The sequence below is a fragment of the Oncorhynchus mykiss genome, chromosome 19 (assembly GCF_013265735.2).
Source record: "Oncorhynchus mykiss isolate Arlee chromosome 19, USDA_OmykA_1.1, whole genome shotgun sequence".
Lineage (NCBI taxonomy): Eukaryota > Metazoa > Chordata > Actinopteri > Salmoniformes > Salmonidae > Oncorhynchus > Oncorhynchus mykiss.
The window spans coordinates 22,744,473-23,016,430 of NC_048583.1; the positions used below are offsets into that span (position 1 = coordinate 22,744,473).

A 271,958-nucleotide genomic window follows, 5' to 3' on the forward strand; every position below is an offset into this window, starting at 1 on the left:
AAACTTTCAAGTGCCGGCCCCTCCTTATCTGCTTGTTTATTATTTAAACTCTGAAAAGTGCTTTATGTCAGATTTTAAAATGGCTGCTCCAATGGAATTGTCTCTAGGCCATTTAACTCCAAGCTTCCACAGTGACTCATGGGCCACTGATGACAATTTATTTGCTATAATTGTGAAGATTTGACAGAGCAGGTCAGTTTCATTTTAAGAAAGAAGTCACCCTCCTTTTGTCACCAAATTACATTGACCTCCATGATTCCCTGGTCCAAGTCATCGATGGACCATAAGAGTCTGCAAAACTAAAGCATGACTACATTGAGTAATGTCTATTCACCATTTAGCATTATCAATTAGTGCAAAATAATGTGAGCTGTATAGGACCACTGTCATCAAAATATTATGGCCCTTAACTTGTTGCTTTCTTCTATACAATTCAGTTCAATTCAATTCATAAAATATGTAGCCAAGATAGTCAACCCGGCAAAAAAAATCTGTTATTCTGGGAGTCAAAGGATCCATTGAGAACTTCTTACAAACTGAATTGTTTGCATTCATCAACATAATTTAAATTACATATTTCTATATTACTTCTGAGGCCCGAGGTAAGTCTTTTTGAAAAAAGTAATGGGCTTCCCTGGGGAATTCCTGATTCTACCTGGATTATGTTGGAGAGGATTCCATTAAATGCCATCCTCTGTGTTCTGTTAGACAGGCAACTCTTTATCCACAATGTAGCAGGGGGTGTAAAGCCATAACACATACATCTTTCCAGCAGCAGACTATGATCGATAATATCAAAAGTCGCACTAAAGTCTTAACAAAACAGCCCTCACAATATTTTTATCATCAATTTCTCTCAGCAAATCATCAGTCATTTGTGTAAGTGCTGTGCTTGTTGAATGTCATTCCCTATAAGTGTGCTGAAAGTCCGGTGTCAATTTGTTTACTAAGGTTTACTAAGGGTTGGTAACAGGATGATTCCTTGGCTATTTGAGCCAGTAAAGAGTGCTTTACTATTCTTAGGTAGAGGAATAACTTTTGCTACCCTCCAGGCCTTAGGGCAAACACTTTCTAGTATGCTTAAATTGAAGATATGGCAAATAGGAGTGGTAATATCATCCGCTATGGAGTGAAGTGTTCCATGTGAGCAATGGCATGTGTGTGGTTTCTCTGTCCTGATAATGTTGAAAATGTTGAGCCTAAGCACACCAACCTGCTGAGTTGATACAATGTTGCACATCACTAGTGATAAATCAAGTCAAGACAGATATAGTTCCATGGCGTAGCAGTTGGACGTCTGTTTGTCTTGTCCTGTCCCATCCCATGTTTATATTGTTTTCTTCGTATATATTTCGTATATATTTTTAATCTCAATTTCCATCTACGGACTGAACATACTCTCACCCAATGTGGTACGGATTTGCTATTTTTTACACTTTAGAACCGGACCCCCCATCAGGAGATAGCCAGCTAACTAGCTACCAGCTAGTAGTCAGAACATTTTACGACTAGGAGGCGATATTTACATTTTTGGATGAAAAATGTTCCCGTTTTAAACAAGATATTTTGTCACAAAAAGATGCTCGACTATGCATATAATTGACAGATTTGGATAGAAAACACTCTGACGTTTCCAAAACTGCAAAGATATTGTCTGTGAGTGCAACAGAACTGATGCTACAGGCGAAACCCAGATAAAAATCCAATCAGGAAGTGCCGCATTTTTTGAAACCGCCTCATGCCAATGACTCCTTATATGGCTGTGAATGAGCTACGAATGAGCTTACGTTTTCTACGTATTCCCCAAGGTGTCTACAGCATTGTGACGTCTTTTACGCATTTCTGTTGAATAATAGCCGTAAGGGACCACATTTAGCAAGTGGTCACATGGTGAAAATCTTGCGTAAAATACTGAGGTAGCCATTTTTCCAATCGCTTCTTATGAGAAACCAATTGCCTCCACGGATATATTATCGAATATAAATGTTAAAAACACCTTGAGGATTGATTCTAAACAGCGTTTGCCATGTTTCTGGCGATGTTATGGAGCTAATTTGGAAAAAAGTTTGGCGTTGTAGTGATAGCATTTTCCGGTCGATTTCTCAGCCAAGCATGATGAACAAACGGGAGCTATTTCGCCTAGAAAAATAATATTTTGGGAAAAAAGGAACATTTGCTATCTAACTGGGAGTCTCCTGAGTGAAAACATCCAAAGTTCTTCAAAGGTAAATGATTTAATTTGATTGCTTTTCCTATTTTCGTGAAAATGTTGCCACGATAAACTTACACAAATGCTTGTCTAGCGTTGGCTGTAACGCATATTTTGAAAATCTGAGATGACAGTGTGATTAACAAAAGGCTAAGATGTGTCTCAATATATTTCATTCGTGATTTTCATGAATAGGAACATTTTCTAGGGGTATTTATGTCCGCTGCGTTATGCTAATTCGTTTGAGGCTATGATTACGCTCCCGGATCCGGGATTGCTAGTCGCAAGAAGTTTTAACCACTGCTAGCTGTCATCACCGTTAACTCGGACATGAGCCAACCTCAGCCCGGTCAATTCCTGCACAGTGCGATATCAACCCAGAGCATATCAGACTGCTTTTTCTTTACCACATCTCCGGATTCCTACAGCAAGCTCTGAACCTTTACACCGGATCATCGCAGCTGGCTAGCTTCTGTCTGAGTGGCTACTCCTGGCTAATGTCTCTGTCCCGAAGCAAGAACCAGTTAGCCTGGAGCTAGCCTGGAGCTAGGCCCATCTCCCGGCTAGCTAAAGTGGTCAATCAGCCAATTATTGGGCTACAATACCTATTTTGCCAATTGGCCTGGACCCTTTTACTGCCGACAAGGAGCCCCGCCGATCCATCATGACTGGTCTGCCGACGTAACCATCCGGGGGGGTTTCAACAGGCTCTTCCATTGCAACATCCCTCGGAGGCCCATCTTCTAGCCTGCTAGCACCGGCCCGCTAGCTGTCTGAATCGCCGTGTCTCCAGCTCGCCTAGCTACTCACTCACTCGACCTTATGATCACTCGGCTTCACATACCTCTCCCTAATGTCAATATGCCTTGTCTATTGCTGTTTTGTTTAGTGATTATTGTCTTATTTCACTGTAGAGCCTCCAGCCCTGCTCAATATGCCTTAGCTAGCCCTTTTGTTCCACCCCTCACACATGCGGTGACCTCACCTGGCTTAAATGGTGCCTCTAGAGACAAAACTCTCTCATCTTCACTCAATGCCTAGGTTTACCTCCACTGTATTCACATCCTACCCTTGTCTGTACATTATGCCTTGAATCTATTCTTCTCCGCCCAGAAATCTGCTCCTTTTACTCTCTGTTCCGAACGCACTAGACGACCAGGTCTTATAGCCTTTAGCTGTACCCTTATCCTACTCCTCCTCTGTTTCTTTTGGTGATGTAGAGGTTAACCCAGGCCCTGCAGCCCCTAGCTCCACTCTCATTCCCCAGGAGCTCTCATTTGTTGACTTCTGTAACCATAAAAGCCTTCATGCAAGTTAACATTAAAAAACATTAAAAACCTCCTCCCTAAGTTTGTTATATTCACTGTTTTAGCACTCTCCGCCAACCCAGATGTCCTAGCTGTGTCTGAATCCACCTTTCCAGAAACAAGTCTCTCACCGTTGCTGCTTGTTATAGACCCCCGTCAGCCACCTGCTATGCCCTGGACACCTGCTATGCCCTGGACACCCGTCAGCCACCTGCTATGCCCTGTATAAAGTGTGCAAAATAGGATTATTCCCAGGAGAATGTACCATTCACCTTGACGCAGACGCAACCCCTGTGGTCTACCCACCGAGAAGGATTCCCCTTGCTCTCTGTGCCCGTCTGAAGAAAGAGTTGGAGAGCATGGAGAATCTTTTTCGGTGGGTAGACCACAGGGGTTGCATCTGGGTCAAGGTGAATGGTACATTCTCCTGGGAATAATCCTATTCCTGTAAAAACATCAGCAAACTCCTCCACTACATTGTATGTCTCTACTGGTGCTGTCACTGATAAAACAAATATGTAATATTCATATGTGTAAACATACTGAATTGTAATTGCATGCATTTTACCACCATATCATACTGTGCTATGATTGGTAAAGACCACCCAAATGGTTAGGTCATGGTCAATTTGATCCTGGTTGGCGATACGCGAACATGCCAGTTATAGCTAGCTAATAAAGAGCTACGTTAAGAAATATCCTGTAGTTCTACATTGTATTATTTTGTACAAAGAGTGCAAAACAAGACATAGTGTCAGAATAAAAGGTCTTACAAGATGGATTTTTCTGGAGTTCCTTCACCTCGAATGGACTGGGAGTCTACAAACTTACCTAATGCATGGCGTAAGTACATTTGGAGCTAATGTCCACGGGTCCTCTGAAGGACAGAGGAGAACAGGAAAAATGCAGCTACCTGCTCCTCTGGATCGGTGAAAAAGGGAGAGATATAAACAACACATGGACACTTACAGTGGCTGAATCAAAGGTACTGAAAACATACTACGATCGTTTTGAAGCATATGTGAATTGTTTACCCCCCATCTATCTTCAGAGTTTGTATTGTTAGGTGACCTAAACTGGGACATGCTTAAGACCCCAGCCATCCTACAATCTAAGCTAGATGCCCTCAATCTCACTCAAATTGTCATGGGCACCCTCTTAGATATCATCCTGACCACCTTGCCCTCTAAATACACCTATGCTGTCTTCAACCAGGATCTCAGCGATCATTGCCTCATTGCCTCATTGCCTGGTGCGTAATGGGTCCACTGTCAAACGCTCCCTAAAACACTTCAGCGAGCAGACCTTTCTAATCGACCTGGCCCGGGTATCCTGGAAGGATATTGACCTCTTCCCGTCAGTAGAGGATGCCTGGTTGCTCTTTAAAAGTGCTTTCCTCACCATCTTAAATAAGCATGCCCATTCAAAAACTATTGAACTTAGAACATATGTAGCCCTTGGTTCACCCCAGACTTGACGGCCCTTGACCAGCACAAAAACATCCTGTGGAGTTCTGCATTAGCACCAAACAGCCCCCGTGATATGCAACTTTTCAGGGAAGTTAGGAACCAATATACTCAGTTAGGAAAGTTAAGGCTAGCTTTTTCAAACAGAAATGTGCATCCTGTAGTACTAACTCAAAAGTTCTGGGACACTGTAAAGTCCATGGAGAATAAGAGCACCTCCTCCCAGCTGCCCACTGCTCTGAGGCTAGGAAACACTGTCACCACCGATAAATACACTTTTTTCAATAAGCATTTCTCTACGGCTGGCCATGCTTTCCATCTGGCTACCCTGGTCAACTGCCTGACACACTCCACAGCAATCCGCCAACGCCCCCACCATTTCTCCTTCACCCAAATCCAGATAGCTGATGTTCTGAAAGAGCTGCAAAATCTGGACCCCTACAAATCAACCGGGCTAGACAATCTGGACCGTCTCTTTCTAAAATTATCTGCCGAAATTGTTGCAACCCCTGCTGCCACGGTCATCCCCCTCTTCAAAGGGGGTGACACTCTAGACCCAAACTGCTACAGACCTATATCTATCCTACCCTGTCTTTCTAAGGTCTTCGAAAGCCAAGTTAACAAACAGATCACCGACCATTTCGAATCCCATCGTACCTTCTCTGCTATGCTATCTGGTTTCAGAGCTGGTCATGGGTGCACCTCAGCCACGCTCAAGGTTCTAAACGACATCATAACCGCCATCAATAAGAGACATTACTGTGCAGCCATATTCATCGACCTGGCCAAGGCTTTTGACTCTGTCAATCACCACATTCTTATTGTCAGACTCGACTGCCTTGGTTTCTCAAATGATTGCCTCGCCTGGTTTAGCAACTACTTCTCAGACAGAGTTCAGTGTGTCAAATCGGAGGGCCTGTTGTCCAGACCTCTGGCAGTCTCTATGGGGGTGCCACACGGTTCAATCCTCGGGCCGACTCTCTTCTCTGTATACATCAATGATGTTGCTCTTGCTGCTTGTGATTCTCTGATACACCTCTACGCAGACGACACAATTATGTATACTTATGGCCCCTCATTGGACACTGTGTTAACTAACCTCCAGACGAGCTTCAATGCCATACAACTCTCCTTCTGTGGCCTCCAACTTCTCTTAAATGCAAGTAAAACTAAATGCATGCTCTTCAACCGATCACTGTCCGCACCTGCTCGCCAGTCCAGCATCACTACTCTGGACGGCTCTGACTTAGAATACGTGGACAACTACAAATACCTAGCTGTCTGGCTAGATTGTAAACTCTCCTTCCAGACTCACATTAGCATCTCCAATCCAAAATTAAATCTAGAATCAGCTTGCTATTTTGCAACAAAGCCTCCTTCACTCATGCTGCCAAACATACCCTGGTAAAACTGACTACCCTACCGATCCTTGACTTTGGCGATGTCATTTACAAAATAGCCTCTAGCACTCTACTCAGCAAACTGGATGTAGTCAGTGCCATCTGTTTTGTCACCAAAGCCCCATATACTACCCACCACTGCGACCTGTATGCTCTCGTTGGCTGGCCCTCACTACATATTCATCACCAAACCCACTGGCTCCAGGTCATCTATAAGTCTATGCTAGGTAAAGCCCCGCCTTATCTCAGCTCACTGGTCACCATAGCAACACCCACCCATAGCAAGCACTCCAGCAGGTATATTTCACTTGTCATCCCCAAAGCCAACACTTCCTTTGGCCGCCTTTCCTTCCAGTTCTCTGCTGGCAATGACTGGAACGAATTGCAAAAATCGCTGAAGCTGGAGTCTTATATCTCCCTCTCTAACTTTAAGCATCATTACCGATCACTTTACCTGTACACAGAAAATCTGTAAATAGCACACCCAACTACCTCATCCGTATATTGTTACGTATCCTCCTGCTCTTTTGCACCCCAGTATCTCTACACATCTATCACTCCAGTGTTAATGCTAAATTGTAATTATTTCGCCTCTGTGGCCTATTTATTGCCTTACCTCCCTACTCGTCTACATTTGCACACACTGTACATATATTTTTCTATTGTGTTATTGACTTTACCTTTGTTTATGTGTAACTCTGTGTTGTTGTTTTTGTTGCACTGCTTTGCTTTATCTTGGCCAAGTCTCAGTTGTAAATCAGAACTTGTTCTTACGTAACTAGCCTGCCTGGTTAAATAAAGGTTAAATAAATAAAAAAATATATAAAAAATATAAAGGGAGGCAGACAAACAGAGCAGAGAAATGAATGTGATTGAAAGAAACTGTATTTTCATCAGGATATTTTTTACTGTTTTTTTTTGTCAGCTTTAGGCCTTTGTATTTTATTTAGTTGATGATGGAAGTTATAGGCTGCTGCATTGGCCTGTAGGCTATCTCTGAGTTTTGTGCGCTAATTTCTTTAGCTGCCAATGGATCACAGTGTAGGCTATCAATGTGTCCACATGGCGAAGGCTGGTGCTCTTGCATAAGTTGCATACATTTCAGATTTTTTACCATTTTAATTCATATTTTTATGCCACGTGACAGTAAAACGTTATTATTGAAATTAAGCTGTTCCACGAAAATGCGTATATAAAAATAGTCATAACTGGCACACAGATAGATCGAAATGGTAGGATAAATTGTACGTTTCCCTAAACTTGAAATGCACGAGCTGCCTATGGTCTTTATTATAACACCCACAGGAGGTCTCGTAAAAAAAACAGGCCCACAACAATAGTAATCAAATCCCCATGCAACTGATTCCTTCTGGCGCCAGCACGGGTTTCACCATTGATTTTATATCATGAAAATTGTATGAAAACATTCAGGAGCATAGTATACTGGAAAAATAATATAAACTAATACTTTGCTCTATATTGACCCTGATTTTTGTTCTGTTTTAGCGTTAAATCCTTTAGCCTGAAGGAATAGACTGGCACAGCACCGCAGAAAATAAGGTTTTCGTTATTTCAAAATTGAGATGCAGAGCCAAAGCTGTATGGACATCGGTAAATGTTATTCCCTATGGATGGTGTTCAGCTGTGAATAATTGTGGACAAACACACACACACACACACACACACACACACACACACACACACACACACACACACACACACACACACACACACACACACACACACACACACCAAATTCCTAGCTGCAGTGTACAGAATCATATCCCTAAAATGTTGAGCCTAAATGAAGCAGGATAAATGCTGGAGAGACAGGGGATTCTGCCTTGGTGGTGTTCAGCACAAAATCTCCTATTTAGGGATTTGGTTGGCTCTTTCAGTCTAGGTCAAGGACTCTGAGAAATTGGCCCCCACACGGCATCCATTTTCTCTGACATCATCCATATACTAATTGGGTCCATTCACCTGGAAACAATTCACTTCAGTCACCTCCTTCTTAAATCTGGGCAATTAGAAAGTATTCTTCGGTTGTTCTGATTGGGCTTAATCTTTCAAGTTCAATTTGGAAGCTGGAACAAGTCATGACTTGGGCATACAGAGTGCAGGGGCCTTGGTACAGAACGGAAAAGGTTACCGTTCTGTTTGATCACAGGCCCAGTACACAACTGTGATATGCTCAGAACAAACCCTGGCATGGACAAGGACAGAATGACAGAACAGCGGCCAGCTGCTTTGATGAAACGTTAAGGTCAAGATAGCTATGTGGTTTTCAGAGTGACTCGGTTGTTGTGTCACAAGTTAAGACCTAATGGGTTTCTGTAGTTTTGTGATGGTTATTCACCATTGATGCCACTGAATGACCTTCACTGTACTGGGCGCTGTACTGCAGCGCCAGCTGTGCCATCAGAGTCCCTGGGTTCGCGCCCAGGCTTTGTTGTAACCGGCCGCGACCGGGAGGTCCGTGGGACGACGCACAATTGGCCTAGCGTCGCCCGGGTTAGGGAGGGCTTGGTCGGTAGGGGTGTCCTTGTCTCATCGCGCACCAGCGACTCCTGTGGCGGGCTGGGCGCAGTGTGCGCTAACCAAGGTGGCCAGGTGCATGGTGTTTCCTCCGGCGCATTGGTGCGGCTGGCTTCCGGGTTGGATGCGTGCTGTGTTAAGAAGCAGTGCGGCTTAGTTGGGTTGTGTATCGGAGGACGCATGACTTTCAACCTTCGTCTCTCCCGAGCTCGTACGGGAGTTGTAGCGATGAGACAAGATAGTAGCTACTACAACAATTGAATACCACGAAATTGGGGAGAAAAAGGGGTAAAATTAAAAAATAAAAAATAAAAAAAAAATAATAATAATCTATGTCTTTATGCACATAGGGAAAATGATATGCAGATTATTTGCTGAGGGAAACAGACATGCAAACGCTTATTCAAGCACAGACAGACAGACAGACAGACAGAAAGACAGACAGAAAGACAGACAGATTAGACAGACAGACAGACAGACAGACAGACAGACAGACAGACAGACAGACAGACAGACAGACAGACAGACAGACAGACAGACAGACAGACAGACAGAACACTCTCACTCATATTGCTGGAGTCTTAGGGGGGAAACTATTTCAGAGTAACTGAGAGCGTTTTTTGAGCGACAATGCCAGGCTATTTCATTTTACATACATATAGCAATACCTCTGTGTTTTCTCAACACAAGCTTAATTTAGGGAGTCACCAGCTAAATCTAATCAGAGTTGGGAAGCACAATATTGAAGCCAGATACTTTCCTCAATCAATTCCATATTTTTCTTGTAAAGGAGGGGAGAGGAGAGATTTGGCCCTACTAAAATCAAAAATCTATTCCAACTGATTTTGAATTATATTCACCTTCATGTGGCGGACTGAGTGCAGCAGCACACATGCATTTTCAAATTAAAGCTAGGATTGGTGAATTTCAACAAATATGTGCCAAACAAACTTTGAGATTTAAAGAAAGGAAGTAAAACATTTTAGAATATCACAACTTTTCACAGCTGGCTTTATGTAAACACAAGTGTGTGAGTCTAGTAGCTGTTCTTTGGCTTTATTTGGACTATTCTACACTGCGGATATGTTTGTTTATCATCTTGACCATGTGCTAGCGTGGTAGGCTAGTCGACACATTGTTTGTTTTGGAGTGAGTGATGATTTTGACTCTGTAGTAGAGAAAGATATTTATGGGATCCCACAACATTCCACTGGTCAGTGTCCATTTTAGGAGGATATGTTGTAAATACAGACTTAAGTTATGAAATACATGGAAAAGGTGGTTCGACAGTAAAGCAGTGATATAGTTTGACATTTTAAAATGTGAGAACTAATTTATGATTATTATTAGGTGGAGGCTGTGATTCCGTACATAACCCCTATTTTGCCCATGAAAACCTTTTCCCCAAAGCAAAAAATCTGTATCACATTCTGTGCATGCATTTCTTTACGCCTCGATCACACCAACAGCGTCATTGCAGTTTAGTACACCATAAGTACATTAATTTCCAATGGAAAGCTACGTTTGCCTTGCAGCATTGGATTGCAGAGGCAGTTGCAGTGCGTTCTGTGTGGTGTATACATTGTATTTGTTGAACATATGCGCAAACCTCTTGACCGAAATGGTAGCAGAATGTGATGTTGACCTTTTGTTGCACACATATCCAGATGATGATGTATACCATTTTGTGCAATGACGCTGTTGGTGTGATCGAGGCGTTACCTCTACTTTACTCACATATTTTTATGGACACATTCCCTTCACATTCTTCAGTCTGTAAAGTAGGGAATACCATACATGTGCACAAGCTACGGATTTTTAGCTATAGAGAAGAGGCTTCCAGAGAATTCAGAACCGCAGCCCCATCATTATTATCATTCACCCTTTATTTGACCAGTTTAGACTCTCAAATCTTACACAAAATAAGCATGACGTTAAGATGATAAGCATTTAGTTTGACATCAGTAATCTTAAAAGTATGGGCTTGTGACAGCATTGGTAAGGTAACCGTGGTATACAGTAAGTAAAATTGTGATTAAATTATTGAAGTTAAACTCTATTTTCGGGACCCCACAACCACTCATGTCTGCTGGAGTGTTTGAGTCTGGTAATGGTTGAAACAGAAGGACATAGCCTACTCTGTGTAAACACACTGGACTGTGGTGTGGGCTACATTACATTTCTGATTCCTTAGCAACCTTCACATGCAGCACTATGGTATAAAACATATATTGACCAGTCCAGTTGGTCAAGCATGTGCAAGACGTATCAGTATTGGCTCTGTTCCAATAGCATAAGTGAACGAATCAATGTATTGGCCATGAAGTCCCGTTCACTGGAAACAGCCAAGGCCTGGATTAAAAATCACTTTCAGTGGAGAACATACTTCTTACTCCAAGAGTATTCTGGTTCAGAAAATCAGCCTACAGTGTGTGGGAGTTTTTCGGCTATAGCTGTGGGATTCTAAATCAGATTTTGGCCATGGAAGTGGACATGCAAGAAGGGCATATGATGAGGGGGAGGGGGCAGGCTTGGCTAGGGAGTCGAGGTGTGTGCGCGCGTGTGTGAGTACGCCTGTGACTTGGCAGTCTTGGCAGTGGAGATAAGAAGTGTGATTAGGATGGGGAGATGGTCTGAGGGGCTTTCCATTAGAAAATGGGGAGTTGTCACTGCGCTGCCAATACAAGTTGGCGGCATACACATGCAGAACACTAATGGTGACTAACACTTCATTATAGCCTACATACAGTGGGGCAAAAAAGTATTTAGTCAGCCACCAATTGTGCAAGTTCTCCCACTTAAAAAGATGAGAGAGGCCTGTAATTTTCATCATAGGAACACTTCAACTGTGACAGACAAAATGAAAAAAAAAATCCTGAAAATCACATTGTAAGATATTTAAATTAATTTATTTGCAAATTATGGTGGAAAATAAGAATTTGGTCAATAACAAAAGTTTATCTCAATACTTTGTTATATACCCTTTGTTGGCAATGACAGAGGTCAAACGTTTTCTGTAAGTCTTCACAAGGTTTTCAAACACTGTTGCTGGTATTTTGGCCCATTCCTCCATGCAGATCTCCTCTAGAGCAGTGATGTTTTGACGCTGTTGCTGGTCAACTCCATCCAAAGATTTTCTATGGGGTTGAGATCTGGAGACTGGCTAGGCCACTCCAGGACCTTGAAATGCTTCTTACGAAGCCACTCCTTCGTTGCCCGGGCGGTGTGTTTGGGATCATTGTTATGCTGAAAGACCCAGCCCATCTTCAATGCCCTTGCTGATGGAAGGAGATTTTCACTCAAAATCTCACGATACATGGCCCCATTCATTCTTTCCTTTACACGGATCAGTCGTCCTGGTGCCTTTGCAGAAAAACAGCCCCAAAGCATGATGTTTCCACCCCCATGCTTCACAGTAGGTATGGTGTTCTTTGGATGCAACTCAGCATTCTTTGTCCTCCAAACACGACGAGTTTAGTTTTTACCAAAAAGTTATATTTTGGTTTCATCTGACCATGTGACATTCTCCCAATCTTCTTCTGGATCATCCAAATGCTCTCTAGCAAACTTCAGACGGGCCTGGACATGTAATGGCTTAAGCAGGGGGACACATCTGGCACTGCAGGATTTGAGTCCCTGGCGGCGTAGTGTGTTACTGATGGTAGGCTTTGTTACTTTGGTCCCAGCTCTCTGCAGGTCATTCACTAGGTCCCCCCGTGTGGTTCTGGGATTTTTGCTCTTGTGTTCTGGGATTTTTGATTCTTGTGATCATTTTGACCCCACTGGGTGAGATCTTGCGTGGAGCCCCAGATCGAGGGAGATTGTCAGTGGTCTTGTATGTCTTCCATTTTCTAATAATTGCTCCCACAGTTGATTTCTTCAAACCAAGCTGCTTACCTATTGCAGATTCAGTCTTCCCAGCCTGGTGCAGGTCTACAATTTTGTTTCTGGTGTCCTTTGACAGCTCTTTGGTCTTGGCCATAGTGGAGTTTGGAGTGTGACTGTTTGAGGTTGTGGACAGGTGTCTTTTATACTGATAACAAGTTCAAACAGGTGCCATTAATACAGGTAATGAGTGGAGGACAGAGGAGCCTCTTAAAGAAGAAGTTGCAGGTCTGTGAGAGCCAGAAATCTTGCTTGTTTGTAGGTGACCAAATACTTATTTTCCACCATAATTTGCAAATAAATTCATAAAAAATCCTACAATGTGATTTTCTGGATTTTTTTTCTCATTTTGTCTGTCATAGTTGAAGTGTACCTATGATGAAAATTACAGGCCTCTCTCATCTTTTTAAGTGGGAGAACTTGCACAATTGGTGGCTGACTAAATACTTTTTTGCCCCACTGTAGCTAGGCATTAACCCAGGGGAGATACATTATTATTTATGTAATTATGTAAATATATTTGAACATGTCATATGTGGCTCAGTTGGCAAAGCATGGTGCTTGCAGTTTTAGGATTGTGGGTTTGAATCCTGCTGGGGCCACCTGTATGACAATGTATGCACACACTACTGTAAATTGCATAAGATTAAAGCATCCACCCTAATTTGTCTCCAGGTGTGTCTTGTTTTGAGGGTTGGGATGCACCTGGAAACAATAATTAGGACGTGATGCACTTTGTCAAAGTACTGTTAGTGCAGACAGGTACAGCGCATTCGGAAAGTATTCAGACCCCTTTTTCCACATTTTGTTACATTACAGCCTTAATCTAAAATGGATTAAATACAATGTTTTCCTCATCAATCTACACGCAATAGCCCGTATTGACAAAGCGAAAACAGGTTTTTAGAAATTTTGGCAAATGTGTTAAAAAAGTTAAACAGAAATACCTTATTTCCATAAGTATTCAGACCTTTTTCTATGAGACTCGAAAATTGAGCTCAGGTGCATTCTGTTTCCATTAATCATCCTTGACATGTTTCTACAACTTGATTGGAGTCCACTTATGGTAAATTCAATTGATTGGACATGATTTGGAAAGGCACACACCTGTCTATATAAGGACTCATAGTTGACAGTGCATGTCATGCCAAACACCAAGCCATGAGGTTGAAGGAATATTCCGTAGAGCTCCGAGACAGGATTGTGTCGAGGCACAGACCCGGGGAAGGGTACCAAAAAATGTCTGCAGCATTGAAGGTCCCCAAGAACACAGTGGTCTCCATCATTCTTAAATGGAAGAAGTTTGGAACCACCAAGACTCTTCCTACACTCTAAAAATAAAAGGTTCCTAGAGTATCCTTTAGGAGTTCTTCAAAATAAAACTGTGGGGGAACCTCTCTAAGTTCTCCAAAGAACCCTATAAAATGGTTCCTCAAAGGACCCCTTTCAATGGATCCTCGAATAACCTTTTGAAGAACCTGATTTTAGTGGTAAAGCAGAATATACAATTCCAACGATGATAAACTCCCAGCCGAGCCTACGTCCAATGGGTAGATCCTCTGGCATGTTGATTTTTAAACCTTTTTTATCAACGCATACATTTTTTGCAAATGTATGCCTTTATTACGATATTATTTATATTGCCTGAATACTCAACGATGATTAACACCACAGTTATGTGTGCTTCTGTCAGGGTTGTGGTCAAATGCATGTCATTTAAAGTCCATTGAGCAATTGAACAAAAATCCAATTCATTTTGAAAATGTTCCTTATTGCAAAAGCATGTAACAGAATTTGGGTATTCCAGAACTGTAATTTGCATGTAAATAAACATAACCCTGTTTTATGTTTTTAACACTGCAGATAGAATGCTCTGAGTGCCAGAGATGGTACCATTCAGCTTGTCTGGGGATGACAAGGAAGGATTTCAACAAAGGCAAAATAGAAAATGATTGGAAGGGGCCTCTTTGCTGTTAAATTAGAGACGTTTAAATAAATTACTGTTGTACCTTGTAACTACTTTAAATGTGTAACTGCTGCACTAAAAATGCAAACAGTGATTTGGTATACAATTTAAGATTGTAAACCTTGTCTAACTTCAGATAGAGCAAATTGCACTTGAAATTAACATTTCTTTAAAGTTATTGCAAATAAATGCATATTTTAACTTTTTTCTCAGACAATCACTGAATTAGATTTCTTCATCTTTAAATGCAATTTTTGAGATTTTATGTATTTCTGTCAAATCAAAACTGGATTTCTATTCAAGGCAAAGGTTGTAAAAGTATACTAGACATTTATAGAATAAATCATATCTAGTTTGATGTTTATGTGACAAATGGTGAATTAGTTATTGATTTATGCCGTAGTAGCAGCCTACAAGGTATTGCATACTGATACATTTTTTAAGAGCTCAACCTACTCGCGCATCGATTGGCCAGGTGGACTCTTCTGTCGGTTTTCATTGGTTTGTGGTAATAGTATTTCACTCATATTTTGCCATGTAATTTCCTATGAATATTGTGTGTGGTTGCTGGCGTAGGTGCGGATCATTTATAACATACGAAGTGGAGAAAGACAGTTGTCCAGACGAGAGGATGCGCATAAAATAATCTATTTTTTCTCCTCGCTCCCTTGTGAATGCCATGATGTGGGAATGGAATTTCTAACTGAGGCAGGAGTTTGCGTGTCCAAATGTAGACATTTGCATGTAACAAAGAGAAGAGGATAAACCACTAAGAATGTTTTGCACAAAATTGAAAGACCTGAAAATCTCTGGAGAATGTCCATTCGCCGGTATTGGTCGTGTGGACGAACCCGGAGACTTTGAGGAACGTACAAGTGACCATACCGGGGATGTACTGGCAATTTCCAAGGATGTGTATGGACATGTATCGGAGGTGCTACCTCAAAGGAAGACAAGCAAGACTAGAGTCAATCTTCATTCATTAGGGGAGAGCATCCGCAAGTTAGTATGTCCCGAGGTAAATTGAGATTGTGCTACAATAAATAAATGTCTCAAAAATAGAATCAGAATTGACTGTTGTGCACCGTTGTTGAGTGTCGTCTCAGAAGAGAGCAGTTTATACCATGGAGCATGTACAGTAACCTATCGGAACTAATCTCGAACCAAATGATTTGTTTGCTGTTGTGTTAATGTGATTGCAATGGGCCAAACTATAAGATTTCTTATACACATATATTGTCAATAAACTTCTGGACTTGTTGTTTTCCAGTTTCAAAGACTGCATACTGCCTTTCTGCAAATGATGAAACAGCATACGTTAGACAAGAAATGGTAAGAACTAAGTCCAATAAATGCTGGCGAAATTAACGATTTAAACTATTCTGCCCTGATATTTAATTATTGTCAAAGGTCATGATTATAAGAAATGACTATGTTCAGTTATGTTCAATTGAATGCGGTCAGCTATTATTCTTATTGAATACCTATTGACTGCGTGCCATGCATGGATGCCCCATGCATAACGACCTATATATGGTCAATCAGCAAGATGGCTTTGAAGAGAATACAAGGAATAGGAAAAATAGTCAAACCTTTGGTTAAGAAACAGTTTTTCATAACATTACATTGGATTTCATGGAATAGGATATCTAAACCCATTCATTCATGTGGTGAGTGCAGTGCTTACTAATATAACACTGATGTCATTTCTATCCACAGCCCTTCCGTGTGTTATGCAGACATCTGTCAAGATAGGACCTTTGATCGACCAGAGCATTTACTGGAGATCATGAAGAATTATTCTCTCAAAACAGGTATTGTGAAGGTGATCAAATTCAAACAACACTGAACATGAGTTGCTTTTATTCCGTTGTGGGTGTTGTTAACATCTGTTATATTCATGCCTCTGTGAAACAAGACACATTTGTACCTTGTGTGGACAATACAAATATTCTATTCTATTGTTTTCTATTCTTATCTACAGTATTGTATTGTATTTTTATTTACATCATGTTATTCTATTCTATTACATTTGCTCTCCTTTTACGACCAGGTATTCACATGGACGCTTTGAAAGTCTCCCTTGGCGAGGAGCTGTTCCAAACGTGCTTCGAAGAGGACAGCCATATTCTGCGGGTGGTGGGGGGAGCCCTCAGTGACTTCCTGAACAGCTTCAATGTCCTGTTGAAACAGGGCATCGTCCCAAACCCGCCAGAACCAGCCGCTCTGCAAGCCAACCTAGACAGAATAACAGATAATGTAAACAACGAAACAGCGTCGGTGCTGTGCCTGGACAAGGATCTGGGTCTGCACACCGTCTACTACTTCAACCCCGGGCAGACCACGGAGTTCTTCTTCCCTGGGGTCATCAAGGCGGCTGCCCGCCTGCTCTACGACACCACCGTGGAGGTGTTCATGGACATGGAGATGGACCTTCAAGGAGGCACCAAGGAGAGCGTAGGCCCCTTGCAGTTCCAAGCTGGGCCCCGGCAGCCCAGCCTGCTCTACTCGGTGGTGGTGAAGGATGCCAAGAGCCTGAGCCCCAGTCCCATGAGGGCCACGTCGGTTGGGACCATGCCCACCTCGCTCTTCTCCTCCACCTTCCCTTTCCACCTCTTTCTGGATCAGGACCTGGGCTTGTTGCAAATCGGGGACGGCCTCCGGAAGAGGCTTAGCCGGAAGGATGGCCTGAGGCGGCCCGCTGCCTTCCAGGAGAACTTTGCCATCGTCACACCCCAGATCAGGTGCACCTTCCAAGGCATCTTGACTATGCTGAACACACAGTTCATCATTCGGATAAAGCACCAAGGGGGCTCCATGGCCGATGACACAGGGAGGGTATGACCCTGTTTTGACTGGATATCAGACCTGGGTTCAAATAGTATTTGAAGTCTTGAGTGATGCTTCATTGAGCTCGCCTGGTTCAATGGAACCAAGTGCAAACCCACCTATTCGGCAGTCCAGGCAGGCTCAAGCTAACCTAACATAGCAGCCATAGAAAGACGCCTGAGTGGAGGTCCCACTATTGCTTTTCAGTGCAAAGTTAGGTGGAAAATACTGTATCCCTTGAAACATCCACTTTCTGTTGACTCAAGCAAACACTCAAAGTCTTTGATTTGCAAAACCATTTGAACTCAGGTCTGCTGGATATGACCCCTTGGAGTTGAGACGAATGCCTAACAAGGTATTGAAGGTTGTCTAATGCAGGTTTGATGTTAAAAATAGCCCTTCAGAAAGGCAAAATGCCACGTTGTTAATTAGTATGTGCTAATTAGCGGAATGCTCCCCCTGAGGTAGAGAACAATATAAGCCCAGGATGGAATTGGACAGCCGGGTCTCATAGACTAGACGTAACATAGTAAATCTAAATCCGGGACACTAAAATGAATATGATATGGTACGTTTGGTATGGTTACATAAGACGGATGGTTACTTAAGGCATAAAAAAAAGTAGGGAGGTTGGTCACGGTGGATGGGTAGGCGTATAACGCAAAGGTTGCAAGTTCAAATCTCATCACAGACAACATTGGCTAATTAGCAACTTTTCAACTAGGTACTAATTTTAGCTACTTTGCAACTACTTAGAATGTTAGCTAACACATCCCCTAACCCTAACCGTAACCCTTTTATCTAACCATTTCTCTAACCATAATTATTAAAGCTAACCCTAACCTTAACCCTTTAACCTAACTCCTAAACTTAACTCTAACCTTAACCCCTAACCCCTAGCCTAGTTAATGTTAGCCAGCCAGCAAATGTTAGCCACCTAGCTAGAATTCGTAACATGTCATACGTTTTGCAAATTCGTAACATATAGTACATTTTGCAAATTGTTAACAAAAAGGACATTTGCAAATTCGTAACATATAATATGAATTGTAATTCATAACATGTCATACAAAATGGCTGATGGACATCAACAAATGAATATATACCATACCAAACATAACATATTAAATGTGTCTTGGATTTACGTTAAGAATAATATGAAATGCTCTGAGAACCAGGTTGAATTGGAGGCACTATGTCAAATCAGTTCACCCATCAAAGTCTCTTATTTCTTCCAGTGAGTCAGACCATTTGTAGAACTACAAAGATATTCTGTCAACAGAAATAAATGAATTAGGTGTGACCATTCGCCTCATGCAGCGCGACACATGTCCTTTGCATAGAGTTGATCAGGCTGTTGATTTTGGGATTTTGATGTGCTGCTAGAGATTATTGTCTTGCTGGAAGATCCACTTGATCTTGTATTCTTAACAGTCCTCTGCCTCCTGGCAGCGGCAACCAGGTTTTTGGCTAAAATGTCCTGGTACTTGGTAGTTCATGATGCCATTGACTTTGACAATGGCCCCAGAACTAGTGGAAGCAAAATATCCCCATAACATCAAAGATCCACCACAATATTTTACAGTAGGTATGAGGTTATTTTCTACAAATGATTCGTTCTTTTGATGCTAAACCCACCACTGGTGTGAGTGTCAAAAGCTCTATTTTCATGTCATCTGACCATAGCACTGGTTCCAATTCAATTACCAATACTGGTTAGCAAAGCTATTTTTCTTCCATTGGTCCTTGGGCCCTTGTTAACTTTACCAAGTATCAGGACATTTTGACCAAAAACCTGGTTGCCTTTGCCAGGAGGCTGAAACTTGGCCGCAAGTGGATCTTCCAGCAGGAAAATAACCACTTAGCACACATCAAAATCCACAAAGAAATGGTTAACTGACCACAAAATCAACATTTTGCAATGGCCATCTCAGTCTCCATACTTGAACCCCATTGAAAACCTGTGGTTTGAATTGAAGAGGGCATTGAATTGAATATATCAGTCCACAAGAGCAGATGAAGGATATAAAGGATCTGGAAAGATTCTGTATGGAGGAATGGTCTAAGATCCCTCCCAGTGTGTTCTCCAGTCTCATAAAACATTTTAGATAAAAGCTCCGTGCCGTTATCCTTGCAAGGGGAGGGTGGTGGAGTTTTGAAAACAAGGGGTGCCCATATATATTTTTTAATGACTTGTTAAACAAAATCTCTTTCTCTGAACAATTGTATTTGAGAATACAATGTAGCTCACTATTTGTATAATTTATTTTATACAGTCTTTTTTGCTAATCTTTATCAAGTGTGCCAATAATTTTGGACATGACTGTGTATGTACCATTTAGCATGGAGTACCCGGACAAAGCCATTTATCTCATGTCTTGTTTCCCTCTCTTCTAGCTCATGGACCTGAAAGGCCAGATGATCTGCATCTCAGAGTCTAATGTCATCCTCTTCCTGGGCTCGCCGTGCGTAGACAAGCTGGAGGAGCTGACTGGCCGTGGCCTCTACCTGTCTGACATCCCCATCCACAACGCCCTGCGTGACGTGGTCCTGGTGGGCGAGCAGGCCAAGGCCCAAGATGGCTTGAAGAAGCGCCTAGGCAAGGCCAAGGCGGCCCTGGAGCACGCTCACCTCGCCCTGGAGGAAGAGAAGAAGAGGACAGTGGATCTGCTTTTCACCATTTTCCCGGGGACGGTGGCCCAGGAACTTTGGCAAGGCCACACGGTGGATGCCAGGGAGTTTGAGCATGTCACCATGCTGTTCTCGGACATCGTAGGCTTCACGGCCGTGTGCTCACGATGCACGCCTATGCAGGTGGTCACCATGCTCAATGAGCTGTACACACGCTTTGACCACCACTGCGGGGAGCTGGATGTATACAAGGTGTGTTACAGCAAGGCCCAAGGAAACTCAATCAAAATCAGATTTACCGGATACAACTAAACATTGTGGTTATGCTTTATTTTACAAAGTGCCTGGTAATTACTTGGAATGATGAAGGTGAAATTAAATTCATAATAATAACCACAGAATACATTTGTTTATGGGGATAGATTGAATTAATTGAAACACTATGCACCACCCACCATTTGGTACAATGTAGTGTGTGGAATTCCTCCCAATTAAGTACCAGAAAGTACCAGGTTATAATATAATTACTCAGTAAAACAGCAGTTAAAATGGAACAGCAAAAATGGCCTTACAGTGTAAGAAAGCAAGATTAGGTTTTTTATACAGCAAAAATTTACATTATTGAGAAATGGACTCCAAATGTGCCCAAATGTTGCTATAGTCTTATTCCACAACCCTTGTTACCAGTTTTGGATTGAATGAATAAGGCCCTCTATATAATCTTATGTTAATATCAACCGTTTATTTTTAGAACAACAATTTATGTTGTTGACTACAGACCCTTGCTGGCATTCCCATATTATGTTGATCCCATCATGAATACAGCTTCATTTGAATTGAATTAGCCATGGAGGTCTTAAGGTAAGATATGCTTCATGTTGCTCTTCGATAGCGTTTCATAAGAACGTGTTTACTGATATGAATCATTTGAGAGTGGAGGCTTGTCTACCTCATGCTTTTGCATAATTTAGCAATAATTCATCAATGTATTAATATAGACAATACTCAACAGTTATGTCTTGACCAAAGCAATTTAGAGAGAATAATAGTTGTGTATTCTTAAGTCATCAATAATTAAAAGGTCTACTCCAGAATAAGAGTAGGATCCATATAAAACAGATGCACAGGCTCCAAAAAGGGGAAAGATCATGGTTGTTTCTTCTTCTGTGATTTAGGCACAAAAGTACTTTAAGTTCATGGTAGAAAAGTAATTTTCGTTGCGTTCTCTCATAGATTCCACAAGTATTGGACAAAAATGACACAATTCCACCATTTTATTTGGGTTTATTATTTCTTAAAGAACAGACTGTACTTGTCTCATGGCCAAACTTGCTTGCTCTCAGCCAACTGTCTTGTAATCTGCGGGGAGTTTGGTTAATGTAATCAGTGTGTCACTGAAGTATAACAGAGGAGAGCAGCATGTCTGACAGATCTTTCGTAAAGTACTGGGAAGTCAGAGGTTCCTTTAGGACCTCTGTTTCCACTCCCGATCCAAAAATAGATTTTGTCTGCTTTCCAAATGGCACTCTAGTCCCTTTATATTGCACTACAAACACTGTATAGAATGCCATTTGGGACATTCGACTTTGTTCACCTCAACCACTACCACACAACTGTCGAGTGCTCTCCTGCTCCAGAGTAAAACACCTCCCAGAAGAACTATTTTGATGCTAATTCACACTGATTAAATTGGCCCTGTTGATTGTTTTAATGTGCTAGTGTTCGAATGTGTCAACATCTCTACCCGTAGGGGAAGACTGTGTGACAAATTAAAATAGGTACAGTAGTTTTTGCTCACTTGATTTGACGTGTTTTCCATTACTTGTGCTTCTCATTAGGAGGTTATGAATTGGAATGGTCTAACGCGCACAAATCAAGGAATTAAAAGGGCTAAAAAAAACAATCCTTCAACATAAAGTACTATGCATACACCATACAACTATTATTCTCTCTCTATACAGTCAATGTATAAATTAAGAACAGGGTCTGTAGACCATGGGGGCAGGTCTTAAATAAAAAAAGTTTAATAGTATTAAACAAGATATTATACAAGTCTTGTGATGAAGTCAACTGTATGTCATGTAGTTTGCCTATGGGATATTAAACTATTCTATTCTACTGTATCTAGGTGGAGACTATCGGTGATGCGTACTGTGTGGCTGGTGGCTTGCACAAGGAGAGCGAGACTCACGCAGTGCAGATTGCCCTCATGGCGCTGAAGATGATGGAGCTGTCCGATGAGGTCAGGACGCCCACTGGCGAGCCAATCAAGGTGAGTGTTACGGCTTACCTTCTTCACAGTGTGAAACCATCAATGGAAAGACCCTTTCAGAACGGCACTGAGTAGCACAGGAAGTTGCCTGGACAGTTTTGTACACAAAATAGATTTTCACGCTTTTCTACTGTTATGCAATTTGCTCAAAATGTAGATAAAGTTGTTCCCTGGTAGCTGGTTTTTATTTATATCAAGAATGACAATATTTTCATCTGAAAGAGAGCAACTCTCCATTTGGGCTGATCTATGACACGCTAGCACCTGCCCCATTAAGAGGGGAATGAGGCGACCTCAGAGTAATTTTATTCACACACACAGACAGAGATGTACATGGGGCTGAAGAATGGTAATGGTTCTGAAACAGGAGAAATAGAGGTAATGGATACAATGTACACAATACAATAAGGGTTTCCAACATTTTCCCCTTTTTCCCCATTTTCCCCTTTTCACATTTGATTAGTTATTGTTTATTGAGATAGCCTATATTAAATACACCACCAGCTTTTATAATTGATTTTATTATTTTGTTTAACTTGACAGACCTTGACAGAACTCATTACATCTTTTAGGTAGGCTATTTAATTATAATAATAATAATTTTGGAACTCTAGACTCGATTTCCCCAAAGGTTCTTCCGCTACCAAATATGTTTTATTATGACAATTTATATAAACTCTCAATTTAATTATACATATTCTCTTTTTCAGAAATTGATTAGATCAATTGATCGCGATAGAGTCACACATTGTATAAGATTACTTCCCAGCCCCCCAAGTGGGGCAGTGGTCTAAAGCCACTAGAGATTCTGGGTTTGAGTCCAGGCTCTGTTGCAGCTGGCTGTGACAGGGAGACCCATGGGGCGGAGCACAATTGGCCCAGCGTTGTCTGGGTTAGGGGAGGGTTTGGCCGGCAGGGATGTCCTTGTCCCATTGCAGTGTACAGTGTTTCGATGAGACAAGACTGTAACTACCAATTGGATACCACGAAATTGGGGATAAAAACACAGATTATGGACCCAAAGAGTCAGTGATCCATGAATTGGATTCGTTCACTTTGCTACAGTTAATCATTAGCGTCATTGAACACAAAACAAGGGGTACACTACAAAGCAGGATCAAGGAGTTAGCCCGCTCTTTAGGAGAAGTTTAGCTTTCCTAATGAACTAGAAAATCAATAGTTATTTCTGGTTGTTTATCCAAAGTAGCTGGCTAACTCATAGATCCTGCTTTGTATTAGAGGACGACCGATTAATCGGAATGGCCGATTAATCAGGGCCGATTTCAAGTTTTCATAACAATCGCAAATCGGTAATTTTGTACACCGATTTGGCCCATTTTTTTTTTTTTTTTTTTTTTTACACCTTTATTTAATCTTTATTTAACTAGGCAAGTCAGTTAAGAACACATTCTTATTTTCAATGACAGCCTAGGAACGATGGGTTAACTGCCTCGTTCAGGGGCAGAATGACAGATTTTTACCTTGTCAGCTCGGGGGATTCAATCTTGCAACCTTACAGTTAACTAGTCCAACGCTCTAACCACCTGATTACATTGCACTCCACGAGGAGCTTGCCTGTTAAGCGAATGCAGTAAGCCAAGGTAAGTTGCTAGCTAGCATTAAACTTATCTTATAAAAAACAATCAATCAATCATAATCACTAGTTAACTACACATGGTTGATGATATTACTAGTTTATCTAGCGTGTCCTGCATTGCATATAATCAATGCGGTGCGTATCGTTGCTCCAATGTGTACCTAAACATAAACATCAATGCCTTTCTTAAAATCAATACACACAAGTATATATTTTTAAACCTGCATATTTAGCTAAAAGAAATCCAGGTTAGCAGGCAATATTAACCAGGTGAAATTGTGTAGCTTCTCTTGCGTTCGTTGCACGCAGAGTCAGTGTATATGCAACAGTTTGGGCCGCCTAATTTGCCAGAATTTTACGTAATTATGACATAACATTAAAGGTTGTGCAATGTAACAGGAATATTTGGACTTATGGATGCCATCCGTTAGATAAAATACGGAACGGTTCCGTATTTCACTGAAAGAATAAACATCTTGTTTTCGAAATGATAGTTTCCAGATTTGACCATATTAATGACCTAAGGCTCGTATTTCTGTGTGTTATTATGTTATAACTAAGTCTATGATTTGATTTGATAGAGTAGTCTGACTGAGTGATGGTAGGCACTAGCAGGCTAGTAAGCATTCATTCAAACAGCACTTTCGTGCGTTTTGCCAGCAGTTGCCAGTATTTCTGTGTGTTATTATGTTATAACTAAGTCTATGATTTGATAGAGTAGTCTAACTGAGCGATGGTAGGCACCAGCAGGCTCGTAAGCATTCATTCAAACAGCACTTTCGTGCGTTTTGCCAGCAGTTCTGCTGTTTATGACTTCAAGCCTATCAACTCCCGAGATTAGGCTGGTGTAACCGACGTGAAATGGCTAGCTAGTTAGCGTGGTGCGCGCTAATAGCGTTTCAAGCGTCACTCGCTCTGAGACCTTGAAGTAGTTGTTCCGCTTGCTCTGCAAGGACCGCGGCTTTTGTGGAGCGATGTGTAACGATGCTTCAAGGGTGGCTGTTGTCGATGTGTTCCTGGTTCGAACCCAGGTATGGGTGAGGAGAGGGACGGAAGCTATACTGTTACACTGGCAATAAATACTAAAGTGCCTATAAGAACATCCAATAGTCAAAGATGAATGAAATACAAATGGTATAGAGAGAAATAGTCCTATAATTCCTATAATAACTACAACCTAAAACTTCTTACCTGGGAATATTGAAGACTCATATTAAAAGGAACCACCAGCTTTCATATGTTCTCATGTTCTGAGCAAGGAACTTGAACGTTAGCTTTCTTACATGGCACATATGGCACTTTTACTTTCTTCTCCAACACTTTGTTTTTGCATTATTTAAACCAAATTGAATATGTTTAATTATTTATTTGAGGCTAAATTGATTTTATTGGTGTATTATATTAAGTTAAAATAAGTGTTCATTCAGTATTGTTGTAATTATCATTTTTACAAATAAATAAAAAAATTGTCCGATTAATCGGTATCGGCCTTTTTTGGTCCTCCAATAATCGGTATCAGCATTGAAAAATCATAATCGGTTGACCTCTACTTTGTATACCCCTTTGGTTAGCATGCTCCAAAAAGCAGGCCTAAATCACATTCAGGTAACTTCTAAAACACAACTTTGTGCCCTGTGTGGTCAAGAAGGCGCTGCCTCTCGAACACACATACAGAACACACACACAGAACACACACATATAATGCTGCAATCCAACGCTCTCTGCTGTCTATCATGGGACTGCCCTACTCCTTCGGAGAGGATGTTAAACGGATATCTTGACTCTACGGTCATTACAATTTCACTCGAAAGAGTAGGGGTGTCCTGACCCCATTTCCATCATGGCCACCTAATCATCCCTGTCATTCCTAATTGGCATATGTCACCCCTCACCTCTACACCATGCTTTCTGATGTGTGCTGAGCCTTCCGGCACAAATGGTTGCCTTGCATGACCAAAGTGGGTGCCACATGGTGGTGGATGAGGTGAGTTTCCTCCCTACTATGAAAGCGCTTTGAGCATCTGGAAAATTGCTATATAAATGTGATTTCCCGAAAAGATATGAGTTGCAATGACTTGATTGTTCTTTAAAGAGTGTCTTGGAAATCTTACTTTTCGAATATACAAATATTTATATTGGATTTTAGTTGATTTCACCTTATAGCTGTCACTTCAAAGGAAAACTTAATATAATCAACAAAGCTTTGATTTAATGTTGTAGTTTTTCCCCTCAGCACAAATTATATATTTTTATTTACAGATGCGAATTGGCCTGCACACTGGCTCAGTTCTGGCCGGTGTTGTTGGCGTGATGATGCCGCGCTACTGTCTGTTTGGCAACAACGTCACATTGGCAAATAAGTTTGAGTCCTGTAGCGTACCTGGAAGAATCAACGTTAGCCCCACAACCCACAGGTGACTTAAAACTTCTGCAATTCCAAAATATTTTATAGTCAATTTTACTGCCAGATCTCCCTAAGCTCAGACACTAGCTAATGTTTTACATTTAAAAAATATTATATTTTGAAAAGTCTTGTGTTTACACTTTGCATTGATGATCACATGTATCATTATGATGTGGTTATAATGCATCATTGGACTTGTCATTAGCATGTATGTATTTATAATGTATTATTTTAATGTCTCATTCACTTGAATCACACTGTATATCACAAAAGTCACACAGTAAATTATGTTTTGTGTGGTGCTCTTCAAATGACAAACTACCTGACTCACTGTGATAATAAAAGATGCACTGGCATTCATCATAAGATAGACCATTAAACCCTATGTTGTCTACAGGTCTTGCCTGAATCTGTACTATTTGGTCATAGAATTTGAACCCTAATTTGGCTGCCCAACATTTGTCATAGTCACTAAAGCCAAGGTCTTTACTACAAACATTATTGGATGTTCAGTGTGGTCTCTTTATGGACACAGTTGAAAACAGTTTCACAAAACACTTGATTGGCCAGAAAGTTCACCCACCTGCATTCCCAAGTCTGAATCTGTCCCCGATTGAAAGGAAAGAATGAAAACCAGAAGGTGTATGGTTGTTCTCTCGGACTGTAATAGAATAGCCCTGGCATTGGGGCCTCTAAAAAGTGTGTCCAAACATTACCTGGGTATTTGGTAGCACTTCCATAAAGTCCTTCTTGCACCTGTGTAATAACACTGTAATTACTACATTAACAACATTGTTACATATTAACTGCGGTGCTCTTTATTATTATAATGCAGTTACTAAAGTAAGCTGTAACAATATGTTATAGTGTAATTACAGTGTAATTGGTTGATATGTTACTGTATATTTTTTGTAAGAAAGGCAAAACAACATTGTTCGTGTGTTTCAAGAGAACGTGTATAACTTCCTATCCAGTTGAGTTGCTTTTTGGTTTCAGCAACTGTGTTATACAATACATTCATACACACGTTCTCACAGTACAAGATAAATAGTTTATGTGGCCTTGCACAGGAAACAGGATCCAATGTTGATTGAATAGAGAGCCCCATAGCCCCCATTTCTATCTGCAGCACACACTAAAACGTTATATTTACATTCATAATGGTTCATTTGTTCTTTTGAGTTTCCAGATTGCTGAAAGATTGTCCAGAGTTCGTCTTCATTCCCCGGACCAGACAGGATCTTCCGCCAAACTTTCCGCCGGATATTCCTGGTGTTTGTTACTTCTTGGAGGATTTTGATCAATGGTCGGTCAAAACCACAAGTGACTGTGAGACTACTGAACCATGCTACAGCAATACAAACTTCATGGTTGAGAAAACATAGATAGATGATGAGACACAGCCACACCTGGGTTCAATTAATATTTGAAATCTTTGAGCGTTTGATTGAGCCTGCCTGGAGCGCCAAATTGGCAGAGTTTGCACTTTTAGCAATATTCCATTGCTTCCATCGTGCCATGCAAGCTCAATCGAGTAGAGTATTTGAAAGAAAACTAATATTTGTATCCAGGTCTAAATACAGCTAGCACCCGTTGCTGTAGATTTCTTTAGGGGATGTAGAAATGTTGATTATTCTCTTACAAAATCGCTAGATGTACATTTTGTATGCTTTCACTGGTTTATTCACCTCACCAGATTCACGTAATTTCTTAAAACTGTAATTATACTACAACTGCCTATGTAACTACCATGTAAATACATACAGGTATTAATCACACATTGGGATAGTCACCCAAATTACAAAATTACATATTGGTTTCCTTACCCTATAAGCAGTCTATGGACAAATTAAGAAAGCAATCCATGCTTTAATTTGGATTAACTGGTCTCCAAATGCAAGTCAATATCCCTGCATTTTTCGCCCCATCTTGTCCTTAGACTGCATACAGGCTAAGTGCCAAGGAAACCAATATGTCATTTTGGAATTTAGTTGAACTATCCGTTTAAAGAGAATTACACATGAACTAATGTCACGGCAATGCTAGAACACAATGAATGTGCTTCCATTCCAATTAATATTTATTACTGTGATTAGTTTTGTATTGTCCAAGCGACAATAAATATTGTGATTAACAGTTTTGTTCTACTACTCTGATGTTTGGAATATATTTTCAGTTTTCCTGCGAGCATAGTTATAGAACAGGTAACTGCCCAAATAATTGAAACACTAACATAAAATGCCTTAATAGGGCGTTGGGCCACAACGAGCCAGAATATCGTCAGTGCACCTTGGCATGGATTATATAAGTGTCTGGAAACTATTGGAGGGATGCAACACCATTCTTTCATGATACATTTGATCAGTTGATGTTTTGTTGAAAGTGGTGGAAAATGTTGTCTCAGGCTCCGTTCCAGAATCTCCCTTAAGTGTTCAATTGGGTTGAGATCTGGTGACTGAGCATATGGTTTACATAGTTTTCATGCTCATCAAACCATTCAGTGACTAGTCCTACCCTGTGAATGGAGGCATTGTCATCCTATGTGGCATAGCCATGGTAGCCAAAATAATGGCCTGCCCAGCATTTTTATACATGATCTTAAGCGTGATGGGATGTTAACTGCTTAACTAACTCAGGAACCACACTTATGTGGAAGCAGCTGCTTTCAATATACTTTGTATCCTTTATTTACTCAAGTGTTTTCATTATTTTGGCAGTTACAGTGCCTTGCGAAAGTATTCGGCCTCCTTGAACTTTGCGACCTTTTGCCACATTTCAGGCTTCAAACATAAAGATATAAAACTGTATTTTTTTGTGAAGAATCAACAACAAGTGGGACACAATCATGAAGTGGAACGACATTTATTGGATATTTCAAACTTTTTTAACAAATCAAAAACTGAAAAATTGGGCGTGCAAAATTATTCAGCCCCCTTAAGTTAATACTTTGTAGCGCCACCTTTTGCTGCGATTACAGCTGTAAGTCGCTTGGGGTATGTCTCTATCAGTTTTGCACATCGAGAGACTGACATTTTTTTCCATTCCTCCTTGCAAAACAGCTCGAGCTCAGTGAGGTTGGATGGAGAGCATTTGTGAACAGCAGTTTTCAGTTCTTTCCACAGATTCTCGATTGGATTCAGGTCTGGACTTTGACTTGGCCATTCTAACACCTGGATATGTTTATTTTTGAACCATTCCATTGTAGATTTTGCTTTATGTTTTGGATCATTGTCTTTTGGAAGACAAATCTCCGTCCTAGTCTCAGGTCTTTTGCAGACTCCATCAGGTTTTCTTCCAGAATGGTCCTGTATTTGGCTCCATCCATCTTCCCATCAATTTTAACCATCTTCCCTGTCCCTGCTGAAGAAAAGCAGGCCCAAACCATGATGCTGCCACCACCATGTTTGACAGTAGGGATGGTGTGTTCAGCTGTGTTGCTTTTACGCCAAACATAACGTTTTGCATTGTTGCCAAAAAGTTCAATTTTGGTTTCATCTGACCAGAGCACCTTCTTCCACATGTTTGGTGTGTCTCCCAGGTGGCTTGTGGCAAACTTTAAACAACACTTTTTATGGATATCTTTAAGAAATGGCTTTCTTCTTGCCACTCTTCCATAAAGGCCAGATTTGTGCAATATAAGACTGATTGTTGTCCTATGGACAGAGTCTCCCACCTCAGCTGTAGATCTCTGCAGTTCATCCAGAGTGATCATGGGCCTCTTGGCTGCATCTCTGATCAGTCTTCTCCTTGTATGAGCTGAAAGTTTAGAGGGACGGCCAGGTCTTGGTAGATCTGCAGTGGTCTGATACTCCTTCCATTTCAATATTATCGCTTGCACAGTGCTCCTTGGGATGTTTAAAGCTTGGGAAATCTTTTTGTATCCAAATCCGCCTTTAAACTTCTTCACAACAGTATCTCGGACCTGCCTGGTGTGTTCCTTGTTCTTCATGATGCTCTCTGCGCTTTTAACGGACCTCTGAGACTATCACAGTGCGGGTGCATTTATACGGAGACTTGATTACACACAGGTGGATTGTATTTATCATCATTAGTCATTTAGGTCAACATTGGATCATTCAGAGATCCTCACTGAACTTCTGGAGAGAGTTTGCTGCACTGAAAGTAAAGGGGCTGAATAATTTTGCACGCCCAATTTTTCAGTTTTTGATTTGTTAAAAAAGTTTGAAATATCCAATAAATGTCGTTCCACTTCATGATTGTGTCCCACTTGTTGTTGATTCTTCACAAAAAAATACAGTTTTATATCTTTATGTTTGAAGCCTGAAATGTGGCAAAAGGTCGCAAAGTTCAAGGGGGCCGAATACTTTCGCAAGGCACTGTACCTGTAGTTTGATATTGCACTGCAACAATGTGAGGATCAAACATTTGCTCAAAGTTTGTTTTGTATTTTCACACAAAGGAGATTATGTTCAAAACTGCACTCTATTCCCTCTGGACCTCAAAGCCAGTTTTTTCATTCTAACCCCTCTAATCAGGGACTGATATAGATTTGGGACACCAGGTGGATGCAATTAATTACCTGCCTTAATTGACAGTGACCAGTTGTTGTTGGGGGTTAGCTGCCTTCCTTAAGGGCAGAACAGCAGATTTTTCCACCTTGCCAGCTCAGGGATTCAAACCAGAGACCTTTCAGGTACTGGCCAAATGCTCCTAACTGCTAGGCTACCTGCCAGGCTACCGGCCACTAGTGACCCTGGTCAAAAGTTGTGCACTACAATACATAGAGAACAGAATGCCATTTCAGACACCGACTTGATTGTGACAGATGTGATGGTAGGCCTAAAGGAATCATGTAGCCCTCGGTCATTATAGGCTGCACAACTGCACACAAAACATGGATCAGTAAACAGGAAGTAAAACTTGTCCACCCCTCAATATTTTTTTAAAAAAGCAACAGAAACACTGATTCCGTCCCTAACAGCACCCGATTACCTATATAGTGCACTAGTTTTGTGCAGTGTACTGAAAATACAAGGCCCATCCAAGTTGACCTGTGAGTCAAAACCAGTGCAACAGCACAGCAGCTTTGACTAAACGACGGCGATTGTGTTCTTTCTTTGTCCTTTTTGGAACATCTTAAAAGATCTACAATCGATCTAAAAACAGTAATAAATGCTTTTATTAGTGGACATTTGATCAAATGTTTGCTTCAAAGAGGACATGTGACATGATAAGTATAGGCTTATATCTAAACACTAGACAAATATTTATTGAACCTTTAGACAAATATTTAGACAAATATTTATTAGACAAATATTTATTGAACTAGGCAAGTCTGTTAAGAACAAATTCTTATTTACAATGACGGCCTACCACGACCAAACCCAGACGACGCTGGGCCAATTGTGTGCCGCCCTATGGGACTCCCAATCACGGCCGGATGTGATAGTCTGGATTCGAACCAGGGACTGTAGTGACGCCTCTAGCACTGAGATGGGCCCCCACTCGGGAGCCCAAAATATATAACATATACAGTACACAGACACACCTACTCATTCAAGGGTTTTTCTATGTTTTTACTATTTTCTACATTGTAGAATAATGGTAAAGACATAAAAACTATGAAATAACACATATGGAATCATGTAGGAACCAAAAAAGTGTCAAACAAATAAAAAAAGAAAAAGGGGGAAGCTTGCAAGCAGAAGAACACCATCCCAACAGTGAAGCACGGGGGTGGCAGCATCATGTTGTGGGGCTGCTTTGCTGCAGGAGGGACTGGTGCACTTCACAAAATTGATGGCATCATGAGAAATGAAAGTTATGTGGATATATTGAAGCAACATCTCTAGACATCAGTCAGGAAGTTAAAGCTTGGTCGTAAATGGGTCTCCAAATGGATAATGACCCCAAGCATACTTCCAAAGTTGTGGCAAAATGGCTTAAGGACAACAAAGTCCAGGTATTGGAGTGGCCATCAAAAAGCCCTGACCTCAATCCTATAGATAATTTGTGGGCAGAACTGAAAAAGCGTGTGCGAGCAAGGAGGCCTACAAACCTGACTCAGTTACACCAGCTCTGTCAGGAGGAATGGGACAAAATTCAACTCATTGTTGGAAGCTTGTTTCTACCCAAAATGTTTGACCCAAGTTGAACAATTTAAAGGCAATGCTACCAAACACTCAATTAGTATATGTAAATTTCTGACCCACTGGAAATGTGATTAAATAAATAAAAGCTTAAATAAATAATTCTCTCTACTATTAATCGGACATTTCACATTCTTAAAATAAAGGGGTGATCCTAACTGACCTAAGACAGGGACTTTTACTAGGATTAAATGTCAGGAATTGTGAAAAACTGAGTTTAAATGTATTTGGCTAAGGTGTACGTAAACTTCGGACTTCAACTGTATGTGGCAGGGTCTACAGACTATCACGGATTACAAAAAGAAAACCAGCCCCATTGCAGACATCAACATCTTGCTCCCAGACTAATTAAACAACTTCTTTGCGTGCTTTGAGGACAATACAGTGCCACCAACATGGCCCGCTACCAAAGACCGTGGGTTCTCCTTCTCCGTGGCCGACGTGAATAAAACATTTAAACGTGTTAACCCATGCAGGGCTGCCGGGCCAGACGGCATCCCTAGCCGCGTCCTCAGAGCATGCTCAGACCAGCTGGCTGGTGTGTTTACTGACATATTCAATCAATCCCTATCCCAGTCTGCTGTCCCCACATGCTTCAAGATGGCCACCATTGTTCCTGTTCCCAAGAAAGCTAAGGTACCTGAACTAAATGACTATTGCCTCGCAGCACTCACTTCTGTCATCATGAAGTGCTTTGAGAGACTAGTCAAGGATCATATCACCTTCATGCTACCTGTTACCATAGACCCACTTCAATTTGCTTACCGCCCCAATAGGTCCACAGACGATGCAATCACCATCACTATCCCTATCCCTATCCCATCTGGACAAGAGGGATACCTATGTAAGAATGTTGTTCATTGACTACAGTTCAGCATTCAACACCATAGTACCCTCAGCTCATCATTAAACTTGAGACTCTGGCTCTCGACCCTGCCCTGTGCATTTGGGTCCTGGACTTCCTAATTGGCCGCCTCCATGTGGTGAAGGTAAGAAACAACATCTCCAGTCCGCTGATCCTCAACACTGAGGCCCCACAAGGGTGCGTTCTCAGCCCTGCTACTGTACTCCCTGTTTACCCACGACTGCGTGGCCATGCACACCTCCAACTCATGTTTGCAGACGACACTGCAGTGGCAGACTTGATTACTAACAACAACTAGACAGCCTAAAGGGGGGAGGTGAGGGCACTCAGAGTGCGGTGTCAGGAAAATATCCTCTCACTCAATATCAGCAAAACAAAAGAGATGATCATGGACTTCAGGAAACAGCAAAGGGAGCACCCCCCTATCCACATTGACGGGACAACAGTGGAGAAGGTGGAAAGTTTTAAGTTCCTCTGTGTACATATCATCGACAAACTGAAATGGTCCACGAACAGACAGTGTGGTGAAGAAGGCGCAACAGCGCCTCTTCAACCTCAGGAGGCTGAAAAAATGTGGCTTGTCACCGAAAACCCTCACTAACTTTTACAGGTGCACAATTGAGAGCATCCTATCGGGCTGTGTCACCGCTTGGTACGGTAACTGCACCCCCCCACAACCCCAGGGCTCTCCAGAGGGTGGTGCGGTCTGCACAACGCATCACAGGGGGCAAACTACCTGTCCTCCAGGACACCTGCAACACGTGATGTCACAGGAAGGCAAAAAAGATAGTCAGGGACAGGGACATTTCTGGTTACATGTACATTGAACAACACAGTAGCTTTTCGGCATGTTTTGTTATTTCTGTATAACTATTAACCATTGTAAAAGAGTTGGCTCTTTTACAATTGGGGTCAATAAGAAAGAAAATGTGTTTAGTGGGTGTGGTTGAAGATAATTCCTTATTACGTGATTCTCGAGTATACTGTGCATTATAGGGAAATAATGCACACCCTATAATTCCCTGCAAGACAATCAGAAACGAGTATTCAACAATGTCATGATATAGTTAAGCAATAAGGCACCTCAGGGGTGTGGTATATGGCCAATATACCACGGCTAAGGGCTGTTCCAGCACGACGCAACGCGGAGTGCCTGGATAAAGCTTTTAGCCGTGGTATATTGGCCATATATCGCAAACCCCCGAGGTGCCTTATAAACTGGTTACCAGCGTAATTAGAGCAGTAAAAATACATGTTTTGTCATACCTGTGGTATACGGTCTGATATACAGCCAATCAGCATTCAGGGCTAGAACCACCCAGTTTATAATCTATTCTACCTAGGATTTGTTTATATCATTTGATTGTGGCATTTAAATAGGTTGGTTTCGTTGCGTAGTCTTTCTTTTACACTGTATAATAACGTTTGATGGTACTGTTTTCATAAACAACGCTGTCTTCAGCGAGCAACCCTAATTTCTTCCTCAGTGGTCAGTTGCCGAGTGAGTATTTTTGTCCTTGAGCTCCCATTGGACACATTCGATGTCAATTTGATGAAGAATGTTTTCAAGAATGGAGCCGCAACGTAACATCTGCAAACTGTGAAGGTGCCGTGTTGATTTAGACATAACAGTTTACATTGATAAGGAATCGTGAAGAACTGGTCGTAAAAATGGTATGTAAACATCAACATATTAGATTTCACGGCGACATTTGATTTCCATGGTTATTTTGATGTGTAGTGGTGCGTTTTCCCGTATGAGAACGAGCTATCAGCCTATGGCTACAATATCTGTTCACTGTAAATTAACACTGAAATTCGTGATGCGAGTGCGATTTTATCGTTCTAATATTCATGTTGCATCAATGAAAACATTATTTGCTGTTGAACAAGTCATTCCAATTTACAGTGGAATCATAACACTATCATCACTCTACATTTTTGACATACTTGTATTTTCTGATTTATGTTTCTCTATTTCTGTTTTATATCCGTTTTTAGTATGGTTTTGTCAATCACGCCTTGGAACTACTTGTATTACGAAATTATGGCGAAGACGTGTGGGAAGACATCAAGTGAGTTCAAAGATTTGTTTTGTATTTGTGATTGACACAGGGCATTTGCATACCATAATTCAAAGCAGAAAGTGAAAATAAACCTAAATGTGACCATGTTGCAAAATGCAAAACAAGGAATCAGCAGGTATGTTCAGTAGATAGATATGTTAGTAACACATTAAGTTGTTCCTATAACTGTGTGTAGCAGCATTGTAGTAACACACTTTACACACATGAACGCATAGATTTTGTATTGTAGATATGTGGTAGGAGAGTAGCTTAGTGGCTTGAGGGCAGACAATGTGTTGTGAAAAGTTTTATGAAATGTACGATTTTAAATTGTAGATAACTGCCTTAATGTTACTTAATACATACAAATTACACTACTGCTTAACTAATTACTATGTAATAACAATTGCTTACTTTACATTTTAATTTAAGTTATTACACTTTAATTGTGTTTACTACATTGTCTTGACCACACCTTTATGTAACCTACCAATATGACATGGATAATAATGCAAAAATATGTCAATTAACCATATTATAGTTTTGAAATCAATAATCTCCCCCTATTGCTAGACAAAGTGGATAACGAATGGCCATGTCATGACCAGCAGATATAGTGGGCCTATCTAACTTATACCATGTGACCATAAATCACCATAAATCACCAGCAAACATAAAAGAAAACTATATATATAATTCATCAATTCATTATTAAATGACACCACTATAAGGCGAGCCATATTTTTACTCATCATTTCATTTTCATTAGCTTTCCAATAGTGGTGATAAAGGGAGGTTGTTGCATTATGATAACAAAGTGCTCAAATATTTGGCAAGATCCAAGTTTATTTTTCTTCCTCAGTCTTTGCTGTTCCAGGACCTAGACTTCCATCCCATCCTATCCTATAAGAACAGAGGCATAGCTGCCTCTCCGAAAAACGTGTTTTGAGGATTCTGGTCATTTTTATCGCCCAAAAACATTGTGCTGCAATATTTCTCAACCTTATCTTGGCTGACGTAATTCAACATTATTACATGCGTAAATATTCAAGCTAGGTTTTATTTTCAGATCTTGCATCTCAGAGCAATTGAAAAAGTAATTCTTATTTTCACTACATTTTTATGTTTGTTCAGCAGATCACATGCTCAGAGAAAGTGGTTGCTAGCCAGCACAGCAAATCAGTATTTTTTTCTCAGATCAATTCGGTAATCAGGTCAAATAGACCTCATTAGGATATATAACAGGCTTATTTATTAGCATGCCAAATACATTTTCTCATTGTAACTTCTAAATATAGATAATCCTACGATGCAGTTAGTGCTCAAAGGTAGATTAAGGGTACTGCAACATTCATGAAGGTGTCATGACTGTTTTCATAATGTTGTTATGAATGCCTTATGTATACCCCCATAAAGTAAAGTGATACTGATTGTTTTTGTTTGGACCAAATAAGTGTAGCTATCACTTTACTGAAGGATCCTTATGTATGATTCATTTAAGGCTTTTATAACAGCTATTTAAGATGTTATAACATCAGCCATAGGCATAAACAATGGCATACAATGTTATGAAGCTTGTTTTAATGGATACTATAGAGGACAAGCGAATATGTTGTCGTATGCTCTTGTCAACTGCCTCTTTATTACATAGGTAATAATCACATGTTAATATGATATCTAATAATTGCATTTTCTTCTTTCCTGTTATCAGAAGGGAGGCACAACTCGATGTAGAGGGTCAGTTCCTTGTCAGAATCATATATGAAGATGCCAAAACATATGACCTTGTTGCTGCTGCAAGCAAAGTTCTCAGTACGTTTTTTAATCATGTTTTGAAATGCAAGATGCTTTACTTGAACCAGTTTATTCCTAACATAATTGTATGGCATCACTTTAAAATATGCTACCCTTTATAAAGGGTAACTTATTTAAAAGTGTTACCAATGGGACTGAGATGGTGTATTTTTTTTATCTTGCAGAGATTGATGCAGGGTGTATCCTACAGATGTTTGGGAAGATGTTTTTTGAGTTTTGCCAAGAATCAGGGTATGACACCATCCTGCGTGTTTTAGGCTCCAATGTCCGTGAATTCTTGCAGGTAAGCACTCCAGTTCCCTTCTTAATCTTTCTTCAGTTAACAGATACTCATGTAAAACAATGTCCTCTTCAATGTCATGAATGCTTCAACGTAAGTTAAATATGACCTATATTTCAATTGTACAGTGCCGAAACAATTCTGTGACCGCCCCCTCGTCTTTGGATATGGGGGAGTTGACCATGTAATTCAAATAGGACAGTGGCAGTTTGATTTGCCAAGACCGAACCCTCTGTTTACAAATACAAAATGTAGGGCTTCACTTTGGGTTGAAACAGAGATAAAGGAGTGAGGACTGGAGTTATGTAACCTTGTTCTAAAGGCTTGCTTTAGGCCTGCCTTGCCTGCTCCCAGATCAGTTTATGCTGTGTAGCCAACTCCTATGGTGTTTGGTATGACAATGACCACAGGAGTTGGCTATATAACACAAACTGATATGGGACCAGTCTAAATGGAATCTTAATGGAGAGAAACTACTATTTCAATCATTTATGCAACCCCCATACAGAATCTGGATGCCCTCCACGACCACCTAGGTACCATCTACCCTGGGATGAGGGCTCCGTCCTTCCGCTGCACAGACGCGGAGAAGGGCAACAATCTGATCCTGCACTACTACTCGGAGAGGGAGGGGCTCCAGGACATTGTGATCGGCATCATCAAGACGGTGGCCCAACAGATCCACGGCACAGAAATAGAAATGAAGGTGTGCTGTTTAAAATAAAATAATAACTATTATTACTTAAAAGCCTTTAAAAAAAAAGCCTAAAATGACATCTTGATGCCATTTGAAAGGAAACACTTTGAAGTTTGTAGAAATGTGAAATTAATGTAGAGGCAGCAGGGGTTCAAACTGTAGAAGCCATTTTCTACTTTTGAATTAAAAAATGTATTTTATCAAACAAAACTATGCTACGTTTTATCTCTGGGACCCTCAGGATGACAAATCAGCATAAGATCACTGAACGTAAGTACATTATTTACCTTCAGAGGTGAATGTATAAAACCAGTTGCTGTGATACAAGTTTGTTGTTGTGCACTATTCTCAAACAATAGCATTTTTTTTACTTTAATAGCTACTGTAAATTGGGTAGTGCAGTTATATTAACAAGAATGTAAGCTTTCTGGCCATATAAGACATGTCTATGTCCTGGAAAGTTAAAGGGATAGTTTGGGATTTTGGCAATGAGGCCCCTTATCTACTTACCCTTATCTACTTCCCCAGAGTCAGATGAACTCGTGGATACCATTTATATGTCTCTGTATTCAGTATGAAGGAAGTTATAGGTAGTTTTGCGAGCCAATGCTAACTACTGCTAGACCTAACTCGGGCACTGTTTTTTGTGTGCCTTGGAAGTTATTTGGATTCTGTGCTGCTTGGGGTTCTTACCTTCAGTCCAAAATGGGACAGTGGCCGACTTTCAAATGCCCCTCTCCATTCAGGAGTTGTTTGGGTCTGAGCAACTGCTAGTGTTGGTCACTCAGTGGGCAGTTTTTGATCTGAGATGCTGGTGGGTCTCTGTTGACTTGGGTCAGATGTCTATGAAAGGGGCAGAATGTTAGTACACTCAGAAGGTGACGTAATACAACTACCAAGTAGCTAGTAGTTATAGTGTAAGATACTGTATTTTAAAGTGTCTAACCATTATTAGACTGATATAAGTGTCATGATAGTTTTAAAGCTAGGAATATGTGATTAAGTTATGTACCTTCTTTATAGCATAGTAGTCCATGCAGCAAACACCAGGTGGAATTAGTATATACCATTGGTGTAGACTTGGATAGTCCTTTCAAAAATATTGTCTCTGAGCACATAGGTTACCTCCTCATTTTCAGAGAAAGCCAACTCTACTTTCAATCCTAATCATATCGCAGAGATAGGTGTCCGCATGTATTTTTTATCTCCCAAGCTAGGCGTAAAATTAAATGGGGGAGCTGAATTGACAGACCCTGCAAATATGACACCAGATTTTCTGGAAGTGTTATTCATTGTTGCCACGGAAACCGTGTGCGTCAAGCCATTGACGTCAGTGTATAGACTAAAAAGGACTTGTTGTGGCCAGGCAGTAACCCTCACAAGAACATCACTGTGTTTAAAACCATCATACCAAACCTTAGATATTTATATAAAGACATACAGTATTTCGATGTCTATGCGTTTACCAATCACCCACCGGTATCTCTTACTCTCTTGCCATAATGGGTGGACTGGCGGACATTTTGAGTGTCCCCATAAAGTAAAGCAGGATATAAACACAGGAAGCATAGCATGCACTCATTCTAATTTTATGTTTGCACCTTCCTCCCTTTTATGAAATCCATTCTTCCTTCACCAGGTGATCCAGCACAAGAGTGAGGAGTGTGACCACATCAAGTTCCTGATCGAGGAGAAGGACTCGGAGGAGGAGGCCTTCTATGAGGATCTGGACGGCTTCGAGGAGAACGGCACGCAGGAGACCCGGATCAGCCCCTACACCTTCTGCAAGGCCTTTCCCTTTCACCTCATGTTCGACAGGGACCTGATGCTTACTCAGTGCGGCAACGCTATCTTCCGTGTGCTGCCGCAGGTTTATGTCTATTTAGCTATAGGACATTGAGATTTTATGTGTGTAAATAACTACTCTTATACTGCATTATGAATGCATTATAACTCAGTAGGAGTGTGTTTATAATGCACTGTAGATATGGGCTTCACAGGTAGCCTGCAGTTGTAATGCAAATATGTGGTTATAATCTATTGTAAGACACAAGTATGTATGACCCCCTTATGAAGTGTTTTGCTGTTGTATTCCTTAGCTCCAGCCAGGCATCTGTAACCTGCCCTCCGTGTTCTCTCTGGTGCGTCCACACATAGACTTCAGCTTCCAAGGCATGCTCTCCCACATCAACACTGTCTTCGTTCTGCGAAGCAAGGTATGCCAAGAATACTCACAACTAAAACTTTTCGCATTTTAATTGAATGTTAAAATTCCATCACAAAAAAAATTGAGGAACTAGATAGAAAACTACATTTATATTTTCTGTGTGTCCTGGCTGCTTGTGTGTCCATGCGTGTGTGTCTGTGTGTGTCTCTGCCTGTGTGTGTGTGTGTGTGTAAATTATGTCTTTCCAGGAGGGCCTCTTGAACGTGGAGACTTCGGAGAACGAGGATGAGCTGACTGGTGCTGAGATCAGCTGCCTGAGGCTGAAGGGACAGATGATCTACCTGCCCGAGGCGGAGAACATCCTCTTCCTCTGTTCTCCCAGGTTCTGCTGCTGTGATGTTAGACAAAAACAATGTGCTGTTCTAGGCTGCGTTCCAAATGGGCACATGAAGCTCTAGTCAGAAGTTGTGCACTATGTAGGGAATAAGTTTCCATGTGCCCTGGTCAAAAGTAGTGGACTGTGTCAGGAATAGGGTGCCATTTGGGATGTAGTCCTAGACTTGGCTGGGCTGGGCTAGATGGATGTCTCTTGGTTGGTGTGTGAAACCTAAATTGGATTCAAAACCACAGCTACTGTAGTGCAGCAGATGGTCTGGTCTTAAGGGGCCAATCTACAGTGGAAACAAAAATCTAACCCCGCCTTTGCTTTGGTAAAAAGCTGAGGGATGGATCTAAAAATGTAACTACTCTCAGATTCAGACAGAGCTATGGCTGCAATGACTGACTATCCATTATATAAAAAAATATAGTTTTAACTATGTTTTGAGACTATACAGTGTTTGTTTACATTTACAATGTTTAATAACATTGGAGTAAAACAAGGTTCTATTTGGGTTCTGACAGGGTGTCACAGTTGAAATAAGCTCATTAGGATTTTAAGTGATATTCAAGAATCAGTGTATACATGCATACATGCATGCATACATACATACATACATACAGTGCCTTGCGAAAGTATTCGGCCCCCTTGAACTTTGCGACCTTTTGCCACATTTCAGGCTTCAAACATAAAGATATAAAACTGTATTTTTTTGTGAAGAATCAACAACAAGTGGGACACAATCATGAAGTGGAAAATTGGATATTTCAAACTTTTTTAACAAATCAAAAACTGAAAAATTGGGCGTGCAAAATTATTCAGCCCCCTTAAGTTAATACTTTGTAGAGCCACCTTTTGCTGCGATTACAGCTGTAAGTCGCTTGGGGTATGTCTCTATCAGTTTTGCACATCGAGAGACTGACATTTTTTCCCATTCCTCCTTGCAAAACAGCTCGAAATCAGTGAGGTTGGATGGAGAGCATTTGTGAACAGCAGTTTTCAGTTCTTTCCATAGATTCTCGATTGGATTCAGGTCTGGACTTTGACTTGGCCATTCTAACACCTGGATATGTTTATTTTTGAACCATTCCATTGTAGATTTTGCTTTATGTTTTGGATCATTGTCTTGTTGGAAGACAAATCTCCGTCCCAGTCTCAGGTCTTTTGCAGACTCCATCAGGTTTTCTTCCAGAATGGTCCTGTATTTGGCTCCATCCATCTTCCCATCAATTTTAACCATCTTCCCTGTCCCTGCTGAAGAAAAGCAGGCCCAAACCATGATGCTGCCACCACCATGTTTGACAGTGGGGATGGTGTGTTCAGCTGTGTTGCTTTTACGCCAAACATAACGTTTTGCATTGTTGCCAAAAAGTTCAATTTTGGTTTCATCTGACCAGAGCACCTTCTTCCACATGTTTGGTGTGTCTCCCAGGTGGCTTGTGGCAAACTTTAAATGACACTTTTTATGGATATCTTTAAGAAATGGCTTTCTTCTTGCCACTCTTCCATAAAGGCCAGATTTGTGCAATATACGACTGATTGTTGTCCTATGGACAGAGTCTCCCACCTCAGCTGTAGATCTCTGCAGTTCATCCAGAGTGATCATGGGCCTCTTGGCTGCATCTCTGATCAGTCTTCTCCTTGTATGAGCTGAAAGTTTAGAGGGACGGCCAGGTCTTGGTAGATTTGCAGTGGTCTGATACTCCTTCCATTTCAATATTATCTCTTGCACAGTGCTCCTTGGGATGTTTAAAGCTTGGGAAATCTTTTTGTATCCAAATCCGGCTTTAAACTTCTTCACAACAGTATCTCGGACCTGCCTGGTGTGTTCCTTGTTCTTCATGATGCTCTCTGCGCTTTTAACGGACCTCTGAGACTATCACAGTGCAGGTGCATTTATACGGAGACTTGATTACCCACAGGTGGATTGTATTTATCATCATTAGTCGTTTAGGTCAACATTGGATCATTGAGAGATCCTCACTGAACTTCTGGAGAGAGTTTGCTGCACTGAAAGTAAAGGGGCTGAATAATTTTGCACGCCCAATTTTTCAGTTTTTGATTTGTTAAAAAAGTTTGAAATATCCAATAAATGTCATTCCACTTCTTGATTGTGTCCCACTTGTTGTTGATTCTTCACAAAAAAATACAGTTTTATATCTTTATGTTTGAAGCCTGAAATGTGGCAAAAGGTCGCAAAGTTCAAGGGGGCCGAATACTTTCGCAAGGCACTGTACATGCATGCATACAGTTGAAGTCGGAAGTTTACATACACCTTAGCCACAAGTTAGCCCATTCCTCCTGACAGAGCTGGTGTAACGGAGTCGAGTTTGTAGGCCTATTTGCTCGCACATAGTTTTTCAGTTCTGCCCTCAAATTTTGTATAGGATTGAGGTCAGGGCTTTGTGATGGCCACTTCAATACCTTGCCTTTGTTGTCCTTAAGTCATTTTGCCCCAAGTATGCTTGGGGTCATTGTCCATTTGGAAGACCCATTTGCGACCAAGCTTTAACTTCCTGCTTTGACTTACTGATGTCTTGATGTTGCTTCAATATATTCACATCATTTTCCTTTCTCATGAAGGCATCTATTTTGTGAAGTGCACCAGTCCCTCCTGCAGCAAAGCAGCCACACAACATGATGCTACCACCCCCGTGCTTCACTGTTGGGATGGTGTTCATCGGCTTGCAAGCCTCCCCCTTTTTCCTCCAAACATAACGATGGTCATTATGGCCAAACAGTTCTATTTCTTTTCATCAGACCAGAGGACTGAAAAGTACGATCTTTGTCCCCATGTGCAGTTGCAAGCCGTAGTCTGGCTTTTTTTATGGCGGTTTTGGAGCAGTGGCTTCTTCCTTGCTGAACTGCCTTTCAGGTTATAGGACTCGTTTTATTGTGGATATAGATCATTTTGTACCTGCTTCCTCCAGCATCTTCATAAGGTCCTTTGCTGTTGTTCTGGGATTGATTTGCACCTTTCTCAGCCAAGGTACGTTCATCTCTAGGAGGCAGATCGTGTCTCCTCCCTGAGTGGCATGACGGCTGGGTGGTCCCATGATGTTTATACTTGCGTACTATTGTTTGTACAGATGAACGGGGTACATTCAGGCATTTGGAAATTGCTCCCAAGGATGAACCAAACTTGTGGAAGTCTACAATTTTTGTTCTGAGGTCTTGGCTGATTTATTTAGATTTTCCCATGATGTCAAGCAAAGAGGCACTGAGTTTGAAGGTAGGCCTTGAAATACATCCACAGGTACACCTCCAATTGACTCAAATTATGTCAATTAGCCAAACATAAGCTTCTAAAGCCATGACATCATTTTCTGGAATTTTCCAAGCTGTTTAAAGGCACAGTCAACTTAGTGTATGTTAGTGTATAACTAGTTTATAATTAGTGTATAACTTCAGACCCACTGGAATTGTGATACAGTGAATTATAAGTGAAATAATCTGTCTGTAAACAATTGTTGGAAAAATGACTTGTCATGCACAAAGTAGATGTTCTAACCGACTCGCCAAGACTATAGTTTGTTAACAAGAAATGTGTAGAGTGATTGAAAAGGACTCCAACCTAAGTGTATGTAAACGTCTGATTTCAACTGTATATAGTCATTAGTTGGATGTAGCAGCTACAGATTGTTTAAAGGGACAGTCTTTGGTAACACTTTACTTAAATCATCCATTTATATGTTGTCTTATAACCAGGCTTATGTCTCTAACTGTCCGTTACTGTATTTAGTTAACACATTTTCTGGTTGTAAACGGCCTGTTGGTAGTAGTCATGTACACCATTTCTAGTCCCAGAAGTGACTAAAAAGTGTAATTAGGATAACTTGAGTCATAAAGTCAGTATTTTCCAAAAATAAAATGTCAGAGAGTTGGGTTTGATTTTAAGTTATGCCCACAAACACGTGGCTATTGGTTTGTAAATTTTCTCTTGGAATGCACACTGACCATGGTAAAGTTTGTTAGATGTTGGATCTCTTTATGGGGCTAGTTAGGTACCGTCAATAAAATTACATCATGTATATGGGACAATATGTTCACATTGCAATAGTTCCACATTTTAGTGACATAAAAACCTCAAACCAACTATAAATTGTATGAATTCATGTAAAATATTGAAAGTATTTAATAAGAAAACTAAAAGGTGTGCAACATGAAGATATTGTCCCATGCCAACCAAAAGCATAACCCTCCTGCATTCATAAGAGGACAAGCCTTTATGATGTCTTTATGTATAGCATTTTCAACGGACCCAAATTACTTATTTAGTCAATCTATCACAACTCCGGAGAGGACTTTGAACGGTCTGCATCTGGGTAACAAAAGTTTATTACAAAAACATGGGGTAGGCAAACAACCGGTCAAGGGCAGGCAGAGGTCAGTAATCCAGAGCAGTACGAAAGGTACAGAACGGCAGGCAGTCTCATGGTCAGGGCAGGCAGAATGGACAAAACTAGAGGAAAAAAATGGGAAAAACGCTGGCAGGCTTGACAAGACAAACTGGCAACAGACAAACAGAGAACACAGGTATAAATACACTGGGGATAATAGGGAGGATGGGCGACACCTGGAGTGAGTGGAGACGAGCACAAAGACAGGTGAAACAGATCAGGTTGTGACGCAATCATTATAAGATGATCATTATTAGTTTTTATAAGAGGGGCATACATGCTAATCATAATGCAATATGTTGTCCCTACTGAACACAGCCCCTGTTGAGTTGTGTTCAACCACTGTTCAGTCTCTAATGCGTCACCAACACTGTGTTCAGTGTGATGAATCTGGATGACCTGACGCGGAGAGGCCTTTACCTGAGTGACATCCCGCTGCACGATGCCACACGTGACCTGGTGCTGCTGGGAGAACAGTTCCGTGAGGAGTACAAGCTGACTCAGGAACTGGAGATCCTGACTGACCGTCTACAGCACACCCTTCGGGCCCTGGAGGATGAGAAGAAGAAGACGGACAGGTTCGTAGAGACTCCCAACCCATCGCCCTCACTGTTTGATAGACGTCCTTCACCCATTTACTTTTTTGTTTTAATGTAAAGGGATGGTCCACTCCAAATAGAATTTCAGCAGTGTTGGAGTCTTTGGTGTAGCTTTCTAAACTCCTGACTCTGACCCCCCCCCCCCCACCCACCTCCCTGAGCTCTGTTGTGGCCACTTTTCTCTGAGTCTATCTCCCTCTAACTTCCTACTGTACTGTCAAAAATGATAACTTACACTGACAAAATGCCTTTTGTGAATGTGAAACCTATTTACCTAAAGTTCACAAATTGTTTGAACTTTGAGCGCAGCAGCGCCAATCTGCTCAGTAGTGCGGATTGCCTCCGAAGGAACATGTACCGCTCTTCCATTGAAAATCTGAAAAGGGGTGGCTTCCCTTGATCCTTGACCCACATATTTTTATAAAATATACTACACTACATTATACCTCATGTAATGTCAATAACTCAGTCTTTCTATTTTATTGCAATATGCCAATGAATGTGTGAGGTACAACTCATATAAAATACCAGTCAAAAGTTAGGACGCACACTCATTCAAGGGTTTTTCTTTATTTTCACTATTTTCTACATTGTCAAATAATAGTGAAGACATCAAAACTATGAAATAACACAGTATGGAATCATGTAGTTACCAAAAATTGTTTAAGATTCTTCAAAGTAGCCACCCTTTGCCTTGATGACAGCTTTGCACACTCTTGGAATTCTCTCAACCAGCTTCATGAGGTCATCACCCAGAATGCATTTCAATTAACAGGTGTGCCTTGTTAAAAGTTCATTTGTGGAATTTCTTTCCTTCTTAATGAGTTTTAGACAATCACTTGTGTTGTAACAGGGTACTGGTGGTATACAGAAGATAGCCCTATTTGGTAAGACCAAGTCCATATTAGAAGGCAAGAACAGCTCAAATAAGCAAAGCGAAATGACAGTCCATCACTACTTTAAGACATGAAGGTCAGTCAATCCGGAAAACGTCAAGAACTTTGAAAGTTTCTTTAAGTGCAGTCGTAAAAACCATCAAGTGCTATGATGAAACTGGCTCTCAAGAGGACCACCACAGGAAAGGAAGACCCAGAGTTACCTCTGCTGGGGAGGATACGTTCATTAGAGTTATCTGCGCCTCAGATTGCAGCCCAAATAAATGCTTCAGCATTCAAGTAACATCTCAACATCAACTGTTCAGAGAAGACTGCGTGAATCAGGCCTTAATGGTCAAATTGCTGCAAAGAAACCAGTACTAAAGGACACCAATAAGAATAATAAGTTATTTGCTTGGGCCAAGAAACAATAGACATTAGACTGGTGGAAATCTGTCCTTTGATCGGAGTCCAAATTTGAGATTTTTGGTTCAACCACTGTCTTTTTGAGACACAGAGTAGGTGAACGGATGATCTCCGCATGTGTGGTTCCCACCGTAAAGCATGGAGGTGGGGGTGCTTTGCTGGTGACACTGTCAGATTTATTTAGAATTCAAGGTACACCAGCATGGCTACCACAGGATTCTGCAGCGATATGCCATCCCATCTGGTTTGCACATAGTCCCACTATCATTTGTTTTTCAATAGGACAATGACCCAAAACACACCTCCAGGCTGTGTAAGGGCTATTTGACCAAGAAGTCTTGTCATCTACAAGACCCTGCTAGGTAAAGTCCTCCCTTATCTCAGCTCGCTGGTCACCATAGCATCACCCACCTGTAGCACGCGCTCCAGCAGGTATATCTCTCTGGTCACCCCCAAAACCAATTATTTATTTGGCCGCCTCTCCTTCCAGTTCTCTGCTGCCAATGACTGGAACAAACTACAAAAATCTCTGAAACTGGAAACACATCGCCCTCACTAGCTTTAAGCACCAGCTGTCAGAGCAGCTCACAGATTACTGCACCTGTACATAGCCCACCTATAATTTAGCCCAAACCTCTTTCCCTACTGTATTTATTTATTTATTTTGCTTCCTTTGCACCCCATTATATTTATTTCTACTTTGCACATTCTTCCACTGCAAATCTACCATTCCAGTGTTTTACTTGCTATATTGTATTTACTTTGCCACCATGGCCTTTTTTTGCCTTTACCTCCCTTATCTCACCTCATTTGCTCACATCGTATATAGACTTGTTTCTACTGTATTATTGACTGTATGTTTGTTTTTGTCACGATCGTCGTAGTGAGGAGACCAAGGCGCAGCGTGATATGAATACATGTTCTATATTTAATGAAGAAAGAACACTGAAACAAACTTACAAAACGCGATATAACACATATAAAAAATGTGCAGACACAGGCAACTAGACATAGACATAGATAATAACTCACGAAATACCCAAAGAAGATGGCTGCCTAAATATGGTTCCCAATCAGAGATAAACAGCTGCCTCTAATTGAGAACCAATCTAGGCAACCATAGCCTACATAAACACCTAGATGGTAAACAATCCCATAAACCTTCAAAACCCCTAGACAGTACAAAACACATACATCACCCATGTCACACCCTGACCTAACCAAAATATATAAAGAAAACAAAGAATACTCAGGTCAGGGCGTGATAGTTTTACTCCATGTGTAACTCTGTGTCGTTGCATGTGTCGAACTGCTTTGCTTTATCTTGGCCAGGTCGCAATTGTAAATGAGAACTTGTTCTCAACTTGCCTACCTGGTTAAAAAAAATAAGGAGCGTGATGGAATGCTGCATCAGAACCTGGCCTCCACAATCACCCGACCTCAACCCAATTGAGATGGTTTGGGATGAGTTGGACCAAAGATTGAAGGAAAAGCAGCCAACAAGTGCTCAGCATGTGTGAACTCCAAGACTGTTGGAAAAGCATTCCAGGTGAAGTTGGTTGAGAGAATGCCAAGTGTGTGCAAAGCTGTCAAAGGCAAAGGGTGGCTACTTTGAAGAACCTAAAATATCTTGATTTGTTAACACTTTTTTGGTTACAACATGATTGCATATGTTTTATTTCATAGTTTGTCCTCACTATGAGTAGGTGATGAGTAGGTGTCCAAATGTTTGACTGATACTGTATGTAAAATCCGAAGTCCAATTTTATCAAGCATTTAGGTTAAAAAAATTTACCCTATTCAAAATGTTATTGCCAAATTAGGTCTTCTCGGATCTTGAAATTGAATCCATAATTCTAATCTGACAACGACAGAACCCGGTCATAATAAAAATAATAATAAATCAATACGTATCCGAGGTGGAACAGATTCGACCCAATATGTCAAAATGGAGGGAGAATCGAATCCAAATTGGATAATGGATCCGAAAGAAATTCATTATTGATGTGCAAACCAGTAGAATTGTTTTGACTTGTCTGGCAGGCAGTGAACGTTAACATATATCTAAAATAATTGAGTTATGGTGTACACAAGAACTTAGTATTTTCATAAATAAAATCCCTAATTTAAAATGTCAAACACAAGCGAAGGGGTGTGTGACGAAGACGCACTATAGGAGCTTCCCTCTCCAGAATGCGCTTTCTGCTCCTGCTCGTTCATGCGCATTCATTGTTTCATTGTGTGAATTGTTTGTCCCGTTGTTAATGTTTATTTTGCTTGAGCACACATAGAAGTACCTGGGCTGACGTGCACTAATATAGGCCTATTAAAAAAGTTCCCATTTGGGAATGTCTGCTAGCATTTTTTTGTTGTCATGACCTCACACAACAGAGTTTTACATTCATTTTTACATCCACCTCGGTGTGCTATAGCAACATATTGCTGATCCCATATCTCCAGAGGAACGTCATCAAGTAGGCTACCTGAACACACCTACCTTGCGCAAATCCAGCATTGTCTATTCTGAGCTCATTGGTGTGGGAAACCTGAGAGCCCAGTTGAAACAATGTTGCAAGTTTGCTATGGCAAGAGTTCAAGCCAGACCAAGAGGCAGACAGGCAGAGCACTAACTGCAATGCGTAGCAAACGTGATTTATGGAGGATATTTATTGTCCTCAGGTTATGTTCTACAAATATAATTTTACGATCTGGTCGGTATATCATATTTTCAGACAGATCCAAGGTCCGTGGCCACCAAGCGTGATCCAATCTGGGTTCCGAACGGCAACTACTGAATTTTGTATCCGACTTGTTTGGATACCAGGTCTAATCTCAGGTAATCTGAATACTTTTTTTTATTTCTCATTTATTTAACCAGGTAGGCTAGTTGAGAACAAGTTCTCATTTGCAACTGCGACCTGGCAAAGATAAAGCAAAGCAGTTTGACACATACAACAACACAGAGTTACACATGGAATAAACAAACATATCAATAATTCAGTAGAAAAAAATCTATATACAGCATGTGCAAATGAGGTAGGATAAGAGAGCAATAAATAGGCCATGGTGGCGAAGTCATTTCAATATAGCAATTAAACACTGGAATTGTAGGATGTGCAAGTTTTTATTTAACTAGGCAAGTCAGCTAAGAACAAATTCTTATTTTCAATGACAGCCTAGGAACAGTGGGTTAACTGCCTGTTCAGGGGCAGGACGACAGATTTTTACCTTGTCAGCTCAGGAGTTTGAACTTGCAACCTTCCAGTTACTAGTCCACCGCTCTAACCACTAGGCTACCCTGCCACCCCAAGTTGAGATACTGGGGTGCAAAGGAGCAAGATAAATAAATAAATACAGTATGGGGATGAGGTAGATTGGATGGGCTATTTATAGATGAGCTATGTACAGGTGCAGTGATCTGTGAGCTGCTCTGACAGCTGGTGCTTAAAGCTTGTGGGGGAGGTAAGAGTCTCCAGCTTTAGTGATTTTTGCAGTTCGTTCCAGTTATTGGCAGCAGAGAACTGGAAGGAGAGGCGGCCAAAGGAAGAATTGGCTTTGGGGGTGACCAGTGAGATATACCTGCTGGAGCGCATGCTGCTATTGTGACCAGTGAGCTGAGTTAAGGCGGGGATTTACCTAGCAGAGACTTGTAGATGACCTGGAGCCAGTGGGTTTGGCAACGAGTATGAAGCGAGGGCGCCAAATTCAAAACAACAGAAATTCCATAATTAAAATTCCTCAAACATACATCTATCTAATACCGTTTTAAAGGTAGTCTTGTTGTTAATCCCACGACAGTGTAAGATTTCAAATATGCTTTTCAGCGAAAGCACCACAAACGATTATGTTAGGTCACCACGAAACCACAATAAAAACAGCAATTTTTCCAGCCAAAGAGAGGAGTCACAAATGCACAAATAGAGCTAAAATTAATCACTAACCTTTGATGATCTTCATCAGATGACACTCATAGGACTTCATGTTACACAATACATGTATGGTTTGTTTGATAAAGTTCATATTTATATCCAAAAATCTCAGTTTACATTGGCGCGTTATGTTCAGTAATGTTTTGCTTCCAAAACATCCGGTGATTTTGCAGAGAGCCACATCAATTTACAGAAATACTCATCATAAATGTTGATGAAAATACAAGTGTTATGCATGGATTAAAGATATACTTCTCCTTAATGCAACCGCTGTGTCAGATTTCAAAAAGCTTTCAGCGAAAGCACACCATGGAATAATCTTGAGTACAGCGCTCAGCCACCAAAACAACCATACAGATACCAGCCATGTTGTGGAGTCAACAGAAGTCAGAAATAGCATTATAAATATTCACTTACCTTTGATAATCTTCATCGGAATGCACTCCCAGGAATTCCAGTTTTATCATACATTTTCAATAATACTCCAACCGGACAATTCCTTTGTCTTTAGAAATTAAAGGGAACGCAGCTCGCTCTCACGTCCGCACGCTTGATTTAGCTCATGGCATTCTGCCAGACCCCGTAGTCAAACAGCTCTTATTCGCTCCCCCTTCACAGTAGAAGCCTGAAACAAGGTTCTAAAGACTGTTGACATCTAGTGGAAGCCTTAGGAAGTGCAGTCGGACCAAATTTACAATGTATCTTGGATAGGCCATTTCTTGAAAATCTACAATTTCCACCATCATTTGCAAATAAATTCATTAGAAATCCTAGAATGTGATTTTCTGGATTATTTTTCTCATTTTGTCTGTCATAGTTGAAGTGTACCTATGATGAAAATTACAGGCCTCTCTCATCTTTTTGAGTGGGAGAACTTGCACAATTGGTGGCTGACTAAATACTTTTTTGCCCCACTGTATATTCAATGTGCGGGACAAAATTGAGGCTGTGATTAAGAAGTTGGAGCTCTTCTGTCTGCATTAATAAGGACAACACACAGGTCTTTCCATCATTGTATGATTTTTTTGTGTGCAAATGAACAAGTTTACGGACAATGTCAAATGTGATATAGCGAAGCACCTGAGGGAGCTGGGTGACCAGGTACTTTCCGGAAACGGATGACGCAAACAACTGGATTCGTTATCCTTTTCATGCCCTGCCTCCAGTCCACTCACAGGGCGATATCTGAACAAGAGAGCCTCAAATTACAACAAGCAGTTCTGTGAAAATTCTATTTAAAATCAGAAGCCACTGCCAGATTTCTGGATTGGGCTGTGCTCAGAATATCCTGCCTTGGCAAATTGTGTTGTTAAGACACAGATGCCCTTTGCAACCACGTACCTGTGTGAGAGTGGATTCCTGGCCCTCACTAGCATGAATACAAAATACAGGAACAGACTGTGTGTGGAAAGTGATTTAAGACTGAGACTCTCTCGTACAACACAACAGAGATATGTGCTTCCATTCAAGCACACCCTTCTCATTAACCTGAGGTGAGTTATTCAGTTTGATGAATAAATAAGGTTTTACATGTAAGATGGCTAAATAAAGAGAAAAATTATTGATTATTATTATTTGTGCCCTGGTCCTATAAGAGCTCTTTGTCACTTCCCACGAGCCGGGTTGTAACACTCACTCATTTTTTTGTTTAATAAATGTATCGTATAATGTGTGTGGCAAGCTTACAATGATGGCAAAAAACATTTGAGTTCACTGACCCTGGTGCTAGAGGGGGTACGCAGCTGGAGGTTTAATGTTTGAAGGGGTACGGGACTATAAAAAAGTTTGGGAACCACTGATCTAGACTGATTGAAGTGGATTTAACAAGTGACCTCAATAAGGGATCTTACTGTCATGCATACATTTACCTATGGATGGCTCTGGGAATCAAACCCACAATCCTGGCATTGCAAATGCCATCCTCTGCCAACTGAGCCATACAGGACCACACTCAGTATGTTTTGGTGAAAAAAATGGGAATAAAAACATCTCCAGAAGACAAAATAATCTATACAAGACGTTTTCTTTTCACTTTTCTTTAGATTGCTCTACTCAGTCCTGCCACCGTCAGTGGCCAATGAGTTGCGCCACAAGCGTCCAGTCCCGGCCAAACGCTACGACAATGTGACCATCCTCTTCAGCGGCATTGTGGGATTCAATGCCTTCTGCAGCAAACACGCGTCAGCCGAGGGTGCCATCAAGATAGTCAACCTGCTCAACGACGTCTACACCCGATTTGACATCCTGACCGACTCGAGAAAGAACCCCTACGTGTACAAGGTTTGAAGGGATATTTTGTTTTTCTCTACTCTTATTTACAGATAAAATTAAAATATTGACACGTGCAACAGTCAGATGCACCATTGTTTGAATACTCCTTTCTGATTGGCTTGAAGTGCATTCTAGAGCTATATTATTTCAAGTAATAATGCCCTCGAAGCCGGTGTTTGGAGGATATATTGGCACGTACCAATATATCCTCAAACAGGCTTCTAGGGCATTATCACTTTTATACAACATAATGAAAATGTCAATCATTATTTGAATAAGTTATTTGATTAATTTATTAATACCATTTCATCCTTCTACAAGATATAGTCCCGACCACAAATCTAGGTTTGCTACCCAAGCCGGCTGCCAGAGATGCAACCCAGTCGTTCAGTCTTTTTGTTCTGTCTATGGACCCTAAATGTTCCATTGTCATACTGGCTGGCAACGTTCTTATCCCTTGCTTGCTAGCTAGACAACTACAGCTAACTTACAGTCACGTCAAACACTGCAGCCAGAATAACAGCAGCAGCGGCATTTGCATTTGTTTAAGCTGTTTTCTAGTGACATGTATTTGGACACATCCATAACAATGAGCTAATGAGGCGTGATTTCACCTGGCATAGAAAATATGCTCTCGTTCAGAGGAGCTGAACAACGAAGCTGGAAAGACTGCAAACTAGCTGCACTTTGTTTAGTTTTACCTTTTTTGAATTGAAATGTCTTTGTAATAATCCATAAAAATTATGCCAGCTGATTCATGATTTCAACAGGCTGAGAAACGCTGCCTGCCTTTGTCTCGTCCTGACACGTTCATTACTATGGGACAGTAGGAGATCGAATTTGAATATTGAAACAATGTTGCAAATGTCGGAGACATATAATACAAGGTTTATACAAATCTCCGCTGTTAAAAACTAAATGTTATTCTAAAAGAAATGTGAGAATGCTTTTTATAGTGGAGATCAAGTTTATAATGTTGGGGGGGTGGGTTGAAATAGAATTTTGCATTACTGCTATTGGCCAATAGAAACACATTGAATAACAAATAGTCCCCCCAAAAATCTAAATAATTTTTTTTCTTTAGTGTCTGTCCTATATCTGAAAGAGCGGGAAACTATATTTAAAAAACATTTGACATGCATCTATACCCTTATTTTAAGCACTAAACCATCTCCATATATGCTACCATGTACAGTTGAAATCGGAAGTTTACATACACTTAGGATGGAGTCATTAACTTGTTTTTCAACCACTCCACACATTTCTTGTTTTTTATTTATTTATTTTATTTTACCTTTATTTAACCAGATAGGCAAGTTGAGAACAAGTTCTCATTTACAATTGCGACCTGGCCAAGATGAAGCAAAGCAGTTCGACACATACAACGACACAGAGTTACACATGGTGTAAAACAAACATACAGTCAATAATAGAAACAATAGTAGAAACAATAATACAGTAGAAACAAGTCTATATACGATGTGAGCAAATGAGGTGAGATAAGGGAGGTAAAGGCAAAAAAAAGGCCATGGTGGCAAAGTAAAACAATATAGCAAGTAAAACACTGGAATGGTAGATTTGCAGTGGAAGAAAGTGCAAAGTAGAAATAAAAATAATGGGGTGCAAAGGAGCAAAGTAAATAAATAAAATAAATACAGTAGGGAAAGAGGTAGTTGTTTGGGCTAAATTATATTTGGGCTATGTACAGGTGCAGTAATCTGTGAGCTGCTCTGACAGCTGGTGCTTAAAGCTAGTGAAGGTGATAAGTGTTTCCAGTTTCAGAGATTTTTGTAGTTTGTTCCAGTCATTGGCAGCAGAGAACTGGAAGGAGAGGCGGCCAAAGAAATAATTGGTTTTGGGGGTGACCAGAGAGATATACCTGCTGGGGCGCGTGCTACAGGTGGGTGATGCTATGGTGACCAGCGAGCTGAGATAAGGGGGGACTTTACCTAGCAGGGTCTTGTAGATGACATGGAGCCAGTGGGTTTGGCGACGAGTATGAAGCGAGGGCCAGCCAACGAGAGCGTACAGGTCGCAATGGTGGGTAGTATATGGGGCTTTGGTGACAAAACGGATTGCACTGTGATAGACTGCATCCAATTTGTTGAGTAGGGTATTGGAGGCTATTTTGTAAATGACATCGCCAAAGTCGAGGATTGGTAGGATGGTCAGTTTTACAAGGGTATGTTTGGCAGCATGAGTGAAGGATGCTTTGTTGCGAAATAGGAAGCCAATTCTAGATTTAACTTTGGATTGGAGATGTTTGATATGGGTCTGGAAGGAGAGTTTACAGTCTAACCAGACACCTAAGTATTTGTAGTTGTCCACGTATTCTAAGTCAGAGCCGTCCAGAGTAGTAATGTTGGACAGGCGGGTAGGTACAGGTAGCGATCGGTTGAAGAGCATGCATTTAGTTTTACTTGTATTTAAAAGCAATTGGAGGCCACGGAAGGAGAGTTGTATGGCATTGAAGCTTGCCTGGAGGGTTGTTAACAGTGTCCAAAGAAGGGCCAGAAGTATACAGAATGGTGTCGTCTGCGTAGAGGTGGATCAGAGACTCACCAGCAGCAAGAGCGACCTCATTGATGTATACAGAGAAGAGAGTCGGTCCAAGAATTGAACCCTGTGGCACCCCCATAGAGACTGCCAGAGGTCCGGACAGCAGACCCTCCGATTTGACACACTGAACTCTATCAGAGAAGTAGTTGGTGAACCAGGCGAGGCAATCATTTGAGAAACCAAGGCTGTCGAGTCTGCCGATGAGGATGTGGTGATTGACAGAGTCAAAAGCCTTGGCCAGATCAATGAATACGGCTGCACAGTAATGTTTCTTATCGATGGCGGTCTATCGTTTAGGACCTTGAGCGTGGCTCAGGTGCACCCATGACCAGCTCTGAAACCAGATTGCATAGCAGAGAGGGTATGGTGAGATTCAAAATGGTCTGTAATCTGTTTGTTGACTTGGTTTTCAAAAACCTTAGAAAGGCAGGGTAGGATAGATATAGATCTGTAGCAGTTTGGGTCAAGAGCTTTCCAATCTTTGGGAATCTCAGACGACACGAAAGAGAGGTTGATCAGGCTAGTAATAGGGGTGGTAACAATTTCGGCAGATACTTTTAGAAAGAAAGGGTCCAGATTGTCTAGCCCGGCTGATTTGTAGGGGTCCAGATTTTGCAGCTCTTTCAGAACATCAGCTGACTGGTTTTGGGAGAAGGAGAAATGGGGAAGGCTTGGGGGAGTTGCTGTGGGGGGTGCAGTACTGTTGCCCGGGGTAGGGGTAGCCAGGTGGAAAGCATGGCCAGCCGTAGAAAAATGCTTATTGAAATTCTCAATTATAGTGGATTTATCAGTGTGACAGTGTTTCCTATCTTCAGTGCAGTGGGCAGCTGGGAGGAGGTGTTATTTTTCTCCATGGACTTTACAGTGTCCCAGAACTTTTTTGAGTTAGTATTGCAAGAGGCAAATTTCTGCTTGAAAAAGCTAGCCTTGGCTTTTCTAGCTGCCTGTGTATAATGGTTTCTAGCTTCCCTGAAAAGCTGACGGGGGCTGTTCGATGCTAATGCAGAACGCCATAGGATGTTTTTGTGTTGGTTAAGGGCAGTCAGGTCTGGAGAGTACCAAGGGCTATATCTGTTCCTGGTTCTAAATTTCTTGAATGGGACATGATTATTTAAGATAGTTAGGAAGGCATTTAAAAAAAAATAACCAGGCATCCTTTGCTGACGGGATGAGATCAATATCCTTCCAGGATACCCCGGCCAGGTCGATTAGAAAGGCCTGCTCGCTGAAGTGTTTCAGGGAGCGTTTGACAGTGATGAGTGGAGGTTGTTTGACCGCTGACCCATTACGGATGCAGGCAATGAGGCAGTGATCGCTGAGATCTTGGTTGAAGACAGCAGAGGTGTATTTAGAGGGGAAGTTGGTTAGGATGATATTTATGAGGGTGCCCGTGTTTACGGCTTTGGGGAGGTACCGGGTAGGTTCATTGATAATTTGTTTGAGATTGAGGGCATCAAGCTTAGATTGTAGGATGGCTGGGGTGTTAAGCATGTTCCAGTTTAGGTCGCCTAGCAGCACAAGCTCTGAAGATAGATGGGGGAAATCAGTTCACATATGGTGTCCAGAGCACAGCTGGGGGCAGAGGGTGGTCTATAGCAGGCGGCAACGGTGAGAGACTTGTTTTTAGAGTGGTGTATTTTTAAAAGTAGAAGTTCAAATTGTTTGGGTACACACCTGGAAAGTAGGACAGAACTCTGCAGGCTATCTTTGCAGTGGATTGCAACACTGCCCCCTTTGGCAGTTCTATCTTGTCTGAAAATGTTGTAGTTTGGGATGAAAATCCAAAGCCAGGATTCAGACACAGCTAGACCATCCGGGTTGGCAGAGTATGCTAAAGCAGTGAATAAAACTAACTTAGGGAGGAGGCTTCTAATGTTAACATGCATGAAACCAAGGCTATTACGGTTACAGAAGTCATCAAAAGAGAGCGCCTGGGGAATAGGAGTGGAGCTAGGCACTGCAGGGCCTGGATTCACCTCTACATCACCAGAGAAAAACAGGAGGAGTAGGATAAGGGTACGGCTAAAAGCAATGAGAATTGGTCGTCTAGAACGTCTGGAACAGAGAGTAAAATGAGGTTTCTGGGGGCTATAAAATAGCTTCAAGGTATAATGTACAGACAAAGGTATGGTAGGATGTGAATACAGTGGAGGTAAACCTAGGTATTGAGTGATGATGAGAGAGATATTGTCTCTAGAAACATAATTGAAGCCAGGAGATGTCATCGCATGTGTGGGTGGTGGAACTAATAGGTTGGATAAGGTATAGTGAGCAGGACTAGAGGCTCTACAGTGAAATAAGCCAATAAACACTAACCAGAACAGCAATGGACAAGGCATATTGACATTAAGGATAGGCATGCTTAGTCGAGTGATCAAAAGGGTCCAGTGAGTAGTGAGGTTGGTTGGGATTCAGACAGCTAGCCGGGCCATCGGTAGCAAGCTAGCATAGGATGGAGGTCTGTTTTTAGCCACCTCGTGCGTTTCCGTCGGTAGGATTAGTGGGGTTCCGTGTGGTAGAGGGGATCAATCCAATTCGCAAAATAAAATAAATAAAAAATAGATATAGTTATAGAGGCCCAAGAAAAATAAATAATAATAATAATAAAATAATAATAAAATTGTCCGATAGGTCTATACAGATAGCAGCCGATAAGACAGCTAACGATTAGCGGACCGCAGTTGGGCGTTCTGCTCCCTCGGGCAGATAACGTCGGTATTCCAGTTGTGAAGGCCCGGTGGGGCTCCGCGTTGGCAGTAAAACGGGTCCGGATAGGTGATTGTAGCCCAGGAGTGACTGATGGAACTCTTCAGCTGGCTAGCTCCGGTATAATTGATGTTCGCTCCGGAATCGACGTAAGCCGATAGTCACACAGATAGCAGCTAGCTAGCTGCGAGATCCAGGTATAAATGTCCAGAGATTGCAGTTGAACATGGAGAGAAAAATAGGTCCGGTATGTTCTGGTCTGAGCCGTGCCGTACAAAAGATAGATTTTCGAGCAAAAGGATAGCTGATGACCACAAACCGTGATTAGCTGAATACTAACGATTAGCCAGTAAAGAAGCTAACTAGCTTCTGACTAGCTTCTGATTAGCTTCTGGTTAGCTTCAGGCTAGCTTCTCGCTAGCTTCTTGTTAGCTTCTGGCTAGCATCTGGTTAGCTTCTGGCTAGCTTCTGCTTGTTAACAAACTATAGTTTTGACAAGTCGGTTAGGACATCTACTTTGTGCATGACACAAGTAATTTTTCCAACAATTGTTTGCTGACAGATTACTTCACTTATAATTCACTGTATCACGATTCCAGTGGGTCAGAAGTTTACATACACTAAGTTGACTGTGCCTTTAAACAGCTTGGAAATTCCAGAAAATTATGTCATGGCTTTAGAAGCTTCTGATAGGCTAATTGACATCATTTGAGTCAATTGGAGGTTTACCTGTGGATGTATTTCAAGGCCTACCTCCAAACTCAGTGCCTCTTTTGCTTGACATCATGGGAAAATCAAAAGAAATCCGCCAAGAATTGTAGACCTCCACAAGTCTGGTTCATCCTTGGGAGCAATTTCCAAATGCCCAAAGGTACCACGTTCATCTGTACAAACAATAGTAAGCCAGTATAAATACCATGGGACCAAGCAGCCGTCATACCCCTCAAGAAGAAGACGCGTTCTGTCTCCTAGAGATGAACGTACTTTGGTGCGAAAAGTGCAAATCAATCCCAGAACAACAGCAAAGGACATTGTGAAGATTCAGGAGGAAATATCCACAGAAAAACGAGTCCTATAACCTGAAAGGCCTCTCAGCAAGGAAGAAGCCACTGCTCCAAAACCGCCATAAAAAAGCCAGACTACAGTTTGCAACTGCACATGGGCACAAATATCATACTTTTTGGAGAAATGTCCTCTGGTCTGATGAAACAACAATAGAACGCTTTGGCCATAATGGCCATCGTTATGTTTGGAGGAAAAAGGGGGAGACTTGCAAGCTGAAGAACACCATCCGAACCATGAAGCACGGGGGTGGCAGCATCATGTTGTGGGGCTGATTTTCTGCAGGAGGGACTGGTGCAGTCAGGAAGTTAAAGTTTAGTCGCAAATGGTTCTTCCAAATGGACAATGACCCCATGCATACTTCAAAGCTGTGCGAAAATGGCTTAAGGACAACAAAGTCAATCTATTGGAGTGGCCATCACAAAGCCCTGACCTCAATCCTATAGAAAATTTGTTGGCAGAACTGAAAAAGTGTGTGCGAGCAAGGAGACCTACAAACCTGACTCAGTTAAACCAGCTCTGTCAGGAAGAATGGGCCAAAATTCACCCAACTTATTGTGGGAAGCTTGTGGAAGACTACCCAATATGTTTGACCCAAGTTAAACAATTTAAAGGCAATGCTACCAAATACTAATTTGAGTATATCTAAACCTCTGTCCCACTGGGAATGTGATGAAAGAAATAGAAGGTGAAATAAATCACTCTACTATTATTCTGACATTTTCACATTCTTAAAATAAAAGTGGTGATCCTAACTGACCTAAAACAGGGAATTTTTACTCTGATTAAATGTCAGGAATTGTGAAAAACTGAGTTTAAATGTATTTGGCTACAGTGTAAACTTCCGACCTCAACTGTATATATTTTTTTACTGGTACCAGGGACCTTCAGACGAGTCTTGTGTGCGTCCTAGAGAACAACATTGTGTTTGAGAGTCTAAGCTTTCCACAGAGGTGTCATTTTAGTGTGTAGCCCAAACCATTCAGATGCTACAGACGTTTGTGTGAGAGTACGGATTTTCGGGATGTCTTATGGTCTGATAAACACTGTCTAGCTCTGTCACCTTTCACCCCAGATGTGGAAGAGCAATATTGGCAAATGTTGTGGATTGAGACGCAGCCCATGAGAGAAAAAAAAAGGTCTCATGCTTAAACAGAAGGATTGTGATGGAGTTTTTTTATGTTAATTCGATTTCGAAAGGAAATTGTAGCTACGGGCTACTAAACAATGTACATTTTTTGAATGTCAAGACTTTACAGTATAAAAGCCAAGCTGTTTGAAAAATGGTATGTTCTATAAACATTTACATTAAAGATATGCTTTCATTATGTAAATCAAGTCAATTTTAAGCTTCAGTTTGTTGCAGAATGATTGGTTGAGATTAATCGGAATCTCATCTAAATCTTTGGTATACAGTATTATATCAAATAAAAAGGGCAATCTGCAGTTCTGCATCCATTTTTAGATTGTATTAAATGGTATATACACCCATTGATTCTTGAAGAATTTAACTTACAGATTCCTCTGTCGTACCCCATTAGAATCCAAAATATAAGCTTGTTTTACTCCTTTGTTTACAAACAATGTAAATGTGGGAAAAATACTGTATAGCGTTAAAACATGGTTAAAACTATAATGTTTCTATAATGGATAGTCAGTCCTTGTATCCATAGCCCTGTCCATGAGTTTGAAAGTGGTTGCATTTCTCCAGCCCCACCCCTTGCTCCTTTAATAGATAATCAATTAAAACTTTTTTGAATGTCGTATTGTCACAAGTGTGATGCACTGTAGAATTGATTCATTTGGATGTTTCTCTATTCAATAGCCTCACTGGGTAAACGTGTTATCGAGCAAGATTTTATATTCGTCATCACTAGGGCACTTTAGGCTTTCAGACAAGAATGCACTTTAAGAAGTCAAACAAACCTTACTACATCCAAGGGAAGTACTTCAGCACTGGGTCACCAAAATAAGTCAAATGTACACTACCATCCTCAATGACTAGGTGGTCTAAGTTATCAACTGGCTCCGAAGAGCCTTGATTGTCTATAAACTGGCATAAGTGTTTAAGTAGAGATGTTTCAACTGCAGGGCATTTGTTAAAATAACTGCCATTATCATGGTCCGCTTCTGAAGGGGTCTGAGTTGGGCTAGATGAGGCCAAAAGGGTAGTGTCTTAAAGAAATACTACTGCAAATTGCACTATCATAATAGTTTTTGCTCTGTACTTGTAGTATCTAAAGAGGCTTCTTAGATTGACGCCAGACATGTAAGTACGTTTAAGTATTTAATGGTAACTTAGAATAACATTCCCTAATACACCTGGTGAGCTATAAGCTCACCTGTAAGCTACCGGGGGTTCTCTCAAGCATGGTTATATGGCAGACAGAAAACGGCTACCGATAGCGGAACGCAAACCCCCGTCTTGAGTCAATACTGCCATCTATTGGTAAACAAATATACCAGGTTACTACATTCCACTCTTTAAAGCTAATAACACAATTCCTTTCTGAGCTAAAGCTGCCAATTTTCTCATAACAAATCACATGCTATTTTTACATGTTTTCCTGAACATGATCTCCCTTAGGATCTGAAATAGTCTGTCTCTCTAATAGAGTGTCTCTGAGGTGGTGTAGCTAGTGCCACCAGCACTTCACCCCTTGATTGTGAAAAAGTCATTTTGTGGAGACTTCACAGGAGGAGGTCGTCCCGGATTGGTGGTCTCAGGAAGTTGAGCCTTGGTCTGTTTGTCCAACTGCAACTCAAGGGAACGTTCCAATGTTCTGTCCTGCTCGTTTCAGCATTGATCCATGTCCACGGATGGAACTGGAATTCGAGCTCGGATCTGATCCATGTGTCCCCTTGTCTTTGTCCACTTCCGATGATCACAGTATAGGGTACTGGTCCTGAGCAATCCTATATTGTAGCTGGAATCCATTTAGGACCAAACCCATAGTTTCTTGTGTAGACATGAGAAACTTCTGAGTTTGGCTCTGTCATGTTTCTATTTTTGATTAAATTGCTTTTGTTGTATTTTCACTTTCAGGTCTGGCCCTTTCAGGTCTGGCCTGGTGAGATAAAAGGTTGACCTTAACCTCCTTGACATCAGCATTTCTGCAGGTGACAACCCAGTTGTAGCTTGAGAGATCCTGTAGCTAAACACAAATCTTGACACCTTTCAATGCTGCCCCCTTGCATCTTCCTCATCCCCTCCTTCAAGGTCTGAAACGCACGTTCTGCTAATCCGTTTGAAGATGGGTGAAAAGGGCTGACGTTACATGCTGAATTCCATTTTTTTTCATTAAACAGTGCTTGTGAAACAAGTAGCATTGTCGCTAACCAACATGAGGCAATCCCATGACACTGAAGCTTTGTCTCAACTTCTCAACCGTAGCCTGTGATGTCGACGTGTTCATGGGGTAGACATCCATCCACTTTGATTCTTATTCAATCAGCACAAGAAACATTTTTCCTAGGAAAGGTCCAGCGTAGTCCACATGTAATCATGTCCATGGTTTTTCTGGCCATTTCCATGGATGTAATGGCGTGGTGGAGGGGGGTGACTTCCTGTTACTCTGACAATCTGCACACCGGCTAACCTCATTTTCCACATCCTGGACCACCTTTGGCCACCAGACGTAGGACCTCGCTAGGCCTTTCATTCTCAACATACCTGAAAGCGCCTGGTGCAACAACTTCAGTAACATACCCCACTCTTGTGGTGGCATAACTATTCTTGAAGCCCACAGAACACACCCATCTCAAATACTCAAGGCCAAGCGGCGAGCGTAGTAAGGCATGATCTGAGGCTCTGTCACGTTAGGCCATGCTTTCAGGAGAAATTCATGCACTTGTGATAACTTCACATCCTTTGAAGTCCATTTCCTGATTTGTGCTGTGTTAACAGTTGGATCTTCTAACACGTTGATCATCAAGACTTGGCAATTTTCTCCTTCCTGAGCGACGCTTTCTGGAATAGGCAGCCTACTCAGAGCATCAGCATTCCCATGGTATCTACTTGGCTTGTAAATTATTCTGTACTCGTAGGCCCTGAGCCACACAGCCCAATGTTGAACTCTTAAAGAGACCATTTGTGGTACTGGCTTTTGTTCATGGAACAGAGAGATCAGAGGCTTATGGTCGGTCACAATAGTGAATGTTGTCCCGTATAAGTACTTGTGGGATCTCTGTATTCTGAATATGACAGCCAGTCCTTCCTTGTCCAGCTGGGAGTACTTTTTCTCCGCTGGCGACAATGTTATTGACATGAACCTGATTGGTGCAGAGAAACCTTTCTCCATCCAGTGTGATAGCTCCGCACCCACACCATACGATGAGTCGTTGCACGATAAGATCTCTGTCTGCTGAGTAGTGCACCAGCACTTCTGCTGATTGCAGTAATACCTTTGACTTTGCAAAAGCTTCTTCCTGTATTTCTGACCATTTCCAGGCCACATCCTTCCATAACAGTTGATTCAGTGGAGCTATAGAGGGTAGAGAGGTTAGGGAGGAAGCGATTGTAATAGCTCAGTAAGCCTAGATAGGCTTTCAGCTCCGTAACGCTTTTCGGAGCTGGAGCTTCCATGACAGCCCTCACTTTAGCTTTGACTGTGTGTAACCTCTTGGCGTCCACCTTGTGACCCAGGTACTGCACTTCATTAGCTAACAGTGTACACTTGCTCCTCTTCAGCCGGAGAACAGCCTCCTCCATCCTCAAAACTTTACTCAAGTTACTGAGATGCTTCTCCTACGTGACAAGAATGTTGAGGTAAACTGCTACCATGGGTATCTCCTGCAGAACTCCCTCCATGGTTCTTGGGAAGATAGCTGGTGCGGAAGCTAAGTGTCTGTCACACTGCTAAGTGTCTGTCAATTTCCACATCCATTTTAGGCTTCATGGCATATGGAACTGATCTTGGCCTATAGAATCTGGGAGTAGCATCTGCAGCAACATGAATGGTAGCTTGGACAACTTTCAATATCCATAGCTCTTCTTTGAAAACACACTCATGATTTGAAAGCACCTGAAGCAGTGTCAATGTCTCTGCGGTGACATGTTTGATTTCATCCCAGTTCAATTGTATTTCCTCAAACCACTCTCACTAGTTCGCTGGAGCCAGTACCTTCCACTAGTAGAGGCAGACTTTTCTTTTGTCCATGATATTCCACTCGAACATCAGCAACTCCAATCACAGTGGTCTTCTCCCCTGTGTACGTTTTGAGTTTAACAGTGGTCTCTCGGTTTACACGGAATCCAAACCGGCTGTGCGCGTGTGCCATTGTGCGCAAATGTATTTTGTCCCCCTACACCAAACGCGATCACGACACGCAGGTTAAAATATCAAAACTCTGAACTAATGACATTAATTTGGGGACAGGTCGAAACGCATTAAACATGAATGGCAATTTAGCTAGTTAGCTTGCACTTGCTAGCTAATTTGGCCTATTTAGCTAGCTTGCTGTTGCTAGCTAATTTGTCCTGGGATATAAACATTGAGTTGTTATTTTAACTGAAATGAACAAGGTCCTCTACTCCGACAATTGATCCACACATAAAACGGCCAACCGAATCGTTTCTAGTCATCTCTCGTCCTTTCAGGCCTTTTCATATTTTAACTTATGTGGTGAATGTCAGCTACACTTTAATAGTATTACCACTACAACCGGCAAAACAGTTTGTCTTTCAATCACCACGTGGGTATAACCAATGAGGAGATGGCACGTGGGTACCTGCTTCTATAAACCAATGAGGAGATGGGAGAGGCAGGACTTGCAGCACGATCTGTGATACAAATCGAACTGACTTCTATTTTAACGCTTGGCAACGCAGATGCTCGTTGGCGCGCACGAGCAGTGTGGGTTAAAATTAAATAACATGTATGTTTACATTTATTTTGCAAAGCTCATGCACGTGACGCGAGTGGTGTAGTCAGCCTGTAATGCACCTAGACTAAACTACCTGAGGCTTTCTCAAGCATGGTTATATATGATAGCGGAAAGCAAACCCCCGTCTTGAGTCAATGCCGCCATCTATTGGTAAACATAAATATACCAGGTTACGACAGTACTGAAAGGGCTTCATCTTGACAACTTGACTATTGACATACACACTTGAGGATTGCATTAACAGTGGGCTCACAAAAATATTACAATAATGAGTGTAGTATTATTTTAAGAAACTCACATTCCTTTAACACAAATATCCACAAATACCCACTAACATACTGTTTGCCAAAATAAGGAAACACCATCATAAAGTGTTTTAATAGGGTGTTGGGCCGCCACGAGTTGCCAAACAGCTTCAATGCACTTTGGCATAGATTCTACAAGTGTCTGGAATTCTATTGGGGGGATGCGACACTATTCTTCCATGAGAAATTCCATGATTTGATGGTGGTGGAAAATGCTGTCTCAGGCACCACTCCAGAATCTCCCATAAGTGGTTTATTGGTTTGAGAGATATATACAGTGCCTTCAGAAAGTATTCACACCCCTTAACTTTTTCCACACTTTGTTGTTTTACAGCCTGAATTTGAATTGGATTCGATTTAGATTTGTTTTGTCACTGGCCTGCACGCAATACCCCATAATGTCAAGGTGAAATTATGTTTTTATAACTTTTTACAAATTAATAAAAAATGAAAAGCTGAAATGTCTTGCGTCAATAAGTATTCAACTCATTTGTAAAGCCAAGCCTAAATAAGTTCAGGAGTAAACATTTACTTAGCAAGTCACATAAGTTGCATGGACTCACTAAGTGTGCAATAATAGTGTTTAACATGATTTGTGAATGACTGCCTCGTCTCTGTAGCCCAGACATACAATTATCTGTAAGGTCCCTCAGTCGAGCAGTGAATTTCAGCCACAAAGTTCAGGGCCTCTCAATGCCTCTCAAAGAAGGGGAACTATTGGTAGATGGGTAAAACATAAAGCAGACATTGAATATTCCTTTGAGCATGGTGAAGTTATTAATTATACATTAGATGGTGTATCAATACACCCAGTCTACAAAAATACACACGTCCTTCCTAACCTCGCTGGTATTTCACAATGACGCCAATGGTTATTTTAAAACAGTTAGAGATTAATGATTGTGATATGAGAACTGAGGATGGATCAACAGCATTGTAGTTACCTCACAGTACTAACCTAAATGACAGAGTGAAAAGAAGGAAGCATGTACAGAATAAAAAATATTCCAATATATGCATCCTGTTTGCAACAAGGCACTTAAGTAGTACTTCTAAAAATGTGGCAAAGAAATGAACTTTTTGTCCTGAATACAGAGTGGTTATCTTTGGTGCAAATCCGGCACAACACATCACTGTGTACCAGTCTTTATATTTTTAAGCATGGTGGTGGCTGCATCATGTTATGGGTATCCTTGTCTGCCATGTTCTACCAACTGAACCCATTCCAAAGACTAGCACAGTTCTGAGATCAGATAATTATAGTTCCTCAATGTTTTTTATTGAGTTACATGAACTTGAAATAGTCTATCCGACTCTCATTCCATCGCTTACGGCCATACCAGCCTGAATAAGGACTGGGCAGTTTTTCATGATAAACAATAAATGGAATGGAGCGGAACACAGGCAAAATCACTCTCCTTCTTGGTCAAATAGCTTTTACACAGCCTGGAGGTGTGTTGGGTCATTGTTCTGTTGAAAACAAATGATAGTCCCACTAAGCGCAAATGATGGTTAAGTGTCCCTTGAATTCTAAATAAATCACAGATCAGTGTCACCAGCAAAGCAGCCCCACACATCACACTTGCTCCTTGCTTCACGGTGGAAACCACAGATGCGGAGATCATCCGTTCACCTACTCTGCATCTCACACAGATACGGCGGATGGAACCAAATGTTTTACATTTGGACTCATCAGACCAAAGGACAGATTTCCACTGGTCTAATGTCCACTGCTTGTGTTTCTTGGCCCAAGCAAGTCTCTTCTTATTATTGGTGTCCTTTTAGTAGTGGTTTCTTTGCAGCAATTCGACCATTAAGGCCTGATTCACGTGGTCTCCTCTGAATAGTTGATGTTGATAAGAGTCTGTTACTTGAACTCTGTGACGCATTTATTTGGGTTGCAATCTGAGGCTGGTAACTCTAATGAACGTATCCTCTGCAGCAGAGGTAACTCTGGGTCTTCCTTTCCTGTGGCAGTCCTCTTGAGAGCCAGTTTCATCAGAGAGCTTGATGGTTTTTGCGACTGCACTTGAAGAAACTTTGAAAGTTCTTGACATTTTCCGTATTGACTGACCTTCATGTCTTAAAGCAATGATGGCCTGTCATTTCTCTTTGCTTATTTGAGCTTTTCTTGCTATAATAGGGACTTGGTATTTTACCAAAAAGGGCTATCTTCTGTATACCACCCCTACCTTGTCACAACACAACTGATTGGCTCAAACACATTAAGAAGGAAAGAAATTCCACAAATGAACTTTTAACAAGGCACACCTGTTCATTGAAATGCATTCCAGGTGACTACTGGAATGAAGCTGGTTGAGAGAATGCCAAGAGGTGCAACGCTGTCATCAAGGCAAAGGGTGGCTATTTGAAGAATCTCAAATATAACATATATTTGGATTTGTTTAACACTTTTTTTTTGGTTATTACATGATTTCATAGAAAATAGTAAAAAAATAAAGAATAACACTGGAAGGAGTAGGTGTGTCCAAATTTTTGACTGGTATAGTATGTATGTATGTATTCATGTATGTATGTATGTTTGTATGTATGTACACACTGTGCATTCAGAAAGTATTCAGACCCCTTTTTTTTTACACATTTTGCTATGTTAGCCTTATTCTAAAATTGATTAAATCATTTTATTCATCAATCTACACACCATACCCCATAATGACAAAGCAAAAACAGGTTTTTAGAAATTCTTGCAAATGTTTGAAACATAAAAAACAGATACCTTATTTAGATAAGTATTCATACCCTTTGCTATGAGACTCGAAATTGAGCATAGGTGCATCCTGTTACCATTGATCATCCTTGAGATGTTTCTCAAACTTGGAGTGGAGTCCGCCTGTGGTAAATTCAAATGGTTGGACATGATTTGGAAAGACACACACCTGTCTATATACGTTCCCACAGTTGACAGTGCATGTCAGAGCAAAAACCAAGCCATGAGGTCAAAGGAATTGTCCATAGAGGTCTGAGACAGGATTGTGTTGAGGCACAGATCTGGTGGGGGGGAAAAAAAATGCAATATGGGGAGAAGGGCCTTGGTCAGGAAGGTGACCAAGAACCCTATGGTCACTCTGAAAGAGCTCCAGTTTCTCTTTGGAGATGGGAGAACCTTCCTGAAGGGCAACCATCTCTGCAGCACTCCACCAATAAGACCTTTACGGTAGTGGCCAGACTGAAGCCACTCCTCAGTAAAAGGCACATGACAGCCTGCTTGGAGTTTTCCAAAAGGCACCTGAAGGACTCTCAGATTCTCTGATCTGATGAAACCAAGATTGAACGCTTTGGCCTGAACGCCAAGCATCACGTCTGGAGAAAACCTTCCACCATCCCTATGGTGAAGAATAGTGGTTGCAGTATCATGCCCTGGGGATTTTTTTCAGCAGGAGGGACCGGGAGACTACTCAGGATCGAGCGAAAGATGAACAGAGAAAAGTACAGGGAGATCCTTGATGAAAGCCTGCTCCAGAGTACTCAGACTGGGGTTAATGTTGACCTTCCAAAGGGACAATGGCCCTAAGCACACAGCCAAGACAACGCAGGAGTGGCTTCGGGACAAGTCTCTGAATGTCATTGAGTAGTCCAGCCAGAGCCCGGACTTGAATCCAATTGAACATCTCTGGAAACACCTGAAAATAGCTGTGCAACGATGCTCCCCATCCAACCTGACAGAGCTTGAGAGGATCTGCAGAGAAGAATGGAAGAAACTCCCCAAATACAGGTGTGCCAAGCTTGTAGCGTTATACCCAAGAAGACTTGAGGTTGTAATCACTGCCAAAGGTGCTTCAACAAAGTCCTGAGTAAAGGGTCTGAATACTTATGTAAATATCATGTTTCCGTATTTTTTTGCTTTGTCATTATGCGGTATTGTGTGTAGCAATACCCTATAATAAAACATGTATTTAATCCATTTTAGAATAAGGCTGTAACGTAACAAAATGTGGAAAAAGTCAAGGGGTTTGAATACTTTCCAAATGCAATGTATACAGTACCAGTAAAAAGTTTGGACACCTACAGATTCCAGGTTTATAAATTATTTTTAAGCTATTTACTACATTGTAGAATAATAGTGAAGACATCAAAACTATGAAATAACACATGGGAATCATGTAGTAACTACGTCATGTAGCCTAGTAGTTAGAGTGTTGGTAACTGAAAGGTTGCTGGATTGCTGACAATGTAAAAATAGGTTGTTCTTCCCCTGAACAAGGCAGTTAACCCACTGTTCCCCAGTAGGCTGTCATTGAAAATAAGAATTTGTTAACTGACTTCCTTGTTAAAATTTAAATCATAGTTTTGATGTCTTCACTATTATTCTATAATGTAGACGTAGGGGGTAAACGTGTGTGTGTGTGTGTGTGTGTGTGTGTGTGTGTGTGTGTGTGTGTGTGTGTGTGTGTGTGTGTGTGTTTGTGTGTGTGTGTGTATATATATATATAAAACACACACACCCTTTAACCCCCTATGCTCCTTTGAGATCTTTCTTTCATTGTCACTGAGATTTATTATTCCAACCATGGTAGCCAGAATAATGGGTAACTAGGCATTTTATACATGACCCTAAGCATGATGGGATGTTTTAATTGCTTAATTAAGTCAGGAACCACACTTGTGTGGAAGCACTTCCTTTCAATATACAAGTACTATGTATCATTTACTCAAGTGTTTCCTTTAATTTTGTCAGTTACCTGTATATCCCAATGGATTGGTTAGAGATTTATTTTATGGTTTGTGTGGCACTTTATAGTTTGATGAACCATTGAAAGCCAAATATCCTTTTCAGCATAAGGATTTATAGGGGAAATAATATTGTGTGATATCAAGATCTGCATCTACCTATAGATGGAAACAGTGAGTGATATAAAGTATTAAAAATGACAGTTGTCTAGACCTCACGTCCCTTTAATATATAACCACTTACGCCACACAGCATTTTCTGATATAATGTTCTGCCTAGCGACCAAAATATCTCTCTTTCTACAGGTGGAGACAGTGGGTGATAAGTACATGACGGTCAGTGGGCTGCCAGAACCATGTACCCACCACGCTCAGTCTATCTGCCACCTGGCCCTGGACATGATGGAAATTGCTGGACAGGTCAAAGTGGATGAAGAACCAGTACAGGTGAGGATGGGATATGTTTCCTTTTTCCAACATTTTTACCAGAATCAATTGAGAAAGGCAGCAAATGTGAAATGCTGGTGCTGGCTGAACCATTTCATCAGCCTTGTCTAGAAACAACCCCTAGGCCCTAGACGAGAACAACCTCTAGGCCCTAGCTCAAGGGCCACATGGGGATTTCAAAATTCAACTGAGGGCCACAGTTTTTGGGGGACCAATTTGTTTGTTAAAATCAATTTTGGTGCCAGAAAAAGGTTTTATTTCAAAGTATACAGTGCCTTCAGAAAGTATTCAGACTCCTTGACTTTTTCCACATTTATTACATTACAGCCTTATTCTAAAATTGATTAAATAATTTTTTCCCTTAATCAATCTACACACAATACCCCATAAAGACAAAGCAAAAACAGGGATTTTAGAAATGTTTGCAAATTAAAAACAGAAATAGCACATTTGGAATTTTTCCTATTTTGTTGCCTTACAACATGGAATTAAAATAGATTTGTGGGGTTTGTATCATTTGATATACACAACATACCTACCATTTTGAAGATGCAAAATATTTTTATTGTGAAACAAACAAGACAAAAAAAACTAACACTTGACCGAGCATAACTATTCACCCCCCCAAAGTCAATACTTTGTAGAGCCACCTTTTGCAGCAATTACAGCTGCAAGTCTCTTGGTGTATGTCTCTATAAGCTTGGCACATCTAGCCACTGGGATTTTTGCCCATTCTTCAAGGCAAAACATCTCCAGTGCCTTTAAGTTGACCGAATACAAATATGACCGAATACAAACAGTGTAGCTATTCCCTCCGCAAGGCAATCAAACAAGCTAAGCGTCAGTATAGAGACAAAGTAGAGTCGCAATTCAACGGCTCAGACACAAGAGGTATGTGGCAAGGTCTACAGTCAATCACGGATTACAAAAAGAACCAGCCCTGTCACTGACCAGGATGTCTTGCTCCAAGGCAGACTAAATCACTTTTTTGCCCGCTTTGAGGACAATACAGTGCCACCGACACGGCCCGCTACCAAACCCTGCGGCCAACGTGAGTAAAACATTTAAACGTGCTAACCCTCGCAAAGCTGCCGGCCCAGACGGCATCCCTAGCCGTGTCCTCGGCGCATGCGCAGACCAGCTGACTGGTGTGTTTACGGGCATATTCAATCAATCCTTATCCCAGTCTGCTGTTCCCACATGCTTCAAGAGGGCCACAATTGTTAGAGCGTTGGGCCAGTAACAGAAAGGTTGCTAAATTGAATCCCGAGCTGACAAGGTACAAATCTGTCGTTCTGCCCCTGAACAAAGCAGTTAACCCACTGTTCCTAGGCCGTCATTGAAAATAAGAATTTGTTCTTAACTGACTTGCCTAGTTATATAAAGGTAAAACAAACAATCCTGTTCCCAAGAAAGTTGAGGTAACTGAGCTAAATGACGATCGCCTCCCCGTAGCTCTCACTTCCGTCATCATTAAATGCTTTGAGAGACTAGTCAAGGACCATATCACCTCCACCCTACCTGACACCCTAGACCCACTCCAATTTGCTTACCACCCCAATAGGTCCACAGACGACGCAATCACAATCACACTGCACACTGCCCTAACCCATCTGGACGAGAGGGATACTTATGTAAGAATGCTGTTCATCGACTACAGCTCAGTATTTAACACCATAGTACCCTCAACTCGTCATTAAGCTGGGTCTCGACCCTGGATTGTGCATCTGGGTACTGGAATTCCTGACGGGCCGCCCCCAGGTGGTGAGGGTAGGAAACATCTCCATCCCGCTGATCATCAACACTGGGACCGCACAAGGGTGGCGGAAGGGACTTCTTTAAGCAATGGCTTTTTTCTGGCCACTCTTCCGTAAGCTCAGCTCTGTGGAGTGTACTGCTTAAAGTGGTCCTATGGACAGATACTCCAATCTCCCCTGTGGAGCTTTGCAGCCTCTTCAAGGTTATCTTTGGTCACTTTGTTGGCTCTCTGATTGATGCCCTCCTTGCCTTGTCCGTGAGTTTTGATGGGCGGCCCTCTCTTGGCATGTTTGTTGTGGTGCCAAATTCATTACATTTTTTATAATGGATTTAATGGTGCCCCGTGAGATGTTCAAAGTTTCTGATGTTTTTTTATATCCCAACCCTGATCTGTACTTCTCCACAACTTTGTCCCTTACCTGTTTGGAGAGCTCCTTGGTCTTCATGGTGTCGCTTGCTTGGTGGTGACCCTTGCTTTATATATACTGCTATCATGTGACAGATCATATGACACTTAGATTGCACACAGGTGGACTTTATTTAACTAATTATGTGACTTTTGAAGGTAATTGGTGGCACCAGATCTTATTTAAACAAGTTATTGTTTTCTTTTCACTTCACCAATTTGGACTATTTTGTGTATGTCCGTTACATAAAATCCAAATTAAAATCCATTTAAATTACAGGTTGTAATGCAACAAAATAGGGAAAAAGCCAAGGGGGATGAATACTTTTGCAAGGCACTGTATATTTGGGAGTGTCTCCCATTCTTCTCTGCAGATCCTCTCAAGCTTTGTCAAGTTGGATGGGGAGTGTTGCTGCACAGCTATTTTCTGGTCTCTCCAGAGCTGTTTGATCGGGTTCAATCCGGGCTCTTGCGGGGCCACTTAAGGACATTCAGAGACTTGTCCCGAGCCCACTCCTGCATTGTCTAGGCTGTGTGTTTAGGGTCGTTGTCCTGTTGAAAGGTGAACCTTCGCCCCAGTCTGAGGTCCTGAGTGCTCTATAGCAGGTTTTCATCAAGGATCTCTCTGCACTTTGCTTCGTTCACCTTTCCCTCGACCCCGACTAGTATCCCAGTCCCTTCCGCCAAAAACATCCCCACAACATGATGCTGCCACCACCATGCATCACGATAGGGATGGTTCTAGGTTTCCTCCAGACGTGACGCTTGGCATTCAGTTCAAAGAGTTCAATCTTGGTTTCTTCAGACCAAAGAATCTTGTTTCTCATGGTCAGTCTTTAGGTGCCTTTTGGCAAAATCCAAGCGGGTTGTTATGTGCCTTTTACTAAGGAGTGGCTTCCGTCTTGCCACTACCATAAAGGCCTGATAGGTGAATTGCTGCAGAGATGGTTGTCCTTCAGGAAGGTTCTCCCATCTCCACAGAGGAGCTTTGTCAGAGGGACCATAAGGTTCTTGGTCACCTCCATGACCAAGGCCCTTCTCCCCCGATTGACCAGTTTGGCCGGGCGGCTAGCTCTAGGAAGAGTCTTGGTGGTTCCAAACTTCTTACATTGAAGAATGATGGAGGCCACTGTGTTCTTGGGGACCTTCAATGCGGCAGAATTTTTTTGCTACCCTTCCCCAGATCTGTTCCTCGACACAATCCTGTCTCTGACCTCTACGGACAATTCCTTTGACCTCATGGCTTGGTTTTTGCTTTGACATGCACTGTCAACTGCGGGACCTCGTACAGACAGGTGTTCTTTTTCCAGACAACAGGCCCTCCGATTTGACACACTGAACTCTATCAGAGAAGTAGTTGGTAAACCAGGAGAGGCAATCATTTGAGAAACCAAGGCTGTTGATTCTGCCAATAAGAATGGTGTGATTGACAGAGTCGAAAGCCTTGGCCAGGTCGATGAATATGGCTGCACAGTAATGTCTCTTATCGATGGCGGTTATGATGTCGTTTAGAACCTTGAGCGTAGCTGAGGTGCACCCTTGACCAGCTCTGAAACCAGATTGCATAGCGGAGAAGGTATGGTGGGATTTGAAATGGTCAGTAATCTGTTTGTTAACTTGGCTTTCGAAGACCTTAGAAAGACAGGGTAGGATAGATATAGATCTGTAGCAGTTTGGGTCTAGAGTGTCACACCCTTTGAAGAGGGGGATGACCGCGGCAGCTTTCCAATCTTTGGGAATCTCAGACGATACGAAAGAGAGGTTGAACAGGCTAGTAATAGGGGTTGCAACAATTTCCCGGCTGATTTGTAGGGGTCCAGATTTTGCAGCTCTTTCAGAACATCGGCTATCTGGATTTGTGTAAAGGAGAAATGGTGGGGGCTTGGGCGGGTTGCTGTGGAGGGTTCCGGGCAGTTGACCGGGGTAGGGGTAGCCATGTGGAAAGCATGGCCAGCCGTAGAGAAATGCTTATTGAAATTCTCAATTATAGTGGATTTATCGGTGGTGACAGTGTTTTCTAGCCTCTGAGCAGTGGGCAGCAGGGAGGAGGTGCTCTTATTCTCCATGGACTTTACAGTGTCCCAGAACTTTTTTGAGTTAGTACTACAGGATGCAAATTTCTGTTTGAAAAAGTTTGCCTTAGCTTTTCTAACTGCCTGTGTATATTTGTTCCTAACTTCCCTGAAAAGTTGCATATCACAGGGCTATTCGATGCTAATGCAGAACGCCACAGGATCTTTTTGTGCTGGTCAAGGGCAGACAGGTCTGGTGTGAACCAAGGACTATATCTATTCCTAGTTCTAAATTTTAAAGAATAGCCAGGCATCATCTACTGACGGGATGGGGTCAATGTCATTCCAGGATACCCCGGCCAGGTCGATTAGAAAGGCCTGCTCGCAGAAGTGTTTCAGGGAGCGTTTGACAGTGATGCAGGGTGGTCATTTGGTTGCAGACCCATTACGGATGCAGGCAATGAGGCAGTGATCGCTGAGATCTTGATTGAAAACAGCAGACAGCAGTGTATTTACTGATTTGGGGTTGTACCTGGTAGGTTCATTGATAATTTATGTGAGATTGAGGGCATCATGCTTAGTTTGTCGGATGGCCGGGGTGTTAAGCATGTCCCAGTTTAGGTAACCTAGTAGCACGAGCTCAGAAGATAGATGGGGGGCAATCAGTTCACATATAGTATCGAGGGCACAGCCGGGGGCAGAGGGAGGTCTATAGCAAGCGGCAACAGTGAGAGTCTTGTTTCTGGAAAGGTGAATTTTTAGAAGTAGAAGCTCAAGTTGTTTGGGTACACAGACTTAGCCTGCAGAGTTCTGTATTACTTTCTATCTTTGTAGTAGATTGCAACACCGCCCCCTTTGGCAGTTCTATCTTGGTGGGAAACGTTATAGTTAGCAATGGAGATTTCAGGGTTTTTGGTGGTTTTCCTGAGCCAGGATTCAGACACGGCTAAGACATCTGGGTTGGCAGAGTGTGCTAAAGCAGTGAGTAAAACAAACTTAGGGAGTAGGCTTCTAATGTTAACATGCATGAAACCAAGGCTTTTACGCTTACAGAAGTCAACAAATGAGAGCACCTGGGGGGTGGGAGTGGAGCTAGGCACTACAGGACCTGGATTAACCTCCACATCACCAGAGGAACAGAGGAGAAGTAGGATAAGGGTACGGCTAAAGACCGTACGAACTGGCCGTCTAGCACGTTCAGAACAGAGAGTAAAAGGAGCAGGTTTCTGGGCACGATAGCATAGATTCAAGGCATAGTGTACAGTCAAAGGTAAGGTAGGATGTGAGTACATTGGAGGTAAACCTAGGCATTGAGTGATGAAGAGAGAGATATAGTCTCTAGAGATGTTTAAACTAGGTGATGTCATCGCATATGTAGGAGGTGGAACAACATGGTTGGTTGAGGCATATTGAGCAGGGCTAGAGGCTCTACAGTGAAATAAGACAGTAATCACTAACCAGGACAGTAATGGACAAGGCATATTGATATTAGAGAGAGGCATGCGTAGCCAAGTGAACATATGGGTCCAGTGAGTGGTTGGGCTGGCTGGGGAAACGGCGATTCAGACAGTTAGCAGGCTAACAAGCTAACAGTTAGTAGGCCGGAGTTAAACAAGCTAGCAGCTAGTAGACCAGGGCAAGCTAGCAGTTAGCAGGCCGGGTTAGCAAGCAAGCAGTTAGCAAGGGCTAGCAGTTAGCAGACCGGGCAGGCAAGCTAGCAGTTAGCAGACCAGGGCCCGTCAGTTTAGCAGTTAGCAGACCGGGTTAGCAAGCAAGCAGGTAGCAGGGGCTAGAAAGTTAGCCTTTGGGGGGGGGCGTCGTCGCGATGGGGGTAAGTCTGTTTTTGCCTCTTGCGGTGACGTCGATAGACCAGTCGTGGAATTAGTAGGGTTCCAAGTAGCTCTAGGTAGCTAGCATGCCGATATTGTAGCCCTGGAGTAGGCTTCGGTGGTAGCACAGGAGCCCTGGCCGGGCTAGCTTCAAGTTAAATAGGTGCTTGCTCTGGGATGGAAAGCCAAGAGTAATCATCCGGGATTGCGGTTAGCTAGTTGTGAAGATCCAGATGAAAATGTTCAGTTTGCGGTAGGAATCCGGGGATAAAAATAACAGGTCCGTTATGCTCTGGTTAGAGTCACGTTGTTCGAACTGGCGAGAGCTTTCCGAGCTGAAGGTTAGCTGATGACCGCTGGCAATGGTTTGCTGACTGATATCTGGTAGTTAGCTGGCTAGCTTCAGTTGAGAGATTCCAGATCTGAAGTAAATAGAAATACTTTAGGAAAAAAAAGCAGATCCACGCCACATTGGGTGAGGCGGGTTGCAGGAGAGTATTTAGATGATGAGGTTTAGCAAAATATTTTAAAGGATATGCGACTAAAAATATGTAAAACGATATATACAAGGGACATGACAGGACAAATACGTCTGACTGCTACGCCATCTTCGATTTACATCTTGGCCTGGGAGGCCACCTGGTTTTCAAAGCAATCACTTTTCTCCCGGTGCAATGTCCACCCACCCGGGCCAGCTTAATTTAATTCCCTCATTGAAATGTTGCTGTAGTCCTCAGTACAGGAATAGGCATATAGGTGGTTGATAGAGCACATGAGGGCCACATCCCAATTCTCTTATGGTGTGCACTTGCCAACTCCTCATCATGGGAGTTAGCAAGTACACAATTCGGGCAAAGGGAGGAGAATCGGGACCCAACTCAACAACATGACAGCAACAAGTCCAACTCATTTGAGTACTGCCTATGAGAAGAAAGGGTGCTCCACACACGGTCTGTTCACAATGTGTCTTTGGGTGGCACAATCACTGCCAAGTAATGACTTGTAATGACTTGCAAACATACAGTATTCTGTATCTACCTCTGTGCTTGCAACCTCTGCCTCCTATCTATCCAAGTAGTAGTACCTAATATGGGATACTTACTTGTACATATTCTACATTAGCCCTTGTTCCACTTTGTTAATCTGTTCCATTACATTACACATAAGAGTAATTGGACGAAGGCGTCTTCTGTACCGGGGGAGTTTTGTTAAGAGCCCCGACGCTCGTTCTGAACATTAACATGCATCACTTGCGGTACGATTTTGGAAGCATAAGGACCTTATCTTTCATATCAGCAAAAGATAATAAAAAATAAAAAAAAAGGTTAAATTGATACACACCTTTTATAGGGCTAGGGTTAGTGTTCTCACACGGCAACATCTCCATGTTACAGCACGTGTTTACGGAAGAAGCAAGACAGAGGGACAACCTATCTAGCATCCTCTGAACACCTGTATGTAATCGTAGAACCGCACCAGAAACGTGTTGTCACTGAAAAATACTGTTGACTGTACCTGTGATAGTCGGTTAAAACAGTGTAAAGTAACTATATTTAGCATTTGGGAAATTATTTTGATGTGATATGAAAGTTAAGGGCCTTTATCTTTCTAGAACCGTATCAGAATTGATAATCCTTTTGTTCAGATGGAGTATAAGGCTGTTTTGGCTGCCAGAGCCAGTACTAATGAAAATAACATACAATAACATACATGAGCTGAATATAACAAACATGAGCTGCTAAAGTATTTGGACAATCAAATCAAATGTATTTATATAGCCCTTCGTACATCAGCTGATATCTCAAAGTGCTGTACAGAAACCCAGCCTAAAACCCAAAACAGCAAGCAATGCAGGTGTTGAAGCACGTTGGCTAGGAAAAACTACTTAGAAAGGCCAAAACCTAGGAAGAAACCTAGAGAGGAACCAGGCTATGAGGGGTGGCCAGTCCTCTTCTGGCTTTGCCGGGTGGAGATTATAACAGAACATGGCCAAGATGTTCAAATGTTCATAGATGACCAGCATGGTCAAATAATAGGTCTGGGACAGGTAGCACGTCCGGTGAACAGGTCAGGATTCCATAGCCGCAGGCAGAACAGTTGAAACTGGAGCAGCAGCACGGCCAGTTGGACTGGGGACAGCAAGGAGTCATCATGCCAGGTAGTCCTGAGGCATGGTTCTACGGCTCAGGTCCTCAAAGAGAGAAAGAAAGAGAGAATTAGAGAGAGCATACTTAAATTCACACAGGACACCGGATAAGACAGGAGAATTACTCCAGATATAACAAACTGACACTAGCCCCCCGACACATAAACTACTGCAGCATAAATACTGGAGGCTGAGACAGAAGGGGTCAGGAGACACTGTGGCCCCACCCGATGTTACCCCCAGGCAAGGCCAAACAGGAAGGATATAACCCCACCCACTTTGCCAAAGCACAGCCCCCACACCACTAGAGGGATATCTTCAACCACCAACTTACCATCCTGAGACAAGGCCGAGTATAGCCCACAAAGATCTCCGCCACGGCACAACCCAAGGGGGGGCGCCAACCCAGACAGGAAGATCACATCAGTGACTCAACCCACTCATGTGACGCACCCCTCCTAGGGACAGCATGAAAGAGCACGAGTAAGCCAGTGACTCAGCCCCTGTAATAGGGTTAGAGGCAGAGAATCCCAGTGGAAAGAGGGGAACCGGCCAGGCAGAGACAGCAAGGGCGGTTCGTTGCTCCAGAGCCTTTCCGTTCACCTTCACACTCCTGGGCCAGACTACACTCACTCATATGACCCACTGAAGAGATGAGTCTTCAGTAAAGACTTAAAGGTTGAGACCAAGTTTGCGTCTCTCACATGGGTAGGCAGACCATTCCATAAAAATGGAGCTCTACAGGAGAAAGCCCTGCCTCCAGCTGTTTGCTGTTAGGAGGCCTGCGTCTTGTGACCGTAGCGTACGTGTAGGTATGTACGACAGGACCAAATCAGAGAGATAGGTAGGAGCAAGCCCATGTAATGCTTTGTGGGTTAGCAGTAAAACCTCAAAATCAGCCCTTGCCTTGACAGGAAGCCAGTGTAGGGAGGCTAGTACTGGAGTAATATGATCACATTTTTGGGTTCTAGTCAGGGTTCTAGCAGCCGTATTTATCACTAACTGAAGTTTATTTAGTGCTTTATCCGGGTAGCCGGAAAGTAGAGCATTGCAGTAGTCTAACCTAGAAGTAACAAAAGCATGGGTTAATTCTAAAGTTTCAGATTTTTGCAATGTTACGTAGATGGAAAAAAGCTGTCCTTGAAACAGTCTTGATATGTTCGTCAAAAGAGAGATCAGGGTCCAGAGTAACGCCGAGGTCCTTCACAGTTTTATTTGATAGGACTGTACACCCATTAAGAGTAATTGTCAGATTCAACAGAAGATCTCTTTGTTTCTTGGGACCTAGAACAAGCATCTCTGTTTTGTCCGAGTTTAAAAGTAGAAAGTTTGCAGCCATCCACTTCCTTATGTCTGAAACACAGGCTTCTAGCAAGGGCAATTTTGGGGCTTCACCATGTTTCATTGAAATGTACAGCTGTGTGTCATCCGCATAGCAGTGAAAGTTAACATTATGTTTTCGAATAACATCCCCAAGAGGTAAAATATATAGTGAAAACAATAGTGGTCCTAAAACGGAACCTTGAGGAACACCGAAATGTACAGTTGATTTGTCAGAGGACAAACCATTCACAGAGACAAACTGATATCTTTCCGACAGATAAGATCTAAACCAGGCCAGAACTTGCCCGTGTAGACCAATTTGGGTTTCCAATCTCTCCAAAAGAATGTGGTGATCGATGGTATCAAAAGCAGCACTAAGGTCTAGGAGCACGAGGACAGATGCAGAGCCTCGGTCCGATGCCATTAAAATGTAATTTACCACCTTCAGAAGTGCCGTCTCAGTGCTATGATGGGCTCTAAAACCAGACTGAAGCATTTTGTATACGTTGTTTGTCTTCAGGAAGGCAGTGAGTTGCTGCGCAACAGCCTTTTCTAAAATGTTTGAAAATAAGCTATAATGGATCAAGCACACACTGAGGATGTTCAGGAGCCTCCAGACAATCATAGGTGCTACCCAGAACGAAGGCACCATCTGGACTTATAAACAAACAAACAAAAACTAACTCTTCAAATCAAAAGATGCAAAATAACTACAACGAGTTCTGGGAAATTATGTGGTTTGGTAAAAGTAACTCTGATTGTATAAGAGAAGGAATGTTATGTTCTGTTAATTACTAATGTCACCTTTAAGAATGGAGCACCCTTGGTCATGTGCAGTGTTGTTCTATGTTATTCTGGTACTAACTCGTTTTTAGGAAATGTGAAGCTCCAGTTCAATTTCTTGCATTCAGAGTCTTTCTTATTATATAAATAAGTAATAAGAGCTAAGTCACTACACTATCATCAACTGTAGTCTTACATATGAGGAACATCAGATAACTTGTGTACAGGTTTGGATAGATTTTAGCCATGTTTTCAATTAAAATTTAAAAGTACAATAATCAGTGCAGCTTCTCAAGTCCATGGGCATTGCAGTCCAGTATGCTGTAGCTCTAACAGAGAAGGCCGATTGGCCGATTTTACTGTGTTGAAAAGGGACAACGCAACCCCCTCTAGATACTGCCCTTGTTATCTTGGAGGTGCTTTCCTTGAGCATGATATGCCGACATAGGGGTGGAGGGGCAAGACCATACAGGATCTTAAAGACCAGGCTTGCGTCTAAAGCTATCCAGACTAAATAAATTATGTTTGTAAATTATATGACAATGGTGGTAACTGTTTGGTTTCTTATCAAAAATCTTAAGTGTTTGTTTGTGGAGTGATTCAATTGGTTTCAGACTAGTAGCTCCTGCTTGTGACCAGCATGTGAGGCAATATCTCAGATGTGAGAAGATCATAGCATGCATATATAGTTTGGTGGCCTCCAGAAGAAGGAAAGGTCTTATAAACCTAAAGTTGGATAATCCAAACCTAACCGTTATTCTGCCCTTGAATTGCGTTCCCATGCAAAACTAGACAGATAGCTAACAACTAAGTAGTCAATAAAACTCCCAAGGCGTGACTTTTCTTGAATTAATATATTGAAAACATTTATGTTGTGAAAAAACAAATATTTTCAGAGGCTGAAGCGTGACAAAAAATAACTGCACTGAAAGACCTGCACCGTAGCGTTGTTTTTAGCTGCAGAACGAATCATCCCCATTAACAAGAACAGCTCATTGGGAAGAATCAATGGATTTCTTAGAGAAGTACATACAAACAGTCTTGTCGATATTTAAATGGAGGCAAGAATTAGTCATCCATTTAGAAACATGTACCATAGCTTCAGTTAACTTGTTAACAACCAATTGTTTATTTTTTGAGTATACATACAGAACTGTATTGTCTGCATACATCTGCATGTTAACTTGTGGGCAAGCAAGTGGGAGATAGATGGTAAACAGAAGGGGGCCTAATATTGACCCTTGTGGGACCCCAATGTTATAGTAAAGAGAGTCCGACTAAGTATCCCCCAAACGAACCATTTGACTTTGTTTGTCAGATGGGAATACATCCAACTAATGACTTCAGGTGGACACATTAAGGGAGGATAGTTTGGATAGGAGGACCTCATGATTCACAGTATCAAAGGCCTTTTTAAGATCCAAAAAGACTGCGCTGACTTCACCACCTATGTCCAGTTTAGATTTAATGCACTCCATAAAATAGCAATTGGCTGTTTCAGTAGAATGGTTAGTTCTGAATCCAAATTGCATTTGATGTATGGAGTTGCCCTGAATGAGGTGATCAGTCAGATGACCAGCCACCCATCTTTCAGCTACTTTTGATAGCACTGGAAGAATGCTTATAGGTCTGTAATTTTCCACCAGTGTTGGGTCACCAGATTTTAAAACAGGTGTCACTGCAGCAGACTTCCAAGCATTGGGGACGAACCCATATTTGATGGACAGATTAACTAGATGTACATTAGGGGCAATCAGATAAAACATTTTTTGTCTCTTCAGGAATACATTGTCTAGACCAAATACATATTTTGTTCTAGAGCTACTGAAGAAGCTAGTAATACTGTCCACTGCTGACGCTGACATTTCAGGAATTCTGAATTTTGGTTTATTATTATCTATGGGAGTGAAAACTGTGACCTTGGTTGAAAATCTTTGAGCCAGTTTGAGTCAGGTTGAAATAATCTGATCTGAGTTTTTTCCTGCAAGTTTTGTTTCCCCAGTTTATATTGAAATCGCCCATGAAGATAATCTCCTTCTTATGATCACATTCTTTAAGCATGGCATTTAGATGGTCTTAAAACAAGATATCAGATGTTGATGGTCGATATAATCCAATAATAGTGAATTCAATGTCATTGGCATGTTTCCATATGATACGATTGCATTTAAAGGTATCTTTCATATACAGTGCCTTGCGAAAGTATTCGGCCCCCTTGAACTTTGCGACCTTTTGCCACATTTCAGGCTTTAAACATAAAGATATAAAACTGTATTTTTTTGTGAAGAATCAACAACAAGTGGGACACAATCATGAAGTGAAACGACATTTATTGGATATTTCAAACTTTTTTAACAAATCAGAAACTGAAAAATTGGGCGTGCAAAATTGTTCACTACCTGTTCACTCAAATAATGCTACGAATATTCAGAAGACCTCCCAATATTCCTCTTGGCTTGGAACGAGGGTCCCAGAGCATTTTAGCCCGATTAACAGTTTGAAAAAGTTTCATAGTACAATGTTTAAAAAAAAAAGCCATGTTAGCGACAGAAGTTATGCTCACATACACAGAATGTCCTTCTCTGAACCAGATAATATAGGTTGCTCAAATATACATTATTTCAATCCTTCATCAATGATTTCGGTTTGGATGGCTAATTAGCAGTAATTTTCTCTACTTTTCTACATCCTCCATATCAGCCTTTTTTTCTGCAGGTGACCTAACTCCAGACTCTGATGGGGAGCTTGGTACCCTGGGCCGCTTGGGTGTATGTTGATTCCGGATTGTTTGAATGAAGGCCAGCATTGATGTTTGGCTGCCTTCTATTGTATTCCCCAAAGAGTTGCGCTGTCTTCGGGGTCCCTTATTAACCTCAAGATTTTCTATTGGGTCATGATTGTCACTGGTCTCAGTAGCTACTTTCCCAGCTTAATTTTTTTGCATTTTTCCTTATTTTTCTCGGAATGAGAGGTCACTGTTGCAGACTCTGGCTTACCAGGTACCAACTCCAATGTTTCATTCACTCCGTCTTTGTCCTTGGGAGACGAGGAATTATCTTCTTCAACCTCAGTCTCACTGAGATCAGTCATTCAGCTGAGATATGTGATCCGTCTGCCCTACTCATGGGGACAGGATTGTTGTCCTGCACATAGTGTTACTTACTCGACCGTGGCTCTATATGGGAAACCCTGTTTTCTTGAGCATCCTCTTCTCTCCCTAGATAACCATTGGGATCCACACAGGAGAGGTGGTAACTGGGGTCATAGGTCAAAGGATGCCCCGCTACTGCCTGTTTGGAAATACTGTCAACCTCACCAGTCGTACAGAAACCACAGGAGAGAAGGGAAAAATCAACATTTCAGAATATACTTACAGGTAAGGAAAATAACTGCTTTATTTAGATGAATGAGACATTGCTGTGAAGTGCTGAACCATCCTTTGTAAGATTGTGCATGGCATGTTATATTACTGTTGCTGACACCTGTATGTGTGTGTCTTGGGGGTTGGGCTAAAGGGGAAAAAAACACCTTCTTTTGAAGCAGCCTTTGGGAACAACATATTGTTGAATTCTGTGAAAATGTGGGAAATACATTTTGATTTTAGGTGTTTGCAGTCAGCAGAGAATGCTGACCCCCAGTTTTGTTTGGAGTACCGAGGACCCATCACCATGAAAGGCAAGAAGGAGCCCATGAATGTGTACTTTCTGTCACGCAAAAGTACTGAAAGCATAGTTTGATCATAAAAGCATTCCCCTTTCCCCAGTGGGCAAAATGCATAAAGGTGTAATTTTGGGGTTCTACTTTGGTTTTATGGGTTGAAGAGATGTCAGATAACCAAATTAGAACCAAGAGAAGATGTCCTTTTCTGGTCGCTAAAAAGAGATGTTAAAAAATGTTTTACAATCAGCATAAAACCGGACCATGACGTACACCTGAACAGTTTTGCTCACTGGGTCACTTGTCAGTTTCAAGAAACTAACAAGTTTGGAAGCTGGAAGTAAACACTACTCTTTTTGAAAAAATAAAATAAAATATGGGTGAGGTAGGCAAACATTTACTTTCTTTTTCGGACCTCAGACCTGACTAATTCTCACTTGAAACATAGTTTTTGTGTTTAATAGGCTAAATTACATACTCTGTTAACACATGACCCCAATGTGATCTGTTCTTGCAATTTGTAGTCTATGACATTTCAGACTTGCGTATCGTAATTTTCACGATTTGGATGTAGAAAACTACTTTTTCAAAGTGACTTGGGCTCCCGAGTGGCGCAACGGTCTAAGGCACTGCATCTCAGTGCTAGAGGCTTCATTACAGACCTTGGTTTGATTCCAGGCTGTATCACAACTGGCCGTGATTGGGAGTCCCATAGGCGGCGCACAATTGGCCCAGGTTCGGGTTTGGCTGGGGTAGGCCATCATTGTAAATAAGAATTTGTTCTTATCTGACTTGCCTCGTTAAAAATAAAAGTTAAGTACTAGATTTTTCTCAAGGGTAGATTTGGTGTAGTTTAACTTCTTCCAGTGTGAAGTAATTGGTAGCTTAGTAAACTACTGTCTATTTTCAGAGTAGCTTCACTAACACTGTCAATATGTTGTTCTGTAAGTGTAACATTTATTTTGAACTACACTCACCCAAAAAATATTGTTAATGTGCAAGTGCGTCACAACGTGGATACTATTGTGCAGGAGAAGACTATTGTTTTTACACAAATTAATTCACTGTTTGTTTCATTTTTGATTTTTGTTGAATAAAAAGAGGCTACCAGAGCTGTGGTATGGTTTATTGGTTCGTTTTTATTCCTTATTTCCACGCTGGCATGTAAATGAGGTTTGTTGGTAGCCTGGTGGAACCAGCAGAGATCGGGTTGCTTCCACCAGGCTAGATAGTTGGGACAATAATTGGGAGAAATGTATCAAATATTTGAATAGGGGTGGACTGTCAAGGAATAAGTGAGGAAAGAGGTAATTCTACTGTACATACACTACTATACCAACTGAGCAGAGAAATTAGAAAACAGTTCACGCATTTTGAACAAAGTCACTGTTTGCAACTGAAATAGTCAACCTTGCAGAAGCAGAGGAAGTCATTCTTGGTTAATGCGCTCTCAAGTGGTCAGTTGTAGAACTGTTGATACTGACAGATCAGAGTCTTGGCAAGACTCCATAGCTTTCATTTGTGTTCTGTTGAAATAACAGAGGACACAAAGGAAAGAAATGTTTAGCACCATGTGCCCTACGCTCCCTCCCATCCACCCACCTTCCCTAATGGTCCTCAATGATTTTAGTTTCTTCCTATCCCAGTATTGAGGTACACATCATATAGATATCTCAATCATTCAATCAAATGTATTTGTAAAACCCTTCTTACATCAGCTGATGTCACAAAGTGTTGTACAGAAACCCAGCCTAAAACCCCAAACAGCAAGCAATGCCGGTCTAGAAGCACGGTTGCTAGGAAAAACTACCTAGAAAGGCTAGAACCTAGGAAGAAACCTAGAGAGGAACCAGGCTATGAGGGGTGGCCAGTCCTCTTCTGGCTGTGCCGGGTGGAGATTATAACAGAACATGGCCAAGATGTTCAAATGTTCATAGATGACCAGCAGGGTCAAATATCTACACTACCTTCAACAGTGAAGAGGTGACTCTGGGATGGCCTTCTAGGCAGAGTTGCAAAGAAAAAGCCATATCTCAGACTGGCTAATAAAAATAAAAGATTAAGAAGGGCAAAAGAACACAGACACTGGACCGAGGAACTCTGCCTACAAGGCCAGCATCCCGGAGTCGCCTCTTCACTGTTGACGTTGAGACCGGTGTTTTGCGGGTACTGTTTAATGAAGCTGCCAGTTGAGGATTTGTGAGGTGTCTGTTTCTCAAACTAGCCACTCTACTGTACTTGTCCTCTTGCTCAGTTGTGCACCGGGGCCTCCCACTCCTCTTTACATTCTGGTTAGAGCTAGTTTGCGCTGCTCTGTGAAGGGAGTAGTACACAGTGTGGTAAAAGATCTTCAGTTTCTTGGCAATTTCTCGCATGGAATAGCCTTCATTTCTCAGAACAAGAATAAACTGACTAGTTTCAGAAGAAAGGTCTTTGTTTCTGGCCATTTTGAGCCTGTAATCGAAGGCCAGTTTTATTTTTTCTTTAAACAGAAAAACAGTTTTCAGCTGTGCTAACATAATTACAAAAGGGTTTTCTAATGATCAATTAGCCTTTTAAAATTATAAACTTGGATTAGCTAACACAACATGCCATTGGAATAGGGAGTGATGGCTGCTGATAATGGGCCTCTGTATGCCTATGTAGATATTCCATAAAAAATTGTCCGTTTCCAGCTAAAATACTCAATTACAACATTAACAATGTCTACACTGTATTTCTGATCAATTTGATGTTATTTTAATGGATGGAAAATGTGCTTTTCTTTCAAAAAGAAGGACATTTCTAAGTGACCCCAAACCTTTGAACGATAGTGTACACAAGTCAATACAAATGAAAACTCGTAATCAATCAGACAACAACATAAATTGAAGCTTGCCATGTCCTATAAAATAAATACAATAAAATGTTATTGGTCACGTACACACATTCGGCAGATGTTATCGCGGGCGTAGTGAAATGCTTATGTCTCCAGCTCCAACAGTGTTGTCACGTGTGCTTCCTCTCCGGCCTCTAGGTCACCAGGCTGCTCATTCGGGCGCACACGTCACCAGCGTTACGCACATAATGACACTCACCTGGAATCCATCACCTCTGTGATTACCTGCCCTTTATATGTCACTCACTTTGGTTTCTTCTCCAGTCGTCACTGTTCCTGTTTCATGTCGGTGCGTTGTTTGTGTTTCTTGTTTTGTTCATTTATTAATTAAATGTATTCAATCCCTGAACTTGCTTCCCGACTCTCAGCGTACATCGTTACAAGTGCAGTAATACCTAACAATACACACAAATTCCCAAAATGATCAAAACAATTATGAGGATGTGGATTCGCCGATTGTGCATTTGATTTTCTCCAAAGTGAGACTTTGTAACATGCTATTAACCCATTGATTGTAAGATGGTGGGTTTCGCCTTTTCCGGTATTCCATGTTTTTGGCAATCAGACAGGCATATCCCAGGCATTTGATTCTGCCTCTTCTATTCCTGAACTACCAGAATTGTCCCAAAGATAGCTATCAGTGGGTCATGATTTATACAGTAAGTACCTGTGTTATATGGGATAGTGCATAAAAAATAGTTTTTCAACATTTTGTTACGTTACAACCTTATTCTACAATCTTGGCACACCTGTATTTGTGGAGTTTATCCCATTCTTCTCTGCAGACCCTCTCAAGCTCTGTCAGGTCGGAATGAGGAGCGTCACTGCACAGCTATTTTCAGGTCTCTCCAGAGATGATTGGGTTCAAGTCCAGGCTCTCGCTGGGCCACTCAAGGACATTCAGAGACCTGTCCAGAAGCCACTCCTGCATTGTCTTGGCTGTGTGCTTAGGGTCATTGTCCTGTTGGAAGGTAAATCATCACCCCTCTCTGTACTTTGCTCCGTTCATCTTTCCCTCGATCCTGACTAGTCTCCTATTCCCTGCGGCTGAAAAACATCCCCACTGCATGATGCTGCCACCACCATGCTTCACCGTAGGGATGGTGCCAGGTTTCCTCCAGATGTGACACTTGGCATTCTGGCCAAAGAGTTCAGTCTTTGGTTTCATCAGACCAGAGAATCTTGTTTCTCATGGTCTGAGAGTCCTTTAGGTGCCTTTTGCCTTTTACTGAGGAGTGGCTTCCGTCTGGCCACTCTACTATAAAGACCTGATTTGTTGAGTGCTGCAGAGATGGTTGTCCTTTTGGAAGGTTCTTCCATCTCCACAGAGGAACTCTGAAGCTCTGTCAGAATGTCACCTCCCTGACCAAGGCCCTTCTCCACCGATTTCTCACTTCCTAGAGCAGCTAGCTCTAGGAAGAGTCTTAGTGGTACCAAACTTCTTCCATTTAAGAATGAAGGAGGTCACTGTGTGTTTGGGAACCTTCAATGCTGAAGACATTTTTTGGTACCTTTCCCCAGACCTTCCCCAGATCTCGACACAATCCTGTCTCGGAACTCTATGGACAATTCCTTCGACCTCATGGCTTGTTTTTTGCTCTGACATGCACTGCCAACTGTGAGACCTTATATAGACAGGTGTTTCCCTTTCCAAATCCAATGTCCAATCAATTGAATTTACCACAGGTGGACTCCAATCAAGTTGTAGAACCATCTCAAGGATGATCAGTGGAAACAGGATGCACCTGAGCTCAATTTTGAGTCTCATAGTAAAGGGTCTGAATACTTATGTAATTATTTTTTAATTTTTTAAATTTTTTTATCGGTGCAATTTTTTTAATAAATACTTATTTCGCTTTGTTATTACGGGGTATTGTGTGTAGATTGATGAGGAAGACATGTACCTTAATCCATTAGAATAAGGCTTTCAAGGGGTCTGAATACTTTCCGAATGCACAGGGAGGCCTTTATGAATTGAGTCACATATTTTTGCCCTCCTGATGTGTGACTCAGGTTGTGACCCTGAAGTTGAGTCTCTGGTGTTATCCATCAGCACCAAAGATAACCTGAGGGGTCTCTCAGTCTGTCATATTGCTTAGCCTTTAGATAAGCAACACCAAATAGGATGGCAGATATTATACTTTTATAGTGTAACTCAGGCCATGATTTAATCCGATGGTTCCTTGTCAACAATTAACCCTTAAGGCAATGTTCCCGCGTTTGCAGAGACAAAATTCACTGTCAGTTCTGCATATGTTGGCTCAATCGGAAATTACCTTTCAAATTGTGCATTGTCGAAAAAGCGCAATCGGATCGGTCTTAGTATTTTCTCCATTCACCATCTCCTGTAACTGTTATATCTCAATAAGCAACTAAATTAAATAAAAAATTGTAAAATGTTTTAAACCAGATGTGCACATTTATCAGCTTTACAAACATTCATATGAAGTATTATTATGTTTCAATGTTTCAATTTCCTTTTAATGTGCTGTGATTCACAATTTATAAAAGCACTCACACTTCTGAGTTATCTCGTTGCAGGTTTTCATGGGAATAATTCGACAACTTCAAAGAAAATAAAAACCAGCACACTGTTCTTGGTAGTGTGACTTATTTATTCAAGCTTAGACTACGTGGCGCACTCTTGGCCTTTCTTCTGAGCTTTTTATGTGTCGTGCTCAAATGCAATTGGATGCTTGATATCGAAATCATTATTAAAATGATTTACACATAATCAATATGGCCTTTCCATATTGATGCCTATCACTACTACTGAGTATAATGCTGTTAATGATTAACCTCCCACATCTACGTTGTTGAGTAATGTTCCCTTGATTGATTACATCACCACAGCTAAAATAGAAAGGTATCTTCCAAAAACAGCTTCTTTGAGGTGTATGTAACGGTCATGTGAAGTTTGCTAATGGCAAACGGTGTCCAGAAGGACCTCTTAGGATGACAGTTGTGTCATGTCTGCATATTGTACAGTACTCGTTAATTAATTCATTAATTTCGAGACTTCTGGACTAAATCAGTGTGTACCATGGTGAATATGGCACAATTCTTTATTGGGAAAGAACCTGACATACTGTATGTAGGTAGCATACAAGTTTGAAATGGTGCGAGACAGGGAATAATTTTTCTATCTATTAACCTATATTTTCATTTTAAAGAAAGCTACACAAATTTGTAGAAATGGACAGTAGAAACACAGCAACCCAGTGCCACACAAACATCAATCCATTCATTACAGCCAATGTTCTCCTACACGTCAGATTATTTCCCCATTGGCTCTTTTTGTGGCAGACCACCTAAACTGAGGGCATTTTAACAGAAAAGATAATCTGCTATTCTCCTATAGGACAGTAAAGACGTCACAACAAGTAATCTGTTAGGGCCTACACTATCCCTGTGCAATATTAACTGACAGCTACAAAGGTCATAATTTTTAGGTGAAGTAGTGGGAAGATTATTAAGGTTAAAGTCTTAATAGAACCAAACTTTATCAGAGATGCAGATGATTAAGTTAGGTGATAGAGAGGAAATGGTTAAGATCCAAGGCCACCGATGTGAACCAGTCCTAACACATAACTTTCCTTATCATGACATCTTTACTGTCCTATAGGAGAATAGCAGATGCGTTTCTTATGGTGCACTCAGTTTAGGTGGTCTGCCACAAAGAACTGGTGGGGAAATAATCTGACGTCCATAGACAATATAGGCAGCGTAATCGATGCAGAGCCAAAGGCAAAAATGACATCAAGTTAATGGTGAAAGTTTACGTTGATCTTTATAGTCCCATATAAGACATGGGCCAGAGAGCCACTTTTCACATATTGATCATCTAATGATGAGTTTCATTGAGGTCCATGTCTGTGGGTTATGTTTTGGGGGGGGGGGGTTTAAAAAATATTTTCATTGAGGTCAATGTCTGTGGGTTATATTTCAGTATGATAACCACTTAGCGGAGGTAGCTAAATTGTGGTTATCTGTAGTTTAGGTATAATATAACCCACAGACATTGACCTCAATGAAAATCTTTTTTAAACCCCCCCCCCCAAAACATAACCCACAGACATGGACCTCAATGAAATGTTATGACCCCTTTCACATACAACAAGGAGATCCATTGAGAAAGCATTTTAGTTATATAGAGTCATCATATATTTAGTCCATGGACTAATAGGGACCTTTGATCTGCAGGCAGGATGACACTGCAAACTACATACAATCCAAACCAAAGAGACAATTTAAACTATACATCATGTAAAATAAATAAACAATATATATACAGCACATTGCTATTGAATAAATATACATGATTAGGAAGAAATAGTAAAAATATCAAATTAAATCATTTGAGGTGATTGGTTTAAGGTTTACTTGATTGAAAAAACACATTTATAAAGGTGTTTAAATGTAGTTTATGAACTGTTATTCATTCGTTTATGGATGAAATACTTACACATTCATGTTTTAAGTGTAACCAAAATATGGCCATGTAAACACAAAATCTGGTCACAATGTGGTCACAGTGGACTGATAAAAGACACATTTTAATGCCAAGTGTAGGTATGGCAAATTTTGATCAGATTATGGTGATTGGATCATCTTGATCGGATGACGACAACCACACACGTGGGCACCAGGTACAAACAGGGCTTTAGTTTGTACGTGGCCATGACTCTCATCCAACTCCAGATAGAGTTGATGTGAGTAGTGGGAAGGAATGAACTCATCAATCTTTCACCTACCTTTCACCTACATTCTTGTGCTGTCCATTTCCTGAAAAGTTTCCATTGTGGAGATACAAGGTTTTCTCACAAATAAACAACATAAGCCATCTGAGTGAATTAGTCTCTCTTTAAAATGTCTGTCTTTCAAATATCATCTGGTGGGTGATGACACAGTGGCCATTTTTGCACCAGAAAGTTCACCACACAACAGCTAACAAACACAAAAATGCAATACACATGTGTATTACCACTCCCAAAATAAGAACTGCTTTAGTATTCAATTTGTGTGATTGTTAGATGAGTGGTGAAGTTTCTGAGTGGTGAACTTTCTGGTGCAAAAATGACTGCAGTGGCATCACCCACCAGATGAGATTTGAAAGAGAGTAATGTGAAAGTGGCTGCAGCAGGGAGCAAGGTGGGGGGGGATACTGTGATAAGATCCAGAGGCCCATTGTGAGGCCCCCTTTTTTTAAGGTATCTGTGACCAACAGATGCATATCTGTATTCCCAGCCATGTGAAATCCATAGATTAGGGTCTAATGAGTTTATTTAAATTAACTGATTCCTTCATATGAACTGTCATTCAGTAAAATCTTTGAAATTGTTTCAAGTTGTGTTTATATTTCTGTTCAGTTGTCACGGCCGTCGAAAGAAGTAGACCAAAGTGAAGCGTGGCGAGTGTACATTTTCCTTTTATTTAAAATGTCGCCAACAAAACAACAAACATAGAAACAACCGTGAAGCTTACAGGGCTTTAGTGCCACTAACAAAAGTCAACTACCCACACTGAAAGGAGGGGGAAAAAAGGGCTACCTAAGTATGATTCCCAATCAGAGACAAAGATAGACAGCTGTCCCTGATTGAGAACCATACCCGGCCAAAACATAGAAATAAAGAAACATAGAAAACAAAACATAGAATGCCCACCCCACATCACACCCTGACCTAACCAAATAGAGAAACATAGTGACATCAATATATAATGACATACATATAACCAAAGATAAAATGATATGACTCGTTTCTGAAAGTTAGTCCCATACATTTTCAATTTTCAATTGCTCACCTCTCACTTTAGACCCCTTTCAGCACAAATAACCTACAGACCCTAAAAGTGTGTGTGAGAGAGAGAGAGAGTAGGAGAGAGAGAGAGAGAGAGAGAGAGAGAGAGAGAGAGAGAGAGAGAGAGAACGGGGCAGGGGAGAAGCGATATCTCCTAAAGAGAGCGAGAGAGAGAAAAAATGGGGTTAGGAGACACATCATTTTAACTAATATTTGATGTTTGTTTTTCAGAGGCTGTGATCAGACGATTCCAAGGTACCACCAAGGGGCAGCTTGGGACAGTAATAAATTGTTAAATTGCTGAGCTCTGCTACTACCACTACTACACTACTACTACCACTACTACACTACTACTACTACTACTACTTGTCTACTACTACTACTACCACTACTTGTCTACTACACTACTACTACTACTATGTGTCTACTACTATTACTACTTGTCTACTACTACTACCACTACTACTACACAACTACCACACTACTACTTGTCTACTACTACCACTACTACTACTACTACTACTACTACTACCACTACTACTACTACTACTACTATTACTACTTGTCTACTACTACTTGTAGTATGAGTAGGAGCAACAGCAGTACTGCTCTACTAAATAGATGGAAAACAGTGACCCAGTGTTTATGACAAAGGAACTATCCTGTACATCCAAAGCACAGCACTAGTAGACAGATTATCTGCGACCACAAATAACTATGTGATGGTAAAGGGCAAATAATGTCAGAACATTGCCCTTGCATATTGTATGATCATTAAAGGAATTCCCATTATACCCAGTCACAGCTATTGGAACTACACAGTGGGAGATCATGACTTGTGTAGCCTTGAGGAAATATGAGCTTTACACAGCCACATCAGCATATGAGATAGGGGAGAGCGATAAGAGAGTGAGCTAACACGGGACATGGTTTAAAAGGCCAGGTGGTAGGCTAAGGCAGGTCACTCCTTAGAGTAGAGCCAGTCCAACCCTTCCAGCAACCATGACCTACAACGGCACTTGGAATGTAGACCGCAGCGAGAACTATGAGAAATTCATGGAGCAGATGGGTAAGAGATTGATCGTTTTTTGGAAAATTTGTTTTGGGGGAAAGACTTTTGGGCACAAATGGCACAAATGCATTTGAAAGCAAAGACAAGTAGGCCTACAAGATGTATACATAAACAGGCATACAAAGTGCATTTAAGAAATAATGCAAATAATGTCAATTCACGTTTTGTACCACAGGCAAATTCAGTGTTTGTATAAAAGTTATTTTTAATGCATTAAATGCCTTTAGAGGACTATGTGTGCACCTTGCACCTAAGGTACTGTAAAATGAATGCATCATCTCTAGCCAGGCGCTGCACTGTATTACATGCAGATGAAATATATTGTATAGTTGTTTGCGCATGGTTCAATGAGATTTGGTATTGGACACATGGATTGTGTGTCTGTTCACAGGAATCAACATGGTCAAGAGGAAGCTGGCCGCTCACGATAACCTTAAGATCATCCTCGAACAAACTGGAGACAAGTTTGTCGTGAAGGAGGCCAGTACTTTCCGCACGCTGGATTTGGAATTTACCCTGGGAGTCACCTTTGAGTATGCCCTTGCAGATGGGACAATGCTATCAGTAAGCAATGCATTTATACAGTATTATATAGTATTATATTATTGCTGCCATACAGACAATATCTGTGGAAGAGCCTAGGCATAGTTGTTATGTTGATGCATAGTGTATTCCCAGGATAATAAATTAGTAACAATATAATTGAATTGGTGCATACCACAATTCCACATATTTTATTCCTATCTGTTATTTCCAATAACAAAAGTTTATTGCATTATTTTTCTGTGCTCATAAGCTATTGAGATTCAGTACTTGATAATGAATTGCAAAGTACAAGGCAATTATTCTTACTCAATAAAACAGTACAGTCCCATTGGCTATGTTCCAATGTGTCCACACTAGGATACCGGTTAGAACACATTCACAATCCATTTCTTTATTGTGGACAGTATACTACTGTGCATATAAAGTATAACCACAGGCCTGATGAAGTATAAAACCTTTCAGCAACTAGATGAATATGATATAATCTTTTGAGATGTGCAGCATGACTGCAACAACGATTACCTGGAATGTTGCCACTTGATTCTTGGACCATTATCATGATGAATTATTTGACCTTTCACCCCTCAGGGTTCATGGGGCATGGAAGGAGACATGATGAAAGGTACATTCACCAGAAAGGACAATGGAAAGGTGCTGACAACTACCAGAGCCATTGTTGGAGAGGAACTTGTACAGGTTAGTTACCCTCTCTGGAAAATGTTTTACACACCCTTAATGAAAACCTCCATAAAACGTATTTACACTTTTGAAGAAGAAAACAGGCAGCAGACCTTGGCCAAAGTACAAATCAAATGCTTGAAAGTACCCATCTTGATTTACCTTGGAGTTTGCAATGTTGGGACTATTCTATTGGTTCAATTGTACATAGCAAACCAAATCAAGTGCAGCATTTGACAGAAGTGTTTGTCATGGATATGAAATTGAACCAGGTCTGGTTGTAAGATATTTTTGTTGTCATAATAAAATATATATATATACTGTATATATATATATATACTCTTCCTCCAACAGAGTTACAGCTACGATGGAGTCGAAGCCCAGAGATTTTTCAAGAGGGGTTAGAGGAAACCGATCAACCAATCCAACCGCTAAGAACAAGAAGCGTTACCTTCAAATCCAGAATGATACCATTGTGACACTGAACATTTTACAACCTTTCCTAAGCCATTGGACCACTTCAGGTCTTTGTAACATAACATAATTATTAGCTGTACAAAAGTAACTATTTGTAATAGAAATGTATAAAGCAGGTTTGATTTGCACTTCAAGTTTTGATATTTTAAGAAGTAAACACATTTTCTGAATTTCTCAATGTGCGCATAATGTATACAGATATTTATGAATATTCACGATTAGATGAGTACAAGCACAGTACTGCAATACGCTATTGCCAATGACTGACTCACTGTTGGCAATCATCAATGGAAATCAAGTGACTTCATAAACCAGAGGCATACAAAACACGTTTAGTGATTGCATCATTTTAAGTTTATTAAACAATGAATAAATATAAATGCATAGGCATCTCCAAAAATATAAAGTGTGCACAGTCAGCTCTACTGTACATGTTTCTTTTTAAATGGAACCTGTTCAACTTTCTCATGGAAAAAAAATGCAAAGGCACTCCAGATACAACAGCAGAGCAATATATACGAAGTCCAAACTCCCAAAAATAGCCCGTGAGAAGCAAGACTTACATAAATGAATAATAAACTGTATATTACATGAATCATTTAATGTAAAGCATTGAAATAACCAACTTTACAATAAGCAAATAAAAACACTACCAGTGAGAACTGGGGACACATTTTCAAGTTGAGCTACAATAAAACATATAAAATGGGATTCATACAGTATTTCAACAGCCCAGGAACATTAGTGAACAAATACTATGACATCCATTTTTATTGGAAGGTCCCAGCTTGTTGAGTCCTACCCCAAATTATTTGAAAGCAAAAATGTCAATACTTATTTTACCACTACAAAATGTTTATTTTACTAGAAGTAATGGCAAAACCGTGAATTTCAAAGCAGCATGCATTTAAATAAATGCCCCAAATCAAATGACAGAACACAATTGGATTATGAGTCAAATAAATAGCATAATCCATAAAGAAAAATAAATGTTGTTTTGCTAACTGAAAAATGACAGCCAAGATGCTAAGTATTCAATAGCTTTTTTCTCGTAAAGATTTTTGCCCATAGACGCTGCACTACATTTTATGCCGATGAGTCAACATGTAGGACCTGAAACGTGAACAATTCTAATATCAGGAATATTGACTTGCATTGAATTTGTGCCATACATGCTAAAACATTTGGAGACAGTGGCCAGTTAAACAAAACCAAAGCATGGATTGCTGTCTTACCTTGTCCATAGACTGCATAGACCAATATGTAATTTGGGTGAACTATCCCTGTAAATTATTTTTCTGAAAGTACCAGGGTACTCTGGAACATGGTGCAAGATTCAGATTCAAGTTTTGTTAATGCTTCTGCCCAACCATGCAATTGCTGTATCTGTTATTTGCACATATTGCAAATGGATAGAGGAACATTGCAATTAAAATAAATCATTATGTTAATGAATATACATAGCAAAAGTATTCACCCCCTTTGGGGGGGTGAAAAAAAAGGTGAACCTCCATCCCAGTCTCAAATCTCTGGAGGACTGAGACAGGTTTCCCTCAAGAATTTCCCTGTATTTAGCGCCATCCATCATTCCTTCAATTCTGACCAGTTTCCCAGTTCCTGCCGATGAAAAACATCCCCACAGCATGATGCTGCCACCACCATGCTTCACTGTGGGGATAGGGTTCTCGGGGTGATGAGAGGTGTTGGGTTTGTGCCAGACATAGAGTTTTCCTTGATGGCCAAAAAGCTTAGTTTTAGTCTCATCTGACCAGAGTACCTTTTTCCATGTGTTCGGGGAGTCTCCCACATGCCTTTTGGCGAACACCAAATGTGTTTGCTTATTTTTTTCTTTAATGGCTTTTTTCTTCTTCTGGCCACTCTTTCGTAAAGCCCAGCCCTGTGGAGTGTACGGCTTAAAGTGGTCCTATGGACAGATACTCCAATCTCCCCTGTGGTGCTTTGCAGCTCCTTCTGGGTTATCTTTGGTCTCTTTGTTGCCTCTCTGATAAATGCTCTCCTTGCCTGGCCCGTGATTTTTGTGGGCGGTCCTCTTGGCAGGTTTGTTGTGGTGCCATATTCTTTCCAATTTTTAATAATGAATTTAATGGTGCTCCGTGGGATGTTCAATGTTTCGTATAGTTTTTTATAACCCAACCCTGATCTGTACTTCTCCACAATGTTGTCCCTAACCTGTTTGGAGAGCTCCTTGGTCTTTATGGTGCTGCTTGCTTGGTGGTGCCCCTTGCTTAGTGGTGTTGCGAACTCTGGGGCCTTTCAGAACAGGCGTAGAAATATAAATATACACACTGAGATCATGTGACAGATCATGTGACACTTAAATAAAGTTCACCTGTAGACAGTTTAACTAACAATGTGACTTCTGAAGGTAATTGGTTGCACCAGATCTTCTTTAGGGGCTTCATAGCAAAGGGGGTGAATACATATGCACGCACCACTTTTCAGTTTTTTTTATTTTTTGAAACAAGTAATTTTTTCCCCATTTCACTTCACCAATTTGAACTATTTTGTGTATGTCCATTACATGAAATACAAATAAAAATCTATTTAAATTATAGGTTGTTATGCAACAAAATAGGAAAAACGCCAAGGGGATGAATGCTTTTGCAAGGCACTGTACGTAATCCCCAGTTAACCGCAAGTGGTTTTGTCCATTGATGACTTAAATACCATAAAACCACAATGTAGCTCTGTTGCAATTTTTTTTATAACAGGCAATGGAGTTGAGATATCTGGAATGTGCCATTTTCCTCTCACAAAGAAGCACTTTGCATGAGCAAACGACCTATAACATTTTCAATATGTAATGGCAAGTGATCCAAGGCAATGTCCAAATGCTGCAAAATTGCAACATAAATCATGAGCTGCAGTGTTCAGAAATCCCCATGGATAAAGTACCATCCCACCTATATAAAATAAGCAAAAGTGTCACTCTGTGGGAAGAAAATGTCACCCATAAAGTGTTAAACTATGAAGTGTTAAAGGTTCAATGCAGCCACTCAATATCAAATAGTTTCTGTGATTGTTCTCAATTAAAATGGTAAAAAAGAAACAAAAATAGCTAATTAGGAAATAGCAATTTCTCAAGCCAAAAATTTGCTAGGACTGTCTGGAAGTGTTTGAGTGGGGAGGGGAAAACTACAAAAAACTACAAAATTAAGTTTCTGCTGTTAATGGCATAGAGATTTGGAACTCTCTTTCTTATTGGTCTAAAAACTAATTTACAGAAGGCCAAAACTCCCTCTCACCAAAACTTTGAGAAATTTCAAACAGCTCAAAACAGCTCTTACACTACAATTATCACAATTTTACAGTATTATTCCAACCTCATAGTTTGGAAATATATATAGAACACGGGAAAAATCTAGACTACACTGGGCCTTTTATCACCAAAACTGAAGCCATTTCCCATTGGGTTATTTACCTAATATGTAGGTGAGTAGCCTAGTGGTTAGAGCATTGGTCCAGTAACCAAAAGGTTGCTGGATCGAGTCCCCGAGCTGACAAGGTACAAATCTGTCATTCTGCCCCTGTACAAGGCAGTTAACCCACTGTTCTCCGGTAGGCTGAATTTGTTCTTAACTGACTTGAGACTACTTAAATTTTTAAAAATGTATTCATATTTTCCAATCACAATGTGAATTATGAAAATGATGTATGTAAAAAAAAAACATGAAAATAAGTAGAAGTTACGGTTCCTGGTTTTTAACAGGAAATGAACCGACTTATACAATGAAAACGGTATAAATGAATTCTAATGTGAATGATATTTGTTTGGCTTCATTCAAAAACATCTAGAGGACAACTTGCTATCATCTTTATCAAAATTGTAATAAATTGCACCTTAAATTGCGATACTATCGGTGTCATTGACAAAAACATTTGACACAATCATGCTCGCATAGTGTCCCACACCTTGGCCCGGATTGAATCTGATCACTGCTTATAGGCATTGACAAAAACATATTGACACCATCATGCTTGCATACATTAGTATTCCACACCTTGGGACACTATGCTAATTTTCAGATTGAGACAACATTATCAGCACTTACCATGAATAGGATCTCCGTGAATGTGGGAACATTGCCTTTAAAAGCTACAATATCTATAACCCGTGATCATATTAAATCCTTACCGTTATCTTCACTGAATAATATTTGTTTTTAAAGACAACTTAAAGGTTATTTTCACTGTTTTCAGACATACCTCTATTTTTTCCACTTACTCTGAAAGTAGTCTACAGAGCCAGATAAACTGTCACCCACAGCTTTGATTTGTTTAAATAGCCACTACTAACAATGGGAGTGAAAGGGGAAAGCTCACCATGTTCAACATTGCACGACAAAATCAACTCAAATACCTTCAAATCAGTGGTGTGAAGGTGAACGGCAAGGCACTGGAGTGACAAACCACCCTTGCTGTCTTTGCCTGGCTGGTTCCCTCTCTCCACTGGTATTCTCTCTGACCCAATTACTGGGGCTAAGTCACTGACTTCCCATGCCGTCCCTAGGAGGGGTCTAGCTTTTTTCACTATACTCGACATCATCTTTGTGTCCGTTTTTGCACCCCTTGGGCTCGTGCGGTGGGGGAGATATTTTTGGGCTATACTCCGCCTTGTCTCAGGGTAGAAAGTCAGTGGTTTGTTTATATCCCTCTGGTGGTGTGGGGGCTTTGGCAAAGTGGGTGGGGTTATATCCTGCCTCGTTGGCCCTGTCCGGGGGTATCGTCGGACAGGGCCACAGTGTCCCCCGACCCCCCCGTCTCAGTCTCCAGTATCTATGCTGCAATAGTCTATGTGCCGGGGGGGCTAGGGTCAGTCTGTCCTATCTGGTGTAATTCTCCTGTCTTATCAGGTGTCCTGTGTGATTTTAAGTATGCTCCCTCTAATTCTCCAATCTCTCTCTCGCTTTCTCCCCTCCCGGAGAACCTGAGCCCTAGGACCATGCCTCAGAACTAACTGACCTGGCGACTCCTGGCTGTCCCCATCCCCAGTCCACCTGGTTGTGCTGCTGATCAAGTTTCTGCTGTTCTGCCTGGAACCCTGACCTGTTTACCACAGAACCGGTTACCTTATGCCGGACCTACTCTTTCAACAATCTTGACCTGTCTCGACCTGTGAATGCTCGGGCATGAAAAGCCAACTGACATTTACTCTTGAGGTGCTGACCCGTTGCATCCTCTATAACCACTGTGATTAATGTTTGACCCTGCTTATTATCTATGAACGTTTTAACATCTTGAAGAACAATCTGGCCTTAACGGCCAGGTATTCTTATAATCTCCACCCGGCACATTCAGAAGAGCACTGGCCACCCCTCAAAGCCTGGTTCCTCTCTATGTTTCTTCCTAGGTTCATGCTTTTACATCAGCATTGCTTGCTTTTGGGGTTTTAGGCTGGGTTTCTGTATACACACTTTGTGACATCTGCTGATGTAAAAAGGGCTTTATGAATACACTGCTCAAAAAAATAAAGGGAACACTAAAATAACACATCCTAGATCTGAATGGATGAAATATTCTTATTAAATACTTTTTTCTTTACATAGTTGAATGTGCTGACAACAAAATCACATAAAAATGATCAATGGAAATCAAATTTATCAACCCATGGAGGTCTGGATTTGGAGTCACACTCAAAATTAAAGTGGAAAACCACACTACAGGCTGATCCAACTTTGAAAACAAGTCAAAATGAGGCTCAGTAGTGTGTGTGGCCTCCACGTGCCTGTATGACATCCCTACAATGCCTGGGCATGGTCCTGATGAGGTGGCAGATGGTCTCCTGAGGGATCTCCTCCCAGACCTGAACTAAAGCATCCGCCAACTCCTGGACAGTCTGTGGTGCAACGTGGCGTTGGTGGATGGAGCGAAACATGATGTCCCAGATGTGCTCAATTGGATTCAGGTCTGGGGAATTGGCGGGCCAGTCCATAGCATCAATGCCTTCCTCTTGCAGGAACTGCTGACACCCTCCAGCCACATGAGGTCTAGCATTGTCTTGCATTAGGAGGAACCCAGGACCAACCGCACCAGCATATGGTCTCACAAGGGGTCTGAGGATCTCATCTCGGTACCTAATGGCAGTCAGGCTACCTCTGGCGAGCACATGGAGGGCTGTGCGGCCTCCCAAAGAAATTCCACCCCACACCATGACTGACCCACCGCCAAACCGGTCATGCTGGAGGATGTTGCAGGCAGCAGAACGTTCTCCACGGCGTCTCCAGACTGTCACGTCTGTCACATGTGCTCAGTGTGAACCTGCTTTCATCTGTGAAGAGCACAGGGCGCCAGTGGCGAATTTGCCAATCTTGGTGTTCTCTGAAAAATGCCAAACGTCCTGCACGGTGTTGGGCTGTAAGCACAACCCCCACCTGTGGACGTCGGGCCCTCATACCACCCTCATGGAGTCTGTTTCTGATCATTTGAGCAGACACATGCACATTTGTGGCCTGCTGAAGGTCATTTTGCAGGGCTCTGGCAGTGCTCCTCCTGCTCCTCCTTGCACAAAGGCGGAGGTAGTGGTCCTGCTGCTAGGTTGTTGCCCTCCTACGGCCTCCTCCAAGTCTCCTGATGTACTGGCCTGTCTCCTGGTAGTGCCTCCATGCTCTGGACACTACGCTGACAGACACAGCAAACCTTCTTGCCACAGCTCGCATTGATGTACCATCCTGGATGCGCTGCACTACCTGAGCAACTTGTGTGGGTTGTAGACTCCATCTCATGATACCACTAGAGTGAAAGCACCGCCACCATTCAAAAGTGACCAAAACATCAGCCAGGAAGCATAGGAACTGAGAAGTGGTCTGTGGTCACAACCTGCAGAACCACTCCTTTATTGGGGGATGTCTTGCTAATTGCCTATAATTTCCACCTGTTGTCTATTCCATTTGCACAACAGCATGTGACATTTATTGTCAATCAGTGTTGCTTCCTAAGTGGACAGTTTGATTTCACAGAAGTGTGAATGACTTGGAGTTACATTGTGTTGATTAAGTGTTCCCTTTATTTTTTTGAGCAGTGTATAATTGATTGATTGATGTTACTTAGAGGTGATTTTGCCACAGATTCTGAACATAGTGAGCTTTCCCCTATCATTCCTTTTACTTTTTGGTTGGCAGTGGCTAAAGTTGGTCAAGTTAGCAGTGGTTGAAATAAATGTCTCTCCATGCATGTACTTTTTATGTCTCTCATGGCCTATAAAGTACATGCATGGTACTGTACGTGGAAAAATTCAGGCAGGTCCCAAAAAAAGTGAAGATACAGTGCCTTGCGAAAGTATTCGGCCCCCTTGAACTTTGCGACCTTTTGCCACATTTCAGGCTTCAAACATAAAGATATAAAACTGTATTTTTTTGTGAAGAATCAACAACAAGTGGGACACAATCATGAAGTGGAACGACATTTATTGGATATTTCAAACTTTTTAACAAATCAAAAACTGAAAAATTGGGCGTTCAAAATTATTCAGCCCCCTTAAGTTAATACTTTGTAGCGCCACCTTTTGCTGTGATTACAGCTGTAAGTCGCTTGGGGTATGTCTCTATCAGTTTTGCACATCGAGAGACTGAAATTTTTTCCCATTCCTCCTTGCAAAACAGCTCGAGCTCAGTGAGGTTGGATGGAGAGCATTTGTGAACAGCAGTTTTCAGTTCTTTCCACAGATTCTCGATTGGATTCAGGTCTGGACTTTGACTTGGCCATTCTAACACCTGGATATGTTTATTTTTGAACCATTCCATTGTACATTTTGCTTTATGTTTTGGATCATTGTCTTGTTGGAAGACAAATCTCCGTCCCAGTCTCAGGTCTTTTGCAGACTCCATCAGGTTTTCTTCCAGAATGGTCCTGTATTTGGCTCCATCCATCTTCCCATCAATTTGAACCATTTTCCCTGTCCCTGCTGAAGAAAAGCAGGCCCAAACCATGATGCTGCCACCACCATGTTTGACAGTGGGGATGGTGTGTTCACAGCTGTGTTGCTTTTACACCAAACATAACGTTTTGCATTGTTGCCAAAAAGTTCAATTTTGGTTTCATCTGACCAGAGCACATGTTTGGTGTGTCTCCCAGGTGGCTTGTGGCAAACTTTAAACAACACTTTTTATGGATATCTTTAAGAAATGGCTTTCTTCTTGCCACTCTTCCATAAAGGCCAGATTTGTGCAATATACGACTGATTGTTGTCCTATGGACAGAGTCTCCCACCTCAGCTGTAGATCTCTGCATTTCATCCAGAGTGATCATGGGCCTCTTGGCTGCATCTCTGATCAGTCTTCTCCTTGTATGAGCTGAAAGTTTAGAGGGACGGCCAGGTCTTGGTAAATTTGCAGTGGTCTGATACTCCTTCCATTTCAATATTATCGCTTGCACAGTGCTCCTTGGGATGTTTAAAGCTTGGGAAATCTTTTTGTATCCAAATCCGGCTTTAAACTTCTTCACAACAGTATCTCGGACCTGCCTGGTGTGTTCCTTGTTCTTCATGATGCTCTCTGCGCTTTTAACGGACCTCTGAGACTATCACAGTGCAGGTGCATTTATACGGAGACTTGATTACACACAGGTGGATTGTATTTATCATCATTAGTCATTTAGGTCAACATTGGATCATTCAGAGATCCTCACTGAATTTCTGGAGAGAGTTTGCTGCACTGAAAGTAAAGTGGCTGAATAATTTTGCACGCCCAATTTTTCAGTTTTTGATTTGTTAAAAAAGTTTTAAATATCCAATAAATGTCGTTCCACTTCATAATTGTGTCCCACTTGTTGTTGATTCTTCACAAAAAAATACAGTTTTATATCTTTATGTTTGAAGCCTGAAATGTGGCAAAAGGTCGCAAAGTTCAAGGGGGGCGAATACTTTCGCAAGGCACTGTATAATTGAAGTAGACCCAATAACATAAACCAATTGGAATTTGGATGTCGGTTGGATACAAATGTAAAGTATGCCATGCGCATGCTCATACTGTACACATCACTATTGTTACCTCTTTATAAGTCCTCATGCACGTTGGCTAACATTGTAACAGCTGTCTATTCAGCAGGATAACAAGTATGCAAACACAATGCTAGTGTTTGTATTCTGAGATTGCTGAATTTGGTGCTCATATTCGGAAATAACATTTGTGTTGGCCACACAATCAGGGATGCACATTACCTTAAACCAAAAGATACACCTCTTGATCCCAGAGGTCAATGTCACACTGTAGCAAGTGTATATTCAACAGGTTATCATTATATTTTACTGTAATATGCCTTGGACTGCCCTTTCCAACTTCCAACTCATCTATCAACATACATAAACATTTTTCTCTGTGACAGTGGACTATCAAACTGTATCTTACTTCAAAATACATATAAATACTTCTGCAACCCACAGTGCATCAGTGATTTGGCATTTGACACTGATTTCAATTGAAGTTCTAGGAGCAACACCTTTCCAGTCAGCAGACTCTTTGGCATCCAGTTCAATAGATTATTTTCCATGGACATCAGACCTATGAGTAAGAAGAGGACAGTAGATTACTATGATATGGATCATACTGTATGTGTACGCCATGAATACGCCATGAGTACATTTCCAAGAAAGAAATGCCATTTAGCAGACACTTTTATCCAAAGCATACATAAATTGTTTATGGGTTAATTGCCTTGCTCAGGAGTAGAACGACAGATTTTTAGCTTGGCAGCTCGGGGATTTGTCCAGCAACCATTCGTTACTGGCCCAACGCTCTAACCACTAGGCCCACTGTCCTGTGTTCAAAGCACAATGCTCTACCAGCTAAGCTACAGAGGCCCGCATTGCCAATGTGCTATAGAGCTTGTTACTAAAAACATTTCTTGTCCTTATACACTTCTTGTACTGCAGACCTGGGTAAAATATATAATGTAAAATATTTTCAAATACATTTCATTTGGTTGAGTACAATGAAACCAACACAACAGTAAAATAAGTGCATCACGCAAACTAAATATTTCTGATTAACATATATTTTAAAGTATTCAACCTATGTATTTGACCCAAGTCTGGTTTATTGGTTGTGCATTTTTCAGCTCTTGTTTTTGCTTGTTTAAGTTGACATTTTAGTCATTTAGCAGACACTTTTATCCAGAGCAGCTTAGTTAGTGCATTTCTTAAAGGCCCAATTCAGCTGTCAATTTATCAATATCAATTTGTTTCTGGGTAACAATTAAGTACCTTACTGTAATAGATTTCCATTAAAATGGGAAACAATTGCTTTTTAGTAAAAAAAACTTCTGAAACTAAAAATTTGCTCGGTCTGGGAGTGGTCTGAGTGGGGAGGGGGAAACTGAAAAGTAGCTGTCACTGGCACAGAGGTTTGGGACTTTCTTTGTTATTGGTCAATTAATCAATTTATCGCATGGTGATGTCACCATGGAAAGCCGAAACTCCCGCCCATGCAAACCTGCTGATAATACGGTAATGTGTAGATTGTATTTTCAACCAGCAACTATCAGATACAGTGCGGGTAGGCTAGTCTACATGATGAGATTATTAAATATAAGATATATATATTTGTATTTGTCAAATGGCAGTCAAGCATCGATCATCATGTCACCAGCATAAGACCTTCGATATATATCGGAAAGGAGCATCAAGATCAATGTGTACTTTCACCACCATGTGAAGTTCATCATCACTTATCACCTGTAGCCTAATGAACTTCATGGTTTACCAAGCCGTAGTGGGAGGACCACACACCATATCGCGTGACTCCAAGTTTACTTCCATATGATGGCTATCTATTATATCAATACATGTCTATAAAGGCGTTTCCACCCCCATTTCTCGCATGATACATTTTACAGACAAAAAAATTCCAGGTCGAACAAACAAATGATCTATCGGCATTTATAAAATTGTATTGAAACGGTTTCCATCACAGCTGTCATGTTTTTTTTTTTATACGCTATCACTTTAGTCGCATAAAAACGGTGGATGGAAACATGGTTACTGTAAGCAAATATTTCCTCAATAAGTAGCAAAGTCAGTGCATGTCCTGAGTAGTGGTGTTGAACAGCTTAAATCCTGGTATACAGATTAATATATCTTTTTTACTGCATTAAATTAAAATAAGAAATGTCGTGCATTATCATCTCCAGGGAAATAAAATTATTTTGTGTCTGCCCTTCTCTCACTGATTTTGACTCAGGCGAGTGCAGCATGCCGTGCAGTAATGCTTGTACAAAATAAACTGCATCTATATTCATAGAAGGATCTGGTAGCGGAGCCATTAAAAAAGTGCTGAAAAGAGGAACTGTGTATCACTTACCAGATAATACCATCACAAATAGCCACGCTCATCCAGTGCTTTGGCTGTCACTGGGTTCCATTTTGCAGTGGGCTTATTGCTGTTATGGCCTGTTTTCGAGGAAAAAAATAAAACAATATAGATGAAGATGAACTCAATGCAAAAACACACATGACATTTTTTCTGTTTTTTAAATTTTTTTTTTTACAGATGACGTCAAAGCAAATTTTGGGCAGATGCCAGCATTTAAAATATTTGGATGCTTTAATATTTATACTTTATTATAGTTGTAATTTTACTGTTGAGACGACTTGTACAGTATGAGGAGAACATGTCGTTTTGGAACAGTGTACTGTGCATGAATGTCCGTAGGTGTTTTTACAAGCCGCTGTGACTGTACAAGCTTACCTGCATCAGGCCGGGTTTTGGGTGGGTCTAGCATGGAGTGTGTGTTTGCGGGGTGCAGGTGGTGGCTGGGATGTTCTCGGGGCTCCGAGATAGCCGAGAGTAGGAGGGGTCGCTGGTGATGGTACTTAAGTCTGTATGTGTCCGTCATGCAATTGTCCACGCTGAAGTACGTGGTGAGGGAAACCCCTTGGGCTGCCGCTGACTCTGCTCCAGGTGGCCTGCAGATGGGCAGCCTTTCCTCACTTTCGCCCGACGACGGGTTACTCCTCTCTGGGTCCGAGCCCGACTTGGAGCTGGCACCCGACGAGGGCCTCTGCAGAGGGCCATTGGATTCCGACCTCCGGTTGGGGCTGGGGGTATGTGAGGCCGAGGTGGGCCAGACGCTGGGCCGGGGGCTGGTCTGGGAGGGCTCCTGGAGTAGCCTGGGATGGAAGCAGTGGCGGCCAACATCCCCCTGGTGAGGGGAAGCTCGCTGGGCGGATTTGGGGTGAGGCAGTGGTGGCGTGATGGGCTGATGTTGAGATGAGGGCTCTTCCAGTTCGATATGGGGGGGTTGGTGGAAGGCCAGGTGGTGGGGGGGACAGGGCAACTCGGACAGAAGGGGCTTGCTGTTGCTGGAGCGGTAGGCACTGTCCTCTGGTTCTGAGAGATTCCCAGTCAGGTTGTCGGAGCTGTTCCACTCCGAGCTGCTGGGTTCACCCAAGCGCCGCAGGGCGGGGCTATTGCCATGGTGACCACCTCTGTTGTTGTTACTCATCTCTGGCGATTCCATCATGTGACTGCTCCTGTTGTCTGAGGAGCTAGCGTCCCTCTCTAGACCAGCTCCTTTCTTAGAACTACAGGGGCTGTATCTACATTTCTGTCTGTAGAATAGAACACAATATACTTTCTAAATGCACAAAATATGGATGTACACATTGACAATTAATGACATTAAACATATCAACATAACATTACCTTGAACTTGGACTACTTTTCAGGAGATGTGAAACTTGATGGTCGCAATTCTTTCCCTGAGTTGTCAGTTGATGTTTACCTAGAAGAAAAATAGACTAAGCTGAAATTAACACACTCACTGCCTAGGACAAAATGAAAATGAAACCCCAAAATGATGCAATCACCAACATTTTCTGGAGTTATTTATTTACATTATTTATAAAGTATGGATCGTTTTTCCCCACGATAAATCTTGATATTTTGTCCAGAAGGGAAAAGTAATACAATTTGGGGGTGATTCCATTGAATAAATTAAATTAACAGTTAATCAGGTCTATTTATTCATGATTTATAAATTAGGAAAATTTTCATTTTAAACCACCATTTTCTAGAGACACAAAGAAAATAACACCTAATCGCAGAGAAGAGAAAAAAAACGAACAGAGCAACACACAGGAGAAACATTAGAGCAGGAGAAAGAAAGAAAGAAAGAAAGAAAGAAAGAAAGAAGAGAGGGATGGACAAGCAGGTAGACACTGACACAGAGACAGAGAGAGAGAGAAAGAGAGCAAGAGAAATAGGGAAGGGCCTATTTTCAGGGAGATAGCCTATTTGTCTCACACTGCCAGTGAGTTGGGGGAGTAAAAGCAGTTCTGTTTTTCTGACGCACGATGGCACCACAGGGTTGATCTCCTCCGCCCTTGACCCTGCTGCTGGATTGACCAATCGCACAGCAGGAGGCAGTATGCATGCTAAATTCATCCACTTTAAAAATAGAAGCATACTTTTTTTCCCTTCCTGCCACTGACCTAGAGGTCCATGCAAGGATAAAAGCTGTGGGAGTCGGTTTGGCTCTAGATTCACACAGGTTGACTGTAGAAGGAAGCATTACTATAAGCTAACATATTCAGGTGAATGGATAAAACATGTTCAACTCTATGCTCTTGCATAAAATTATGAAAGAGTGTTTGCAGCCAACACTCGAGCACATGAAAATTTAAAAAAGGGGCCAGCACTTGATTCAGTTGCAATAAAAGCTTTGAATAGCTTAGATTTTATATATTTTACGGGGAACATATCCTACTGGAGCACACAGCGCTCTACACACAAGCTAACATATTAACAACAATGACTAAGGTGGAAACAGTCAAGTCCAGCTGCGGCATCTGAACAAGCATTTGGGGATTACTGTCAGATGAATGAATGTGGAGGGGCTTAATGGGTGAACAGGTTAAATCAACTTTTTGGCATTCTAGAGACCAACAGTCAACCAGCGCACAATCCAAATTGACATTCTGTGTACATTTATTCACTCATACGGTGTTTAAAATGTTTATTTTTATGTGACTAAAATGTCCTCTTTAGCCTCTGAACACACATCGGATAAAACTTGACAAAAATGCCACATAAGATACAATGGCATAGAATATCATATTTTTCATCAAATACACATAGAATAAAATGTGAATAGAAGGTAATCTTTTCCCTCAAATTCACATAGGATTTGTGCATCCTGTCAAAAGATGTTGCGAGCACAGAATCTACAAATCTAGAATATAGCTATCAAGGCAGACTGCAACAAACTCCCTCTAGGAAACAAAGTCAATAGGGTCGAGCTTTGGCAAGGTTTAATAAGATCTCCCTCTCAACATGACAACAACAAATTATCAAGTCAGGATGTTACTGTATTTTTATATTTTGCCTACCCTCATTCTCAGTGTGGAAAATAGTCAGAGACCTACAGTACAACACAACACATATCCTACTGTACACTACACATGTCTGATAGATTTTGACGTGTTACTTACAGTACTGCTATTTACAGTAGCAACAGTAGGCCATTTGTTAGCTTGGCTCAAAATCTATTTCCACACTAGGTTTATTTAGCGTTTTCTTCTCGGATATCGTCATGTATTTTAAATAGCTAGTGCAGATTAGAACGTAAGAGATTTGAAGGGTTTGATTTTGCATGACTCACCAGGGCTCTGACAATCATGACAAAGGTCCTTTGCGTTTAGGGCGTATTGCCCTCTTATTCAGTTGGCCATAATCTAGCACCATTAAGTCAGGGGATCAAAATGAACAGTCCCTTAATCTGCTTTTCCTTCTTTTTTAAAGCCTATGTTTCCCTGAAACGTTGGTATGGGGGAGGGGAAGATAATACTGGTATCTCTCTTTTCAAAACACTGAGGATTTTGTCGTTGCTCGGATGTTTATACAAAGTCGTCTTATAATACAGTTTGAACATTTTATCAAGGGTTGCACTATGATAGTGTGATGGAAATTAAGTATAACATTTCCATCACAATAGATAGAAGATACATTATGTACTGTATTGATTTAGAACTATTACTATGATTTTGCAGGTATAACGCTAAACCTTTGTAAGAATAACACAATTTTTCAAGTGTTCTGAGAGATTTGGTGTTATGAACTCTTTAGGGACAGTTTGATATATGAAAAAAAAAAATTGATTATATTGATCAAAAAAAAATATTGATCAAAAATAATGATTACCACCATAAATAACTATAACTGTAGCAACCCTGTGTTTATAAACGTGGATATCGACTTCAGAAAGTTGAGGGTTTGCCGACCACCACGGACGGACAGGCTCACTCTCCCTGCCTGTATCATTACACTACGACCAGAGCCGGCTGCAGACAACGATCAGCTAGGGGGAAATCGTATTTTCCACATGTTGATGCTATATTTATAATTATATAAAATATATGCAATTCATTTTAGCTTTTATACAACCAATAAGCAACATATAACTGCATACTGATTACCGACTTTGAGCGCTTATCATCATGGTTTGAGTCTTCAACACCAGAACCAAGAAGAGTATGTCAGTCTGGACAAAACAGAAATTACATCCCTCCCTACTCAGTATTGAAGGCTTGGTTTGACAATTTCCAAATGTCATGAAACCTTTGTGTGTTTTGTAACAGAAGTCTCTTTATATTAATCGAATGGCTGTTAATCAAGGAACCTACCAGGTACAACCCTAAATCTGTAAACTTGGGCACCCTCAAAGATATCATCCTGACCAACTTGCCCTCTAAATACACCTCTGCTGTCTTCAACTAGGATCTCACCGATCACTGCCTGCGTCCGTAAGGGGCCCTCGGTCAAACGACCACCCCTCATCACTGTCAAACACTCCCTAAAACACTTCTGCAAGCAGGCCTTTCTAATTGACCTGGCCCGGGTATCCTGGAAGGATATTGACCTCATGGCGTTAGTAGAGGATGCCTGGTTGTTCTTTAAAAGTGCCTTCCTCACCATCTTAAATAAGCAAGCCTCTTTCAAAAAATGTTGAACTATGAACAGACATAGCCCTTGGTTCACTCCAGACTTGACTTCCCTTGACAAGCACAAATCTACGATAATCGAGAATTTCAATAAGCATTTTTCTACGGCTGGCCATGCTTTCCACCTGGCTATCCCTACCAACAGAAACCTCTGGCAGTCTCTATGGGCGTGCCACAGGGTTCAGTTATCGGGCCTACTCTTTTCTCTGTATATATCAATGATTTCGCTCTTGCTGCTGGTGATTCTCTGATCCACCTCTACGCAGACAACACCATTCTGTGTACATCTGGCCCTTCCTTGGATACTGTTAACAAACCTCCAAACGAGCTTCAATGCCATACAACACTCCTTCCATAGCCTCCAACTGCTCTTAAATGCTAGTAAAACTAAATGCATTCTCTTCAACCGATTGCTGCCCGCACCTGCCTGCCCGCCTAGCATCACTACTCTGGACGGTTCTGACTTAGAATATGTGGACAACTACAAATACCTAGGTGTCTGGATAGACTGTAAACTCTCCATCCAGACTCACATTAAGCATCTCCAATCCAAAATTAAAATCTAGAATTGGCTTCCTATTTCGCAACAAAGCCTCCTTCACTCATGCTGCCAAACATACCCTCGTAAAACTGACTGTCCTACTGTCCTACAGTCCTACAGGACTGACTGTCCTGACTGTCCTTGACTTCGGCGATGTTAATTACAAAATAGCCTCCAACACTATACTCAGCAAACTGGATGTAGTCTATCACAGTGCCATCCGTTTTGTCACCAAAGCCCCATATACTACCCACCACTGTGACCTGTATGCTCTCGTTGGCTGGCCCTCGCTACATATTCGTCACCAAACCCACTGTCTCCAGGCCATTTATAAGTCTTTGCTAGGTAAAGCCCCGCCTTATCTCAGCTCACTGGTCTCCATAGCAACACCCACCCGTAGCACGTGCTCCAGCAGGTATATTTCACTGGTCATCCCCAAAACACCTCTTTGGCCGCCTTTCCTTCCAGTTCTCTGCTGCCAATGACTGGAACAAATTGCAAAAATCACTAACGCTGGAGACTTATTACTCACTAACTTTATGCATCAGCTGACAGAGCAGCTTACCTATCACTGTACCTGTACACAGCCCATCTGTACATAGCACACCCAACTACCCCATTCCCATATTGTTTTGTTTTTTTTACACCCCAGTATCTCTACTTGCACATCATCTGCACATCCATCCCTCCAAAGTTAATGCTAAATTGTTATTTATTTTGCCACTATGGCCTATTTATTGTCTTACCTTCCTAACCTTACTACATTTGCACACACTGTATATTTTTCTATTGTGTTTTAAACTGTACATTTGTTTATCCCATGTGTAACTCTGTGTTGTTGCTTTCGTTGCTCTGCTTTGCTTTATCTTGGCCAGGTTGCAGTTGTAAATGAGAACTTGTTCTCAACTAGCCTACCTGGTTAAATAAAGGTGAAATAAATACAAATAATTTAAAAAATAAAAAGCTGTTTGGATGATGGAATGGGATTATAGTGGAGTGGATGACCGTGAGAAGGTGGCCGACAGTTGTAGCCTAATCAGATTAAAACACTGACTAATTGTGTGTATGCTAGGGTGACCAGACGTTTCCGTTTTCCGGGGACAGTCTCCATTTTTGGTGGTCTGTTCCCGGCTGGAGCTGTCCCCGGAAATGTCCCCGTTTTTAACTGTGTGCTAAAAACAGACCACAAAGTGAAATTATATTTTACGTGGCAAGAAAGACCAGGCAGCAGAGCCTACTGGTTGATGTCTCAATCGCGTTGTGTTTGTATTGGCCAACAGAGGGGGCTGTCGCTGTAGCAGCTTCATTCACTCTTCTTCTTCTACTAACTACTTGCTCTCGCTAGTTTTAGAAAAAACTGCTGTGGAAAACTCGGCCAGAAACTAGCAAGTGTCAAGTGAATTCACATCACCCCAAATTTATTTTCAAGGCAGGTGAGTTACTAGCTATGAGAATATTTGTTTGTAGATTACAATTTTAATGATTTGGCATTATAATAAGTAGTGTGAAAATATACTTTGACATTTTCATGGATAACATTAGCATAATGTTTTCTGTTAGAGAGTTGCGAGGAAGGTGTACTATTTATTATTAAATATTACCACACATAAAAGGTAATACATGTTAAAAATGAAATGACTAATATTTAGGCATCATCCTAACGTCCTCTAGGAGCAGGTTCTAGGTCAAGGAGAGCCGCTCGGATCAGAAAGGAGGCAGAACACTTGTTATACTTTCCTGAATAATGGGCCTGCTGGGAGCATAGGCCTAAGTGAAATGACTAATATTTAGGCATCATCCTAACGTCCTCTAGAAGCAGGTTCTAGGTCAAGGAAAGCCCCTCGGATCAGAAAGGAGGCAGAACACTTGTTATACTTTCCTGAATGATGGGCCTGCTGGGAGAATAGGCCTATGTGGACACACTATATAGGACGACTTCGGAGAAGTCCTCATCGTAGGCCCCGGGCTGGGGAGCTAGGAGCAACAACGGCTCAGCTGCAAAGTGGTAGGTCATACAAGCTCACAGAATGGGACCGCTGAGTGCTGAAGCATGTAGCACGTAAAAATAGTCTGTCCTCGGTTGTAACGCTCAATACAGAGTTCCAAACTGCCTCTGGAAGCAATGTCAGCACAATAACTGTTCGTCAGGAGCTTCATGAAATGGATTTCCATAGCCGAGCAGCCGCACACAAGCCTAAGATCACCATGTGCAATGCCAAATGTCGGCTGGAGTGGTGTAAAGCTTGCCGCTATTGGACTATTGGAATCTGCCCCAATGCATAGTGCCAACTGTACACTTTGGTGGAGGAGAAATAATGGTCTGGTTCAGTCTAGGCCCCTTGGTTCCAGTGAAGGGAAATCTTAACAATGCAGCATACAATGACATTCTAGACGTGGCAACAGTTTAGGTAAGGCCCTTTCTCATTTTGCAATGACAACGCCCCCGTGCACAAAGCAAGGTCCATACAGAAATGGTTTGTTGAGATTGGTGTGAATGGACTTCACTGGCCTGCACATAGCCCTGACCTCAACCCTATCAAACACCTTTAGGATTAATTGGAACGCCGACTGCAAGCGGTGCTCGACCTCACTAATTCTCTTATGGCTGAATGGAAGCAAGTCCAGTAGGAATGTTCCAACATCTATTGGAAAGCCTTCCCAGAGAGTGTAGGCTGTTATAGCAGCAAAAGGGGGACCAAATCCATATTAATGCCTATGATTTTGGAATGAGATGTTTGATGAGCAGGTGTCCACATACCTTTGATCATGTAGTGTAACATTCTGAGAACCATGTTTCTTAGGAGGGAATTTTAGTACTTCAGCGTAACGTTTCCTACAGGTTTCCTCGTGGTTCTATTTAAAGTAATGTTCTCGGAATGTTCAGAGAACATTAAGAAACAACGTTCTTCTGTGTGAATTTCAGTACTCCAGGATAATGTTTTCTGCAGGTTTCCTCATGGTTCTATATGAAGTCATGTTTTCAGAACATTAAGAAAATTTTCCATAAAAAACACATGAAAATATTACTAACGTTCAAAGAGCGTTCTAAGAATGTAATTTAAAAATAGATGCAGTGCCTTGAGAAAGTATTCACACCCCTGGGCTTTTTCAAAATGTTGTTGTATTACAGCCTGAATTTAAAATGGATTAAATTGAGTTTGTTTGTCACAGGCCTACTACACACAATACCCCATAATGTCAAAGTGGAATTATGTTTTTAGAAATGTTTACAAATTCATAACATATTCAAAGCTAAAATGTCTTGAGTCAATAAGTATTCAACCTCTTTATTATGGCAATCCTAAATATGTTCAGGAGTAGACATTTTCTTAATGCAAAAGCAGCAGCTACTCTTCCCGGGGTCCACACAAAACATGACACATAATACAGTCAATGGCGTGTGAATACTTTCTCGAGGCACTGTATCTATTTTTAAATAACATTCTTAGAACGTTCTTTGAATGTTAGTAATATTTTCTTGTGGTTTTTATGGAAAGTTTTCTTAATGTTCTGAAAACATGACTTCATATAGAACCATGAGGAAACATTATCCTGGAGTACTGCACATCAATAGACAAGACCAGCTCAAGGACAGAACTACATACATTTAAATAACGTATGTTGAGCAGTGAATTTCAAACACAGATTCAACCACAAAGACCAGGGAGGTTTTCCAATGTCTTGCAAAGGGCACCCATTTGCAGATTTTTTTTTTTAAAGCGGACATTGAATATCCCTATGACAATGGTGACGTTATTAATTACACTTTGGATGGTGTATAAATATACCCAGTCACTACAAAGATACAGGTGACCTTCCTAACTCAGTTGCTGGAGAGGAAGGACACTGTTCAGGGATTTCACCAAGAGGCCAATGGTGACTTTAAAACAGTTACAGTTTAATGGATGTGATCAGAGACAACTGAGGATGGAACAACATTGTAGTTACTCCACAACAATAACCTACATGAGGTTTATATCGAATATAATATTCAAAAATATGCATCCTGTTGCAATAATGCACTAAAGTAAAACTGCAAAAAAATGTGGCAAAGAAATTAACTTCCTGTCCTGAATACAAAGAATTATGTTTGGGGAAACTCCAACAGAACATATCACTGAGTACCACTCTTCAAGCATGGTGGTGGCTGCATCATGTTATGGGTATGCTTGTCATGGGAATGGACTAGGGAGATTTTTATGATAAAAATAAATGGAATAGAGCTAAGCATAGGCAAAATCCTAGAATAAAACCTGGTTCAGTCTGCTTTCCAACAGACAGTGGGAGACAAATTCACCTTTCAGTGGGACAACAATTTAAGGCCAAATATACACTGGAGATGCTTACCAAGACGACATTGAATGCTCCTGAGTGGCCTAGTTACAGTTGTGACTTAAATTGTCTTGAAAATCTATGGCAAGACTTGAAAATTGCTGTGGAAAAAGTGGAATGTGGATGTAGAAAAAGTAAAGGAGTGTGAATTTTTTCCTGAGGGCACATTCTCAACATCAAGAAAACATTCTCTAGCCACTATCTTGTTTAAATATATATATATATATATATATATATATATATATATATATATATATATATATATATATATATTTAACCAGGCAAGTCAGTTAAGAACAAATTCTTATTTACAATGATGGCCTAGGAACAGTGGGTTAACTGCTTTGTTCAGGGGCAGAACGACAGATTTGTACCTTGTCAGCTCGGGATTCAATTTAGCAACCTTTCTGTTACTGGCCCAACGCTCTAACCACTAGTCTTATTTAGGGCTTGTTTCCTTTGAAATGGGGTCTGTTTGAATTGACTAAAATTAACAGCTTGGTATGGGAAAAAAAACAAACGATGCATGCTAGCTCCATTCTGGTGGCAAAGTGGACTACTTCCATGGATAGAGAACATAAGGAAATGAATATAATGTGTACCATCTGTGCATGGAGTTCAAAACAGTTAACCTAATGTAGCAGTGTTATTAAAAGTCATATTGAAACATGTTCTCAGATCATTATTTAATGAGCTTCAAATAATCTATAATTGCTGTTCTCACAACGTTAATAAAAACTCCAAGGAAAACTTTCAGGGAACCATAGTAAAACATTCTCAGAATCTCCCTGCAAGCTAAAAATGTAAGTTCCCAGAACAGGCAAAATATTAACTTCCGTTCTCTGAACGTTAATAAAACTTTCAGATTTACCAGTCAGGAAACTTATGGATTAGTCCCAAGAACCAATAGGAAACAAAAAATGAAATGTCCCCCAACCTCCAAGGAACCAAATGTGCTAGCTATAGGTATATTAACGTGTGGTGTAGTACCCGTGTGGAAAAGTGTAGTGCATAAGTGAAGTGCCAAAACACCTAGATAGGGAGGGCACATGCAAACAGATGAGGAAATTGGCTATATGGAAGACATGAAAATCTGCAAAATGGTGAATGTAAATCAGGGGAAAAAATGTACTACCCTCCCCTTTGCCCAATAAAAAAAAAACACACAACCCTCCCAAAGCAAAACAAAAGTTAGACAACCTTCCCGTTTTGGAGCAGCCCTCCCACTCTAGTACATTTTCTAACTGTCCTTTAGAGAGAACATGACTCAGTTTCAGTTTAAACTACAAACAATGAACCTTCACTAAACATACTGTACTACAGCTGAAGGATATTAATTGACTAGTATTGTCGCAGCAAAAATAATCCTGCAGCATGTTGCTTGATCGGTGATTAGGCTATATTAGTGGTTAGGCTATTAGCCGGCTAAAATTAGGCTACATGAAAAGTGAAGTACTGTTAATATAACCATGTGTTAAATCATGTTTTCAGTGAATTTATGTAAATCATGAAACCCATCTGCATTTCCCACTGTGCAGAAAAATTCTCAGTTACAAAAGAGTGATCAAATTAAGATCATACATCTGTACAACTTATATATTAAACACACATGCTCGAAAGCGCAGAACATCCACTTACCTTGATCCAAAGGGGAGTGTACCGCATCAGGTTTTGAATCGCACCTGTTTGGGTGAAGCTGACCCTTGCTGAAAAAAAGAAGAAGATTTAAACTCTGAAACAACTCTGCCAAAATGGACTTCAGAGAGTAAGATCATTGTGTTTCACCCAAGAGACTAAGTTTATGATGGACATTGTGGTACAACTATCCTTGTGTGACATTTAAAGTGTTAAATTCATTGTATTATTGTCTGGAAACACATGGGTCCCCTGAAAAGACAAAAAATCTATATAAACAAATATAAAGCAAGTTTATTAGGTGTCAACACATGAACTCGATTAAACTTAACAAAGAGTGCATTACAGTCACTTAATACAATATTTGAATGTAAACAAAGTCCACCTTTGTGACTGCACACCTGGCATTAATCTATGCTCCTAGATTTTAGCTCAGCAGGCTAAAGCCCGGTCTCTAGAGCTGGGTTTAAACCCCAGTCTGCCATCATACCTCTGAGACTGCACCTCTGGTGTCAACCGCTGCTCCTTCCCGGCAAAGCTGTCCACCCCTGGCGAGTCAGGGTTGGTGGAGCCGCTGCTCAGCCGGTCGCTGCTCTCGTATCCCGACTCAGTCCTCTGGATGGTCCAGGTGTCGCTGCGCAACAGGGCTTTGGTTCCGCCCTTGGCCCTACTCCCGCTGCTTCCATCCCCTCCACCGCCCCGGTCGCCGTGCCCACTTGCCCTGCCCTCCGATTCGAGGGAGCTGTGGCTCTCTGTCTCTTGCCGCTGCTCGTCCTCGTAAATTGTCATCAAGCACTTCTGCTGCTTGCACTCTTCCCTCATCCTGAGACGGTCCCGTTCCCGCTCTTTATCCTTTTCCCGCTCTTTTTCCCAGTCCCGGTTGTCCTGTTCGCTGCCATGCGGGATCTCCTTATAGGAAGGTTTAGCGAGCCGGGGGCTACCACCACCGCCATAGTGCTGCTGTTGTTGTCGCCGTTCAAGGTCGTTCAAGACGCTGTCCACATTCAGAACTTCCCGGATTGGCCTCCAGGAGGGCTTGGCTTTGTTATGGCCCGCTCCCAACCTGCTGCCCTTATCCCACACGTCCTGGCTGCCGTCCTGTTCTTGGTGACCAGGGGAGGTTTCCTGTCTCCAACTGTGTCCGCCAAGGGCACCGGATTGAGAGCGTGGGTCTGGGTCCTGGGAAGCTCTGCTCTGGTGGGAGGATGACAACTTCTCAGCCCGGGCTCCACTGCCGCCTCGCAACCTCTGGTCAGCGTGCTGCCTCAGCCCGCCCTCAGGCGGGGATCTGGCATAGGACATATCTAAACAGGAAGTGACATAATGTGATCTTAATGTGTGCCAGTTTGCAACAGCAGGACATTAATCATGCAGCAACATGAAATGTGAATTATTATGTGGATTATAATTAATGGACATTTTTGTAGGGGTTGATACATTAGGGCAGATCAAGTCTGAAATTTCAAAGTGGAAATTACAAACTTTAGAAATTCTAAACCTCAAATACACTACACATTTACATTTTCCTAGATTATTCGAAAGTTCTCCTGCAAAAGGTTGATCAAATTAAGATCCTACATATGTAAGAAACAGCATTTTTGTTTTAGTGTGCCAAGCATGCATATTGTATTTGTGTAGCATCGTAAAATGTATTTAGGCCTACAATCTACGTATAAACTTATTCTAGGTGGTCTTTAAATATATTTCTCAGGATTGGATAAATGTTGAACAATGAATGGCTCGATTGAGAGAAGAAAATCTCCTGCACTTGGTCCAAGGTTTATATCGTAAAAGTTGAAGATATTTGATATAGGACACAATGCCTTCCAACCAGATATTCCAAAAGACAATATTACATAATCTTTCTCTGAATATTCTGTTTTAGGTGGAATTTTGGGTCGAAAAATCTGATTGGAGAGGGCACTTTTGGGACACATGTCACATGGTTTTCTGGGAAACACTGGCAAAATGCAAAGCACATTGTTTAGCTTCATCAGAAAACTTACCTCTGAACTGAAAATGTAAGAATAATAAAGTATGCTAAAATTTAGAAAAGCAGGTCACACAAATAATAAAACCTATGATTTGAACTACACAAAAAAACTGAAGCACTCTGGAACCAATTATTTCCATCTTACATGGTTCTATTTGCCCTGACAACTTTATCTGTGTAGAACAGATGGTATGCTATTTTCTTGGAGATTGGCCAGTCCTGTAAAACATTTCCTGACTCCATATTGCTGCCCTTAGTTTGCCCTTTGGTTTGGGGCCACATCTAAATAAACAATGCACCAAAACATTATCCAAGTGACCCTTCAGGCAATCTATTGGATGTGCACTGCATCATATCACATTATAGCCAATACTATTTGTGTCTATAAACAGTGTGAAAAATCATGCAACCAATCTTGAGGAGAAAACCCTTGTATCTTAATAATCTACAATCAGGTTAACACAGTCAAGTATACATTGATTTTGGTTGTAGCACTGGTTGGTTGAATAGTTCACTCATCACACACAACATTAAGTTTGTGGTAGTCAGTGACAAGTAACTGCCTCTGATTCAATGAATAGTAATTTCAATTTTTGTGCAAGTTATTTCTATCTGCCACTGTAAGCTAAAACTGTTTTGACAAAAAGAGTATGGACACAATATACTGGTTCTTACACATGTCATCAGCGCTTGTCATGGTTTTTCAAGGTACCCCTCAAAGTACAGTAAGATGTTACCTTATGAGTATAACAATCACTGTAGTGCACGTTACCTTTGTGTGGATCTGGTTTTCGACGCCCTCTTTCTGCCTCCTTCTTTATCCCCTCTACAACCCTCTGGGAAGTCTCCTTGGAAGGAACCCGGAATTTGTTGGGACTACAAGGTGGGCCTTTCACTATGGATATCAGGATTGGGATAACACATGAGTTACAACACATGCTCATTTGATTTGATTTATTTTACAATTTAAAAACACAATTCAACCATACGATGTGGATACAATGCATTTAAAATCATATAATATAACACAAAAAATGTTTTATTATGTTTTGAGGTATTTTTTAAATCTTAGTTGTCTTCCTCTGCCAAAATCCAAGTCTGAGTCATGTTCTGCACAGCACCCCGAAGTACAACGTTTTCAATATGCTTCAAAGCATTTTCTACAGTTCTGTGCCTACTGGCCTCAACCCGGATCTTACCTCTTTTGTAGCCTGAGGTGGAGGGTGGAAGTAGCATCTGCTTATGGGGCCCCTGGTTGGAGCGGAATGGGCCTGCATTCTCCCGGATGGCATCCAACTTCTTCATCCCTGCTGCAGAAGCAGAACATCAGATAGGCATTCAGTGAGATGAGGTGAGAGCTAATGGCCACGTTCCAGGCTGACTACATTTCAGATGCATGCCAGATCTCAGAACGCTTGGATGGGTGTTTAACATGTAAGCTATCCACATCATATGATATAGCAATCTGATGCTTAACTGCGCAGTGAATGACGTGGCACACAACATTTGTTGTTGTAATGCAAGATCTGAAATGCAGTTGGTCTGGAACACAAACTATGTGTATGAAGGCCTTTGCTCCAGCCCTACACTAACCCAGCTGATTGACTTTCTCAACAGTTAGCAGAATAAAGTATGTTAAAGTAGGACTAGAATAAAATCCTGCAGTGGTGGCCAACTGCACAAGAGGAGAGCTGGCCACAGCTGCTGTAAGCTAAAATGCGACATTGGGCAATGCATTTAAAAAAACATAAAAAAGTTGCACTTTTTCCACAAGTGTTGTTTACTCCTTTGGTTGTTTTTCTACGACACATGACATGACCCAGCTCAGTAGTTGGCCTGTCACAAACCTGTGTCTATCCTTGCCAAGGTGTTCTGCCTCACTAAACGTCAACGTCAACAAAACTAAGGAGATGATTGTGGACTTCAGGAAACAGCAGAGGGAACACCCCCCTATCCACATCGATGGAACAGTAGTGGAGAGGGTAGCAAGTTTTAAGTTCCTCGGCATACACATCACAGACAAACTGAATTGGTCCACTCACACAGACAGCATCGTGAAGAAGGCGCAGCAGCGCCTCTTCAACCTCAGGAGGCTGAAGAAATTCGGCTTGTCACCAAAAGCACTCACAAACTTCTACAGATGCACAATCGAGAGCATCCTGGCGGGCTGTATCACCGCCTGGTATGGCAACTGCACCGCCCTCAACCGTAAGGCTCTCCAGAGGGTAGTGAGGTCTGCACAACGCATCACCGGGGGCAAACTACCTGCCCTCCAGGACTCCAGGACACCTACACCACCCGATGTCACAGGAAGGCCATAAAGATCATCAAGGACATCAACCACCCGAGCCACTGCCTGTTCACCCCGCTATCATCCAGAAGGCGAGGTCAGTACAGGTGCATCAAAGCTGGGACCGAGAGACTGAAAAACAGCTTCTATCTCAAGGCCATCAGACTGTTAAACAGCCACCACTAACACTGACACTGACTCAACTCCAGCCACTTTAATAATGGGAATTGATGGGAAATGACGTAAATATATCACTAGCCACTTTAAACAATGCTACCTTATATAAATGTTACTTACCCTACATTATTCATCTCATATGCATACGTATATACTGTACTCTATATCATCGACGGTATCCTTATGTAATACATGTATCACTAGCCACTTTATACTATACTATGCCACTTTGTTTACATACTCATCTCATTTGTACATACTGTACTCGATACCATCTACTGTATCTTGCCTATGCTGCTCTGTACCATCACTCATTCATATATCCTTATGTACATATTCTTTATCCCCTTACACTGTGTACAAGACAGTAGTTTTGGAATTGTTAGTTAGATTACTTGTTATTACTGCATTGTCGGAACTAGAAGCACAAGCATTTCGCTACACTCGCACTAACATCTGCTAACCATGTGTATGTGACAAATAAAAGTTGATTTGATTTGATTTGATTTAAAACAGCAACTGGCATTAGTTTACTCCATTTTTGGTAGCATCTAGCCAGCCCATGTTGCATACCAATTCTCTACCCTGCTGCTTTGTGTGTACGCATTTTCATTTGCCTTCACGGATTTAAAAGGAAAAGACAGGTGCAAAGAATACGGTGGATGCTCCCATGGCTCTGGAGCCACATCAGGCCCTCAAAATGCCCCCCAAAAAAACACCAGAAAACATACAGTGCCTTGCGAAAGATTTCGGCCCCCTTGAACTTTGCGACCTTTTGCCACATTTCAGGCTTCAAACATAAAGATATAAAACTTTATTTTTTTGTGAAGAATCAACAACAAGTGGGACACAATCATGAAGTGGAACAACATTTATTGGATATTTCAAACTTTTTTAACAAATCAAAAACTGAAAAATTGGGTGTGCAAAATTATTCAGCCCCCTTAAGTTAATACTTTGTAGCGCCACCTTTTGCTGCGATTACAGCTGTAAGTCGCTTGGGGTATGTCTCTATCAGTTTTGCACATCGAGAGACTGACATTTTTTCCTATTCCTCCTTGCAAAACAGCTCGAGCTCAGTGAGGTTGGATGGAGAGCATTTGTGAACAGCAGTTTTCAGTTCTTTCCACAGATTCTCGATTGGATTCAGGTCTGGACTTTGACTTGGCCATTCTAACACCTGGATATGTTTATTTTTGAACCATTCCATTGTAGATTTTGCTTTATGTTTTGGATCATTGTCTTGTTGGAAGACAAATCTCCGTCCCAGTCTCAGGTCTTTTGCAGACTCCATCAGGTTTTCTTCCAGAATGGTCCTGTATTTGGCTCCATCCATCTTCCCATCAATTTTAACCATCTTCCCTGTCCCTGCTGAAGAAAAGCAGGCCCAAACCATGATGCTGCCACCACCATGTTTGACAGTGGGGATGGTGTGTTCAGCTGTGTTGCTTTTACGCCAAACATAACGTTTTGCATTGTTGCCAAAAAGTTCAATTTTGGTTTCATCTGACCAGAGCACCTTCTTCCACATGTTTGGTGTGTCTCCCAGGTGGCTTGTGGCAAACTTTAAACAACACTTTTTATGGATATCTTTAAGAAATGGCTTTCTTCTTGCCACTCTTCCATAAAGGCCAGATTTGTGCAATATACGACTGATTGTTGTCCTATGGACAGAGTCTCCCACCTCAGCTGTAGATCTCTGCAGTTCATCCAGAGTGATCATGGGCCTCTTGGCTGCATCTCTGATCAGTCTTCTCCTTGTATGAGCTGAAAGTTTAGAGGGACGGCCAGGTCTTGGTAGATTTGCAGTGGTCTGATACTCCTTCCATTTCAATATTATCGCTTGCACAGTGCTCCTTGGGATGTTTAAAACTTGGGAAATCTTTTTGTATCCAAATCCGGCTTTAAACTTCTTCACAACAGTATCTCGGACCTGCCTGGTGTGTTCCTTGTTCTTCATGATGCTCTCTGCGCTTTTAACGGACCTCTGAGACTATCACAGTGCAGGTGCATTTATACGGAGACTTGATTGCACACAGGTGGATTGTATTTATCATCATTAGTCATTTAGGTCAACATTGGATCATTCAGAGATCCTCACTGAACTTCTGGAGAGAGTTAGCTGCACTGAAAGTAAAGGGGCTGAATAATTTTGCACGCCCAATTTTTCAGTTTTTGATTTGTTAAAAAAGTTTGAAATATCCAATAAATGTCGTTCCACTTCATGATTGTGTCCCACTTGTTGTTGATTCTTCACAAAAAAATACAGTTTTATATCTTTATGTTTGAAGCCTGAAATGTGGCAAAAGGTCGCAAAGTTCAAGGGGGCCGAATACTTTCGCAAGGCACTGTAATAATAAAAATCAATGGGTAACATAACCCGCCGCACACCAGTACAGACGTACACATACACTTACAATAAACAATCACCGGCAAGAACATGAGGGAAAACAGAGGGTTAAATACACAACATGTAATTGATGGGATTGGAACCAGGTGTGATGGAAGACAAGACAAAACCAATGGAAAATGAAAAATGGATCAGCGATTGTCACACTCTGACCATTATTTGAGTTGTTTGTTTCTATGTTTTGTTTGGTCAGGGTGTGATATGAGTGGGCATTCTATGTTGCATGTCTAGTTAGTCTGTTTCTATGTGTTTTGGCCTGATATGGTTCTCAATCAGTGGCAGGTGTTTGTCGTTGTCTCTGATTGGGAACCATATTTAGGTAGTTTTTTTTTAGGTTTTTCATCATCCATTAACTATGCATTCACACCACGCTGCGCTTTGGTCCCCTCCATACGACGGTCGTGACAGCGATGGCTAGAAGGTCGGTGACGTCGACCGCCGAACACTGCCTGAACAAGGAGAGGGAACAACTTCGGCGGAAGTCGTGACAACCTCAAAATAATTTTCTTGCTTTTGGAATCAACCCACGTGCACAATTAGGTAAATTATTTCATAAGCTTTTTAGATCATGCTTTTAAATGCATGGGGAGGAGCGTCCACATTGTGAGTGCACACTTCTGGAGAAAAGTAGAGAATTCGGACACCTAACCAGTGTTACAGCATACCAGCTACTCTTCATCAATAGTCATCAAATCAAATGTTATTAGTCACATAAACATGTATAGCAGATGCTATTGCGGGAGTAGTGAAATGCATGCCTGACTATACAGTATATAGGGCAACCAGTGAGGTTTGATTGTCCAATCCCCCCCCCCCCCCAAATCATTTTTGCTTTACTTTGTCACAGGTGCAGCAATATGACTGAACAATTGCACTCTTTGTTTACTTTACAAAATTAGCCAAATATGGCATGGTAACAGTGTATTTATATTATATTGGATTTCAACATGAAACAAGTATTTATGTAGTCTGTGGCGAGCCCACAATTTACGTTTTCCTGACCAGACAATCTGCAAATCGGGAAAAGGTTATTCTCAGAAAAGAGCACTGCTAAGGCAGGTTAACAATGTCTAAAAAAAACTATCAACAGCATTGATAATCTGGCCAATACTGCCCAAAAGCATCCTCACAAATATCTGTCCTTATATAAACCAATAATCCACATCAAACAATAACGCAACACAATTACTTACGCTTATCCACATAACAATGCAAATCAAATCCCATTCCAAAAGAGATGACCGGATACGACGCCCAGGCTAAAAGGTCCGTTTCAAAGAGCAGGGCACCATTTCCGAAAGCAAACGAATATTAGAATGGGAACAAACGCGGGATGGGAGATCACGGGAGGGAGTGAAAGCTACCAAGCGCACTTGACCCGGGGAGCAGGGATAGCAGGGAGAGCAGGGATTAGGCAGGGAGGTGGGCGGTAATCTGCATGTCACAGAGGCATCGTCCTCGTATCAAGTTCAACTCTGCACACGACAAGGGAGGACAATCGCAACGCCCATCGCTCCGCCTGCGGAGTGCTTTTAAAAACAATGCCAGGCGCCATCACATTAAAAGGATGTTTTTTTCTCGATGACAGTGTTCGTTGTGTACTGTAGGCCTCTGTATTATGCATGTAGTGGAAGCAGAATAGTACATATTCTCTTTCCACAGCTACAATATTTGAGGGAAAATGTATTGTGGGTGTTGGATGTGTGATCTAGATAAAACCTTGTGTATGGGCAAGGCCATTTAGGAAAGACACTGAGCTAGCCACAGGACAAGTGTGAAACAAAGTCTTACAATGCCTTATGATCACATCATAATCCATTCTACCTAAATTTTTACCAACATTTTTGCACCAGGTGGTAGGGACCGAAAAAGTTAAGTGAATGTTTAACGACCCTTCACCTACCACGCCCCACACCTCCCATAAAGGTCTGCTACACTGGAAACTTACATTTTGGCTGAACGTGAGACACTCATTAATTTCAATATAACCTAGAACCTACAAAACTTTGCATGATGCTCTAGTTCTATTTTCAAGAATTTGAAGTGCGGCACAAGGCCAAAAACTCTTTATAAAGTGGCTCACACTCTGCTCACGATGGGAAAAGTAACGAGTCCAGTGTAGCAGCTAAAAACCAACTGTTTTTGTGACGACTCATTGTGACACACATGTAAACCAACCGTTAAGGTTTCGTCTTACCTGGCACTTCCCCGTTGGCGTGGGCTTTGAAGCGGGGACACATAATCGTTTGTCTGGGCGCATCCTCGCTGGAGACTGGGGTCCCCTCCAGGTTAGTGTAGAACAGGAGCAGTGGTTGGAAATGTCCCCGGATGCATTTAGAGGCCACGTCTTTCCACTTGGATCCGATCTAAGAAGAACACAAAAATAACGCAAAAGTGAAAATAATGTTTTAATGTGTGACTGACATGTTTGAGACTAAACGCTAAAGAGTAGCAACTAGTATGTTGACGTTGTTATTTTCTTCATTTAATGTGAAGTACAGAGAATTTGCTGCGTATTTCTACGTGTGGTGATTCCAGATGAAACATGGTCTAGTGTCGTGTTTTTCATGGTGAGGCATAGACCTTGCATAACTGTCAGCTTAACGATGGATAGTTCAAGTAACATGTTAAAATGGCTTCCGTCTTTTGTGAACCTCTCCTTTTTGCTTTCATGTTTCATCATTACAATTTGGCAGAACTCTTGGGAGAGCATTGAGTTGATTGCTGAGCTTTAAAATGTTTTGTTTTTATTTAACAAGGCATGTCAGTTAAGAACAAATTCTTATTTACAATGACAGCCTCCCCGGCCAAACCCTAACCCAGACGACGTTGGGCCAATTGTGCACCGCCCTATGGGACTCCCGATCACGGCCGGTCGTGATACAGCCCGAGATTGAACCCGGGTCTGTAGTGACGCCTCTACCACTGCGATGCAGTGCGCCACTCAGGAGCCAAAGGATAGATCAAAGGATAGCCCAGCTGTTAAAAGGAAAGCATTGCTTTTACGGCTCCTGTCAAAAGAGCAATATTGAGTAATAATAACCTACTTTCTTTTATTCATTAAACACAGATTATGTTTACCGGTCGGCAATGTTAAAGGAACATTAAACTCAAAAGTCAACATTTACCAGATGTTTTTGGACCTCAAATGTAGTCTAACATCAAGATGAATCCACGTGCCTTGGATTGTGGCAATCTGTATGCTAACACCAAATGAATGGAAAAGATAAGCACCGAATAAGATCTGGATATGATTTGGTCCTTAATGTTCCGATTCATTTGATGTGGCTGGATCTACTGAATTGATGGCCTGGGACTTAGCTCCACATAAGAACACTTTTGAGGTGGTTTTCAAAGTTTTGACAAGAATTCTGCAACATCTGCACAAATAGATCATCTATGAGATATTAGAAGCATTTTTCTCAATTCATTTGAAACAGACACCAACACGTTCATTTGAACACTCACCTCTTTCACGGTGGCGTCATCAAAAAATATCCATTTTGAGGACTTGCTGTGATAAGCGAACGCAGAGTAATGTTTGCTGGAGAAACAAATCATTCCCACGAGATGTAACTCACTCCTTTTGGCGTTCTCATCAGTGACCCGGTTGAACAGCTGAAATATGACATACATGAAATAGGACATACATGAAAGATGGCATACCGATGATCAATTAGGATAGGACTCTTCAACCAACATTGACATTTGCTTAATACTCAAGCAACCCTAATACAGCTATCCGGTCTGGCTACTTTACAGACACCTGCCAGATCTCACAAGACCTTGATAGGATTTAGTCAGACTGGAATGTGAACATAATCATTGGACAATCATGTTGTCTCTTTGAGTGTGAGCCATTTCACATTTGAAATGGGTGTTCATAATCTTGTTCTTTGATCATACTTCATAATATGTGGCCCTAAATAACTATGCATTTAAATGGTAGTTACAAAGGCAGGTACAGTGTAATTACAATTACATATTGCTGCATACTACAAACAATTGTTATACCTGATTGTGGCAAGGATTTACGAATAATATCAAGGTCACATTTTACAATAAGTGTCCTTAATACATACAGTATGTATTTACATGGTACTTACATAGGCAGGTGCAGTCAGTGTAATTACATCTAAAGTTCCACTATACATGTAGTTACACAGTAATCACTGTAGTAACATTGTAGTGCTGTCAGCTTTTCCTGATTTGTTTATCTCTTGTTATCATATTTTGTAATATCTGCGTTTAAAACCAAAAGGGTCCACTGAAATGGGATAAAATACTGTGCAGAAATTACATAAAATGGACACCCACGTAAGAGTAAAAAATATTCTAAAATGAAGGACTGTGTGGTTGAATGGGATTGGGGTGCTGTGTGATTCAGTTGGTAGATCATGGCGCTTGCAATGCCTGGGGTTTGTGGGTTCGATTGGCAATGGGGCCAACCATACAAAAATGTGTGCTGCATGACTAAGTTGCTTTGGATAAAAGTCTGCTAAATGGTATATATATATATATATATATATATATATATATATAGTTAGTATTACTGTTGTTATCTTACTCTGTATTATTATTAAAATAAATTGATTAATATTACATAATCATGTATATGAACCATACTCTCAACCCTCAAGCCAAATTTGAGGTAAACAATTAGCGACTAAACTTCCATTGTGCATCTTTAACCCTTACCCCCGAGAGGTTGAGATGTGGACCCAGTGACCTCACCACGTCCTCTGTAAGGTCAGACTGCTCTGCATCCCACACAAAGCCAATGGTGACGATCTCTGGGCGGTTCATGAGAACCCGACGGATCTTGATGCTCTGGCCACAGTTGCTCTGCAAAGACGATAAGAAACGATCATCCAGGAGAGATAATTAAAAGCAGAAATCTACATATAAATCTATGTTTTTTATTCAAGAAACCTTGTCAACTTTGCCATAAAACATGTTGCAACATATAGGAATCATAAATTATAATATATACAGAACTATAGTAGCACTTTATAATAACTCCGAGTAATAAGGCATTTATAATGGATTAGTAAATAGTTTATTAATTTATTAATGATTACAACTTCTAAAGTATTTAATAATGATGTATAAGATGTTTAATATAAGTCCTCATAAACCATTTACTAATCATTAGTTAAGTATTTTTGTGTGGCCTCATCTAAAGTGTGGGCTATATATACTTTATAAATGTTTTGAGTGACCAGTGTAATTTATCACAGGATATGCCATTGGTAGATATTCCAACGGTAACTCCTTAAGGTATCAAAACGGCCGATAGAATATATCAATGGTTAAACAATAAGCACACAACACAGAGGATCCTTAAGAAAATATTTGAACATTTGATTCGAAAACACTCAAACTGTTGTAATAATTTTTATTTTTTATTTTATTTCACCTTTATTTAACCAGGTAGGCAAGTTGAGAACAAGTTCTCATTTACAATTGCGACCTGGCCAAGATAAAGCAAAGCAGTTTGACACATACAACGACACAGAGTTACACATGGAGTAAAACAAACATACAGTCAATAATACAGTATAAACAAGTCTATATACGATGTGAGCAAATGAGGTGAGATAAGGGAGGTAAAGGCAAAAAGGCCATGGTGGCAAAGTAAATACAATATAGCAAGTAAAACACTGGAATGGTAGATTTGCAATGGGAGAATGTGCAAAGTAGAAATAAAAATAATGGGGGTGCAAAGGAGCAAAATAAATAAATAAATTAAATACAGTAGGGAAAGAGGTAGTTGTTTGGGCTAAATTATAGGTGGGCTATGTACAGGTGCAGTAATCTGTGAGCTTCTCTGACAGTTGGTGCTTAAAGCTAGTGAGGGAGATAAGTGTTTCCAGTTTCAGAGATTTTTGTAGTTCGTTCCAGTCATTGGCAGCAGAGAACTGGAAGGAGAGGCGGCCAAAGAAATAATTGGTTTTGGGGGTGACTAGAGAGATATACCTGCTGGAGCGTGTGCTACAGGTGGGAGATGCAATGGTGACCAGCGAGCTGAGATAAGGGGGGACTTTACCTAGCAGGGTCTTGTAGATGACATGGAGCCAGTGGGTTTGGCGACGAGTATGAAGCGAGGGCCAGCCAACGAGAGCGTACAGGTCGCAATGGTGGGTAGTATATGGGGCTTTGGTGACAAAACGGATTGCACTGTGATAGACTGCATCCAATTTGTTGAGTAGGGTATTGGAGGCTATTTTGTAAATGACATCGCCAAAGTCGAGGATTGGTAGGATGGTCAGTTTTACAAGGGTATGTTTGGCAGCATGAGTGAAGGATGCTTTGTTGCGAAATAGGAAGCCAATTCTAGATTTAACTTTGGATTGGAGATGTTTGATATGGGTCTGGAAGGAGAGTTTACAGTCTAACCAGACACCTAAGTATTTGTAGTTGTCCACATATTCTAAGTCAGAGCCGTCCAGAGTAGTAATGTTGGACAGGCGGGTAGGTACAGGTAGCGATCGGTTGAAGAGCATGCATTTAGTTTTACTTGTATTTAAGAGCAATTGGAGGCCACGGAAGGAGAGTTGTATGGCATTGAAGCTTGCCTGGAGGGTTGTTAACACAGTGTCCAAAGAAGGGCCAGAAGTATACAGAATGGTGTCGTCTGCGTAGAGGTGGATCAGAGACTCACCAGCAGCAAGAGCGACCTCATTGATGTATACAGAGAAGAGAGTCGGTCCATGAATTGAACCCTGTGGCACCCCCATAGAGACTGCCAGAGGTCCGGACAGCAGACCCTCCGATTTGACACACTGAACTCTATCAGAGAAGTAGTTGGTGAACCAGGCGAGACAATCATTTGAGAAACCAAGGCTGTCGAGTCTGCCGATGAGGATGTGGTGATTGACAGAGTCGAAAGCCTTGGCCAGATCAATGAATACGGCTGCACAGTAATGTTTCTTATCGATGGTGGTTAAGATATCATTTAGGACCTTGAGCGTGGCTGAGGTGCACCCATGACCAGCTCTGAAACCAGATTGCATAGCAGAGAAGGTATGGTGAGATTCGAAATGGTCGGTAATCTGTTTGTTGACTTGGCTTTCGAAGACCTTAGAAAGGCATGGTAGGATAGATATAGGTCTGTAGCAGTTTGGATCAAGAGTGTCACCCCCTTTGAAGAGGGGGATGACCGCAGCTGCTTTCCAATCTTTGGGAATCTCAGACGACACGAAAGAGAGGTTGAACAGGCTAGTAATAGGGGTGGCAACAATTTTGGCAGATAATTTTAGAAAGAAAGGGTCCAGATTGTCTAGCCCGGCTGATTTGTAGGGGTCCAGATTTTGCAGCTCATTCAGAACATCAGCTGAGCAGATTTGGGAGAAGGAGAAATGGGGAAGGCTTGGGGGAGTTGTTGTGGGGGGTGCAGTGCTGTTGACCGGGGTAGGAGTAGCCAGGTGGAAAGCATGGCCAGCCGTAGAAAAATGCTTATTGAAATTCTCAATTATGGTGGATTTATCAGTGGTGACAGTGTTTCCTATCTTCAGTGCAGTGGGCAGCTGGGAGGAGGGGTTCTTATTCTCCATGGACTTTACAGTGTCCCTTTACAGTGTCGATGCTAATGCAGAACGCCATAGGATGTTTTTGTGTTGGTTAAGGGCAGTCAGGTCTGGGGAGAACCAAGGGCTATATCTATTCCTGGTTCTAAATTTCTTGAATGGGGCATGTTTATTTAAGATGGTTGGGAAGGCATTTTTTAAAAATATCCAGGCATCCTCTACTGACGGGATGAGATCAATATCCTTCCAGGATACCCCGGCCAGGTCGATTAGAAAGGCCTGCTCGCTGAAGTGTTTCAGGGAGCGTTTTACAGTGATGAGTGGAGGTCGTTTGACCGCTGACCCATTACGGATGCAGGCAATGAGGCAGTGATCGCTGAGATCTTGGTTGAAAACAACAGAGGTGTATTTAGAGGGCAAGTTGGTTAGGATGATATCTATGAGGGTGCCCGTGTTTAAGGCTTTGGGGAGGTACCTGGTAGGTTCATTGATAATTTGTGTGAGGTTGAGGGCATCAAGTTTAGATTGTAGGATGGCTGGGGTGTTAAGCATGTTCCAGTTTAGGTCGCCAAGCAGCACAAGCTCTGAAGATAGATGGGGGGCAATCAGTTCACATATGGTGTCCAGAGCACAGCTGGGGGCAGAGGGTGGTCTATAGCAGGCGGCAACGGTGAGAGACTTGTTTTTAGAGAGGTGGATTTTTAAAAGTAGAAGTTCAAATTGTTTGGGTACAGACCTGGATAGTAGGACAGAACTCTGCAGGCTATCTTTGCAGTAGATTGCAACACCGCCCCCTTTGGCAGTTCTATCTTGTCTGAAAATGTTGTAGTTTGGAATTAAAATGTCTGAATTTTTGGTGGTCTTCCTAAGCCAGGATTCAGACACAGCTAGAACATCCGGGTTGGCAGAGTGTGCTAAAGCAGTGAATAGAACAAACTTAGGGAGGAGGCTTCTAATGTTAACATGCATGAAACCAAGGCTATTACGGTTACAGAAGTCGTCAAAAGAGAGCGCCTGGGGAATAGGAGTGGAGCTAGGCATTGCAGGGCCTGGATTCACCTCTCCATCGCCTGATGAACAGAGTAGGAGTAGAATAAGGGTGCGGCTAAAAGCAATAAGAATTGGTCGTTTAGAACGTCTGGAACAGAGAGTAAAAGGAGGTTTCTGGGGGCGATAAAATAGCATCAAGGTATAATGTACAGACAAAGGTAAGGTAGGATGTGAATACAGTGGAGGTAAACCTAGGTATTGAGTGATGAAGAGAGAGATATTGTCTCTAGAAACATCATTGAAACCAGGAGATGTCATTGCATGTGTGGGTGGTGGAACTAATAGGTTGGATAAGGTATAGTGAGCAGGACTAGAGGCTCTACAGTGAAATAAGCCAATATAACCAGAACAGCAATGGACAAGGCATATTGACATGAAGGAGAGGCATGCTCAGTCGAGTGATCAAAAGGGTCCAGTGAGTGGAGAGGTTGGTTGGGGGTCACGGCGATTTAGACAGCTAAATCGGTAGCAAGCTAGCGTAGGAGCAAGCTAGCATAAGATGGAGGTCTGTTATTAGCCAACTCTTGCGTTCCGTCAGTAGATTAGTGGGTTTCCGTGTGGTAGAGGGGATGAATCCAAATCACACAACAACAACAAAAATAAAAACAATAGATATAGTTATAGAGGCCCAAGAAGAAAAATAAATAAATAAATAAATAAAAATAAAATAAAAATTGTCCGATTGTCTATTCAGATAGAAGCCGATAAGATAGCCAACGTTGCCTGGGCGCCCAGGCAACGTTGCGCCGGAGGAGCCAGCCGGACAATTCCCTCGGGTAGACAACGTCGGCAGTCTAGCCGTGAAGGCCCGGTGGGGCTCCGCGTAGGCAGCAAAACGGGTCCGGATAGGTGACTGCAGCCCAGGAGTGATTGATGGAACTCTTCAGCTGGCTAGCTCCGGAACAATTGATGTTAGCTCCGGAATCGACGAAAGCCGATAGTCACACGGATAGCAGCTAGCTAGCTGCGAGATCCAGGCATGGACGTCCAGAGCCAGCGGCCGAAATCCAGGGACATGGAGAGAAAAATTGGTCCGATATGTTCCGCTCCGAGCCACGCTGCACCGCGCCGTACAAAACTGGCGATAGATTCTCGAGCCAAAGGACAGCCGATGACCACAAACCGTGGTCAGCTGAGTACCAACGATTAGCCAGTAAATAAGCTAACTAGCTTCTGAACTAGCCCCTGACCCAGCTTCAGAGTAGCTTCTGGACCAGCTTCTGGCTAGCTCCCGGCTAGCTTCTGGCTAATTTCTGGCTAGCCTCTCGGAGGATCACAGATCTGAGGTAAATAATACTTTTTTATATAAATATAAATTGGTGAAGCGGATTGCAGGAGAGTGTTCTGAAGATGAGTTTTTGGAAAATTAAAAATGTATGTGAAAAAAAAAGTTGTAAATATATATATATATACGGGACACGACAGGACGAGGACAAAAATACGTCTGAACTGCTATGCCATCTTGGGAGAGGAGATGTCATGATGTGATGTGTATCTTCATACAAAGTTTATGCTGAGAAAAATAAGGAAAATGCTAATATATGCACATACAGTGCCTTCGGAGAGTATTCACCGCCCTTGACTTTTTCCACAATTTGTTACATTACAGCCTTATTCTAAAATTGATTAAATATATTAAATATGTAAAAAAATCCTCAGCAATCTACACACAATACCTCATAATGACAAAGCGAAAACAAGTTTAGAATTGTTTGTAAATTATTTAAAAATAAAAAACAGAAAAAGGTTATTTACATCAGTATTCAGACCCTTCGCTAATGAGATTCAAATTGAGCTCAGGTGCATCCTGTTTCCATTGATCATCCTTGAGATGTTTCTACAACTTAATTGGAGTCCACCTGTGGTAAATTAAATTGATTGGACATGATTTTGAAAGGCACACACATGTCTGTATAAGGTCCCACAGTTGACAGTGCATGTCCGACCACGACAAAACGTGGAGTGCCTGGAAACAGCCCTTAGCCGTGGTACATTGGCCATACATCACAAACCCCCCGAGGTGTGCCTTATTGCTATAATAAACCCGTTACTAATGTAATTAGAGCAGTAAAAATAAATATTTTGTCATTCCCATGGTATACAGTCTGATATACCATGTCAGCCAATCAGCACTCAGGGCTTAAACCACCCAGTTTATAATGATTAATAAACTATTTACTCATCCTTTATAATTATTATTTACACGTTGTTAGTTATTCTTAATGTTGTTAATATGAAAAATGTAATACAACTTTCATTACATAAAATACAAAATAGCTTTAATATCTATCTTTAATAATCCTGCGTGATAAGATTTTTTGATCCAGGAACAGTAGAAAGGGTTAATGGCACAAAGCACTTGCACCAGGGCTGACGCACATTGAAGTGTTAGACCGGTGCTAGCCAATCGAGATGAGAGAGCAACAGTGGATAAGCCTTAACTGCTATTTATATCCCTAACACTAGTCTGGCTGCCTCTCCTTCAGGCCTGTTCCATCATAATGTCACAAAGCAGAATGCAGAGAGTAGAAATCAGCTCAATGCGGGTTTGAATTAAATACTGTCTGGATACTGCAGGTACAGTAGCTATAATATATTGTTCTGATGGTCATACGTTAAGGTTCAGTTCAATAAAACAGTATTGTAGCATTTACAGAGTAACATTTATGTGAAGATGTGTCCTATAGTTAATCAATCACAGAATGTTTTTGATACTGATATAATAGCTGGTAGAATCCATTAATCGCCAGATCCTTTCTGTATTCAGAAGATGACAGTGATTTATAAACAAATAACATCATGAACATTGCTACAGTTATGGACTTTCACAGTTCAAAAAGCACAATCTCCGCCCACTACATAATTGACTAACAGAGTGATTTGATTGGACAAGGAGTTCTATTTTGGTCAAAGATTACATAAAAAATCCATTGGAGTCATGTACTGCTAGAAGCTGGGATGACGGCACGTTGCAGTCACATTGTTCGGCACCAACTTTCTGGCTGCATAGATAACAGCATGGCCACATGTCTATCAAAACCAAATACATCACATTGGATATTAGACATCAAACTGTGGTTCATAATGAAAATGAGCAACATACCGGACAGTTACGTAGGTCACCGATGGTGTTTGCCGCCTGCAGCAATTCCCCGAACACGTCCGACCGAATCCTGTCGTTCTGCCCCAAGACGCGGTCCACCTGTTGGCTGGGACACAGAGGGGGTGGGATATGAGGGGTGTCCTTCTGCACTGTAAATCACATAAGCCTTATCCAAACCTAACAGAAAGTGTATGTTGTGATCGCTTAGCAGGCTAGCACGGTCACACTTTACAGCACAGTTACAGTAAAGTTATTACACTGTACTGACTACCTGTACTTACCCACAAGTTATACAGTTATAATAGCATTGTAGCGTAAAGTCTTACCTACCCCTAGCACATTATGCAGTTGGAGTACTTTGGGAAAAAAGTTGTGGGACAACCTACTAGAGCAGTAGGTCTATCTACAACTAGCTGTGCGTACACACCTGGTACAAGGCATTCACATAGGTTATTGCCTTATAGTTATCATAGAATGATGCCTACGCAATCATCCCTTGATTGATATCACCTGTTAAAAAACTTCTTAGGGCTGTGTCATGATGTTGGCCTCTTTGGGTATAGCAACCCCATCCCCCTCTCCCTGCCTCACCCCCCTTGCCTCCTTCAACTAAGCTGCTGTGGTCAGAGGTTGTAAATTCCTGAGAAGACCTCCTCATGGACACACAGTTCATGGAGAACAAAGGAAATCCTTCCATCTCACAGAACTTGAGGTACGAACAAATTTCATTTTCCGGAGAAAGTATAAAAGATCGGTGAAGAATCCAGCTACGAACCAGTCCGTTTGTCACAACTTGGGAAGCTCATGGGAGACGGTGTGGCCACATTACCATAACGCTATTTATATAATAGCCTCAGATATGAGGTTTACATCTAATTGTTGTATAAGATGAATGAGTGAATATGATACTGTTTGTATAATTGTGTAATATGATTGTGGACTGTTTAATGAAGAAAAATACAATTCCCTTTTGATTTGAACTAAATCCGAGGCCAGTTATGGTCAGACATCCTGGGACAGACCCTTTTCTGCCATTCCGAATAAAACCCAACTTTGAGAAATGATCAGCAGACCGAGCTTACCTCAATTACGAGATTGCTAAAGGTTACAGACCATGTTTTTCTCCATTAGGAAGAGGACAAAAGGTTGTAGACCATTGCTGAATCTTTTAACCATACCACGTGGTTAAACTCTTAGACTATTGATACCGACTGAATGAAAACAAGTCTTTGATATTAATTAGTAGTCTGTAGCTAGAAATTCGGTATCATTGAACGCAAAGAACGACAACCGCCGAAACATCCATTCTATAACGAATGTCACTCTGAACAATCCCCTCTAACCACATACGAGAGAAGGAGAGAGACGGACTATTCTACAAAAGACACCAACTTTTCACCAGCGGTCAAGACGACACACTGAGCGTAAATATATATATTGATTGCAGTTGTTCCCGAATGAGTGAGCGTTCATGTGTAAACGATTAGCATTTCAATCGTTATAATTATGACTCTGTAGTGACTTCTTAGTCGACCGCCACTTCCCCTTTGTTCTAACAAGCCGCCATGCCGGTTTAGCCCACTAGGGCACATCCTCCTATCATTACATTTACCTTGATTGTTTGTTTGTTTATGCATTTCTGTGAATTACTTAGTTAGTAATAAATAAATGATTTAAGACAATTGATGTATGGATGACTCATAGTGAAGACTATGTTCGTGCAAATAACCAACAATTTACGACGTTTGGAATGAGACTAACGGGATAATATGACAACAGCCAGTGAAAGTGCAGGGCGCCAAATTCAAAACAACAGAAATCTCATAATTAAAATTCCTCAAACATACATGTATCTTATACCGTTTTAAAGGTAATCTTGTTGTTAATCCCACCATAGTGTCCGATTGTCACGATCGTCGTAGTGAGGAGACCAAAGCGCAGCGTGGTGTGAATACATACTTTTAATGAATGACGAAAAAACACGAAGTACACTAAACAAACAAACACAATAACAAAACGAACGTGACTGCTATCGAAACTGAGTGCTAACATGCAACATCACTTAGACAATAACCCACGAACCACAATACAAAACAGGCTACCTAAATATGGTTCCCAATCAGAGACAACGACAAACACCTGCCACTGATTGAGAACCATATCAGGCCAAAACACATAGAAACAGACTAACTAGACATGCAACATAGAATGCCCGCTCATATCACACCCTGACCAAACAAAACATAGAAACAAACAACTAAAATAATGGTCAGAGTGTGACACTGATTTCAAATAGGCTTTACAGCGAAAGCACCACAAATGATTATGTTAGGTCACCACCAAGCCAAAGAAACTCTGCCATTTTTCCAGCCAAAGAGAGGAGTCACAAAAAGCACAAATAGAGATAAAATGAATCACTAACCTTTGATGATCGTCATCAGATGACACTCATAGGACTTCATGTTACACAATACATGTATGTTTTGTTTGATAAAGATCATATGTATATAAAACAATCTGAGTTTACATTGGCGCGTTACGTTCACTAGTTCCAAAAACATCCAGTGATTTTGCATAGCCACATCGATTGAACAGAAATACTCATCATAAATGTAGATGATAGTACAAGTTATACACATGGAATTATAGATATACCTCTCCTTAATGCAACCGATGTCTTTACGGAAAAAGCAAACCATGCAAAAATCTGAGACGGCGCTCAGAAAATAAATACAATTTTCCGCCATGTTGGAGTTAACAGAAACCAGAAATCACATTATAAATATTCCCTTACCTTTGATGATCTTCATCAGAATGCACTCCCAGGAATCCTAGTTCCACAATAAATGCTTGATTTGTTCGATAATGTCCATTATTTATGTCCAAGTAGCTACTTTTGTTAGCGCGTTAGGTACACATATCCAAACGCTCGCACAGGTCCCGTATAACTTCGGTCAAAAACTTCAAAAAGTTATATTACAGGTCGAAGAAACACTTCAAACTAAGTATAGAATACATTTTTAGGGTGTTGTTATCATAAATCTTCAATAAAGTTCCAACCGGATAATTCCTTTGTGTCTAGAGAAGCAATGGAACGCAGGTCGATATCATATGGAATCCGCATGACCAGGAAATGGCTCTCTGCCAGTAACCTGACTCATTCAGCTCTTATTCAAGCCCACAACACAGTAGAAGCCTCATTCAAGTTTCTAAAGACGGTTGACCTCTAGTGGAAGCCCTAGGAAGTGCAACTTCATCCATATGAAGTTTTTTTTTTTTTCCTCAACTTTTTCACTCCGGACGCTTTATCTGGACACGATTCGTCAGGACCTCCAACAGCCGAAGCTAAGTAGTAACATTAACATGATGCCTTCTAATTGCAGTCGCTGTACTCGCCTTACGGCGAGGATAGCTGTGCTACAAGCCCAGCTTCAGACGCAATCGCTAGGCAAGGGTAATTTCAGTGTAGGAAAGGATGAAACAGCGTCTGTGCCACCAGTTAGTACAGATAGTAGTATAAATCCCCTGGCACAGTCCCCTCAGCCTGACAACTTTCTCACGGTTTCTGGAAGGAAACGCTGTAGGAACGCTCAACCGGTGTCTCTCATTCAGCCGACAGAAACTTTCAACCGGTTTTCCCCATTAAGCAGCGGGTCGGAGTCAGAGACCTAGTCTTCTCTGGTCTCTACTCCTCCCGTTACGGGGTCTGAGACGCCGAAGCTTCCCACCATGAGCTCTGACAAATTGAAAACTCTAGTCATTGGCGACTCCATTACCCGCAGTATTAGACTTAAAACGAATCATCCAGCGATCATACACTGTTTACCGGGGTGCAGGGCTACCGACGTTAAGGCTAATCTGAAGATGGTGCTGGCTAAAGCTAAAACTGGCGAGTGTAGAGAGTATAGAGATATTGTTATCCACGTCGGCACCAACGATGTTAGGATGAAACAGTCAGAGATCACCAAGCACAACATAGCTTCTGCGTGTAAATCAGCTAGAAAGATGTGTTGGCATCGAGTAATTGTCTCTGGCCCCCTCCCAGTTAGGGGGAGTGATGAGCTCTACAGCAGAGTCTCACAACTCAATCGCTGGTTGAAAACTGTTTTCTGCCCCTCCCAAAAGATAGAATTTGTAGATAATTGGCCCTCTTTCTGGGACTCACCCACAAACAGGACCAAGCCTGACCTGCTGAGGAGTGACGGACTCCATCCTAGCTAGAGGGGTGCTCTCATTTTATCTACCAACATAGACAGGGCTCTAACCCCTCTAGCTCCACAATGAAATAGGGTGCAGGCCAGGCAGCAGGCTGTTAGCCAGCCTGCCAGCATAGTGGAGTCTGCCACTAGCACAGTCAGTGTAGTCAGCTCAGCTATCACCATTGAGACCGTGTCTGTGCCTCGACCTAGGTTGGGCAAAACTAAACATGGCGGTGTTCGCATTAGCAATCTCACTAGGATAAAGACCACCTCCATTCCTGTCATTATTGAAAGAGATCATGATACCTCACATCTCAAAATAGGGCTACTTAATGTTAGATCCCTTACTTCAAAGGCAATTATAGTCAATGAACTAATCACTGATCATAATCATGATGTGATTGGCCTGACTGAAACATGGCTTAAGCCTGATGAATTTACTGTGTTAAATGAGGCCTCACCTCCTGGCTACACTAGTGACCATATCCCCCGTGCATCCCGCAAGGCGGAGGTGTTGCTAACATTTACGATAGCAAATTTCAATTTACAAAAAAAAAAATTATGACGTTTTCGTCTTTTGAGCTTCTAGTCATGAAATCTATGCAGCCTACTTAATCACTTTTTATAGCTACTGTTTACAGGCCTCCTGGGCCATATACAGCGTTCCTCACTGAGTTCCCTGAATTCCTATCGGACCTTGTAGTCATAGCAGATAATATTCTAATCTTTGGTGACTTTAATATTCACATGGAAAAGTCCACAGACCCACTCCAAAAGGCTTTCGGAGCCATTATCGACTCAGTGGGTTTTGTCCAACATGTCTCTGGACCCACTCACTATCACAGTCATACGCTGGACCTAGTTTTGTCCCATGGAATAAATGTTGTGGATTTTAATGTTTTTCCTCATAATCCTGGACTATCGGACCACCATTTTATTACGTTTGCAATTGCAACAAATAATCTGCTCAGACCCCAACCAAGGATCATCAAAAGTCGTGCTATAAATTCACAGACAACACAAAGATTCCTTGATGTCCTTCCAGATTCCCTCTGTCTACCCAAGGACGCCAGAGGACAAAAATCTGTTAACCACCTAACTGAGGAACTCAATTTAAACTTGCGCAATAGCCTAGATGCAGTTGCACCCCTAAAAACTAAAAACATTTCTCATAAGAAACTAGCTCCCTGGTACACAGAAAATACCCGAGCTCTGAAGCAAGCTTCCAGAAAATTGGAACGGAAATGGCGCCACACCAAACTGGAAGTCTTCCGACTAGCTTGGAAAGACAGTACTGTGCAGTACCGAAGAGCCCTTACTGCTGCTCGATCATCCTATTTTTCTAACTTAATTGAGGAAAATAAGAACAATCCGAAATTCCTTTTTGATACTGTCGCAAAGCTAACTAAAAAGCAGCATTCCCCAAGAGAGGATGACTTTCACTTTAGCAGTGATAAATTCATGAACTTCTTTGAGGAAAAGATAATGATTATTAGAAAGCAAATTTCGGACTCCTCCTTAAATCTGCGTATTCCTTCAAAGCTCAGTTGTCCTGAGTCTGCACAACTCTGCCAGGACCTAGGATCAAGAGAGACGCTCAAGTGTTTTAGTACTACATCTCTTGACACAATGATGAAAATAATCATGGCCTCTAAACCTTCAAGCTGCATACTGGAACCTATTCCAACTAAACTACTGAAAGAGCTGCTTCCTGTGCTTGGCCCTCCTATGTTGAACATAATAAACGGCTCTCTATCCACCGGATGTGTACCAAACTCACTAAAAGTGGCAGTAATAAAGCCTCTCTTGAAAAGGCCAAACCTTGACCCAGAAAATATAAAAAACTATCGGCCTATATCGAATCTTCCATTCCTCTCAAAAATTTTAGAAAAGGCTGTTGCGCAACAACTCACTGCCTTCCTGGTGACAAACAATGTATACGAAATGCTTCAGTCTGGTTTTAGCACTGAGACGGCACTTGTGAAGGTGGTAAATTACATTTTAATGGCATCGGACCGAGGCTCTGCATCTGTCCTCGTGCTCCTAGACCTTAGTGCTGCTTTTGATACCATCGATCACCACATTCTTTTGGAGAGATTGGAAACCCAAATTGGTCTACACGGACAAGTTCTGGCCTGGTTTAGATCTTATCTGTCGGAAAGATATCAGTTTGTCTCTGTGAATGGTTTGTCCTCTGACAAATCAACTGTACATTTCGGTGTTCCTCAAGGTTCCGTTTTAGGACCACTATTGTTTTCACTATATATTTTACCTCTTGGGGATGTTATTCGAAAACATAATGTTAACTTTCACTGCTATGCGGATGACACACAGCTGTACATTTCAATTAAACATGGTGAAGCCCCAAAATTGCCCTTGCTAGAAGCATGTGTTTCAGACATAAGGAAGTGGATGGCTGCAAACGTTCTACTTTTAAACTCGGACAAAACAGAGATGCTTGTTCTAGGTCCCAAGAAACAAAGAGATCTTCTGTTGAATCTGACAATTAATCTTAATGGTTGTACAGTCCTATCAAATAAAACTGTGAAGGACCTCGGCGTTACTCTGGACCCTGATCTCTCTTTTGAAGAACATATCAAGACCATTTCAAGGACAGCTTTTTTCCATCTACGTAACTTTCTGTCCAAAAATGATGCAGAAAAATGTATCCATGCTTTTGTCACTTCTAGGTTAGACTACTGCAATGCTCTACTTTCCGGCTACCCGGATAAAGCACTAAATAAACTTCAGTTAGTGCTAAATACGGCTGCTAGAATCCTGACTAGAACCACAAAATTTGATCATATTACTCCAGTGCTAGCCTCTCTACACTGGCTTCCTGTCAAAGCAAGGGCTGCTTTCAAGGTTTTACTGCTAAACCTACAAAGCATTACATGGGCTTGCTCCTACCTATCTCTCTGATTTGGTCCTGCCGTACATACCTACACGTACGCTACGGTCACAAGACGCAGGCCTCCTAATTGTCCCTAGAATTTCTAAGCAAACAGCTGGAGGCAGGGCTTTCTCCTATAGAGCTCCATTTTTATGGAACGGTCTGCCTACCCATGTCAGAGACGCAAACTCGGTCTCAACCTTTAAGTCTCTACTGAAGACTCATCTCTTCAGTGGGTCATATGATTGAGTGTAGTCTGGCCCAGGAGTGGGAAGGTGAACGGAATGGCTCTGGAGCAACGAACCGCCCTTGCTTACTCTGCCTGGCCGGTTCCCCTCTTTCCACTGGGATTCTCTGCCTCTAACCCTATTACAGGGGCTGAGTCACTGGCTTACTGGGGCTCTCTCATGCCGTCCCTGGAGGGGGTGCGTCACCTGAGTGGGTTGATTCACTGATGTGGTCATCCTGTCTGGGTTGACTGTTCTGCCTTATTATTATTCGACCACATGCTGGTCATTTATGAACATTTGAACATCTTGGCCATGTTCTGTTATAATCTCCACCCGGCACAGCCAGAAGAGGACTGGCCACCCCACATAGCCTGGTTCCTCTCTAGGTTTCTTGCTAGGTTTTGGCCTTTCTAGGGAGTTTTTCCAAGCCACTGTGCTTCTACACCTGCATTGCTTGCTGTTTGGGGTTTTAGGCTGGGTTTCTGTACAGCACTTTGAGATATTAGCTGATGTACGAAGGGCTATATAAATACATTTGATTTGATTTGATTTTGATATCCCCCTGTGAGTTCAATAGAGCCTGGGTTGAAAATCGACCAACCTCAGATTTCTCACTTGCTGTTTTGATTTCTTCTCAGATTTTTGCCTGCCATATGAGTTCTGTTATACTCTCAGACATCATTCAAACAGTTTTAGAAACTTCAGAGTGTTTTCTATCCAATACTAATAATTATATGCATATATTAGCAACTGAGACTGAGGAGCAGGCCGTTTACTCTGGGCACCTTTCATCCAAGCTACTGCCCCTGCAGCCATAAGAAGTTAAATCCACTTCAGTCAGTGTAGATGAAGGGGAGGGGGGGGGGGGGGACAGGTTAAGTAATGATTTTTAAGCCATGAGGCAATTGAGACATGGATTGTGTATGTGTGCCATTCAGATGGAGAATGGGCAAGACAAAATATTTAAGTGCCTTTGAACGAGGTATGGTAGTAGTTGCCAGGCACATCTGTTTGAGTGTGTCAAGAACTGAAATGCTGCTGGGTTTTCCACACTCAACAGTGTCCCGTCTGTATCAAGAATGGTCCACCACCCAAAGGATATCCATGCAACTTGACGCAATTGTGGGATGCATTGGAGTCAACATGGGCCAGCATCCCTGTGGACCGCTTTCGACACCTTGTTGTCCATGCCCTGACAAATTGAGGCTGTCGATGTGCATGGGGTATGAGGTAACTCAAGTAGATGCACTATATATACAAAAGTATGTGAACACCCCTTCACACCCCTTGGATTCGGCTATTTCAGCCACACCTGTTGCTGACAGGCGTAGAAAGTCGAGCACACTGCCATGCAATCTCCATAGACAAACATTGTCAGTACTGGTCATACTGAAGAGCTTAGTGACTTTCAACATGGTACCGTCATAGGATGTCACCTTTCCAGCAAGTCACTTAGTCAAATTTCTGCCCTGCTAGAGCTGCCCCGTTCAACTGTAGGTGCTGTTATTGTGAAGTGGAAAAGTCTAGGAGCAACAACGGCTCAGCCGCAGTGTTAGGTCACACAAGCTCACAGAACGGGACCGCCGATTACTGAAGCACATAGCTACCGAGTTCCAAACTGCCTCTGGAAGCAACGGATGCTCAAGAACTGTTCGCCGGGAGCTTCATGAAATGGGTTCCCATGGCCGAGCAGCCTAAGATCACTATGCGCAATGTCAAGTGTCGGCTGGAATGGTGTATAGCTCGCCGCCATTGGACTCTGGAGCAGTAGAAATGTGTTCTCTGGAGCAATGCTTCACCATCTGGCATTCCAAATGACAAATCTGGGTTTGGCGGATGCCAGGAGAACGCTACCTGCCCCAATGCACTGCGTCAATTGTAAAGTTTGGTGGAGAAGGAATAATGGTTGTGGATGTTTTTCATGGTTCGGGCTGGGCCCCTTATTTCATACAATGACATTCTAGACCTGGCCTGGGCAATTATTTTCCATGGAGGGCCACGTTAGAATATATCATTGCAGACCAGAATCATATTACAGAATTATACATCATATGACTGTGTTGACAGATATATCTACTGTAAATCACGTCCAGATATGCTACTTATTTAACTTTAACATAATAAACCATAAATAAATCACATACATGCTCTCCTTTTGGTAGGTATTTTCATTATTAAACATGCAATGAACTACACGGAGGGAAAAGTACACTGTGCATTCAGCACCACGGATAGAACTCTTGTTAACGGGTTGCACAATAACACAAGAGAGAGAGAGCTCAACATTACATTTAAATTACTCAATCAGTGGGAGGAGTGAAGTCCCTGATGGGCATTGACTAGAGCAGTTTCTGACGTCGCAATGCGCAGAATTGCTGAGAGGTGAGAGTCAGTAAGAGATGATCTGTCCCTTGACATCACATTAAATTAGTCACATGCGCCGAATACAACAGGTGTAGTCGACCTTACAGTGAAATGCTTACTTATGAGCCCCTAACCAACAATGCAGTTTAAAAAAATATGGATAAGAATAAGAAATAAAAGTAACAAATAATTAAAGAGCAGCGGTAAAATAACAATAGCGAGACTATATACAGGGGGGTACCGGTACAGAGTCAATGTGCGGGGGCACCGGTTAGTTGAGGTACATGTAGGCAGAGTTATTAAAGTGACTATGAACACGTGATAACAACATAGAGAGGCAGCTGTGTAAAAGAGAGAGAGGCCGGGGGGTTGCAACGCAAATAGTCTGGGTAGCCATTTCATTAGGTGTTCAGGAGTCTTATGGTTTGGGGGTAGAAGCTGTTTAGAAGCCTCTTGGACCTAGACTTGGCGCTCCGGTACCACTTGCCGTGCAGTAGCAGAGAGAACAGTATATGACTAGCGTGGCTGGAGTCTTTGACAATTTTTACGCTGAGCTGTAGTCAATGAATAGCATTCTCACATAGGTGTTCCTTTTGTCCAGGTGGGAAAGGGCAGTGTGGAGTGCAATTGATATTGCATCATCTGTGAATCTGTTGGGGTGGTATGCAAATTAGAGTGAGTCTAGGGTTTCTGGGATAATGGTGTTGATGTGAGCCATGACCAAATTTCAAAGCACTTCATGGCTACAGTGCTACGGGTTGGTAGTCATTTAGGCAGGTTACCTTAGTGTTCTTGGACACAGGCACTATGGTGATCTGCTTGGTATTACAGACTCGGACAGGGAGAGGTTGAACATGTCAGTGAAGACACTTGCTAGTTGGTCAGCGCATGCTCACATTACACGTCCTGGTAATGTCAGTGAAGACACTTGCCAGCTGGTCAGTGCATGCTTGCAGTACACGTCCTTGTAATCTGTCCGTTGACCTGTTTATAGGTCTTACTCACATCGACTGCGGAGAGCGTCATCACACAGGGCATAGCGGGATTTCTTATAAGCTTCCAGGTTTGAGTCCCGCTCCTTGAAAGCGGAAGCTCTAGCCTTTAGCTCAGTGCGGATGTTGCCTGTAAACCATGGCTTCTGGTTGGGGTATGTATGTACGGTCACTGTGGGGATGATGTCATCGTTGCACTTATTGATGAAGCCAATGACTGATGTGGTGTACTCCTCAATGACATCGGAGGAAAGCCATTAACATATTCCAGTCTGTGCTAGCAGCACAGTCCTGTAGCTTAGCATCTGCTTCATCTGACCACTTTTTTATTGATCTAGTCACTGGTGCTTCCTGCTTTAATTTTTGCTTGTAAGCAGGAATCAGGAGGATAGAATTCTGGTCAGATTTGCCAAATGGAAGGTGAGGGAGAGCTTTGTATGCATCTCTGTGTGTGGAGTAAAGGTGGTCTAGAGTTTTTTTCCTCTGGTTGCACATTTAACATGCTGATAGAAATTTGGTAAATCTGATTTAAGTTTCCCTGCATTAAAGTCCCCGGCTACTAGGAGCGCCACCTCTGGGTGAGCGTTTTCTTATTTGCCTTTGGCGGAATACAGCTCATTCAATGGTGGCTTAGTGCCAGCCTCTGACAGCTTCTGACTGTGGTGGTTTGTAAATAGCTACAAAAAATACAGATAAACTCTCTAGGTAGATAGTGTGGTCTACAGCTTATCATGAGATACTCTACCTCGAGCAACAGCTCGATACTTCCTTAGATATCGTGCACCGGCTGTTATTTACAAAAATACTGTACATAGTCCGCCGCACCCTTGTCTAACCAGATGCCGCTGTTCTATCCTGCCGATATGGCGTATAACCAGCCTGCTGTATGTTGATAGTGTCGTCGTTCAGCCACGACTCCGTGAAGCATAAGGTATTACAGTTTTGACTTGTTATACTTCATCACTAAACATGTCTGTACACATACATAGGTTGATCCAAACAGTACATACATCTTCTGAGCATGACTCCTAATCTTTGGAGTTTTGTTTTCATCGAGAGATGCATATAACCTCGTCAGTCACATTGTTTTAAATAGTTCTCTAATCACTGCATCAGACTGAAAATCGATAAGCTCAAGTTGCATGTCAGTGGGAGCGTTATCCACATTGGAGATGAAAGGAGCCAACTGCATGTCATTTTCCAACACTTTGAAATCCTCAAAACGACAAGATAACTCACTGTTCAAAGCATGCAGTAGCGATGTATTCTTCTCCCGCTGGTCATCTGATAGGGAACAGACTAGTAGTGTCGGAAGGTGGGTGAGATTGTTGGCTTCTATTTGGCGGGTTAGGAGGACTAATTTTCGCTTGAAGGCTTTGATACATCTGATGTGAAAAAAGGGCCTTCCCTTGTAGTTTGGAATTCAGTTCATTCATGACGGCCACGATGTCCACGGTGAAGGCAAAATCAGCCAACCATTTTTATCTTGCAGTTGAGGGAAATCCACATGTTTTCCTTTCATTTGCAAAAACTTCAGGTCCCACACCCTTTAAGCACCTTCCCCAAACTCCGCCATCTCAGGTTTGTGTTGTAGGGGAGATCTGCATGATCCGACTGTCTCTTCCAACAGTGACAAGAACTGCCTGTGGTTTAACGATTTTGCTCTTATGGAGTTTAGTGACTGTACCCACCTTAGTGACTGTATCCACAACATGGCTCATTTTCAGAACACATTTACAGAGCACCTCCTGATGAATAATGCAATCTGGGTTCAGCTTAGCTACTTGATCTTGTATCCTTTTCAAAACGCCAACGTTTTTCTCTGTCAAGTTTGGGCACCCATCAGTGGTTACACTGGAACACTTTTCAAAACTCAGTCCCGGCTTTGCCACACTTATTAACCTCCTCCAAAAAATCTTTCCCTTTGTTTGTGCTCTTCATTGACTGCACTGAAGCAAGCTCCTCTGTAATTTAAAAGTCTGGGGTTATGCCTCATAAGAATATCAACTGCTCTCATCCACGGCAAAGGAGAAATAGGTGCCAATTCATACCCCTGCAACTGTTGTTCCAAATTCTTTGTGATGTCCTCAACACGCCATATCGTCTTGACAGAGAAACATTTTCAAACAGCTCTTTCTTGTCGGGGCAAAGTATTGCTGCAGAGTCAATTAAACATTATTTAATAAATTCACTCTCGGCTAAATCCCTTGCTATGCTTAGAAATTTTGTGAGACGGTACATACTGTAGCTAGTTCTCTCAATTACGTTGTTTGCTGAATGCAGTTTTGTAAAATCCTTGCTGCTTTTGCAACTGAGAAAGCAACTCTTTCGATGCACTTGCCCTCTGCTCAGAAGACATATTCCTATATTTCTCTGCATGCTTCGTCTGGAAGTGTCAGAACAAATTGTGGTCTTTCAAGACAGCGATGCTCTCTTTGCACACTAAGCACACAGCTTTCCCTTGATACCTCAATAAAGAAATATTTTGATGTCCACTCTTGCTGGAGGTGTTCATTCATTGTCTACTTTCCTTTTTTTTATCTTTGAAAAACACATTTTGGGCAATTTATAGCTAGCTACTATTTGTAACTGTGACGTGTGTGTCAGAATGTCAGTCACTGTCTGTCCTCGTGCAGTTGTTAATTATACGAGCCTTCAAAATAAATGTCCCACAAGCGGTGGGAGTTAAATCATTACACAAAGGTGGGTATTCATTTGGGCTTTTAATTTGAATAACAAATACGTTTTTCAAAACTTTACTATCGCAAATTCTTTATTTGATCTGAGCATTATTCCGCGGGCCATATTGAATCAGGTCGCGGGCCCGGGCCGGCCTTTGCCCTGTTCTAGACGATTCTGTGCTTCCAATTTTGTGGCAAAGGGAAAACCCTTTCCTGTTTCAGCATGACAATACTCCAGTACATGCAGTACATGCAGGCAAGAGCGTAGGCAAAATGTATTCAATAGGATTGGTTGCTGGGAAAGTTTAACCAAAAACTATTGTTGCATTCGTTTTCAAATATATTTTTAAATCATTTGTCATATAGTTTTGCTCTCGCTTTAAAATGATACGTTTTAGGGTTTTGCTTTTGATGTCTTATTTTTCTTTACAATTCTATACATTTTGCTTTCAATTGTTTGGTTTTTGATTTCAACATCCATTGTTTCACCCGTTCTCGAAAATGTAATGTTTACATTCTCAACTTTATTTTTCATGTTCACAATTGATTTTATTTTGAATTCAATACATATGGCGTGAAATTGACCGTATACACAACCCTCTCATCTTACCCGAAGCTGCCGTCCGATCTTGACGATGCATGGAAAAGCCAGCAAGGTTTATATTATCCAAGTTCTTGTTCAGTCACAACTTCAACAAACATAGGATATTACATTTCTTCAGGTTCTGTTGATAGGAGAGTCTCGAACGGAGCTCGTCCAGTTTGTTCTCTAGTGATTGTACGTTCGCCAACAAAACATTGGACAATCGCCTCTTTCGAGTCCCGTGGATCAGGGCCTCGTCCGGGATAAGCATAACGTCCAGAACTGCCTACTCGTTGAAGTAGAAATCTTCATCTAAATTGAGGTTAGTGATGGCTGTTCTGATGTCCAGAAGCTGTTTTCGGTCACAGGAAATGATGGTGGAAATAAGTTAAGATCAGCGTAAAAAAACACAATATCGGGAGCCCGTAAGATGGCAGCTATCCACTTCAGCGCCATCTCACCAGAAAATCCCCTTTTGGCTTAGAACAAAGATTTAGTTCTGTTTGTCAAGTTTCTTAGAGGAAGTACTTACCATAGGGCTGTGGTGGAGACATAATGCACTAACTCTGTGAAAGGAAGGGGGTCCGAGGAGGCGCCACAACTACGACATACAAACTGCAGGGGGAGAAAATCAAAGTTGCATGTCAAATTAAAATAACAGAATAACTAACAGAAAGTTGAAATTGGAAATCCGATGATATGTGTATAGGCCTTATCAGATTGGCTTTCGGGTCAAATATATACCGTATATTTGGCAAAATCTAATTTATGCTGCATGTATGCTTTTATTTATGCATGTATATGTCTTTCGTAGGTGGCGCAAGAATTCCCCTACGGGGACAATAAAGATCTATTGAATTGACTTGGTTTTATAATCTTTTTGTATGTCACTATTGGGTAACACTTTACTTAGGGCATACAGTTATAGTGTATTATTACTTGTTACAAGCATGTATAGAAATGAACTTATAAAATGGTACGTCTTTTTATATGGAAATTTATCAAATGGCTGAACATGGCTATTTCATTATAAGATGATAACACATTATAAACACTTCATAGATACTGATGGCTTATAATGCATTATGAACGTATCATGATGCATTATACCTGTATCCCTTAAGTAGAGTGTTACCCACTAGTCTATATGTCTCTCCTTTTCCCTCTTTCTAATCAACAGTGGATTAAATAAATCACATTACCTGTTCATAAAGTATCATGGCAAACTTCTGGTGGGTAATGCAGGACTTGGATGTGCAGGCCTCAGTCGCAGTGTCAGAAACTATGTGCAGGTGAATCCTCTCCAGAATGTTCTCCTTGTGCACCAAGAATTAAACAAAGTCAGGTCAGACATCTGAAGTCACTGTTTTCCATTACATCCTTAGCATCTGTCGCCCAAACTATCCTGATACACATATCTGTGAGTAGAAACATAACAGTGTACACTGAGTGTACAAAACGTTAAGAACACCTTTCTAATATTGAGTTGCACTTGTAGTCCATGCCTCAATTTGTCGGAGCATGGACTATAAGGTGTCGAAAGCATTCCACAGATATGATGGTCCATGTTGACTCCAATGCTTCCACAGTTGTGTCAAGTTGGCTGGATGTCCTTTGGGTGGTGGACCATTCTTGACACACAGCAAAGTGTTGAGCATGAAAAACCCAGCAGCGTTGCAGTTATTGACACACTCAAACCGGTGTGCCTGGCACCTACTACCATACCCCGTTGAAAGGCACTTTAATCTTTTGTCTTTGTCATTCACCCTCTGAATGGCACAGATCTGTCTATAATAAAGCACAGCTCTGCCATCTTAACAACACTATCAACAAGGCAGGTCCTACAGGCCCTAGTTTTGTCACACCTGGACTACTGTTCAGTCGTGTGGTCAGGTGCCACAAAAAGGGACTTTGGCTCAGAACAGGGCAGCACGGCTGGCCCTTAAATGTACATGGTGAGTTAACATTAATGATATGCATGTCAATCTCTCCTGGCTTAAAGTGGGGGAAAGATTGACTTCATCACTACTTATTTTTGTAAGAGGTGTTGACAAGCTGAATGCACCGAGTTGTTTAAACTACTAGCACAAAGCTCGGACACCGATGCATATCCCACGAGAAGTCTCTTCACAATTCCAGAACAGATTGGGAGGTGCACAGTACTACATAAAGCCATGACTACATGGAACTCTATTCCACATCAGGTAACTCAATTGTCTCAAGATTTAAAAATCCTTCTTTAACCTGTCTCTACACTGATTGAAGTGATGACATCAATAAGGGATCTTAGCTTTCACCTGGACTCACCTGATCCGTCTATGTCATGGAAAGACAAAATCAAATGCTCAAAATTAAAATATATTTTTTTCTCCTTAAAGTACTCCCAGCCGTTTCCACATATTTGATTTATTCCAGAACTAGCACAGCTGACTTAACTGGTTAAGTGACTAGATGAATCAGGTGTATTTGTAATGGGTTAGGGTTACAAAATTTACTTTTGGGAAAGTTACTGGAATTTTGCAAATTTAAGGGGTACCAACGGGGAGTTTTGGGAAACTGCTTTAGTTCAATAAAAAAGGCTAATATGACATCTCGATCGCTAAAAAAGAAAGTGCTACAGTTCTAGACTTACAAAGCACTCTGCAGCGTCGTCCATGTGGCCAAGTTGGAAACGCTGCTCGTCCTTAAAGGTTTCTGCGAGGGCATGACGCAGGCTATCCGAAGGCAACGCTCGCTCTTGGCTTTGCTGGAACTGGCTGAAAATACTCTGCAGGGGGAAAAAGCGTTGTAGAGAATTGAGGCGAGGGGGGTACTGTAAGTTGCCTTAATGATCAAGTCTCTAAGAGCTGGTTTCCTGAACCCAGATTCAGCTCAGTCCTGGACTAAAAAGAATGTTCAATGCAGTCCAGGATTGGTCTTAATTCTAGGTCCAGGAACTCTGCCCACTGGGCACAGATGTCATTTCAACGTATAGTCCACGTTGATTCAACATTATTTCATTGAAATGACGTGGAAACAATATTGATTCAACCAGTGTGTTTAAAAGATCTTCAAATATCAATGGCTATTTTTGTTTAAATAGAATCTAAATAAATATTCTACATTTTTTATGGGTGAACTTTGACATCTTGTGAATCTCTTGAATAAGTAATTAAACTAGGTGTAAGATGTACAGTATTGTGATGATGATATTATATACAAACCTTTAAAGCGCAGAAAATGCAGGCATCCCCTAGACAAAAATGACCAGGAAGCTGTCTCAAACTCCTCCTGAAAATGTCCAACTGCCATAACACCTGTTCAGGTGAAATGACAGCATTGCATTGATCATATTCAAATCACAGGTATATGTGTATTAATCTAACAACATCTGTAACATAAAATGTTATGACTGTATTAATCCTACATTACGTTCCATATGAAAAGTAGAACTAAATCCTACATAGGAAAAAGCATGGACATCTTAATTTAGTAGTAATCTTGCCCCTTAGCCTTCCGTAGGAAATAATCTATGTTTACACTATTGCATAAACCTGCATATTGACAAGTTTTAGCACTCACCTGTACGGCACTGTTGAGGAAGCAGCTATTCTGGCCTGGTTCGTTCAGCAGGCCTTTGGTTAGAGCCAGAGACAACATGCTCCCAGGCTGACAGGATTTCCCCAGGCCCCCACCACCACCAACAGCTCCAGGCTTTTTGAAGAGCTTGACCCATGCCAGAGAGTTAGAGCATGCCACTGGGGAGAGAGCAGTCACCAGCTGTTGTTATGCTCTAATGGGAATTGGATATACAAATGTGGCTCCTGGACCAGAAGTTTAAGACTGCTGTTATGAGATATATCCATAGAGAACACTAATCATACAATACAATAACTTGTTTTACCAGGTAAGTTGACTGAAAACACATTCTCATTTACAGCAACGACCTGGGGAATAGTTACAGGAGAGAGGAGGGGGGATGAATGAGCCAATTGTAAGCTGGGGATGATTAGGTGACCGTGATGGTATGAGGGCCAGATTGGGAATTTACTGTACATCCTGAGGGGTAAGTCCTTATGTGTCCATGCACATCTTAGAGAGTGAATAGCACTTGGCCACTGGTTATGATCAGACTTTGGGTTAGGTAGGATTTAGTGACTTGTGTGATGGGAGCTGTTGTTTACCTTCTCCGGAGAGTGGGGGAGGCTTGCCAAAGCTGGACATACTGGGAGGAGGGAGCTAGCAAGCCATGGGACCAATCCATTACATCCCTGCCTCGCACTTCCAAAAAGATCCATTGAAGTCATTCCCAGGCTCATCCATAGGGAAGCTTTTGAATGGCACTATTGGACATTGAATTACAATGGGACCAAGTCTAAAGAGAGGAAAATAAATCATTGGCTTTAAAAAAAACTTTGGGCAATGACGGCACAATCTGCACAAACCGTCATTCTGTTACCAAACTTTGCATCTGCACTGCGGGAATTGTTAAAAGTATTAATTGTGCGAACTGACTTGTTGTATTGTCAAATGACAATACATGATTCACCATTAATTTCTATTAGGCACAAAAAGAATCTTAAACAATCCAAACAAACAGCAAATGCATCCAACAAATGTATAGAGTCACACACTTGATGTATTGATGTAGTCATTGCGTGCTATGAATATGGGACCAAATATGGTATGGTTTAACTTTGCAATCATTGGTTTTTGTTTGACATACATTTTAAAGTGAGTTGCCCTACTGCTTTCAAAGGTTGATAAAATTCAATACCAGTGAGTTACCACTTAAGTTAACATGTATCTAACTTGAATATTTTCCGTGTGTGCATTTTCAAATTGATTTTTTTTAACATATTAGGGACAGATACAAATTAACAGTTGAAACAGTTTTTCAATAAAACACATCATAGTTCAAGCCAATTGTCAACACTATATGTGATACAGTTTCCTGAGTTCCCATGGCCACCCACTGGTGCTTGTTCCCCCTCTGGCCCCCCAGAAAAATACATCTTAAAATTGCCCCTGCTATTATGTTGCGTTACTGCCATTGTTTTATCCCATACCTTCATACATTGTTTATGACTTTCTCAAAGTCTTATGATTTTATTTTGCATACACCTAAATAGAATCTAGATGATGATTGTTATATACGTGACCATAGAGACTAGGCCTGCGGTTGCAATAGCTTCTCTGTGTTGTGATTGACTTGAGCTGGGTGGACAACGTTACAATCGTATAGGCTACTTGGGCACAGATTCAACAGCCAGTTTACAGGCATTTGCTGCTTTTCAAGTCACGGGTTGTCACAGCACTGAAAAACACAGTACCCCCTGGCATTTCATCACATTATTTAATCACATTAGGACTGTGTGAAAGTCTGGATACTCCCCATACCAAAACAGCACATATAGCTAGCTAACTAGGCCAATGAGGCTCCCTGCAGGGTTGGGGTCAATTTGAATGGAAGTCAGTCGATTCTGGAAGTAAACTGACATTCCAATCCAATAATTGAAAAAAGAGCATCTATTTATAATGACTTCTCAATATACTGAAAAGTAGAAGGTACACTACATGACCAGAAGTAGGTGGACACCTGCTCGTCGAACATCATGGGCATCAATATGGAGTTACTATAACAGCCTCCACTCTTCTGGAAAGGCTTTCCAATAGATGTTGGAACATTGCTGCGGGGGACTTGCTTCCATTCAGCCACAAGATAATTAGTGAGGTCGGGCACTGATGTTGGGCGATAAGGTCTGGCTCGCAGTCAATACGGAGTTGGTGCCCCCTTTGCTACTATAACAGCCTCCACTCTTCTGGAAAGGCTTTCCAATAGATGTTGGAACATTGCTGCGGGGGACTTGCTTCCATTCAGCCACAAGATAATTAGTGAGGTCGGGCACTGATGTTGGGCGATAAGGTCTGGCTCGCAGTCAGCATTCCAATTCATCCCAAAGGTGTTCGGTGTGGCTGAGGTCAGGGCTCTGTGCAGGCCAGTCAAGTTCTTCCACACCAATCTCAACAAAACATTTCTGTATGGACCTCGCTTTGTGCACAGGGGCATTGTCATACTAAATTGGGAAAGGGCCCTCCCCAAACTGTTGCTAAAAAGTTGGAAGCACAGGATCGTCTAGAACGTCATTGTATGCTGTAGCCTTAAGATTTCCCTTCACTGGAACTAAGGGGTCTAGGCCGAACCATGAAAAACAAACTTTACAGTTGGCACTATGCATTCAGGCAGGTAGCGTTCTCCTGGCATCCGCCAAACCCAGATTCATCCGTCAGACTGCCAGATGGTGAAGCGTGATTCATCACTCCAGAGAACGCATTTCCACTGCTCCAGAGTCCAATGGCTATACACCACTCATGCGCATGATGATCTTAGGTTATGTGCGGCTGCTCGGCCATGGAAACCCATTTCATGAAGCTCCCGACGAACAGTTCTTGTGCTGACGTTGCTTCCAGAGGCAATTTGGAATTCGGTAGTGAGTGTTGCAACCGAGGACAGACGATTTTTAAACGCATTAGCACTCGGAGGGCCCATTCTGTGAGCTTGTGTGGGTACCACTTTTCTGCTGAGCCGTTGTTGCTCCTAGATGCTTCCTCTTCACAATAACAGCAATTACAGTTGACCGAGGCAGCTCTAGCAGGGCAGAAATTCGACGAACTGACTTGTTGGAAAGGTGGCATCCTGTGACGGTGCCACGTTGAAAGTCACTGAGCTCTTCAGGAAGGCCATTCTACTGCCAATGTTTGTCTATGGGGATTGCACCGCTGTCTGCTAGATTTTATACATCTGTCAGCAACAGGTGTGGCTGAAATACCTGAATTTACTAATTTGAAGGGGTGTCCACATATTTTTGTATATATAGTGTATACATTTCAAAAATTGTTCAATGTTTTTATGTTTTATTTAAATCACTTTCGGAATTGACTGCCTTCAATTCAAATGGACCAAAACACGGTTTCTCTGCACCCTGAAACATTACAGACAGGACAGGTTACTGATATTGTTGCTGAGCTGTGATGCTGCCAAGTCATGATGCTTTCCTGGAATCCACAGAATTAATTCCATATGAAGTAGGATTAGGCATCAACCCAAGTAATATACCTGATATCCTACTGGTAGGTAAACCAGAAGCACATTATAAAGCATCAGGTTACTCTTATAGGAGTGTAATAACACTGTAATTACAATTTATTCTATATTGAACTCCATCTCTATCCCTACGTGATTGTAAAGCATTACTAAAACAATATGTTATTACGATGTTGTTATTGTAGTAAGTACAGTAATACACAGGTATAAGTGCAAATTAAAGCAAAGTGTTACTGGTAAACTTTTCTCATCCTCTTCTCTAAGAGTTGGCTATGGGCTACTGTACATAACACATAATAGTTTATATTCTATAATATTTGCTGGGTCCAAACGGCCACAATTTCCTTGACAGATGGTTATTCTCCTCCTGTCTGACAATATAAAGTTGAAGTTGGAATTTACATTTAAACTCAACTGACATTTAATCCTAGTAAAAAGTCCCTGTCTTAGGTCAATTAGGATCCCCACTTTATTTTAAGAATGTGAAATGTCAGAATAATAGTAGAGAGAATGATTAATTTCAGCTTTTATTTACTTCATAGCATTCCCTGTGGGTCAGAAGTTTACATACACTCAATTAGTATTCGGTAGCATTGCCTTTAAATTGTTTAACTTGCGTCAAACGTTTCGGCTAGCCTTCCACAAGCTTCCCACAATAAGTTGGGTGAATTTTGGCCCATTCCTCCTGACAGAGCTACAGAGCTAATGTAACTGAGTCAGGTTTGTAGGCCTCCTTGCTCGCATATGATTTTTCAGTTCTGCCCACACATTTTATATAGGTTTGAGGTCAAGGCTTTGTGACGGCCACGCCAATACCTTGACTTTGTGGTCCTTAAGCCATTTTGCCACAAATTTGGAAGTATGCTTGGGGTCATTGTCCATTTGGAAGACGCATTTGTGACCAAGCTTTAACTTCCTGAATGATGTCTTCAGATGTTGCTTTAATATATCCACATCATTTTTGTGAAGTGCACCAGTCTCTCCTGCAGCCACGCACCCCCACAACAAGTTGCTGCCACCCTTGTGCTTCACTGTTGGGATGGTGTTCTTCGGCTTACAAGCCTCCCCCTTTTTCCTCCAAACATAACGATGGTCATTATGGCCAAACAGATCAAATCAAATCAAATCAAATTGTATTTGTCACATACACATGGTTAGCAGATGTTAATGCGAGTGTAGCGAAATGCTTGTGCTTCTAGTTCCGACAATGCAGTAATAACAAGTAATCTAACTAACAATTCCAAAACTACTGTCTTGTACACAGTGTAAGGGGATAAAGAATATGTACATAAGGATATATGAATGAGTGATGGTACAGAGCAGCATAGGCAAGATACAGTAGATGGTATCGAGTACAGTATGTACAAATGAGATGAGTATGTAAACAAAGTGGCATAGTATAAAGTGGCTAGTGATACATGTATTACATAAGGATACCGTCGATGATATAGAGTACAGTATATACGTATGCATATGAGATGAATAATGTAGGGTAAGTAACATTTATATAAGGTAGCATTGTTTAAAGTGGCTAGTGATATATTTACATCATTTCCCATCAATCCCCATTATTAAAGTGGCTGGAGTTGAGTCAGTGTCAGTGTGTTGGCAGCAGCCACTCAGTGTTAGTGGTGGCTGTTTAACAGTCTGATGGCCTTGAGATAGAAGCTGTTTTTCAGTCTCTCGGTCCCAGCTTTGATGCACCTGTACTGACCTCGCCTTCTGGATGATAGCGGGGTGAACAGGCAGTGGCTCGGGTGGTTGATGTCCTTGATGATCTTTATGGCCTTTTTGTTTCATCAGACCAGAGGACATTTCTCCAAAAATAACAATATTTGTCCCCATGTGCAGTTGAAAACCGTAGTCTGGATTTTTTATGGCGGTTTTGGAGCAGTGGCTTCTTCCTTGCTGAGCGGTCTTTCAAGTTATGTCGATGTAGGACTTGTTTTACTGTGGATATAGACACTTTTGTACCTGTTTCCTCCAGCATCTTCACAAGGTGCTTTGCTGTTGTTCTGGGATTGATTTGCACTTTTTGCACCAAAGTACGTTCATCTCTAGGAGACAGAACGCGTCTCCTTCCTGATCGTTATGACAGCTGTTTGGTCCCATGGTGTTTATACTTGCGTACTATTGTTTGTACAGATAAACGTGGTACCTTCAGGCATTTGGAAATTGCAATTGGACTTGTAGAGGTCTATTTTTTTCGGAAGTCTTGGCTGATTTCTTTTGATTTTCCCATGATGTCAAGCAAAGAGGCACTGAGTTTGAAGGTAGGCCTTGAAATACATCCACAGGTACACCTCCAACTGACTCAAACAATGTCAATTAGCCTATCAGAAGCTTCTAAAGCCATGACATCATTTTCTGGAATTTGACTGTGCCTTTTGTTTAAAGTTCTGACCCACTGGAATTGTGATACAGTGACTTATAAGTGAAATAATCTGTCTGTAAACAATCGTTCGAAAAACTACTTGTGTCAAGCACAAAGTAGATGTCCTAACCAACTTGCCAAAACTATAGTTTGTTAACAAGAAATTTGTGGAGTGGTTGAAAAACAAGTTTTAATGACTCCAACCTAAGTGTATGTAAACTTCAACTGTAGTCAGATCTCAGATGTGCCATGGAAACAATGAGCAGGAAGTAGTGTAACTCCCATTAATACTGTACCTGTGTCCCAAATGGCACCCTATTCCCTTTGAAGTGCTCTACTTTTGACAAGGACCCATAGGGCACTATATGGGGATTAGAGTGCCATTTGGGATGCAACCCATACCTCCTAATAATAGTAATGTGTTAAACAAGAAGCCCTGTATTAAGACAAGTAAATCCCAACCCAAAGTGCTCTACAAACCTACTTCAGAGATCATACAAGAGCCAGAAGCAATAGCTCCATCTTTCCATCTGATTAGTGGGTGGAATTCTAGCCATATTGCCTCATAACTACCTAGATGTAGGGGCTAGATTATGTTTGTTTCTGGATAGGGCTGCTGCTTGGTTTTAAAAAGCTAAAGTCTTGTCCCGAAACAACCTGTTAGTCAGATCTGAATGGGTTGGATAAGAATAAGCAACATGACAGAACATCCCACCTACCGATACATTCATTTATGTTATGCATGAAATGAGATGTGTTTTCGGTGAACTATCCTTTCATGTTCTGTTTGCCATCATGAACTTCAGCATAATATCTGACTGCACCTGTAGCTGACCCATGTTTGTCATTACTTCTACTATTTGCAAGTGAGATGTTTTTGCTTGTAACAATCACATATTTACAAAATGTACAAAATGTTTACTGTATACACTGCCTTCAATTCGAATTGAGCCCAAACCTGGTATCCAGGCAAGTGTATCCAGCCTACGTTGTGACCAAAAAGTGGTATACATATAAGCCTGAATAATCACAAGCAGACATTAACAAATATGATTACATTTGCTTATCTGCACATGTGGTGTATTCTTCAAATAGAAAAAGGATCCGTATCATAGCCCTATAATTATAACCTAAAACTTCATATGACTTCGTTTAGCCTATAATTCGCCATCCACTGTATTATTCTAAATAGCGAGGAGTTTACACGAACATGAGGGGTCTTTTCTACCATGCATAGGGCTACTTCAGATGCCATTGCATATCGTGCAATTTACACCTGTTAGGACGCATGCGTGTTATGGGGGAACGGATTTATTTACCGCAACTCGCATCACTGCATCAAAGAAAAACATACCCGTTAGATAAAAATGTTATAACACACATGCAATACTCACTGTATCTCGTCGATAATATTTGACCGATATAAAATATCTCCCAAAACAGCTAGGCTGTCAACATTAGATTCCCACAAGTTGTGTCACCTACAAACCGTTGAAGCAAAAATGACTGCAATAGACTACCCGGACTCGCTCGTGGATAATGTCAGGCAGTACTGGTGGATGGAATCTGTGGGCAAATGCAGTATTAAGGTCTGCATAGCTACAATAAATTGCAACGCCAGTGCAGTGATACAATGCCAACCGGCATTTTAACCGTCATACCCGAATACGTTTTGTCTATTGTCTTATTCTAGCCTGATAATGTCCTTGCTGTTTTTACGTTTTCGGTTCAATAGCGGAAATAATTTCTGGAAATAAATCCAGTAATGGTCTATGCATGAATGTCATCCGCAGATTAGTGATGCTTCGAGAGTAGCGAGGTCAAAATCCGCCCCGAGTGTGCAGTAGCCTACTGCAATTCACAAAGAGATATCTCCGCCGCATGGTTGCACTTGATGGCAAATCGCTTGTCTCGCAGAGCAGACACAAGCATTCGGCGTTTGGTTTGTCCCATTTGAGGTGAGAGTAGAACTCACATGACTCTCAAAAACACTGACTGCAGCATGTAACGTTGTAATTGTCGAGGCTTTCTATATTAAGCTTTGATGTTTGCAATTATCAAATACAATTATCTAAAGACCATTTTCCTCGAGATAAAAACATTCAGGGGGGAAATAAAGTCTATGTCTATAGCTAGGTATCCATCCAATCGGAGACAGATTTGCATGCGAATATTCTAAAATACGCATAAAGAATATGCACACTTGTTGATAAAAGTTCAATGTGCTCCCATCACATTTTCAACTCTACAGATAGTTTTGTCACAAAAACTGTTGCATAAAATAGCAAATGCGCCTACTCTGGGCTTGGCATTTGCGCTCTAGCCAACAGTTTACAAATACAGTGCAGGTAGACTATGCGGGATGGCTAGTCTACATGATCAGATTATTATGGATAAAAGCGAGAATATTTTCTTTGTCAAATGGCAGTCAAGCATCGATCATAATGTCACCAGAATAAGACCCTCTGTATTTTATTGGATAGCAGGATCACACTCATCACGAGCACTTTCCTGTGAAGTTCGTCACATTTTATTTCATCTGTAGCCTAACGAACTGCATGGTTTCCCAAGTGGTAGTGGGAGGACCACACACCATATCATCATGACTCCAAATGTACTTTTATATATGATGGTTATTATATCAATATTTACCCATAAAGACGTTTCCACCGCCATTTCCAGCATAATTAATTTTACCTACACAAAAATATCCCATGTCTAACGAGCAAAAACGTCCTGTTTTTGTCAAAGCTGTCATTATTATTTTTTAAATAAGATATGACTTTATTTGCATAAAAACTGTGGATGAAAACGTGCTTAGTATCTAGGTTTTCATCCAATTGGCAACAGATTTTCATGCTAATATTCTAAAATTTTCCCACCAGTGGTGTATTTCCACCAAACTGACTTGTTGAGGATAAAAATCAGTGCGTGATGAAGTAGTGCACACAAAATGTATTATTTAGCTTTAGTTCTCAACTCTATCGATTGTCACAAAAACAAACAAAAAAATAATATTTAAAGGATAATTATGTTTTTGCAGTGTTATTTTTTGTTGTTGCTGCTTTAGTTGAGAAATTAGAGCGAGAGAGACAGAGGGGAAGTATAGTTCAGAAACTTCCATATTGGGGATTCAATCCTGTGTTGACCAGTCAATAGAGTAGACCAACCTCCAGCACTCCTAAACAATACAATTAAATTGAATAAAATGGCATATGCAGGCCCATGGCCTATATTTCAGTCCGCTATCCACAACTCAGGAAGCACCGTTGCATTTGTTGTGACTAGTACGCCTATGCTAATTTCCCACAAAAATGCACGGTGCAGGACCACTGATCGGGAACATGTCTTCCTTCCCATTAGATCTTGAAACGTGGCAGATGTAAAGGCAGAACCATTGTCTGACTCTGACACAATTATATTTGACAGGCTCTCAAGTTGAAATTAATGTTTGAAACATTTAAAACGATTTCTAGCCCAAATTTTGTAACTCTCTTTATGTGCATTTTCCCCTCATTTTTAAGCTTCTTGTTCAGCATTGGGAGGCAAGGGAGAGGACCTCTTGTCCAACTTTTGATCGTTTCAAGTAATGATTTGTGTTCGAAAGTATTTCTTATTAAATGAGATCTACGGCAGCTGTAGTGATATCATACCATCATGAAATACAATCAATGTTCAATATTTTTCTGGGTATTGCTAAACGAATGAATGGAAACCAATGGGATGCTAATATTAGCAATATGCTGACATGACCTACTGAAACAGCTGATTCCATGGACTCCTTTTGAGAAGATAAACCTATGAAGGAATTGCCACAATAACCACGTTTCCATCCACAGTTTTTATGGTAGTAAAGTCCTATCGCATAAGAACAAATTACAACAGCTGTGATGGAAACAGGAAGTCTCGGTGTAATTTTATAAGTGCTGACAGATCATTTGGTTGTTCAACATGGTGGGATATTTTTGTGTCTGTAAAATGTTGGTGGAAACGCCTTTATGCGTACATTTTGATATAATAACAATCATACGAAAATACATTTTGAGACACACAATGATATGATGTCTGGGCCTCACACTACGACTTGGGAAGCTACACAGTTTATTAGGCTACAGATGAAATAAATTATGATGAACTTCATAGGATGGTGAAAGTGCACAGTGATGAACTTGATGCTGCTTTCCAATAAATATTGAAGGTCTTATACATGATGATCGATGCTTGACTGCCATTTGACAAATCAAAATATACTTACTCTTATCCATAATAATCTCATCATGTAGACTAGCCAGTCTGCACAGCATACCCATACCGCATATGCGAGCTGTTGGCTAGAGCACAGGTGCCAAGACCAGAGGAGGCACATTTGCTATTTAATGCAACAGTTTGTGACAAAATTGTTGGTGGAGTTGAAAATGCAATGGAAAATGACCATCTGCAGTTAATGCTAACAACATTGCTATGGATAAAGCTATTTGCTAATTCAACCCAATCCAACTCTCCAGGTGTCACCCATCTTCCCCATTATCGCCTGTGTATTTATACCTGTGTTCTCTGTTTGTCTGTTGCCAGTTCTTCTTGTTTGTCAAGTCAACCAGCGTTTTTGTGTCTCAGCGCCTGCTTTTTCCAGTCTCTCTTTTTCTTGGCCTCCTGGTTTTGACCATTGCCTGTCCTGATCCCGCCTGCTTGACCACTCTGCCTGCCCATGAGCCTGCCTGCCGACCTGTACCTTTGCCCCATTATTAAACCATTGTTAATTCGACGTTGTCTGCATCTGGGTCTTACCTTAATACCTGATTGTGTGTGTGTGTGTGTGTGTGTGTGTGTGTGTGTGTGTGTGTGTGTGTGTGTGTGTGTGTGTGTGTGTGTGGATCAGACATCATCAACTGTTGTTGGTGTATGGTTGTTGGTCTGTAGTTGGTCATACAGTTCCTGGGTAGTACCCTGAAATAACTAAGCATTGTCCTATCTTTTAAAAAAATATTTGAAATCAGGGAATTGTTACGAAATCAGTGAAACTATTTTCCGATTCAATTTGGTATGTGTTGGTTCTTTAATGTTAGCGTACTGTAACTCTGTATTGTTTTTTCTTCCGATAGGTACGTTGCTTAAGCAATACTTTCAAAATGAATGCTGTATTGTTACTAATTAACAAATAGCATGTACACTGTAGCCCACTTACTTTTCTTTTAATTTGCAGGAATTGTGTTTCAAGTCAAAGTACTGTACATAACAAGTTCATTTGTTCCACATATCCAAACCACACATTGATTTACAAAAGCCAATTAATTATACAATGTCATGAAAAGAGATATACATTTTTATTTGCACATCGATAAGCCCATTCTAAAAGATTAATAGGCAACATGTCTACATAATTAAAGACAAAGATACTTTTATATCTGATGTCCAATATAAGCCAAAAGATGTATTGGAGTTTCAATGTATTACTCATATTTTTTCTCTTAGACATTTCAATAACATTTCTGTCATGTGTGCTATTTATTTACATGTTATTCTCTGAATACACAATGCAAAACTAACCATCAGTATCATTACTCATGCAAATGGCACAGAATTGAAACAGGACAGCAGGGAACCCCTATTTGAAACCATCAGTTCGTCGTCGGTTGCACATATTCAAAAATCATGATTTAGGCTTCAGCTCCGACCCCTATATCGCAGATCAGGCAGTAAGGTTAGAGGTGCCAACAGTGGATCTTGTTGGACCGGTGCTCTCTTGTCTTTCCAGGTATTTATGGGTCATTTAAAGGTCATCTAGAGGTCATCGGACTCAGGGATGGGCATAGGTTCCAGAGGCACGGTGGGCAGGATCAGTGGGATGCCGTCGGTTATCCATCCCTGGGCGACCCTGTTGAAGGTGGGCCGTTTCACCCCTGGGTCCTGGAGCTCAGAGTAGTTGGGGAGGTTCAGGTCGATCTCGGGGAGCTTGAACGTGATCCCACTGCTCTGGGGGGCTTTGTCGAAACCACCAAACGGTGTGGCCACCCTGGAAATCAGATGTAGAGATACAAGAGTGAATGCAAAATCAAAATGAAGATCTTTAAAGATGTGACGGTTGCATAGAATATAGAAAGCTGGCTTTTTATGGAGCATTACAGTAGTGCATCCATGTAACAGTGAATCTGAACTGTTTTATAAGAAAACCATTTAATTCCATTGAAATGTTTGCAATATCAATGTCAAGTACTGAGGAACCGATCTACTGAGAGTACTATCCCAACCTTGAAATTTGCATAGTTAACTCAAAGTCTGCCATTGAGAGAAGTGCATGGCTGATGCAGTATGTTCAAGTAGCTCGGAAATCTTTGGCTTAAGTTGTTGAATAGCAGTTGTCTGAAAACTCTCCTCAGAACACTTCACCTGTTAAAGCTCTTGTATTCAGGAGCCTCTGGTCTGGGTTCAGGGACAGGCATCCTGATATTGAGGGTCTCGGCCAGGTTGGGGTCGTTAATGATAGCTTGCTCCCAAGGGAGTATAGACTTGGGTATAGCTGTAGAGTTGAACGTCTCTGCAGGGACATCCTTCAAGGGGCCTCCATATCCTGAGATACATGCCAAGAAGATATAATCATAAGACCAACAGTGCAGTGTATAGACACTCACTTATCCTATCAATACATTAGTATATTTGTGCGGTTGGACTTTAGTGCGATACATGATTACTGGCAATTTCTTGCTTGTCGTCTTTGCACAAGAAATGTGAAAAAGTACAAGGGCATTGAGCCTGTATTTTGTCCAGACCAGGGTTCCCCAACTGGCGTCCCGCCAAGTTTTTTTGTGTTGAATTTTCATTGCTGGACATAAAAGACTGTACAAACACCAGGATATCAGCTCCAAGTGATTGTAATTTTAGAAATCTGTTCCCAAGTATTCCCAAGCATTATAGAGAGACACGGGATCATATACAAATGTAAGCAAGGCTGGAATGATTATGTTTTAGTTAAACATTATATCTGTTTGGGGTTCGTGCAGTCAATTTGCAGTCCACAAATGATTTGTAATTCTGTTCCGGCCCCCCGACCATCCGCTCCAGGAAAAAAATCAGCTCACGGCTGAATCTAGTTGATGATCCCTGATGTAGACAGAGCAAGGTAACAAACACAACACTTTAGTCACTCCGTTGTTACCACCTGTTCCTCCATGCTAATTTCATCAAGACATAAAAAAAAAAAATGGTACATTTTTGTTTAGTATTACCTGTTTTTTATTGCTTGAAAAACAAAATAGGTGTCAAAATGACTGTGGCGGTGCTGTTTTATCAATAGCCACTATAATCTAATAACAGTATAAACTAGAGCAGTGAAAAAGGTGATGTAGACTCAACACTGGCAGATTGAGACAATTTGGTCCATCATTAGCTCATGTCTTAAAATAGTGCACACCATAAGTGTGCGTTCATCCTTTGTGTGAAAAGCGGGTTGGTCCAGTTGACATGGGTTGACACCATGCTTGGTCACATCAGATTCTATAAGAGTGTTCTGTTGGTATCTCCTGCTGACAATTTAATGCAGGGAAAGGAAATGCTTCTCATGTAGCCTGCTTAAAGGCCAGAGGTCTGCTGAATCACTATGGGGAATTAGACTGGTCCTTAGAGGTAACATGAACATCTAAATAGGGCCTTAAAAATGCATTCACAACCCCTTCATAAACAGTACATAAGCAGCTCATAAATGTTCATGTCAACAATTGCAAGAAATAGCATACATATCAATTTCTAGTTGTTGAAAAGCGACATTTACTTATGAATGCAGTATGCATGAGTTATGAATGTCTTATGAAGTCCTTATGTAGGATCCCTTCAAGTGAAGCGTTACTCATGCTTAACACTACGTAATAATGAAATAAAGATATTTTAATAAGCCCTTATTATTCCCTTAAACTATATTATTCCGCCTTATAAGCATTCATAGATTTAGAATATTGATGTGGTAGCTACATACCTGGTGCAATGCTTTCTGGATTTGAAGGGTTTCCTGGGGCGGGTGTGTAAGGAAGTGTTTTTGATCCCTCTTTGTTTTCGGCACTGTCTACATTCTCAGCTAGCAGATCCCTCTGGAAAAAAATGGAAAGTATTTTGTTATCAGCAAAGCTTTACCCTTTTGCTCAGTTCTGATCTCATTTATTCATTTGGGGATTATCTGCAACGAATTGTTCACTTTGAGTAAATGAGACCCACTAGGTAAATGGGTAGATCGATCGTAGGTTTTACGACCATGTTAACTTAGCACACTGAGCTAAAGCTTGGGCATAACATCAAAGCAGGATCAGCTACCACCAAAATTCCCATCAAAAGACTTGAAATAGCAACTAATGCATGTTTGTTTGCAATGTTGAGAATTGATGTGCAATGTTGAGAACATGGCACTTTATGTGCAATGTTTCTCAATTTGAACAGTTGCCAAAAGTAAAAACAGTAATTTGCAACCAGATCCCCCCCCCATAGTTGATACACAATCACAATACTAAATATTTACATGTAACAAATCATTTTTGTCATTTAGCAGTGCTACAGTATACCCCCTGTGGACTGGCATCTAACCAATGTACACATGAACATATAATGCATATAATCCAGAAAGTATTCATACCCTTGACTTATTCCACATTTTGTTGTGTTACAGCCTGTATTCAAAGTTGATTAAATATATTTTTTTCTCACACATCTACACACACTATCCTATAATGACAAAGTTAAAATATGGTTGTAGAAGTTTTTGGCACATTCATTGTAAATGAAATTCAGAAATATCTCACTTACATAAGTATTCACACCACTGTCAATACATATACCTTTGGCAGCGATTACAGCTGTGAGTCTTTAAGTCTCTAAGAGCTTTGCATACCTGGATTGTACAATATAGTTGTTGATCATTGCTAGACAGCCATTTTTAAGTCTTGCCATAGATCTTCAAGCTAATTAAAGTCAGAACCGTAACTAGGCCAATCAGGAATATCGAATGTCGTCTTGGTAAGCAACTCCAGTGTATATTTGACCTTGTGTTTTAGGTTATTGTCCTGCTGAAAGGTTAATTTGTCTCCCATTGTCTGCTGGAAAGCAGACTGAACCAGGTTTTCCTCTAGGATTTTTCCTGTGCTTAGCCCTATTCTGTTTATTTTTATCTTAAAAAACTCCCTAGTCCATGTTGATGACAAGCATGCACATAACATGATGCAGACACCACCATAATTGAAAATATGAAGAGTGGTACTCAGTGAGGTTTTGTGTTAGATTTTCCCCAAAACATAATACTTTGTATTCAGGACATAAGTTAAACTGCAACAAAAATTGGCTAAGAAATTAACTTTATAAGCGCCTTATTGTAAGCAGAATGCATGTTTTGGAATATTTTTATTCTGTGTAGGCTTTCATCTTTTCAGTCTGTCATTTAGGTTAGCATTGTGGAGTAAATACAATGTTGTTTATCCATCCATTCTCCTATCACAGCCACTAAACTCTGTAACTGTCTTAATTAAAGTCACCATTGGCTCATGGTGAAATACCTGAGAAGTTTCCTTCCTCTCTGCGACTGAGGTAGGAAGGACACCTGTATCTTTGTAGTGACTGGGTGTATTGATACACCATCCAAAGTGAAATTAATAACTTTACCATGCTCAAAGGATAGTAATTTTCTGCTTTTTAGATTTTTTTTACCCATCTGCCAATGGTGTAAAGCATTGGAAAACTTCCCTGGTCTTTGTGATGGAATCTGTGGTTGAAATTCACTGCTCGACTGAGAGACCTTACAGATAATGTATGTGTAGGGTACAGAGATGAGGTAGTCATTCAAAAGTCATGTTAAACACTATTATTACACAGAGAGTGAGTCCAGGCAACTTATTATGACTTGTTAAGCAAAACATTACTGCTAAACTTATTTAGGCTTGCCATAATGAAGGGAATGAATAATTATTGACTCAAGACATTTCACCTTTTCATTTTTTATTAATTTGTAAAAATGTCTAAAAACATAATTCAACTTTGACATTATGGGATATTGTGTGTAGTGTCGTGACTATCATTCATGTGATGACAGCTATTTTATCAAATCAATTAACTATGTTTAATAATGACGTGATTAAATGTATCATGCAATAATTAACTCATTAGCAAGCACCACAGAAAAAGTATGTTTAATGAGTTACAGTTTCCCAAATTAACTCAAGAATATATCAGAATATATCGTTATCCTACCAGTCATCCATTAGTTATTATTATTACCCCATATCAGTCTCATTCTGAACAACGTTGACTTCAAATCTGCACGAACCCTAGTCTAAAATGATGATTCAGCGATACACATATTTTTACTAATATTTACTAACTAACTAAATAATCACACAGAATTACATAAACACAAACACAGGATAGAGTGTATGTTGATTACTAACATAATGCAATGAAAAGTCCCTAGTGGACTAACCTGATATGACGGCTTGTTACACAATGGCGAGGGGGTGGGGACAGATATAGAGTGGGAAATATTGTACATACAGTTGGATAACTATGCTCATGGGAATGTAAATACTTTGCACATGAACGATTGCTCATTCAAAAATAATTGCAATGTATATACATTTACACTTGTATTTCTTTGTCATCTCTCTCTGTTGAAATCGCCCGGTCCATCTATGGGGAGTCAGTTCGAAAGAAGTCACTGGTTGTTCACCAGAGTTCACAATGTCCTCAGTTGTTGTAGTAGGCTTTCTTTGTTCTTTAGAATGGATACATCAGACATACCGCACGGTGTTGAGAGGGAAATGTTCTTCTTTTCTCTTCTTCGGTCGAGTTTCCTAGAATACATTACATGCAGAGCTGCAGGCGATGCATGTCTTAGTCTTCTTCTTCCCTGTTGAGTTTCAGAGGGTCTTACCATTTTGTATCATTCCGCTCATGCTGTGGTCACATTGGACTATATTTAAACTGCAACCATTTCAACGTGTAGCCAACCCTCCATGCTGTCTGGTGTCAATGGTTTATTATTCAGGGTACAGCAAGAACCACTTTACACACCGATATGCAACCCGGCATGTTTTGGTTATGTTACACGCCAGTAGCAACCCGGCAATGTACTGGTCTAGTAATTTTAAACCATTTTACACACCAGTAGCAACCCGGCAATGTACTGGTCTAATATGTTAATTCTTTAGGAGTCCTTTATAAGCACTCTGGCAAAAGAGGCGTTCCATCCTTTTAGCATAATGTCTGTGCTCACGTGGGCGTGGCTACCGACTGGGTAAAACTTAATATGAAAAGCAATTATCTCATTTAGAAGGCTAAAATCACATTTCATCTTCTCCCAAATAGTTTCATATTTAATCATACGTTTTACAACTCTGACATATACATTGTGAAAACTCTTAAAGTTACAATGTTTCCATTATAACATATTTAATGACATCACAAAATAAAGTGATCTGACATGATTGTTCTTTATGTCCCTCCCGACCATTTCCACATTCTTTGTGTTAAAAATATTGTTTCATTATCCACTTTTGGATGTTGGAGTTTTGCCGGGACGAATCTCTTTTGTAACAAAAGGGTTCTTTCCCCTCAATACTGCATGGCAAGGGAGAGAAAGTTCCTGCAAGGCATTTACGACCATCATATAACTGGCCAACTCCCCCAGGAGAGGGGGGTATTGAAACCTTTGATTAGCCGGCACCTTTGATCTCCATCCAGGAGGGCAAGTCATGACAGTAGGCCAGTGACAAAAACATCTACATTTAATCAATTTCAAATTCAGGCTATAAAACAACAAAATGTGGAAAAAGTCAAGGGGTGTGAATACTTTCTGTAACAAACACACACACACACACACACACACACACACACACACACACACACACACACACACACACACACACACACACACACACACACACACACTATCTGCAAGCACTGATAAGCGACATAGAATTTCTTGAGCAAAGTGCTCCAGGAGCCTCTGGCCAGAGTAGGTGCAGAGAAATGTTTCTCCATATCTCCCATGTGTTCTAACATGTGTCTGGGTGCACGCATCATTAATGCAACCATGAGTCACTCAGAAACATATTTATGGAATATGGAATATGGTTGCATTAAAGCACTTTTGGATCCAAGTAAACAATGAAACATTGTTACTGTACTGTAAATGAAAATAATCACAAATGCTTTTGAAATCCCAAAGTCCAGAGATCCAATAATGTGATCCCAGGATTCAACCCTTACACCCTCAACCCATAATATCCAAGATATAATAATAACTGTGTGTCTGATATAATCAGACTCGGCATTACAGGCTGGCAAAACCGGGCATGTGTAAATAGGATTGAGGTCATAAAGTCAGTCTCATAAAGTCTGTCTCATCCAAAACTGAGTTTTGTGAGACTGGTCAGGACTGCATTACAACGTAAATTAAGTTTGGGTTTGTTTCAATCCTGCGCACATAGACCTTTACCTGGCAGCACAATTAAAAATCAATTCTGAGTGCAATCTGATTGTAATGCCTGTTGTAAATGTGGGTTGACTTTGGATATCCCCATGGATATTAGGGACTATCGGTAAATTACACAATTTAAATCAAATCAAATGTATTTATATAACGCTTCTTACATCAGCTGATATCTCAAAGTGCTGTACAACAACCCAGCCTAAAACCCCAATCAGCAAGCAATGCAGGTGTAGAAGCATGGGACAATATATATATTAAAATTCCAATAGCTCCAAATTTAAATGACTTAAAAACCTCAGACCAATAATACATTGTATAAATTAATATACAAATATTGAAAGCATTTAATGAGAACTGAAAGGTGTGAAACATTAACATATTTTCTAATTTACATTTATTGCCGGTCTCTAACTATCACCCCAGATAGGCTATCCAATGTCAAACTAATTTTGCCACAGTTGCTTGCCAACCAGCTGAAGCTAATTGGCTAAATAATTTGACTTACTCTTCCCACCTGCAAACACACACCGAGATACCGATATCAAACCACACCCCGAAACCAACTCAAGTTTTAATTCTGTCATGGCCGTTAACATTTCTTAATGAACCAAATCTAAAATGAGGCAAAATCAGGAAGTGCCGGCACCCTTTAATAAGATGTCGTCTTTTCGACTCTATATAGACATAAAAAATCATGGGCTCGCGTGTGACTGTATGATGAGGTTCTGAGGTTGCCTTTTTGTACAAAAAAATAAATATGCGTGATTGCGTTCCTTTCCGTGCCTCATGGTAAAGAGGCTGCACTCTGTTTCTTGGTCTTCATTCACTGTTTGACAAATGTTAATATTGTCACCCATCAAACTATTTTCAATTTCATCTTGTGTTTACATCTACTATTATATATGTGACATAATTTTTGATAGGCTACGGTTTAGGTGTAACCTACGGCTGCATTTCGAATACACTTGTATGTCGTAGTGGGACCAATATCTACCTTGTGTTATAAGGGCTATAAAGTAATATGAGTTGTGAACATCTTTCATTTCAGGTGCCCTCCATGGATTTCGTCCTAGTGCCAGTCCTGAAGTTGAGTGTAAAACTCTGGTCTGAAACTCTACAAACAAGACCCTGCCTGTCACAGCTTTTTCTGCTCCAGTCTCACAGCGGCGGAACAAGCGACCCGCAACACTATCCATATGACCCGTCTATCAAAGATGGATGGTGTGGCATAACCCAGATGTATGATATTGGTAGTGAATGTGAGTTGTGAGGAGTTTTGTATTTTGTGGTTGTATAAGTCTCCATATTTGCATCCACTTATTGTTGGTCTTTGGGATAAGAGCGTTTAGATTACTAAATTACACAAATGTACATGTAAAAGTCCTTACACTCAGCTGCACGTTTGCCTCATTTTGGATACTTTCAAACGTGTATTTCTCTGATCTTCGCTGGCGCATTTTGAAAAGACGAGAGCCTCTGTTGGATTGCAGTGACAGCTCCTCCAGCATGATGTCTTTGGGAGTGCTAACCTTTATCCCCAGGTCCATGGTGTCCCCTGGAAAAATAATTCAAACAAGTTCCAGTAGATGCCCATGACTGACTTTACATTAAAGGTAGACTCAGCAATGTGACATCATCTAACACAGTAGGGCAACTTCCTGTTTACAGAAATAAATAACAACAGAATTTAAATCTCTCCAAAACCGCCACTATTGGTTCTTTGCAATTTGTGCCATCCTTTGAGATACTGTATACCCATATTAGGATGAGCTAATAGTGCAGTATTGGCAGTCGGATTTTGTTATTGGGCATTGTAAACCGGATGTTTTCCAGCTGTATAATGATGTCATATATGGTGATCTCATGAGTCTACTGCTCAAAAAGTAAAGCAACCGTGCCCTTCAAGATTCCCCCAAGACTGTATTTTTATGTCTTTGTTGCACAAAATATATCGTCTCCCCAAATATATACAGTATATATATTTTTTCTGACACTCTCCCTAAGACATAATGTACATAGCATGCATTTTTTATAATTTATGATTACAGCGAGATCTTTATCAGAGGAAAGGTTCATTAACATTATTATTCTGATATCATCTGAAGGGATAATATCAATGACATAGCGTAACTTCAAAATGCTTTCTGCTGAGCAATTAGCATGCCTAAATCAAATGAACGTAGCTTCAAACCAAGCTGTATAGTAAGCATCACAATATGATAAAAGGTTTCACGTGTTTAATAATAATTGGTTGCCTCAACATACAGTATACTGCAATAGTTAATTCTTCATTGTATGGTTATTAAACAAAATTGTGCGTTGAGTTGATTTAGGTATGCTCTTTGGACAATGCAACCACAGCCTTGTGAATTTCCATTAATTTGCACTCAACAGTGCTAACGTTACTTGCTATTTGCGGGTTCTAGAAAGTCTAGGTACATTTTGTGAATTTTCAACTCCGAATGAGACAAATGCAGTCTTACAATTTTGTATGTATTATTTCTTATTGAATTCAATTTGTATTATGTTATTTTTCCTATTAGGCTGAACATGATGCTGCTTCAATGAGCTATACCCAGACAGAATGTACTTCAGCTGTCGCAAACCCTCAGTCCCCTAAATCGCTACGCACAGTTGTCCAACTCTGCCCTGCACAACTCCCCACCTCACCCGCCCCAAAATAGCAGTTTCAAAAGGACAACGACAGAAGGATTTGTTGCCATAGGTAGTAAAACATCCCCATTAGCTTTAAATGGCAACCGCTAGAGAAACGGCCCTGACATGTTCAACCCGGATATGAATGACTGCCCTCCACCAGAAGAAGTTTGATTCTCTTTGCTGTTGAGGCTGTCGTTGAGCCCTGGCCCAGATCATACAATTGGCACAGTGGACCTCTCGAGATATAGCCTCTGCATGCACCTTCCTCTCTCCAGCTGGCATTGTACAGAATTGCGACATTTTGACTTTGGGAAGGGTGGCACACGATTTTCCCCTGGGAACTGGAAACACATAAAGGACACAGGATGTACTCTCTGTTCTACCTCAGCGGAAAATCTTTTCAAATTGTGTTGTTGATATGAACTGAACATTAGAGAGCCAACATACTGTACTTCTATAAATAAAATAAGATTGCTGTTAGTGAGGATTTGAAGTAAAGTTGTAACGCTCACATGGCACTTGCAACACTGGTTGACCTATCGGATAACTACTGCATGCTGTTTAGACCGCATTATGATATTATGAGAAAACAGTCATAAAATATTATGATGGCCTTCATGTCAGGTGTATGATAGCATTAGCTTGGCATTATGGCATTTAATTCAAGGACAGGGTTTCTGTCAACCCCAAACCAAAACATTACATCTCACTCACATAACTCAGATTGGCAGGTGTAATTCCTTGTTTGCGCTTGAAGAGCAAAGTCAACACTTACTTTAAAACAACCTTGTAACGAATGCTAGATGATGTGCATTAAGGTGTCACATGGATTTCAGCGTTGTGAATCATCAGTGTTGGGTGAGGGGTGAACATTGCGTCCCAGGGTTGACAAAAAAATTTAAAATCATTCGGCACGATGGCATTTGACAAAATAAAAATAAATAATTTGTCACGATGGCATTTGAAAAAAAAAGATACATTTCCGTGACAAATATAACAGCCTAGTTACCCTAAATCTAATTCCAGAAGTCCTAAAAAATCACAACTTAACTGTAAAAAAAATTCTTTGCAAACAAATGAAACAAAACAGCAATGCCCTTTTGTATTCATATCCCAACTTTCACTACAGCTCTCAATGTTACCCCAACATGTTTTCCTATTTGCATTTTCCATGTTTCAGACATGTTGTACAAAATGTTTACTCTCAATGTTATGACTAAAATGTATATAATTTATATTGCTTTAATTGTTTACAATTAAAAATAAAATTTGGAACATGAGAAATATAATGAGAACCTGAAAGACGTTATTGAACACAATGTTCATAATCAGCTCTTAATAAAACATAAACATAGAAACATTATTTCAGAGTGACTATGGTAGAACCTAACAGTTGTATTTATTTTGTAGCTTCTTGTTAAGTTTTCTCAAAAAAATAAAAACGTTTGTTAGTAAGGGATGTGAGATATTGATTAATGCAAAGTTAATATGACTGAATACATCAAAAAGTAGCATAATCAGAGTTACTCGTTGTGAATGGTCAAAGCACAAAACATTGACACTATTATTTTGCCATACCTCGGAATCACAACTGCACACCTTGATGGGACTTGTCCATACCTGTGTGTGTGTCCTGTCTGTCTTGTCTTTCAAACAAACTGGATCCTTGACTGGAAGGCAAGGAGGCTCAGGGGTCGACCTAGGTAGTTTCGATCCAACCTGAACTTCACACTCCCAGCCACTGAAGCCAATCTGTTGGGGGGTGTGTCTCTGTGTCTGTTGTCAATGGAATGTAGCTTACATCAATAGGCTACATTTAGCAGGCCAAACACTCAAAACAACTCACAAAGAAATGGGGACGTGGGGAGGCTATCAGAGAGAGAGAGAGATTAGGGCACCCGAACTGTGCCACCGGGCTCACACCGAGGGAGGGCTCTCCCCTCATGAGCACTTGTGTTTCCTGGAGCCTAGGAATGTCTAGGGAAGACATGACTCTGGAAGTGGTGTTGAAGGACCGGTTGGAGGCACTCAATCCTCTGGTCTAAAAAAAAATATTTACACTACCAGGCAAAAGGGGTTTTCTTTATTTATTTATATTTTCTACAGTGTAGAATAATAGTGAAGACATCAAAACTATGAAATAACACATGTGAAATCATGTAGTATCCAGAAAAGTGTTAAACAAATCAATACATATTATATATTTTAGATTCTTTGAAGTAACAATCCTTTGCCTTGATGATAGCTTTGCAGACTCTTGGCATTCTCTCAACCAACTTCATGAGGAATGCTTTTCAAACAGTCTTGAAGGAGTTCCCACATATGCTGAGCACTTGTTGGCTGCTTTTCCTTCACTCCGCGGTCCAACACATCCCAAACCATCTCAATTGGGTTGAGGTCAGGTGATTGTGGAGGCCAGGTCATCTGACACAGCAATCCATCACTCTCCTTCTTGGTCAAATAGCCCTTACACAGCCTGGAGGTGTGTTTGGTCATTGTCCTCTTGAAAAACAAATGATTGTCCCAACCAGATGGGATAGTCTATCTCTGCGGAATGCTGTGGTAGCCATGCTGGTTAAGTTTATTCTAAATAAATCACTGACAGTGTCACCAGCAAAACACCCCAACACCAAGCAACCACACACCATGCTTCACGGTGGGAACCATACATGCAGAGATCATCCGTTCACCTACTCTGCGTCTCACAAAGACACGGCGGTTGGAACAAAAAATCTCAAATTTGGACTCATCAGAGCAAAGGACAGATTTCCAAAGTTATAATATCCATTGCTCATGTTTCTTGGCCCAAACAAGTCTCATCTTCTTATTGTTTTTTTTTTCAGCAATTTGACTATGAAGGCCTGTTTCACGCAGTCTCCTCTGAACAGTTGATGTTGAGATGTGTCTGTCACCTGAACTCGGTGAAGCATTTATTTGGGCTGCAATCTGAGGCTGGTAACTCTAATGAGCGTATCCTCTTCCCTTCCTGTGGTAGTCCTCTTGAGAGCCAGTTTCATTATAGCGCTTGATGGTTTTCGCGACTGAAATTTTCCGGATTGACTGACCTTCATGTTTTAAAGTAATGATGGACTGTCTTTTGTCTTTGCTTATTTGAGCTGTTCTTGCCATAATATGGACTTTGTCTTTGTCACGACTTCTGCCGAAGTCGATGCCTCTCCTTGTTCGGGTGATGCTCGGCGGTCGACGTCACAGGTCTTCAAGCCATCGCCTATCCATTTTTTATTTGTCTTGTCTTGTTTTTCCACACAACTGGTTCTCAGTTCCCTCATTATGTATTGTGTATATAACCCTCTGTTTCCTCCATGTCTTCGTGTAGCATTGTTTATTCCGTTTCATGTTATGCGCACGTTAGTCTGTTGCGCTGGGTTATGTTAACCTGAATTGTTATTTCGTGTTTATTTTGCCGTGTGCTTTTGGTTCCCTAAATAAAAGGCTCCGTTGGCTACCCAATATCTGCTCTCCTGCACCTGACTCCCTTACAGCCATTTACGCATACCTGACAGAATACCACACCCATTATGGAGTCAGCAGAAGCAGGTACCTATGGTAGCGGAGTCGAGGAGCACGTCCAGGAGCACACAGCTTTGATTCACCATCTCGGCACCGCCATGTACCGCGTCTGTCACACTAGGGTGGGCATTCTAACCAAAATAGAGAATAAAAAGCCTCTCTATAACCAGGGCGTGACAGAATGCTCCATCAGTCTTCCAAGCCTTTGTAGATTAGATTTTCAGGGACCTGCACGGGCAGAGTGTAGTGGTGTATATACAACTTGCAGACTTGTTTACGTGTTGCTGTGCGTTTTGTTGCCTTACTTTGCTACCTGACAACTTAAGGTTTTGACTTATATTTGACTTATATTTTGTTTTTCTCTCACTCAACTTTTTTTCATTAAACTTTTTCACTCCGGACACTTTATCTGCACATGGTTCGTCAGGACTTCCAACAGCCGAAGCTAAGTAGTAACATTAAATGATGCCTTCTAATTGCAGTCGCTGTACTCATAATATACAGGAGAACGATCGCCTTTCTGTGAGGATAGCTGTGCTGCAAGCCCAGCTTCAGACGCAATCATTAGGCAAGGGTAATTTAGTCTCGATTTAGTCCTGCCGTACATACCTACACGTACGCTACGGTCACAAGACGCAGGCCTCCTAATTGTCCCTAGAATTTCTAAGCAAACAGCTGGAGGCAGGGCTTTCTCCAAAAGAGCTCAATTTTTATGGAATGGTCTACCTACCCATGTGAGAGACGCAGACTCACCTCTTCAGTGGGTCATATGATTGAGTGTAGTCTGGCCCAGGAGTGTGAAGGTGAACGGAAAGGCACAGGGGCTGAGTCACTGGCTTACTGGTGCTCTTTCATGCCGTCCCTAGGAGGAGTGCGTCACTTGAGTGAGTTGAGTCACTGACGTGATCTTCCTGTCTGGGTTGGCGCCCCTCCTTGGGTTGTGCCGTGGCGGAGATCTTTGTGGGCTATACTCGGCCTTGTCTCAGGATGGTAAGTTGGTGGCTGTAGATGTCCCTCTAGTGGTGTGGGGGCTGTGCTTTGGCAAAGTGGGTGGGGTTATATCCTTCCTGTTTGGCCCTGTCCGCGGGTATCATCGGGTGGGCCCACAGTGTCTCCTGACCCCTCCTGTCTCAGCCTCCAGTATTTATGCTGCAGTAGTTTGTGTCGGGGGGCTAGGGTCAGTTTGTTATATCTGGAGTAGTTCTCCTGTCTTATCCGGTGTCCTGTGTGTATTTCAATATGCTCTCTCTAAATCTCTCTTTCTCTCTTTCTTTCTTTCTCTCTCTCGGAGGACCTGAGCCCTAGGACCATGCCTCAGGACTACCTGGCATGATGATTCCTTGCTGTCCCCAGTCCACCTGGCCGTGCTGCTGCTCCAGTTTCAACTGTTCTGCCTGCAGCTATGGAACCCTGACCTATTTCACCGGACGGGCTACCTGTCCCAGACCTGCTGTTTTCAATTCTCTAGAAACAGCAGGAGTGGTAGAGATACTCTTAATGATCGGGCTATGAAAAGCCAACTGACATTTACTCCTGAGGTGCTGACTTGCTGCACCCTCAACAACTACTGTGATTATTATTATTTGACCACATGCTGGTGATCTATGAACATTTGAACATCTTGGCCATGTTCTGTTATAATCTCCACCCTGCACAGCCAGATGAGGACTGGCCACCCCTCATAGCCTGCTTCCTCTCTAGGTTTCTTCCTAGGTTTTGGCCTTTCTAGAGAGTTTTTCCTAGCCACCATGCTTCTACACCTGCATTGCTTGCTGTTTGGGGTTTTAGGCTGGGTTTCTGTACAACACTTTGAGATATCAGCCGATGTAAGAAGGGCTATATAAATACATTTGATTTGATATATTGATATATTGATGACATTCTGATATACTCCGCTACACGAGCCGAGCATGTGTCCTTGGTGTTCAAGGTTCTTGGTCGACTGTTGGATCATGACCTGTACGCCAAGGCTGAGAAATGCCTGTTCTTCCAACAGTCCGTCTCCTTCCTAGGGTATCGCATTTACACGTCAGGGGTGGAGATGGAGAGTGACCACATTGAAGCCGTGTGTAATTTGCCGACTCCTACCACGGTAAAGGTTTTGGTCAGTTAGCGGCTCCCATTACCTCACTGCTGAAGGGGGGCCCGGTGCACTTGCAGTGGTCAGCTGAGGCATACAGGGCTTTTAGTCACCTGAGAGCTCTGTTTACCTCGGCTCCCGTGCTGGCTCATCCGGATTCCTCTTTGGCGTTCATAGTGGAGGTGAATGCGTCTGAGGCTGGGATAGGAACTGTGCTCCCTCAGCGCTCGGGTACGCCACCGAAGCTCCGCCCCTGTGCTTTCTTCTCGAGGAAGCTCAGCCCGGCATAGCAAAAATATGACGTGGGGGACCGGGAGTTGTTGGCTCTCGTCAAGGCCTTGAAGGCTTGGAGACAGTGGCCTGAGGGGGCCAAACACCCTTTTCTCATCTGGACTGACCACCGCAATCTGGAGTACATCCAGGCGTCGAGGAGAATGAATCCTCGCCAGGCAAGGTGGGCCATGTTCTTCACCCCATTTTGTTTTCACCCTTTCTTACAGACCAGGCTCCCAGAACGTCAAGGCAGACACATTGTCCCGGCTGTATGACACAGAGGAGCAGCCCATGGATCCCACTCCCATACTCCCATCCTCCTGCCTGGTGGCGCCGGTAGTGTGGGAGCTGGATGCGGACATTGAGCGGGCGTCACATGCAGAGCCCGCTCCCCCTCAGTTTCCAGCTGGGCATCTATACATTCCATCTGCTGTCCGCGACCGGCTGATCTATTGGGCCCACACGTCACCCTCCTCTGGTCATCCTGGGATCAGTCGGACGGTGCGCTGTCTTAGTGGGAAGTAGTGGTGGCCCATTTTAGCTAAGGACGTGAGGGTTTATGTTTCCTCCTGCTCGGTCTGCGCCCAGTGCAAGGCTCCTAGACACCTGCCCAGAGGTAAGTTTACAACTCTTATCCGTTCCACAACGGCCGCGGTCGCACCTGTCGGTGGATTCCTAACCGATCTTCAACCTTCACAGGGTAACACCACGATCGTGGTCATTGTGGATTGTTTTTCTAAGTCCTGTCATCTCCTCCCTTTGCCCGGTCTCCCTACGGCCCTACAAACAGGCCCTGTTTACACACGTCTTCCGGCACTACGGGGTGCCTGAGGATAGAGTGTCTGATCGGGGTCCCCAGTTTACGTCAAGGGTCTGGAAGGCGTTCATGGAACGTCTGGGGGTCTCGGTCAGCCTTAACTCAGGTTTTCACCCCAGGTGGAAAGAGTTAACCAGGATGTGGATAGGTTTCTGAGGGTTTTTTGCCAGGACCGGCCGGGGGAGTGGGCGGCGTTTGTGCACCGGGCAGAGATGGCCCAGAACTCGCTCTGCCACTCCTCCACTAACCTTTCTCCCTTCCAGTCTGTATTGGGGTATCAGCCGGTTCTGGCTCCTTGGCATCAGAGTGAGACCGAGGCTCCTGCCGTGGATGACTGGTTCCGGCGCGCGGAAGAAACATGGGATGCCACGAAGGAGTGGCTTCGTAAGATGCATTTCAAGGTCCTGGAGTGGCCTAGCCAGTCTCCAGATCTCAACCCCATAGAAAATCTTTGGAGGGAGTTGAAAGTCCGTGTTGCCCCAAAACAACACTGCTCTAGAGGAGATCTGCATGGAGGAATGGGCCAAAATACCAGCAACAGTGTGTGAAAACCTTGTGAAGACTTACAGAAAACGTTTGACCTCTGTCATTTCCAACAAAGGGTATATAACAAAGTATTGAGATAAACTTTTGTTATTGACCAAATACTTATTTTCCACCATAATTTGCAAATAAATTCATTAAAAATCCTACAATGTGATTTTCTGGATTTTTTTTTATCTCATTTTGTCTCATAGTTGAAGTGTACCTATGATGAAAATGACAGACCTCTCTCATCTTTTTAAGTGGGAGACCTTGCACAATTGGTGGCTGACTAAATACTTTTTTGCCCCACAGTAAATATATAAATATTTGAAAAATTAAGACTCATAAATTTAAAAAAGAAGTAACAAAGACAAATAGAAACAAATACAGTACATTACCCAACCCCCAACACTGTGAACCAAGAGTCAAGACTAAACCAATTCACCTTGGAGATACTGGTTTTTATATTATCATTAATGATTTCTCACAAAACAGAAATAAATGCAACAGTATTATGAAAGAATTGTGGTTTATTTGGTAGCATTTTGTAGTGTGGCTTATTTTACTAATTGCATTAGTACTGTACAAAGTTAGTACTGTACAAAGATAGATTACCCCGCTCCCCCTACCTCGGGCTTCCAGTGGGGAGACCTGAGGTCAACCTACCCCCCTGCCCCCCTCCCCATCTCGTACTTCTGAGAGGGAGACCTTCCCAGGCAGTAGCCTGCCTAGCTCACAAACTAGAATCAGGGCACCCACTCCGACATGGTTAATTGACCCAGAGTACCACACGATGACATGATATCATTGACATGACGTGCAAATGAGCGATAGAAAACTGATCGCACAAACTTCACCATCCCAAATTATTTTGTGTGGGCACTTATACCTAAACACCCGGCACTTATACCTAAACCCATGTCGCCTATACCTAAATCTCCCAATGTCTTATGCCATAGTTTTAACATCTCAATTGGCAGTAGAAACCACATTTGTTTAAGCATGTCAGCCATATCAGCTATGTTTTTTTAAAAGGCAGCAAATGAGGCTGAATGAACTGTTTTGCTGCCAGACAAGGCTCCGCTGATAGCCAGGTGTAGATGTTGTAACGATTCACTCCAAGGTGTTGAAAAGAAAGCTCTGCTGTTGGGACAGCTTTATGTAGGTCCTAAAGTTTTGTGTAGACCATTTGTCACCATTAGAGTGCAATTCATGTATTGTTTAGTGTTGTGTTGTGTAGTGGCTTTGCTGGCATGCATCTAAAAAAAATTGGGGAGTTCCCCCCACCAAGATTTACATGCTAAAATCGCCACTGTAGAGAAACCTATTTTTAACACTGTATTGTAGCAACCAAGCAAACAACTTAGCGGGAGTAATGTTACAGAAATGACTGTATGTTCATGGGGCTTCTAAGATAAGTGCTGTCAGGATTAGAGGTTGACCGATTATGATTTTTCAACGCCGATACCGATACTGATTATTGGAGGACCAAAAAAAGCAGATACCGATTAATTGGACGATTTTTTAAATGTATTTGTAATAATTACAATTACAACAATACTGAGTGAACAATAAAAATCCATTTAAAATAAAATAAATAATGAAACATTTTCAATTTGGTTTAAATAATGCAAAAACAAAGTGTTGGAGAAGAAAGTAGAAGTGCAATAAGTGCCATGTAAAAAAGCTAACGTTTTAGTTCCTTGCTTAGAACATGAGAACATATGAAAGCTGGTGGTTCCTTTTAACATGAGACTTCAATATTCCAAGGTAAGAGGTTTTAGGTTCTAGTTAATATAGTATTTATAGGACTATTTCTTTCTATACCATTTGTATTTCATATACTGGTACCTTTGACTATTCTTACAGGCACTTTAGTATTGCCAGTGTAACAGTATAGCTTCCGTCCCTCTCCTCGCCCCTACCTGGGCTCGAACCAGGAACACATCGACAACAGCCACCCTCGAAGCAGTGTTACCAATGCAGAGCAAGGGGAACAACTACTCCAAGTCTCAGAGCGAGTGACGTTTGAAACGCTATCAGCGCGCACCCCACTAACTAGCTAGCCATTTCACATCGGTTACACCAGCCTAATCTCAGGGGTTGATAGGCTTGAAGTCATATACAGCTCAATGCTTGAAGCACAGCGAAGAGCTGCTGGCAAAACGCACAGAAGTGCTGTTTGAATGAATGCTTACGAGCCTGCTGCTGCCTACCACCGCTCAGTCAGACTGCTCTATCAAATATTTAATCATAGACTTAACTATAACATAATAACACACAAAAATACGAGCCTTTGGTCATTAATATGGTCGAATCCGGAAATGATCATTTTGAAAACAAAACGTTTGTTATTATCGCATGACTCTGCGTGCAATGAACACAAGAGAAGTGACACAATTTCACCTGGTCAATATTGCCTGCTAACCTGGATTTCTTTAAGCTAAATATGCAGGTTTAAAAATATATACTTCTGTGTATTGATTTTAAGAAAGGCATTGATGTTTATGGTTAGGTACACGTTGGAGCAATGACAGTCCTTTTTCCACGAATGAGCACCGCATCGATTATATGCAATGCAGGACATGCTAGATAAACTAGTAATATCATCAACCATGTGTAGTTAACTAGTGATTATGATTGATTGATGGTTTTTATAAGATAAGTTTAATGCTAGCTAGCAACTTACCTTGGCTTCTTACTGCATTCGCGTAACAGGCAGGCAGCTCGTGGAGTGCAATGTAAAGCAGGTGGTTAGAGCATTGGACTAGTTAACTGTAAGGTTGCAAGATTGAATCCCGAGCTGACAAGGTAAAAATCTGTCATTCTGCCCCTGAACAAGGTAGTTAACCCACCGTTCCTAGGCCGTCATTGAAAATAAGAACGTGTTCTTAACTGACTTGCCTTGTTAAATAAAGGTGTAAAAAAAATATATAGATATTTATTTTTATGAAGACTTGAAATCGGCCCTAATTAATCGGCCATTCCGATTAATCGGTCGACCTCTAGTCAAGATACTAAATAATTTATCTTCATAGTGCTGCCAAGAAACAAACTTACTTGTCATGCGTAGATGTAATAGGTGGCAGGGAAGTCAGGCGCAGGAGAGTCAAATTGAGTGTAAAATGGAGTCTTTTAATAAAGTCCACGGAGTATGCTCCATAACACTAAATGTACATAAACATGGGTACAAGGACCCGACGCACACCTATACAACAATCACACTACACTGACAATAAAACAATCTCTGACAAAGACATGAGGGGAAACAGAGGGTTAAATACACAACAGGTAATGAATGGGATTGAAAACAGGTGTATGGGAAGACAAGACAAAACCAATAGAAAATGAAAAAAGGATCAATGATGGCTAGAAGACCGGTGACGTCGAACGCCGAGCACCGCCCGAACAAGGAGAGGCAACGACTTCGGCAGCAGTCGTGACAGTACCCCCCCCCCCCCTGACGCGCGGCTCCAGCTGCGCGTCGACACCGGCCTCGGGGACGACCCGGAAGGCGAGGTGCAGGGCGATCCGGATGGAGACGGTGGAATTCTGATAACATGGAAGGATCTAACACGTCCTCCACCGGAACCCAGCATCTCTCCTCCGGCCCGTACCCCTCCCAGTCCACGAGGTACTGAAGGCCCCTCGCCCGACGTCTCGAATCCAAAATGGATCGAACAGAGTACGCCGGAACCCCCTCGATGTCTAGAGGAGGCGGAGGAACATTACGCACTTCAGCCTCCTGGAGCGGGCCAGCCACCATCGGCCTGAGGAGAGACACATGGAACGAGGGGTTAATACGGTAATGAGTGGGTAGTTGTAACCTATAACATACCTCGTTCACTCTCCTCAGGACTTTAAACGGCCCCACAAACCGCGGACCCAGCTTCCGGCAGAGAAGGCGAAGGGGCAGGTTTCGGGTCGAGAGCCAGACCCTGTCCCCTGGTGCGAACACTGGGGCCTCACTGCGGCGACGGTCTGCGCCAATTTTCTGGCGCCTTATGGCACGCTGAAGGTGGACGTGGGCTGCCTCCCAGGTCTCCTCAGCGTGCCGAAACCAATTGTCCACCGCAGGGGCCTCGGTCTGGCTCTGATGCCAAGGAGCCAGAACCGGCTGATACCCTAATACACATTGAAAGGGAGTAAGGTTAGTGGAGGAGTGACGTAGCGAGTTCTGAGCCATCTCTGCCCAGGGCACGAACTTCGCCCACTCCCCCGGCCGATCCTGGCAATAAGACCGCAGAAACCTACCCACATCCTGGTTAACTCTCTCCACCTGCCCATTACTCTCGGGGTGAAAACCTGAGGTAAGACTAACCGAGATCCCCAGACGCTCCATGAACGCCTTCCAGACCCTTGATGTGAACTGGGGACCCCGATCAGACACTAGATCCTCAGGCACCCCATAGTGCCGGAAAACGTGTGTAAACAGGGCCTCTGCAGTTTGTCAGGCCGTAGGGAGACCGGGCAAAGGGAGGAGACGACAGGACTTAGAAAACCGATCCACAACGACCAGGATCGTGGTGTAACCCTGTGAAGGTGGAAGATCGGTCAAAAAATCCACCGACAGGTGTGACCACGGCCGTTGAGGAACGGGTAGAGGTTGTAGCTTACCTCTGGGCAGGTGTCTAGGAGCCTTGCACTGGGCGCACACCGAGCAGGAAGAAACATAAATCCTCACGTCCTTAGCTAAAGTGGGCCACCAGTATCTCCCGTCAAGACAGCGCATCGCCCGACCTATCCCAGGATGACCAGAGGAGGGTGACGTGTGAGCCCAATATATCAATCGGTCGCGTACAGCAGACGGAACGTACAGACGACCAGCTGGACACTCAGGGGGAGAAGGCTCTGCACGTGACGCCCGCTCAATGTCCGCGTCCAGCTCCCACACTACTGGCGCCACCAAACACGAAGCTGGGAGTATGGGAGTGGGATCCATGGACCGCTCCTCTGTGTCATACAGCCGAGACAATGCGTCTGCCTTAACGTTCTGCGAGCCTGGTCTGTAAGAAAGAGTAAACACAAAACGAGTGAAAAACATGGCCCACCTTGCCTGGCGAGGATTCAATCTCTTTGCCTGCCGGATATACTCCAGATTGCGGTGGTCAGTCCAGATGAGAAAAGGGTGTTTAGCCCCCTCAAGCCAATGCCTCCACACCTTCAAAGCTTCTACGACAGCTAACAGCTCCCGGTTCCCCACATCATAGTTTCGCTCCGCCGGGCTGAGCTTCTTAGAAAAGAAAGCACAGGGGCGAAGCTTCAGTGGCGTACCCGAACGCTGAGAGAGCACTGCTCCTATCCCAGCTTCAGATGCGTCCACCTCCACTATGAATGGCAAAGAGGGATCCGGATGAGCCAGCACAGGCGCAGAAGTAAACAGAGTCTTCAGGTGCTCAAAAGCCCTGTTCGCCTCAGCCGACCACTGCAAGCGCACCGGGCCCCCCTTTAGCAGTGAGGTAATGGGAGCTGCCACCTGACCAAAACCCCGGATAAACCTCCGGTAGTAATTGGAAAACCCCAAAAAACGCTGCAACTCCTTTACCGTGGTTGGAGTCGGCCAATTACGCACGGCTGTAATGCGGTCGCTCTCCATCTCCACTCCTGAAGTGGAAATCCGATGCCCTAGGAAGGAGATGGATTGTTGGAAAAACAAGCATTTCTCAGACTTGACATATAGATCATGCTCCAACAGGCGACCAAGCACCCTGCGCACCAGGGACACATGCTCGGCGCGTGTAGCAGAGTATATCAAAATATCATCGATATACACCACTACACCCTGCCCGTGCAGGTCCCTGAAGATCTCATCTACAAATGATTGGAAAACTGATGGAGCATTCATCAACCCATATGGCATGACCAGGTACTCATAATGACCTGAGGTGGTGCTAAATGCCATCTTCCACTCATCACCCTTCTTAATACGCACCAGATTGTACGCACTCCTGAGATCCAATTTTGTGAAAAAACGTGCCCCGTGCATTAACTCAATAATCGTATTGATCAGAGGTAGCGGGTAACTATATTTCACTGTGATTTTATTAAAACCTCGATAATCAACGCACGGGCGTAAACCGCCATCCTTTTTTTTCACAAAAAAGAAACTCGAAGAGACGGGTGAAATGGATGGCTGAATGAACCCCTGATGCAGGGATTCAGAGATATATGTCTCCATAGCCTCCGTCTCCGCTTGCGACAGGGGATACAAGTGACTCTTGGGATATGCAGCGTCTACCAGGAGATCTATCGCACAATCCCCCAGTCGATGGGGTGGTAATTGAGTCGCCTTCACGGTGGAGACCTGGTCTGGACTTTCCACCGTAGTAGCACCAACGGAAACCCCTAAACACCTACCTGAGCATTCTCGCGACCACCCTGTGAGAGCCCTCTGTGGCCAAGAAACAGTGGGGTTATGACAAACTAACCAGGGTAGGCCTAGCACCACAGAATACGCAGGACAATCAATAAGGAAAAGACTAATCTTCTCCTTGTGACCCTCCTGCGTTATCATACACAAAGGTGCGGTTACCTCCCTGATAAACCCTGACCCTAATGGTCGACTATCTAAGGCATGAATAGGGAAAGGCATATCCACAGGAACAATAGGGATCCCTAAACTATGAGCTAGACTTTTATTAATGAAATTCCCAGCCGCACCCGAATCTACTAGCGCCTTATACTGGGAATGCAGTGAAAAGTCAGGAAAAGAGACAGAGACAAACATTAGTGCAGCAGAGGGCTCTGGATGAGAATGGTGCCTACTCACCTGGGGTGACGCCAGAATGCCCTGCCTGCCCTCTCTATTCCCAGAGGAACCAACCCGGCACCGACCAGCAGTGTGCTCTCTGCGACCTTGAACCCCCTCCGGTCTCCCTGCGCACCATCCCTCCCAATTCCATAGGTTCGGGAGAGAGGGTGCGGGAGGATGGAACAACCAGACCCCGATCTAGACGTCCACGAGTGGCCAGCATGTTGTCCAGCCTGATGGACATGTCCACCAGCTGGTCGAAGGTGAGGGTGGTGTCTCTACAGGCCAGCTCCCGACGGACGTCCTCGCGTAGACTACAACGGTAATGGTCAATCAGGGCCCTGTCGCTCCATCCAGCGCCGGCAGCCAAGATCCTAAACTCCAAAGCAAAATCCTGTGCACTCCTCGTCTCCTGCCTCAGATGATAGAGAAGCTCACCCGCTGCTTTGCATTCAGGTGGGTGATCGAATAATATCCGGAATTGGCGGGTGAACTCCTCAAAATGGTCCAGCGCCGCATCCTCCCTACTACACACAGCGCTGGCCCATTCCAGGGCTTTCCCGGTGAGGCATGAGACGAGGGCGTAACTCTTCTCACGGTCAGATGGTACTGGGGAGGCCGTGGCTAGATACAAGTTCAGTTTAAGGAGGAAACCCTGGCAGCCGGCAGTATCTCCGTTGTATCCCGTAGGTAGGGATAAATGGATCCTCGATTCCGGAGAGGAAAAATCGTTCACGGGAGATTCCGGTTGTGGTGGTGGTGGCGCTGGAGAAACTCCCTGTCTCTCCCAGCGATCCATTTTCATGGCAATGTGATCCATGACGGAGCTGATAACGTCAAGCTCCCTAGCTTGTTCCTGAACGCGTTCCTCCAGCTCCATGGGCATAGTGTCCTCTCCTGCTGACTTCATATATTGGTCAGAGATTCTGTCATGCGTAGATGTAATAGGTGGCAGGGAAGTCAGGCGCAGGAGAGTCAAATTGAGTGTAAAATGGAGTCTTTTAATAAAGTCCACGGAGTATGCTCCATAACACTAAATGTACATAAACATGGGTACAAGGACCCGACGCACACCTATACAACAATCACACTACACTGACAATAAAACAATCTCTGACAAAGACATGAGGGGAAACAGAGGGTTAAATACACAACAGGTAATGAATGGGATTGAAAACAGGTGTATGGGAAGACAAGACAAAACCAATGGAAAATGAAAAAGGAACAATGATGGCTAGAAGACCGGTGACGTCGAACGCCGAGCACCGCCCGAACAAGGAGAGGCAACGACTTCGGCAGCAGTCGTGACATTACTGCTTGAATTGTCTAACTACTTCTGAAATGATTGGTTCTTCTCATGTTATTCAATCCTAATATAGACTTGTTGTCAGCTATTTGTCTCAATAGATTTTAATATTAAAACATTCAGTGTAAAAATGAAACTACAAAAGTACACTGAACAAAAATATAAACGCAACATGTAAAGTGCTGGTTCCATGTTTCATAAGCTGAAATAAAAGATCCCAGAAATGTTCCGTACGTACAAAAATCATATTGATCTCAAATTTTGTGCACTAATTTGTTTACATCGCTGTTAGTGAGCATTTTAGCCTTTGTCAAAATAATCCATCCACAGGTGTGGCATATCAAAAAGCTGATTAAACAACATGATCATTACGCAGGTTCACCTTGTGCTGGGGACAATAAAAGGCCACTGTAAAATGTGCAGTTTTGTCACACAACACAATGCCACAGATCTCTCAAGTTTTGGGGGAGCGTGCAATTGGCATGATGACTGCAGGAATGTCCACCAGAGCTGTTGCCAGAGAATTATATGTTTATTTCTCTACCATAAGCTGCCTCCAACGTTGATCTTTCTGTCTGTAATGAAGCCCTTTTGTGGTGAAAAACTCATTCTGATTGGCCAGTCACGTGAAATCCATAGATTAGGGTCTAATTTATTTATTTAAATAGACACATTTCCTTATGTAGTTCACATAAGGAAATGTGTCTATTTAAATAAATAAATTAGACCCTAATCTATGGATCCCTGTCCCTGAAAAATCTTTGAAATTGATGCATGTTGCGTTTATATGTTTTATCACTATAGAATGAAATGGTTAGGGTGTCATTTGGCTCTCTTCACACCTAAAAAAATGTATGACAGTGAGACTCAGTTTTTAGCTTTTTCTCATATTTAAAATTGTAACTTTCTCTTTTCGACATAATTTACATTGTGTAAAGTCGTTTTCACATACAATTTTATTTTAGTATGAATCATCTACCACTGTTCATCTCCCACCAGTCATCTCCCAATAGCTCAATCTCTGCTGTGATTATGTAACCATCACTTACTAGTCCCTGGGTGGACCTGTGGAGATGCTTTGTGACAGATGTCAAAGCAATAACCTGACATGTTAGCAAAACAAACACTTTAGCTGCAGTGGAGTGTAAACTTTATAAAAGTACTATTTCTACTAACTCTCCACATTCCACTCCATTTCTATACATGTATCTAATATATTAATATATGTGTTATTGGTATTCAGCAATTGTTTGTTTCTCAACGAATTCAGCATACCAAACATTTTGAATGGATAAAAAAAATTCCAACATGGAAGAAACATTTCACAAATACTGCATATCTTAACATACATGTTCATTAAATAAAACGTCAGAGGCACGGCGTACTCGACAACGTGAACGTTTTATTGGAAGAGTGCAATATTTATCTTCAGTGCTGCAACAAATTAACAACACAATCAAGTGATAAAAGTTACAATATCTTCAACACATTCACAGTCCATATGAAAGTGTAACACATTTCACATGCCTTTCACAGAAGTGCCAAACCAATCACAGAAACTTCAACCTCTTCAATGGCGTGGTCTTGAATATGGTGTGTGACTATGTTTTGCAAACTGACTGAATTATATTTAAAAAAAACACTGTTCATTTTATATATTTCAGCAATAAAATCAGACATTTTAATTATTATTTTAAGACATTTCTAAGTTTCCTTAATTGTCATAGTAACATAAGGGATTGTCTGAACGTGAACATGAATATTGATTGTTTTCATCAGCATGTGCACTTGGTACTTGCTATCTAACCTGCTACACATGCTGTTGTGCATATTACACAAACCATCAAGGAACCCTAGCAATTCACTGTATTTGTATTTTAGATGTTACCGTTTACATCACATACTGTTACAGTACTCAATACATTTTTCAATTTAGTTTTCATACTATGTGGAAAATAAAACATGTAAGTTATAGGTTCAACACATCTAACTTTCATTTCCCGGCCATCTGTAATTTTCTCACTCATCACCTTGCACACTTCTTACGTTTAGAGGTAAATCAATGTAAAACACATGCAAATAAATAATAGGCCTATCATGTATCCATTTATACAAATTCATAAAACTTGTTTTGAATTTCAACTTTTCTGGTACAGAACATCCAATGTAACATACATTAGAACATATTATAAATGTGTGTGAATGCACTTCACTGATCAGAATTATAGTAGAGAATGAGATACTAATTATTTGCCCCCTATTTGCCCCCCAACAAGCTAGATAGGGAGATCATAATTTGGTTTGCCCAACTCCTTAATCGTCTTTCTCCTTGTCTCCTCGTCTTTTTTTCCAGAAATGAAAACCTTTAAAGCTAGAATCCACAGTGGTGAAACTGCCACGTCCGTTTGCAATATTGCAACAACTACATTAACACTGTTTTTGCGTGCATGACACTATACCCCTCTTAAAAAAAGGAAACACTACATTGATTCAATTGTTAATTATAATATGCTGACCCTATTGATTACATATGTACATCCAATTACATTTTCTACATTTGTTCTTACAGTGTTTTTTTTGCAGTGCAGTGTTTTTTTGTTTATGTCATCTAGCTGAGGATGTACAAATAGCTGTGCGAGATTACCTTCTCATAGTTGTGCATGGCAAGGTAGCGTGGCGGGACTGACACGGGTGGCCTGGGCCTCGACCCATATGTCCAACGGTAGCACTCACCCATGACCACAGAGGCTGGGCCTGTCTGAAGGGAGGCCCGTAAACAGGGGCAGAGGTCAAACTCATAGACCTAGTATGCATTGCTGGGGGTGGCGAGTGATAGTAACCAACACTGACACTGGGGGCGTCCAATGACACCTTGCGCTTCCGTTCGTCCGGAGGTTCCGGAAGAGATTGTTGGTTGGCGGCGGAGTTGACGTTAGTGGAGATGGACTGAGGGAAGTTCTGTAATTGGAAGGCATCGTCCAACAGACCCAGGGGGCTCCGGGAGGCAGCTTCCCAAGGGCTGGGGGGCTTGAGGGTGACTTTTTCCTGCCAGGAGGTCTGTCTCCCGAGAGATGGATGGAACACAGGGGTTTTCACAGGGGACATAGATGACTGTCTGGGTAGGGACAGAGAGTAGCTTCTGCAAAGACCCTGGGAGAAAAGGACATTGTACTTGATTGATGTGAATCTGCTATTATAAAGCATACTGTACACACTGGGGCTCAGGGTCGAAATATAAAATACCAAAAGTAATGTAATGCACATGTATTCATGAGGCACTAAATAAACGTGTTCGTGACACTGTACCCCTCTGTTTCCAACGAACAGTAGTTCTATACAACTTGTTTTGGCCTGGAATGCTTGAGCAGAAAAGAGAGAAGATTCCTCATCCAGTGCAGTAAGGTGATTCATTTTGCGGTCCAATAAAACACACACACACGCGCACACACACACACACACACACACACACACACACACACACACACACACACACACACACACACACACACACACACACACACACACACACACACACAGTGTCAGAGGGCATTGCCTCCCGTGAAAGAGCAGGACATCCACTTTCAATCTCTTCATATGGACACAGGCCAATTCTACTAAACTGGGTGTTCATCACCATCCATGACCTTTCCCCATGATTATTGCTATTTTTTTCACAACATATCACTCTCTCATACAGTAGCATTGTGGCCTGGAGATGAATGCCTATAAATAATCACAGTAGTGAACAGGCCCTCAAACCTGATGATGCATTATCACTGCACATTTTGTTCAGTGTTCATGTTCCAAACATAGCTGGGTGACGTAATGGGGTCGTTTCTCCTTAAAATACACGAGTCCCCTTGGCTAATTAAGACCAATGGCTGGGAAGAGGGTTTGTTTTCAGCACTTACCTTTGGCAAGGTTTGATCTTATCGGGTCTCTGCTTAGCAGAGCTAACTTTTCGAAAGGGATAGCATGTTTTAAAGATGGTGAGTCTGAGCTATATTTGGAAACGGTGAGCCCTTTGCTCATAGCAGGTCTCCATGCAAACTTTGGGTTTCAGCAAATACCTGTTTTAGTGGACAGTAACACATTGCCTTAGTAACACATTGCCCTAACAAGTCATTGAAAACATAAACCTAGAAAAGTGTCTTAAACAGGAGGAAAGGACTCAAATATAGTTTAAATGTGAACTGACCTGCATTATACACAATGAGGAAATCATTGTTTTATCATGATTGTTTTTAACCAGACATTGCTTAAGGTACCATTAATTGGCATCATTAGCAAATACATAGGCAACATTAAAGTAGAAGAGGTACTACAATATGAGTGTGTGGTACAATAATTCAAGCGTGATGCATTCATAAAAGAAAACGTTGCAAGAGTCCATGCAGTAGTAATGAAATATAAAAACATACACAGGGAAAGGGAGATATTTAATAGCAAGATTGTGCTACGAAACGTGCAATATACAATGGAACACATAAAAGAGGAACAATAAACGTAACAAAGGACAGAAAAGGTCAAGTCAGCAATCTGATTGGAAATTACAAAAGGATTATTTGTAACATATATATCAATTAACCTGAACATAAAACATGTTTTATTAAGTGTTAAAATGAATATGTTGATAAAAACCACTAAGTGACTGGCCATAATTGACAATAAAATACAAAATTCCACATTGTCAACAACACAAAGATGTAGTGGGGGCTTTACAAACACAATTAGGAAAAGCTTTGAGCTGTATCACACTATTAAATATAGTTTGGAATGAGACTGAAGGAATTGTAAGAGGTCTGCATCCAAATATAGTGCCTATTATTGTTATTATTATATCTCTTCTAATCATAGTCATCACAAAAGTATGAACAAACCCCCCTGTTTATATGTTAGGCATACATTTTGACTAGCATCCAACCTACCCACACTGTTTAACATTTCCTATGGGTATGAACATTACTGTTGCAATAATGATAATGGTGGTGTCATGTGGTCATGACACCACTGGTGAATACAGGCTACCCTAAACATAAATTAATTTACACAAAAAAAAGGCGAGGCAAGGCACCATAGACAAACTAGAAATGTTTCCTCTTTTCAGCTGCACACACAACTGATCACAATTTCCTGAGAATACTCAACACGACGTATCCCTAGTGGGACCAAAACTTCAGCCAAGGATGGGACTTTTTTGTTGAATTCTTCCTCTTATGCCTAATGGGTATAGAACTTTCCCGTGCTAGTATCTGTATCTTCACTAATGATCTAGCGCTGCAGACAACAATATAGCAGCTACCCTGACTTTCTAAACTGTGTATCAATAGATAGCAAAATTAGCTAACTAGCTTCATTGGCAAACACTACATTGGTATTAGCAGTAGCTAACATTAGCTTCATTCACAGCTTCATTAACAACACCTACAATAGTCTCTCATTCTCAATAGTTTCTCATTCTGAAACACTCATGTACAGCTAGTCTCTAATTTCATTGTTTTACAAGCTATGAAGCAAACAGATAGCATTATGAAGTTGAAGTGGGGCGTTAACTCAAGCAAAAGAGGTAGATCGAGGCAGGGTGGCAGAGTGGCCAATTAATGATAACAACCATACGCAGTGATACCTACTGACATATTTTATCTGTATATAAGCACTGGTATAACACAGGTTGTTGGTCTGGAAAATGACTTCCATAAGACAAAGACAGAGGCATTTGTTTTCTCATGTTAATTTACTATACATCTAAATGTTCTGCAATTTGTAAAAAAATGTGTAAAGAGAGAGGAACATAATGAGAGAGGAGAGAGGAACATAATGAAAATGCATTCATTGGTTTCCCTTGTTGACCTGTCATGCATAATGTGTATTCTTTAAATATAGAATTTATTGTTTAGTTTTATTGTTCTAAGTTGTCATGTAAAATGTTTTGTGATAGGTTTGCATACTACCGTATGTGTAGTAGAAAGTAAGAAGATATAGGTTGACAGTTTGACACCGCAACAATGCAGAGATATTACCAAAAATAAGTATATTATTTGAAATACTTGGCAGGACACATCTAATTTAATTTAAACCATTTTAAATAAATGGTGCTTTAGAAATGGTAAGAAATAGTGTATAATCTCTGCATCTTCTGCAACATCAAAATGGGGCAGTGGGTTGGGACTAATGTTGCAGAATGACATGCCTCCACTGTTTGGTTGTTACCGCTTGCTTTTTGGCAGAAAATGTAGGCCGAGGAGCCATTTGAATGGTACCTCTAGAGAGGACATCAGCATCAAAGGGTATAGAAGACATAGATTCTGAGTTGACACTGAGAGATAGCGGATGGGGAGTGCTTGTGGGTATAGGGCAGTGGGTGCTTGGAGCTTGGGTAGCTTTTTTGGGGATATCATGCAGAGCAGGTGAAGCATTATGCTTCCAGTACAGTTGCTTGCTAAATGGGAGTGGTTCACTTGACTGTGTAGATTGACAGCCGAAAGGGTATAGGACACTCACCGATCTAGTAGACTTAGCAGGAGCTATGGGCTTGCATGGTTGGTTTGCTGGGGGAAGATCATGGGCAGGGTAAAGAGAAATGCCAAAGGCAGGTCTAGGGCTGACAACAGGGGCAGGTTTAGGGCTCAATGGTGGGTTTGACTCAGGGGTTGGGATGGGAGCCATTTTGAGGCTAGGGCTAAGGCCTTCAGCCTCAGTGCCTACGTTATATCTAAAGAGTGAAGAGTCCAGCTGGTAAGGCTGATGTTTCAAGACGTCTAGGGCATCCATGTGCTTGTGGGGTGGTGGTTTTGTTTTCGCCTTGGTCTTTGGCTTGATTTTTGGACTTGTTGAAGGTGGCTGCTTAGCTCCTGCAGGGGGATAGCAAGGAGCATGACGGGGATTGTATGACAAAGGAGATGGGGCTCGAACGTTCGATGAGTATCTCCAAGCACCTGGAAGGGAGGTGGTGGGGGAAGGAGACTTTGCTTTGTTGGCCTGAACTGTTTCGGCGTCCACCACATATTTCTCCATACGGGTCTTCCTCGTGGCAAAGAGTTCGGCACCTCTTCCCCTCAGAGTTGGACCATTTATGGCTGGACTAACATGGCCCTCAGAGATGTGACCCATTGGAGATGTAGACGGTGCCTTGGCTGCGTGGCTGTAAGTGATCTCTTGTTGAGGTGGGCAAGATTCCACCGAAGGATTTGGGGACTTATTCTTTGAGACTGTGAGTTGGCGAGGTGCCGTGTGATTTGGGTTTGGGGCCTGAAACCTCACTGGGGACCGCGATGGTTGTGGACTCCAGCTATTCATGGTTGGCTGAAGTTGAGAGGGTGATGTTGAGTTGGCTGGTGCCCCGGTGCTCATTGGTGGCTGCGGTCGTGCCTGAGTTTGGGGTGGTTCACGGGGGTTCACCATTTGCTGAGGCAAAAGCCAGTCTTGTTGTTTGAAGTATTGCTGAGGAGGAGCCCCCACTGGACTTGGGAAAGATGCTGGGATTGGACCCGGGTGAAGTAGCACATTTGAAGAACTCTCCTTCAGCCATGGTGGACAGGCTGGGTTGATGCTAGGCTTTGGTGCAACAGGTGGGGGATACTTGTGCTTGACTTTTCGGGGTTGCATAAAGTTGCATGCCTCAGCACCAAGACTAAAGTAGTCTTCCTCTTCTCCTGACTCAATGTATGATCTTCTTTCCCCTCTGTTTTGAATATAGGCATTGGATGCTTGATCAGAGGATGCTCTATTAGCACCTCTTCTTTTTGAGTCTAGTAGGATGCCAGTCTTGATTGCTGGTACAGATATGCGTTCATCACGCGACGCTATGAAGTCCCCAGTTGGGGACCAGACCTGTGGAACTGTGTGTGTAGGGACTGATACCTTGAATTTGAGTTCATGATGCTTCACTGGACTAGTGACACCACTAAGAGGAGAGAATGGGATAGGCACTCTGTTTTGGGATCCCAGGAAGGGCTTCGCTGTTCTGTTGGGCACAAGAGGCTTTGGTATGGCACTAGATAGGTGGTTGGGCATTCTGTTCATCATGTGAGTACATTGTTGCACCTCCTGTTGGTTTTCTTTGCACTGCAGTTGTTGATTGCCATGAGCATGATTGGATTGCACGTAAGTTTCATCCATTTTGTAAGACTTGTGCAGTTCTGTGTCTTCAAGCTCTACAATACCTTCGCCTGGTAAGCCTTTGCACCTCATTTCCTCGTGCTCTAAGGCAATCTCATCCATCCTCTGGCGGCGCTGCGCAAACATTGCCACGCCCTTGCCTCTTGTCTCTGGCAGTCGCTCCATCTCTTCCAGGTGCTGAAATATGTTGGCTATTCCAAGGTTCTCCTAGTTTAAATTGACGTCTCGTTCTTGTACAGTCATTGAGTAGTCTTCTTCAAGTTCTGAATAATCTTTAGTGGTCAAAGTAAACCTGACCGTTTTGCCGTCTTCACTTTCTATGTCTTCGCCGTTTTTGTCGTCAAACTGGTGCTGACCTGTCCTGTAGCTGACAAGTGTATAATTCTTAACCCTTTGCCGCTGCTTCTTGAACATCAACACCCCTCTGTTTCTGGGATTTGGTGCATCGGTCAACAGCAAAGCAATGCTTTTACATTTAGAATTGGCTTCATTCACCTGCTTGTCTGACTGGCTCTTGCTCTGTCTGGGCCCTGGAGGGGAGATATGAGGAGAGAGGACAGAGATAAAAAGAAAGAGATTTTATCAATGCAATGTAAATACATAAACTATGATTTTTTGCTACCTCAGAATGATGCATATGTAATGTCAGGAGGTATCACATGAAGTACCCCACATAAAGGACATTACAAGAGCACTGTCTACCCATTTCAAATGATCTGTGTCCTGAGAATGTCATCAACCGATTACTTTTAGGGTGTAGCTTTCTCAATTGCCATTTAAGTTACAGTACATTCGGAATGTATTCAGACACCTTCACTTTTTCCACATTTTGTTACGTTACAGCCTTATTCACATAACACCCCATAACGACAAAGCAAAAACTGTGTTTTAGACATTTTTGCAAATCTATTAAAAATAAAATACTGAATATCACATTTAAACATATATTCAGACCCTTTACTCAGTACTTTGTTGAAGCACCTTTGGCAGTAATTACAGCCTTGAGTCTTCTTAGGTATAATGCTACAAGCTTGGCACACTTTCTTCTCTGCAGATCCTCTCAAGCTCTGTCAGGTTGGATGGGGAACGTCGCTGAACAGCTATTTTCAGGTGTCTCCAGAGATGTTGGATGTAACAATTGGCATTCAGGCCAAAGAGTTCAATCTTGATTTCATCAGACCAGAGAATCTTGTTTCTCATGGTCTGAGAGTCCTTTAGGTGCCTTTTGGCAAACTCCAAGTGGGCTTTCATGTGCCTTTTACTTGGGAGTGGCATCCGTCTGGCAGAGCTGCAGAGATGGTTGTCCTTCGTGAAGGTTCTCCCATCTCCACAGAGGAGCTCTGTCAGAGTGACCATCGGGTTCTTGGTCACCTCCCTGACCAAGGCCTTTCTCCCCTGATTGTTCAGTTTGGCTGTGCTGCCAGGTCTAGGAAAAGTCTTTGTGGTTCCAAACTTCTTCCATTTAAGAATGATGGAGGTCACTGTTTTCTTGGGGACCTTCAATGCTGCAGACATTTTTTGGTACCCTTCCCCCGATCTGTTCCTCGACACAATCCTGTCTCGGAGCTCTACGGACAATTCTTTCGACCTCATGTCTAGGTTTTTGCTCTGACATGCACTGTCAACTTTGGGACCTTATATAGACAGGTGCGTGCCTTTCCAAATCATGTCCAATCAATTTACCACTGTTGGACTCCAATCAAGTTGTCGAAACATCTCAAGGATGATCAATGGAAACAGCAAATGGTCTGAATACTTATGCAAAAATGTCTAAAAACCTGTTTTCGCTTTGTCATTATGGTGGATTGTGTGTAGATTGATAAGGAAAAACAATAATTTAATCAATTTTATAATAAGGCTGTAACGTAACAAAGTGAAGAGGTCTGAATACTTTACGAATACATTGTACATGGGGTTAGCTGCAGAATATAATGGATATCGAATAGAAATATCTATTCAACTTAGTTGCTTCTGCCATGATGATCTCAGCATCTATGGTAAATCTTGCCTTTTTTGTCTTGAATTGAATTGAATTAGTATGGTTCACATATCATTCTTTGCCGTTCTGCAAAACAGTTTGTGTTCATGAATATCATGCTAATATCATGACAGCCTACATGATTCATGAGAAAAGGAATTTATCATGTACAGTACCTTAGTTTACTACATTATAAATAGAAGGCTTGGAGACAGACAACTTTGGATGTCACTTTCCAAACAACGAGCTCCATTATTTCATTATGTATTACAAATCATTCAAACATTAATGGCCAATATTTTAGAATAACCTTTATCTTCATAATATTTAGACTTAACTCCAAAATAAAGGAAAAAATAGAGAGCCAGAGATTTGAAGTTTAATTCCAGACCTATTTATTATCTTGTCACGATGGCTCCTGACAAATGGCTCGTATTGTATTATAGCAAACACTTCAATTTACTTGAAGCTTCCACCCTAAGGTCTACAGAACACTGTCGTCTATTGATGTGATGGATGTCATGTAAACTGACTACACAGTTGAAGAAAAACTAGCTACCTAGCCAATTACCCCTGGCTTATATAAAGACCCTGTGCAGTCTAGTAATACTTTTAAATATTATAAGTAAACAACTAATACAAATAATATAAATATGATAGTTTTTAAGTTCGATTTCAGTCCATTGAAATTTAGAATTTATTTTATTTTATCCGAAGAGCTGTAAAGTTTTTAGTGTCCACTAGAGGATGTTAATATATGTATTTTTGCCGACAGATATATCCAATTTACATATTAGGATTTGCAACATTAGACAACAGACACAACCTGTTAATATTACAACTTTCATCTTTACATTAAAATAATATGTTACTTACTATACTCCTACATTGTTAATACTTTAAATGTTAAAAGGGATGTTCAGTATTATACTATATAATAACAAAAAAATCTATGGAAGTAGGGAGCATGCATGCAGGGCCTGTTAAAATGTTCACAGCCAAATCAACTTGAATCAATGTAGTTATTTGGTTTAAAGTTACTTAAAGGTGATCCAGTTTTTTTAACATGCACCACAAGCATGCACCACTCCCATTGTTTTCAGCTAGCGGTGGCTAAAGTTAGCTGACGTTTAAAGAAAACCGAACCATGGATTAATGTTTTTTCCTGGGCTATAGACTACTTTCAGGAGAAGGAACCATCTAACGTTACATTTAAAAATTTAAAATACTTCTCCTTTAACTCTTCAAACAATTTATGTTTGGTCAATCTGATTTATCCATGTTTTTCTGTTATTGTCCATCTGCCAGTGTTGTAGACTGAATGAACTCAAATTATTTATTGCATAGTTGAGGCTTTACTTGGAGGATTAAACTAAAAAGAATAACAATGTAAAAACACATAATTACACTTTGTGTTCATTTAAAATAATATTTATCAAAACATCTGACCCCATTTAAAAAGTCACATTTAATAATAAATATAGAGTTTGCATGGTCTTTGCAACAAACTGTTTGCTTTGTGCATATAACATACATTGACAGCAAATCCAATGAGGGTAAACATTCACCAAAGTCAGACAGCTACTTTTAATGTGCTTTAATTTCAGTATCGCCTGGACCTGCAGACTCTGCAACTGTGCACTTTTATTTTTAGGTCCACATTGCAAGATGCAATAAAAGCACTAGTCTCATTTTAGAGCTAACTTAGGGGGGTCTCTGAGGCAAGAAAAGTGAGGAGCTAACTTTCCATTACACAGTCAAGGCTAATGGTTTGAAAAGGGATCGGGTGTCAAGCCAGGATGACACATGGTGGTGTCCATCAAATTCCCTTCTGCCAGTCTCATCAGAGGCATGGATGGTCGTATTTTATTATGATCCACTCAGACTATTAAATGCACAGGAGAGTCAGCCTGTATGCCCACTTCCAATAAGCACACATCCCAGCAGTCATGCCCTTCAGTCCAAATTCAAACATTGCATCATTATCTATTTTGCTTTATAAACGTCACTGTACTTTGTAGCAGCAATAACAGTAGTTCCTTTACAATACAAATAACATGATTTAAGTGACAACAAGCCAATTACATTTGACATGCCTTTTCTTTTCAAATTGTTGTATTAAAATGACATTTCTAACAATGTTTTATTTCATTTTAAGCCAAATGCAACACAGAGAAAATTACCACATAGTTTTGAGTTGCACAGATTTACATTGGTACTCGATCTACAGTAAATTAATGAGGGGGTGGAGGGAGGAGGAGGGTGGCTACTTACGTGCGTGCCTCACCCTGTGTCTGCTGGGACTGGGGAGATCTCTCTCAGACGCAGAGTCCCACTCCTCTGCCTGCTCAGCACCCTGCGCTGAAATTCCAAAGGATAGATAAGCAGGAGGTGTTTCGCTGTGCCCTCCTTCTTCCGGAGACTCAACACTCCCATTCCCCCTGGCCCCGGTCCCAGAGCCCAGCCTCCTGCCGTCCCCCCTGGGTTGCCCATCCCATTCCCCCTGGCCCCGGTCCCAGAGCCCAGCCTCCTGCCGTCCCCCCTGGGTTGCCCATGGGTAAGAGTTAGGGTCATCTAACTCCGGCCAACGGAGGAAGAGGAGGTGGACCGTTGGAATGATATTTGACACAAGTTGGGGTTCGGGGCGGGGGCTTGTGGGGTCTTTGGGGGAGTCGGTGAAGGGGTGCTTGAGTAGAATTTGGCATAGGAGACCTCGGATTCTACCGGGTTGACGCTACATGGCCCCTGTGATAAAGTGACTATCTCTTGGCTTCTGCTGGGGCGCAGTACCCTGACCGGACTACATTCTTCCGGGCTGTAGTTGGAGGGTGGTTTCTGATGTTCCACCATGGCTTTCTTGGTGTAAGGTTCAGGGCTCTACAGAATGGGGGGACTCAGCCTGTCTAATGTGGGTGTGCTGGAGATCTACGGGGAGCTCTGTATCACTCTTCCTTTCTTCATTGTAGGATCCATCCCGGGACTCTGAGATGTAAACGTCTTCAGAGGAGTGGCAGTACTCAGAGACTGACCAAGCTCCCATGACAATGATCTCCTGATCCTCTGTTTCTGACTCCATGGCTTGTATGTTACAGACACAGATAGGGTCCTGGAAGTGACACATGCAACATTTAGAACAAGACGAGAGAGCATGATAAATAAGAAGAAAGGGAAATTCCACTAAGAAATTGATCATGAATACATTATTAAGAATTCAGTTTCATTGTCAACAAAATCACTTTGCAGCTGTAAACACAAAGCAGCAAAGCAATGTGATACAATTTGAACACGCACACAGACATATGCACACATGCACATGCATCCACGTACATGAGCATGCATGCACGTACATGCACACATGCACGTAACACACACACACACATCATCATCATTGTCAATTCTGATGAGAGAGCAGTGCCTGTATTTCTTTAACTATATCAAGCTGTCAAGTTAATATTTGATGTTTCAATTCAATTTGGCGATAATCAGGTAGCTAATGACACCAAATAACAACAACTACAGTTATAACTTGTGCAGCCGGTTTAGCCACATATTTCACAAGGAATATTTTCACATATTTCACAAGTTTGCAATCCAGCTACTGCGTGATCAATGCATTCCTTATCCCCAATAGGAAGTCGCAGTGGCTTGCATCAGCAATTTCTTCTGCACTGCCACCACTCTAAATGGAATGGTATGCAATATCACACTGGAAACAGCATTCACATCCAAGGCTGTTTTCCAAGCTATGATTTATACAAAGATAGTTTTTTCCCCCTCCTCTATACAAACATATCACTCGGCTCTGCGGATCTGGAGTGCTGGCATTTCCATTTAAGAACTCAATCCTAGATGTGTTTGATTAAACGTTGCCAAAGAGAACTCTCAAAGTCAACTAGAAACAGAGCCACTGCTACTTAATTACAGTTAAGGGTAGCACTTTATCTGACAGTACTGTTGCTAAGGAAGCTCTTTCTTTTTTATGTTTTATTAAGGGAACTCTTTCTTTCATAATGCGGCACAGTAAAATGGCACAGTAAAAGTGTCATATGTTAGAAATGCATGTGCAAATAACGCTTCTAATTTCCCATAACCCGAAAACACAAAACACTTCCCTAAACAGCTATACCACAAATTACCTCAAAACAACCCCTACATGTTAGAAACTACCCAAAACAGTTACTGCAAACAACTTCAATACCAGAGAAGACCCCAAAATACTAGAAACCAAAGGTAACAGACACCCCAGACTACCTCAAACATCCCAAAAATACCAGCTACTCCAAGCTCTTTTGGGTGTTTTGGGGTATGCTGTGTTATTTTTTTGCATAGTTTTGTGGTAGCTGTTTTGAGTAGTGTCTGGTATGGGGTTGTTTGGAGTTAGCTGTGGTAATTTGGGGTAAATAGTAGTAGTAGGACCTACTTAAAATAGTAGGACCTACTTAAGTATATTTGAACAATTACATTTACTTTTGATACTTATTTAGCACCAAATACTTTTAGATCTTTACTCAAGTAGAATTTTATTGGGTGACTTTCACTTTTACTTGAGTCATTTTCTATGACAATTGGATACTTTTTCCACCAGGTTGCCATAGATTCTGATTCAAAAACACATTGAGTGAGCTCTCTATCTAGAGCATGAAATTCACTTCTTATTCAGAATTTAACAGAGGTTAAAGGGACATTTTGCTCCAAAATCTAATTTAGTCCAATGTTTTCAGAACTCAAAAGTAGTCTAATGTCAAAATGAATCCATGTCCAGTTATAGAGTTGACGTCAGAAGTTTACATACACTTAGGTTGGAGTCATTAAAACTCATTTTTCAACCACTCCACAAATTTATTGATAACAAAATATAGTTTTGGCAAGTCGGTTAGGACATCTACTTTGTGCATGACGCAAGTAATTTTTCCAACAATTGTTTACAGACAGATTATTTCACTTATAATTCACTGTATCACAATTCCAGTGGGTCAGAACATTAAATACACAAAGATGATTGTGCCTTTAAACAGCTTGGGAAATACCAGACAATTATGTAATGGTTTAAGAAGCTTCTGATAGGCTAATTGACATAATTTGAGTCAATTGGAGGTGTAGCTGTGGATGTATTTCAAGGCTTACCTTCAAACTCTCTTTGCTTGACATCATGGCAAAATCAAAAGCAATCAGCAAAGACCTCAGAAAAAATTGTAGACCTCCACAAGTCTGGTTCATCCTTCGGATGACGGTACCACGTTCATCTGTACGAACAATAGTACGCAAGTATAAACACCATGGGACCGCGCAGCTGTCATCCCGCTCAGGAAGGAGATGCATTCTGTCTCCTTGATATGAGCATAAAAGTGCAAATCAATCCCAGAACAACAGCAAAAGACCTTGTGAAGATGCTGGAGGAAACAGATACAAAAGTATCTATATCCACAGTAAAACGAGTCCTATGTCGACATAACCTGAAAGGCCGCTCAGCAAGGAAGAAGCCACTAATCCAAAACCGCCATAAAAAAGCCAGACTGCGGTTTTCAACTGCACATGAGGACATTGATCATACTTTTTGGAGAAATGTCTGGTCTGATGAAACAAAAATTAAACTGTTTGGCCATTATGACCATGCTGCAGGAGGGACTGGTGCACTTCACAAAATAGATGGCATCACGAGGATAGAAAATTATGTGGATATATTGAAGCAACATCTCAAGACATCTGTCAGGAAGTTAAAGCTTGGTGGCAAAATGGGTCTTCCAAATGGACAATGACCCTAAGCATACTTCCAAATTTGTGCCAAAATGGCTTAAAGACAACAAAGTCAAGGTATTGGAGTGGTCAGCACAAAGCCCTGACCTCAATTCTATAGAAGATTTGTGTGCGTAACTGAAAAAGCATGTGCGAGCAAGGAGGCCTACAAACCTGACTCAGTTACACCAGCTCCGTCAGGAGGAATGGGCCAACATTCACCCAACTTATTGTGGGAAGCTTGTGGAAGGCTACCTGAAACGTTTGACCCAAGTTAAACTATTTAAAGGCAATGCTACCAACTACTAATTGAGTGTACTTCTGACCCACTGGGAAAGTGATGAAAGACATTTAAAGCTGAAATAAATCATTCTCTCTACTATTATTCTGACATTTCACATTCTTAAACTAAAGTGGTGATCCTAACTGACCTAAGACAGGACATTGTTACTATGATTAAATGTCAGGAATTGTGAAAAACTGAGTTAAAATGTATTTGGCTAAGCTGTATGTAAACTTCCGACTTTTATGCCAAAATCCAAAATTAATGGTAAATATAAGTACCATATAATTTGCAGATGTGCTTATATTTTCCACTAATTTGCATTTAAGACATTTGGATATACATGACATATGGCCGGAGATGTGGACTCTTCTTTAAGATATGTTGTACTATATCGCATTAACTGGGACTAACAGACTCCATTTTAAGGTCTCCGCAAAATTGTCACTTCCTACATGTGAACCTGTCCACAAGAGATGAGTCACCCCTCAACGCTGGTACTTTGAAATAAAGCATATTTTTGTATTTCCTAAGAAGTGCTTACTCTTCACAGCCATGCATTGATATTTAAGTCTTCAAGCCAGAAGCCAACCTGAAGCTAGCCTGAAGCCAGCCAGAAGCCAGCCAGAAGCTAGCCAGAAGCTAGCCATTTTACTGGCTACCGTTAGTATTCAGCTAACCACGGTTTGTGGTCATCAGCAATCCTTTAGCTCGAAAAGCTATCGCCAGTTTTGTACAACGTGACTCAGACCAGAACATACTGGACCTATTTTTTTCTCAATATTCCCGGATTTCAACCGCAAGCTCTGGACATTTACACCTGGATCTCGCAGCTAGCTAGCTGCTATCTGTGTGACTATTGGCTTGCGTCGATCCCGGAGCTACAATCACCTATCCGGACCCGTTTTACTGCCGATGCGGAGCCCCACCGGGCCTTCACGACTGGAATACCGACATTATCTGCCCGAGGGAGTTATCCAACTGGCCCCTCCGTCGCGACGTTACCTGAACGCCCATCTGCAGCCCGCTAATCGTTAGCTGTCTTATCGGCTGCTATTTGAATAGGTCTATCGGACAATTTTTCTTGGGTCACTATAACTACAGTATATCTATATTGAAAATTGGATTGATCCCCTCTACCACACGGAACCCCACTAATCTACCGACGGAAACGCATAAGGTGGCTAAAAACAGACCTCCATCCTATGCTAGCTTGCTACCAATGGCCTGGCTAGCTGTCTGCATCGCCGTTACCCCAACCAACCTCACTACTCACTGGACCCTTATGATCACTCGACTAAGCATGCCTCTCCTTAATGTCAATATGCCTTGTCCATTGCTGTTCTGGTTAGTGTTTATTGGCTTATTTCACTGTAGAGCCTCTAGCCCTGCTCATTATACTTTATCCAACCTTTCTGTTCCACCACCCACACATGCGATGACATCACCTGGTTTTAATGATGTTTCTAGAGACAATATCTCTCTCATCATCACTCAATACCTAGGTTAACCTCCACTGTATTCACATCCTACCATACCTTTGTCTGTATATTATACCTTGAAGCTATTTTATCGCCCCCAGAAACCTCCTTTTACTCTCTGTTCCGGACGTTCTGGACGACCAATTCTCAGAGCTTTTAGCCGTACCCTTATCCTACTCCTCCTCTGTACCTCTGGTGATGTAGAGGTGAATCCAGGCCCTGCAGTGCCTAGCTCCACTCCTATTCCCCAGGCGCTCTCTTTTGATGACTTCTGTAACCGTAATAGTCATGGTTTCATGCATGTTAACATTAGAAGCCTCCTCCCTAAGTTTGTTTTATTCACTGCTTTAGCACACTCTGCCAACACGGATGTTCTAGCCGTGTCTGAATCCTGGCTTAGGAAGACCACCAAAAATTCTGAAATCTCCATCCCTAACTACAATATTTTCAGACAAGATAGAACGGCCAAAGGGGGCGGTGTTGCAATCTACTGCAAAGATAGCCTGCAGAGTTCTGTCCTACTATCCAGGTCTGTACCCAAACAATTTGAACTTCTACTTTAAAAAAATCCACCTCTAAAAACAAGTCTCTCGCCGTTGCCACCTGCTATAGACCACCCTCTGCCCCCAGCTGTGCTCTGGACACCATATGTGAACTGATTGCCCCCCATCTATCTTCAGAGCTCGTGCTGCTAGGCGACCTAACTGGAACATGCTTAACACCCCAGCCATCCTACAATCTAAGCTTGATGCCCTCAATCTCACACAAATGATCAATGAACCTAACAGGTACCATCCCAAAGCCGCAAACACGGGCACCCTCATAGATATCATCCTAACCAACTTGCCCTCTAAATACACTTCTGCTGTTTTCAACCAAGATCTCAGCGATCACTGCCTCATCCTATGGCGTTCTGCATTAGCATTGAAAAGCCCCCGTGATATGCAACTTTTCAGGGAAGCTAGAAAACAATATACACAGGCAGTTAGAAAAGCCAAGGATAGCTTTTTCAAGCAGAAATTTGCTTCCTGCAACAAACTTAAAAAAGTTCTGGGACACTGTAAAGTCCATGGAGAATACGAACACCTCCTCCTAGCTGCCCACTTCACTGAGGATAGGAAACACTGTCACCACCGATAAATCCACTATAATTTAGCATTTCAATAAGCATTTTTCTACGGCTGGCCATGCTTTCCACCTGGCTACCCCTACCCTGGTCAACAGCACTGCACTCCCCACAGCAACTCGCCCAAGCCTTCCCCATTTCTCCTTCTCCCAAATCCGGTCAGCTGATGTTCTGAAAGAGCTGCAAAATCTAGACCCCTGTCACGGCCGTCCTCCTCTTCATCTGAAGAGGAGAGGCGAGATGGATCTGAGGACCAATACGCGACGTGGTAAGTGTCCATGGTCAATCTTTAATAAAGAAAGTAGTGAACACTGAAAACTATACAAAACCAGTAAACAAAATAACAACCGTGAAGCTAATCATATGGACTGTGCTGAAACAAGCCATCAACATAGACAATCACCCACAAACAAACAGTGCAACCCAGGCTACCTAAGTATGATTCTCAATCAGAGACAACTAATGACACCTGCCTCTGATTGAGAACCATATTAGGCCGAAAACATAGAAATGCCCCAAAACATAGAAAAACAAACATAGACTGCCCACCCAACTCACGCCCTGACCATACTAAATAAATACAAAACAACGGAAATAAAGGTCAGAACGTGACAGTACCCCCCCCCAAAGGTGCGGACTCCGGCCGCAAAACCTTGACCTATAGGGGAGGGTCTGGGTGGGCGTCTGTCCGCGGTGGCGGCTCTGGCGCGGGACGCGGACCCCACCTCATGATTGTCTTAGTCCGCCTTATTGTCCGCCTCCGTGGCTTCCTCACCATGGCCACCCTACTTAATGACCCCACTGGACAGAGGGGCTGCTTGGGACAGAGGGGCAGCTCGGGACAGAAGTGGGGCAGCTGCTCGGGACAGAGGGACAGCTCGGGACAGAGGTGGGGCAGCTGCTCGGGACAGAGGGGCTCCGGCAGCGGCGCCGGACAGGCGGGAGGCTCCGGCAGAGGCGCCGGACAGGCGGGAGGCTCCGGCAGCGGCGCCGGACAGGCGGGAGGCTCCGGCAGAGGCGCCGGACAGGCGGGAGGCTCCGGCAGAGGCGCCGGACAGGCGGGAGGCTCCGGCAGAGGCGGAGGCTCCGGCAGAGGCGCCGGACAGGCGGGAGGCTCCGGCAGAGGCGCCGGACAGGCGGGAGGCTCCGGCAGAGGCGCCGGACAGGCGGGAGGCTCCGGCAGAGGCGCCGGACAGGCGGGAGACTCCGGCAGAGGCGCCGGACAGGCGGGAGACTCCGGCAGAGGCGCCGGACAGGCGGGAGACTCCGGCAGAGGCGCCGGACAGGCGGGAGACTCCGGCAGAGGCGCCGGACAGGCGGGAGACTCCGGCAGAGGCGCCGGACAGGCGGGAGACTCCGGCAGAGGCGCCGGACAGGCGGGAGACTCCGGCAGAGGCGACGGACAGGCGGGAGACTCCGGCAGCGGCGACGGACAGGCGGGAGACTCCGGCAGCGGCGACGGACAGGCGGGAGACTCCGGCAGCGGCGACGGACAGGCGGGAGACTCCGGCAGCGGCGACGGACAGGCGGGAGACTCCGGCAGCGGCGACAGACAGGCGGGAGACTCCGGCAGCGGCGACGGACAGGCGGGAGACTCCGGCAGCGGCGACGGACAGGCGGGAGACTCCGGCAGCGGCGACGGACAGGCGGGAGACTCCGGCAGCGGCGACGGACAGGCGGGAGACTCCGGCAGCGGCGACGGACAGGCGGGAGGCGACGGACAGGCGGGAGACTCCGGCAGCGGCGACGGACAGACAGGACCACCTGCAGGGAGGAGACAGAGAGACAGCCTGGTGCGTGGGGCTGCTACAGGAACCACCAGGCTGGGGAGCCCTTCAGGAGGCTTGGGGTTAGGAGGAGGCACCTGAAGGACCGGGCTGTGGGGGAGCACTGGAGCTCTGGTGCGCAACCTTGGCACCACCTCCCCAGGCTGGATAACCACTCTAGCCCGGACCCTCCAGAGTGCAGGCACAGGTTGAACCGTGCTGTGGGTAAGCACGGGAGATCTAGTGCTTACTACACGCACCTCTCCCTTAGGCTCCACTCCCACATTCGCCCGGCACGAGCGGAGCGCAGGCAGAGGACGCACTGCACCCTCCCAGCGCCCCGGAGACACAGCACGCAGAGCCGGCGCAGGATACCCTGGACCAAAACTGCGTACCGGCGACCAGACCCGCTGAGCAGGCACCATACGCCCTGGCTCGGTGCCCACACTCGCATGACACTCTCGGGGGGCTGTCCTATAGCGCACCGGGCTATGGACACGTACTGGCGACACCGTGCGCTTAACCGCATAACACGGTGCCTGCCCAGTATCACGCTGCTTATAATAAGCACGAGGAGTGAGCGCAGGTCTGCTACCTGGCTTAGCTCCACCCCTCGTGTGCCCCCGCCCAAAACATTTTGGGGGCTGTCTCTCGTACCTGTCGCACTGCCGTGCTGCCTCCTCATATCGCCGCCGCTCAGCTTTCGCTGCCTCCAGCTCTGCTTTGGGGCGGCGATATTCCCAGCCTGTGCCCAGGGTCCCTCTCCGTTCAGTATCTCCTCCCATGTCCAGGAGTCCTGTGATACCGGCCGCTGTTGTTGCTGCTGCTGCTGCTGCTGTTGTTGCTGCTGCTGCTGCTGCTGTCGTCGCTGTTTTCTACCACGCCGCTTGGTCCTTGGTTGGTGGGTGATTCTGTCACGGCCGTCCTCCTCTTCATCTGAAGAGGAGAGGCGAGATGGATCTGAGGACCAAAACGCGGCGTGGTAAGTGTCCATGGTCAATCTTTAATAAAGAAAGTAGTGAACACTGAAAACTATACAAAACCAGTAAACAAAATAACAACCGTGAAGCTAATCATATGGACTGTGCTGAAACAAGCCATCAACATAGACAATCACCCACAAACAAACAGTGCAACCCAGGCTACCTAAGTATGATTCTCAATCAGAGACAACTAATGACACCTGCCTCTGATTGAGAACCATACTAAGCCGAAAACATAGAAATGCCCCAAAACAAACATAGACTGCCCACCCAACTCACGCCCTGACCATACTAAATAAATACAAAAACAACGGAAATAAAGGTCAGAACGTGACAACCCCTACAAATCATTGTTGTTGCAACCCCTATTACTAGCCTGTTCAACCTTTCTTTTGTGTTGTCTGAGATTCCCAAAGATTGGAAAGCAGCTGCGGTCATCCCCCTCTTCAAAGGGGGGACACTTTTGACCCAAACTGCTACACACCTATATCTATCCTACCTTGCCTTTCTAAGGTCTTCGAAAGCCAAATCAACAAACAGATTACGAATCCCACCATACCGCCTCCGCTATGCAATATGGTTTCAGAGCTGGTCATGGGTGCACCTCAGCCACTCTCAAGGTCCTAAACGATATCTTAACCGCCATCGATAAGAAACAATACTGTGCAGCTGTATTCATTGACCAGGCCAAGGCATTCAACTGTGTCAATCTCCACATCCTCATCGGCAGACTCGATAGCCTTGGTTTCTCAAATGATTGCCTCGCCTGGTTCACCAACTACTTTTCTGATAAAGTTCAGTGTGTCAAATCGGAGGGCCTGTTGTCCGGGCCTCTGGCAGTCTCTATGGGGGTGACACGGGGTTCAATTCTTGGACCGACTCTCTGCTCTGTATGCATCAATGATGATGCTCTTGCTGCTGGTGAGTTTCTGATCCACCTCTACGCAGACGACACCATTCTGTATACTTCTGGCCCTTCTTTGGACAATGTGTTAACAACCCTCCAGAAAAGCTTCTATGCCATACAAACTCTCCTTCCGTGGCCTCCAATTGCTCTTAAATACAAGTAAAACTAAATGCATGCTCTTCAACCGATCGCTGCCTGCACCTGCCTGCCCGTCCAACATCACTACTCTGGACGGTTCTGACTTAGAATATGTGGACTACAAATACCTAGGTGTCTGGTTAGAATGTAAACTCTCCTTCCAGACTCACATCAAACATCTCCAATCCAAAGTTAAATCTAGAATTTGCTTCCTATTTCGCAACAAAGCATCCTTCACTCATGCTGCCAAACATACTGACCATCCGACCGATCCTCGACTTCGGCGATGTCATTTACAAAATAGCCTCCAATACCCTACTCATTAAATTGGATGCAGTCTATCACAGTGCCATTCATTTTGTCACCAAAACCCCATATACTACCCACCACTGCAACCTATACGCTCTCGTTGGCTGGCCCGCGCTTCATACTCGTCACCAAGCACACTGTCTTCACGTCATCTACAAGACCTTGCTAGGTAAATTCCCCCCTTATCTCAGCTCGCTGGTCACCATAGCAGCACTCACCTGTAGCACGCGCTCCAGCAGGTATATCTCTCTGGTCACCCCCAAAACCAATTCTTCCTTTGGCCTCCTCTCCTTACAGTTATCTGCTGCCAACGACTGAAATGAACTACAAAAATCTCTGAAACTGGAAACACGTATCTCCCTCACTAGCTTTAAGCACCAGCTGTCAGAGCAGCTCACAGATTACTGCACCTGTACATAGCCCATTTCTAATTTAGCCCAAACATCTACCTCTCCCCCTACTGTATTTATTTATTTATTTTGCTCCTTTGCACCCCATTATTTCTATCTCTACTTTGCACATTCTTCCACTGCAAATCTACCATTCCAGTGTTTTACTTGCTATATTGTATTTACTTCGCCACCATGGCCTTTTTTGCCTTTACCTCCCTTCTCACCTCATTTGCTCACATCGTATATAGACTTGTTTATACTGTATTATTGACTGTATGCTTGTTTTACACCATGTGTAACTCTGTGTCGTTGTATGTGTCGAACTGCTTTGCTTTATCTTGGCCAGGTCGCAATTGTAAATGAGAACTTGTTCTCAACTTGCCTGCCTGGTTAAAAAGTGAAATATTGCTAATATGATCTATGACAATGTTTCTCAGGAGTGGGTCAAGCGTCCTGTCTTTCTTTTCCATGGAGGGATGAACATTCAGCATTCAGCAAGACACAACATTTTGTAACATTCAGATAGAAAAATGCCATGTAGCACAAACAAACCTCTCTGACATGTAGAATAAGGAATCACTTTGGCTCTATTAATTTGTATCTTCACCATTCAACAACGTTTGGCTACTGAACAGGACCATGGAACTAATTAGGTGCACATGGCTACAGTCCAAGACCACAACAGTGAAAGAAAGAATGCAGCTCAATGGAATAAGAAGCACTTTTCATTACATACAGCTTATGTGCTATGAAGATGACACAATACGGCATGGCCAGTAACACATTAACTTACTCTCAACCATAAGGCCTACTGTACACACAGTGTCATTACAACAACAATGTCAAAACAGATTTGATAAACATTAATTTCAGCTGTTGACCTTTTTTATCAGTAGTTTGTTCTTATATGGGTTAATTAAAAAAATGTTTGTTGTCTTTGCATTGTTATTGTATCATTGTTGTTTTGAATAGTTATTTTTTGTGGGATCGTAACAGTTAATAGGGATCTAAATACACAAATAAACTGATATTGAACTGTAACACCTAATTTTATACCTTTTATACCTACAGGTTTTTTTGGACAATTTGAATCTATTATGTGTGATACGAATTTACTGACTCTTTGAAATGTTTTATAAAATTGTACATTTGCTCCCTCTCGCTGTCATGATCAAAAGTCACGTAATTCATGCTTCCCTTAGTGTACTGTACTCAATGACACATATGAAAGATATCTCTACTTATAGTCATAGTTTTAATTGATACTTTTTTTAACTTAAAACATAGAGGAGAATATAGAGGTGAATTCAATTCACTGTTTTCACTGTTTAATTTAGAGCAACATGACTGTAAAGTACAGGTACAATTGAATCCATATACAATATATGCCATTTGTTATGAACCTTTGGTTGGTGATTACCCTGTAGCAGAGTCGCAATGTTTGTCAGAGTGCTATTGAGAAGAATGGAGTTCTATCAATGCTTAGATGTATTTGGAACACATTTATTTGTGTTGAGTGTATAAGAAAAAGCGGAATTTGACTCCAAAACATAATTTTTCAGATCTCAAAAGTAGTCTAAAGTATATATAATTTGAAGGAGTTCCCACAAATGCTGAGCACTTGTTGGCTGCTGTTGCTTCACTCTGTGGTCCAACTCGTCCCAAACCATCTCAATTCAGGTGATCGTAGAGGCCAGGTCATCTGATGCAGCACTCGATCAATCTCCTTCGTGGTCAAATAGCCCTTACACAGCCTGGAGGTGTGTTGGGTCATTGTCCTCTTGAAAAACAAATAACAGTTCCACTAATCCCAAACCAGATGGGATGGTGTATTGCTGCAGAATGCTGTGGTAGCCATTCTGGTTAAGTGTGCCTTAAAATCTAAATAAATCCCCAACAGTGTCACCAGAAAAGAACCCCCACATCATCACACCTCCTCCTCCATGTTTCACGGTGGGAACCACAAATGAGGAGATCATCCGTTCACCTACTCTGTGTCTCACAAAGACAAGGCGGTTGGAACCAAAAATCTCAAATTTGGACTCATCAAACCAAAGGACAGATTTCCACCAGTCTAATGTCCATTGCTCGTGTTTCTTGGCCCAAGCAAGTCTCTTCTTATTATTGGTGTCCTTAAATAGTGCTTTCTTTGCAGCAATTCGACAATGAAGGCCTGATTCATGCAGTCTCCTCTGAAAAGTTGATGTTGAGATGTGTCTGTTACTTGAACTCTGTGAAACACTTATTTGGGCTGCAGTTTGAGGTGCAGTTAACTCTAAAGAACTTTTCCTTTGCAGCAGAGGTAACTCTGGGTCTTTCTTTCCTGTGCCGGTCCTCATGAGAGCCATTCTCATCATAGCGCTTGATGGGTTTTGCGACTGCACTGGAAGAAACGTTCAAAGTTCTTGACATTTTCCGAATTGACAGACCTTTAAAGTAATGACTGTTCTTTCTCTTTGCTTATTTGAGCTGTTCTTGCCATAATATGGACTTTGTCTTTTACCAAATAGGGCTATCTTCTGTATACCACTCCACCTTGTCAAAACACAACTGATTGGCTCAAACGCATGAAGGAAAGACATTTCACAATTTAACCTTTAACAAGGCACACCTGCTAATTGAAATGCATTCCAGGTGACTGCCCCATGAAGCTGGTTGAGAGAATGCCAAGAGTGTGCAAAGCTGTCATCAAGGAAAAGGGTGGCTACTTTGAAGAATCTAAACACTAAACATTTGTTGATTTGTGGAACATTTTTCCGGTTACTACATGATTCCATATGTTGTATTTCATATTTTGATGTCTTCACTATTATTCTTCAATGCAGAAAATAGTAAAAAAAAAAGTAAAATAAAGAAAAACTCTTGAATGAGTAGATGTGTCCAAACATTTGACTGGTAATGTACTGTACATGTTCGTAAGAGTCTCACCTTTCCACGGAAAGATTGGTTGTACCGACTGGTAGAGCAAAACGGAGTAAACACCATCGTGTTCATGAGAGTCTCACCCTTTTCTGGATTTTTTTTCTCATTTTGTCTGTCATAGTTGAAGTGTACCTATGATGAAAATTACAGGCCTCTCTCATGTTTTTTTTATTTTTATTTTTTATTTATATATTTATTTCACCTTTATTTAACCAGGTAGGCAAGTTGAGAACAAGTTCTCATTTACAATTGCGACCTGGCCAAGATAAAGCAAAGCAGTTCATACAACGACACAGAGTTAGACATGGAGTAAAACAAACATACAGTCAATAATACAGTGTAAACAAGTCTATATACAATGTGAGCAAATGAGGTGAGATAAGGGAGGTAAAGGCAAAAAAAGGCCGTGGTGGCAAAGGAAATACAATATAGCAAGTAAAACACTGGAATGGTATATTTGCAGTGGAAGAATGTGCAAAGTAGAATAATGGGGTGCAAAGGAGCAAAATAAATAAATAAATAAAATAGATACCGTAGGGAAAGAGGTAGTTGTTTGGGCAAAATTATAGGTGGGCTATGTAGAGGTGCAGTAATCTGTGAGCTGCTCCGACAGTTGGTGCTTAAAGCTAGTGAGGGAGATAAGTGTTTCCAGCTTCAGAGATTTTTGAAGTTCGTTCCAGTCATTGGCAGCAGAGAACTGGAAGGAGAGGCGGCCAAAGAAAGAATTGGTTTTGGGGGTGACCAGAGAGATATACCTGCTGGAGCGTGTGCTACAGGTGGGTGATGCTATGGTGACCAGCGAGCTGAGATAAGGGGGGACTTTACCTAGCAGGGTCTTGTAGATGACATGGAGCCAGTGGGTTTGGCGATGAGTATGAAGCGAGGGCCAGCCAACGAGAGCGTACAGGTCGCAATGGTGGGTAGTATATGGGGCTTTGGTGACAAAACGGATTGCACTGTGATAGACTGCATCCAATTTGTTGAGTAGGGTATTGGAGGCTATTTTGTAAATGACATCGCCAAAGTCGAGGATTGGTAGGATGGTCAGTTTTACAAGGGTATGTTTGGCAGCATGAGTGAAGGATGCTTTGTTGCGAAATAGGAAGCCAATTCTAGATTTAACTTTGGATTGGAGATGTTTTATGTGGGTCTGGAAGGAGAGTTTACAGTCTAACCAGACACCTAGGTATTTGTAGTTGTCCACATATTCTAAGTCAGTGCCGTCCAGAGTAGTGATGTTGGACAGGCGGGCAGGTGCAGACAGCGATCGGTTGAAGAGCATGCATTTAGTTTTACTTGTATTTAAGAGCAATTGGAGGCCACGGAAGGAGAGTTGTATGGCATTGAAGCTTGCCTGGAGGGTTGTTAACACATTGTCCAAAGAAGGGCCAGAAGTATACAGAATGGTGTCGTCTGCGTAGAGGTGGATCAGAGACTCACCAGCAGCAAGAACGACATCATTGATGTATACAGAGCAGAGAGTCGGCCCAAGAATTGAACCCTGTGGCACCCCCATAGAGACTGCCAGAGGTCCGGACAGCAGACCCTCCGATTTGACACACTGAACTCTATCAGAAAAGTAGTTGGTGAACCAGGCGAGGCAATCATTTGAGAAACCAAGGCTGTCGAGTCTGCCGATGAGGATGTGGTTATTGACAGAGTCGAAAGCCTTGGCCAGATCAATGACTAATTTTTAATTGGGAGAACTTGCACAATTGGTGGCTGACTAAATGCTTTTTTGCCCCACTGTATATATACATTTAGTAGATAATTAGTACATAAACGGCCTGAAGGTTTGGGATGTAAGCTCTCAGCTACCTTTGCAGCAATTATGTTTTCGTTTAATTACAGTGCCTTGCGAAAGTATTCGGCCCCCTTGAACTTTGCGACCTTTTGCCACATTTCAGGCTTCAAACATAAAGATATAAAACTGTATTTTTTTGTGAAGAATCAACAACAAGTGGGACACAATCATGAAGTGGAACGACATTTATTGGATATTTCAAACTTTTTTAACAAATCAAAAACTGAAAAAGTGGGCGTGCAAAATTATTCAGCCCCTTTACTTTCAGTGCAGCAAACTCTCTCCAGAAGTTCAGTGAGGATCTCTGAATGATCCAATGTTGACCTAAATGACTAATGATGATAAATACAATCCACCTGTGTGTAATCAAGTCTCCGTATAAATGCACCTGCACTGTGATAGTCTCAGAGGTCCGTTAAAAGCGCAGAGAGCATCATGAAGAACAAGGAACACACCAGGCAGGTCCGAGATACTGTTGTGAAGAAGTTTAAAGCCGGATTTGGATACAAAAAGATTTCCCAAGCTTTAAACATCCCAAGGAGCACTGTAAGAGCGATAATATTGAAATGGAAGGAGTATCAGACCACTGCAAATCTACCAAGACCTGGCCGTCCCTCTAAACTTTCAGCTCATACAAGGAGAAGACTGATCAGAGATGCAGCCAAGAGGCCCATGATCAATCTGGATGAACTGCAGAGATCTACAGCTGAGGTGGGAAACTCTGTCCATAGTACAACAATCAGTCGTATATTGCACAAATCTGGCCTTTATGGAAGAGTGGCAAGAAGAAAGCCATTTCTTAAAGATATCCATAAAAAGTGTAGTTTAAAGTTTGCCACAAGCCACCTGGGAGACACACCAAACATGTGGAAGAAGGTGCTCTGGTCAGATGAAACCAAAATTGAACTATTTGGCAACAATGCAAAACGTTATGTTTGGCGTAAAAGCAACACAGCTCATCACCCTGAACACACCATCCCCACTGTCAAACATGGTGGTGGCAGCATCATGGTTTGGGCCTGCTTTTCTTCAGCAGGGACAGGGAAGATGGTTAAAATTGATGGGAAGATGGATGGAGACAAATACAGGACCATTCTGGAAGAAAACCTGATGGAGTCTGCAAAAGACCTGAGACTGGGACGGAGATTTGTCTTCCAACAAGACAATGATCCAAAACATAAAGCAAAATGTACAATGGAATGGTTAAAAAATAAACATATCCAGGTGTTAGAATGGCCAAGTCAAAGTCCAGACCTGAATCCAATCGAGAATCTGTGGAAAGAACTGAAAACTGCTGTTCACAAATGCTCTCCATCCAACCTCACTGAGCTCGAGCTGTTTTGCAAGGAGGAATGGGAAAAAATGTCAGTCTCTCGATGTGCAAAACTGATAGAGACATACCCCAAGCGACTTACAGCTGTAATCGCAGCAAAAGGTGGCGCTACAAAGTATTAACTTAAGGGGGCTGAATAATTTTGCACGCCCAATTTTTCAGTTTTTGATTTGTTAAAAAAGTTTGAAATATCCAATAAATGTCGTTCCACTTCATGATTGTGTCCCACTTGTTGTTGATTCTTCACAAACAAATACAGTTTTATATCTTTATGTTTGAAGCCTGAAATGTGGCAAAAGGTCGCAAAGTTCAAGGGGGCCGAATACTTTCGCAAGGCACTGTATTTGAAAGCTACATGTCGTCAATGCCACAGATAAACTGGTGGAGACAATAAAGGAAATTGAGACCACAGATATAGACAGGTGTTGCAACAATATTGAAGATGACTCCAGAGGTTGTCAAAATGCATTAGCATTAGCAATTCTTGTATGACTTTATACACTGAAGCTCACAACACAGTCAAGAATTAACTTGCAACGCTGTTAATCCTAAATACATAGTAAAACACTGAAATATTATTGAATAAATGCAACACATATAAATACAACTCCTACTCGCCAGTACTACTCGAAGACTACATGTTTCATTATTACCCATGAACACAAAACCTTTCAGATATTAACACTCTCATTGCAACTTCAATTGGTATCTTAACACAATCTCGATATGAGGGGTGGTGGGTGTTTTTCTCAAGGCTTGATGTCTGTGTTGGTCTCCATGGCAACACTCAGGGTAGTGGGCACAGTCTCCAGGACAAGGCCCATCTCTGTGGGTGGGATGGGTGTGGTCAGGTGTGTGTCAGTGTGGTAATTTGATTGGTGACTGTGCTAGACCGGTGGTGGGGGAGTGGCTGTGTCCAGACCAAAGGCAGGGTCCGTGGTATCATGCAAGGCTCCAGGGATAGGCAGACCTACGTTGGCCACCAACCCAGGATTGATGGTCTGTCTGCTGGGGAGACTCCCAAGAGAGAACCCCATGGTGGGTAGGAGGCCGGGTGAGGGCAGACTGAAGGAGGGAAGCTCTGGATTTCAGGCCACAGATGGGCTGACTGGCTGTGGGCGTGCTTCCCCCAAACCGGGCAAGTACTTCCCCAATGGGATCCATTCTACCTGCCATCTGTCAGACAAAGAGAGAGAGAAAGAAAGAGGAATGTGTGAAATTAATGCATTCTTTGTATATTGTTGCAGATACATCTTTATCGCTGAGTTCAATGAGTTTATTGAGTTCAATGAGTTTCAAAATAAACATAGGGATCTTTGATCTTCAGAGTTCAGAACTCCAAATGGAGCATTCTAGAACAGAATTGTCACACAGTATAATGAGACAAATACCAGTGGTACAATAAAAGCATTAAATTGAATTCTGTGAAAATAATTGAAGTTGTCTTACCATTAGTTGTCGAAAAATGTAGAAGAATTTGGGACTCTGTGGACAATACACATTTTTCTTTACAGAGTATTTCTGAACATGTGCGTTAGATTTTATAAAACACAAAATTAAGCCAAACTACACCTTTTCATTAAAAAGACACAAGCATATTACTATTTTGCAAAAAATAGGTTTGTTTAGACTTGATTGTCATTTATTTGTATCTACCTGCTATTGCTGTTGCTGCTGCTGTTGCTGCTGCTGCTGTTGGTCAGACTGTGTTACCTGTGTTGATTGCATTGATTGTGGTTGTGGAGTGACTGGTGCCACTGGGTTTACTGTGAAAGCCTTGGCCAGGATTTGTGGAAAATTTAGAACATGTGGGACTGCTGCTTGGAAAAACCATGGGTGAACTGTACAAAATACTTAAGGATTTTTAATACTCATTTAGCATTCAGAAAGAGATTAAGAGAGATCTAAACAACACTCCATGTCCTTACATGAACTGTATGTTGTACAAAGACAGGCACCAAAATCCCGTATTCTATTGATAGTGTGTCAAACATCTACAATAAATCATTATTATTACCACCACTCTGCAGTGTAGCCTTCTGGAGTCATAACTCAAATAATGATTAGATTGAGTTGAAGTTTCCCCAACAAATCAAATGTCTGCCATGAGTCAAGTCAAGGACAAACACAGATGGTTTCTGTATGCTAAATATTCTGACAGTAGATCTCAAGTGGAAAAATCCCCATCCAATAGAACTGAGTTGAAGACAAACCCCTTGAGGGCTTGCTACATATTTGACCTTAATTAAATGTGGTTTTGGATGAAAACCAGGTGATAGAAGATTTTTATTGAGTTTGACTTTCAAACTGTCACATACTGTATTTATACGTATTGTACCACACAGTGTCTAATTATCATTATCATAGTCCTCTTACCAGCTTGTGGTGCTGAGAACATGGGGAAGTGTCCATAAGTGGGGAACAAATGTGAAGATAAAGTCAAATCACATTCTATGTTAAAATTCAATATCTGCACAACTGTTATGCCCTTGCATATGGTTATGCTAAATAATAACTGATTGTTAAATGTTGATTAGGGGTCCCTAATTGTGTTGATAACCCCTCCTTTTAAGACAATGACAAGTAGTTTAGGCTTGTTAAATGTATCCTGATATAGGAACCAGTTTTTTTTGTCTTTTAAAATGCCTAAATTCAGTCTGTTCCATTTACCTGAGGATGAGGGGGCAGTGGTCCTGGCTGGGCGACAGACCCCTGCAGGGTCCAGGTCTGGGGCTAAGATCCACCCTGGGGACCCTGCTGCTCAGCGACACAGGTCTGAAGTAGTACTGGGTCTGAAGCTGAGGCCTCCACTGATGTGCATCTCTGCACTTAGGTCTCCTCTTAGCTCTGCTTGTGGTAGAGCTGTACCAGGTACTCATTGGGTGAAATATAGTCAAATGCTTTATATGCTCTCACATCCAATACAGGTGTAGTATCTTCATTTTATCACGCTGTTGTCGCTGAGTATGTTCCTGCCCCGCAGGAAATTCAAATGAGCCTTGTGATTTAAACCAGTGTTTTTTAATAAGCATGAAAGTCTGGCCTACCTAGTTCCTACCATGCAATTACAAACACTTTGTAAAATATGTCTCTTTTTAAGGGGATACTAAAGAAATCCTAGAATAACAATTATTTGTCAAATAGAAAGATTCTTACAAGCACAGCAGTTACTTCCATCGCAATACTGTCACGACTTCCGCCGAAGTTGGCTCCCCTGCCTGTTCGGGCGGTGCTCGGGGTCGTCGTCACCGGCCTACTAGCCGCCACCGATCCCTTTTTCGTTTTCTGTTTGTTTTGTCTTATTAGTTGCACTTGTGTCTATTTGTGTTTGCTTGATGGGCTTCCTTATTTAAAGTTAGTATACCCGCCCTTGTTTTGTGCGGGATTATTCTTGTGTTACGTGTGTGTGTTATTAGGTGTGTTCATGCTCTGGACCTGGTACCCTGTGTCTTGGGTTGGTCCATATTTTTCCGCGCTCTGTGTTGTGGGCATTGCTTTTGGTGCCGTATTAAAGTGCACTTCTTCCTGTGGAACTCTCTGCTCTCTGCGCCTGATTCTTCCTCACACACCTAGTCCCTCGTGACAAACACTTGTCAGTTGAATTGCCACAATCATCTCAAAGACCTTAAAGAAATTACAATGTTAAAATCAATTCATCAAACACATTGCCAAAAATAACATAACCATAACACTCATTAAAGAGCTCATAGAAGGACTGTATAAATGACTTTACCTTATCTTTGATAACATTCAAGAAGAATCGAGAATATGACCAAGAACAATTTGACCTAAGAAACAAACGGTACTGTTCACATGAGACATTGTATAAAGGGAAGAGAAACGTATGCACTGTCCATCGACAGAAGCAGCCAATCAGATGCCAGGAAAATAGGTATGTTCTGAATCACTTCCCTACCTGACTAAGGTGGAGTGATAGGGGCCACAGACAAACCACTGATTATATTTAATTGACTTCCCTCATCATTTTGTTATACTGTAAATGTCTAAAATGCTGTAATGTCTGAAAGACAGACTTCAAGTGATTATTTTAGTATAGTAAAAACATTATGGTCTGTGGTTGATGTGTCGTGGCAGTAATAGGGGTTAACCTTAGTGGCTTCAAGAGAAAGTGAGTAGACATACTCAAAAATTAAACACTCCTTCACCCATTCATTCTTGAATGTAGACAAATGGTATGTCACTGTCAGGCGCATATTCAACCAAATGGCATTGCTACAACTTTATAGAATTTAAAGTGTTAAGTGTGAAGTTATTGGAGGAAGCTTGTGGTTGACTGTAAGGATGAGGATGATGAGGATAAGGATGAGGAAGGTGATAATAATGATAAATAATTTAAGAAGTTAATGACTAAAGAAATTTGTGAGGCTTCTATGGAGTTGTGAACAAGTGCATCGCTGTGCTTGAATTAAGAAGTGTACATGTAGTAGCCAAGATAGAGCCAAAACACTGCCTTGAGTCCTCAGTTCCTTTTCTGAGATGTACTTTTTGTTGAGTTTAATTAAATATGTGTACAACACAAAGCTACTCACAACAAACAACTTTGATCACAGGGTACAGGTATGATATCATCTGAATGTTTTTATTCAGCTTGAAGACAAATTTGCCACAATATATGACCAGATAAATGTTCTTATGTGCCTGACTGGGTTTGAACCCACGTGATCTGCATGCTACGCTACAGAGATAAACCTTAAGAAATTGTTTATTTTTTATCATAGGTACACTTCAACTGTGAGAGACGGAATCTAAAACGAAAATCCAGAAAATCACATTGTATGATTTTTAAGTAATTAATTTGCATTCCAAGATGGCATAGCAGTTCAGACGTCTTTTGTCCTCGTCTTGTCGTGTCCCGTATATATATATATATATATTTACAACTTTTTTCACATACATTTTTTTTATTTTCCATCAACTCATCTTCAAAACACTCTCCTGCAACCCGCCTCACCAATTTATATTTATAAAAAAGTATTATTTACCTCAAATCTGTAATCCCCCTAGAAGCTAGCCAGAAACTCCAAGAAGCTAGCCAGAAACTAGCCAGAAGCTAGCCAGGAGCTAGCCAGAAGCTAGCCCAGAAGCTAATCCAGAAGCTAATCAGAAGCTAGTTCAGAAGCTAGTTCAGAAGCTAGTTAGCTTCTTTGCTGGCAAATCGTTAGTATTCAGCTAACCACGGTTTGTTGTCATCAGCTATCCTTTAGCTCGAAAATCTATTGCCAGTTTTGTACGGCGCAGCACGGCTCGGAACACCAATTTTTCTCTCCATGTCCCTGGATTTCAACCGCTAACTCTGGACATTCATACCTGGATCTCACAGCTAGCTGCTATCCGTGTGACTATCGGCTTTCGTCGATTCCCGAGCAAACATCAATTATTCCGGAGCTAGCCAGCTCCGTCAATCACTCCTGAGTTCCATCAATCACTCCTGGGCTGCAGTCACCTATCCGGACCCGTTTCACTGCCTACGCGGAGCCCCACCGGGCCTTCACAACTGGACTGCCGACGTTATCTACCCGAAGGAGTTATCCGGCTGGCTCCTCGGTCGCGACGTTACCTGAACGCCCATCTGCGGCCTGCTAACCGTTAGCTGTCTTATCGGCTGCTTTCTGAATAGACAATCGGACAATGTATTTGTTTATTTTTATTATTATTATTATTACGTTTTCTTCTTGGGCCTCTAAAACTATATCTATTGTTTTTATTTTTGTTGTTGTTGTGTGATTTGGATTAATCCCCTCTACCACACGGAACCCCACTAATCTACTGACGGAACGCAAGAGGTGGCTAATAACAGACCTCCATCCTATGCTAGCTTGCTACCAATGGCCTGGCTAGCTGTCTAAATCGCCGTGACCCCCAACCAACCTCTCCACTCACCGGACCCTTTTGATCACTCGACTAAGCATGCCACTCCTTAATGTCAATATGCCTTGTCCATTGCTGTTCTGGTTAGTGTTTATTGGCTTATTTCACTGTAGAGCCTCTAGTCCTGCTCACTATACCTTATCCAACCTATTAGTTCCACCACCCACACATGCAATGACATCTCCTGGTTTCAATGATGTTTCTAGAGACAATATCTCTCTCTTCATCACTCAATACCTAGGTTTACCTCCACTGTATTCACATCCTACCATACCTTTGTCTGTACATTATACCTTGATGCTATTTTATCGCCCCCAGAAATCTCCTTTTACTCTCTGTTCCAGACGTTCTAGACGACCAATTCTTATTGCTTTTAGCCGCACCCTTATTCTACTCCTCCTATGTTCCTCTGCCGATGTAGAGGTGAATCCAGGCCCTGCAGTGCCTAGCTCCACTCCTATTCCCCAGGCGCTCTCTTTTGACGACTTCTGTAACCGTAATAGCCTTGGTTTCATGCATGTTAACATTAGAAGCCTCCTCCCTAAGTTTGTTCTATTCACTGCTTTAGCACACTCTGCCAACCCGGATGTTCTAGCTGTGTCTGAATCCTGGTTTAGGAAGACCACCAAAAATTCTGAAATTTTAATTCCAAACTACAACATTTTCAGACAAGATAGAACTGCCAAAGGGGGCGGTGTTGCAATCTACTGCAAAGATAGCCTGCAGAGTTCTGTCCTACTATCCAGGTCTGTACCCAAACAATTTGAACTTCTACTTTTAAAAACAAGTCTCTCACCGTTGCCGCCTGCTATAGACCACCCTCTGCCCACAGCTGTGCTCTGGACACCATATGTGAACTGATTGCCCCCCATCTATCTTCAGAGCTCATGCTGCTAGGCGACCTAAACTGGAACATGCTTAACACCCCAGCCATCCTACAATCTAAATTTGATGCCCTCAATCTCACACAAATTATCAATGAACCTACCAGGTACCTCCCCAAAGCCTTAAACACGGGCACCCTCATAGATATCATCCTAACCAACTTGCCCTCTAAATACACCTCTGCTGTCTTCAACCAAGATCTCAGCGATCACTGCCTCATTGCCTGCATCCGTAATGGGGCAGCGGTCAAATGACCTCCACTCATCACTGTAAAACTGAAACACTTCAGCGAGCAGGCCTTTCTAATCGACCTGGCCGGGGTATCCTGGAAGGATATTGATCTCATCCCGTCAGTAGAGGATGCCTGGATATTTTTTTTAAATGCCTTCCTAACCATCTTAAATAAACATTCCCCATTCAAGAAATTTAGAACCAGGAACAGATATAGCCCTTGGTTCTCCCCAGACCTGACTGCCCTTAACCAACACAAAAACATCCTATGGTGTTCTGCATTAGCATCGAACAGCCCCCGTGATATGCAGCTGTTCAGGGAAGCTAGAAACCATTATACACAGGCAGTTAGAAAAGCCAAGGCTAGCTTTTTCAAGCAGAAATTTGCTTCCTGCAACACTAACTCAAAAAAGTTCTGGGACCCTGTAACGTCCATGGAGAATAAGAACACCTCCTCCCAGCTGCCCACTGCACTGAAGATAGGAAACACTGTCACCACTGATAAATCCACCATAATTGAAAATTTCAATAAGCATTTTTCTTCGGCTGGCCATGCTTTCCACCTGGCTACTCCTACCCCGGTCAACAGCACTGCACCCCCAACAGCAACTCGCTCAAGCCTTCCCCATTTCTCCTTCTCCCAAATCCATTCAGCTGATGTTCTGAAAGAGCTGCAAAATCTGGACCCCTACAAATTAGCCGGGCTAGACAATCTGGACCCTTTCTTTCTAAAATTATCTGCCGAAATTGTTGCAACCCTTATTACTAGCCTGTTCAACCTCTCTTTAGTGTCGTCTGAGATTCCCAAAGATTGGAAAGCAGCTGCGGTCATCCCCTTCTTCAAAGGGGGGGACACTCTTGACCCAAACTGCTACAGTCCTATATCTATCCTACCATGCCTTTCTAAGGTCTTCGAAAGCTAAGTCAACAAACAGATTACCGACCATTTCGAATCTCACCATACCTTCTCTGCTATGCAATCTGGTTTCAGAGCTGGTCATGGGTGCACCTCAGCCACGCTCAAGGTCCTAAACGATATCTTAACCGCCATCGATATGAAAGATTACTGTGCATTCATTGATCTGGCCAAGGCTTTCGAATCTGTCAATCACCACATCCTCATCGGCAGACTCGACAGCCTTGGTTTCTCAAATGATTGCCTCGCCTGGTTCACCAACTACTTCTCTGATAGAGTTCAGTGTGTCAAATCGGAGGGTCTGCTGTCCGGACCTCTGGCAGTCTTTATGGGGCTGCCACAGGGTTCAATTCTTGGACCGACTCTCTTCTCTGTATACATCAATGAGGTCGCTCTTGCTGTTGGTGAGTCTCTGATCCACCTCTACGCAGACGACACCATTCTGTATACTTCTGGCCCTTCTTTGGACACTGTGTTAACAACCCTCCAGGCAAGCTTCAATGCCATACAACTCTCCTTCCGTGGCCTCCAATTGCTCTTAAATACAAGTAAAACTAAATGCATGCTCTTCAACCGATCGCTACCTGCTCCTACCCGCCTGTCCAACATCACTACTCTGGACGGCTCTGACTGAGAATACTTGGGCAACTACAAATACTTAGGTGTCTGGTTAGACTGTAAACTCTCCTTCCAGACCCATATCAAACATCTCCAATCCAAAGTTAAATCTAGAATTGGCTTCCTATTTCGCAACAAAGCATCCTTCACTCGTGCTGCCAAACATACCCTTGTAAAACTGACCATCCTACCAATCCTCGACTTTGGCGATGTCATTTACAAAATAGCCTCCAATACCCTACTCAACAAATTGGATGCAGTCTATCACAGTGCAATCCGTTTTGTCACCAAAGCCCCATATACTACCCACCATTGCGACCTGTACGCTCTCGTTGGCTGGCCCTCGCTTCATACTCATCGCCATGTCATCTACAAGACCCTGCTAGGTAAAGTCCCCCCTTATCTCAGCTCGCTGGTCACCATAGCATCTCCCACCTGTAGCACACGCTCCAGCAGGTATATCTCTCTAGTCACCCCCAAAACCAATTCTTTCTTTGGCCGCCTCTCCTTCCAGTTCTCTGCTGCCAATGACTGGAACGAACTACAAAAATCTCTGAAACTGGAAACACTTATCTCCCTCACTAGCTTTAAGCACCAACTGTCAGAGAAGCTCACAGATTACTGCACCTGTACATAGCCCACCTATAATTTTTCCCAAACAACTACCTCTTTCCCTACGGTATCTATTTTAGTTATTTGTTTATTTTGCTCCTTTGCACCCCGTTATTTTTATTTCTACTTTGCACATTCTTCCATTGCAAAACTACCATTCCAGTGTTTTACTTGCTATATTGTATTTACTTTGCCACCATGGCCTTTTTTGCCTTTACCTCCCTTCTCACCTCATTTGCTCACATCGTATATAGACTTGTTTATACTGTATTATTGACTGTATGTTTGTTTTACTCCATGTGTAACTCTGTGTCGTTGTATGTGTCGAACTGCTTTGCTTTATCTTGGCCAGGTCGCAATTGTAAATGAGAACTTGTTCTCAACTTGCCTACCTGGTTAAATAAAGGTGAAATAAAAATTGTAAAAAAAGTGTACCTATGATTAAAAAATTACAGACCTGCTATGCTATGTAAGTTGGAAAATCTGCTAAATCGGCAGTGTATCAAATACTTTTTCTCCCCACTGTATGTATTAAGTTCCCGAATGGTGCAGCGGTCTAAGTAACTGCATCTCAGTGCAAGAGGCATCACTAAAGTACTTGGTTCAAATCCAGGCTGTATCACATCTGGCCATGATTGGGAGTCCCCTTAGGGCGGAGCACAATTGGCCCAGTGTTTTTATTTTTTCTTCACATTTTCAAACAGTCCATTTATATTTTCCAACAGGGCTATACATTTGGGTGAGTTTTTTTTCTCATTTCACTGCCAAAAATAAAATTAAACCATCTAGTGTTCAGCAAAATAACAACACAATTTCAAATAGAAGTAGCCTAGACAAATAATTAACATCCAACCACACTACTCTCTCGCGGGAATTCCACTATGTTGCCAAACATAGCTGCTGCTCATTTCGTTTGCTCGAAAATGGATCAATGATTAAAAAAAAGTAAGTCCCTCGTCCATAGAGACACATACCAGCTCTACTGGTATTACTGCTACTACCAGCAGTACTACATCTGCACCTGTCGATGACACAAGTTGCTCTACTTCCCCAAGCACATCCAATGCTAGAATCAGCAATTCTACATTTGTTGTTAGCCCAGCTAGCACGGACACTGACAGTAGTGAATCTGATGCAGCCGAAGAGATACTGCCCCCTTACCTGGGAAAGCACTGAACAACAGACAAGGATGTTGGACCATCGAAGAGGCGCAAATATAAGAAGCAAATCAGGCAATATCTCAATAAATATGCCCATATTTGCATACCAAATATTTTTTTAAGACAGTCCAGGATCTGACTTTTTTAAAATCTTTCTGTAAAATACTAAAGACATTTTTGTCAAAGTTTTCCAAATAAAATGTTGTCTATACAGAATTGACAGCATATCAACAATTCCCTCTGGGCTGGAGTCTGGAGAGTATATTTAAGGATAACCACACAAAATTGATTACACTTGATCATACTTTGATTTAACTTACAGAAATCACTGAAAGTCATAAGCAAGAAAGAGGGTAGTCTGCAACACTTTATGTATTTTCAGGTGCATGTAGGAAAAACATACAGTATATACAGTTGTTAAAAAGAAACTACAGGACACTGGTATGTTTAGAATGCTCTAAAAACAATTCATTAGATCTTAGCACCAATGTCAAGATGTTCATCAGGGTTAAGCAGAGTTTTAAGTGTATTTAAGATTCTTTAGCCTAAATGATCTCAATATCAAATCATTTATGGGTAACAATTAAGTACCTTACTATGATTGTTTTCAATTAAAATTGTCAATAAGAAACAAAATAGCTTCTTATCAAAGAGCAATTTCTCCAGAAAGACTTTAGCTAGGACTGCCTTGCAGTGGTCTGAGTGGAGAGGGGAACATGAAAACTAGCTGTTACTGGCAGAGAGGTTTGGAACTCTCTTTCTTATTGGTCTATTAAGTAATTTAAGTATTTGATGTCACCAGGCAGGCCAAACCTCTACCCCACCAAAACAGGCAGACATTTCAGGTGGTATTTTCGAACAGCTCTTTCACTAACAGGGCATCATCATTATTTTCACAATTTCACAATATTATTCCAACATCATAGTGTGGAAAATTCAGTTTTGTCTGCACTGGGCTTTATATTCTAGAATACCAGTAAACTGGAGTTTACTGTAAGAAGAATGCTTAGCATATAATGCTGACTAAGGTGCAGGCTATCTTGCTTCTGCCATCAGTAATTGCAGAAAGAGATGTCTGAGTCATGACAATAAGTTATTATATTATCAACAGTGAGCTCAGACCTAGTCTCTGTTAATCCAATGATATTGGTGTGTGTTCATACTGTAGGTCTAATCCAGGGGTGTTGCCAACACACAGGTGAATAATCCTGTGTGAAATCAGCCAAAACACCAGACTCACCCTTTAAGTTTATGATTACCTTGTCTCATATAGTCCACTCTTTATGGCTGCCACAAAATATTTTTTTTAATGTCAAATTGAAATGATCATAGGAAAATATAAAAAGAAGACAGGGTGTCATGACGTTGCTACCATTAATGTGATGACGACTATTCATCGAATAATTACATACCACGTTCAATTATTACGCAATTAAATTAATCATAATACAAATTAATGAAGTAGTAATCTGGGGTACCACGGGAAAAGGTTATTTAACGAGCTACCATTTCCTGAATTAACTCAAAGTTATCCAAATATCTCAAAATACCATCCGTCATCCATCAATCATTTGCTCCTATTTCAGTCTCTTTCTGAATGTCGTAATATCCTCTAAATCTGCATGAATGCTAGTCTCCATGATGAATCAGCTTACACAAATTGGCTTAAATATTTATTTACTAACTAATGAAACAATCACACAGAAATACATACACACACACACACACACACAGTAAAGGCCTTTTTTTGCCTTTACCTCCCTTATCTCACCTCATTTGCTCATATCGTATATAGACTTGTTCATACTGTATTATTGACTGTATGTTTGTTTTACTCCATGTGTAACTCTGTATGTGTCGAACTGCTTTGCTTTATCTTGGCCAGGTCGCAATTGTAAATGAGAACTTGTTCTCAACTTGCCTACCTGGTTAAATAAAGGTGAAATAAAACATTTTTAAAAGCTTTCGTGATAATGATGGCCAGAGTGCTGTAAAAAGGATTTAATTGGTTGGTAACACCTTAACAACTTGCATCAAACTCATCAACATTGATGTCAATGTATCAATTAAATATTCAGGTTGAAACTCACATTTGTAATTGCTTAAATTTATCATACCACTGAAATGGTTTTGAACAAAATGTTTATGTACTTTGAAATTACAAAAATATACTGGATATTTTGACGAGTTCATTTTGCACTTACAGTTTCAGGCACAGCATTATGGCAAGTACAGCAAATTTCATCATGAAAGCAGACTTCCAGACCTATAAATATATATATTTTTAAACGTATTCATAAATTCATCGTCTTTATTTCATTGTCTTGTTAACATATAACCTTATACTGTTGATGTATGTTTTTATATACTGTATTCTTTATATTTTCATAAATCATTTCAGTTTGACATGAAAAAAAAGCCTTTCGTGAACTAACACTCGCACTTAACTTTTTTCCCCCTTGCTAACTCTGACTTTGCTCATAGCTACTTTATTAAGGAAAAATGTATATACCATGACAGTAATGTGTGGTTGTCCCACATAGCTATCATAAGGTGAAAGCACAAACTGTATGACATCCTACACCGGCCAAACCCAGACGACACTGGGCCAGTTGTGCACTGCCCTATGGGACTCCCAATCACAGCTGGTTGTGATACAGCCTGGATTCAAACCAGCGTGTCTGTGATGCCTCATGCACTGAGATGCAGTGCCCTAGACCGGTTGAATTTACCTTGACTCCTCGAAACAGGCACTTTGGGGAAATTCCATTAGCAATAGAATCTCCCCAGCATAATTGGGGAGAACAGGCTCATGGTAATGACTGGGGTGGAATTAGTGGAATGGTAAATACATCAAACACATGGTTTCCAGGTGTTTGATGCCATTCCTATTGCTCTGTTCCAGCCATTATTCGGAGCCGTTCTCCCCTCAGCAGCCTCCTGTGTTTGACAGTCAGATGAAAACATCATGACCTGTTGGTTGCATTTATGCCACAATAAAATGTAATACTTTTTTTTTTAAATGCTTAATCTTTATGCAGCCTCGGTGCTGCAGGGACCGGGGCTGCAAGGCTGGGACCAGACCAAGTTTTTAAAGAAGCAGAAGGTGGTAGTAAATCTGGAGAAAGTTTGGAAAGCCACGACCAAGGAGGCAAAAAGGAAGTTGAAACTAATGTAGTCATTGGAATCTTAATTGTATACAATGTACACAATAACTGTACATTGTTTATTTGAGCTGTTAGTCATTTTGATTGAGTAACTGTATATAGAAAGGGCCAGGCAGATAATGATACTATAGGTAATTGGTTTGTATGTCAAGTTATTTTAAGGTAAAATCATGATACCATTTACAGTGAAGTTTCTGTCAGTGTTGATATTGTCTTTGGCAACTTTTTATGTGTAAATGTGGGATGGGGTGGTCTAGCGGTTAAGGCTGCTACCTTTAGCGTACACATACACTGTGTCAGCGTGGGTTTGAATGCAGCCCACGCTCTTCTTGTACAAACTTGGCCTTTCCTGTATTTCTCTCAATGTTTTTATCCCCCAATAAAGAACGCTACATTTTTTAAAGAAATGGATTATACACACTACTCACCTCCTCACTTGAAGAGCGCTTCCCAATGATATGCTGATGGCCGTGCTCATACTCAGCCTTCAAAAGCAAACAATAAGACAATAAATGTATGTACATATCGATGTAATATACTAACTTTAAGTCTAAAATAGTATTTGCACCAGCATTTCATAAGCATGGTTTACCAAAGCAATAGAGAAGCATCACAAATCCAAGTAGAAAATTAGTAGAGTATAAACATAAACTGTATTACTTTATCAATCCATCTATTCCCAACAAATAACAGATTATGTTGTATGTATAATCTACTACACATTTAGCGAGTGTATAACAATGACTTTAATCTGAACAAAGTGTTAGAATTGTTAGTACGTCCATGTCAGGGTTAAAAACCTTCTCAGTGCCTCTGTATGTGCTAGCACACTCATCAATACACAGACAATATACAGTGTTTCTCAGCCAATCACAAATACCTAATGAAGCCTACATGTGTTGCAATGAAGGATGTTATATGTTGTCTGGCTGTTCCATGCAATATTGGGCAAACAAATTAGCCTCTTGCCACTGCTATGTATCAAATCAGGAAATTATGTCCCGTCTGCTGTTAATTCCAGAACAATATACACTGCTCAAAAAAAGAAAGGGAACACTTAAACAACACAATGTAACTCCAAGTCAATCACACTTCTGTGAAATCAAACTGTCCACTTAGGAAGCAACACTGATTGACAATAAATGTCACATGCTGTTGTGCAAATGGAATAGACAACAGGTGGAAATTATAGGCAATTAGCAAGACACCCCCAATAAAGGAGTGGTTCTGCAGGTGGGGACCACAGACCACTTCTCAGTTCCTATGCTTCCTGGCTGATGTTTTGGTCACTTTTGAATGCTGGCGGTGCTTTCACTCTAGTGGTAGCATGAGACGGAGTCTACAACCCACACAAGTGGCTCAGGTAGTGCAGCGCATCCAGGATGGAACATCAATGCGAGCTGTGGCAAGAAGGTTTGCTGTGTCTGTCAGCGTAGTGTCCAGAGCATGGAGGCGCTACCAGGAGACAGGCCAGTACATCAGGAGACATGGAGGAGGCCGTAGGAGGGCAACAACCCAGCAGCATGACCGCTACCTCCGCCTTTGTGCAAGGAGTAGCAGGAGGAGCACTGCCAGAGCACTGCAAAATGACCTCCAGCAGGCCACAAATGTGCATGTGTCTGCTCAAACGGTCAGAAACAGACTCCATGAGAGTGGTATGAGGGCCCGACGTCCACAGGTGGGGGTTGTGCTTACAGCCCAACACCGTTCAGGATGTTTTTCATTTGCCAGAGAACACCAAGATTGGCAAATTCGCCACTGGCGCCCTGTGCTCTTCACAGATGAAAGCAGGTTCACACTGAGCACATGTGACAGACGTGACAGTCTGGAGACGCCGTGGAGAACGTTCTGCTGCCTGCAACATCCTCCAGCATGACCGGTTTGGCGGAGGGTCAGTTATGGTGTGGGGTGGCATTTCTTTGGGGGGCCGCACAGCCCTCCATGTGCTCGCCAGAGGTAGCCTGACTGCCATTAGGTACCGAGATGAGATCCTAAGACCCCTTGTGAGACCATATGCTGGTGCGGTTGGCCCTGGGTTCCTCCTAATGCAAGACAATGCTAGACCTCATGTGGCTGGAGTGTGTCAGCAGTTCCTGCAAGAGGAAGGCATTGATGCTATGGACTGGCCTGCCCGTTCCCCAGACCTGAATCCAATTGAGCACATCTGGGACATCATGTCTCGCTCCATCCACCAACGCCACGTTGCACCACAGACTGTCCAGGAGTTGGCGGATGCTTTAGTCAAGGTCTGGGAGGAGATCCCTCAGGAGACCATCCGCCACCTCATCAGGAGCATGCCCATGCGTTGTAGGGAGGTCATACAGGCACGTGGAGGCCACACACACTACTGAGCCACATTTGGACTTGTTTTAAGGACATGACATCAAAGTTGGATCAGCCTGTAGTGTGGTTTTCTACTTTAATTTTGAGTGTGACTCCAAATCCAGACCTCCATGGGTTGATACATTTGATTTCCATTGATCATTTTTGTGTGATTTTGCTGTCAGCACATTCAACTATGTAAAGAAAAAAGTGTTTAATAAGAATATTTCATTCATTCAGATCTAGGATGTGTTTTTTTAGTGTTCCCTTTATTTTTTTGAGCAGTGTATATTCCACATCTACATTTTTGGCAATAACAATCTCCGTGTGTAACCTTATTACCTCTGACCGGGAAGTGTCAGTGAGTCATAGAGCAGCAAATAGGGGTCTCCCAGGAAAATCAACACACAGTACTCCATAATGACAAAGTAAAAACAGGTTTTTAGAAATGTTTGCACATTTATTACAAAAAAAAGAGAGCTAGCTTATTTACATAAGTATTCAGACCATTTGCTATGAGACTCGATATTGAGCTCAGGTGCATCCTGTTTCCATTAATCATCCTTGGGATGTTTCTACAAATTGATTGGAGTCCACCTGTGGTAAATTAAATTGATTGGATATGATTTTGAAAGACACACACCTGTCCCACAGTTGACAGTGTATGTCTGAGCAAAACCAGGCCATGAGGTTGAAGGAATTGTCCGTAGAGCTCCGAGACAGGATTGTGTAGAAGCACAGATTGGGGGAGGAGTACCAAAACATTTATGCAGCATTGAAGGTCCCCAAGAACACAGTGGCCTCCATCATTCTTGAATGGAATAAGTTTGGAACCACCAAGACTCTTCCTAGAGCTGGACGCCCGGCCAAACTGAGCAATCGAGGGAGAAGTGCCTTGGTCAGGGAGGTGACCAAGAACCAGCTGGTCACTCTGACAGAGCTCCAGAGTTCCTCTGTGGAGATGGGATAACCTTCCAGGAGGACAACCATCTCTGCAGCACTCCACCAATCAGGCCTTTATGGTAGAGAGGCCAGACGGAAGCCACTCCTCAGTAAAAGGCACATGACAGCCCGCTTGGCCAAAAATCACCTAAAGTACTCTGACCATGAGAAACAAGATTCTCTGGTCTGATGAAACCAATACTGAACTCTTTGGCATGAATACCAAGCATCATGTCTGTAGGAAACCAGGCACCATCCATTTGGTGAAGCATGGTGGTATCAGAGTCATGTTGTGGGTAAGTTTTTCAGTGGCAGGTACTGGGAGACTAGTCAGGATCGAGTGAAAGATGAATGGAACAAAGTACAAAGAGTTTCTTGATGAAAACCTGCTCCAGAGCACTCAGGACCTCAGACTGGGGCAAAGGTTCACCTTCCAACAGGACAACAATCCTAAGCACACACATAAGACAACGCAGGAGTGGCTTCAGGACAAGTCTCTGAATGTCCTTGAGTGGCCCAGCCAAAGCCTGGACTTGAACCCGATCTAACATATCTTAAGAGACCTGAAAATTGCTGTGCAGCAACGCTCCCCAACCAACCTGACAGGGCTTGAGAGGATCTGCAGAGAAGAATGGGAGAAACTATTAAATATAGGTGTGCCAAGATTGTGGCGTCATACCCAAGAAGACTCGAGGCTGTAATCACTGCCAAAGGTGCTTCAACAAAGTACTGAATAAAGGGTCTGAATACTTATATAAATGTAATTTTTCAGTTTTTTTTATTATACATTTGCAAAAAATACTATTAACTGGTTTTTGCTTTGGCATTATGGGTTATTGTGTGTAGATTTGAATACTTTCCGAATGCACCGTATATACAGTCCTCTAGCATAAAAGGTTCAAGTGTTCAAAAGCAACTGTCAGTCAGCATGCAACCAAGTTTGATTTTCTATTAATATTGCAAGACAGTTAAGAGTTTTTATTTCAAATCACAATATTTGAGGAATTTACTGTAGAACGTCGGACATTGATTGAATTCGCATCAAGAACCATACAAAAATCAACATGTTAAAGCATATTAAACAGGGAAATTGTATACTTGGCTACTATTAAGTGTTGTTACTTTCTCAGTGCTAGGAAAGATATCTACAGTTCCTGACTTCATACTGAAGTTATAGAGTAGAGGTTCACAAACGTTTTATGTTATAACCCATTTTCAAAGTGTCTGTCAACATGGTCCAAATAGACAACAACATATGTTGTTATCTGCAATCCAAGAGGAACTGGTAGTGGGTCTTGACCCCTTTTTGTAAACACCAAATACCCTGGAATTTATAAGGATTTCAGACGTTTTGTTGATTTCATACTTGTGTTAGGACTTTAAAGTAAACAAGGTGGAGGAACGGGAGTCAGAGTTTTCTCTCTGCTTCCTCTGGCGACAGCCATCTCATTTCCCACCCGCTTCCGAGGCTGGGGTGATGGCAGCTGGGGTGATGGCAGCTGGGGTGGTGGCAGCTGGGGTGGCGGGAGCTGCAGCAGGAGTGGCAGTCAGGGCGGAGTTACTTTGGGGAGGCTGGGAGTAAGGGAAGCATGATGGGTACTGAGGCTGCTGATAGGGGTAAAACATCCAAAAATCACCCCCAAAACCCCTGAACCTGTCGAGAGAGAGAGAGAGAGAGAGAGAGAGAGAGAGAGAGAGAGAGAGAGAGAGAGAGAGAGAAAGAGTGAAAGAGAAAGAGAGCAGTGGAAGCAGGTGGGGTTAGAAAATGAGGCGGATGGGAGACCCACGATATAGGCGCGGAACTCACAGACACCAAAAAGTGTGTTTCAAAAATCATCAAAGACCAATTATTTTAACCTAAAGCATTTAATATTGATATTTATAGTACAATATTATGGGGAAGGGGAATGAGAGGGCTACTTACACAGTGTTGGAATGGTATCACAGCAGTGATTGAATGAGGGTATGAGACATGAGTTGTGGTGTTCAGAGGCTTGACCAGTGTGGGACAGGATTTTACAGGGAAGACAGGAAAAAAATAACACGACACTACACAGTTAGACAAAAGAGGTAAGAATAAGTTAGTCCAAGCATGGAGCAAAATCTTTGATGTGTAATAATAATGTGATTGTGTATGTGATTGAGTCTACATACGGTAATGGGAGAAAATTGATAGGGGTACTGTACTCACAGTGCTTGGAACATTCAACGTTGTTGCTTCAGTTCATGTCAGGAGTAAGTTGACAATGGTAGTGGAGTGGAGTAGTCATGACTTCTTAATCATGGAACATGAGGGGACTTACTGTAGCTGTAAATACAAATAGCAGATATATTACATTACAGCTGTGCCATCGTAGGTTTGTATTAGAGGTTGACCAATTATGATTTTTCAACGCCGATACCGATACCGATTATTGGAGGACCCCAAAAAATTATGCGAAAACAAAGTGTTGGAGAAGAAAGTAGATGTGCCATGTAAAAAAGCTAACGTTTAAGTTCCTTGCTCAGAACTTGAGAACATATGAAAGCTGGTGGTTCCTTTTAACATGAGATTTCAATATTCCAAGGTAAGAGGTTTTAGGTTGAAGTTAATATAGTATTTATAGGACTATTTCTCTCTATACCATTTGTATTTCATATACCTTTCGAACCAGCAACACATCGACAACAGCCACCCTCGAAGCATCGTTACCCATTGCTCCACAAAAGCCGTGGCCCTTGCAGAGCAAGGGGAACAACTACTTCAAATCTCAGAGCGAGTGACGTTTGAAACGCTATTAGTGCGCACCCCGCTAACTAGCTAGCCAATTCACATCGGTTACACTAGCCTAATCTCGGGAGTTGATAGTCTTGAAGTCATAAACAGCTCAACGCTTGAAGCACAGCAAAGAGCTGCTGGTAAACGCACAAAAGTGCTGTTTGAATAAATGCTTACGAGCCTGCTGCTGCCTACCATCGCTCTGACTGCTCTATCAAATATCAAATCATAGACTTAATTATAACATAATAACACACAGAAATACGAGCCTTTGGTCATTAATATGGTCGAATCTGGAAACTATCATTTCGAAAACAAAACGTTTATTATTTCAGTGAAATACGGAACCTTTCCGTATTTTATCTAACGGGTGGCATCCCTAAGTCTAAATATTGCTGTTACATTGTACAACCTTCAATGTTATGTCATAATTACGTAAAATTCTGGCAAATTAGTTCGCAACTAGCCAGGCGGCCTGTTTCATATACCCTGATTCTGCGTGTAATGAACGCAAGAGAAGTGACACAATTTCACCTGGTTAATATTGCCTGCTAACCTGGATTTATTTTAGCTAAATATGCAGGTTTAATAATATATACTTCTCTGTATTAATTTTAAGAAGTTGGCCGTCTTTGTTAGGAAGAAATAGTCTTCACACAGTTCGCAATGAGCCAGGCGTCCCAAACTGCTGCATATACCCTGACTCTGTTGCAAGAGAAGTGACACAAATTACCTAGTTTAAAGAAATTCATGTTAGCAGGCAATATTAACTAAATATGCAGGTTTAAAAATATATACTTGTGTATTGATTTTAAGAAAGGCATTGATGTTTATGGTTACGTACACGTTGGAGCAACGACGTCCTTTTCCGTAAATGCGCACAGCATCGATTATATTCAATGCAGGACACGCTAGATAAACTAGTAATATCATCAACCATGTGTAGTTAACTAGTGATTATGATTGATTGATTGTTTTTAATAAGATAAGTTTAATGCTAGCTAGCAACTTACCTTGGCTTCTTACTGCATTCGCGTATCAAGCAGGCTCCTCGTGGAGTGCAATGAGAGGCAGGTGGTTAGAGCGTTGGACTAGTTAACTGTAAGGTTGCAAGATTGAATCACCGAGCTGACAAGGTAAAAATCTGTCGTTCTGCCCCTGAACAAGGCAGTTAACCCACCGTTCCTAAGCCATCATTGAAAATAAGAATGTGTTCTTAACTGACTTGCCTAGTTAAATAAAGGTGTAAAAAATATATATATACAGATTCCCAATTGTTATGAAAACATGAAATCGACCCTAATTCATCGGCCATTCCGATTAATCGGTCGACCTCTAGTTTGGATAAGGAGTTTCTCTAGGGGCTCCCGTGTGGCGTACTGGATTAAGACACTGCATCTCAGTGCAAGAGGTATCACTGCATTACCTGCTTCAAATCAAGGCTGCATCACATTTGGCCATGATTGGGCCCAGCGTTGGCTAGGGTAGGCCATCATTGTAAATAAGAATTTGTTATTAACTGACTTGACTAGTTAAATAAAAGATCAGGTAAACTCAGACTGTGAATCTCGCCCACTTGACACATCAAAGTAACCCAAGAAACGTTCCTGAATAAAGCCTTGATCATCCACATACAGTTGAAGTCAGAAGTTTACCTGCTGTACACCTTAGCCAAACACATTTAAACGCCGTTTTCCACAATTCCTGACATTTAATCCTAGTAACATTTCCCTGTTTTAGGTCAGTTAGGATGACCACTTTATTTTAAGAATGTGAAATGTCAGAATATTAGTAGATAGAACGATTTATTCAGCTTTTATTTCTTTCATCACATTTCCAGTGGGTCAGAAGTTAACACTCAATTAGTATTTGGTAGCAATGCCTTTAAATTGTTTAACTTGGGTCAAACGTTTCGGGTAGCCTTCCACAAGCTTCCCACAATAAGTTGGGTGAATTCTGGCCCATTCCTCCTCACAGAGCTGGTGTAACTGAGTCAGGTTTGTAGGCCTCCTTGCTCGCACACACTTTTTCAATTCTGCCCCATAAATTATCTATAGGATTGAGGTCAGGGCTTTGTGATGGCCACTCCAATACCTTGACTTTGTTTTCCTTAAGCCATTTTGCCACAACTTTGGAAGTATGCTTGGGGTCATTGTCCATTTGGAAGACCCATTTGCGACCAAGCTTTAACTTCCTGGCTGACGTCTTAAGATGTTACTTCAACATATCCACATAATTTCCTTATCTCATGATGCCATCTATTTTGTGAAGTGCACCAATCCCTCCTGCAGCAGAGCACCCCCACAACATGACGCTGCCACCCCTGTGCTTCACGGTTGGGATGGTGTTCTTTGCCTTGCAAGCCTCCCCCTTTTTCCTCCAAACATAATGATGGTAAAGGCCATCATAATCACTAATTGGTTGATGATATTACCAGTTTATATGGACAAACAGTTCTATTTTTGTTTCATCAGACCAGAGGACATTTTGAGGTCTTGGCTGATTTCTTGTGATTTTCCCATGATATCAAGCAGAGGCACTGAAATACATCCACAGGTACCCCTCCAATTGACTCAAGTGATGTCAATTAGCCTATCAGAAACTTCTAAAGCCATGACATCATTTTCTGGATATTTTTTTTCTGTTTAAAGGCACATTCAACTTACTGTATGTGTACTTCTGACCCACTGGAATTGTAATACAGAATACAATATAAGTGAAATAATCTGTAATATAATAATAATAATATAATTATTATTATATGTAATATAATAATAGTCTGTAAACAATTGTTGGAAAAATTACTTGTGTCATGCGCAAAGTAGATGTCCTAGCCGACTTGCCAAAACTTTAGTTTGTTAACAAGAAATGTGTGGAGTGGTCCAAAGTGTATGTAATCTTCTGACTTCAACTGTATGTCTTTGGAAGGGGGTGAGGTCTACCAGCCTCCTAGGTTTTGTATTGAAGTCAATGTAGCCAGACGAAGAAGGAAGATAGCCGTCCTCCGGCTACACCATGATGATGCTAGTCCAGACATTGCTGTTGAAGTTACTGTATACCTTAATTGAAAAAGTGTATTTTAACCAATTTTTTGGTGAAATATGAATATATTTAGTATAGTTTTGTTTAAAAAAATAGAAATAGTTTCACTATTTTTATGAAATGTCATGGTCCTCCCCTTATTCCTCTGCGGTGCCTCCACACACACAGAGAGAGAGAGAGAGAGAGAGAGAGAGAGAGAGAGAGAGAGAGAGAGAGAGAGAGAGAGAGAGAGAGAGGTGAGAAGAGAGAAGAGAGAGAGAGAGAGAGAGAAGTTCTGAATTCAAACATACTAGTAATCATATGCAAATAGTAGCCCATACTGCAGTACTCTAATAGATAGAATGCCTAATAGATAACAATAGATCGTACTGCACCTCATCACTAGCCGAAATCTCCTCTCAATAAACGTTCCTCAGACGCCTGCACACACAAACAGTATAAAGGAATCACCACTCAAAGTGTGAACTTAAGTCCATCATATTGAAATAATTAAAATATTTTCATATTCCAATGCAATGCAATCTGTGGAACCAGCAATTTCTTGATTTATTGATCTGTAAATTGCAGGGTTGATGTTGTATTTCAAGAATTCTTACAGGAATGGAAGAACGAAGTCCAAGGCACATCACTAGGAATAGTAGTTTCATGGTCGCCATGGAATTCTTGAAATTAAAAAGATGTATAGTGAATTCAATGCCTAAATTCCATGACAGTATTCTTTTAACCTTTTACCTGTTCATGTAAAGATGTAAAATGCTTAAAATGTTGGTTCTAAAGATGAGACACTGATGCTGTATTGCAACTGAATAGTTAGAATGAACTTTTTATAGACCATTTTAGTTTACAGTGTCATGACTCTCTCTCCTTGGTGAGGATCAAAGGTGCCAGATCAGCTTCAAGTGTTCCACTCAGCTAGCCAGCACCTCGCCTAAATAGGTGTGTGTTTCTTTCGCCTCTAGCCAGATCAGCTTGGAACATGGCTGACAGATAGCCCCCCCCCCCCCCCCCCCCCCCTCTCCCGCCCCCCGCTCCCGGACGGTTTTATGATTCAACAGCCGGTCATAAATATCTTGCAGAAACTCTCCCTTTGGCTCTTTAGTATGAGAAGGGAAAGAAATCCCTTTGTTACAGAAAAGTGGCCATCCAAAACTTCAACATCAAACAATGAACACTGGGACAATATATTTCAACTTCCAAATGTTGGGAATGATGAGAGATAGAATATGGAATAAAGACGTTATAAAGGAAACATTGTAACTTGAAGAGCTTGTACACTGTGTATATCAGGTTTAGATCTAAATGTAGTACAAATTATATTATTAAATATGAGAATACTTTTCTGAAGATAGCAATGAGATATTAGCCTTCTAAATGAGAATTGTTTTTCATGGAACCTTGTGCCCATACAGTAGACACTCCCAAGTGAGCTCAGAGTTCGTTTCAACATGACGGGGCGCCCTCTTTGGTCAGAGTGCTTAAAAGGACTCGCTAACGAAATGTACATTAGACCAGCGTGACAGACAGTGTGAGCTGAACGTTACGAAATGGTTGGAACCTATAAAAGACTAGACCAGAACATTCACAGTATTTAGCTGTGCATGTAAAGTAGTTAAGGACATTTGACCAAAGACGAGGGGGAAGAACAAATCAGTCTGACCACCGTGTGGTACACCTGAAGTATCTAGTTTAACAAACACTCCAAGGCCAGAAAATCTGTACTACAAAGGAAGGACATTGTGACCTCTTGTGGACAAACCAGAGTCTTACATCACTCAATAACTTCTCCATAGGACTCATTGAGTTCAACAGAGAGACAACAAAGACATCCACACATAAATATATACATTGCATTTCTTTTCCGAGCAGTTGTTCTTGTGCAAAGTATTCATATTCCTGTGAGTGTGGCTTCCAAATGTATGTACAATAAGTTGACTCTCTTTGTCTCTCCCTCTCCTTACCTACCCCTCACTTCCCATTGTGTAACCAAACGGTCATGCTTTTGTTAGTCCACCTGTTGTCATTGTATTACGTTATTAATCGATAACCTATACCATGTTTTTGTGTGTTTATGTATTTCTGTGTGATTATTTAGGTAGTTATTTAAACAATTATTAAGGCAATTTGTGTATTGCTGATTTATCAATTAGGGTTTGTGCAGATATCCAAGAATTATGAGACGTAGTAGTTAATAATTGACTGTTATTGATGTAACATATATCTGTATACATCTTTAGAGTTTAAGTCAGAAGATAGTAACTCGTTAACCATTCAAGTAGATTTAAGTCAAAACTTTAACTCAGCCACTCAACAACATTCATCTCATCTTGGTAAGCAACTCCAGTGTAGTTTTGCCCTTGTGTTTTATGTTATTGTCTTTCTGGTGGAAAGCAGACTGAACCAGGTTTTTCTCAAGGATTTTGCCTGTGCTTAGCTCTATTCTGTTTATTTTTTATCCTGAAAAACTCCCCAGTCCTTTTAAAAATATGTTTGTATTTAATTAACCTTCATTTAAATAGGCAAGTCAGTTAATTAAGAACAAATTCTTATTTACAATGGGCCAATTGTCCTATGACCTATGGGTCTCCAAATCCAAATCATCATGGATTAAAGATTACAAGCATACCCATCAGTGGTGTGTATTCATGGATGCCAGGGAAAGCCAGGCTTCCCCAAAAATGAACTAAAAATATATATAAATAATTTGATCATACATTTCCTTCAATTTGCAAGAGGCTGAATGCATCTCACCGGAAAAAGCTTCAGAGTGAAAGAAACAGCGCCCCCCTGACTATCTATTTGTTGCTGTCTGGTAAGAAAGGATATGACATTGTTGCCACCCATAGCAATGAATGCAAGCCTCCCTTGAAAAAATAAAAATAATAATAGCCAATATCAGCGTTGACCTAAACTGAATGAGCTCAGCTTTGAATGGTCCTGGCAAACCAAGGACCATTCAAGTGTCAAGGGAAGCCAGTTTGGATTTGGCTTCAGACCTATCACATCACAAACCAAATATCATTATTCACAGATTTGTATTTTTATTGTTGCATAGTGTTGTTGTCTTCTGGTGGCTAGTTAGGTTTGGACTTGTGGTTTTACTTAATTCTCCATTCTACAAGGATTATAGTGACAATTTTGGCATTCTCTTAACCAGCTTCATGAGGTGAAGCTGGAATGCACCTGGAATGCATTTGAATTAACAGGTGTACCTTGTTAAAAGTTGACTTGTGGAATTTCTTTCCTTCTTAATGCATTTGAGACTGCCAGATGTGTTGTGACAAGGTAGTTTGGAACAAACATCCACTTCGCTCCCCGCTCTTGAATGTTGCCAAATCACCATGGGAAGTACTTTATTATAGAATTAAGTAGGCTTATGATTACAAGTTAATCTGAGTCACCAGCTTAAAAAGTATAATATGAAACCCAATCCCCACCTTGCCACCACAAATGTCCAACTTTTTTCTTTCTTGAATGTATATTTGGCCCCAAGCAAAAAGTTTAATTTCAGATACATTTTACAAGTTCACACATTTTAAAGGTATCTATTTTTGTAGAAAAGTAAACTAATATACATTATAAAATATATATTCCTCATCTTTCGGACACTCATCCGAGCCACTGTCAAACTGCCACAGAATACCATTGCAATCACAGAGCTCTTTCTGTTGGCAAACTGGCATTGTGGGACTTTGGGTCAGTTAACACATTACAGTCTAAGCCCTGCCTAAGCCGGGGAAGGGGAGGTGGGTTCTACTCATGTGTTTCATGTTTCGTCACAATATTGTTTTGAACATTCGTTTTGGACTGATGCCCTACTGAGCATTCTACTCAATGCATCGAAATTGAGCACTGATGAAGATTTCATAAAAAATGCATTACCATGGCTTGGAAATACAATGGCATTCAAAGTAGGCAAGTAATTAGTAGGAAAACCTTTTCTCATAATTTTTATGTCACCAGGTTCACTTTAGATGCAGTATAACTTTAGCGAGCTAGCTAAAATGGATGGGAAGCCACTGGATTATAACTAGCTAATGTTAGCATTGCTAGCTATTGTTGTTGAACTTTGCTGGCTAATGACAACATTGCCATCTGTCTAAAGTAAATATGATGAGATGATAACACTGGCAAAGTTGTTTCCTACTAAATATTTGACTACTTTAGCAATGTGATCATATTTCTAGACACTATAGTATAATTTAGACTAAACTGTATTTAGCCTACATTCAGAATGACTGGATTTACTTTAGGGCGCCACTATGGCACCACTGAGGGCAGCTAGAGAACGTTTATAAACAATACATGACATAACCGAGTGGCCTTACTACTATTAGCCCATACAAACGCATTGAATAACAGATTCCCTACATGGAAAAATAGATACTCCCCCCAAAAATGTTTGTTCTAAAGTGTCTGTCCTATATCTGAGTGATATAAGAAAGATCAGAAAACATTTCTATTTAATTGTATTTTATGTTTTATTTTTGCAATAAACAGTCTCCATACAATATACACAGTATTTCCATTCATTTTTCAACTGGTACCGGGTGACATACAGACAAGTCTTGTGAGGGCTGTGGGCGTCCTAGAGCAAACCAACATGTACGTGCTAGTGAGTGTCTCACCTTTCCACAGAGGGGTCATATTAGTGTGTAGCCCAAACTGTTCGGATGCTACAATTTAGAAGTTGGCAGTACTACAGACGAGACCCAAGACGCTTGTGCAGGTCATGGAGCAAAAAAGAGAGTCTCAGTAGTTGCATGTCCCAGTGGTCTGCATGACCCCATAGCGGGGTCATGCAGACCAATCCGTTGAAACACTACAGCCAATTTTGTGAAAAGACAATGTTTTGGGATGTCTCATAGTCTGACAAACATCGCTCTAGCTCTGTCACCTTCCACCGCAGATGCGTAAATGCAACCTTTGGAGGAAGCAGTGGCTTGAGACACTTCCAATGCAAAAACAAAACAGATATCTCTAGCTTAAACTGACACATTCTTCTAGGGAAATTTGTATTATGCTAATTAGACTTCCGTGGGGTCTCGGACGTCTACTCTAGAGGGTACACCCATAAGCAAAGCCTGAGGGATAATTGCACTCTTGCACACATCACACAGAGTCTGTGTTTTCTCAAACTGTATAGAGATTGCATAACACTTAATGTCTAATGTAAGTGTCCAAAAGTAGAAGCTTAGAGCACAAAAATTCTGGCCAGGTGAAGAGACTGGCGAGACTAATTTCCGATGTGGTTTGTCTCATAGCAACCTCTAAATAAATACGTTAATTAGCAATGAAAACTATTACTATCTACTTATTAGACTCATTTGACAATATTAGCTTTTTGTTAATCTTGCAGCGACTGAGAGGGTTAATACTGTGTCGAGATTGTCATACAAATTTTCTCCAATTTCACTGTCTCAATATTGTTACTCTGGCATAATCTGCTTAATCCATTATAATGGGCTCTGAATTAATAAATAATGAATCGATGGCACACGGTCATTTTCTGTCAAAAAGTCTTTACACTCACACTCACACGCACCAGAAAAACACACATCAGGTGAGGTATTACCTTTGACCACATGGTGTCACTAATGGCATGACATTGAAATTGTTTCCATAACGATTCATCACTACAGTAGTGCCTTGATTATTTTCTTTATCTTTAAATCATTTTTTTCTTTGTTGATGTGATGGTAACTTTAAGAGTAAGTCTTCCGAAAGTATAACTATCTTACTCTCAGTATAGCAAAGCACCTCCTGCGAGAATAAGTCCAGAACTAGTATTGCCACTTGTTCTGGACTTGCCTTGTCCTTTTATGAATGTGCACATGTTTCTAGATACAGTAACTGTAACCCAGTGACTTATTTACTTTATCATCATAAGCAGCCTGGTAAAATAAGCAGTGGAGTGGGAATAGGTTGAATAATTAAATATATGTAACACTGTGGCTGTCAGTGCTGTTTATGATGAGGGAGGACAATTATTTTTTTCTTGAGCATGGCCTTATTTTTAGTACAGCATGTTAGATGACTGTCATTCTTATTCCATTCACCCAGTTCAATGTAACATAGATAGGTTTAGGCCACTACATGATACTCAAATTTTCACTAAACCCATCATGAGGTTGCTACAACCTAGCCTATGAATGAAAGTTTATAACGTAGGTGCACACAGGTCGAGAGAAAAATGTACAGACAGTGACACATTCAATACCGCCTTGCACACTCTTGCCTGCATCTGGCTTATCTAGGAGGTAATCATTAGTCCACCAGTTGTAAACGAGAGTTTCTATTGGACAAATTCTGGTATTTTATCCCAGTTTCGTTTGCTTCCGTTTAAGAAACGTTTTTCAACAGAATCGGCGGACTGAATACACTCCTGATCACGCATAAACACAGTTCACTTTCATAGCAAGCAAGTTGTGTTCCTTCTCGCCTTTATGCACTCTCTTCCGCTCACCTTTTTTCTTTGTTTGTGGACTTCAATGAACAACACATCAGCTGTATGTGACCAGGTGAAATAACGTTTCCAAGCCAAACCATGTCATAACCACGACACACAGCCTACATTGTTGTTCCCATATTTGCTAAACTAACGTCCTAGTCAACATAGCTAATAGAACTAATGTGTTAGAAACCCGCTAGAATCATGCAGTAACGTTACAGTGTATAGTCAGTAAGCAGTTACATCGGTGTCTGGTGGCAATACATTATTACAACCCAAAGCCTACCTTGACTTGGAAGAGTTCCAGTGTTGGGTAATCATAGCCAGCATCCCTCTGTTTGAGCCGGATGTTTGAGTAACAAAACTATCCAGCTGCATTTACTAGCTAAGTAAGTGAAACTGAAAAATAACAAAATCTCTCTCTCTCTCGCGCTCTCTCTCTCTCTCTCTCTCTCTCTCTCTCTCTCTCTCTCTCTCTCTCTCTCTCTCTCTCTCTCTTGCTTCTCCTTTAATTTATTTTTGAAGAAATTAATTTGTTGGAAACTGTTCAACTATTGTCTTTCTCTCTCTTTGAGTCAGCTACTCACCACATGTTATGTACTGCGGTGCTAGCTATCTGTTGCTTAGTACTAGATTAATTCTCTGACTTGCCTAGTTAAATAAAGGTTAAATAAAAACATAAATACAAAAACTAATTCTCTGATTCTTTGATTGGGTGAACAACATGTCAGTTCATGCTGCAAGAGCTCTGATAGGTTGTAGGACATCCTCCGGAGTTGTCATAATTACTGTGTAAGTTTATGGAAGGGGGTGAGAACCAAGTGCCTCATAGGTTTTGTAGTCAATGTACCAAGAGGAGAACAGAAGCTAGCTGTCCACTGGCTGGCTACACCATGGTGCTACCCTACAGAGGGCTACTGGAAACCTTCATTGCTAAACAGTGTGTTTTAATAAATTATATACTGAAGTGAAAATATTTAGGATAGTTTTATAAAAAAGAAAATGTTACCCCCTTTTTCTCCCCAATTGTTAGTAGTTACTGTCTTGTCTCATCACTACAACTCCCTCACGGACTCAGGAGAGGCAAAGGTCAAGAGCCATGTGTCCTCCGAAACACAACCCAACCAAGCCACACTGCTTCTTAACACAGTGCACATCCAACCCAGAAGCCACCCACACCAATGTGTCAGAGGAAACACCATACACCTAGCAACCTGGTCAGTGTGCACTGTGCCTGGCCCGCCACAGGAGTTGCTAGTGCACGATGAGACAAGGATATCCCTGCCGGCCAAACCCTCCCTAACCCGGACAACGCCAATTGTGCGCCGCCCCATGGGCCTCCAGGTCGCAGCCGGCTTTGACAGAGCCTGGGCTCAAACCCAGAGTCTCTGGTGGCACAGCTAGCACTGTGATGCAGTGCCTTAGACCACTACGCCTCCCGGGAGGCCGTGATTTAAATGTTTGACCATTTCATTTGGCTTCTTGACTACCTTTATCCTACTTTACTCATCCTAATGTAAATACGATGTAAAACATATTTAAATGTTTAAAACAACAAAAATATAGTTCACAACCAATATAGCCTATATATAAAGAAATATCAACGGACAAAACAAGATGCTAATCCTCAGATTTAAGTAATGTGTCAATCATTTTCTCTCTCACACGCACTACCCCTCTCTTTTTTTCTCCTCTCTTTAGCTAAATGTCCAGTGGTGCATATATAGTTGAAGTCGGAAGTTTACATACACTTAGGTTGGAGTCGTTTTTCAAACACTCCACAAGTTTCTTGTTAACAAACTATAGTTTTGGCAAGTCGGTAATTTCCCAAAAATTATGTCATGGCTTTAGAAGCTTCTGATATGCTAATTGACATCAGTTGAGTCAATTGGAGGTGTACCTGTGGATGTATTTCAAGGCCTACCTTCAAACTCAGTGCCTCCTGGCTTGACATCATGGGAAAATCACAAGAAATCAGCCAATTGTAGACCTCCACAAGTCTGGTTCATCCTTGGGAGCAATTTTCCAATACCTGAAGGTACCACGTTCGTCTGTACAAATAATAGTACACAAGTAGAAACACCATGGGACCACGCAGCTGTCAAACCGCTCAGGAAGGAGACACGTTCTCTCTCCTAGAGATGAATGTACTTTGGTGCGAAAAGTGCAAATCAATCCCAGAACAATAGCAAAGGACCTTGTGAAGATGCTGGAGGAAACAGGTACAAAAGTATCTATATCTAGGCCGCAAGGAAGAAGCCACTGCTCCAAAACCGCCATAAAAAAGTCTGACTACGGTTTGCAACTGCATGGTACTTTTTGGAAAATTATCCTCTGGTCTGATAAAACAAAAATAGAACTGTTTGGCCATGATGACCATCGTTATGTTTGGAGGAAAAAGGGGAAGGCTTGCAAGCCGAAGAAAACCATCCAAACCGTGAAGCACAGGGGTGGCAGCATCATGTTGTGGGGGTGCTTTGCTGCAGGAGGGACTTGTGCACTTCACAAAATAGATGGCATCATGAGGTAGGGAAATGATGTGGATATATTGAAGCAACATCTCAAGACAAGCTTGGTCGCAAATGGGTCTTCCAAATGGACAATGACCTCAAGCATACTTTCAAAGTTGTGGCAAAATGGCTTAAGGACAACAAAGTCAAGGTATTGGAGTGGCCAAAGCCCTGACCTCAGTCCCATAGAACATTTCTTGACACAACTGAAAAAGCTTGTGCGAGCAAGGAGGCCTACAAACCTGACACAGTTACACCAGCTCTGTCAGGATAATTGGCCCAAAATTCACCCAACTTATTGTGGGAAGCTTGTGGAAGGCTACCCGAAACATTTGACCCAAATTAAACTTTTTAAAGGCAATGCTACCAAATACTAATTGAGTGTATGTAAACTTCTGACCCACTGGGAATGTGATGAAAGAAATTAAAGCTGAACTAAATAATTATCTCTACTATTATTCTGACATTTTACATTCTTAAAATAAAGTGGTGATGCTAACTGACCTAAGACAGGGACTTTTTACTGGGATTAAATGTCAGGAATTGTGAAAAACTGAGTTTAAATGTATTTGGCTAAAATGTATGTAGACTTCCGACTTCAACTGCATAGGTCGTTTAATTAATGTAAGCTTTATTTATAAAGGTAAGTCAATTAAGAACATTCTTATTTGCAAAAGGTTCCAACATTATACATCCAACATTTCATACATCCAGCTCTGACTAAACAAACGCCCAAACTGTGTACATTTTGAATTCAAAATCATATTTCTCAGGCAAAAGAAAACGTGCAGGAGGGGACATATGACACTTCGAGTCCTCTTTATTGCATTTCAGATAGACATATAACAGCAGGTACATTAAAGGGAAACTCCAGCAAAATCTTGAAAACAGCTATTACAGTACATATTGTCAGTTAATGTTCTGGTCATTTCAGCAACCGTAGCTTGCTCTTGTCGGGTTGAAGGTTCTGATTCATGTCCTTTCTCGGCGACCACCTGGAGCTGGGGCTGGGGCCAGTGCTGCAGGGGCCGGAGCTGCAAGGTTTGGGACAAGACCAAGTCTTTGCAGGAGCAGAAGGTAGTTGTACTGCTCAAGAAAGTTTGGAAAGCCACAGACACGGCCACGCTAGAAGAAGGAGGCAAAAAGAAGGATAATCAAAACTAATGTAGTTACTGGAGTCTCAATTGTGTACAGTGTACACAATAACTATACATAGTTTATTTGAGTAGTTAATCATACGTTTTTTATAACTGTGTATAGCAAGGGCCATGCAGATACTGATACCATATCAAATCAAATGTATTTATATAGCCCTTCGTACATCAGCTGATATCTCAAAGTGCTGTACAGAAACCCAGGCTAAAACCCCAAACAGCAAGCAATGCAGGTGTTGAAGCACGTTGGCTAGGAAAAACTCCCTAGAAAGGCCAAAACCTAGGAAGAAATCTAGAGAGGAAACAGGCTGTCACGTTCTGACCTTAGTTATTTTGTTATGTCCTTATTTTAGTATGGTCAGGGCATGAGTTGGGTGGGTTGTCTATGTTCCTTTTTCTATGTTGTGTTTTGCGTCGGCCTGGTATTGTTCTCAATCAGAAGCAGGTGTCGTTAGTTGTCTCTGATTGAGAATCATACTTAGGTAGCCTTTTCCCACTTGTGTTTCGTGGGTGATTGTTTTCTGTTTTGTGTCTGCACCAGACAGAACTGTTTCGGTTTCATTTCGTTTGCTTTGTTGTTTTATTCTTTAGTGTTCTGAGTTATTATAAATATCATGAACACATAACACGCTGCGCATTGGTCCTCCGATCCTTCCTACTACTCCTCCTCGTCAGACTCCTGGACATGGGAGGAGATTTTGGGCTGCAAAGGACCCTGGGCACAGGCTGGGGAATATCGCCGCCCCAAGGCAGAGCTGGAGGCAGCGAAAGCCGAGAGGCGGTGGTATGAGGAGGCAGCAACGGCAGCCCCAAAAATTTAATGAGGGGGGCACACGGGGAGTGTGGCTAAGTCAGGTAGGAGACCTGCGCCAACTCCCCGTGCTTACCGTGGAGAGAGGTGGACCGGGCAGGCAACGTGTTATGCCGTGAGGCGGTGTCCCCAGTGCACAGGAATAGCCCGGTGCACTACATAGCAGCACCTCGTATCGGCCGGACTAAAGAGGGCATCGAGCAAGGTGCCATGAAGCCGGCTCAGCGGATCTGGTCTCCAGTGCGCCTCCATGGTCCGGTCTATCAGGTGCCTCCTCCACACACCAGGCCTCCGGTGGCAGCCCCCCGCACCAGGCTGTCTCTCCGTCTCCTCCCTACAGGTGCTCCCGCCTGCTCAGTGCTGCCAGAGTCTCCCATCTGTCCTGAGCAAACAGAGTCTCCCTCCCGACAACCGTTACAGGCTATGAGGGGTGGCCAGTCCTCTTCTGGCTGTACCAGGTGGAGATTATAACAGAACATGGCCAAGATGTTCAAATGTTCATAAATGACCAGCATGGTCAAATAATAGGTCTGGGACAGGTAGCACGTCCGGTGAACAGGTCAAGCAGAACAGTTGAAACTGGAGCAGCAGCACGGCCAGGTGGACTGGGGACAGCAAGGAGTCATCATGCCAGGTAGTTCTGAGGCATGGTCCTACGACTCAGGTCCTCCGAGAGAGAGAAAGAAAGAGAGAAAAAGAGAATTAGAGAGAGCATACTTAAATTCACACAGGACACCGGATAAGACAGGAGAAGTACTCCAGATATAACAAACTGACCCTAGCCCCCCGACACAAACTACTGCAGCATAAATACGCGGCGGGAGAGTGATTGTTCCATCTGTGACAGGAGATGAGGAGCGTTCAAGAGTTCGCACTGGACTTCAGAACTCTGGCAGCTGGTGCGGGATGGAATGAGCGGGCCCTGATCGACCACTACAGGTGTAGTTTACGAGAGGACGTTTGTAAGGAGCTAGCCTGCAGGGACACCGCTCTCAACCTAACCAGCTGGTGGACTTGTCTATCCGGCAGCGCGGCTGGGACGAGAATTAGTCTCTTCCTGATCGACTCTCCTGCGTTTCCTGTTGTATTGGGTCTTCCTTGGTTGTTCTCTTATGATCCTATTATTTCGTGGCAACAGAGGGCTCTCAAGGGATGGTCCTGTCAGTGTTCAGGGAGGGGTGTAGGTGTTTCCTTAGGTGCCATTACGGTGGTACGTCCAAACTAGGCTTCCACCATGCACATTCCCCCCGAATATGCCGATTTGGCACTCGCCTTCTGTAAAAAGAAGGCGACTCAATTATCGACAGGGGGATTGTGCGATAGATCTCTTGGTAGAAGCTGCACTTCCCAGGAGTAACGTGTATCCTCTGTCACAGTAGGAGAAGGTGGCTATGGAGACATATGTCACCGAATCTCTGGGACAGGGATACATACAACCTTCCATCTCACCTGTCTCCTCAAGTTTCTTTTTTGTGAAAAAGAAGGATGGAGGTTTGCGCCCGTGCATTAATTATCGAGGTTTAAATAAGATCATGGTAAAATACAGTTACCCGCTACCGCTCATAGCCAGTATGACCGAGTCAATACACGGGGCGCGCTTCTTCACAAAATTGGACCTCAGGAGTGCTTTCAGCCTGGTGCATATCCGGGCGGGAGATGAGTGGAAGACAGCATTTAGCACCACTTCTGGGCATTATGAGTACCTCGTCATGCCGTACGGGTTAATGAATGCTCCATCAGTCTTCCAATCCTTTGTTGATGAGATTTTCAGGGACCTGCACGGGCAGGATGTAGTGGTGTATATAGATGACATTCGAATATACTCCGCTACATGCGCCAAGCATGTGTCCCTGGTACGCAGGGTGCTTTGTAGACTGTTGGAACATGACCTATGCGGCAAGGCTGAGAAATGTCTGTTCTCCTTCCTAAGGGTACCACTTTTCAGCGTCAGGGGTAGAGATAGAGAATGACCGCATTTCAGCCGTGAGTAATTGGCAGACTCCAACCACGGTAAACGAGGTGCAGCGGTTTTTAGGGTTTGCCAACTACTACCGGAAATTTATCAGGGGTTTTGGTCAGGTAGCGGCTCCCATTACCTCACTGCTGAAGGGGGGACCGGTGCGACTGCAGTGGACAGCTGGGGCGGACAGGGCTTTTGGTCACCTGAAGGCTTTGTTTACCTCGACTCCCGTGTTGGCTCATCCTGATCCCTCCTTAGCGTTCATAGTTGAGGTGGACGCGTCCTAGTACGCCACTAAAGCGAAACTATGATGTGGTGGACCGGGAGTTGTTGGTTGTTGTCAAGGCTCTGAAAGCGTGGAGACATTGGCTTGAGGGGGCTAGACATCCTTTTCTCATTTGGACTGACCACCGCAATCTGGAGTACATTTGAGCAGCGAGGAGACTGAACCTTCGCCAGGCAAGGTGAGCCATGTTTTTCACCCGTTTTGTTTTCACCCTTTCCTACAAACCAGGTTCCCAGAACGTTAAGGCAGACACACTGTCCCGGCTGTATGATACAGAAGAGTGGTCCACGGATCCCACTCCCATAATTCCAGCTTCTCGCCTGGTGGCACCGGTGGTATGGGAGGTGGACGCGGACATCGAGCGGGCGTCACGTGCAGAGCCTACTCCCCCTGAGTGTCCAGTTGGGCGTCTGTACGTTCCGTTTGATGTCCGCGATCGTTTGATCTGTTGGGCTCACACATCACCCTCCTCTGGTCATCCTGGCATCAGTCGGACGGTGCGCTGCCTTGCTGGCAGGTACTGGTGGCCCACTTTAGCTAAGGACGTGAGGGTTTATGTTTCCTCCTGTTTGGTATGCGCACAGTGCAAGGCACCTAGACACCTGCCCAGAGGGAAATTACAACCCCTTCCCGTTCCACAATGACCGTGGTCACACCTATCGGTGGATTTCGTGACGGATCTTCCCCCGTTGCGGGGTAACACCACGATCCTGGTCGTTGTGGAGTCCTGCCGCCTTCTTCCTTTGCCAGGTCTCTCTACGGCTCTACAAACTGCGTAGGCCCTGTTCACCCACGTAGTATTCCGGCACTACGGGGTGCCTGAGGATATAGTTTCTGATCGGGGTCCCCAATTCACGTCTAGAGACTGGAGGGCGTTTATGGAACTGGGGGTCTCGGTCAGCCTTACCTCAGGTTTTCTCCCCGAGAGTAACAGGCAGGTGGAAAGAGTCAACCAGGATGTGGGTAGGTTTCTGCAGTCCTATTGCCAGGACCGGCCGGGGGAGTGGGCGGTTTACATCCTCTGGCCGGAGATGGCCCATAACTCCCTCCGCCACTCCTCTACCAACCTATCACCATTTCAGTGTCTTCTGGGTTATCAGCCGGTCCTGGCACCATGGCATCAGAGCCAGATAGAGAATCCTGCAGTGGATGAATGGTTTAGGCACTCAGAGGAGACATGGAACGCTGCCCATGTGCGGCTACAAAGGGCCGTCCTGAGGAGACTGAACGAGGTTTGTTATAGGTTATAACTCCCCCCTGATTATCACATTAACCCCTCGTTCCATGTGCCTCTCCTCAGGCCGGTGGTGGCTGGTCCACTCCAGCAGTCTGAGGTGCGGGAGGTTCCTCCGCCCCCTCTGGACATTGAGGGGGTCCCGGCGTATACCGTACAAGCCATCATGGACTCAAGGCGTTGGGTGAGGGGCCTTCAGTACCTAGTGGAGTGGGAGGGGTACGGCCCGGAGGAGAGATGCTGGGTACTGGTGGAGGAGATCCTAGATCCTTCAATGCTACAGGAGTTTCACCGTCTCCACCCGGATCGCCCTGCGTCCCGTCCTCCGGGTTGTCCCCGAGGCCGATGTCGGCGCGCAGCTGGAGCCGCGCGTCAAGGGGGGAGGGATACTGTCCCGACTTTCGCCGAAGTCGACCCATCTCCTTGTTCGGGTGGTGTTCGGTGGTCGTCATTTTGAATCACATCGTACCTTCTCCGCTATGCAATCTGATTTCCAAGCTGGTCATGGGTGCACCTCAGCCACGCTCAAGGTCCTTAACGATATCATAACCGCCATTGATAAGAGACATTACTGTGCAGCTGTATTCATCGACCTGGCCAAGGCTTTCGACTCTATCAATCACCACATTCGTATTGGCAGTCTCAACAAGCCTTGGTTTCTCAAATGATTGCCTTGCCTGGTTCACCAACTACTTCTCTGATAGAGCTCAGTGTGTCAAATCGGAGGGCCTGTTGTCCGGACCTCTGGCAGTCTCTATGGGGGTGCCACAGGGTTCTCGGGCCGACTCTCTTCTCTGTATACATCAATGATGTCGCTCTTGCTGCTGGTGATTCTCTAATCCACCTCTACGCAGACGACACCATTCTGTATACTTCTGGCCCTTCTTTGGACACTGTGTTAACTAACCTCCAGACGAGCTTTAATGCCATACAACTCTCCTTCCGTGGCCTCCAACTGCTCTTAAACGCAAATAAAACTAAATGCATGCCGATCATTGCCCGCCCATCCAGCATCCCTACTCTGGACGGCTCTGACTTAAAATACTTGGATAATTACAAATACCTAGGTGTCTGGCTAGACTGTAAACTCTCCTTCCAGACTCACATTAAGCATCTCCAATCAAAAATTAAATATAGAATCAGCTTCCTATTCGCAACAAAGCTTCCTTCACTCATGCTGCCAAATATACCCTCGTAAAACTGACCATCCTACCGATCCTTGACTTTGGCGATGTCATCTATAAAATAGCCTCCAACACTCTACTCAGCAAACTGGATGTAGTCTATCACAGTGCAATCCGTTTTTTCACCAAAGCCTACCCACCACTGCGACCTGTACGCTCTCGTTGGCTGGCCCTCGCTTCATACTCTTCACCAAACCCACTGGCTACAGGTTATCTACAAGTCTCTGCTAGGTAAAGCCCCACCCTATCTCAGCTCGCTGGTCACCATAGCAGCGCCCACTCGTAGCACACGCTCCAGCAGGAATATCTCACTGATCACCCCCAAAGCCAATTCCTACTTTGGTCGCCTTTCCTTCCAGTTCTCTGCTGCCACTGACTGGAACGAACTGCAAAAATCACTGAAGCTGGAGATTCCCATCTCCCTCACTAGCTTTAAGATCCAGCTGTCAGAGCAGCTCACAGATCACTGCACCTGTTTATAGCCCATATGTATGCAGCCTCATGTATCTACCTCATTCCCATACTGTATTTATTTATTTTGCTCCTTTTGCACCATAGTATCTCTACTTGCACATCCATCTTTTCACATCTACCATTCCAGTGTTTAATTGCCATATTGTAATTACTTCGCCACCATGGCCTATTTATTGCCTTAACTCCCTTATTTGACCTTATTTGCACTCACTGTATATAGACTTTTTTTCTTTTTTTTCCTACTGTATTATTGACTGTATGTTTTGTTCATTCCATGTGTAACTCTGTGTTGTTGTATGTGTCGAACTGCTATGCTTTATCTTGGCCAGGTCGCAGTTGCAAATGAGAACTTGTTCTCAACTAGCTTGCCTAGTTAAATAAAGGTGAAATAAATATTAAATAAAAAATTACACAGGTGCAGCTTGTGCTGGGGACAATAGAAGGCCACAGATGTCTCATGTTTTGAGGGAGCGTATAATTAGCATTCTGACTGCAGAATCCGATGGTCACTGATAGAGCTCTAGAGTTCCTCTGTGGAGATGGGAGAAACTTCCATAAGGACAACCATCTCTGCAGCATTCCACCAATCAAGCCTTTATGGTAGAGATGCCAGACGGATGCCACTCCTCAGTAAAAGGCACATGACAGCCCACATGGAGATTGCCAAAAGGCACCTAAAGGACTCTCAGGCATGAGAAACAAGATTATCTGGTCTGGCAAATCCAAGATTGAACTCTTTGGCCTGAATGCCAAGCGTCACATCTGAAGGAAACCTGGCACCATCCCTCCGGTGAAGCATGGTGGTGGCAGCATGGTGGTGGCAGATGTTTTTCAGCAGCAGAGACTGGGAGACTAGTTAGGATCGAGGGAAAGATGAACGGAGCAAATTACAGAGAGATCCTCAGGACCTCAGAATGGGGTGAAGGTTCACCTTCCAACAGGACAACGACCCTAAGCACACAGCGAAGACAACACAGGATTTGCTTTTGGAAAAGTCTCTGAATGTCCTTGACCCTGAACCCGATCGAACATCTCTGGAGAAATCTGAAAATAGCTGTGCAGCGACGCTGCCCATCCAACCTGACAGAGCTTGAGAGGATCTGTAGAGAAGAATCGGAGAAGCTCCACAAATACAGGTGTGCCGAAGTTGTTCATTTATTTTAATTTTACCTTTATTTAGCTAGGCATGTCAGTTAAGAAGATTTTCAATGATGGCCTAGGAACAGAGGGTGAACTACCTTGTTCAGGGGCAAAATGACAGATTTTACCTTGTCAGCTCGGGAATTCGCTCTTGCAACCTTTCAGTTACTCGTCCAACTCTCTAACCACTAGGCTACGCTGCCGCCCTTGTAGCATTATATCCAAGAAGACTCAAGGCTGTAATCGCTGACAAAGGTTCTTCAATAATGTACTGGGTAAAGGGTCTGAATACTTATGTAAATGTGATTTTTATTATATACATTTGCCAAAATGTCTAAAAACCTGTTTTTGTTTTGTAATTATGGGATATTGTATGTAGATTGATGAGGGGGACGGATGATTTAATCCTTCTTTTTTTTAAGCTGTAATGTAACTAAATGTGGAAAAGTCAAGGGGTCTTTATACTTTCCGAATGCGCTGGATCTGTGACCAACAGATGCATATCTGTATTCCCATGTGAAATCAATAGGATACGGCCTAAAATCTTTGAAATTGTTGCATGTTGCGTTCATATTTTTGGTTCAGTGTACATAATACAATTTAAGTACACTTATATGATCTACTGTCAGACTGCTCTTTCTGTTGGAAAACTGCCATTGTGGGACTGTCTGATAATTGCCCTATTGCACACATCAAAGCATGAGTCAGAAACCGTTTTTTCTCAAACTGTATAGAGATTGTTCAACACTGCACGTCTAATAAAAGTGTCCATGGAAGCTTAGAACACAAAGAGACTGGCGAGGAGAAGGTAAGTGCTAGGGAGAAACACTTGGTTTAGAATAGACAGATTGTTTTCAAGCAATCTGGTGGCAAATACGACTTGGTGTTTTCAGTGTTAAAACTACTGTTTCCAGGAATGTGTTTTCAGTGTAAAACAACTTTGTGTTTACAGTTTTAAACAACATCAGTGTTGAACAACTTTGTGTTTTCATTTTTAAATAACATCGCTGTCACACAACGTTGTTTTCAGTGTTAACAAAATCAGTGTTAAACAACTTTGTGTTTTCAGTGTTTAAATATTAATTATTGTCTTACGGGCTAATAGGAAGCAATGGAGTACCTCTGTGCTGTCGTTTTACTTCTCTCCGCTGTGGCTGCACATGTGAGTAAATAGTCAATAGAGAATGGAGAATGATCTGTAAAAATATATGTTGGTGCAATGCATTCAGTTGATTAATTTTCAGCACGGCAGATCATGTATATTATTAAATTGTGATTTACTTTCCCCAGGCTTACCCATGGAGACAATGGCAACAGGGAGACACTCAATTTCCCCCCTTTGGCAGACCCCAACAAAGTCCAGACAGACACCCTACGAGAGTAAGAGAAAAAGATCAAAGAGACTTCCGAGAGATCCAAGAGGCCTAATCAAAGTCAATCAAGATATAGAGAAAAACAGACCATTCTAGATTTGATAAAGTTGTTTTCTTACTTAATGGTAATAATTGAAGCTCATATTATTATTTTCCTTTACTTTGTCAAGCTCAATGGTAGAGATCCCTGGATGCAGGATGGTTCCCTCCCTCCATTTGGGGACCAGCCAATAGGTGGAGGAGGAGAGAACTCTAGAAAAATCGGGGGAGGACCTATGTGGCAAGGATGGAATATGCGTCAAACTGACAGCCCAGGATGGGTATGATGGCCTAATTTGATTAACAAATGTGATATTCCCAAACTATGAATTCATTGTATCCACTAATAGTCATGATATAGTACTTTTGATAATGTATTTTGTGCAGCCCAACGAGGATCAAATGCCCCCTTGGTACCCAAACAGACCCTCTGGAGGCCCAGGAAGTGGGGACACTCAGCGACTAATGGGAGGGCCTAACGGGGAGACCCCCCAATCTGGAGGATTGAACGGGGGGACACCCGAGTCTGGAGGATCCCCTGACTACCCTGATCGGGGTTATAAAAGGGCATGTAGAGTCTGGTTATTTTCAATTCTATTTTCAAATATGTTTTTTTCTTATTGCTGTAATGTATTGCTTTTTAGGATGTTTTTACTTGTCATATGTTGTTTTTGTGATATTTTTATTGCCGTGATACACTCAGGTCTCAATTTGGAAAATAAATATATACTCTCAATATGATCTCCTGAATAAATAAAGGATACAAATATAAAAGCTGTCAGGGATCAATTGAAAATCTAAAATATGATGTCCGCTGCTGGTCAAGTGAGAGGATGAAGGTCCATGGTGGAACCAGGGAACCGTGAGAGGAGACAAGGATCATCATCCCCTGCCGGTGTAATGGCAACCTCCATTCAACCTGCTATGAATACAATCACCAATCCCACTTAAGATGCTTACCTGATTGTAGAACTAGACTTTGATGTTTCTCTCTCTCTACAGGGATCTGACTTTGGGTATCCTTCCAATGGACCTGGACTGCACCCTGGCCAGCGCCTCCCTCGCGGGCCAGAGAGCCGATGGGGTAGACCTGCAGGGCGCGCAGGAGGATGGAGACCCAACATGAGAAACCTTGATGCAAGGGTAAGAAAATATTTACTTTTATGTCAGACCATATTGGAAAGTACTGGCCTGGCGGTCCAGTTTGTTAGTGTTTTAGCCAACTTATCCCTCTCTGTCTTTCTTCATTAAGAGTTATGGGACACGGGCTAGGAGACTACAGAACTAATTAGCCCTTGATAATGAATTGTCTGGTGTCTCTGTATCTCCCCAGCCTGACAGGAACCCCCTTCGCCACTCAACTGTTCCATCTGGAGCAGGTAGACGGCCTCCATTTGATGACACCTTCTTTGTAGGAAGACCATTGCAACCTGAGATGGTTGTTAAAAGATCCTGGTTATGTCATTACCCGGCATAAAGTTTAATGTAGGCAATATGTACTAACGTCAATTTTTTTAAATGTTTAAGGGCAACAGAGAATTCATCCCCTTTTTTCAGGTACAGTTCTTTGGTCATTGGTAATTAATGTATGTCATGAAGAACATTGCTTTGAGAATACAGACATTGATAATTACATATAACTACATGTAATTACATATTATGTTAATTAGTTATTCCTTGTTTATTAATTTAGAAATGTTTGAGAAATTAGAAATAATATTAGTTTTCATGTTATGATTATTTTACAGGCTGACGATGTGACTTTTACTATCGAAAACGAAATGTATTTACATTAAAACCAATATTGCTGAAACTCATATTGAAACAAAATGCTTTTTTTCCTTCCCAGAATGCTAGCGGTCTGCCCCTGAAAGAGGTAAATAATGAATTTACCTGAATGATCTAAGATCAGGCTATTGATCTATGATCTAAAATCAGGCTATTGCATTGTTATCATGGTATCAATGTGTTAAGTCACAGTCTCATAGTCTATGTCTTCTATATCTGTTCATGTGACAAACATGTTTTCCCTTGTAGGGTGAGAACATTTTCCTGCTGCCAAAGGTAAGGAATTCACACAAAAAATGATTTATTTTAGTATTTTGATGGCTGCAGTACTCCATGATTGAATTCTGTAAAAAAAATACTGTATTTTCTTTACTATCAGAGAGGAAGAGGAACACCCCCACCAATGGTATGGATTAGCCTGGTGTCACTTTCCATTTTAGCTTAATTCTATTACTCTGAAGTAATTGTAGGCAAAATAACAGGAAGTATGCCATTGTACTGTATATAACAGATGCGGAAACTGGAATCTACTAAAGTGGCTTTAATATGTTTTACTGAATGTACGTAAACGACCTCAAGAATTAGGGGTACGAACATATCAAATCAAATCAAATCAAATCAAATTAATTTATATAGCCCTTCTTACGTCAGCTGATATCTCAAAGTGCTGTAAAGAAACCCAGCCTAAAACAGCAAGCAATGCAGGTGTAGAAACACGGTGGCTTGGCTAGGAAAAACTCCCTAGAAAGGCCAGAACCTAGGAAGAAACCTAGAAAGGAACCAGGCTATGGGGGGTGGCCAGTCCTCTTCAGGCTGTGCCGGGTGGAGATTATAACAGAACATGGCAAAGATGTTCAAATGTTCATAAATGACCAGCATGGTCAAATAATAATAACAATCACAGTAGTTGTCGAGGGTGCAGCAAGTCAGCACCACAGGAGTAAATTTCAGTTGTCTTTTCATATCTCTACTGCTCCTGCTGTCTCTAGATAGTTGAAAACAGCAGGTCTGGGACAGACATTTTAAATCAAATTCACTACATTTTGGTTAAGTGTGAATTTCTTGAAAGAACTTGAAAAGCAGTCAATATTTTTTATGTGTCCCTAGTTTTGATAGTTTGGATACCCATAATCATCTGGTTTCCAGGTAAGTTTCTTATGGGATTGGTGTCCCGTCCACAGGATGGTTGTGCTAACGTAGGCTAATGCGATTAGCATGAGGTAAGTAACAAGAAAATTTCCCAGGACATAGACATATCTGATATTGGCAGAAATCTTCAATTCTTGTTAATCTAACTGCACTGTCCAATTTTCAGTAGCTATTACAATGAAAGAATATCATGATATTGTTTGAGGAGAGTGCACAATTTTGAACATGAAGAGTTATAAATGAACAAATTAGGCACATATGGGCAGTCTTGATACAACATTTTGACTGAAATGCAATGGTTCATTGGATCAGTTTAAAACTTTGCACATACACTGCTCCCATCTAGTGGCCATAATTGAAATTGCACCTGGGCTGGAATAATATACATTATGGCCTTTCTCTTGCATTTCAAAGATTATGGTACAAGAAAAATACAAAAGAACAGTTGTTTTTTTCTTTGTATTATCTTTTACCAGATCTACTGTGTTTATTCTTCTACATTCCTTTCACATTTCCAAAAACTGCAAAGTGTTTCCTTTCAAATGGTACCAAGAATATGCATATGCTTGCTTCAGGATTTGGATTTGGGTATGTCATTTTAGGCCAAAATTTAAAAAAGGGGGCGGATCCTTAAGAGGTGAAAATATTTGTTATATATTTACAATGCTGAACAAACAGAGAACAAGTTGATTTTAAAATTAGACTAATAACAAAAATGTTTGTTATTTGTCTCAATTCCAGCCTTACCTGAAGCTCATCTACAACCCCTCAGCTACAGTATGTAAACATTTATGTTTTAACGTGATCAAAATATCACAATGTTAACAGAAAATATTTTGTGAGCGTTTTTATAATTACATTTACAAATGTTTAAATGTTTATCTGTTATTTTCCCTGCAGACAAAAAATCTCATTTGAATATGGGATAACAACACTTGTAAGTATCTTATTCAGATTTAAATTTTTCCTTTCAGCTTTAGTGTCGTCATGAATAAATATTGTAAAATTTAACAATATTGCTTATTTTTCAATCAAATGTCACTCACAATACCATCTAAAACATGCATTTTTTTTATCTTTCAACCTATACCCAAAGCTCCCATCATTCATGAAGGTAAGAAATTACTAATAACATTGCTATATTCTTCCTAATATGATGTGTTGTATCTGTATTCTTACAGTATATTTCCTACTTGAACCATTTTATGACTGATATACTGTATCTGCAGGCTGAGGAGACAGAGACTTGGGAGGGGAAAGGAAAATGATATGGCGGATACAAGGTGTGGAAGGTGAGGCTATCCTGACTTGTCAAGCACTTTGGCTTCAAGCACGAAGATGCCCAAGGCTTGCATCTGGATTGGATTCGTTGATTGGATTGAGATGACAAATTTACATATCTTCCTGGAGTACATGAAACTTTAAAGATGAACAATGGATTTTTAGTTGCTAATATTTTTCCTAAATACCAATCAATTTCTTAACTCATGAGACCACACAAGCCTTAGTTTTAGGCTAACAATATATGATTTTACTCATTGGTATGGGTATGCAGTGAGGTCATTTCAGGACGATACTTCTGTCTATTCAGGGGACCCCTTTTGGCTTAAGAGCACACCAGTGGCAAGTTATGTGTGACCTCTTTAGATCCTCTTTATATCTATACAGTACATGGCAGGTGTTGGTGGAGGTTACTTCTGTGATGTAATTGGACACCTTCTCAATCAATTGCTATCTAACATTCAATTAAACGTCCACCATGCAAACTAAGAGCTCTTGTTTTTGTGTGCATACAAAGTACAATTGACAACTGGGATTTTGCTTGATAATGGATTTATTTGACAATAGAAAATGTATCATATTGTAACTGAAAACAGATCTTAAATATTGATGTGCCGATCCCTGAAAATTAAACAAAAAAAGAAACACTTAAATGGAAGTACAGTATATTCCTGATATGAATACATTTCAGATTTTCAGTTGAAAATATGTCTCCTTCCCATATTAAAAACCTGGAAATGGCCCTAATGTTACCCTACCTCAATTTCCTTGCCCCCACATACAATTCTATGGCTCAAACAGGAATGAGAAGTTGGGACGACCCTGTAAAAAATGTTTAGCATGATGACATGATAACAAGAACAACATATGTTTCATATCATATGTTAAAAATCTATATAGACAATGTATACATACTATAATATATTATATTAGTATTGTTATAGTCATAGTATAAGAAGTAGAGGTCATACCTCGTCTATGCCAGGGTCAACTGTGTCTCCACGGTGATCTGGTGGAGGGTTGGCAGCCTCTGTCTGGAATCTTTTAGGCCATGTCTATCAACACAAAAATACAGCTGGATATCATACAGCACAGTCTCCATCAGCAGCCCTCACATAGAGGCCACATTAATGTTACCCGTCCGTACATGATTCAAACACAGTAGTAAGAGATGACTTACGTTTCCTGGTGCCTGAGGTTGGGCAGCCTATTGCAATTTTGAAAGGGAAAATAACAATAATTAAGATACTCTGTCTGGCCTATAAAATGATTGTTAGTTTCAAATGAAACCAAAATCATGAAATGACGACGTGCTATCAGTTCATTGTCTCTAATTTCCTTTCTTTTGAGAATATTTCATCACACTTCAAACTGCCACAGTCAACTTTTGTATTCTCCTGGAACCGTGCCGCTTATGCATAGATTCATTGAAATTAGTTGGAGCGTCTCACACACTGCAAAAGTCATGCATCTAGTGTAGCAGGCCAGTATCAGGGGAAGGGAGAGCACACCGATGTAATGACCACTCCTCACCTGTAGTGGGAGCTGTGGTTTCTGAGGGGTCTTCTCCGAGTTCTGCTGGTTCTGCCCGTTCACCTGGTTGTTCTGGTTAGGCTGGGGGTAGTTGGGGTAACCATAAGACGTGTAGTAGGGGTAGCCCTAGGGAAGATACACTTGTGAAAGTTAAGAGTCAAAAAGTGTGATGATGATATGTTTTGCATCATGTTATTCAAAACGCATCATGATCACACATTTAGCTTTTTAAGTGCTTTATCTTGAAAACTTGACATACACACTTTGTGGGGACCATATCAACAGTGGACTATTTAACACAATTCGACACAAAATGGGGGGTAAAAGTGATCATTTAATATGAATAAAGAGTATATATCATTTCTTACAGTGAATACCAGATGCACATTGAGGATCAAATCACATCGAAAGAGTAAAACTCCACTGTACCTGCATTCTTGGTTGCTGGGAAAATGAAAAGGATGGGTAGTACTGAGGAAACTGGGGAACCCCCTTCAGGAAAATATCAAAGAAATACAACTTCAATCAATACTGGAAATTACCTGACACATGGTATTTCATTGAATTACATAGAATTTGTATAAAAAACATAGACAAACTGACTTCAGGAAATAAACATGTCTATTCATTAGTAAAAGCTGGGAAGCCTTATGTCATTGGTATCCATCTAATACATTGGTATTTCAATGCATTTGTGTATAAACATACATAAACTAACTGACTGATCTACCTGTGCAGGGTTTTGAGGTTGCTGGGGGTTAATTTGGATATTGGGGTTGTTGGGGTCCTGGGGGGCCCCAGGATGCTCCTGTTGGGCATTGGTGTACAGCACGGGGGGCAGCTGGTTCCCCTGTGTAGGGAACATCTTCTGGGGGCCGAAAGGGCCTCCCACCTGGGGGTTAAAGTTCACCATCTGGGGGAGACCCAGTTCAGGTTGCTGCTGGATCACGTACTGGGGCATGAACGGAGACGCCTGAGCAAACAAGGTTGGGTAAAAAAATCTGTCTCTGACCTAAGATCATTTCAAAGCTTTGCTGACCGAAGTTGTTCAAGTGGTGATGAGCAATTGAATGAACAATTCAGCTGATGTGCCAAAGCTGAAAATTAGTGTAGTTCAAGGTGTAGTGGGAATGGAAGCTGCTCCTGAAATACATTACTGGAGACCATTTTGAACTATTATGCTGTCTACAAATGTGGCTAATGATGTGTGTCTTTAGCATTATCATGGCTAATTATTTCTATCTCGATTGAGTTCTATTGGATTGGTTCAGTACCTGCATTTGTGTTTGCCCAAAGCCTACACCTGTCAGGGTCAGTCCATTGAATCGCAAGATCTGTAAAGGATGGGTGAGCAGTCAGAAAATGTTTCTAACAAACATTACTCTACATTGCATTGTATTTTACTAAACATAAATTTAAAAGGAAAAATCATGAACTACAAATGCAATGTCAAGAGTTGCAGACAAAAACATATGGGGCAATTCAATGTACCTCATTGCTGTTACTTGCTAGGATTCCAATTTGCTGTTGATATAACTTTAAAAAAGAAACAAAAACAGATTGTTATGATTCATTTTGAAGTGTAGTGCTATAAATGACGGAATATTCAAGTAGCGTGTGAAACTCACAGGAAGTGAAAGGCTAGCACCAAAAAGGCAGACCAAAACAGTTACAGTCTGCAGCTTCATGATATCCTACAGTGAAGACAGAACAGATGTTGATATCTGACATTTCAATACATGTTACCATCTTGAGCATATTGTATGTGATACATACTTATTTTTAACTGTTTTTGTTGACACAAAAGCAAGTGATAGTCCATGACAGTGTTACCTTATCAGAGAACGCCAGCTTCAGTCCGTCTTCCTTTTTTCCTGTGTGTTCTTTATATCTCCGTGCAGCCTACTGTGTCTCTCCTACTTTTAAACTATCTCTATCTTCCCATTTGAGCTGTCATGTCCCAGACACACACAGACTATGGTCAATATGACGCATAGGCTCTTTGAGATGACATCACTCTCAGACTCAGACAGTTACGGTGCAGGTATATGCAGCTGTATCATTATGGACTGACCATAAGTCAAAATGAATCTCATGGCTGGACATTATCTATCAGGGGTGTCATACTCCATTTCTCATGTTGTTGTCTAATATGTTGACTCTACAGTATGTGACACATACTAGGTGGATAACAGTCAACTATTCTCCCATTATTTCAATGGGTATTCTGCCCCTACAGTATGTTCACAATATATACATCATCTCCTATTATACTTCACTTTCCCTATATTAGCCAAAAGACCCTTGAACTCAATGCCTATTATGACCATGAATCTGCATTTTTTTTGTAAACCTTTCATAGAGACCTGTGATGATAATGTATCATTGAAAGAGAGTTTGCTGCAGGTGGTTAAGAGTTTTCAGACAGATGATTTGTCTATGGACTGGTGTGGGGTTGATATGTGTAAATGGAAGTATTTTGATTGACATTTTCAGTGTTGATTGTGTCCTGTAAATAAGGTTTTATAGGCAGGTAGCTGTAAGGCTGCTGAACTGGCAACAGGAGGGCTGCTGGTTTTAGATCCTAACCGCCATCATTTGGTTAGGATAAAACCAATCTCTAAAAGAGATTGAGGAAGTGTGAGACGTGCCATCTACAGTAGAACACTTGCCCTTGTTCTTCATCAGGCCTAGTTCCCCTCAGTTTTAGTTCTATGTCCCTATATAAAAATAGCCAAAAAAGTTCAAATGATTAAGTGACAGGTTGGTGCAAAATCTGTATCTCCACTGTTCTGTGTAAGCAGAGCGGACAGAGAGCATGGGATGTGTGTATGTGTGTGTGTGTGTGGGGGGGGAGTGATGAGCAGCAGCCGCAGCATCAAACCAACGAGGCCACCGTCAAGCCCAGCAGCGATGATGCAGCCAATCTCCAGCTAGCTTCGCAGGCAGAGCCTACCCACCCTTCCACAAGCACTGCCAGGATATTGGCTCCACAGCCCCCTCCACCTCTGACTGTTCCTGACAATCTTGGAACAGAGGAGCCAGCCTCGGTTAATCTAGAATACAACCCTAGCCGCAGGTTCTGTCCAAAAACTCTCATTAAATAGCATTTGGTTCATAGGAAGAGTTTCTGGAATACTGGGTTACTGCAGAATTCAATGTAATCCAATGCAAGAACCCAAATGATGCCCATGGGTATAGTTACAGATCGGTATTGTCATGTTTTTATTCATCTGATAGTTTGGTTACTGTTAGTGTAACTAGTCTAAATATAGATTGTTTCATGTCTTTATCCATCTGATAGTTTGGTTACTGTTAATGTAACTAGTCTAAATATAGATTGTTTCATGTCTTTATCCATCTGATAGTTTGGTTACTGTTAATGTAACTAGTCTAAATATAGATTGTTTCATGTCTTTATCCATCTGATAGTTTGGTTACTGTTAATGTAACTAGTCTAAATATAGATTGTTTCATGTCTTTATCCATCTGATAGTTTGGTTACTGTTAATGTAACTAGTCTAAATATAGATTGTGTCATGTCTTTATCCATCTGATATTTTCTCTACCAGGCCTACTTGGTACAGTTGTTTTGTTCTGCTCTCATTCATTTGTTCGTATTCGCAGTTTAGCAGTATTCTAAGCCAAACTGTTATTAAGTATTTTTGTTTGCATGCATGAATAACTAGGCTACTACTTTCAGCATTTGGCTTGCATTATCTTGGTAAGACAGCTGTGTGTATGGCTGAATTCACATAGGTTGTTTGTAATAGGTGAATGACCCTATCTATCGTGTAGGCTATATTCATTACCAAAGTGTAATTGCTTTAGTGTGTAGGTAGCTGTCCATTGTGCTGATACAGTGCGGTGGGGATAGGCTACAGATTTTGCACCTTTCTGTCACTTCAAAATAACTCAATCAATGGTCTCGGAGTCTTAGCATTTGAACTTTATGTTTATTGTGGTATAGCGTGATATAAGCAGAATTCAATATAATTCCATTGCAAGAACCCCCCAAAATTGTGCCTCCTCCCCGATTTCAACTGCCCCCTTAGTCACTTTTTCATGGCACTGCGTCTGTTCTTCATAGAGCCCTGGAGTCACTTGTAGCCTGTCTATGTACTTCTTCACCAACAGTTTCTGCACTTTCTCCGGTCCTCACAAATTATTAAACATCTGGTTTCCTGGACAGAAATTCAACCTAGTCCTGGACTAAAAGGCATGCTCAGTGGAGATTCTCCATTGAAAGTGCTTCTTACGGAGTAAACTTAATCTGAGTCCGGTAAACTGGGCTCATAATATTTTAGATACTCAAATGAATTTCATTCTGCCACTAGATGACAATATAGGCCAAAATTAGATTCCAGAAATCCTGGCAACATGCCATACATTTGCATGATACACATGGAAGGGACGAAAATCAACCCCTTTCATGGGGTGGAAAACCATTTCAAACCAAACAAACAAACAACTTTTATGAATGCTAATAGTCATGTTTATTGATATTTTAACAAAGATACATGGTCAGAGGCAGGTAGCCTAGTGGTTAGAGTGTTGGGCCAGTAACCGAAA

At 41.8% G+C, this 271,958-nt stretch overlaps 7 protein-coding genes across 8 annotated transcripts; 3 read left to right on the top strand and 4 right to left on the bottom strand.

The window, feature by feature from the left end:
• The first annotated feature begins 14,060 nt into the window (after window positions 1–14,060).
• LOC110497490 (guanylate cyclase soluble subunit alpha-1) lies at window positions 14,061–28,640 on the top strand. Its single transcript, XM_021573620.2, has 8 exons — window positions 14,061–15,789; window positions 16,042–16,103; window positions 16,491–16,585; window positions 16,825–17,609; window positions 19,998–20,483; window positions 22,360–22,503; window positions 26,360–26,514; window positions 27,694–28,640. The coding sequence occupies exons 1-8, from the start codon at window positions 15,547–15,549 to the stop codon at window positions 27,887–27,889; spliced, it is 2,166 nt and encodes a 721-aa protein (XP_021429295.2). The 5' UTR covers window positions 14,061–15,546; the 3' UTR covers window positions 27,890–28,640.
• A 6,332-nt stretch (window positions 28,641–34,972) lies between these two features.
• LOC110497489 (guanylate cyclase soluble subunit beta-1) lies at window positions 34,973–86,079 on the top strand. Its single transcript, XM_021573619.2, has 13 exons — window positions 34,973–35,153; window positions 35,481–35,554; window positions 37,257–37,357; window positions 37,525–37,643; window positions 38,149–38,346; window positions 39,977–40,207; window positions 40,437–40,553; window positions 40,753–40,886; window positions 45,664–45,861; window positions 53,155–53,392; window positions 70,897–71,037; window positions 84,516–84,670; window positions 84,899–86,079. The coding sequence occupies exons 1-13, from the start codon at window positions 35,151–35,153 to the stop codon at window positions 85,029–85,031; spliced, it is 1,842 nt and encodes a 613-aa protein (XP_021429294.1). The 5' UTR covers window positions 34,973–35,150; the 3' UTR covers window positions 85,032–86,079.
• An 8,461-nt stretch (window positions 86,080–94,540) lies between these two features.
• Window positions 94,541–96,800, top strand: LOC110497488 (fatty acid-binding protein, intestinal). Its single transcript, XM_021573618.2, has 4 exons — window positions 94,541–94,696; window positions 95,091–95,263; window positions 95,834–95,941; window positions 96,278–96,800. Exons 1-4 carry the CDS (start codon window positions 94,630–94,632, stop codon window positions 96,326–96,328), a joined length of 399 nt encoding a protein of 132 aa, XP_021429293.1. The 5' UTR covers window positions 94,541–94,629; the 3' UTR covers window positions 96,329–96,800.
• An 8,442-nt stretch (window positions 96,801–105,242) lies between these two features.
• On the bottom strand, window positions 105,243–162,748 carry LOC110497487 (inactive ubiquitin carboxyl-terminal hydrolase 53-like). The gene is made up of 19 exons (XM_036954463.1): window positions 162,207–162,748; window positions 155,518–155,708; window positions 154,916–155,091; window positions 154,558–154,650; window positions 153,987–154,121; window positions 152,557–152,670; window positions 151,887–151,969; window positions 137,413–137,518; window positions 130,429–130,575; window positions 129,199–129,348; window positions 127,928–128,096; window positions 122,053–122,163; window positions 121,626–121,748; window positions 119,351–120,164; window positions 118,864–118,931; window positions 109,057–109,135; window positions 108,100–108,962; window positions 107,713–107,801; window positions 105,243–105,915 (listed from the first exon to the last, which is right to left on the bottom strand). The coding sequence occupies exons 2-18, from the start codon at window positions 155,555–155,557 to the stop codon at window positions 107,725–107,727; spliced, it is 3,348 nt and encodes a 1,115-aa protein (XP_036810358.1). The 5' UTR covers window positions 155,558–155,708; window positions 162,207–162,748; the 3' UTR covers window positions 105,243–105,915; window positions 107,713–107,724.
• A 3,243-nt stretch (window positions 162,749–165,991) lies between these two features.
• Window positions 165,992–177,803, bottom strand: LOC110497486 (myozenin-2). Of its 2 annotated transcripts, none has more exons than XM_021573615.2 (5): window positions 177,503–177,803; window positions 174,655–174,821; window positions 168,776–168,887; window positions 167,197–167,377; window positions 165,992–166,822 (listed from the first exon to the last, which is right to left on the bottom strand). In XM_021573615.2, the coding sequence occupies exons 2-5, from the start codon at window positions 174,811–174,813 to the stop codon at window positions 166,591–166,593; spliced, it is 684 nt and encodes a 227-aa protein (XP_021429290.2). In that variant the 5' UTR covers window positions 174,814–174,821; window positions 177,503–177,803; the 3' UTR covers window positions 165,992–166,590. The 2 variants fall into 2 exon arrangements, with proteins under 2 accessions (XP_021429290.2, XP_021429289.2); XM_021573614.2 differs by having other exon boundaries at window positions 165,993–166,822; window positions 177,545–177,801.
• Window positions 177,804–192,589: 14,786 nt separating this feature from the next.
• Window positions 192,590–204,642, bottom strand: LOC110497484 (synaptopodin-2). The gene is given in 6 exon segments (XM_021573613.2): window positions 192,590–194,357; window positions 197,709–199,855; window positions 203,578–203,845; window positions 204,094–204,180; window positions 204,233–204,409; window positions 204,631–204,642. Coding segments are annotated over 6 exon segments (3,201 nt in total). The 3' UTR covers window positions 192,590–193,847.
• Window positions 204,643–266,388: 61,746 nt separating this feature from the next.
• Window positions 266,389–269,344, bottom strand: LOC110498560 (sporozoite surface protein 2). The gene is made up of 11 exons (XM_021575223.2): window positions 269,220–269,344; window positions 269,015–269,080; window positions 268,878–268,922; window positions 268,661–268,720; window positions 268,117–268,359; window positions 267,816–267,878; window positions 267,387–267,512; window positions 267,034–267,060; window positions 266,825–266,908; window positions 266,612–266,675; window positions 266,389–266,474 (listed from the first exon to the last, which is right to left on the bottom strand). The coding sequence occupies exons 2-10, from the start codon at window positions 269,072–269,074 to the stop codon at window positions 266,640–266,642; spliced, it is 744 nt and encodes a 247-aa protein (XP_021430898.1). The 5' UTR covers window positions 269,075–269,080; window positions 269,220–269,344; the 3' UTR covers window positions 266,389–266,474; window positions 266,612–266,639.
• Between the last annotated feature and the right edge of the window lie 2,614 nt (window positions 269,345–271,958).

Excerpts from the sequence above, each read along its gene's own strand:
- LOC110497490 (XM_021573620.2), top strand. The coding sequence starts at position 15,547 with ATGTTTTGCACAAAATTGAAAGACCTGAAAATCTCTGGAGAATGTCCA. Across the intron at positions 15,790-16,041 it reads GCAAGTTAGTATGTCCCGAG|TTTCAAAGACTGCATACTGC; the intron begins GTAAATTGAGAT and ends GTTGTTTTCCAG. Across the intron at positions 17,610-19,997 it reads TGGCCGATGACACAGGGAGG|CTCATGGACCTGAAAGGCCA; the intron begins GTATGACCCTGT and ends CCTCTCTTCTAG.
- LOC110497489 (XM_021573619.2), top strand. Across the intron at positions 35,555-37,256 it reads GACGTGTGGGAAGACATCAA|AAGGGAGGCACAACTCGATG; the intron begins GTGAGTTCAAAG and ends TCCTGTTATCAG. Across the intron at positions 40,208-40,436 it reads TCTTCCGTGTGCTGCCGCAG|CTCCAGCCAGGCATCTGTAA; the intron begins GTTTATGTCTAT and ends TGTATTCCTTAG.
- LOC110497488 (XM_021573618.2), top strand. The coding sequence starts at position 94,630 with ATGACCTACAACGGCACTTGGAATGTAGACCGCAGCGAGAACTATGAG. Across the intron at positions 94,697-95,090 it reads GAAATTCATGGAGCAGATGG|GAATCAACATGGTCAAGAGG; the intron begins GTAAGAGATTGA and ends GTCTGTTCACAG. Across the intron at positions 95,942-96,277 it reads TTGGAGAGGAACTTGTACAG|AGTTACAGCTACGATGGAGT; the intron begins GTTAGTTACCCT and ends TTCCTCCAACAG.
- LOC110497487 (XM_036954463.1), bottom strand. The coding sequence starts at position 155,557 with ATGTCCAGCTTTGGCAAGCCTCCCCCACTCTCCGGAGAAG. Across the intron at positions 128,097-129,198 it reads ATGACGCCACCGTGAAAGAG|ATCGGATCCAAGTGGAAAGA; the intron begins GTGAGTGTTCAA and ends TGTTCTTCTTAG. Across the intron at positions 108,963-109,056 it reads AAAAGTAGTCCAAGTTCAAG|ACAGAAATGTAGATACAGCC; the intron begins GTAATGTTATGT and ends TCTATTCTACAG.
- LOC110497486 (XM_021573615.2), bottom strand. The coding sequence starts at position 174,813 with ATGGACCTGGGGATAAAGGTTAGCACTCCCAAAGACATCATGCTGGAG. Across the intron at positions 168,888-174,654 it reads AGGCAAACGTGCAGCTGAGT|AGGGATCTGCTAGCTGAGAA; the intron begins GTAAGGACTTTT and ends ATTTTTTTCCAG. Across the intron at positions 167,378-168,775 it reads TCCAGAAAGCATTGCACCAG|GATATGGAGGCCCCTTGAAG; the intron begins GTATGTAGCTAC and ends CATGTATCTCAG.
- LOC110498560 (XM_021575223.2), bottom strand. The coding sequence starts at position 269,074 with ATGAAGCTGCAGACTGTAACTGTTTTGGTCTGCCTTTTTGGTGCTAGC. Across the intron at positions 267,513-267,815 it reads CCCAGCAACCAAGAATGCAG|GGCTACCCCTACTACACGTC; the intron begins GTACAGTGGAGT and ends TATCTTCCCTAG. Across the intron at positions 266,909-267,033 it reads AACCTCAGGCACCAGGAAAC|ACATGGCCTAAAAGATTCCA; the intron begins GTAAGTCATCTC and ends TTGTGTTGATAG.